Raw genomic sequence first — 288,358 nt, 5'->3', positions numbered from 1 at the left:
ACCTCCCCTAGTAATACACGGAGGTTTTCCAGTTTAAATTTAAAATTTGAAATATCTGAATCCAGTCTGTTTGGATCAGAACCGTCACCCACAGAATGAAGTTCTCCGTCCTCATGTTCTGCCACCTGTGACGCAGTGTCTGACATGGCCCTAATATTATCAGCGCACTCTGTTCTCACCCCAGAGTGATCACGCTTACCTCTTAGCTCTGGTAATTTAGCCAAAACCTCAGTCATAACAGTAGCCATATCCTGTAATGTGATTTGTAATGGCCGCCCAGATGTACTCGGCGCTACAATATCACGCACCTCCCTCTGAGCGGGAGATGTAGGTACTGACACGTGAGGCGAGTTAGTCGGCATAACTCTCCCCTCGTTGTTTGGTGAAATTTGTTCAATTTGTACAGATTGACTTTTATTTAAAGTAGCATCAATACAGTTAGTACATAAATTTCTATTGGGCTCCACTTTGGCATTGCAACAAATGACACAGGTATGATCCTCTGAATCAGACATGTTTAACACACTAGCAAATAAACTTGCAACTTGGAAATACAATTCAATTAGAATAATATTAAAACGTACTGTGCCTTTAAGAAGCACAGAAGATCTATGACAGTTGAAAATTAATAAATTGAAACAGTTATAGCCTCAATCCTTGTAAACAACACAACTTTAGCAAAGGTTTAATCCCATTAGCAAAGATAACAAATTCGGAAAGCAGGAAACAAATTACAGAATAAACGTTTTTTATCTCAGTCAAACTATAATTCTCACAGCTCTGCTGAGAGAAATTACCTCCCTCAAAATAAGTTTTGAAGACCCCTGAGCTCTGTAGAGATGAACCGGATCATGCAGGGAATACAATGAGTTGCTGACTGAAATATTTGATGCGTAGTAAAAGCGCCAAAAAACGGCCCCTCCCCCTCACACACAGCAGTGAGGGAGAACAGAAACTGTCAGAAAACAGATTAAGCAACTGCCAAGTGGAAAAATAGTGCCCAAACATTTATTCACTCAGTACCTCAGTAAATGAAAACGATTTTACATTCCAGCAAAAACGTTAAACATAATCTCTAGTTATTAAACAGCTTTATGTATTTCTTACAGTGTAATTCTAGTGAAGTACCATTCCCCAGAATACTGAAGTGTAAAGTATACATACATGACATTATATCGGTATGGCAGGATTTTCTCATCAATTCCATTGTCAGAAAATAAAAACTGCTACATACCTCTATGCAGATTCATCTGCCCGCTGTCCCCTGATCTGAAGTTTACCTCTCCTCAGATGGCCGAGAAACAGCAATATGATCTTAACTACTCCGGCTAAAATCATAACAAAAACTCTGGTAGATTCTTCTTCAAACTCTGCCAGAGAGATAATAACACACTCCGGTGCTATTTTAAAATAACAAACTTTTGATTGAAGATATAAAACTAAGTATAATCACCATAGTCCTCTCACACATCCTATCTAGTCGTTGGGTGCAAGAGAATGACTGGGAGTGACGTAAAGGGGAGGAGCTATATGCAGCTCTGCTGGGTGAATCCTCTTGCACTTCCTGTTGGGGAGGAGTAATATCCCAGAAGTAATGATGACCCGTGGACTGATCACACTTAACAGAAGAAACAGAATTTATGCTTACCTGATAAATTACTTTCTCCAACGGTGTGTCCGGTCCACGGCGTCATCCTTACTTGTGGGATATTCTCTTCCCCAACAGGAAATGGCAAAGAGTCCCAGCAAAGCTGGTCACATGATCCCTCCTAGGCTCCGCCCACCCCAGTCATTCGACCGACGGACAGGAGGAAATATATATAGGAGAAATCATACGATACCGTGGTGACTGTAGTTAGAGAAAATAATTCATCAGACCTGATTAAAAAAACCAGGGCGGGCCGTGGACCGGACACACCGTTTGAGAAAGTAATTTATCAGATAAGCATAAATTCTGTTTTCTCCAACATTGGTGTGTCCGATCCACGGCGTCATCCTTACTTGTGGGAACCAATACCAAAGCTTTAGGACACGGATGAAGGGAGGGAGCAAATCAGGTCACCTAAACGGAAGGCACCACAGCTTGCAAAACCTTTCTCCCAAAAAACAGAATTTATGTTTACCTGATAAATTACTTTCTCCAACGGTGTGTCCGGTCCACGGCGTCATCCTTACTTGTGGGATATTCTCTTCCCCAACAGGAAATGGCAAAGAGCCCAGCAAAGCTGGTCACATGATCCCTCCTAGGCTCCGCCTTCCCCAGTCATTCGACCGACGTAAAGGAGGAATATTTGCATAGGAGAAATCATATGATACCGTGGTGACTGTAGTTAAAGAAAATAAATTATCAGACCGGATTAAAAAACCAGGGCGGGCCGTGGACCGGACACACCGTTGGAGAAAGTAATTTATCAGGTAAACATAAATTCTGTTTTCTCCAACATAGGTGTGTCCGGTCAACGGCGTCATCCTTACTTGTGGGAACCAATACCAAAGCTTTAGGACACGGATGAAGGGAGGGAGCAAATCAGGTCACCTAGATGGAAGGCACCACGGCTTGCAAAACCTTTCTCCCAAAAATAGCCTCAGAAGAAGCAAAAGTATCAAATTTGTAAAATTTAGTAAAAGTGTGCAGTGAAGACCAAGTCGCTGCCTTACATATCTGATCAACAGAAGCCTCGTTCTTGAAGGCCCATGTGGAAGCCACGGCCCTAGTGGAATGAGCTGTGATTCTTTCAGGAGGCTGCCGTCCGGCAGTCTCGTAAGCCAATCTGATGATGCTTTTAAGCCAAAAAGAGAGAGAGGTAGAAGTTGCTTTTTGACCTCTCCTTTTACCAGAATAAACAACAAACAAGGAAGATGTTTGTCTAAAATCCTTTGTAGCATCTAAATAGAATTTTAGAGCACGAACTACATCCAAATTGTGCAACAAACGTTCCTTCTTTGAAACTGGATTCGGACACAAAGAAGGCACGACTATCTCCTGGTTAATGTTTTTGTTAGAAACAACTTTCGGAAGAAAACCAGGTTTAGTACGCAAAACCACCTTATCTGCATGGAACACCAGATAAGGAGGAGAACACTGCAGAGCAGATAACTCTGAAACTCTTCTAGCAGAAGAAATTGCAACCAAAAACAAAACTTTCCAAGATAATAACTTAATATCAACGGAATGTAAGGGTTCAAACGGAACCCCCTGAAGAACTGAAAGAACTAAATTGAGACTCCAAGGAGGAGTCAAAGGTTTGTAAACAGGCTTGATTCTAACCAGAGCCTGAACAAAGGCTTGAACATCTGGCACAGCTGCCAGCTTTTTGTGAAGTAACACAGACAAAGCAGAAATCTGTCCCTTCAAAGAACTTGCAGATAATCCTTTCTCCAAACCTTCTTGAAGAAAGGATAGAATCTTAGGAATTTTTATCTTGTCCCAAGGGAATCCTTTAGATTCACACCAACAGATATATTTTTTCCATATTTTATGGTAGATTTTTCTAGTTACAGGCTTTCTGGCCTGAACAAGAGTATCAATGACAGAATCTGAGAACCCTCGCTTTGATAAAATCAAGCGTTCAATCTCCAAGCAGTCAGTTGGAGTGAGACCAGATTCGGATGTTCGAACGGACCTTGAACAAGAAGGTCCCGTCTCAAAGGTAGCTTCCATGGTGGAGCCGATGACATATTCACCAGGTCTGCATACCAAGTCCTGCGTGGTCACGCAGGAGCTATCAAGATCACCGATGCCCTCTCCTGATTGATCCTGGCTACCAGCCTGGGGATGAGAGGAAACGGTGGGAATACATAAGCTAGTTTGAAGGTCCAAGGTGCTACTAGTGCATCTACTAGAGTCGCCTTGGGATCCCTGGATCTGGACCCGTAGCAAGGAACCTTGAAGTTCTGACGAGAGGCCATCAGATCCATGTCTGGAATGCCCCACAACTGAGTAATTTGGGCAAAGATTTCCGGATGGAGTTCCCACTCCCCCGGATGAAATGTCTGACGACTCAGAAAATCCGCTTCCCAATTTTCCACTCCTGGGATGTGGATTGCAGACAAGTGGCAGGAGTGAGTCTCCGCCCATTGAATGATTTTGGTCACTTCTTCCATCGCCAGGGAACTCCTTGTTCCCCCCTGATGGTTGATGTACGCAACAGTCGTCATGTTGTCCGATTGAAACCGTATGAATTTGGCCTTTGCTAGCTGAGGCCAAGCCTTGAGAGCATTGAATATCGCTCTCAGTTCCAGAATATTTATCGGGAGAAGAGATTCTTCCCGAGACCAAAGACCCTGAGCTTTCAGGAGTCCCCAGACCGCGCCCCAGCCCACCAGACTGGCGTCGGTCGTGACAATGACCCACTCTGGTCTGCGGAAGCTCATCCCCTGTGACAGGTTGTCCAGGGACAGCCACCAACGGAGTGAATCTCTGGTCCTCTGATCTACTTGTATCGTCGGAGACAAGTCTGTATAATCCCCATTCCACTGACTGAGCATGCACAGTTGTAATGGTCTCAGATGAATTTGTGCAAAAGGAACTATGTCCATTGCAGCGACCATCAAACCTATTACTTCCATGCACTGCGCTATGGAAGGAAGAGGAACAGAATGAAGTACTTGACAAGAGTTTAGAAGTTTTGATTTTCTGGCCTCTGTCAGAAAAATCCTCATTTCTAAGGAGTCTATTATTGTTCCCAAGAAGGGAACTCTTGTTGACGGAGATAGAGAACTTTTTTCTACGTTCACTTTCCACCCGTGAGATCTGAGAAAGGCCAGGACAATGTCCGTGTGAGCCTTTGCTTGTGGAAGGGACGACGCTTGAATCAGAATGTCGTCCAAGTAAGGTACTACTGCAATGCCCCTTGGTCTTAGCACCGCTAGAAGGGACCCCAGTACCTTTGTGAAAATTCTTGGAGCAGTGGCTAATCCGAACGGAAGTGCCACAAACTGGTAATGCTTGTCCAGAAAGGCGAACCTTAGGAACCGATGATGTTCCTTGTGGATAGGAATATGTCGATACGCATCCTTTAAATCCACCGTGGTCATGAATTGACCTTCCTGGATGGAAGGAAGAATTGTTCGAATTTTGAACGATGGAACCTTGAGAAACTTGTTTAGGATCTTGAGATCTAAGATTGGTCTGAATGTTCCCTCTTTTTTGGGAACTATGAACAGATTGGAGTAGAACCCCATCCCTTGTTCTCCTAATGGAACAGGATGAATCACTCCCATTTTTAACAGGTCTTCTACACAATGTAAGAATGCCTGTCTTTTTATGTGGTCTGAAGACAATTGAGACCTGTGGAACCTCCCCCTTGGGGGAAGCCCCTTGAATTCCAGAAGATAACCTTGGGAGACTATTTCCAGCGCCCAAGGATCCAGAACATCTCTTGCCCAAGCCTGAGCGAAGAGAGAGAGTCTGACCCCCACCAGATCCGGTCCTGGATCGGGGGCCAACATCTCATGCTGTCTTGGTAGCAGTGGCAGGTTTCTTGGCCTGCTTACCTTTGTTCCAGCCTTGCATTGGCCTCCAGGCTGGCTTGGCTTGAGAAGTATTACCCTCTTGCTTAGAGGATGTAGCACTTGGGGCTGGTCCGTTTCAAGTCAGGGCCAAACAGCGTTTTCCCCTTGAAAGGAATGTTAAGCAATTTGTTCTTGGAAGACGCATCCGCTGACCAAGATTTTAGCCAAAGCGCTCTGCGCGCCACAATAGCAAACCCAGAATTTTTCGCCGCTAATCTAGCCAATTGCAAAGTGGCGTCTAAGGTGAAAGAGTTAGCCAATTTGAGAGCATGAATTCTGTCCAAAATCTCCTCATAAGAATCTTTATTGAGCGCCTTTTCTAGTTCATCGAACCAGAAACACGCTGCTGTAGTGACAGGAACAATGCATGAAATTGGTTGTAGAAGGTAACCTTGCTGAACAAACATCTTTTTAAGCAAACCCTCTAATTTTTTATCCATAGGATCTTTGAAAGCACAACTATCTTCTATGGGTATAGTGGTGCGTTTGTTTAGAGTAGAAACCGCCCCCTCGACCTTGGGGACTGTCTGCCATAAGTCCTTCCTGGGGTCGACCATAGGAAACAATTTCTTAAATATAGGGGGAGGGACGAAAGGTATGCCGGGCCTTTCCCATTCTTTGTTTACAATGTCCGCCACCCGCTTGGGTATAGGAAAAGCTTCGGGGGGCCCCGGGACCTCTAGGAACTTGTCCATCTTACATAATTTCTCTGGAATGACCAAATTCTCACAATCATCCAGAGTAGATAACACCTCCTTAAGCAGAGCGCGGAGATGTTCCAATTTAAATTTGAATGTAATCACATCAGGTTCAGCTTGTTGAGAAATTTTCCCTGAATCTGAAATTTCTCCCTCAGACAAAACCTCCCTGGCCCCCTCAGACTGGTGTAGGGGCACTTCAGAACCAATATCATCAGCGTCCTCATGCTCTTCAGTATTTTCTAAAACAGAGCAGTCGCGCTTTCGCTGATAAGTGGGCATTTTGGCTAAAATGTTTTTGATAGAATTATCCATTACAGCCGTTAATTGTTGCATAGTAAGGAGTATTGGCGCACTAGATGTACTAGGGGCCTCCTGTGTGGGCAAGACTGGCGTAGACGAAGGAGGGGATGATGCAGTACCATGCTTACTCCCCTCACTTGAGGAATCATCTTGGGCATCATTTTCTCTAAATTTTGTGTCACATAAATCACATCTATTTAAATGAGAAGGAATCTTGGCTTCCCCACATACAGAACACAGTCTATCTGATAGTTCAGACATGTTAAACAGGCATAAACTTGATAACAAAGTACAAAAAACGTTATAAAATAAAACCGTTACTGTCACTTTAAATTTTAAACTGAACACACTTTATTACTGTAAATGTGAAAAAGTATGAAGGAATTGTTCAAAATTCACCAAAATGTCACCACAGTGTCTTAAAGCCTTAAAAGTATTGCACACCAAATTTGAAAGCTTTAACTCTTAAAATAACGGAACCGGAGCCGTTTTTATATTTAACCCCTATACAGTCCCTGGTATCTGCTTTGCTGAGACCCAACCAAGCCCAAAGGGGAATACCATACCAAATGACGCCTTCAGAAAGCTTTTTCTATGTATCTGAGCTCCTCACACATGCATCTGCATGTCATGCTTGCCAAAAACAACTGCGCAATAGAGGCGCGAAAATGAGGCTCTGCCTATGATTAGGGAAAGCCCCTAGAGAAAAAGGTGTCCAATACAGTGCCTGCCGGTTATTTTACATAATTCCCAAGAATAAAATAATTCCTCAAAGCTATGAAGTATTAAAAATGCTTATATATCAATCGTTTTAGCCCAGAAAATGTCTACCAGTCTTAAAAGCCCTTGTAAAGCCCTTTATTCTTATGTAATAAAAATGGCTTACCGGATCCCATAGGGAAAATGACAGCTTCCAGCATTACATAGTCTTGTTAGAAATGTGTCATACCTCAAGCAGCAAAAGTCTGCTCACTGTTTCCCCCAACTGAAGTTAATTCCTCTCAACAGTCCTGTGTGGAAACAGCCATCGATTTTAGTAACGGTTGCTAAAATCATTTTCCTCTTACAAACAGAAATCTTCATCTCTTTTCTGTTTCAGAGTAAATAGTACATACCAGCACTATTTTAAAATAACAAACTCTTGATTGAAGAATAAAAACTACATTTAAACACCAAAAAACTCTAAGCCATCTCCGTGGAGATGTTGCCTGTACAACGGCAAAGAGAATGACTGGGGAAGGCGGAGCCTAGGAGGGATCATGTGACCAGCTTTGCTGGGCTCTTTGCCATTTCCTGTTGGGGAAGAGAATATCCCACAAGTAAGGATGACGCCGTGGACCGGACACACCTATGTTGGAGAAATAGCCTCCGAAGAAGCAAAAGTATCAAATTTGTAAAATTTGGCAAAAGTGTGCAGTGAAGACCAAGTCGCTGCCTTACATATCTGGTCAACAGAAGCCTCGTTCTTGAAGGCCCATGTGGAAGCCACAGCCATAGTGGAGTGAGCTGTGATTCTTTCAGGAGGCTGCCGTCCGGCAGTCTCATAAGCCAAACGGATAATGCTTTTAAGCCAAAAGGAAAGAGAGGTAGAAGTCGCTTTTTGACCTCTCCTTTTACCAGAATAAACAACAAACAAGGATGATGTTTGTCTGAAATCTTTAGTAGCCTCTAAATAGAATTTTAGAGCACGGACAACATCCAAATTGTGTAACAAACGCTCCTTCTTTGAAACTGGATTCGGACACAAAGAAGGTACAACTATCTCCTGGTTAATATTTTTGTTAGGAACAACTTTAGGAAGAAAACCAGGGTTAGTACGCAAAACCACCTTATCTGCATGGAACACCAGATAAGGAGGAGAACACTGCAGAGCAGATAACTCTGAAACTCTTCTAGCAGAAGAGATTGCAACCAAAAACAAAACTTTCCAAGATAGTAACTTAATATCTACGGAATGTAAGGGTTCAAATGGAACCCCTTGAAGAACTAGATTTAAACTCCAGGGAGGAGTCAAAGGTCTGTAAACAGGCTTGATCCTAACCAGAGCCTGAACAAATGCTTGAACATCTGGCAAAGCTGCCAGTCGTTTGTGTAGTAAGACAGATAAAGCAGAAATCTGTCCCTTTAGAGAACTTGCAGATAATCCTTTCTCCAAACCTTCTTGTAGAAAGGATAGAATCTTAGGAATTTTTATCTTGTTCCATGGCAATCCTTTAGATTCACACCAACAGATATATTTTTTCCATATTTTATGGTAAATTTTTCTAGTTACAGGCTTTCTAGCCTGAATCAGAGTATCTATTACAGAATCTGAAAACCCACGCTTTGATAAAATCAAGCGTTCAATCTCCAAGCCGTCAGTTGGAGGGAAACCAGATTCAGATGTTCGAATGGACCCTGAACAAGAAGGTCCTGTCTCAAAGGTAGCTTCCATGGTGGAGCCGATGACATATTCACCAGGTCTGCATACCAAGTCCTGCGTGGCCACGCAGGAGCTATCAAGATCACCGAGGCCCTCTCCTGATTGATCCTGGCTACCAGCCTGGGAATGAGAGGAAACGGTGGGAATACATAAGCTAGGTTGAAGGTCCAAGGTGCTACTAGTGCATCTACTAGAGTCGCCTTGGGATCCCTGGATCTGGACCCGTAGCAAGGAACCTTGAAGTTCTGACGAGACGCCATCAGATCCATGTCTGGAATGCCCCATAATTGAGTTATTTGGGCAAAGATTTCCGGATGGAGTTCCCACATCCCCCGGATGGAATGTCCGCTTCCCAATTTTCCACTCCTGGGATGTGGATCGCAGACAAGTGGCAGGAGTGATCCTCCGCCCATTGAATAATCTTGGTCACTTCTTTCATCGCCAGGGAACTCCTTGTTCCCCCCTGATGATTGATATATGCAACAGTCGTCATGTTGTCTGATTGAAACCTTATGAATTTGGCCTTTGCTAGTTGAGGCCAAGCTTTGAGAGCATTGAATATCGCTCTCAGTTCCAGAATGTTTATTGGGAGAAGAGACTCTTCCCGAGACCATAAACCCTGAGCTTTCAGGGATTCCCAGACTGGCGTCGGTCGTGACAATGACCCACTCTGGTCTGCGGAAGCTCATTCCCTGTGACAGATTGTCCAGAGTCAGCCACCAATGGAGTGAATCTCTGGTCTATTGATCTACTTGAATCATCGGAGACAAGTCTGTATAATCCCCATTCCACTGTTTGAGCATGCACAGTTGTAATGGTCTTAGATGAATTTGTGCAAAAGGAACTATGTCCATTGTTGCAACCATCAAACCTATTACCTCCATGCACTGCGCTATGGAAGGACGAGGAACAGAGTGAAGTACTTGACAAGAGCTTAGAAGTTTTGATTTTCTGACCTCTGTCAGAAAAATCCTCATTTCTAAGGAATCTATTATTGTTCCCAAGAAGGGAACTCTTGTTGACGGGGACAGAGAACTTTTTTCTTTGTTCACCTTCCATCCGTGAGATCTGAGAAAGGCTAGGACGATGTCTGTATGAGCCTTTGCTTTTGACAGGGATGACGCTTGAATTAGGATGTCGTCCAAGTAAGGTACTACTGCAATGCCCCTTGGTCTTAGAACCGCTAGAAGGGACCCTAGTACCTTTGTGAAAATTCTCGGAGCAGTGGCTAATCCGAATGGAAGTGCCACAAACTGGTAATGCTTGTCCAGAAAAGCGAACCTTAGGACCTGATGATGTTCCTTGTGGATAGGAATATGTAGGTACGCATCCTTTAAATCCACGGTGGTCATAAATTGACTTTCCTGGATGGTGGGAAGGATCGTTCGAATGGTTTCCATTTTGAACGATGGAACCCTGAGAAATTTGTTTAGGATCTTCAGATCCAAAATTGGTCTGAATGCTCCCTCTTTTTTGGGAACTACGAACAGATTTGAGTAAAATCCCATTCCTTGTTCTTTTATTGGAACTGGATGTATCACTCCCATCTTTAACAGGTCTTCTACGCAATGTAAGAATGCCCGTCTCTTTATTTGGTTTGAGGATAATTGAGACCTGTGGAACCTTCCCCTTGGGGGTAGTTCCTTGAATTCCAGAAGATAACCTTGAGAAACTATTTCTAGCGCCCAAGGATCCTGAACATCTCTTGCCCAAGCCTGAGCAAAGAGAGAGAGTCTGCCCCCCACTAGATCCGGTTCCGGATCGGGGGCTATCCCTTCATGCTGTTTTGGTAGCAGTGGTAGGCTTCTTGGCCTGCTTACCCTTGTTCCAGCCTTGCATTGGTTTCCAGGCTGGTTTGGGTGGTGAAGTATTACCCTCTTGCTTAGAGGATGCAGAATTAGAGGCTGGTCCGTTTCTGCGAAAGGGACGAAAATTAGGCTTATTTTTAGCCTTAAAAGACCTATCCTGTGGGAGGGCGTGGCCCTTCCCTCCAGTGATGTCTGAAATAATCTCTTTCAAATCTGGTCCAAATAATGTTTTACCTTTGAAAGGGATGTTAAGCAATTTTGTCTTGGATGACACATCCGCTGACCAAGACTTTAGCCAAAGCGCTCTGCGCGCCACGATAGCAAACCCTGAATTTTTCGCCGCTAATCTAGCTAATTGCAAAGCGGCATCTAAAACAAAAGAGTTAGCCAATTTAAGTGCTTGAACTCTGTCCATAACCTCCTCATACGAAGATTCTCTACTGAGCGACTTTTCTAGTTCCTCGAACCAGAAGCACGCTGCCGTAGTGACAGGAACAATGCATGAAATTGGTTGTAGAAGGAACCCTTGCTGTACAAAAATCTTTTTAAGCAAACCCTCTAATTTTTTATCCATAGGATCTTTAAAAGCACAACTGTCTTCGATAGGAATAGTAGTGCGTTTGTTTAGAGTAGAAACCGCCCCCTCGACCTTGGGGACTGTCTGCCATAAGTCCTTTCTGGGGTCGACTATAGGAAATAATTTCTTAAATATAGGGGGGGAACAAAAGGTATGCTGGGCCTTTCCCACTCTTTATTTACTATGTCCGCCACCCGCTTGGATATAGGAAAAGCGTCGGGGGGCACCGGAACCTCTAGGAACTTGTCCATCTTACATAATTTCTCTGGAATGATCAAATTGTCACAATCATCCAGAGTAGATAACACCTCCTTAAGCAGTGCGCGGAGATGTTCTAATTTAAATTTAAATGTCACAACATCAGTTTCAGCTTGATGAGAAATTTTTCCTGAATCTGAGATTTCTCCATCAGACAAAACCTCCCTCATGGCCCCTTGAGATTGGTGTGAGGGTATGTCAGAACAAATATCATCAGCGCCCTCCTGCTCTTCAGTGTTTAAAACAGAGCAATCGCGCTTTCTCTGATAAGTAGGCATTTTGGATAAAAGATTTGCTATGGAGTTATCCATTACAGCCGTTAATTGTTGCATGGTAATAAGTATTGGCGCACTAGATGTACTAGGGGCCTCCTGTGTGGGCAAAACTGGTGTAGACACATTAGGGGATGATGTAGTATCATGTTTACTCCCCTCATTTGAGGAATCATCTTGGGCAATATCATCATCTGTGGCATTACTTACTTTGTTTGGACACTATGGCACACTTATCACATAAATTTAAATGGGGAGACACATTGGCTTTCATACATATAGAACATAGCTATCTGATGGTACAGACATGTTAAACAGGCTTAAACTTGTCAACCAAGCACAAAAAACGTTTTAAAATAAAACCGTTACTGTCTCTTTAAATTTCAAACTGAAAACACTTTATTACTGAATATGTGAAAAAGTATGAAGGAATTGTTCAAAAATTACCAAAATTTCACCACAGTGTCTTAATGCATTAAAAGTATTGCACACCAAATTTCATAGCTTTAACCCTTAAAATAACGGAACCGGAGCCGTTTTTACATTTAACCCCTATACAGTCCCAGCAATATGCTTTGCTGAGACCCAACCAAGCCCAGAGGGGAATACGATACCAAATGACGCCTTCTATAAGCTTTTTCAGTGATTCTTAGCTCCTCACACATGCATCTGCATGCCTTGCTCTCCAAAAACAACTGCGCATTAATGGTGCGAAAATGAGGCTCTGTCTATAACTAGAAAGGCCCCCATCTGAAAAAGGTGTCCAACACAGTGCCTGCCGTTTTTCTAAACGTTCCCCAAGATTATAATACCAATTATTAGTTAGAATCTGCATAATATGCCTAGTAAAGCAATCGTTTTAGCCCAGAAAAATGTCTACCAGTTTTTAAGCCCTTTTTGAAGCCCTTTATTCTTTTATGTTTAACTAAGAAAATGGCTTACCGGTCCCCATGAGGGGAAATGACAGCCTTCCAGCATTACATGGTCTTGTTAGAAATATGGCTAGTCATACCTTAAGCAGAAAAGTCTGCTAACTGTTTCCCCCAACTGAAGTTACTTCATCTCAACAGTCCTGTGTGGAAACAGCAATCGATTTTAGTTACTGTCTGCTAAAATCATCTTCCTCTTACAAACAGAAATCTTCATCCTTTTTCTGTTTCAGAGTAAATAGTACATACCAGCACTATTTTAAAATAACAAACACTTGATAGAAGAATAAAAACTACATTTAAACACCAAAAAACTCTTAACCATCTCCGTGGAGATGTTGCCTGTGCAACGGCAAAGAGAATGACTAGGGTGGGCGGAGCCTAGGAGGGATCATGTGACCAGCTTTGCTGGGACTCTTTGCCATTTCCTGTTGGGGAAGAGAATATCCCACAAGTAAGGATGACGCCGTGGACCGGACACACCAATGTTGGAGAAAATAAGGCACACACCAAACTCCTTAAACTTCCCTCATGACAAACACTGCACTCTGAGGGGAAATGGGTCTCAACTAAGTCTGAGAACCCATCTAAACGAAGAAATTACCTGCACATCAAACTCTTCACCCTTCTCCAGCAGAGGCAAAGATAAGAATAACTACCATTGAGGTAGGAGGGGTTATAAGAGAGCTCTTGGGGTTTAAGAATATTTGCCTCTTCCTAGCGGTAGTGAAGGTAATTCCCAGAAGTAATTGATTGTGGACTCTTACCACCTTTATGAAAGAAAACAACAAAGCACTGACAACATCCAACTTATGGAGAAGGAACAGCCGTTTCCAACTTATATGGTCTGAAGACACCACTTTAGGCATAAAATCAAACCTAGTCCTCAAAACTGCCTTATTCTGATGGGAAAAAAAACAAAGATAAGAAGGGACACGAGAGAGCAGACAGTCTATTTATTTATAAATGAGTAACAACATCTGACAACCCAGGGGCTTGGTGGACATCTCCACATTTCACTTGGGGAGGCCAAAGGATTGGTGGACAAGTCCACATTTCACTTGGGAGACCCGAGACATGTCCAGCAAGGTACTGTGAGGGGGAAATGGGCCTCATACCTGTTAGAGGACCCTTCTCAAAGACAATTATATTCACTTTCACCTCACTCTTCAGCAAGGAGGCAGAAGAAAATGAAAGAGGATCATGGGAAGTGGGAGATAATTAAAGCTCTGTTGTGTTGGGGTATCTTTTTCACCTCCTAGAAGTCAGGAGGAAAATTCCCACACGTGATGACTTGTGGACACTCACCATCTGACTAAATAAATATATTTTATTATACATTAATAAAGAGAATTTCTGTGAACATAGCCATATTTTTTTGAGAAGAATATAACAAAACAAAAAAACATTTAAGAAAATAAGCATTTCACCTTTATCAGCTTCTCTTCTTAACTTGGGAATGGTAAAGTTTTTGAGTGGTTTTGATGCACATTCTTCCATTCTGTCTTCCTTAAAAACAGGAATTTAAAATAGGTATTTTAATTTACTTGTCAATAAAATAACTCTGTATGAGACAGGAATTAAATAATTATTGCACCTTTTCCAAAAAGATAAAGCTAGTGACAAATATTAAACAATCACAAATAGGAATGGTATCATAGAATTAACTAACGGTTCTCACACATATACTATAATCAATGGTTTGTCAATTTATTTTACAATGGCAGCCATAGATTTTAAAAGCTTAAAGGGACAGTCTAGTCAAAATTAAACTTTCATGATTCAGATAGGACATGCAATTTTTACGTCACTGGTCTATGAATGGGGATTGCGATTTTGATAGAGCTGTCTCGCCGCCAGTGGCAAGACTGCACTATTTTATGATGACAGCTGCTGGAAGGGAATTCATAATAGCGTGGTACTGTCGCCCACGGCAAGACCCACGCTACTATGACCTGTAAAACCATTAACAACCAGTCAAGGGGTTAAACAACTTTCCAATTTTATTTTAGCATCAAATTTGCTTTGCTCTCATGGTATTCTTTGTGAAAAGCTAAATCTAGGTAGACTCATATGCTAATCTCTAAGCCGTAGAACTGCCTCATCTCATTTTGAGAGTTAGACACTGCTAGTTCATGTGTGTCATATAGATAACATTGTGCTCACTCCTGTGGAGTTAAGTCATCGCTCATTTGCTAAAATGCTTGTCTGTCAAATGAACTGAGATAAGGGGGCAATCTGCAGAGGCTTAGATACAAGGTAATAAAAGAGGTTAAAAGTATATTAATAGAACTGTGTTGGTTATGCAAAACTAGGGAATGGGTAATAAAAGGGATTATCTAATCTTTTTAAGCAATAAAACATGTTGCATAGATTGTCCCTTTAAGCACCTGGCTTTCTTTATTATTGTACATGCATTTATATGAAACATCCTTTAAGGGGCATATTCATAAAATAAAGCTACATGTTCTAATTCAAAGATGTTAAACACACAGTTAAAGTACAGCTTGAGAGCCACAGAGCACGGCTGGTCCTGAATGGACACTATAATGGTCCTTTAAAAGGGACATGAAACTCGAATCTGTTCTTCATGATTCAGATAGAGCATACAATTTTAAACAACCTTTAAATTATTTTATATAATACAATTTGCTTTAATCTTTTTGTATTATTTGTTGAATTATATGCTTTGTCTCAAGCACATTTCATGTCCCTTTAACTGTACAAAAAGATAAATGTGAGTAGATTCTTAAACAGAATCAACCTTTCAATTAATAAAACATTGTTAAAGGCACAATATAAATGAAAAAAAAAATTTTAAAAATGAAAATTAGAAAAAACTATGCTATAACATTTTAATTTATTCTTAAAAAACGAATTTCTCCAAAGAATGTTGATTAAAAGGTACATGAAAAAGAAAATTTATGCTTACCTGATAAATTTATTTATTTCTTGACACGATGAGTCCACGGATCATCTAATTACCATTGGGAATCAATACCCAATCTAGAGTACACAGATAAGAGAGGGACAAGACAGGGAACCTAAACGGAAGGCACCACTGCTTGAGGAACCTTTCTCCCAAAAGCGGCCTCGGCTGAGGCAAAAGTGTCAAATTTATAGAATTTTGAAAAAAAAGTGTGGAGAGGACCAAGTTGCAGCCTTGCAAATCTGTTCTACAGAAGCTTCATTTTTGAATGACCATGAGGAAGAAACAGCCCTCATGGAATGAGGCGTAAATCTCTCTGGAGGTTGCTGTCCAGCATTTTCATAGGCAAACCGTATGATACTCTTCAGCCACAAGGAAAGAGAAGTAGCCGTAGCTTTCTGTCCCTTACGTTTTCCAGAGAAAACTACAAACAAGGCAGAAGACTGACGAAAATCCTTAGTTGCCTGTAAATAAAATTTTAGTGTACATACCACGTCTAGATTGTGCAGAAGTCGTTCCTTCTAAGAAGGATTAGGACATAAAGAAGGAACAACAATCTCCTGATTAATGTTCCGGTCGGAAACTACTTTAGGGAGAAACCCTAACTTGGTACGTAAAAACAGAATTTATGTTTACCTGATAAATTACTTTCTCCAACGGTGTGTCCGGTCCACGGCGTCATCCTTACTTGTGGGATATTCTCTTCCCCAACAGGAAATGGCAAAGAGCCCAGCAAAGCTGGTCACATGATCCCTCCTAGGCTCCGCCTACCCCAGTCATTCGACCGACGTTAAGGAGGAATATTTGCATAGGAGAAACCATATGATACAGTGGTGACTGTAGTTAAAGAAAATAAATTATCAGACCTGATTAAAAAACCAGGGCGGGCCGTGGACCGGACACACCGTTGGAGAAAGTAATTTATCAGGTAAACATAAATTCTTTTTTCTCCAACATAGGTGTGTCCGGTCCACGGCGTCATCCTTACTTGTGGGAACCAATACCAAAGCTTTAGGACACGGATGAAGGGAGGGAGCAAATCAGGTCACCTAAATGGAAGGCACCACGGCTTGCAAAACCTTTCTCCCAAAAATAGCCTCAGAAGAAGCAAAAGTATCAAACTTGTAAAATTTGGTAAAAGTGTGCAGTGAAGACCAAGTCGCTGCCCTACATATCTGATCAACAGAAGCCTCGTTCTTGAAGGCCCATGTGGAAGCCACAGCCCTAGTGGAATGAGCTGTGATTCTTTCAGGAGGCTGCCGTCCGGCAGTCACATAAGCCAATCTGATGATGCTTTTAATCCAAAAAGAGAGAGAGGTAGAAGTTGCTTTTTGACCTCTCCTTTTACCAGAATAAACAACAAACAAGGAAGATGTTTGTCTAAAATCCTTTGTAGCATCTAAACAACATCCAAATTGTGCAACAAACGTTCCTTCTTCGAAACTGGTTTCGGACACAAAGAAGGTACGACTATCTCCTGGTTAATGTTTTTGTTAGAAACAACTTTTGGAAGAAAACCAGGTTTAGTACGTAAAACCACCTTATCTGCATGGAACACCAGATAAGGAGGAGAACACTGCAGAGCAGATAATTCTGAAACTCTTCTAGCAGAAGAAATTGCAACCAAAAACAAAACTTTCCAAGATAATAACTTAATATCAACGGAATGTAAGGGTTCAAACGGAACCCCCTGAAGAACTGAAAGAACTAAGTTGAGACTCCAAGGAGGAGTCAAAGGTTTGTAAACAGGCTTGATTCTAACCAGAGCCTGAACAAAGGCTTGAACATCAGGCACAGCTGCCAGCTTTTTGTGAAGTAACACAGACAAGGCAGAAATCTGTCCCTTCAAGGAACTTGCAGATAATCCTTTCTCCAATCCTTCTTGAAGAAAGGATAGAATCTTAGGAATCTTTACCTTGTCCCAAGGGAATCCTTTAGATTCACACCAACAGATATATTTTTTCCATATTTTGTGATAAATTTTTCTAGTTACAGGCTTTCTTGCCTGAACAAGAGTATCAATAACAGAATCTGAGAACCCTCGTTTTGATAAGATCAAGCGTTCAATCTCCAAGCAGTCAGCTGGAGTGAGATCAGATTCGGATGTTCGAACGGACCTTGAACAAGAAGGTCTCGTCTCAAAGGTAGCTTCCATGGTGGAGCCGATGACATATTCACCAGATCTGCATACCAAGTCCTGCGTGGCCACGCAGGAGCTATCAAGATCACCGACGCCCTCTCTTGATTGATCCTGGCTACCAGCCTGGGGATGAGAGGAAACGGCGGGAATACATAAGCTAGTTTGAAGGTCCAAGGTGCTACTAGTGCATCTACTAGAGTCGCCTTGGGATCCCTGGATCTGGACCCGTAGCAAGGAACCTTGAAGTTCTGACGAGAGGCCATCAGATCCATGTCTGGAATGCCCCACAGTTGAGTAATTTGGGCAAAGATTTCCGGATGGAGTTCCCACTCCCCCGGATGTAATGTCTGACGACTCAGAAAATCCGCTTCCCAATTTTCCACTCCTGGGATGTGGATTGCAGATAGGTGGCAGGAGTGAGTCTCCGCCCATTGAATGATTTTGGTCACTTCTTCCATCGCCAGGGAACTCCTTGTTCCCCCCTGATGGTTGATGTACGCAACAGTCGTCATGTTGTCTGATTGAAACCATATGAACTTGGCCTTTGCTAGCTGAGGCCAAGCCTTGAGAGCATTGAATATCGCTCTCAGTTCCAGAATATTTATCGGTAGAAGAGATTCTTCCCGAGACCAAAGACCCTGAGCTTTCAGGGGTCCCCAGACCGCGCCCCAGCCCATCAGACTGGCGTCGGTCGTGACAATGACCCACTCTGGTCTGCGGAAGGTCATCCCTTGTGACAGGTTGTCCAGGGACAGCCACCAACGGAGTGAGTCTCTGGTCCTCTGATTTACTTGTATCTTCGGAGACAAGTCTGTATAGTCCCCATTCCACTGACTGAGCATGCACAGTTGTAATGGTCTTAGATGAATGCGCGCAAAAGGAACTATGTCCATTGCCGCTACCATCAAACCTATTACTTCCATGCACTGCGCTATGGAAGGAAGAGGAACGGAATGAAGTGTTTGATAAGAGTTTAGAAGTTTTGTTTTTCTGGCCTCTGTCAGAAAAATCCTCATTTCTAAGGAGTCTATTATTGTTCCCAAGAAGGGAACCCTTGTCGACGGAGATAGAGAACTCTTTTCCACGTTCACTTTCCATCCGTGAGATCTGAGAAAGGCCAGGACTATGTCCGTGTGAGCCTTTGCTTGAGGAAGGGACGACGCTTGAATCAGAATGTCGTCCAAGTAAGGAACTACTGCAATGCCCCTTGGTCTTAATACCGCTAGAAGGGACCCTAGTACCTTTGTGAAAATCCTTGGAGCAGTGGCTAATCCGAAAGGAAGCGCCACGAACTGGTAATGCTTGTCCAGGAATGCGAACCTTAGGAACCGATGATGTTCCTTGTGGATAGGAATATGTAGATACGCATCCTTTAAATCCACCATGGTCATGAATTGACCTTCCTGGATGGAAGGAAGAATTGTTCGAATGGTTTCCATTTTGAACGATGGAACCTTGAGAAACTTGTTTAAGATCTTGAGATCTAAGATTGGTCTGAACGTTCCCTCTTTTTTGGGAACTATGAACAGATTGGAGTAGAACCCCATCCCTTGTTCTCCAAATGGAACAGGATGAATCACTCCCATTTTTAACAGGTCTTCTACACAATGTAAGAATGCCTGTCTCTTTATATGGTCTGAAGACAATTGAGACCTGTGGAACCTCCCCCTTGGGGGAAGCCCCTTGAATTCCAGAAGATAACCTTGGGAGACTATTTCTAGTGCCCAAGGATCCAGAACATCTCTTGCCCAAGCCTGAGCAAAGAGAGAGAGTCTGCCCCCCACCAGATCCGGTCCCGGATCGGGGGCCAACATCTCATGCTGTCTTGGTAGCAGTGGCAGGTTTCGTGGCCTGCTTTCCCTTGTTCCAGCCTTGCATTGGTCTCCAGGCTGGCTTGGCTTGAGAAGTATTACCCTCTTGCTTAGAGGACGTAGCACTTGGGGCTGGTCCGTTTCTACGAAAGGGACGAAAATTAGGTTTATTTTTGGCCTTGAAAGACCTATCCTGAGGAAGGGCGTGGCCCTTACCCCCAGTGATATCAGAGATAATCTCTTTCAAGTCAGGGCCAAACAGCGTTTTCCCCTTGAAAGGAATGTTAAGTAGTTTGTTCTTGGAAGACGCATCCGCTGACCAAGATTTCAACCAAAGCGCTCTGCGCGCCACAATAGCAAACCCAGAATTTTTCGCCGCTAACCTAGCCAATTGCAAAGTGGCGTCTAGGGTGAAAGAATTGGCCAATTTGAGAGCACGGATTCTGTCCATAATCTCCTCATAAGGAGGAGAATCACTATCGATCGCCTTTACTAGCTCATCGAACCAGAAACACGCGGCTGTAGTGACAGGGACAATGCATGAAATTGGTTGTAGAAGGTAACCTTGCTGAACAAACATCTTTTTAAGCAAACCTTCTAATTTTTTATCCATAGGATCTTTGAAAGCACAACTATCTTCTATGGGTATAGTGGTGCGTTTGTTTAAAGTAGAAACCGCTCCCTCGACCTTGGGGACTGTCTGCCATAAGTCCTTTCTGGGGTCGACCATAGGAAACAATTTTTTAAATATGGGGGGAGGGACGAAAGGTATACCGGGCCTTTCCCATTCTTTATTTACAATGTCCGCCACCCGCTTGGGTATAGGAAAAGCTTCTGGGAGCCCCGGGACCTCTAGGAACTTGTCCATTTTACATAGTTTCTCTGGGATGATCAAATTCTCACAATCATCCAGAGTGGATAATACCTCCTTAAGCAGAGCGCGGAGATGTTCCAACTTAAATTTAAATGTAATCACATCGGGTTCAGCTTGTTGAGAAATTTTCCCTGAATCTGAAATTTCTCCCTCAGACAAAACCTCCCTGGCCCCCTCAGACTGGTGTAGGGGCATTTCAGAACCATTATCATCAGCGTCCCCATGCTCTTCAGTATCTAAAAAAGAGCAGTCGCGCTTGCGCTGATAAGTGGGCATTTTGGCTAAAATGTTTTTGATAGAATTATCCATTACAGCCGTTAATTGTTGCATAGTAAGGAGTATTGGCGCGCTAGATGTACTAGGGGCCTCCTGAGTGGGCAAGACTGGTGTAGACGAAGGAGGGAATGATGCAGTACCATGCTTACTCCCCTCACTTGAGGAATCATCTTGGGCATCATTTTCAGTGTCACATAAATCACATCTATTTAAATGAGAAGGAACCTTGGCTTCCCCACATTCAGAACACAGTCTATCTGGTAGTTCAGACATGTTAAACAGGCATAAACTTGATAACAAAGTACAAAAAACGTTTTAAAATAAAACCGTTACTGTCACTTTAAATTTTAAACTGAACACACTTTATTACTGCAATTGCGAAAAAGTATGAAGGAATTGTTCAAAATTCACCAAAATTTCACCACAGTGTCTTAAAGCCTTAAAAGTATTGCACACCAAATTTGCCGTTTTTATCTTTAACCCCTTTACAGTCCCTGGTATCTGCTTTGCTGAGACCCAACCAAGCCCAAAGGGGAATACGATACCAAATGACGCCTTCAGAAAGTCTTTTCTATGTATCAGAGCTCCTCACACATGCGACTGCATGTCATGCTTCTCAAAAACAAGTGCGCAATACCGGCGCGAAAATGAGGCTCTGCCTATGATTAGGGAAAGCCCCTAGAGAATAAGGTGTCTAAAACAGTGCCTGCCGATATTATTTTACAAAAATACCCAGATTAAATGATTCCTCAAGGCTAAATATGTGTATATATGAATCGATTTAGCCCAGAAAATGTCTACAGTCTTAATAAGCCCTTGTGAAGCCCTTATTTACTGTCTGAATAAAAATGGCTTACCGGATCCCATAGGGAAAATGACAGCTTCCAGCATTACATCGTCTTGTTAGAATGTGTCATACCTCAAGCAGCAAAAGACTGCTCACTGTTCCCCCAACTGAAGTTAATTCCTCTCAACAGTCCTGTGTGGAACAGCCAAGGATTTTAGTAACGGTTGCTAAAATCATTTTCCTCTTACAAACAGAAATCTTCATCTCTTTTCTGTTTCAGAGTAAATAGTACATACCAGCACTATTTTAAAATAACAAACTCTTGATTGAATAAAAAAACTACAGTTAAACACTAAAAAACTCTAAGCCATCTCCGTGGAGATGTTGCCTGTACAACGGCAAAGAGAATGACTGGGGTAGGCGGAGCCTAGGAGGGATCATGTGACCAGCTTTGCTGGGCTCTTTGCCATTTCCTGTTGGGGAAGAGAATATCCCACAAGTAAGGATGACGCCGTGGACCGGACACACCTATGTTGGAGAAACTACATTATCTGAATGAAAAATAAGGTAAGGAGAGTCATACTGTAATGCCGAGTGATCTGACACTCTACGAGCAGATGAAATAGCAACAAGAAACAAAATTTTCCAAGATTACAACTTAATATCTAAGGAATGCATAGGCTCAAACGGAGCCCCTTGAAGAACCTTAAAGGGACACTGAACATAAATGTTTTCTTTCGCGGTTCAGATAGAACATGAAATTTTAAGCAACTTTATAATTTACTCCTATTATCAAATTTTCTTCATTCCCTTGGTATCTTTATTTGAAATGCAAGAATGTAAGTTTAGATGCCTGCCCATTTTTGGTGAACAACCTGGGTTGTTCTTGCCGATTGGTGGATAAATGTATCCACCAATAAAAAAGTGCTGTCCAGAGACCTGAACCAAAAGAGAAGCTTAGATGCCTTTGTCAAATAAAGATAGCAAGATAACAAAGAAAAATTGATACTAGGAGTAAATTAGAAAGTTGCTTAAAATTGCATGCTCTATCTGAATCACAAAAGAAAAAATGTGGGTTCAGTGTCCCTTTAAGAACTAAATTAAGACTCCAGGGAGGAGTAACTGGTTTGAACACAGGCCTGATCCTGACCAAGGCCTGACAAAACGACTGCACGTCTGGAACGTCTGCCAGACTTTTGTGTAACAAAATAGATAAGGCAGATATTTGACCTATTAGGGAACTTGCCGATAATCCCTTCTCCAAACCTTTTTGGAGAAATGACAGAATTCTAGGAATCCTAACTCTACTCCAAGAGTAACCCTTGGATTCACACCAATTTAGGTATTTACGCCATATCTTATGGTAAATCTTTCTAGTCACAGGCTTACGAGCCTGAATCATGCTCTCAATGATCGAATCTGAAAATCCCTGTTTGGATAAAATTAAGCGTTCAATCTCCAAGCAGTCAGCTTCAGAGAAATTAGATTTGGATGAAGGAAGGGGCCCTGAAGTAGAAGGTCCTTTCTCAATGGAAGTCTCCAAGGTGGAAGAGATGACATTTCCATCAGGTCTGCATACCAAATCCTGCAAGGCCAAGCCGGTGCAATGAGGATCACATACGCCCTCTCCTGCTTGATTCAAGCAAATGACCTGAGGAAGAAGAGGTATCAAAGACTGAAATTCCAAGGTACCGCCAAGGCGTCGATCCGTACCTTCGGAAGCTTTGCATTCTGCCAAGATGCCATGAGATCCAATTCCGGCTGACCCCAATTTGAGAATCAGGCTGGAAAACACTTCCAGATGGAGTTCCCACTCCCCCGGATGAAAGGTCTGTCTGCTCAGGAAGTCCGCCTCCCAGTTGTCCACCCCTGGGATGTGGATCGCCGACAGACAACAATTGTGGTTCTCCGCCCACCGAATTATCTTGGCTACCTCTGTCATGGCTAAGGAACTCTGTGTTCCTCCCTGATGGTTGATGTAAGCCACTGAAGTTATGTTGTCCAACTGGAAATTGATGAACCGGGCCGAGACCAACTGTGGCCAGGCCAGAAAAGCATTGAAGATTGCTCTCAGCTCCAAAATGTTTATTGGTAGAACAGACACTGACCAAGTCCAAGTTCCCTGCGCCTTTAGGGAGTCCCAGACTGCTCCCCATCCTAGAAGGCTGGCGTCTGTTGTCACAATCACCAAGAGGGACTGCGAAAGCAGATTCCCTGGGAGAGATGATTCTGAGACAACCACCAAAGAAGAGAATCCCTCGTCTCCTGCTCCAGCTATATTCGTGGAGACAAATCTGCATAATCTCCGTTCCATTGAATGAGCATGTTTAACTGCAGAGGTCTGAGGTGGAAACGAGCGAACGGGATGATGTTCATTGCCACCACCATCAGCCCGATTACCTCCATGCACTGAGCCACTGATGGCCAAGGAGCGGAATAAAGCGCTAGGCAAGAATCGAAAATCTTTGATTTCCTGACTTCTGTCAGAAAAATCTTAATTGATAGGGAATCTATTATGGTTCCCAAGAAAGTTACCCTTGCATTTGGAACTAAGGAGCTCTTTTCCAAATTTACCTTCCATTTGTGAGATCGCAGGAAGGATAACATTTCCGTGTGGGACCTTGCTTGTTGTAAGGATGGTGCCTGGAATAAAATGTCGTCCAGATAGGGCGCCACTGCAATGCCCTGTAATCGGAGCACCGCCAACAGAGATCCCAGAACCTTTGAGAAAATTCTGGGAGCTGTGGCAAGGCCGAAAGGAAGAGCCACAAATTGGAAGTATTTGTCTAGAAATGCAAACCTTAGAAGCTTGTGATGATCCCTGTGAATAGGAACATGCAGGTACGCGTCCTTTAAATCCACCGTTGTCATATATTGACCCTCTTGGACCAAAGGAAGGATGGAACGAATAGTTTCCATCTTAAAGGACGGTACTCTGAGGAAGTTGTTTAGACTCTTGAAATCTAAAATTGGTCTGAAGGTTCCCTCCTTTTTGGGAACCACAAACAGATTGGAATAAAACCCCAGACCCTTTTCCTGCATCGGAACAGGAACTATCACTCCCAGGTCGGAGAGCTCCCGTACACAGTGTAAGAACACCTCGCTTTTTGTCTGGTCTACAAATAACCTTGAAAGCAGAAACCTGCCTCTGGGAGGAAAATTTTTTAACTCTAGTTTGTATCCCTGGGACACTATGTCTACTACTCATGGATCCTGAACATCTCGAACCCAAGCCTGAGAGAAGAAGAAAAGCCTGCCCCCTACAAGATCCGGTCCCGGGATCGGGGGCAGGCCCTTCATGCAGCCTTTGATTCAATAGCAGACTTTTTGGATTGTTTTCCCTTGTTCCAAGACTGGTTGGGTCTCCAGGAAGGTTTAGACTGTTCTTGCTTGGAAAAGGAAGCGAAAGAATTTCCCTTGAAATTTCTTAAGGAACCAAAATTACTCTGACGTCCCTTTTGCTTGTTTCTCTTATCCTGAGGGAGAAGATGACCCTTTCCTCCCTTAAAATCAGAGATTATTTCCGTCAAACCCGGTCCAAACAAGGTCTTTCCCTTGTAAGGAATTGCTACAAGTTTAGACTTAGATGACACATCCGCAGACCAAGGTTTTCTGCGGGCTAGTACAGCAAATCCTGAAATCTTGGCTCCCAATTTGATAACCTGTAGGGAAGCATCAGTAATAAAGGAATTACCCAACTTAAGGGCATTTATCCTATCCTGGATCTCATCAAGGGGAGTGTCTGTCCTGATAGCAATAGACAACGCATCCGGTAGCAATGCACACAGCAGGTTGCCATTGTAAACATACATACATACATACATCTTCTTGAGTACATACATCTTCTTGAGTAACCCCTCTAATTTTTTGTCCATAGGATCTTTAAAGGCACAACTATCCTCTATGGGGATAGTAGTTCTCTTGGACAGAGTGCAAACAGCTCCTTCCACCTTGGGTACTGTTTGCCAAGCCTCTTTGATAGAGTCTGCTATGGGAAACATCTTTTTAAATATAGGATATGGAGAAAAAGGGATACCCGGTCTCTCCCATTCCTTAGCATTAATCTCAGAAGCTTGGTTTGGTACTGGAAAAACCTCTACCGAGGAAGGTACATCAAAATATTTGTTATAGGCTTACTGGATTTCTTAGAATTAACTACGACCATAGTGTCGCTGTCATCCAAAGTAGCTAAAACCTCTTTGAGTAACAGACCGAGGTGTTGTAGCTTAAACCTGAAAGATACAATTTCAGTATCAGCAGGAGGAATTACACTGTCAGAATCTGAGATTTCACGCTCAGATGCTACCGAAGTATCCTCCTCCTCAGGCTTCTGGAAGGGGGCGTTCGAAATAGCAACAACTGCATCAGTAACCTCGCTAACTGAACGTTTATTTTTTCTCTTGCGTTTTCCCTGCAACATGGGGAAAGCAGACAACACATCAGAAACTGCAGAAGACATGAGGGAAGCAATGTCTTGCAACGTAAATCCAGGAGGAGTAAGAGGGGAAGTGCAGGGCACTGCATGTGTGGGCGGTAAAATTTGGGGCGCTTGAGGAGAAAGCTGCGGCATATATTGAACATTGTCATTAGATTCCTGGACAACATCCGCCTTAGAAAATGTTGGCTCAGAAAAAAGTTTATCCCTATAATTTAAAGTCCTCTCAATACATGAGGAACAGAAAGGGATTGGTGGTTCCACATTGGCATCAAAACACAAAGAACAAGTGACATTTTACAAAGGTCCTTGGTCCATTCTGGCTCACAATGGGTCAAATGATCAAATAAAAACTATTATTATTTTTTATTTATTAATAAAAATGTATTAAAAAATAAAATTGAAAAAACGTTACTGTCTCTTTAAATTTAAAAGCGTAACTTTTTTTACTGGAGACTGCAAAATTAACAAATCGGTTAAATAACAGCAATAGAGCACCTCTACACCTCAGCTGCTTTGCTGAGGCACCTACCTGACCCGCTACACCGAAGCTTTATTCTTTCCCTTTTACAAGAAACGATCCGGAACTCAGCAGGAGAGGAATGAAGCCGTTCTCTGGTCCTAAAAACACATGCTTCACAGAGAATCATGCGTTTCTACACAGACCTTGTAGAATCTCTTCCTCCGTGAATGTGTCTCACTCTGAGGCGCAATTAAAGTGGCGTGCAACCCAGATTACCACCTTACAATGATCTGCCTATCGTGGGCAGTCCCAAAAAACAATCTCCCGGTCTGCATTTTTCTAAGTTAAACCGCAGAGAGATTCTGTTAGATACCAGAGCCATCCTTTTACTAATCTTTCTCTCTCAGCCCCAGTGCCTGCATAATAAAGGCGGTCTAAAAGTCCTCTCCAGTATAGGAGAGTTTACGTGTCCCAAATATAATAAAGTGCCCTCACTCTGAGCCCTTTCTAATGGTCTTTCAAATAAAGTGCCCACTTCTTTCTGAGTGTTTCCTTGCCCCAGAAATAATAGTCACCACTTACCTCACATCTGCCTGACAGCAAGGCAGCTCACCAGGATTGAGAGGTCCTCTCCCTCACATCGACCTGTGGAAAGAAATAAAGACTGAGTAATTTCACTCAGGCTTTAGGAGTTAGGGCAGCATCAGTATATGGGAGGCGCAGTGAGAATTATGTCCCACCAGTTCCCATTGCTCTAAAGCCACCACTGCCCTACTGAAGAGACTGACGTGGACTACAGCTATAACATAGGACAAAGCAGCACAATCTTGCACTACTTAAAAAATAATAAAATCTTGCTTCAAGAATCATTGTCTAACACCTAACTTTACCACTTCCTTGCTCTAACATAGGCAAAGAGAATGACTGGAGTGGGAGGGAAGAGATAGAGAATACATTTTTTAACCCCGGCATTTTTTTTAAGGACCGGGCATTTCAGACTAAAACTTCCCCAAAAGACCAGAGCATTTTTGCCATAACTACATTTAAAACAGAAATATAACCTTTTTTATATTTACCTATCAAAACTATTTATTTTTTTTAGTAGACAACCTAAAGTATTGATCTAGGCACATTATGGTACATTTCATGCCACCATTTCACCACCAAATGCAATCAAATAAAACAGCTTGTGCAATCATGGCACAAATGGTTGTAAATGCTTCTCTAGGATCCCCTTTCGGATCCCCTTTGTTCAGAAAAAAACATATATGGCTTTGACATTGGTTTTTGGTAATTAAATGGACGCTAATTGCAGTTGCGCACCACACTACTTATTCCCAGCAGTGAAGAGGTTAATCCGGTTAATTGTAAGGTTAATTTTAGCTTTAGTGTACAGATTACCCTCCCATCTGACACTTCTTACCCCCTGATCCCTATCTGATCCCTCTCAAACAGCTCTCTTACCTCCCCCACACTCCAACGGCCGCCCCGATCTTAAAGGGACATTTAACACCATACATTTTGTTGTTTAAAAAACATAATTTATGCTTACCTGATAAATGTATTTCTCTTGTGGTGTATCCAGTATGTATCCACGGATCATCCATTACTTGTGGGATATTCTCATTCCCAACAGGAAGTTGCAAGAGGACACCCACAGCAGAGCTGTCTATATAGCTCCTCCCCTAACTGACATATCCAGTCATTCGACCGAAAAACAAACAGAGAAAGGAGAAACCATAGGGTGCAGTGGTGACTGTAGTTTAAAAATTAAAAAATACCTGCCTTAAAATGACAGGGCGGGCCGTGGACTGGATACACCACAAGAGAAATAAATTTATCAGGTAAGCATAAATTATGTTTTCTCTTGTAAGGTGTATCCAGTCCACGGATCATCCATTACATGTGGGATACCAATACCAAAGCTAAAGTACACGGATGAAGGGAGGGACAAGGCAGGTACTTAAACGGAAGGTACCACCTGCCTGTAAAACCTTTCTCCCAAAAATAGCCTCCGAAGAAGCAAAAGTATCAAATATGTAGAATTTTGAAAAAGTATGAAGCGAAGACCAAGTCGCCGCCTTGCAAATCTGTTCAACAGAAGCCTCATTTTTAAAGGCCCATGTGGAAGCCACAGCTCTAGTAGAATGAGCTGTAATCCTTTCTGGAGGCTGCTGGCCAGCAGTCTCAAAGGGCTAAGCGGATTATGCTTCTTAGCCAAAAAGAAAGAGAGGTTGCCGAAGCCTTTTGACCTCTCCTCTGTCCAGAGTATACAAAAAACAAAGCAGATGTTTGACGAAAATCTTTAGTAGCTTGTAAGTAAAACTTTAAAGCACGAACCACGTCCAGATTGTGTAATAGGCGTTCCTTCTTTGAAGAAGGATTAGGACACAAAGACGGAACAACAATCTCTTGATTGATATTCTTATTAGATACCACCTTAGGTAAAAACCCAGGTTTTGGTACGCAGAACTACCTTGTCTGCATGGAAGATCAGATAAGGAGAATCACATTGTAAGGAAGATAACTCGGAAACTCTACGAGCCGAGGAAATAGCTACCAAAAAAAGAACTTTCCAAGATAAAAGTTTGATATCTATGGAATGAAGAGGTTCAAACGGAACCCCCCTGAAGAACTTTAAGAACCAAATTTAAGCTCCAAGGTGGCGCAACAGGTTTAAACACAGGCTTGATTCTAACTAAAGCCTGACAAAATGCCTTAACGTCTGGGACATCCGCCAGACGCTTGTGCAAAAGAATAGATAGCGCAGAAATCTGTCCCTTTAAGGAACTAGCTGACAATCCTTTCTCCAATCCTTCTTGGAGAAAAGATAATATCCTGGGAATCCTGACCTTACTCCATGAGTAGCCATTGGATTTACAACAATAAAGATATTTACGCCATATCTTATGATAGATTTTCCTAATGCCTGAATTAAGGTATCAATGACTGACTCGGAGAAACCACGCTTTGATAAAATCAAGCGTTCAATCTCCAGGCAGTCAGCCTCAGAGAAATTAGATTTGGATGCTTGAAAGGACCTTGAAGTAGAAGGTCCTGTCTCGGCGGCAGAGTCCATGGTGGAAAAGATGACATGTCCACTAGATCTGCATACCAAGTCCTGCGTGGCCACGCAGGCGCTATCAAGATCACCGATGCTCTCTCCTGCTTGATCTTGGCAATCAGACGAGGGAGCAGAGGAAACGGTGTAAACACATAAGCCAGGTTGAAGGACCAAGGCGCTGCTAGAACATCTATCACCATTGCCTTGGGGTCCCTTGACCTGGATCCGTAACAAGGAAGCTTGGCGTTCTGGCGAGAAACCATGAGATCCAGTTCTGGTTTGCCCCTACGATGAACGAATTGTGCAAACACCTCCGGATGGAGTTCCCACTCCCCCGGATGAAAAGTCTGTCGACTTAGAAAATCCGCCTCCCAGTTCTCTACACCTGGGATATGGATAGCTGATAGGTGGCAAGAGTGAATCTCTGCCCAGCGAATTATCTTTGAGACTTCTAACATCGCTAGGGAACTCCTTGTTCCCCCTTGATGGTTGATGTAAGCCACAGTCGTGATGTTGTCTGACTGAAATCTGATGAACCTCATTGTCGCTAGCTGAGGCCAAGCTTGAAGAGTGTTGAATATTGCTCTTAGTTCCAGAATGTTTATTGGAAGGAGAGACTCCTCCTGAGTCCACGATCCCTGAGCCTTCAGGGAGTTCCAGACTGCACCCCAACCTAGAAGGCTGGCATCTGTCGTTACAATTGTCCAATCTGGCCTGCGAAAGGTCATACCTTTGGACAGATGGACCCGAGATAGCCACCAGAGAAGAGAATCCCTGGTCTTTTGATCCAGATTTAGTAGAGGGGACAAATCTGTGTAATCCCGATTCCACTGACTGAGCATGCAGAGTAGCAGCTGTCTGAGATGTAGGCATGCAAACGCTACCATTAAGCCAATTACTTCCATGCACTGAGCCACCGAAGGGCGAGGAATGGAATAAAGAACACGGCAGGAATTTAGAAGTTTTGATAACCTGGACTCCGACAGGTAAATTTTCATTTCTACAGAATCTATCAGAGTCCCTAGGAAGGAAACTCTTGTGAAGGGGGATAGAGAACTCCTTTCCTCGTTCACCTTCCACCCATGCGACCTCAGAAATGCCAACACTATGTCCGTATGAGACTTGGCAATTTGGAAGTTTGACGCCTGAATCAGGATGTCGTCTAAATAAGGGGCCACTGCTATGCCCCGTGGCCTTAGGACCGCCAGAAGCGACCCCAGAACCTTCGTAAAAATTCTTGGGGCTGTAGCTAACCTAAAGGGAAGAGCTACAAACTGGTAATGCCTGTCTAGGAAGGCAAACCTGAGAAACCGATGATGATCTTTGTGTATCGGAATGTGAAGATAAGCATCCTTTAAATCCACTGTAGTCATGTATTGACCCTCCTTGATCATAGGTAGGATGGTACGAATTGTCTCCATCTTGAATAATGGAACTCTGAGGAATTTGTTTAAGATCTTTAGATCCAAAATTGGTCTGAAGGTTCCCTCTTTTTTGGGAACTACAAACAGATTTGAGTAAAATCCCTGTCCCTGTTCCTCCTTTGGAACTGGATGGATCACTCCCATAACTAGGAGGTCTTGTACACAATGCCTCTTGTGAAAGGTGAAATCTCCCTTTTGGTGGGGAAGCCTTGAAGTCCAGAAGATATCCCTGGGATATAATTTCCAACGCCCAGGGATCCTAGACATCTCTTGCCCACGCCTGGGCGAAGAGCGAAAGTCTGCCCCCTACTAGATCCGTTACCGGATAGGGGGCCGTTCCTTCATGCTGTCTTAGAGGCAGCAGAAGGCTTTTTGGCCTGCTTACCCTTGTTCCAGGTCTGGTTAGGTCTCCAGACCGTCTTGGACTGAGCAAAAGTTCCCTCTTGTTTTGCATTAGAGGAAGTTGATGCCGCACTTGCCTTGAAGTTTCGAAAGGCACGAAAATTAGACTGTTTGGCCCTTGATTTGGACCTATCCTGGGGAAGGGCATGACCTTTTCCTCCAGTGATATCAGCAATAATCTCCTTCAAACCAGGCCCGAATAGGGTCTGCCCCTTGAAGGGAATGTTAACCAGCTTAGACTTTGAAGTAACGTCAGCTGACCATGATTTAAGCCATAGCGCTCTACGTACCTGGATAGCAAAACCAGAATTCTTAGCTGTTAGTTTAGTCAAATGAACAATGGCATCAGAAACAAAAGAATTGGCTAGCTTAAGTGCTCTAAGCTTGTCAAGTATGTCATCCAATGGAGTCGCTACCTGTAAAGCCTCTTCCAGAGACTCAAACCAGAATGCCGCAGCAGCAGTGACAGGAGCAATGCATGCAAGGGGCTGTAAGATAAAACCTTGTTGAATAAACATTTTCTTAAGGTAACACTCTAACTTTTTATCCATTGGATCTAAGAAAGCACAACTGTCCTCGACAGGGATAGTAGTACGCTTTGCTAGAGTAGAAACTGCTCCCTCCACCTTAGGAACTGCCATAAGTCCCGTGGGGTGGTGTCTATTGGGAACATTTTTCTAAAAATAGGAGGGGGGGAGAACGGCACACCTGGTCTATCCCATTCCTTAGTAATAATTTCTGTAAACCTTTTAGGTATTGGAAAAACATCAGTGCACACCGGCACTGCATAGTATTTATCCAGTCTACACAATTTTTCTGGCACTGCAATTGTATCACAGTCATTCAGAGCAGCTAAAACCTCCCTGAGTAACACGCGGAGGTGTTCAAGCTTAAATTTAAATGTAGAGATATCAGAATCAGGTTGCATCATCTTCCCTGAGTCAGAAACATCACCCACAGAAAGAAGCTCTCCTTCTTCAGCTTCTGCATGTTGTGAGGCAGTATCAGACATAGCTCTTAAAGCGCCAGTATGCTCTGTATTTCATCTAACTCCAGAGCTATCTCGCTTTCCTCTAAATTCAGGTAGTCTGGCTAATACCGCTGACAGTGTATTATCCATGACTGCCGCCATTTCTTGTAAAGTAAACGCTATGGGCGTCCTAGATGTACTTGGCTCCATTTGAGTGTGAGTCCCTTGAACGGGAGTCAAAGGGTCTGACACGTGGGGCGAGTTAGTCGGCATAACTTCCCCCTCGTCAGATTCCTCTGGTGATAAATTTTTTAAAGACATAATATGATCTTTATTGCTTAAAGTGAAATCAGTACATTTGGTACACATTCTAAGAGGGGGTTCCACAATGGCTTTTAAACATAATGAACAAGGAGTTTCCTCTATGTCAGACATGTTTGTACAGACTAGCAATGAGACAACCAACTTGGAAAACACTTTAAATCAAGTTAACAAGCAAATATAAGAAACGGTACTGTGCCTTTAAGAGAAACAAATTTTGTCACAATTTGAAAAACAGTGAAAAAACAGAATTTATGCTTACCTGATAAATTACTTTCTCCAACGGTGTGTCCGGTCCACGGCGTCATCCTTACTTGTGGGATATTCTCTTCCCCAACAGGAAATGGCAAAGAGCCCAGCAAAGCTGGTCACATGATCCCTCCTAGGCTCCGCCTACCCCAGTCATTCGACCGACGTACAGGAGGAAATATGCATAGGAGAAACCATATGATACCGTGGTGACTGTAGTTAGAGAAAATAATTCATCAGACCTGATTAAAAAATCCAGGGCGGGCCGTGGACCGGACACACCGTTGGAGAAAGTAATTTATCAGGTAAGCATAAATTCTGTTTTCTCCAACATAGGTGTGTCCGGTCCACGGCGTCATCCTTACTTGTGGGAACCAATACCAAAGCTTTAGGACACGGATGAAGGGAGGGAGCAAATCAGGTCACCTAAATGGAAGGCACCACGGCTTGCAAAACCTTTCTCCCAAAAATAGCCTCTGAAGAAGCAAAAGTATCAAATTTGTAAAATTTGGCAACAGTGTGTAGTGAAGACCAAGTCGCTGCCTTACATATCTGGTCAACAGAAGCCTCGTTCTTGAAGGCCCATGTGGAAGCCACAGCCCTAGTGGAATGAGCTGTGATTCTTTCAGGAGGCTGCCATCCGGCAGTCTCATAAGCCAATCGGATAATGCTTTTAAGCCAAAAAGAAAGAGAGGTAGAAGTTGCTTTTTGACCTCTCCTTTTGCCAGAATAAACAACAAACAAAGAAGATGTTTGCCTGAAATCTTTAGTGGCCTCTAAATAGAATTTTAGAGCACGGACTACGTCCAAATTGTGTAACAAACGTTCCTTCTTTGAAACTGGATTCGGACACAAAGAAGGTACAACTATCTCCTGGTTAATATTTTTGTTGGAAACCACTTTCGGAAGAAAACCAGGCTTAGTACGCAAAACCACCTTATCTGCATGGAACACCAGATAGGGCGGAGAACACTGCAGAGCAGATAACTCTGAAACTCTTCTAGCAGAAGAAATAGCAACCAAAAACAAAAAACTTTCCAAGATAATAACTTAATATCTATGGAATGTAAGGGTTCAAACGGAACCCCTTGAAGAACTGAAAGAACTAGATTAAGACTCCAGGGAGGAGTCAAAGGTCTGTAAACAGGCTTGATTCTAACCAGAGCCTGAACAAACGCTTGAACGTCTGGCACAGCTGCCAGCCTTTTGTGAAGTAAAACAGATAAAGCAGAGATCTGTCCCTTCAGAGAACTTGCAGATAATCCTTTCTCCAAACCTTCTTGTAGAAAGGAAAGAATCTTAGGAATTTTTATCTTGTTCCATGGGAATCCTTTAGATTCACACCAACAGATATATTTTTTCCATATCTTATGGTAAATTTTTCTAGTTACAGGCTTTCTAGCCTGAATCAGAGTATCTATTACAGAATCTGAAAAAACCACGCTTTGATAAAATCAAGCGTTCAATCTCCAAGCAGTCAGTTGGAGGGAAACCAGATTCAGATGTACGAATGGACCTTGAACAAGAAGGTCCTGTCTCAAAGGTAGCTTCCATGGTGGAGCCGATGACATATTCACCAGGTCTGCATACCAAGTCCTGCGTGACCGAAGCCCTCTCCTGATTGATCCTGGCTACCAGCCTGGGAATGAGAGGAAACGGTGGAAATACATAAGCTAGGTTGAAGGTCCAAGGTGCTACTAGTGCATCGCCTTGGGATCCCTGGATCTGGACCCGTAACAAGGAACCTTGAAGTTCTGACGAGAGGCCATCAGATCCATGTCTGGAATGCCCCATAATCGAGTTATTTGGGCAAAGATTTCCGGATGGAGTTCCCACTCCCCGGATGGAATGTCTGACGACTCAGAAAATCCGCTTCCCAATTTTCCACTCCTGGGATGTGGATTGCAGACAAGTGGCAGGAGTGATCCTCCGCCCATTGAATTATCTTGGTCACTTCCTCCATCGCCAGGGAACTCCTTGTTCCCCCCTGATGGTTGATATATGCAACTGTCGTCATGTTGTCTGATTGAAACCTTATGAATTTGGCCTTTGCTAGATGAGGCCAAGCTTTGAGAGCATTGAATATCGCTCTCAGTTCCAGAATGTTTATCGGGAGAAGAGATTCTTCCCGAGACCATAGACTCTGAGCTTTCAGGGGTTCCCAGACCGCGCCCCAGCCCACCAGACTGGCGTCGGTCGTGACAATGACCCACTCTGGTCTGCGGAAGCTCATTCCCTGTGACAGGTTGTCCAGGATCAGCCACCAACTGAGTGAATCTCTGGTCCTTTGATCTACTTGAATCGTCGGAGACAAGTCTGTATAATCCCCATTCCACTGTCTGAGCATGCACAGTTGTAATGGTCTTAGATGAATTCGTGCAAAAGGAACTATGTCCATTGCTGCAACCATCAATCCTATTACTTCCATGCACTGCGCTATGGAAGGACGAAGAACAGAATGAAGTACTTGACAAGAGCTTAGAAGTTTTGATTTTCTGACCTCTGTCAGAAAAATCCTCATTTCTAAGGAGTCTATTATTGTTCCCAAGAAGGGAACTCTTGTTGACGGGGACAGAGAACTTTTTTCTATGTTCACTTTCCATCCGTGAGATCTGAGAAAGGCTAGGACGATGTCCGTATGAGCCTTTGCTTTTGACAGAGACGACGCTTGAATCAGGATGTCGTCCAAGTACGGTACTACTGCAATGCCCCTTGGTCTTAGACCCGCTAGAAGGGACCCTAGTACCTTTGTGAAAATTCTCGGAGCAGTGGCTAATCCGAATGGAAGTGCCACAAACTTGTAATGCTTGTCCAGAAAAGCGAACCTTAGGAACTGATGATGTTCCTTGTGGATAGGAATATGTAGGTACGCATCCTTTAAATCCACCGTGGTCATAAATTGACCTTCCTGGATGGTAGGAAGGATCGTTCGAATGGTTTCCATTTTGAACGATGGAACCCTGAGAAATTTGTTTAGGATCTTGAGATCTAAAATTGGTCTGAATGTTCCCTCTTTTTTGGGAACTATGAACAGGTTGGAGTAAAACCCCATCCCTTGTTCTCCTATAGGAACTGGATGAATTACTCCCATCTTTAACAGGTCTTCTACACAATGTAAGAATGCCTGTCTTTTTATTTGGTTTGAAGATAATTGAGACCTGTGGAACCTTCCCCTTGGGGGTAGTTCCTTGAATTCCAGGAGATAACCCTGAGAAACTATTTCTAGTGCCCAAGGATCCTGAACATCTCTTGCCCAGGCCTGAGCAAAGAGAGAAAGTCTGCCCCCCACCAGATCCGGTCCCGGATCGGGGGCCATCCCTTCATGCTGTTTTGGTAGCAGTGGCAGGCTTCTTGGCCTGCTTACCCTTGTTCCAGCCTTGCATCGGTCTCCAGGCTGGTTTGGGTTGAGAAGTATTACCCTCTTGCTTAGAGGATGTAGAATTAGAGGCTGGTCCGTTTCTGCGAAAGGGACGAAAATTAGGCTTATTTTTAACCTTAAAAGACCTATCCTGAGGAAGGGCGTGGCCCTTTCCCCCGGTGATGTCTGAAATAATCTCTTTCAAATCAGGACCAAACAGTGTTTTACCCTTGAAAGGGATGTTAAGCAATTTTGTCTTGGAAGACACATCCGCTGACCAAGACTTTAGCCAAAGCGCTCTGCGCGCCACGATAGCAAACCCTGAATTCTTCGCCGCTAATCTAGCTAATTGCAAAGCGGCATCTAAAATAAACGAGTTAGCCAATTTAAGTGCTTGAACTCTGTCCATAACCTCCTCATACGAAGATTCTTTATTGAGCGACTTTTCTAGTTCTTCGAACCAGAAACACGCTGCCGTAGTGACAGGAACAATGCATGAAATTGGTTGTAGAAGGTAACCTTGCTGAACAAACATCTTTTTAAGCAAACCCTCTAATTTTTTATCCATAGGATCTTTGAAAGCACAACTATCTACTATGGGAATAGTAGTGCGTTTGTTTAGAGTAGAGACCGCCCCCTCGACCTTGGGGACTGTCTGCCATAAGTCCTTTCTGGGGTCGACTATAGGAAATAATTTCTTAAATATAGGGGGAGGAACAAAAGGTATGCCGGGCCTTTCCCACTCCTTATTTACTATGTCCGCCACCCGCTTGGGTATAGGAAAAGCATCGGGGGGCACCGGAACCTCTAGGAACTTGTCCATCTTACATAATTTCTCTGGAATGACCAAATTGTCACAATCATCCAGAGTAGATAATACCTCCTTAAGCAGTGCGCGGAGATGTTCTAATTTAAATTTAAATGTTACAACATCAGGTTCAGCTTGTTGAGAAATTTTTCCTGAATCTGAAATTTCTCCCTCAGACAAAACCTCCCTCCTGGCCCCTTCAGATTGGTGTGAGGGTATGTCAGAACCGTTATCATCAGCGTCCTCTTGCTCTTCAGTGTTTAAAACAGAGCAATCGCGCTTTCTCTGATAAGTAGGCATTTTAGATAAAATGTTTGCAATAGAATTATCCATAACAGCCGTTAATTGTTGCATGGTAATAAGTATTGGCGCACTAGATGTACTATGGGCCTCTTGTGTGGGCAAAACTGGTGTAGACACAGAAGGGGATGATGCAGTACCATGCTTACTCCCCTCATTTGAGGAATCATCTTGGGCAATATTATCTGTGGCATCATTGTCCCTACTTTGTTTGGACACTATGTCACAATTATCACATATATTTAAATGGGGAGAAACCTTGGCTTTCATACATATAGAACATCGCTTATCTGATGGTTCAGACATGTTAAACAGGCTTAAACTTGTCAACAAAGCACAAAAAACGTTTTAAAATAAAACCGTTACTGTCACTTTAAATTTTAAACAGAACACACTTTATTACTGAATATGCGAAAAAGCATGAAGGAATTGTTCAAAATTCACCAAAATTTCACCACAGTGTCTTAAAGCCTTAAAAGTATTGCACACCAAATTTGAAAGCTTTAACCCTTAAAATAACGGAACCGGAGCCGTTTTTACATTTAACCCCTATACAGTCCCAGGTATCTGCTTTGCTGAGACCCAACCAAGCCCAGAGGGGAATACGATACCAAATGACGCCTTCTATAAGCTTTTTCAGTGGTTCTTAGCTCCTCACACATGCATCTGCATGCCTTGCTATCCAAAAACAACTGCGCATTAGTGGCGCGAAAATGAGGCTCTGCCTATGACTAGAAAAGGCCCCCATCTGAAAAAGGTGTCCATACAGTGCCTGCCGTTTTTTAACAACAATCCCCAAGATTATAATAACTATTAAGAGTTATAATCTGCCAAATATGCTTAGCAAAGTAATCGTTTTAGCCCAGAAAAATATCTACCAGTTTTTTAAGTCCTTATAAAGCCCTTTATTCTTTTACTTAATCTAAGAAAATGGCTTACCGGTCCCCATAGGGGAAATGACAGCCTTCCAGCATTACAAAGTCTTGTTAGAAATGTGGCCAGTCATACCTCAGGCAGAAAAGTCTGCCAACTGCTTCCCCCAACTGAAGTTACTTCATCTCAACAGTCCTGTGTGGAAACAGCAATCGATTTTAGTAACGTTTGCTAAAATCATCTTCCTCTTACAAACAGAAATCTTCATCTCTTTTCTGTTTCAGAGTAAATAGTACATACCAGCACTATTTTAAAATAAACACTTGATTGAAGGATAAAAACTACATTTAAACACCAAAAAACTCTGAGCCATCTCCGTGGAGATGTTGCCTGTGCAACGGCAAAGAGAATGACTGGGGTAGGCGGAGCCTAGGAGGGATCATGTGACCAGCTTTGCTGGGCTCTTTGCCATTTCCTGTTGGGGAAGAGAATATCCCACAAGTAAGGATGACGCCGTGGACCGGACACACCTATGTTGGAGAAAAGGCAGTAAATCAAACAAAATTTTTACAGTGTGTATAATAAGCTAACAGAGCATTGCAACCACTTGCAAATGGATGATTAACCCCTTAGTTCAAAAAACAGATAAAAAAAATTATATAGACGTTTTTTATCAGTCACACCAAACTGCCACAGCCTTGCTGTGGGCCTACCTTCCTGGAAAGCCTCAGGAAACTGTTTCTAGGCAAATTTAAGCCAGCCATGTGGAAAAAAACTAGGCCCCAATAAAGTTTTATCACCAAAGTATATATAAAAACGTTTAAACATGCCAGCAAACGTTTTATATTGTAAATATAAAAGAGTATTACCTCAGAAAGTAAGCATGATACCAGTCGCTATTAAATCACTGTATTCAGGCTTACCTTACATAAATTTGGCATCAGCAGCATTTTCTAGCATTCACATCTTCTAGAAAAATCTTAACTGCACATACCTCATAGCAGGATAACCTGCACGCCATTCCCCCGCTGAAGTTATCTCTCTCTTCAGTCATGTGTGAGAACAGCAATGGATCTTAGTTACAACCTGCTAAGATCATAGAAATCACGGGCGGATTCTTCTATTTTTCTGCCTGGAACAAAATAGTACAACTCCGGTACCATTTAAAAATAATAAACTTTTGATTGAAGTAAAATAACAGCTACATTTCACCACTTCTCTCTTACTACCTCCATGTTTGTTGAGAGTTGCAAGAGAATGACTGGATATGGCAGTTAGGGGAGGAGCTATATAGACAGCTCTGCTGTGGGTGTCCTCTTGAAACTTCCTGTTGGGAATGAGAATATCCCACAAGTAATGGATGATCCGTGGACTGGATACACCTTACAAGAGAAAGATAGATAATCCCTTTATTACCCATTGCATAACCAACACTGTTATGTTAATATACATTTTACCTCTGTGATTTACTTGTATTTAAAGGGACACTCAAGTCAAAATTAAACTTCATGATTCAGATACAGCATGCAATTTTAAACAACTTTCCAATTTACTTCCATTAACAAAATGTGCACATTCTTTTTATATTTACAGTTTTTGAGTCACCAACTCCTACTGAGCATGTGCAAGAATTCACATCATATACGTATATGCATTTGTGATTGGCTGATGGCTGTCACATGATACAGGGGGAGTGGAAATAGACATAACTTTGCAATTTAATTAACAAAAATCTACTACTCATTTGAAGTTCAGACTAAGTGCTATTGCATTGTCTTCTTATCATGCATTTGTTGATTATGCAAATCTACTATATTGACTGGTCCTTTAAGCATCTTCTGACAGCCCCCTGATCACATGACATTTTATTTATTATTATCTATTGACTTTCATTTTAACCAATTAGTGCAGTGTCTGCCACAAGCCACAGACGTGATCACAATGTTATCTATATGGCTGACATGAACAAGCTCTCCCCTGTAGTGAAAAACAAATAAAAAAGCATGCGACAAGAGGCGGCCTTCAAGGGCTTAGAAATTATCATATGAGCCTTCTTAGGTTTAGCTTTCAACTAAGAATACCAAGATACTAAAGCAAAATTGGTGATAAAAGTAAATTGTAAAGTTGTTTAAAATTACATGCCCTATTTGAAACAAAGGTTTTTTTTAATTTGACTGTCCCTTTTAGTACCGGCAGAAAGTCTGCCAGTAAGCATTTTTTTTTTATTTTTTTTTTTTTTTTATTATAATTTTTCAGGGTAGGATTACCCCCCCTTACCTTCCCACCTCCCTGATCCCTCCCAAAAAGCTCTCTAATCCTCCCCTTCTAACTGATTTTCTGCCATCTCAGGTACTCCAGTTTGCTATAATTAAAAAAAAAAAAAAAATTAAAAAAATAATAAATTTATGCTTACCAGAAAAATTCCATTCTTTCCTGGCAGAAAGAGTCCACAACTTCATTCATTACTATTGGGAGTATCAACACCTGACCACCAGGAGGCGGCAAAGACACCTCAGCCAAAGGCTATAAATATCCCTCCCACTTCCCCTAACCCCCCCCCCAGTCATTCGGCCGAGGGAACAAGGAAAAGCAGGAGAAACATTAGGGTATAGAGGTGCCAGAAGAAAAAAATAACAGGGAAGCCGCCTAAAACAATATTACGGGCGTAGACTCTCCCTGCCAGGAAAGAAAGTAATTATCTAGTAAGCATAAATTCTGCTTTCTTTCCAAAGGAAGGGAGAGTCCACGACTTCATTCATTACTGTTGGGAACCAATACCCAAGCTCTAGAGGACACTGAATGAATAACGGGAGGGCAAAAAAGAAGGCGGACCCTAAACTGTGGGCACCTCCCAAAAGCTGGTTCAGCCGAAGCAAAAACATTGAATTTATAGAACTTTGAAAAAGTATGCAGATTGTGGAGCAAACGTTCCTTCGAGGATGGAGGATTAGGACAGAAACAGAATTTATGCTTACCTGATAAATTACTTTCTCTTGTGGTGTATCCAGTCCACGGATTCATCCGTTACTTGTGGGATATTCTCCTTCCTAAAAGGAAGTGGCAAAGAGAGCACACAGCAGAGCTGTCCATATAGCTCCCCCTCTAGCTCCACCCCCCCCAGTCATTCGACCGAAAGTTAGGCAGAAAAAGGAGAAACCATAGGGTGCAGTGGTGACTGTAGTATAAAAGTAAAAACCACCTGTCTTAAAATGACAGGGCGGGCCGTGGACTGGATACACCACAAGAGAAAGGAATTTATCAGGTAAGCATAAATTCCGTTTTCTCTTGTAAGGTGTATCCAGTCCACGGATTCATCCTTTACTTGTGGGATACCAATACCAAAGCTTTAGGACACGGATGAAGGGAGGGAACAAGACAGGTACCTTAGACCGAAGGCACCACTGCTTGTAAAACCTCTCTCCCAAAAATAGCCTCCGAAGAAGCAAAAGTATCGAATTTGTAAAATTTGGAAAAAGTATGCAGCGAAGACCAAGTCGCTGCCCTACAAATCTGTTCAACAGAAGCCTCATTTTTAAAAGCCCATGTGGAAGCCACTGCTCTGGTAGAATGAGCACGAATTGTTTCAGGAGGCTGTTGGCCAGCAGTCTCATAGGCCAAACGGATAATGCTTTTCAGCCAAAAGGAAAGAGGTAGCGGTCGCCTTCTGACCACTCCTCTTACCAGAATAGATAACAAACAATGAAGTTGGACTTTAGCCATAACGCCCTGCGCGCTAAAATGGCGAAACCTGAATTTTTTGCCGCTAACTTAGCTATTTGGAAAGCGGCATCTGTGATAAAAGAATTAGCCAGCTTAAGAGCCTTAATTCTGTCCATAATGTCCTCATATGAGGTCTCAGTCTGAAGCGCATCTTCCAGCGCCTCGAACCAGAAAGCAGCTGCAGTGGTTACAGGAACAATGCACGCAATAGGTTGGAGAAGAAAACCTTGTTGTACAAAAATTTTCTTAAGTAAACCCTCTAATTTTTTATCCATAGTATCTTTAAAAGCACAACTGTCTTCGATTGGTATAGTTGTGCGTTAAGCAAGTGAAGAAACAGCCCCCTCCACCTTAGGGACCGTCTGCCACGAGTCCCGCATGGGGTTAGATATGGGGAACATTTTCTTAAAAACAGGGGGGGGGACGAAGGGAATACCTGGTTTATCCCACTCCCTAGTAACGATATCCGCAATCCTCTTAGGGACCGGGAACACATCAGTGTAGACAGGAACTTCTAGGTACTTGTCCATCTTACACAATTTCTCTGGAACCACCATAGGGTCGCAGTCATCCAGAGTAACTAATACCTCCCTGAGCAATAAGCGGAGGTGTTCTAGTTTAAATTTAAAAGCCAACGTATCCGAGTTTGTCTGAGGAGCAACCTTTCCCGAATCGGAAATTTCTCCCTCAGACAGCACATCCCTCGCCCCCATTTCAGAGCGTTGTGAGTGTATATCGGATACGGCTACTAAAGTGTCAGAATGCTCAGAAACTGTTCTTAAAACAGAGCTATCACGCTTTGCAGGTAACACGGGCAGTTTAGATAAAAACACTGAGAGGGTATTATCCATGACTGTTAGACGCACTAGAGGTGCTAGGCGTCGCTTGAACGGGCGTAACTGGTTGTGACACTTGGGGAGAGGTTAACGGGCTAACCTCATTACCTTCTATCTGAGAATCATCTAGGGCCACATTTTTAGGTGCAACAATATGTTCTTTAAAGTGAATAGACATATCAGTACAAGTGGGACACATTCTGAGAGGGGGTTCCACCATGGCTTCTAAACATTGAACAAGGATTTTCCTTGGTGTCAGACATGTTTAACAGACTAGTAGTAAGGCAAAACAGGCTTAGAAATCACTTTAATCAAGCAAAAACACACTTTGCAAAAAAAAACGTTACTGTGCCTTTAAGAGATAAAAAGGCACACAATTTTTCCAAAACAGTGAAAAATGCAGCAAACTTTTCAAAATTTTCACAGTATGTGCCTAAAGCATTAGTAAGATTGCACCACTACCAATAAAAACGATTAACCCCTTAATGCCCAAACCGGATCGATATTAAGCCAACAGACCGGTTAAAACAACTTCAGCACCCTGCCACAGCTCTGCTGTGGCCCTACCTGCCCTTAGGAGTCAGATTTGTGAGGAAAAAGCTTCTTATGTGTCTTCAAACTGTAGCAGGACTATCCATGTGAAACAGCCTGAAGTTCTAGTCACTAAAACTGTGCATCTGAGGCGCGAAATTAGGCCCCTCCCACCTTACTCCGGTGCTTGTGAGGCCTAAAGAAACACTCCTAAGTGTTTAAATAATAGCCATGTGGGTAACAACCCCTGAAAGAAACCCAAAGGAACCTTCAAAGTGTCTCAAAAAACGATATTTTTCAATAGAAACCGTTTGCCTTTAAGTAGTGTCAAACAGCATAAATTAGCCCTGTTATGTAAGCTAGCAATTCCATACTTAGTCTCTGAATACAGCTTACCCTTCCCTCTTGGGGATCTTATCAGTCTTTTCTACCATTATCACAGTCTTGTATAGAAATAAATGACTGAACATACCTTATTGCAGCCTGACCTGCAAACCGTTCCCCCCAACTGAAGTTTTCTTGTACTCCTCAGTCCTTTGTGGGAACAGCAGTGGATTTTAGTTACAACATGCTAAAATCATCTTCCTCCCTGCAGAAATCTTCATCTCTTTTCTGCTAGAGAGTAAATAGTACACACCGGTACCATATAAAATAAACTTTTGCTTGAAGAAAATAAAAAACTACATTTCTAACACCACATTCACTTTACACTTCCATTGCTTAGAGCCGGCAAAGAAAATGAGTGGGGGGGTGGAGCTAGAGGGGGAGCTATATGGACAGCTCTGCTGTGTGCTCTCTTTGCCACTTCCTGTTAGGAAGGAGAATATCCCACAAATAAAGGATGAATCCGTGGACTTGATACACCGTACAAGAGAAAACAGTAATAACTTTTACTTGAAGCATTTTTGCTAATGGAGGTATATTACAAAAATGTTTCTATTGCACACTGAAATGCACATTTAAATTATGACCTATCCCTTTAAGAATGAAGCACCCCCTCAATTTTAGCTGTGCCTATAAAGATAATACAGGACAACAGCATCATAGTTTTAGGTGGGATGCAATTTCTTTGGTTACCTAATAACAGGGGTTTATTTAATAAAGGATCCAAGCAAATTAGATAAAATAATTAAAATTGGAAAGTTGTTTAAAATCCACAAGACACCAAAGGGTGCCACCCATTTCACCCGCCAGCCATAACCAGCCACACCAAAAATTTAGCTGGGTGCAGCCAGATTATTTCTTTCTTGGACTCACAATTTTTATTGGGTTATTATATACTGTAACATAGCGGTGTGTGTAATATATCTGTGTGTATATATACAAATTTATGTATATACTATTTTTATATTTATTAGTGTTTGTTGACTTTAAAAAGGATCAGTGAGTTGGAACACTTAGGGCTAGATGTACCAAAGCTGAGGCGGGGCGAAATTACCCGCAGGTAATCACCATTGCACACGAGCGCAATTTTGTGCTCATGTGCAATCTAGCCCCCCCATGTGCAGGAGCTGTCAATCTCCTCGGTCAGACTCGACCGCGGAGATTGAATTTCGCCACCTTAGAGGTGGCGAAGAGGTTAGGGACGCGGCGGTCTGGTGACCGCTGCTTGTTAAATTACGGCGAGCAAGTTCTTGTGAGAACTTGCAGCCGTAGGGCTTTGATAAATCGAGCCCTTAATTCCCAATCTGCCTCTAACAGCACTAAGAAGTAATGCTCCATTTGTGAGTATATTGAATGAGATAGATAGAAAGATGTTCGCTAGGTAGACATACACACACAAATATGTATCTGATTTTATATTATGGGCCCCACGTACTAAGCTAGGGGCCTGTCCATCCAGCTTAGCACCCAGTAACCGCTGCATGTATGTATCATTACACACACACACACACTTGCGTGTAATGCCGCCCCCTTCTCTCGCCAGAGAAATGCCTGTAAATCCCCCCCCCCCCCCCAAACAAATGTGTTCAGATTAATTTATATTTGCAAACTGCAAGCCAACCCCACAAGGGCTCAAAAGCAGAATACACCATTTTATCACAGTTTTATTCTTTAAAAAGCTGATATGCAATACAATTACCGGTTGATGTCTTTTTTTTTTTTTTTTTTTTTAATTCATCACATCTTAAAATGTTCTTTACCTGAAAAGAAAGCAAAATAATTAGTGCACATAAAGAAAGCCATGTATTTTATACAGAAACCTCTAATAAAAAAAGTACAGTGCTACAGCGCTGAGCATAATCGCATATAAAGCAGTAGTAAAACTAAGGCATCCCTATTTCCTCAGTATACACAATATTGCAGGGGGAGATATCAGCACTCAAAAGAGTGAACTAATATATGCAGTATTAGGCTAAATGTATAAAAAAAAAATGTACTAATAGAATTTATATATATTAAATCAGCTGATATTCAGAAATACTACGCTTTAAAATTACTGCACTATGCTGTACAACAGATTAAGAGAGAATATATGTTAATGTTATGGTTAAAGAAATACGCTCTAATAAGAGCCACACTTTAATAAGAACCCAGAATATGTAGTATCCAGGTCAAAAATATATACAAAAAGATGTATTTTGTTTAAAATCTATTTAATTGATTTAGTTAAAAAATCTATTTAATTAATTAAAAGGACATGGCATAAACAGTTAATAGCAAACACTTAATAGCAAACACTTCAAATATATACATATAAAATGCTAACATACAGTTAGAGTTCTATTTGTCAGAATTGATTCATAGGATAAGCAGACAAGTCCATTGTGCTGTGATCAGAGTCAGTTACGCTGCAGGGGCTGAGTGGCGATGAAGACAAGACGGTTGTTTTAGCTGCAGACAAAAACAACAAAAGAAACAAATAGGTCTGTAAAAAGGACCTATGTTTCGTTTGTTGAAAAATTGAACTCTTTAACTGTATGTTAAAGACATACAGTTAATATTAACTTATGGTTTTTTGTTTTAAGGAGCTTGGAGTACTTTGTTTTCTTCCTTTTGCTATAAAGAAATGGTTAACATATATTCTCTCTTAGCCTGATGTAAAGCATAGTTTTGTAGTAGTTCTGAATATCAGCTGATTTAATATATACAAATTATTTTAGTACATTTTTTTATACATTTAGCCTAATACTGCATATTTTAGGCTGCTTTTTGCAGTGCAGTGTTATTGTATATTAGTTCACTCTTGAGTTTTGATATCTCCTCCCCTTGCAATATTGTTTTATACAGAAACCTCTGCCTCCTTATACGTAGTTATTTTTTACTTAGAGGGATAGTCTAGTCTAAATTAAACTTTCATGATTCAGATAGAGCATGCACGTTTAAGCAACATTCTAATTTACTCCTATTATCATTTTTTTCTTTGTTCTTTTTTATTTGAAAAAACAGGAATGCTTTTTTGCGTCAACACACTGGGTAGCACTTGCTGATTGGTGGCTACATTTAGACACTATCAATCAAGCAAGCGCTGCCCAGGTGCTTAACAAAAAATGGGCCAGCGATTAAGCTTTCGTTCTTACTTTTTCAAATAAAGATACCAAGAGAACGAAGAAAATTTGATAATAGGAGTTAATTAGAAAGTTGCTTAAAATTGCATGCTCTGTCTGAATCATGGAAGTTGAATTTTGACTAGACTATTCCTTTTAAAAACAATGAAATTTTACAAAAATGCATGAATATAAAAAAGGATAAATTAAAATAAAAATTTGGATGAATTTCAGTTTGTGTCTCAACATTTTGTGCTCAGTTTATGGAATGTTTTATTAATGCCCCAAGCATTAAAATTACAAAAACATGTTATAAACAGTATACAATGGTATTGTCAAACCGTAGAACAAGGGTTGCATGTGGCTTGTCAGAACACAAAGCCCTCCACAGCAGAAATAACACATGAAAGGGGTATTCCTGAGTGAGCAGGAGATTCAAAGTACAGTGTGAGACACAAGAGAATAATATTCTATATAGGAAAGGTGTACACAGTGATATTGTCAAATGAGATAAGTACATAACGCTGGTTTACTATTATTTTCTACATGCCATAAGAAACAGCATATGACTTTAATTGTTAAAGCTTACAAAATGTATTCATATCCATAAATAAAAAAAATGGAAAAGGCACACCACAGTATTGCGAACTACATGAACCAGGCAAGATATTCTACACGTTTTCTACCAGCGCAAAATGCAAATGGTAACTTGCTTGCTCGGGATAACAAACCAGTGATTTGCCATTTTCCACTGTTTTTATTTGTGGGCTTTAATAAATCTTGTGAGTAGCAAAGTTGGCACATTGTATTTGCAGAATGTACATTCCTATTGCAGCACTGACAAACACACATTTGGGGCTATGTGCTAAATTTATTATCTATCCTTGAAAATGCAAGGATATGAGTGAGAGAGTGAGAGTGAGTTAGAGTGAGATACGCCTAGACCAGGCAGAACCCGGACAAAGAGACAGAGGAAGTTTTCTCTCCAATATCATGCAAGCACTGACAGACAACTGAAGACAGCGTCCAAAGAATACAATATATTCAACCACAAACAAATGTGTAACAGACCCAGATGAAAAACCTTGAGTCGAGTACACAGAGCCCACAACAGGGCGAAACAGGATACTTGCTAAAAAGTAGAAGCGGCCAACAAGAAAACAGACTGCAAAAGGCCACCCCCAGATAGAGAGCACGCTCTAGACAAACCTACATACAGAACCTCAAACGAGGCCCCCCCAAGAAGAGAAACTACACCCAGAACCCAAAGGAGGTGTAAACCCGGACCCTCTGCCTGTAAGCCTAGGGAGCTAGCAATTACGCCCACCTAGATCCTGAAAATAACAACGTCTCTCCGAACCCCCACTCAGCCGGACCAGCCCAGTACCAGCGGATCTGAAACAGGGGAACAGAAGAACCCCAAACCAGCTCATGATCAAGCGGAAGAATGGCCACAGCCATCCTCACAGAGAATGAGAACAACCGACTCCTAGAACAGACGACAAGGCCGTAGACCCAAAGGATCTAGCAAAAAGGTCCAACAAAGTCTCGACATGGAGCCAGCAAGACTCCAGATGGAACGTAACAACCCAGAGAGACACCCCTCTCCGATAAGTTAACCCACCATTCCAACCTCCTGAACCAGGAGAAGCCCCAAGAAAGGGACTACATCCCCATAAGAGGGAGAAGAAAACCCCTTAAGAAAAGGGATGAAGCCAGAAGGCAACACTTGTCCTCGAGGCACGAAGCTACAGGCTAAAGGAGAGATCACCCTTAACACAGATGCCCTTGGAAAGAACTCCCCTAAAAAGCAGCTCGCCAACACACATCCCCTGTGTAATAGATGCAGCAGAGACACTGAGAACCCATTCGCCTGCAGAGCAGTGAATCCAAGAGTTACCCTAGCAAGCTGACCTAGGGAAGCCAACACCAAGGCGCATCAAGCTTAATGAGCAACAGACACTCAGAAAAGCTGGCCAACCATAACCAGGTCAAGTAGACTGAGTAAGAGATATAGCTCAACCCACACCTGGGTCCACAAGGGAAAACACTGAGCAAAGCCTCAGCAACCGGAAGCCTCAGGGAGAAAACAGGTCCGGGCACCCAATAGTTTGATCAAACCCCAAGATTTTAATACCCCATCTGATAAAAAAACAGACACAAGAGATACTAATGCAATATCCAGAGCAATCCGGATAACGAAAAGAACTCGTAAGTCCCGACCGAAAGAAGGAACCACCCCTTGCTAAAGTCCTACGCTCCAAGGAGCAAAGGCAATAAAAGTCGAATAACAACCCTAGGGCCCCAAGACTACTAACAGTATGTTGTATGTTCTCTCTCAATCATTAAAGAACATTTTGGGGTTTACTATCCCTTTAATAATAAAACAAAAAAAACGCTTTATTTTTGCCATGTTTATTGACATCTACTGTATGGTGAGAACTAGGGCTGGGCGATATGGGCAAAAAAAAATTCGCAATTTTTTTTAAAAAAAAAACAGAATTTATGTTTACCTGATAAATTACTTTCTCCAACGGTGTGTCCGGTCCACGGCGTCATCCTTACTTGTGGGATATTCTCCTCCCCAACAGGAAATGGCAAAGAGCCCAGCAAAGCTGGTCACATGATCCCTCCTAGGCTCCGCCTTCCCCAGTCATTCGACCGACGTAAAGGAGGAATATTTGCATAGGAGAAACCATATGATACCGTGGTGACTGTAGTTAAAGAAAATAAATTATCAGACCTGATTAAAAAACCAGGGCGGGCCGTGGACCGGACACACCGTTGGAGAAAGTAATTTATCAGGTAAACATAAATTCTGTTTTCTCCAACATAGGTGTGTCCGGTCCACGGCGTCATCCTTACTTGTGGGAACCAATACCAAAGCTTTAGGACACGGATGAAGGAAGGGAGCAAATCAGGTCACCTAGATGGAAGGCACCACGGCTTGCAAAACCTTTCTCCCAAAAATAGCCTCAGAAGAAGCAAAAGTATCAAACTTGTAAAATTTAGTAAAAGTGTGCAGTGAAGACCAAGTCGCTGCCTTACATATCTGATCAACAGAAGCCTCGTTCTTGAAGGCCCATGTGGAAGCCACAGCCCTAGTGGAATGAGCTGTGATTCTGTCAGGAGGCTGCCGTCCGGCAGTCTCGTAAGCCAATCTGATGATGCTTTTAATCCAAAAAGAGAGAGAGGTAGAAGTTGCTTTTTGACCTCTCCTTTTACCAGAATAAACAACAAACAAGGAAGATGTTTGTCTAAAATCCTTTGTAGCATCTAAATAGAATTTTAGAGCACGAACAACATCCAAATTGTGCAACAAACGTTCCTTCTTTGAAACTGGATTCGGACACAAAGAAGGCACGACTATCTCCTGGTTAATGTTTTTGTTAGAAACAACTTTCGGAAGAAAACCAGGTTTAGTACGTAAAACCACCTTATCTGCATGGAACACCAGATAAGGAGGAGAACACTGCAGAGCAGATAATTCTGAAACTCTTCTAGCAGAAGAAATTGCAACCAAAAACAAAACTTTCCAAGATAATAACTTAATATCAACGGAATGTAAGGGTTCAAACGGAACCCCCTGAAGAACTGAAAGAACTAAATTGAGACTCCAAGGAGGAGTCAAAGGTTTGTAAACAGGCTTGATTCTAACCAGAGCCTGAACAAAGGCTTGAACATCTGGCACAGCTGCCAGCTTTTTGTGAAGTAACACAGACAAGGCAGAAATCTGTCCCTTCAAGGAACTTGCAGATAATCCTTTCTCCAAACCTTCTTGAAGAAAGGATAGAATCTTAGGAATTTTTACCTTGTCCCAAGGGAATCCTTTAGAATCACACCAACAGATATATTTTTTCCATATTTTGTGGTAAATTTTTCTAGTTACAGGCTTTCTGGCCTGAACAAGAGTATCAATGACAGAATCTGAGAATCCTCGCTTTGATAAGATCAAGCGTTCAATCTCCAAGCAGTCAGTTGGAGTGAGACCAGATTCGGATGTTCGAACGGACCTTGAACAAGAAGGTCTCGTCTCAAAGGTAGCTTCCATGGTGGAGCCGATGACATATTCACCAGGTCTGCATACCAAGTCCTGCGTGGCCACGCAGGAGCTATCAAGATAACCGATGCCCTCTCCTGATTGATCCTGGCTACCAGCCTGGGGATGAGAGGAAACGGCGGGAATACATAAGCTAGTTTGAAGGTCCAAGGTGCTACTAGTGCATCTACTAGAGTCGCCTTGGGATCCCTGGATCTGGACCCGTAGCAAGGAACCTTGAAGTTCTGACGAGAGGCCATCAGATCCATGTCTGGAATGCCCCACAGTTGAGTAATTTGGGCAAAGATTTCCGGATGGAGTTCCCACTCCCCCGATGAAATGTCTGACGACTCAGAAAATCCGCCTCCCAATTTTCCACTCCTGGGATGTGGATTGCAGACAAGTGGCAGGAGTGAGTCTCCGCCCATTGAATGATTTTGGTCACTTCTTCCATCGCCAGGGAACTCCTTGTTCCCCCCTGATGGTTGATGTACGCAACAGTTGTCATGTTGTCTGATTGAAACCGTATGAACTTGGCCTTTGCTAGCTGAGGCCAAGCCTTGAGAGCATTGAGTATCGCTCTCAGTTCCAGAATATTTATCGGTAGAAGAGATTCTTCCCGAGACCAAAGACCCTGAGCTTTCAGGGGTCCCCAGACCGCGCCCCAGCCCACCAGACTGGCGTCGGTCGTGACAATGACCCACTCTGGTCTGCGGAAGCTCATCCCCTGTGACAGGTTGGCCAGGGACAGCCACCAACGGAGTGAATCTCTGGTCCTCTGATTTACTTGTATCGTCGGAGACAAGTCTGTATAGTCCCCATTCCACTGACTGAGCATGCACAGTTGTAATGGTCTTAGATGAATGCGCGCAAAAGGAACTATGTCCATTGCCGCTACCATCAAACCTATTACTTCCATGCACTGCACTATGGAAGGAAGAGGAACAGAATGAAGTATTTGACAAGAGTTTAGAAGTTTTGTTTTTCTGGTCTCTGTCAGAAAAATCCTTATTTCTAAGGAGTCTATTAATTTACAATGTCCGCCACCCGCTTGGGTATAGGAAAAGCTTCGGGGGGCCCCGGGACCTCTAGGAACTTGTCCATTTTACATAGTTTCTCTGGAATGACCAATTTCTCACAATCATCCAGAGTGGATAACACCTCCTTAAGCAGAGCGCGGAGATGTTCCAACTTAAATTTAAATGTAATCACATCAGGTTCAGCTTGTTGAGAAATTTTCCCTGAATCTGAAATTTCTCCCTCAGACAAAACCTCCCTGGCCCCCTCAGACTGGTGTAGGGGCCCTTCAGAACCAATATCATCAGCGTCCTCATGCTCTTCAGTATTTTCTAAAACAGAGCAGTCGCGCTTTCGCTGATAAGTGGGCATTTTGGCTAAAATGTTTTTGATAGAATTATCCATTACAGCCGTTAATTGTTGCATAGTAAGGAGTATTGGCGCGCTAGATGTACTAGGGGCCTCCTGTGTGGGCAAGACTGGTGTAGACGAAGGAGGGGATGATGCAGTACCATGCTTACTCCCCTCACTTGAGGAATCATCTTGGGCATCATTTTCTCTAAATTTTGTGTCACATAAATCACATCTATTTAAATGAGAAGGAACCTTGGCTTCCCCACATTCAGAACACAGTCTATCTGGTAGTTCAGACATGTTAAACAGGCATAAACTTGATAACAAAGTACAAAAAACGTTTTAAAATAAAACCGTTACTGTCACTTTAAATTTTAAACTGAACACACTTTATTACTGCAATTGCGAAAAAGTATGAAGGAATTGTTCAAAATTCACCAAAATTTCACCACAGTGTCTTAAAGCCTTAAAAGTATTGCACACCAAATTTGGAAGCTTTAACCCTTAAAATAACGGAACCGGAGCCGTTTTTATATTTAACCCCTTTACAGTCCCTGGTATCTGCTTTGCTGAGACCCAACCAAGCCCAAAGGGGAATACGATACCAAATGACGCCTTCAGAAAGTCTTTTCTATGTATCAGAGCTCCTCACACATGCATCTGCATGTCATGCTTCTCAAAAACAAGTGCGCAATACAGGCGCGAAAATGAGACTCTGCCTATGATTAGGGAAAGCCCCTAGAGAATAAGGTGTCCAATACAGTGCCTGCCGGTTATTTTACAAAATTCCCAAGATTAAAATAATTCCTCAAGGCTATGGAGTATAAAATATGTTTATATATAAATCGATTTAGCCCAGAAAATGTCTACAGTCTTAAAAAGCCCTTTTTTTCTGTCTGTAATAAAAATGGCTTACCGGATCCCATAGGGAAAATGACAGCTTCCAGCATTACATCGTCTTGTTAGAATGTGTCATACCTCAAGCAGCAAAAGTCTGCTCACTGTTCCCCCAACTGAAGTTAATTCCTCTCAACAGTCCTGTGTGGAAACAGCCATCGATTTTAGTAACGGTTGCTAAAATCATTTTCCTCTTACAAACAGAAATCTTCATCTCTTTTCTGTTTCAGAGTAAATAGTACATACCAGCACTATTTTAAAATAACAAACTCTTGATTGAATAATAAAAACTACAGTTAAACACTAAAAAACTCTAAGCCATCTCCGTGGAGATGTTGCCTGTACAACGGCAAAGAGAATGACTGGGGAAGGCGGAGCCTAGGAGGGATCATGTGACCAGCTTTGCTGGGCTCTTTGCCATTTCCTGTTGGGGAGGAGAATATCCCACAAGTAAGGATGACGCCGTGGACCGGACACACCTATGTTGGAGAAAAACACGATTGCAATTTAATCGCGATTTTCTTATAAATTACTATAACACCTTCATTTTGCATTCTAAAGTTTAACACTACAGAATCTTAATGTACATGTTTCTCAATGTCCAATACACTCTTGGAGCATAAAAATACAAACCACAAAATAGTTCAAATAAAATTTGCTGCCTGTGATGTGATTAAATAGTAGACACTAGCCAGTTATTAGGTCTTATGACAAAACATTGTTATGTTTTCTTGGACAGTCATTCTAACAGTGGTATGATTAAAAAATGAAGCAGTATAAGCCACATACACACACAATTATATATATATATAAAAAAATATTTATATATATATATATATATATATATATATATATATATATATATATATATATATATATACACACACACACACACACACACACACAGGTGGCCCTCTGTTTACGCCGTTTCAGAATAACAACCTTTTTTTTCAGGTTTATATATACATACACACACATATATATAATATACAATCACATACACAGTTGCACACAGATCTACTAGATCTATACATAGATGCAGTTAAGTTAACCCAGTAGCAGAGGGGACTGCAGTTTTAGCCTTTTTGGGAGCCGTGGGGTTAACTGCATCTGCTATGTATTTGAGCCGTTTCTCAGAGGAGCAGGAGATTGTGTGAGAGGTTCCATAATGGTTACATATCCTAAGTTTCAGACTACAGACGTCCCTAGGGGGAAATATAAGTAAGTGGCTTTGTCTCCTGTTCATTCCTGCATGGGCTCTGCTTTTAGACTTCTAGATTGATCAGCTGCTTATGAGAACAGAAAGTGAAAGTAAAAACAGCCATTTTACAAATGTGTGCTAAAAGCAACCACTAGATGGAGCTGGTTTGCAAGAAATTACAAACAAATCAATATTACAGCCACTTTTGAGGATTTTTTTATTTAGGAAAAAATAGCGAACTCTGGCGGTTTTAAAATCGCGGCAATTAATTGCGGGTTTAAATCACATATGCGATTAATCGTGCAGCCCTAGTGAGAACTATTGTGCATAATATGGAGGCTGTATATCATATGATCTGGCAGCCAGCTGCTTATCTTACAACTGTGGAACTTGCTGTATAACCTTACATTGTGACCTAGAGTCACAGTTGTTCATGTTGAAGGAATTGGTCACAAGCTGTGGCAGCCATATTGGTTTACACAAAAATTTCTAAAAAGTGTTTTCTTTGCAAACACGTATGTTAAAGCTGTGAAATTTGCTGTACAACCATATATTGTGACCTAGAGTTACTTCTGTTCATGTTGAAAGTGTTGGTCATATGATGTGGCAGCCATCTTGAAAAATGCAAAATTGTGTTTTCTTTGCAATCGCTTATGTTAAAGCTGTGAAATTTGCTGTATAACCATATACTGTGACCTCGCGTTACATCTGTTCGTGTTGAAAGTGTTAGTCATATGGTGTGGCAGCCATCTTGAAAAACGCAAACATTTCAAAAATGTGTTTTCTTTCCAACTGCTTATGTTAGAACTTGCTTTATAGCTTTATATTGTGACTTAGCTGCTAGTATTCCATTGCAAAGGCGATGCGCTTGGCCAGCTCTATTGCTGATTGCAGCTATATTTGTGAATGTATTAGTGTATGAAGCATTATTTAAAGTTATGATAAAGTTTGGCAACTTAGTTCAACAAACTTGTTTGCCTGTTACTTTTTGTGCTTAGTCACAAAATTTTTAACCTTTGAAAATTATTTCCAACAATAGATCGTAATCTTTTAAATTTGTCCTCTTACTGTTCCTCGCTCCTCCCATCCGACACTTCCTTCTCCGATATCTCAAACAACTATAGAGCCGTCCCATCCGCTCCTACGTCACAGCTAGAGGCTCGCACGGTGTGGAATGCAAGGAAAAACATTTATAGAGTATGCGCAGTCGAATCAGTGGGTGGGTGAGGTGTAGTGACTGTCGCCTAACGGCCTAAATTTCAATTGGACTATACGAGAACGTGATCGCAAGGTAAAAAAAAAAATTATGGGTTTTATAAAATAAGTTTAAGAATTGAATAATAAGTTTATAACTTTATTTAGACAAAATATAAAAAAATTATGAAACATATTAATTTTAATCAATTAATTGATAGAGGATTACGGAACTTTACCATCACTTTAATTTGTTATGCTATACAAAAAAAAACAATACTACAAAATGTTTCACAATGGCTAAAAATATCCAAAGAGGTGGTGAAGTAGTGGGTGTGGGTGAGATTAGAAGTTACCTTTCTGATTACAGTACTGTTCTTTCTTTCTGAGAGTAGAATGCATACAAAAGTATTAAAAATATGTAAAACTACCTTTAGGTTGCATGTATAAAATGTATTATGACATGTAAATATTGCCTAAATGACATAAGATTGTTTTTTACACTTGGTTGCATCCCTTCTACAAACTGTCCCATTTTAAAGATACAAATAATCCAAAATCCAAACTATTCCAAATTCCAAACTGTCTCCAGTCTTAAAGGGACAGTACACTGTAAAATTGTTTTTATATGAATGTATTTTCAATGACTTGTTATACCAACTGCAGAGTATAAAGCGCATGAGAAATTGCATTTTTGGTTCATTTGTGTATATGAAATAGAACCCTATTACAATGGGTTGAGCTTCAGGTAATATCAGATCTCATTATGTTATCACTTTTATGTAAACAGACTTGCTTCCTTTTCTTATATTTGTCTAGAAAACCAAAGCTCAATACTTAGAGAGAACAATGAAAAATTATAATTTTATTACTTAACTATCATGCCCCCCACTGAGAGTGTAATCTCTTCTGCTGGCTGTGTTTACTTAGGCTATTCAATAAATTATATACTCCAGTATAGAAACTTTCAGTGTAGGTTGGGATACCACAGGCTAAATCAGATGTTACAAATGCCAAATTAAGCGTTAAGGAGCTACTTGTAAACAATTTAAAACACTCCAGCAGGTAAAATGAATCATTGGGAACAATTTAAAGGGGAGAAAATTTTTGGGTGAACTGTCCCTTTAAGTAGTTTGGAAAAAGGGATTTCTCTACCTGTAATATGTATGGGTGCACTTAACCAGAGAGCGGGCAATTAAAAGGTGAAGTGAGCAAACATTCCAAAATTGCTTGTGTCATTTAACCCCTTATCAACGCATGTCGTACAGGGTACATCACACACAAACTGGACTTTAAAGACCAGAGACGTACTCTGTACATCGTTAAGGGTTTAAAGCAGCTGGAATCGATCCTGATCGCTTCCAGACGCTTTCAAGGTATTGCTGTGATGCCTCAATATTGAGACATCACTGCAATACCTTTTTTGGCACACTGATGCAGAGTGGGTCACTCTTTGGTTCTCTCTACATCGACTAGCGATGGTGCCGATTGTTGGTGGGTGGGAGCCATTTCATGGAGGCGGGTGCGGCTCATCACTGGGGAACTTCCTTCCGGCCAGCAGATCTTGATTTCGGGTGCGCGCGGGAGGTGAGGGGCGTGCGTGCGCATGCACCCGCGATCTAGCACAACATAAAATATCAAGCTGTTTGTAAATAATTTCAGTGAGAAACCTAAAGTTTATGAAAAAGTTTGTGAAAAAGTGAACGATTTTTTTATTTGATCGCATTTGGCGGTGAAATGGTGGCATGAAATATACCAAAATGGGCCTAGATCAATACTTTGGGTTGTCTACTAAAAAAAAACAGAATTTATGCTTACCTGATAAATTACTTTCTCTTGCGGTGTATCCAGTCCACGGATTCATCCTTTACTTGTGGGATATTCTCATTCCCCACAGGAAGTGGCAAAGAGAGCACACAGCAGAGCTGTCCATATAGCTCCCCCTCTAGCTCCACCCCCCAGTCATTCGACCAAAGGTTAGGAAGAAAAAGGAGAAACCATAGGGTGTAGTGGTGACTATAGTTTTAACAAATACATTTTACCTGACTTAATTGCCAGGGCGGGCCGTGGACTGGATACACCGCAAGAGAAAGTAATTTATCAGGTAAGCATAAATTCTGTTTTCTCTTGCAAGATGTATCCAGTCCACGGATTCATCCTTTACTTGTGGGATACCAATACCAAAGCTTTAGGACACGGATGAAGGGAGGGAACAAGGCAGGTATCTTAAACGGAAGGCACCACTGCTTGCAAAACCTCTCGCCCAAAAATAGCCTACGAAGAAGCAAAAGTATCGAATTTGTAAAATTTGGCAAAAGTATGCAGTGAAGACCAAGTCACTGCCTTACAAATCTGTTCAACAGAAGCCTCATTCTTGAAAGCCCATGTGGAAGCCACTGCTCTGGTAGAATGAGCAGTAATTCTTTCAGGAGGCTGCTGGCCAGCAGTCTCATAGGCCAAACGGATGATGCTTTTCAGCCAAAAGGAAAGAGAGGTAGCAGTCGCTTTCTGACCTCTCCTCTTACCAGAATAGATAACAAACAAGGAAGATGTTTGTCTGAATTCCTTAGTTGCTTGCAAATAGAGCTTTAGAGCACGAACCACATCAAGATTGTGCAACAGACGTTCCTTCTTCGAAGAAGGATTGGGACACAGAGAAGGAACAACAATTTCCTGGTTAATATTCTTGTTAGAAACCACTTACAGGAAGAAAACCAGGTTAAGTACGCAAAACTACCTTATCTGCATGGAACATCAGGTAAGGTGAATCACACTGTAAAGCAGATAATTCTGAGACTCTTCGAGCCGAAGAGATAGCTACCAAAAACAAAACTTTCCAAGATAACAACTTAATATCTATGGAATGTAAAGGATCAAACGGAACCACCCCTTCAAGAACTGAAAGAACTAGATTTAAACTCCATGGCGGAGCCACAGGTTTATAGACAGGCTTGATTCTAACTAAAGCCTGTGCAAATGCTTGAACGTCTGGTACCTCTGCCAGACGCTTGTGTAACAGGATAGACAGAGCAGATATCTGTCCCTTTAAGGAACTAGCCGACAAACCTATCTCCAATCCGTCTTGGAGAAAGGACAATATCCTGGGAATCCTAATCTTACTCCATGAGTAACCCTTGGATTCACACCAACAAAGATATTTCCGCCATATCTTATGGTAGATTTTCCTGGTGACAGGTTTTCTAGCCTGAATCAGAGTATCTATAACCGACTCAGAGAAACCACGCTTTGATAGAATTAAGCGTTCAATCTCCAAGCAGTCAGACGTAGAGAAACTAGATTTGGATGCTTGAACGGACCCTGTATTAGAAGGTCCTGCCTCACTGGCAGTGTCCATGGTGGGACAGATGACATGTCCACTAGGTCTGCATACCAAGTCCTGCGTGGCCATGCAGGCGCTATCAAAATCACAGAAGCCTTCTCCTGCTTGATTCTGGCGATCAGACGAGGGAGAAGAGGAAACGGTGGGAAAACATAAGCCAGATTGAAGGACCAAGGCGCTGCTAGAGCATCTATCAATGCCGCCTTGGGGTCCCGGAACCTGGATCCATAGAGAGGAAGCTTGGTGTTCTGACGGGACGCCATCAGATCCAACTCTGGAATGCCCCATAGCTGAGTTAACTGGGCAAATACCTCCGGGTGTAGTTCCCACTCCCCCGGGTGAAAAGTCTGACAACTCAGAAAATCCGCCTCCCAGTTGTCTACTCCTGGGATGTGAATTGCTGAGAGATGGCAGGAGTGGTCCTCCGCCCACCTGATTATTTTGGTTACTTCCTTTATCGCTAGGGAACTCTTTGTTCCCCCCTGATGATTGATGTAAGCTACAGTCGTGATGTTGTCCGACTGAAATCTGATGAATTTGGCCGCAGCTAGTTGAGGCCATGTCTGAAGCACGTTGAATATCGCCCTCAATTCCAGAATGTTTATCGGGAGAAGAGATTCTTCCCAAGACCATAAGCCTTGAGCTTTCAGGGAGTCCCAGACTGCACCCCAGCCTAACAGACTGGCGTCGGTCGTTACAATGATCCACTCTGGTCTGCGGAAACATATTCCCTGAGACAGGTGATCCTGAGACAACCACTAGAGAAGAGAAACTCTGGTTTCCTGGTCCAACTGTATTTGAGGAGACAAATCTGCATAATCCCCATTCCACTGATTGAGCATGCATAGTTGCAGTGGTCTGAGATGTATCCGAGCGAAAGGGACTATGTCCATTGCCGCTACCATTAATCCGATTGCCTCCATGCACTGAGCTACAGATGGCCGAGGAATGGAATGAAGAACTCGGCAAGTAGTTAAAAGTTTCAACTTTCTGACCTCCGTCAGAAATATTTTCAGTTCTACTGAATCTATTAGTGTTCCTAGGAAGGGAACCCTTGTGAGTGGGGACAGAGAACTCTTTTTGATGTTCACCTTCCACCCCGTGAGACCTCAGAAAGGCCAATACAATCTCCGTGTGAGCCTTGGCTCTGTGAAAAGACGGCGCCTGAATTAAGATGTCGTCCAAATAAGGCGCCACTGCTATGCCCCGCGGTCTTAGAACCGCCAGAAGGGACCCTAGCACCTTTGTGAAAATTCTGGGAGCAATGGCTAAACCGAATGGAAGAGCCACGAACTGGTAATGCTTGTCTAGGAAAGCTAACCTGAGGAACTGATGATGATCTTTGTGGATAGGGATATGCAGGTACGCATCCTTTAAATCCACGGTAGTCATATATTGACCTTCCTGGATCATAGGTAAGATTGTCCGAATGGTCTCCATCTTGAATGATGGGACTCTGAGGAATCTGTTTAGAATTTTTAGATCCAGGATTGGTCTGAAAGTTCCTTCTTTCTTGGGAACCACAAACAGGTTTGAGTAAAAACCCAGACCTTGTTCTGCAATTGGAACTGGGTATATCACTCCCATCGTATGTAGATCTTCTACACAGCGTAAGAACACCTCTTTCTTTGTCTGGTCTGTAGTCCTTGAATTCTAGAAGATATCCCTGGGAAACAATCTCTAATGCCCAGGGATCGTGAACATCTCTTGCCCGGCCTGAGCGAAGAGAGAGTCTGCCCCCTACTAGATCCGGTCCTGGATTGGGGGCCACCCCTTCATGCTGTCTTGGTAGCAGCAGCAGGCTTTTTGGCCTGTTTACCCTTGTTCCAGCCCTGGTAAGGCTTCCAGGTTGCCTTGGGCTGTGAAGCGTTACCTTCTTGTTTTGAAGCTGTAGAGGCTGAAGCGGGACCGCTCCTGAAGTTTCGAAAGGAACGAAAATTAGCTTTGTTTTTAGCCTTAAAGGGCTTGTCCTGAGGGAGAGCATGGCCTTTCCCCCGGTGATTTCTGAAATAATCTCTTTCAATTCTGGCCCAAAAAGAGTCTTTCCTTTGAAAGGGATATTTAATAATTTGGATTTTGACGACACATCGGCCGACCATGACTTGAGCCAAAGCGCTCTGCGCGCCATAATGGCGAAACCTGAATTTTTTGCCGCTAACTTAGCTAATTGCAAAGCGGCATCTATGATAAAAGAATTAGCCAGCTTTAGAGCCTTAATTCTATCCATAATTTCGTCATATGAGGTCTCCGTCTGGAGCGACTCCTCCAGCGCCTCAAACCAGAAAGCCGCTGCAGTAGTTACAGGAATAATGCAGGCAATAGGTTGGAGAAGGAAACCTTGTTGAACAAAAATTTTCTTAAGTAAACCTTCTAACTTTTTATCCATAGGATCTTTAAAAGCACAACTGTCTTAAATTGGTATGGTTGTGCGCTTAGCAAGTGAAGAAACAGCCCCCTCTACCTTAAGGACCGTCTGCCACGAGTCCCGCCTGGGGTCAGTTATGGGGAAAATTTTCTTAAAATAAGGGGGGGGGGAACAAAAGGGACACCTGGTCTATCCCACTCCCTAGTAACAATATCCGCAACCCTTTTAGGGATCGGAAACGCATCAGTGTATACAGGGACCTCTAGGTACTTGTCCATTTTACACAATTTCTCTGGGACCATTATAGGGTCACAATCATCCAGAGTGGCTAATACCTCCCTGAGCAATACGCGGAGGTGTTCAAATTTAAATTTAAACGCTAATGAATCTGACTCTGCCTGATGAGAAACCTTTCCTGAGTCGGAAATTTCTCCCTCAGACATCAAATCCCTCACCCCCACTTCAGAGTGTTGTGAGGGTACATCAGATAAGGCTACCAAAGCTTCAGACTGTTCATAATCTGTTCTTAAAACAGAGCTATCACGCTTTGCAGGAAAAACTGGCAGTTTGGATAGAAAGGCAACAAGGGAATTATCCATGACTGTCGCTAGTTGTTGCAATGTAATAGGGGCAGACGCACTAGAGGTACTAGGCATCGCTTGAGCGGGCGTAACTGGTTGTGACACATGGGGAGAGGTAGACGGACTATCCTCATTACCTTCAGTCTGAGAATCATCTAGGGCCACACTTTTAAGTGCAACAATATGATCTTTAAAGTGTATAGACATATTAGTGCAATTGGGACACATTCTGAGGGGGGTTCCACCATGGCTTCTAAACACATTGAACAAGGATTTTCCTTAGTGTCAGACATGTTTAACAGACTAGTAGCATACACAAGCAGGCTTGGAAAACACTTTAATCAAATAAAAAACACAATTTGAAAAAACGTTACTGTGCCTTTAAGTAATAAAAAGAGCACACAATTTTACAAAACAGTGAAAAATGCACCAATCCTTTTGACATTTTCACAGTATGTACCTAAGGCTTTAATATGATTGCACCACAAGTTTCAGAACGATTAACCCCTTAATGCCCAAACCGGAGCAGCCTAAAGCAAACAACCGGTTAATTAACTACAGTGCCTTGCCACAGCTTACTGCTGTGGCCCTACCTGCCCTTGGGGATCAGTTTTGGGGAAATAAAGCTTCTTTTAGGCCCTGAATCAGCAGCTGGACCCTCCATGTGAAGAAGCAAGAACTGTCTTTCAATTCTAAGTGCGCATCTGAGGCGCAAAATTAGGCCCCTCCCACTCCACTCCGGAGTTGTGAGGCCTATAAAAATCACTTCTAAGTGACAAATTTTTGCCATGTGGATAATAACCCCAGAAAAAACACTCCAAGGTGCTTAAAAAAGTGTCTCCAACGAGTATTTCTTAAAATAAATAATCGATTGCCCTGCATTAGTGTCAACCAGCCTATTTAGCCCTGTTATGTAAGCATTCAATTCTATACTAAGTCTCAGAACATAGCTTACCCTCCCCACATGGGGATCTTGTCAGTCTTCTAGCATTATCTCAGTCTTGTCTAAAAATAAATGACTGAACATACCACATTGCAGTCAAGCCTGCAAACTGTTCCCCCCAAATGAAGTTTTCTGGTACTCCTCAGTCCTGTGTGGGAACAGCAGTGGATTTTAGTTACAACATGAAAAAAAACATTTTCCTCTCAGCAGAATTCTTCATCACTTTTCTGCTAGAGAGTAAATAGTACAAACCGGTACCATTTAAAAAACAGAATTTATGCTTACCTGATAAATTACTTTCTCCAACGGTGTGTCCGGTCCACGGCGTCATCCATTACTTGTGGGATATTCTCCTCCCCTACAGGGAAAGGCAAGGAGAGCACACAGCAGAGCTGTCCATATAGCTCCCCCTCTAGCTCCGCCCCCCCAGTCATTCGACCGACGGTTAGGAGTAAAAGGAGAAACCATAGGGTGCCGTGGTGACTGTAGTGTATAAAGACAAAAAAAATTTCAACCTGATTAGGAAAACCAGGGCGGGCCGTGGACCGGACACACCGTTGGAGAAAGTAATTTATCAGGTAAGCATAAATTCTGTTTTCTCCAACATTGGTGTGTCCGGTCCACGGCGTCATCCATTACTTGTGGGAACCAATACCAAAGCTTTAGGACACGGATGAAGGGAGGGAGCAAATCAGGTTACCTAAATGGAAGGCACCACGGCTTGCAAAACCTCTCTCCCAAAAATAGCCTCCGAAGAAGCACAAGTATCAAATTTGTAGAATTTGGCAAAAGTGTGCAGAGAATACCAAGTCGCTGCCTTACATATCTGATCAACAGAAGCCTCGTTCTTGTAGGCCCATGTGGAAGCCACAGCCCTAGTAGAGTGAGCTGTGATTCGGTCAGGAGGCTGTCGTCCGGCAGTCTCATAGGCCAATCGGATAATGCTTTTTAGCCAGAAAGAGAGAGAGGTAGCAGTAGCTTTTTGATCTCTCCTCTTACCAGAGTAAACGACAAACAAAGATGAGTGTCTAAAATCTTTTGTTGCTTCTAAATAGAACTTTAAAGCACGAACAACATCTAAATTGTGTAATAAACGTTCCTTCTTTGAAACTGGTTTCGGACACAGAGAAGGAACAACTATTTCCTGGTTAATATTCTTGTTGGAAACAACTTTTGGAAGAAAACCAGGCTTAGTACGCAAAACAACCTTATCTGAATGGAAAACCAGATAGGGTGGATTACTCTGCAAAGCAGAAAATTCAGAAACTCTTCTAGCAGAAGAAATAGCACCCAAAAACAGTACTTTCCAAGATAATAACTTAATATTTATGGAATGTAAAGGTTCAAACGGAACCCCTTGAAGAACTGAAAGAACTAAATTTAGACTCCAAGGAGGAGTCATGGTTCTGTAAACAGGCTTGATTCTAACCAAAGCCTGAACAAAAGCTTGTACATCTGGCACAGCTGCCAGTCGTTTGTGTAACAAGACAGATAAAGCAGAAATCTGTCCCTTTAGAGAACTAGCGGACAACCCTTTATCCAAACCTTCTTGGAGAAAGGAGAGAATCCTTGGAATTTTTATTTTACTCCAGGAGAATCCCTTGGATTCACACCAACAGATATATTTACGCCATATTTTATGGTAAATCTTTCTAGTCACAGGTTTTCTGGCTTGGACCAGAGTATCTATCACAGAATTCGAAACCCCAAGTTTGGATAAAATCAAGCGTTCAATTTCCAAGCAGTCAGCTGCAGAGAAACTAGATTTGGATGTTCGAATGGACCTTGTACTAGAAGATCCTGTCTCAAAGGTAGCTTCCATGGTGGAGCCGATGACATATTCACCAGGTCTGCATACCAAGTCCTGCGTGGCCACGCAGGAGCTATCAGAATCACAGAGGCCTTTTCCTGTTTGATCCTGGCTATGAGCCTGGGAAGGAGAGGAAACGGTGGAAACACATACGCTAGGTTGAACGACCAAGGCGCCACTAATGCATCCACTAGAATCGCCTTGGGATCCCTGGATCTGGACCCGTAACAAGGAATCTTGAAGTTCTGACAGGACGCCATTAGATCCATGTCTGGAATGCCCCATAATTGGGTTAACTGAGCAAAGACCTCCGGGTGGAGTTCCCACTCCCCCGGATGGAAAGTCTGATGACTCAAATAGTCCGCCTCCCAGTTGTCTACTCCTGGGATGTGAATAGCAGATAGATGGCAGGAGTGATTCTCTGCCCATTGGATGATCTTGGTTACTTCCTTCATCGCTAGGGAACTCTTTGTTCCCCCCTGATGATTGATGTACGCAACAGTCGTTATGTTGTCCGACTGAAATCTTATGAAGCTGAGGTCAAGCCAGGAGCGCATTGAATATTGCTCTTAGTTCCAAAATGTTTATCGGGAGAAGCGACTCTTCCCGAGACCATAGGCCCTGAGCTTTCAGGGAGTCCCAGACCGCGCCCCACCCCAAGAGGCTGGCGTCGGTCGTGACAATGACCCACTCCGGTCTGCAGAAACTCATTCTCTGAGACAGGTGATCCTGGGTCAACCACCAGAGAAGTGAGTCCCTGGTTACCTGGTCTACTTGAATTTGGGGAGACAAGTCTGTATAGTCCCCATTCCACTGATTGAGCATGCACAGCTGTAATGGTCTTAGATGAATTCGAGCAAAAGGAACCACGTCCATTGCTGCGACCATTAGTCCTATTACTTCCATGCACCGAGCTATGGAGGGTTGAGGAATAGAATGAAGAACTCGACAAGCGTTTAGAAGCTTTAACTTTCTGACTTCTGTCAGGAAGATCTTCATTTCCATAGAATCTATTATTGTTCCCAGAAACGGAACCCTTGTGGACGGTGACAGTGAACTCTTTTCTATGTTCACCTTCCACCCGTGAGATCTGAGAAAAGCCAACACAATGTCTGTGTGGGCCCTCGCTTTGGAAAGAGACGACACTTGGATTAGGATGTCGTCTAGATAAGGTGCTACAGCGATGCCCCTCGGCCTTAGGACCGCTAGAAGGGACCCTAGCACCTTTGAGAAAATTCTGGGAGCGGTGGCTAAACCGAATGGAAGAGCCACGTGAAGGATGGAACTCTGAGGAAATTGTTTAATATCTTTAAATCCAGGATTGGCCTGAAAGTTCCCTCTTTTTTGGGAACCACAAACAGGTTTGAGTAAAAACCTAGACCTTGTTCACCGGAGGGGACCGGGTTTATCACTCCCATCTTTGATAGGTCTCTTACACAATGTAAGAATGCCTGTTTCTTTATCTGGTCTGAAGATAAGTGAGACAGGTGGAATCTTCCCTTTGGAGGAAGTCCCTTGAACTCTAGCAGGTATCCCTTGGAGACTATTTCTAGTACCCAGGGATCCGGAACATCTCTTGCCCAAGCCTGAGCGAAGAGAGATAGTCTGCCCCCTACCAGATCCGGTCCCGGATCGGGGGCTACCCCTTCATGCTGTCTTGGTAGCAGCAGCAGGTTTCTTGGTCTGTTTACCCTTGTTCCAGCCTTGCATGGGCTTCCAAGCGGGTTTGGGCTGGGCCGCGTTACCTTCTTGTCTAGCGGCAGTGGAGTTATTAGCCGGTCCGTTCCTGAAATTGTGAAAGGAACGAAAATTAGACTTGTTCTTAGCCTTAAAAGGCCTATCCTGTGGGAGGGCATGGCCCTTACCCCCAGTGATGTCTGAAATAATTTCCTTCAATTCCGGCCCAAAAAGGGTCTTACCCTTGAAAGGAATATTAAGTAACTTAGTCTTGGATGACACATCTGCCGACCAGGATTTTAGCCAAAGCGCCCTCCGTGCTACTATAGCAAAACCTGAGTTTTTCGCCGCCAATTTCGTTATTTGAAAAGCGGCATCCAATATAAAGGAATTAGCTAACTTTAATGCGTGAATTCTGTCCATGACTTCTTCATAGGAAGTCTCTTTCTGGAGCGACCTTTCTAGTTCCTCGAACCAAAAGGACGCCGCTGAAGTGACAGTAATAACACACGTAGCTGGTTGAAGGATGAACCCTTGTTGAACAAAAATCTTTTTAAGCAATCCTTCCAATTTTTATCCATAGGATCTTTGAAAGCGCAGCTGTCCTCTATAGGAATAGTTGTGCGCTTCGCTAGTGTTGAAACAGCTCCCTCAACCTTCGGGACCGTCTGCCATGCGTCCCTTCTAGGGTCTACTATGGGAAACATTTTCTTAAATATAGAAGGTGGGGCAAAGGGTACACCTGGCTTCTCCCACTCCTTATCCACTATGCTCGCTACCCTCTTGGGTATTGGAAAAGCGTCTTCGTGCACTGGGACCTCTAAAAATTTGTCCAATTTACACAACTTCTCTGGTACTACTACAGAATCACAGTCATCCAGAGTAGCTAATACCTCCTTAAGCAAAGCGCGGAGATGTTCTAGCTTAAATTTAAATGCTACTATATCAGGTTCTGCCTGTTGAGAAATTTTTCCTGAGTCTGAAATTTCACCCTCAGACAGCCCTTCCCTCACAGCCAATTCCGATTGATGTGAGGGTAAAATAGATAAAGCATCGTCAGCGTCTGATTGTTCATCCTTTTTTTATCTGTATTTAAAACTGAACAATCACGCTTTCTCTGAAATGCTGGCAGTTTGGATAAAAGATTTGCTATAGAATTATCCACTACTGCTGTTAATTGTTGCATAGAAATAAGCACTGGCGCGCTAGGTGTCGCCTGCGCGGGCAAAGCTGGTGTAGACACAGAAGGAGAGGATGTAGAATTATCCTCACTATCTTCATTAGATAAATTATCTTGGGCAACATTATGAAATGTAACAGAGCTGTCCTTATTTTGTTTGGACGCTATGGCACAATTATCACAAACACTCAAAGGGGGAACACATTTGTCTCTACACACACAGAACATAGGTTATCTGATGGCATAGACATGTTAAACAGATTTAGGCAGGCAAACAATGCAATAAAAACGATTTTAAACAAAAACGTTACTGTCTCTTTAAATAATAAAATTACACACTTTATTTCTGAATGTTCAAAAAACTATGAAGGCAATATCCGATTTTTATGAAATTTGGACCCCAGTGTCTTAATGATTAGAAAGTATTGCACAGCAAATATGGAGACTCTAGCTCTTAAAACAAGCAAACCAGAGCTAATTGTTGGATTTAACCGTTTTTATACACTACAATCCCTGCTACAGTATTGCTGCAGCATTTTACCTTCCTTAGGGGTCAATCATCCACAGAAATAAGCCTTCTGGAGTCACTTTCTGAGTCACAGGACCCTCTCACATGAAAACTGCATGCACTGCCTTGAAATCAACTGCACAGCTGAAGCACCAAAATGAGGCTTCCTCCCTCAGCACACTAGAGTGAAGGGGCCTTCCTGACTAGATTTAGGTGTCTAAAACATGCCAGATCAATAAAAAAACGTTCCCAAGTGTATATGAGCTTATAAAACAGTTCAAATGCCATGATATTGTAATAAAAACCAATCGATTTTGCCCCTAACAGTGTCTACCAGCATAAAAATCAAAAAGGGGAAGCCTGTTATCTTTTTTGCTGAGGTGAAAGAAAAATGGCTTACCATTTTCCCTGAGGGGAAAAATGACTGTCATCTAGCATTAGCCTGTGTTGTTAGAAGGAGACCAGTCATACCTGAAGCAGATGAGTCTGCAAACTGTTACCCCCAACTGAAGTTCTCTGGTTTCAACAGTCCTGCGTGGTAACAGCAATGGATTCTAGTTACTTGTGCTAAAATCATATTCCTCTTAACAGAAATCTTCATCACTTTTCTGTTGTAGAGTAAATAGTACAAGCCAGCACTATTTTAAAATAACAAACTCTTGATAGAAGATATAAAAAACTACAACTAACACCACAAACTCCTCACCATCCCCGAGGAGATGCTACTTGTTCAGAGCGGCAAGGAGAATGACTGGGGGGGCGGAGCTAGAGGGGGAGCTATATGGACAGCTCTGCTGTGTGCTCTCCTTGCCTTTCCCTGTAGGGGAGGAGAATATCCCACAAGTAATGGATGACGCCGTGGACCGGACACACCAATGTTGGAGAAATAACAAACTCTTGATTGAAGATATAAAACTACAATTCTAACACCACATTCACTTTACCCTCCAGTAGAGAGACCCTAGTGCTTAGAGCCGGCAAAGAGAATGACTGGGGGGTGGAGCTAGAGGGGGAGCTATATGGACAGCTCTGCTGTGTGCTCTCTTTGCCACTTCCTGTGGGGAATGAGAATATCCCACAAGTAAAGGATGAATCCGTGGACTGGATACACCTTGCAAGAGAAATATATATACATGTCAACGGATATTTAGGGATTACTGAAATATATCAGTGTTCCAATGTAACTCGCTAATTTTGAGGGGAAAAAAAAAAAAGGTTTGGAAATAGCAAAGTGATACTTGTATTTAATGCCCTATAACTTGCAAAAAAAGCAAAGAACATGTAAACATTGGGTATTTCTAAACTCAGGACAAAATTTAGAAACTATTTAGCATGGGAGTTTTTTGGTGGTTGTAGATGTGCAACAGATTTTGGTGGTCAGTTAGAAAAAACATAATTTATGCTTACCTGATGAATTTATTTCTCTTGCAGTGTATCCAGTCCACGGATCATCCATTACTTGTGGGATATTCTCCTTCCCAACAGGAAGTTGCAAGAGGATCACCCACAGCAGAACTGCTATATAGCTCCTCCCCCAGCTGTCATATCCAGTCATTCGACCGAAAATAGAGAAAGGAGAAACCATAGGGTGCAGTGGTGACTGTAGTTTAATTAAAATTTAGACCTGCCTTAAAAGGACAGGGCGGGCCGTGGACTGGATACACTACAAGAGAAATAAATTTATCAGTCCACGGATCATCCATTACTTGTGGGATACCAATACCAAAGCTAAAGTACACGGATGATGGGAGGGACAAGGCAGGATTAAGCGGAAGGAACCACTGCCTGAAGAACCTTTCTCCCAAAAACAGCCTCCGAAGAAGCAAAAGTATCAAATTTGTAAAATTTGGAAAAGGTGTGAAGCGAAGACCAAGTCGCGGCCTTGCAATCTGTTCAACAGAGGCTTCATTTTTAAAGGCCCAGGTGGAAGCCACAGCTCTAGTAGAATGAGCTGTAATCCTTTCAGGGGGCTGCTGTCCAGCAGTCTCATAGGCTAGGCGTATTACGCTCCGAAGCCAAAAGGAAAGAGAGGTTTCCGAAGCTTTTTGACCTTTCCTCTGTCCAGAGTAAACGACAAACAGGGAAGATGTTTGACGAAAATCCTTAGTAGCTTGTAAGTAAAACTTCAAGGCACGGACTACGTCCAGATTATGTAAAAGACGTTCCTTCTTTGAAGAAGGATTAGGACACAATGATGGAACAACAATCTCTTGATTGATATTCCTGTTAGAAACCACCTTAGGTAAAAACCCAGGTTTGGTACGCAGAACTACCTTATCTGCATGAAAAATCAGATAAGGAGAATCACATTGTAAGGCAGATAGCTCAGAGACTCTCCGAGCCGAGGAAATAGCCATCAAAAACAGAACTTTCCAAGATAAAAGTTTAATATCAATGGAATGAAGGGGTTCAAACGGAACTCCTTGAAGAACCTTAAGAACCAAGATTAAGTATAAAACACCACACTCCTCTTACGACCTCCATCTTGGTTGAGGCTTGCAAGAGAATGACTGGATATGACAGCTGGGGGAGGAGCTATATAGCAGCTCTGCTGTGGGTGATCCTCTTGCAACTTCCTGTTGGGAAGGAGAATATCCCACAAGTAATGGATGATCCGTGGACTGGATACACTTAACAAGAGAAAGTGTGTGTTTTTCAATTTTTTTCATCATATTTTATAATGTTTTTATGGTAAATTATAAGATATGATGAAAATAATGGTATCGTTAGAAAGTCCATTTAATGGCGAGAATAACGGTATCTAATATGTGTGGGTACAGTAAATGAGTAAGAGGAAAATTACAGCTAAACACAAACACCACATAAATGTAAAAATAGCCCTGGTCCTTAAAGGGACAGTCAGCACCAGAATTTTTGTTCTTTAAAAAGAAAGATAATCCCTTTATTACCCATTCCCTAGTTTTGCATGACCAACACTGTTATATAAATACACTTTTTACTTCTAATTACCTTATATCTAAGCCTCTGCAGACTGCCACCATATTTCAGTTTTTTTGACAGACTTGCTTTTTAGCCAATCAGTGCTAACTCCAGGGTAACTTCACGTGCATGAGCTCAATGTTATCTATATGAAACACATGAACTAATGCCCTCTAGTGGTCAAAATGCATTCAGATTAGAGGCAGTCTTCAAGGTCTAAGAAATTAGCATAGAATTAGCTTTCAACTAAGAATACCAAAAGAACAAAGCAAAATTGGTGATAAAAGTAAATTTGAAAGTTGTTTAAAATTACATTCCCTATTTAAAATCGTGAAAGTTTTTTTTGGACTTGACTGTCCCTTTAAGGGAAAGAAATTGAAAAATGGCCTTGTCCTTAAGGGGTTAAAGGAACATTCCGGTCAAAATGTAACAACGCATATAGATGAATTACTTCTTTGAATAGAAACATATTTGATTATATATATATATATATATATATATATATATATATATATATATATATATATATATATATATATATAAATGAAACATAGCTAGATATTCCTAGCGTACCAGCATTTTAAATAATGCAGCTGCTCAGAGCACCAGTGGGGTTGTAATCATGTCAGCAATTAACAAAATGAGTCAGTACCAGATGGTACAATCACCTTAGGCTCTCTGTGCAAGTGCTGTGTTTAAAATGCTGGTGCACAGTGCATACTTAAAGGGACACTAAACCCAAATTTTTTCTTTTGTGATTCAGATAGAGCATGAAATTTTAAGCAAATTTCTAATTTACTCCTATTATCAATTAATCTTTGTTCTTTTGCTATCTTTATATGAAAAAGAAGGCATCTAAGCTTTTTTTTTGGTTTAGAACTCTGGACAGCACTTTTTTATTGGTGGGTGAATTTATCCACAAATCAGCAAGAACAACCCAGGTTTTTCACTAAAAATAGGCCGGCATCTAAACTTACGTTCTTGCATTTCAAATAAAGATACCAAGAGAATTAAAAAAAATTGATAATAGGAGTAAATTAGAAAGTTGCTTAAAATTGCATGTTCTATCTGAATCATGAAAGAAAACATTTGGGTTCAGTGTCACTTTAATAAATGAAAAGTCTTTAAATTTAAATACAAAGTAATACTGCAGTATTAGTTTTTTTGTTCTAAGAATCCTCACTGTCTCTGCTTTTCTGGTGGAGAACAACACAGCTCTGCAAGTATAACAACAAAACATTGATTTAGGACAGGAACATTCATTTTTCCAAAAAACAAAAACACATTTTGAAATGCTCAGTTTTTAAATGAAACAAAATAAAATGGACTACAATGGGCAGGGGAGGTTCTTAAGAAGGGGTCTTAGGAGTTATGAGCCATAAGGAATATTAGTTGTGGGAGTCCCTCTAGTCAAAATGAAACTTTTATGAAGCAGATAGGGCAATGCAACGACTTTCCAATTTAGTTTTATCGCCAAATTTGCTTTGTTCTATTGGTATTCTTTGTTGAAAGCTAAACCTAGCTAGGCTCGTATGCTAATTTCTAAGCCCTTGAAGGCCACCTCTTATCTGAATGCATTTTGACAGTTTTATACTGCTAGATAGCGCTAGTTCATGTGTGCCATATAGATAACACTGCGCTCACTCCCATGGAGTTATTCATGAGTCAGCACTGATTGGCTAAAATGCATGTCTGTCAAAAGAACTGAAATAAGGGGGCAGAGGCTTAAATACAAGGTAACCACAGAGGTAAAACGTACTAATATAACTGTGTTGGTTATGCAAAGCTGGGGAATGGGTAATAAAGGGATTATCTATTTTTTTAAACAATAAAAAATCTGGAGTAGACTGTCCCTTTAACCCTTTAACTTGTACTTGGGTTTAACAGGGCTTATGCCAGTTTAAGGAAAATTGATTAAAGGGGACTCAACAGTTAAGGGCTTTTGCCCTTGGGGGGTATCTTTGGCTTTGAGGTTACACTATTAAGGGATATGAAATAAAAACATTTCTCTTACATGATTCAGATACAACACACTTTTAAACAACTTTTCAATTTACTCATATAATCAAATTTGCTTATTTTAGTATCCTTTGTTGAAGGAGTAGCAATGCACTACTGGGAGCTAGCTGAACATATCAGGTGAGCCAAACCAAGTAGGATATATGTGCAGTCACCAATCAACAGCTAGCTTTCAGTAGTACATTGCTGCTTGAGCCTATCTAGGTATGCTTTTCCACAAAGGATATCACAAGAGAAAAGCAAATTAGATAATATAAGTAAATAGAAAATTTGTTTAAAATTGAATGAAGCCTAAACTGTTTCCCTTTCTTCATGTTTAAAATAGAGCATATCATTTATTTATTTTTTAACCCCTTAAGGACCGGGCATTTCAGACTAAGACTTCCCCAAAAGACCAGAGCTTTTCTAGCATTTTTGCAGCATTACTACATTTAAACAGAAATAAATCCTTGTTTTTTTTTGTTTTATTTACCTATCAAAACTATATATTTTGTTTTAGTAGACAACCTAAGGTATTGACCTAGGCCCATTTTGGTATATTTCATGCCACCATTTCACTGCCAAATACAATCAAATTAAAAATAAAAAAAAAATGATAACATTTTCACAAACTTTAGGTTTCTCACTGAAATTATTTACAAACAGCTTGTGCAATAATGGCACAAATGGTTGTAAACGCTTCTCTGTGATCCCCTTTGTTCAGAAATAGCAGACATATGACATTTGGCTTTTCCATTGCTTTTTGGTAATTAGAAGGCCACTAATTGCAGCTGAGCAGCACACTTATTATTCCCAGCAGTGAAGGGGTTAATTAGGTATCTTGTAAGGTTAGTTTTAGCTTTAGAATATAGATTAGCCTCCCACCTGACACTTCCCACCCCCTGATCCCTCCCTGACCCCTCTCAAACAGCCCCCCCCCCCCTACACACACACACACACTGCTCACCCCCCATCTTAAGTACTGGCAGCCAGTATGCAGTATTAGACTTTTTTTTTTTTAATTATTATTATTATTTTCTTCAGTGTAGGATTACCCCCTTACCTTGGACATATAATGGGAGAAATGTTAGCGAGACAAACAAAATTCCCATAGGGGGCGCTTCCTCACTAATTAAGCAGCCAAAAAGACACAAAAAGAAAAACAAAAAGACCAACATAACCTAATATAATACCATATAGAAAAATTAATAAACAAAATCAACACACGTCAACCAATACAAAATGTTACAACAAAACAGAATGTCCTTGGTATCCAGTATGGAGGTAGCACTCTGTCAAAAGGATGGTCAGTCCCTGGTGATTATTATTCCTGCCTGATCATACGTTACTAGGCTATGGTAGCTTTGCTCTCTCACTTATAGGAATGAGTGACTCGCCTGCCCACCTCCTGATTGGGTGCTTCACCTTTGTGAGTACTTATATTCATCACATTGATTATTCTTTTGTTTGATGGCCCTAGGCCATGTTGGCGCCTCTGTGTTCTCTCTTCTCCAGTTTACCCCCTTACCTTCCCACCTCCCTGATCCCTTCCAAAAAGCTCTCTAAAATTCCCCCCTTTAACTAGATCCACCATCTGTGGTACTGACAGCTATCTGCCAGTACCCAGTTATACAGCCATGTTTCTTTTTTTAATGTAATAATAAATATTTTTTCTGTTGTGTAGCTGCCCCCCCCCACATCATTTACCCACCCTCTAATTACCCCTCCACTATAGGAGCCCCCTCTCCCTCCTCCCTCTCCCTGCCGCTTTAAGCTTTTTTTTCCTATAGGGTAGTGGTCCAACCCGCTCCCGCCACTCCCCTCCAGCGATGGATCTCTGCCCTTCTATTTCTGCACTACCTCACTTGTGGGGCATGTAGAAATAGCGCGATCTTGCTACATTTAGCGAGATCGCGGCAGAGGGAGGGCCAGGACAGCAGTGTTGTACAGGGTATGACGCTGGTCCTTAAGGACTTAACGACCAGCGTTGTACAGGGTACAAGTTTCTGACTTACCTCTAATATCAAATTTAAGTTGTTCACTTCATACCCTTTGTTGAAAAGCAGGTAGGTAGCCTCATTTCTATAGCGATATTAATGCAACAGGTTTGCAAGGCTACTTTTAACAGTGTTATTAATTTGCAGAGCACTAGATGGCAGCATTGAATGCTACGATTTAGCTCTCGAGATGTGCACGCTACCTACTTAGGTTAAAAAAAAAAATACCATGAGAATGACGCAAAATTGATTTCAAGCAATTTGAAATACTTTTTAAAAATTAAAAACTCTGAATCACAACAGAAAAATCTTTTGTTTATATCCCTTTAAAGTAAATGTAAATTTTGATGATAAAGTACCCGGTTTTTAAAAACTTGATTAAAAACAGGGGCACTTTAATTCATCAAAATTTACATTTCACTCGTGTTGTGAAAATACCTTTTAATCTTGACAGCCGCTGCATCGCTTCCTCTGCCCATCGCAAAGCCTCTTCCTGGGTCTAAAATGAGGAATCCGGCTTCCTCCAATCACAGCGTTGAATCAGACACTGATTCCCCCGGGGGGAGGAGAGTCGTGATTGGAGGATGACCAATTCGGCATTCCTGACGTAGGAAGAGGTTTTGCGACAACCGGGGGAAGCTGGAGTGGCTGTCAAGATTAATTAAAAGGTAAGTATTTTCACAACACGAGTGAAATATAAATTTTGATGAATTAAAGTGCCCCTGTTTTAAATCAAATTTTTAAAAAAACGGGCACTTTATCATCAAAATTTACATTCACTTTAATGAGCACAAATTCGAGAGCTGTCACTAAATGGTTGCATCAGAAGAATGATCTGGTCACAAAAAAAACAACATTTTTTTTAGTATAGTGCATCCATTTTAGCTTATTATATGGGATCTAGGATTATTAAGTTACAATTATTTAATATTCTTCAATGTGATTTGCTCTGTTTTAGTACTCACGGCACTAACTTGCTTAGGCAATCAGTGAGCAGTTCTGGTTACTAAAATCTCTAACCTATTTGGCTTACACATTACTGAAATATGGGTCTGATTGCCTCTTCTCTGCACAGACTATCGGCATCTTTTTCCGTTTCTCTACCAGCTAACTGCTTTCCCAACTGTCTACATATAACTCCCTCAGCTTAACTGTTTCAGCTCTGCCCCTGCACTGCTGACATCAGAACACATTGGTGCAGGCGATTGCTGTCACTACAGTTATCAAAAGAAGGGATTTGCCTGTTCTGGTGCAAAGTTTTGTTAGTCCTACGTTTTTCAAAGATAAACAACGATTTTAATCCTTTAACGTCCCTGTGCTACATCTGTTTTTAGCTGCTTGGGCCTCATTGCATTTATGCATACATCTAAAAAAAAAAATTCTGTATAGTACCCACAATGCATACCTTATTTTTGTAGGCCAATCTTTTTTTAAAAACATAAAACTTTTAGTTTTCAGAAATTCCAACAAATTAAAGGGACACTGAACCCAAATTTTTTATTTTGTAATTCAGAAAGAGCATGCAATTTTAAGCAACTTTCTAATTTACTCCTATTATCAGTTTTTCTTCGTTCTCTTGCTATCATTATTTGAAAAAGAAGGCATCTAAGCTTTTTTTTTGGTTTCAGTAGTCTGGACAGCACTTTTTTATAGGTGGATGAATTTATCCACCAATCAGCAAGGACAACCCAGATTGTTCACCAAAAATGGGCCGGCATCTAAACTTAGATTCTTGCATTTCAAATAAAGATACCAAGAGAATTAAGAAAATTTGATAATAGGAGTAAATTAGAAAGTTGCTTAAAATTTTATGCTCAATCTGAATCACGAAAGAAAAATTTTGGGTACAGTGTCCCTTTAAATGCTAAAAAGGGGTAAGAGGGACTACATTGTTGTATCATTTTGTATAGTGTGCATAATAAATAGCAGTATGAGGAGTTATTTCCTCAATATTTCACATTTTATGACTCCACGTTTATATTTGAAAAGTCAATATGGTTGGAATAGAAGTTCAAATGTCCAAAGTGGAGCTCTAATTTATTGCGCACCTGCAAAACGGGAAAATGTTCCCGTTTGTGGGTGCGCAATAAATAACCAGCCATTACAAGTGGCTGGTTATTGCTAACGTGAGCTTTAGCTAATTTTCTAAAACAAAAATCCCTAAATGCCCCCAAATAGAGCTCACTCTCGTAATACCAGCGCTCATTAGCGTGTGCTGGTATTACTCAGTTGAGCGCAAATATCGCTTTACCGTTAGCGACATTTTGCGCTCAAATCGTAATCTGGCCCATAATCTGCTTTACTAGTAAAGAATTCCTTACTGCACTATCACAACAGAAATATATCATAAGATACCTAATTTGAAAGACGGAGGTCGTATAAATGAGATGTAAATCTTAGAGCAGTTAAGTGATTGTCACAGTTATAATAATCCTCAGCTGTTAGCTTTATTCTGGGGGTGGAAAAAACCTAGATGGGTATTTTGTGATAATTCTTCTATTAATTTCTTTACTAAGCAAAGCGACTGCACAGATGTAAAGAGTAGGCATACAATCAAACTTATTTTGTTGGGCCCTTTTGTGAAATCAAAATTTTGTGTAGGTTTAAAAACGTATTTAATATTTTTAAGGTTGGGTACAGGCGGAATACTTTTGATTTTGGAATATTTGCATCTATAAAATGGGAAAATTGGAGAGGGGCTGGAACCTAGTGCAAACGACAATATCTTATGTCATTTAAGCAATATTAACCTGTTATAATATGAGAAAGAGGAGAGACTCAATATTAGAACACAATATTGGTGATATCTTTCTACACTGTCATTTCTTTTAGACTGCCTTAAAGGGACATTTTACAATAGATCTTTATTTGCATATATGTTTTGTAGATGATCCATTTATATAGCCCATCTGGGAGTGTTTTTGTAAAAAAAAAAAAAATGTATTAGTTTTGCATACAGTATGTCACAAAAGTGAGTACACCCCTCACATTTTTGTAAATATTTTATTATATATTTTCATGTGACCCAACACTGAAGAAATGACACTTTGCTACAATGTAAAGTATTGAGTGCACAGCCTGTATAACAGTGTAAATGTGCTGTCCCCTCAAAATAACTCAGCACAGCCATTAATGTCTAAACCGTTGGCAACAAAAGTGGAAATGTCCAAATTGGGCCCAATTAGCCATTTTCCCTCCCCGGAGTCATGTGACTCGTTAGTGTTACAATGTCTCAGGTGTGAATGGGGAGCAGATGTCTTAAATTTGGTGTTATCGCTCTCACACTCTCTCATACTGGTCACTGGAAGTTCAACATGACACCTTATGGCAAAGAACTCTCTGAGGATCTGAAAAAAAGAATTGCTGCTCTACATAATGATGGCCTAGGCTATACGAAGATTGCCAAGACCCTGAAACTGAGCTGCAGCATGATGGGCAAGACCATACAGCAGTTCCACAGGACAGATTCCACTCAGAACAGGCCCTGCCATGGTCTACCAAAGAAGTTGAGTGCACGTGCTCAGCGTCATAACCAGAGGTTGTCTTTGGGAAATAGACGTACAAGTGCTGCCAGCCTTGCTGCAGAGGTTGAAGGGGTGGGGGGAATCAGCCTGTCAGTGCTCAGACCATACGCCACACACTACATCAAATTGGTCTGCATGGCTGTCGTCCCAGAAGGAAGCCTCTTCTAAAGATGATGCACAAGAAAGCCCAAAAACAGTTTGCTGAAGACAAGCAGACTAAGGACATAGGATTACTGGTACCATGTCCTGTGGTCTGGTGAGACCAAAATAAACTTATTTGGTTCACATGGTGTCAAGCATGTGTGGCGGCAACCAGGTGAGGAGTACAAAGACAAGTGTGTCTTGCCTACAGTCAAGCATGGTGGTGGGAGTGTCATGGTCTGGGCCTGCATGAGTGCTGCCGGCACTGGGGAGCTACAGTTCATTGAGGGAACCATGAATACCAACATGTACTGTGACATACTGAAACAGAGCATGGTCCCCTCCCTTCGGAGACTGGGCCACAGGGAAGTACTACAACATGACAACGACCCCAAACACAACTCCAAGATGACCACTGCCTTGCTAAAGAAGCTGAAAGGTGATGGACTGGCCAAGCATGTCTCCAGACCTAAACCCTATTGAGCATCTATGAGGCATCCTCAAACGGAATGTGGGGGAGCGCAAGGTCTCCACCAGCTCCGTGATGTCGTCATGGAGGAGTGGAAGAGGACTCCAGTGGCAACCTGTGAAGATCTGATGAACTCCATGCCCAAGAGGGTTAAGGAAGTGTTGGAAAATAATGGTGCCCACACAAAATATTGACACTATGGGCCCAATTTGGACGTTTCCACTTAGGGGTGTACTCACTTTTGTTGCCAATGGTTTAGACATTAATGGCTGTGTGTTGAGTTATTTTGAGGGGACAGCAAATTTACAATGTTATAAAGTCTGTAAACTCACTACTTTACATTGTAGCAGTGTCAATTCTTCAGTGCTGTCACATAAAAAGATATAAAATATTTTAAAAAACTGTGAGGGGTGTACTCACTTTTGTGAGATACTGTATGTAAAATGTGTTCAGTTAGAAGCTCACAAGCAATACTTTACCTATGTATTTAACCCATTTGCAACAGTTATACACAGCGTTTCAGTGCAAAGAAATTGCATACTCCAACAAATCAGAACATGTAAATTTTTACACTAAAATGTGTAACTTTCATTTTGTTATCGAACATTAAACAACCCTTTGCTTTGGCCTGTGAGGGACAGATATAAATCAGCTCCTGCACTATCTGCATTTTTCAGAACAAGAACAGCTTCTCAGGGGGCAGAAGAAAGAAAAACAGTACAGGAACAGCAGGCTAAATCAATATTTTATTTTATTTTTTTAAACTTATTTTGTTTATACTGTGCCTATCTTTGGGGTTAAAACGGACATAAAAGAGAAAAAGAAAATAATATGTGTTACAGCATTTTATTATTGCATGTTTGCTTGCATATAACTATGTGTTTAACCTATGCCAATGAGTTAAACAGTTAAAATTAATTGCAATGCAGTACTGGTAGCTAGTTGAACACAATGATGAGTCAATGATAAGAGGCATATTTGTGCAACCGCCAATCAACAGATAGCTCCCAGTAGTGCATTGCTGTTCCTGAGCCTACCTAGATATGCTTTTCAACAAACAAGAGAGCTAAGCTAATTAGATAGTTTTAGTAAATCATAAAATAGTTTAAACTTGCATGCTCTATCTGAACCTTAAGCAAATAAGTGCTTAAAGGGACAGTAAAATCAAAATTATGTGTTAAAAAAAGTGTTTGTCCCACACTCACTAGAGACACCAGAATGTGATTTCTGTAACCTGAGCTAAACCCAATCTGCAAGTAAATTGTGGGGACAGAAATGCTTTATTGTACTTTTGTGTAAAAATTTGACTTTTTACTACACTACCTAGAGAAGCCAGAGAACAAAATCTCTAAGGTTTTCAAAATGGTGCAAATCAAATAGCTGGTTTACTAGGCGCTAGCGACACACTTGCAAACATTATCCGATTGGTTGTGCTTCCTGTCCCTCACGGACACACGGACCAATCAGATAACGCAAAAATGGCTGAGGGCAGATACGCTCAGAGCGCTCTGTTCTAATTAGAGCCTCAGGCGCCGCAACCACCTCTGGAAACCTAACCATGGGTTCCATCCCCCCACGACGTGCTTTTATCCGCATTCTGTCCGAGAAACTGCAAAAACATAATTTATGCTTACCTGATGAATTTATTTCTCTTGTAGTGTATCCAGTCCACGGATCATCCATTACTTGTGGGATATTCTCCTTCCCAACAGGAAGTTGCAAGAGGATCACCCACAGCAGAGCTGCTATATAGCTCCTCCCCTCGCTGCCATATCCAGTCATTCGACCGAAACAAGCCGAGAAAGGAGAAACCATAGGGTGCAGTGGTGACTATAGTTTAATTAAAATTTAGACCTGCCTGAAAAGGACAGGGCGGGCCGTGGACTGGATACACTACAAGAGAAATAAATTTATCAGGTAAGCATAAATTATGTTTTCTCTTGTTAAGTGTATCCAGTCCACGGATCATCCATTACTTGTGGGATACCAATACCAAAGCTAAAGTACGCGGATGATGGGAGGGACAAGGCAGGAACTTAAACGAAAGGAACCACTGCCTGTAGAACCTCTCCCCCAAAAACAGCCTCCGAAGAAGCAAAAGTATCAAATTTGTAAAATTTGGAAAAAGTATGAAGGGAAGACCAAGTTGCAGCCTTGCAAATCTGTTCAACAGAGGCCTCATTTTTAAAGGCCCAGGTGGAAGCCACAGCTCTAGTAGAATGAGCTGTAATCCTTTCAGGGGGCTGCTGTCCAGCAGTCTCATAGGCTAAACGGATTATACTCCGAAGCCAAAAAGAAAGAGAGGTTGCCGAGGCCTTCTGACCTCTCCTCTGTCCAGAGTAAACAACAAACAGGTTAGATGTTTGGCGAAAATCTTTAGTAGCCTGTAAGTAAAACTTCAAGGCACGGACTACGTCTAGATTATGCAAAAGACGTTCCTTCTTTGAAGAAGGATTAGGACATAATGATGGAACAACAATCTCTTGATTGATATCCTTGTTAGAAACCACCTTAGGTAAAAACCCAGGTTTTGTACGCAGAACAACTTTATCTGAATGAAAGATCAGATAAGGAGAATCACAATGTAAGGCAGATAACTCCGAGACTCTTTGAGCCGAGGAAATAGCCATCAGAAAAAGAACTTTCCATGAAAGAAGTTTGATATCAATAGAATGAAGGGGTTCAAACGGAACCCCTTGAAGAACTTTAAGAACCAAGTTTAAGCTCCATGGAGGAGCAACAGGTTTAAACACAGGCTTAATTCTAACTAAAGCCTGACAAAATGCCTGAACGTCTGGAACATCTGCCAGACGCTTGTGTAAAAGAATAGACAGAGCAGAAATCTGTCCCTTTAAAGAACTAGCTGATAATCCTTCGTCCAAACCCTCTTGGAGGAAGGACAATATCCTAGGAATCCTAACCCTACTCCATAAATAATTCTTGGATTCACACCAATGAAGATATTTACGCCATATCTTGTGGTAAATTTTCCTGGTGACAGGCTTTCGTGCCTGTATTAAGGTATCAATTACTGACTCGGAGAAGCCACGCTTTGATAGGATCAAGCGTTCAATCTCCATGCAGTCAGTCTCAGAGAAAGTAGATTCGGATGACTGAAAGGACCTTGTATTAGAAGGTCTTGTCTCAGAGGCAGAGTCCATGGTGGAAAGGATGACATGTCCACTAGGTCTGCATACCAGGTCCTGCGTGGCCACGCAGGCGCTATCAATATCACTGATGCTCTTTCCTGTTTGATTTTGGCAATCAGACGCGGGAGCAGAGGAAACGGTGGAAACACATAAGCCAGGTTGAAGAACCAAGGTGCTGCTACAGCATCTATCAGTGCCGCTTCTGGGTCCCTGGACCTGGATCCGTAACAAGGAAGCTTGGCGTTCTGGCGAGACGCCATGAGATCCAATTCTGGTTTGCCCCAACGGAGAACCAATTGAGCAAACACCTCCGGATGGAGTTCCCATTCCCCCGGATGAAAAGTCTGACGACTTAGAAAATCCGCCTCCCAGTTCTCTACACCTGGGATATGGATCGCTGACAGGTGGCAAGAGTGAGTCTCTGCCCAGCGAATTATCTTGGAGACTTCTGACATCGCTAGGGAACTCCTGGTTCCCCCTTGATGGTTGATGTAAGCCACAGTCGTGATGTTGTCCGACTGAAATCTGATGAACCTCAGTGTTGCTAGATGAGGCCAAGCCAGAAGAGCATTGAATATTGCTCTTAACTCCAGAATATTTATTGGGAGGAGTTTCTCCTCCTGAGTCCATGAACCCTGAGCCTTCAGGGAGTTCCAGACTGCACCCCAACCTAGAAGGCTGGCATCTGTTGTTACAATTGTCCAATCTGGTCTGCGAAAGGTCATACCCTTGGACAGATGGGCCCGAGATAACCACCAGAGAAGAGAATCTCTGGTTTCCTGATCCAGATTTAGTAGAGGGGACAAATCTGTGTAATCCCCATTCCACTGACTGAGCATGCATAATTACAGCGGTCTGAGATGCAGGCGCGCGAATGGCACTATGTCCATCGCCGCTACCATTAAGCCGATTACTTCCATGCACTGAGCCACCGTGGGGCGCGGAATGGAGTGAAGAACACGGCAAGCATTTAGAAGTTTTGATAACCTGGACTCCGTCAGGTAAATTTTCATTTCTACAGAATCTATTAGAGTCCCTAGGAAGGAAACCCTCGTGAGAGGAGATAGAGAACTCTTTTCTTCGTTCACTTTCCACCCATGCGACCTCAGGAATGCCAGAACTATCTCTGTATGAGATTTGGCAATTTGAAAGCTTGACGCCTGTATCAGGATATCGTCCAGGTAAGGAGCCACCGCTATGCCTCGTGGTCTTAGGACCGCCAGAAGTGAGCCCAGAACCTTTGTAAAAATTCTTGGGGCTGTAGCCAACCCGAATGGAAGAGCTACAAATTGGTAATGCCTGTCTAGAAAGGCAAACCTCAGGAACTGATGATGATTCTTGTGAATCGGAATGTGAAGGTAGGCATCCTTTAAGTCCACTGTGGTCATATACTGACCCTCTTGGATCATGGGTAAAATGGTTCGAATAGTTTCCATCTTGAATGATGGAACTCTGAGGAATTTGTTTTTAGGATCTTTAAATCCAAAATTGGTCTGAAGGTTCTCTCTTTTTTGGGAACCACAAACAGATTTGAATAAAACCCCTGTCCTTGTTCCGTCCGCGGAACTGGATGGATCACTCCCATTACAAGGAGATCTTGTACGCAGCTTAGGAATGCCTCTTTCTTTATCTGGTTTGCAGATAATCTTGAAAGGTGAAATCTCCCTTGTGGAGGAGAAGCTTTGAAATCCAGAAGATATCCCTGAGATATGATCTCCAACGCCCAGGGATCCTGAACATCTCTTGCCCACACCTGGGCGAAGAGAGAGAGTCTGCCCCCTACTAGATCCGTTGTCGGATAGGGGGCCGCTCCTTCATGCTGTCTTAGAGGCAGCAGCAGGCTTTCTGGCCTGCTTGCCCTTGTTCCAGGACTGGTTAGGTTTCCAGGCCTGCTTGGATTGAGCAAAAGTTCCCTCTTGTTTTGAAGCAGAGGAAGTTGATGCTGCACCTGCCTTGAAATTTCGAAAGGCACGAAAATTAGACTGTTTGGCCTTTGATTTGGCCCTGTCCTGAGGAAGGGTATGACCCTTACCTCCAGTAATGTCAGCAATAATTTCTTTCAAACCAGGCCCGAATAAGGTCTGCCCCTTGAAAGGAATGTTGAGTAATTTAGACTTTGAAGTCACATCAGCTGACCAGGATTTGAGCCATAGCGCCCTACGCGCCTGGATGGTGAATCCGGAATTCTTAGCCGTTAGTTTAGTCAAATGAACAATGGCATCAGAAACAAATGAGTTAGCTAGCTTAAGAGTTCTAAGCTTGTCAACAATTTCAGTCAATGGAGCTGTATGGATGGCCTCTTCCAGGGCCTCAAACCAGAATGCTGCCGCAGCAGTGACAGGCGCAATGCATGCAAGGGGCTGTAAAATAAAACCTTGTTGAATAAACATTTTCTTAAGGTAACCCTCTAATTTTTTTATCCATTGGATCTGAAAAAGCACAACTGTCCTCAACCGGAATAGTGGTACGCTTTGCTAAAGTAGAAACTGCTCCCTCCACCTTAGGGACAGTCTGCCATAAGTCCCGTGTAGTGGCATCTATTGGAAACATTTTTCTAAATATAGGAGGTGGGGAAAAGAGCACACCGGGCCTATCCCACTCCTTACTAATAATTTCTGTAAGCCTTTTAGGTTTTGGAAAAACATCAGTACTCACCGGCACTGCATAGTATTTATCCAGCCTACACAATTTCTCTGGCACTGCAATTGTGTCACAGTCATTCAGAGCAGCTAATACCTCCCCAAGCAATACACAGAGGTTCTCAAGCTTAAATTTTAAATTAGAAATCTCTGAATCAGGTCTCCCCGATTCAGAGACGTCACCCACAGACTGAAGCTCTCCGTCCTCAGGTTCTGCATATTGTGACGCAGTATCAGACATGGCTCTTACAGCATCTACGCACTCTGTATCTCGTCTAACCCCAGAGCTATCGCGCTTGCCTCTCAATTCAGGCAATCTGGATAATACCTCTGACAGGGTATTATTCATGATTGCAGCCATGTCCTGCAAAGTAATCGCTATGGGCGTCCCTGATGTACTTGGCGCCATATTAGCGTGCGTCCCTTGAGCGGGAGGCGAAGGGTCCGACACGTGGGGAGAGTTAGTCGGCATAACTTCCCCCTCGACAGACCCCTCTGGTGACAATTCTTTTATAGATAAAGACTGATCTTTACTGTTTAAGGTGAAATCAATACATTTAGTACACATTCTCCTATGGGGCTCCACCATGGCTTTTAAACATAATGAACAAGTATCCTCTGTTTCAGACATGTTTGTACAGACTAGCAATGAGACTAGCAAGCTTGGAAAACACTTTAAAGCAAGTTAACAAGCAATATAAAAAACGTTACTGTGCCTTTAAGAGAAACAAATTTTGACAAAATTTGAAATAACAGTGAAAAAAGGCAGTTACACTAACAAACTTTTTACAGTGTATGTAACAAGTCAGCAGAGCATTGCACCCACTTGCAAATGGATGATTAACCCCTTAATAACAAAAACAGAATAATAAATGACAAAAATGTTTTTTAAACACAGTCACAACAACTGCCACAGTCTACTGTGATTGTTACCCTCCTCAAAAACGACGTTGAAGCCTTTTGAGCCCTTCAGAGATGTCCTGGATCATACAGGAAGAAGCTGAATGTCTCTGTCAATATTTTTAGCTGCACAGAAAAGCACTAAAATAGGCCCTTCCCGGGGGCGTGTCCGGGCAGCGGACCTGACAGGCAGCAAAAATATGAAGCTCTGCTAATATAACAAATATTCCATCACATTTATCCTGCTAATACAAAAATCTGAGGTGTTTAACTGCAGAAGACTGACAAGACATTTTACTGAGCTAAATGCTGCTTTTTCATGACGGATATAACTATATCAGAGCGCTGCTTTGGACTTTCTAGAGGCCGTAATGAAGGCCTAGACTTTTATTATTAGGCATCCCCCACGAACTACATAGATGGAGAAACTTAGCATGGAGAAGGATCCCCGCTTACTAATTAAAACTCTCCTAAAGGATCTGGAGCGGAAACTGATATGCGGGGTGGATGATCTTATACAAGAAATTAGATCTGCTTGCGGAGGCAGCCATGCAGGCAAGATGGCTGCAGAAGTAAACGGCGATGCGCAGTTAGTGGACCGCCAAACTGTAGAATACACTCAGCCGTCTACACTGATCAGCATTGAGCTAAGCGCACCGAGAACCGGTATAGTGCCAGCAGAGAGGAGACCCGTCCCGCATCTGTGGAATCCTGACAGCCCTATAAACACGGGTGAGCCTCATGCTGCTGCGCAAACAAATAGAGTGGTGGAAGTACCCTTGCCGGCAAAGGCTCAGGAGGTTGTGACCAGTCTCCAGCTATGCAAAGAAACCACTATCTGTACCCTGAGTCGCGGAGATCCTTAGTGCAGAAGATACGAAGAAGCTCCCGAGTACATACCAGACAAACTAAGGGACAGAACCTTGCAGCATATGGGAAGTTACTCGCTATCAGATCCTTGGCCCCGGGGCGTGAAGATGTTTCTGAGACCTTTTGCAAGCTGACTTGGACTTTTCTGGTCATCACATACGGACTGGCTCAACTGCTGAAGTGTGGTATAGGATGAATGTGGTATTGCCACTTAATACTCTATATGGGGCCTCTGGTTATGTTGTTGTTTGAAAAACATAATTTATGCTTACCTGATAAATTCCTTTCTTCTGTTGTGTGATCAGTCCACGGGTCATCATTACTTCTGGGATATTAGCTGCTCCCCTACAGGAAGTGCAAGAGGATTCACCCAGCAGAGTTGCTATATAGCTCCTCCCCTCTACGTCACCTCCAGTCATTCGACCAAAGACCAACGAGAAAGGAGAAACCAAGGGTGTAGTGGTGACTGAATTATAATTTAAAAAATATGCACCTGCCTTAAAAACAGGGCGGGCCGTGGACTGATCACACAACAGAAGAAAGGAATTTATCAGGTAAGCATAAATTATGTTTTCTTCTGTTATGTGTGATCAGTCCACGGGTCATCATTACTTCTGGGATACCAATACCAAAGCAAAAGTACACGGATGACGGGAGGGATAGGCAGGCTCATTAAACAGAAGGAACCACTGCCTGAAGAACCTTTCTCCCAAAAATAGCCTCCGAAGAAGCAAAAGTGTCAAATTTGTAAAATTTGGAAAAAGTATGAAGCGAAGACCAAGTTGCAGCCTTGCAAATCTGTTCAACAGAGGCCTCATTCTTAAAGGCCCAAGTGGAAGCCACAGCTCTAGTGGAATGAGCTGTAATTCTTTCAGGAGGCTGCTGTCCAGCAGTCTCATAGGCTAAACGTATTAAGCTACGAAGCCAAAAAGAGAGAGAGGTAGCCGAAGCTTTTTGACCTCTCCTCTGTCCAGAATAAACGACAAACAGGGAAGAAGTTTGGCGAAAATCTTTAGTTGCCTGCAAGTAGAACTTGAGGGCACGAACTACATCCAGATTGTGTAGAAGACGTTCCTTCTTTGAAGAAGGATTTGGACACAAGGATGGAACAACAATCTCTTGATTGATATTCCTGTTAGTGACTACCTTAGGTAAGAACCCAGGTTTAGTACGCAGAACTACCTTGTCTGAGTGAAAGATCAGATAAGGAGAATCACAATGTAGGGCTGATAACTCAGAGACTCTTCGAGCCGAGGAAATAGCCATTAAAAATAGAACTTTCCAAGATAACAATTTTATATCAATGGAATGAAGGGGTTCAAACGGAACACCCTGTAAAACGTTAAGAACTAAGTTTAAACTCCATGGCGGAGCAACAGTTTTAAACACAGGCTTGATCCTAGTTAAAGCCTGACAAAAGGCTTGGATGTCTGAATTTTCTGACAGACGCCTGTGAAACAAGATGGACAGAGCTGAAATCTGTCCCTTTAATGAGCTAGCCGATAAACCCTTTTCTAAACCTTCTTGTAGAAAAGACAATATCCTTGGAATCCTAACCTTACTCCAGGAGTAATCTTTGGATTCACACCAGTATAGGTATTTACGCCATATTTTATGGTAAATCTTTCTGGTAACAGGCTTCCTAGCCTGTATCAGGGTATCAATAACCGACTCAGAAAAACCACGTTTTGATAAAATCAAGCGTTCAATTTCCAAGCAGTCAGCTTCAGAGAAGTTAGACTTTGATGTTTGAATGGACCCTGAATCAGAAGGTCCTGTCTTAGAGGTAGAGACCAAGGCGGACAGGATGACATGTCCACTAGATCTGCATACCAAGTCCTGCGCGGCCATGCAGGCGCTATTAGAATCACTGATGCTTTCTCCTGTTTGATTTTGGCAATCAATCGAGGAAGCAGCGGGAAGGGTGGAAACACATAAGCCATCCTGAAGTTCCAAGGTGCTGTCAAAGCATCTATCAGAACCGCTCCCGGATCCCTGGATCTGGATCCGTAGCGAGGAAGTTTGGCGTTCTGGCGAGACGCCATGAGATCTATCTCTGGTTTGCCCCAACGTTGAAGTATTTGGGCAAAGACCTCCGGATGAAGTTCCCACTCCCCCGGATGAAGAGTCTGGCGACTCAAGAAATCCGCCTCCCAGTTCTCCACTCCCGGGATGTGGATTGCTGACAGATGGCAAGAGTGAGACTCTGCCCAGCGAATTATCTTTGATACTTCTATCATTGCTAGGGAGCTTCTTGTCCCTCCTTGATGGTTGATGTAAGCTACAGTCGTGATGTTGTCCGACTGAAACCTGATGAACCCCCGAGTCTTTAACTGGGGCCAAGCTAGAAGGGCATTGAGAACTGCTCTCAATTCCAGAATGTTTATTGGCAGGAGACTTTCCTCCTGACTCCATTGTCCCTGAGCCTTCAGAGAATTCCAGACAGCGCCCCAACCTAGAAGGCTGGCGTCTGTTGTTACAATTGTCCAGTCCGGCCTGCTGAACGGCATCCCCCTGGACAGATGTGGCCGAGAAAGCCACCATAGAAGAGAGTTTCTGGTCTCTTGATCCAGATTCAGAGTGGGGGACAAATCTGAGTAATCCCCATTCCACTGACTCAGCATGCACAATTGCAGCGGTCTGAGATGTAGGCGTGCAAAGGGAACTATGTCCATTGCAGCTACCATTAAGCCGATCACCTCCATGCATTGAGCTACTGACGGGAGTTGAATGGAATGAAGGACACGGCATGCATTTAGAAGCTTTGTTAATCTGTCTTCTGTCAGATAAATCTTCATTTCTACAGAATCTATAAGAGTCCCCAAGAATGGAACTCTTGTGAGAGGAAAGAGAGAACTCTTCTTTTCGTTCACTTTCCATCCGTGCGACCTTAGAAATGCCAGAACTAACTCTGTATGAGACTTGGCAGTTTGAAAGCTTGAAGCTTGTATCAGAATGTCGTCTAGGTACGGAGCTACCGAAATTCCTCGCGGTCTTAGTACCGCCAGAAGGGCACCCAGAACCTTTGTAAAGATTCTTGGAGCCGTAGCCAATCCGAATGGAAGGGCTACAAACTGGTAATGCCTGTTTAAGAAGGCAAACCTTAGATACCGGTAATGATCTTTGTGAATCGGTATGTGAAGGTAAGCATCCTTTAAATCCACTGTGGTCATGTACTGACCCTCTTGGATCATGGGTAAGATTGTCCGAATAGTTTCCATTTTGAACGATGGAACTCTTAGGAATTTGTTTAGGATCTTTAAATCCAAGATTGGCCTGAAAGTTCCCTCTTTTTTGGGAACCACAAACAGGTTTGAGTAAAACCCTTGTCCTTGTTCCGACCGCGGAACCGGATGGATCACTCCCATTAATAATAGATCTTGTACACAGCGTAGAAACGCGTCTTTCTTTATTTGGTTTGTTGACAACCTTGACAGATGAAATCTCCCTCTTGGGGGAGAGGATTAGAAGTCTAGAAGGTATCCCTGAGATATGATCTCTAGCGCCCAGGGATCCTGGACATCTCTTGCCCAAGCCTGGGCGAAGAGAGAGAGTCTGCCCCCCACTAGATCCGGTCCCGGATCGGGGGCCCTCGGTTCATGCTGTCTTTGGGACAGCAGCAGGTTTACTGGCCTGCTTGCCCTTGTTCCAGGACTGATTAGGCTTCCAGCCTTGTCTGTAACGAGCAACAGCTCCTCCCTGTTTTGGTGCAGTGGAAGTTGGCGCTGCTCCTGCTTTGAAATTCCGAAAGGGACGAAAATTAGACTGTCTAGCCTTAGCTTTGGCTTTGTCTTGAGGTAGGGCGTGGCCCTTACCTCCTGTAATGTCAGCAATAATTTCTTTCAAACCGGGCCCAAATAAAGTTTGCCCCTTGAAAGGTATACTAAGTAATTTGGACTTAGAAGTTACATCAGCCGACCAGGATTTTAGCCACAGCGCTCTGCGTGCCTGAATGGCGAATCCTGAATTCTTAGCCGTAAGTTTGGTTAAATGTACTACGGCCTCCGAAATGAATGAATTAGCTAGTTTAAGGACTCTAAGCCTGTCCGTAATGTCGTCCAGCGTAGCTGAACTAAGGTTCTCTTCCAGAGACTCAATCCAAAATGCTGCCGCAGCCGTGATCGGCGCGATGCATGCAAGGGGTTGTAATATAAAACCTTGTTGAATAAACATTTTCTTAAGGTAACCCTCTAATTTTTTATCCATAGGATCTGAAAAAACATAATTTATGCTTACCTGATAAATTCCTTTCTTCTGTAGTGTGATCAGTCCACGGGTCATCATTACTTCTGGGATATTAACTCCTCCCCAACAGGAAGTGCAAGAGGATTCACCCAGCAGAGCTGCATATAGCTCCTCCCCTCTACGTCACTCCCAGTCATTCGACCAAGGACCAACGAGAAAGGAAAAGCCAAGGGTGAAGTGGTGACGGTGCTATTGTAAAATACAAACTTTTGATTGAAGTTCTAAAAACTAAGTATAATCACCATAGTCCTCTCACACCTCCTATCTAGTCTTTGGGTGCAAGAGAATGACTAGAGGTGACGTAGAGGGGAGGAGCTATATAGCAACTCTGCTGGGTGAATCCTCTTGCACTTCCTGTAGGGGAGCAGCTAATATCCCAGAAGTAATGATGACCCGTGGACTGATCACACATAACAGAAGAAATTCTATTTACGTGCTACACAGTAATTTTTCTACTTTATTCTCCCCTACTCAGTGTTTATATGAGTCCTTACTCTGTTAACTTTACTTTTGCCTTGTCACTGCATATATTTCTCTGGGGGCTGCTAGACACTTGCACATGATTTGGGGTAGCCTGCTTGATGTCGCAGGACATCACCTCTCAAATAGACTGCCCATAATAAGCATGTATGATCCTGCCTTGACAGGTAGAAATATTATAACGTTTAACTAGCTGAATATTACTAATGTATTTATGGTGCAGCAAGCAAATCAGTTACCTCTTTACCCTATACCTCTCTAGCTTTTTATGGTATGTGATGATGTCTGAGATATGCTTTTTTACTTTACATTAGAACCCTAGATGTCTATGTCCTGTGTTTTGGTGGGCCGCTTTATAATTCTGTAAATGAGCCAGTTTTGACTATGCTGCCCTTTATTACTTTATACTACCTGCTATATTATTACACTTACTCTCTAGCCACATGGTTTGGTTTGCTTGTTCATGTAAGTAGAAACCAAAGTTACCTGTGACTATATGAACCGTTAGTGGTTCCATATCTTCGTATAATGCCCTTCTACACCACAGCTATGTTATATTAGTGGTTTAAATAGCTCCTTAGAACCTCCCACTAGTGTACTGAATTACAAGTTCAATATTCTATTTTAATTTAACTGACCCCTTTACATGTATTTATGTTTGCTAGTCTCATGGAGATCATACGTTATCCATGCCAATCTCATCTGTTTAGTTCACTTTTTGCATATTCCCTCAAACGGTGCTAACCCACTGAAAACCCTTATTGATACACTTCAATGTCTCCCTTAAAAGTAAAATTATATTTCCTCATCTACTAAGTGTTACTAGATCCAGTAGTATTAGTATGGCCTGTCAATACTACCTACATCATAGGGTTCATAGGTGGTTGGATGACTGGTTATTCCTCTTAACTACTCACAGCTGCAAAAAAACATAATTTATGCTTACCTGATAAATTCCTTTCTTCTGTTGTGTGATCAGTCCACGGGTCATCATTACTTCTGGGATATAACTCCTCCCCAACAGGAAATGCAAGAGGATTCACCCAGCAGAGCTGATATAGCTCCTCCCCTCTACGTCAGTCCCAGTCATTCGACCAAGAATCAACGAGAAAGGAGTAACCAAGGGTGAAGTGGTGACTGGAGTATAATTTAAAAGATATTTACCTGCCTTAAAAACAGGGCGGGCCGTGGACTGATCACACAACAGAAGAAAGGAATTTATCAGGTAAGCATAAATTATGTTTTCTTCTGTTATGTGTGATCAGTCCACGGGTCATCATTACTTCTGGGATACCAATACCAAAGCAAAAGTACACGGATGACGGGAGGGATAGGCAGGCTCTTTATACAGAAGGAACCACTGCCTGAAGAACCTTTCTCCCAAAAATAGCCTCCGAAGAAGCAAAAGTGTCAAATTTGTAAAATTTGGAAAAAGTATGAAGCGAAGACCAAGTTGCAGCCTTGCAAATCTGTTCAACAGAGGCCTCATTCTTAAAGGCCCAAGTGGAAGCCACAGCTCTAGTGGAATGAGCTGTAATTCTTTCAGGAGGCTGCTGTCCAGCAGTCTCATAGGCTAAACGTATTATGTTACGAAGCCAAAAAGAGAGAGAGGTAGCAGAAGCTTTTTGACCTCTCCTCTGTCCAGAATAAACGACAAACAGGGAAGAAGTTTGACGAAACTCTTTAGTTGCCTGCAAGTAGAACTTGAGAGCACGAACTACATCCAGATTGTGTAGAAGACGTTCCTTCTTTGAAGAAGGATTTGGACACAAGGATGGAACAACAATCTCTTGATTGATATTCCTGTTAGTAACTACCTTAGGTAAGAACCCAGGTTTAGTACGCAGAACTACCTTGTCTGAGTGAAAAATCAGATAAGGAGAATCACAATGTAATGCTGATAACTCAGAGACTCTTCGAGCAGAGGAAATAGCCATTAAAAACAGAACTTTCCAAGATAACAATTTTATATCAATGGAATGAAGGGGTTCAAACGGAACACCCTGTAAAACGTTAAGAACTAAGTTTAAACTCCATGGTGGAGCAACAGCTTTAAACACAGGCTTGATCCTAGCTAAAGCCTGACAAAAGGCCTGGACGTCTGGATTTTCTGACAGACGCCTGTGTAACAAGATGGACAGAGCTGAAATCTGTCCCTTTAATGAACTAGCCGATAAACCCTTTTCTAAGCCCTCTTGTAGAAAGGACAAGATCCTAGAGATCCTAACCTTACTCCAGGAGTAACGTTTGGATTCACACCAGTATAGGTATTTACGCCATATTTTATGGTAAATCTTTCTGGTAACAGGCTTCCTGGCCTGTATCAGGGTATCAATAACTGACTCAGAAAAACCACGTTTTGATAAAATCAAGCGTTCAATTTCCAAGCAGTCAGTTTCAGAGAAGTTAGATTTTGATGTTTGAACGGACCCTGTATCAGAAGGTCCTGCCTTAGAGGTAGAGACCAAGGCGGACAGGATGACATGTCCACTAGATCTGCATACCAAGTCCTGCGTGGCCATGCAGGTGCTATTAGAATCACTGATGCTCTCTCCTGTTTGATTTTGGCAATCAATCGAGGAAGCAGCGGGAAGGGTGGAAACACATAAGCCATCCTGAAGTTCCAAGGTGCTGTCAAAGCATCTATCAGAACCGCTCCCGGATCCCTGGATCTGGACCCGTAGTGAGGAAGTTTGGCGTTCTGGCGAGACGCCATGAGATCTATCTCTGGTTTGCCCCAACGTCGAAGTATTTGGGCAAAGACCTCCGGATGAAGTTCCCACTCCCCCGGATGAAAAGTCTGGCGACTCAAGAAATCCGCCTCCCAGTTCTCCACTCCCGGGATGTGGATTGCTGACAGGTGGCAAGAGTGAGACTCTGCCCATCGAATTATCTTTGATACTTCCATCATTGCTAGGGAGCTTTTTGTCCCTCCCTGATGGTTGATGTAAGCTACAGTCGTAATATTGTCCGACTGAAACCTGATGAACCCCCGAGTTGTTAATTGGGGCCAAGCCAGAAGGGCATTGAGAACTGCTCTCAATTCCAGAATGTTTATTGGAAGGAGACTCTCCTCCTGATTCCATAATCCCTGAGCCTTCAGAGAATTCCAGACAGCGCCCCAACCTAGTAGGCTGGCGTCTGTTGTTACAATTGTCCAGTCTGGCCTGCTGAATGGCATCCCCCTGGACAGGTGTGGCCGATGAAGCCACCATAGAAGAGAATTTCTGGTCTCTTGATTCAGATTCAGAGTAGGGGACAAATCTGAGTAATCCCCATTCCACTGACTTAGCATGCATAATTGCAGCGGTCTGAGGTGTAGGCGTGCAAAAGGTACTATGTCCATTGCCGCTACCATTAAGCCGATCACCTCCATGCATTGAGCTACTGACGGGTGTTGAATGGAATGAAGGACACGGCATGCATCTTGAAGTTTTGTTAACCTGTCCTCTGTCAGGTAAATCTTCATTTCTACAGAATCTATAAGAGTCCCCAAGAATGGAACTCTTGTGAGAGGAAAAAGAGAACTCTTCTTTTCGTTCACTTTCCATCCATGCGACCTTAGAAATGCCAGAACTAACTCTGTATGAGACTTGGCAGTTTGAAAGCTTGAAGCCTGTATTAGAATGTCGTCTAGATACGGAGCTACCGAAATCCCTCGCGGTCTTAGTACCGCCAGGAGGGCACCTAGAATCTTTGTGAAGATTCTTGGGGCCGTAGCCAATCCGAATGGAAGAGCTACAAACTGGTAGTGCCTGTCTAGGAAGGCAAACCGTAGATACCGGTGATGATCTTTGTGGATCGGTATGTGAAGGTAAGCATCTTTTAAATCCACTGTGGTCATGTACTGACCCTTTTGGATCATGGGCAAGATTGTCCGAATAGTTTCCATTTTGAACGATGGAACTCTTAGGAATTTGTTTAGAATCTTTAAATCTAAAATTGGTCTGAAGGTTCCCTCTTTTTTGGGAACCACAAACAGGTTTGAGTAGAACCCTTGTCCTTGTTCCGACCGCGGAACCGGATGGATCACTCCCATTAATAACAGATCTTGTACACAGCGTAGAAACGCTTCTTTCTTTATCTGGTTTGTTGACAATCTTGACAGATGAAATCTCCCTCTTGGGGGAGATAATTTGAAGTCTAGAAGGTATCCCTGAGATATGATCTCTAGCGCCCAGGGATCCTGAACATCTCTTACCCAGGCCTGGGCGAAGAGAGAAAGTCTGCCCCCCACTAGATCCGGTCCCGGATCGGGGGCTCTCGGTTCATGCTGTCTTTGGGGCAGCAGCAGGTTTCCTGGCCTGTTTACCCTTGTTCCAGGACTGGTTGGGCTTCCAGCCTTGCCTGTAACGAGCAACAGCTCCTTCCTGTTTTGGTGCAGTGGAGGTTGATGCTGCTCCTGTTTTGAAATTCCGAAAGGGACGAAAATTAGCCTGTCTAGCCTTAGCTTTGGCTTTGTCTTGAGGTAGGGCGTGGCCCTTACCTCCTGTAATGTCAGCGATAATTTCTTTCAAACCGGGCCCAAATAAGGACTGCCCCTTGAAAGGTATATTAAGTAATTTGGACTTAGAAGTAACATCAGCTGACCAGGATTTTAGCCACAGTGCCCTACGTGCCTGTATGGCGAATCCTGAGTTCTTAGCCGTAAGTTTGGTTAAATGTACTACGGCCTCCGAAATGAATGAATTAGCTAGTTTAAGGACTCTAAGCCTGTCCATAATGTCGTCTAGCGTATATGAACTAAGGTTCTCTTCCAGAGACTCAATCCAAAATGCTGCCGCAGCCGTAATCGGTGCGATACATGCAAGGGGTTGCAAAATAAAACCTTGTTGAACAAACATTTTCTTAAGGTAACCCTCCAATTTTTTATCCATTGGATCTGAAAATGCACAGCTATCCTCCACCGGGATAGTGGTACGCTTAGCTAGAGTAGAAACTGCTCCCTCCACCTTAGGGACCGTTTGCCATAAGTCCCGAGTGGTGGCGTCTATTGGAAACATCTTTCTAAATATTGGAGGGGGTGAGAACGGCACACCGGGTCTATCCCACTCCTTAGTAACAATTTCAGTTAATCTCTTAGGTATAGGAAAAACGTCAGTACTCGCCGGTACCGCAAAGTATTTATCCAACCTACATAGTTTCTCTGGTATTGCAACGGTGTTACAATCATTGAGAGCTGCTAAGACCTCCCCTAGTAATACACGGAGGTTCTCCAATTTAAATTTAAAATTTGAAATATCTGAATCCAATCTGTTTGGATCAGAACCGTCACCCACAGAATGAAGCTCTCCGTCCTCATGCTCTGCAAGCTGTGACGCAGTATCAGACATGGCCCTAGTATTGTCAGCGCACTCTGTTCTCACCCCAGAGTGATCACGCTTGCCTCTTAGCTCAGGTAATTTAGACAAAACTTCAGTCATAACAGTAGCCATATCTTGTAATGTTATCTGTAATGGCCGCCCAGATGTACTAGGCGCCATAATATCACGCACCTCCCGGGCGGGAGATGCAGGTACTGCCGCGTGAGGCGAGTTAGTCGGCATAACTCTCCCCTCGCAGATTGGTGAAATTTGTTCACATTGTACAGATTGACTCTTATTTAAAGTAGCATCAATACAGTTAGTACATAAATTTCTATTGGGCTCCACCTTGGCATTGGAACAAATGACACAGATATCCTCTGAGTCAGACATGTTTAACACACTAGCAATAACTTGCAACCTGGTTATAGTCTTTTTTAGCAAAAAACGTACTGTGCCTCAAAGAGGTACTTAAACGATTAAAGATTAAATGACAGTTGAGATAATATACTGAGAACAGTTATAGCATCAACTTTAAAACAACACAACTTTTAGCAAAGGTTTTGTTCCCATTAGTAAGATAACATAACTAAATTTGACATAAAAATTACTGAGTAACGTCTTTATCCACAGTCAATATAAAAACTTCTCACAGCTCTGCTGAGAGAATGTACCTCCCTTCAAGAAGTTTGAAGACCCCTGAGATCTGTCAGAGATGAACCGGATCATGCATGAAAAATAATAGCTGACTGGAAATTGTTGATGCGTAGCAAAGAGCGCCAAAAACGGCCCCTCCCTCTCACACACAGCAGTGAAGAGAAACGAAACTGTCACAATTCAAAATAAACTACTGCCAAGTGGAAAATAAAGCCCAAACATTTATTTACTCAGTACCTCAGCAGTGTAAACGATTCTACATTCCAGCAAAAACGTTTAACATGATATAATACTTATTAAAAAGATTAGTGACCTTTAACAAAGTAGTTCCGGTGAAGTACCATTCCCAGAATACTGAAGTGTATACATACATGTCATTATAACGGTATAGCAGGATTTTCTCATCAATTCCATTCAGAAAATAAAAACTGCTACATACCTCAATGCAGATTCATCTGCCCCTGTCCCCTGATCTGAAGCTTTTACCTCCCTCAGATGGCCGAGAACAGCAATATGATCTTAACTACTCCGGTTAAAATCATAGCAAAAACTCTGGTAGATTCTTCCTCAAAGTCTGCCAGAGAAGTAATAACACGCTCCGGTGCTATTATAAAATAACAAACTTTTGATTGAAGTCATAAAAACTAAGTATAATCACCATAGTCCTCTCACACATCCTATCTAGTCGTTGGGTGCAAGAGAATGACTGGGACTGACGTAGAGGGGAGGAGCTATATCAGCTCTGCTGGGTGAATCCTCTTGCATTTCCTGTTGGGGAGGAGTTATATCCCAGAAGTAATGATGACCCGTGGACTGATCACACATAACAGAAGAAATGGGGGTCCTTGAAATTCTTGTTTTGACAATTATCATGTTTTGTGCGTATATTTTCTTGGACATGAAGATCCTGCCATCTCTATCACGACCTCTAATGTATGCCTATTTCCTAAATGACACCTCCATAACAGATTATCTATATATGCAGGCTGCTCATGTACTCATATCCAGGTGCTCCATGGGGATTGTAATTAAATTTTTATAAGGTCAATTAGGCATCTGGATATCACACTACACTCTTAGGCAGATCTCTACAGCTTGGGTAATCAGCTATTAATACCCCATTATCTCCCTCATTACGCAGGCAGCTCTAGCTGAAATCCACACCATCCTTACCATCATGAGGACTTGGTTTTTTCCATTTCATTTACCCCAAATATACTATAGTTTAGCCAAATAAAAGTATATGTGTTTTTTCCCCCTAAATCACAGTCAGTTCAACTTTTTATCCTATACACTCCCTTCCAGCGGGGGTTTTCTACACTCCTAAGGTATATACTAAAACTCCTCCATCACCAATTAGCTTTTACCATTATATTTTCACTTTCAGTTACTAATCTGTTTATTCTAGTCCAATAACCCATATTTTAAGCGGTGCTTACCCGCTGACTGTTATTGGATACTCTGAAACTCATATGAGTCCATTAACTTGGTTACCATAGGCCGTACCAGTTTCCTCTACTTTAATGGCCCATAAGTGGCCACCCAACTAACCAATTAATCAAGCTACTATATACAGAAAATGGAGGTTTGAAAAGCCTTTTTGTTGTCATACAATGTTTTGTTTCCTTCTATTGTTTTATCATTCATGACTTTTTCTCATTTACTTCTGTTTTACATATGACAATGTTTATTGTATAATGTGTCTTTATCGTTATGAGGCTACCATTGTATGTTATTCTGTACTGCTAAACCTCAATAAAAAAAATAAAAAAAAATAAAAAAAAAAAAAAAAAAAAAAAAATAGGCCCTTCCCACTCATATTGCAACAGTGGAAAGCCTCAGGAACTGTTTCTAGGCAAAAATCAAACCAGCCATGTGGAAAAAAACTAGGCCCCAATAAGTTTTGTCACCAAACATATATAAAAACGATTAAACATGCCAGCAAACGTTTTATATTACACTTTTATAAGAGTATGTATCTCTATTAATAAGCCTGATACCAGTCGCTATCACTGCATTTAAGGCTTTACTTACATTAATCCGGTATCAGCAGCATTTTTCTAGCAAATTCCATGCCTAGAAATATATTTACTACACATACCTTATTGCAGGAAAACCTGCACGCCATTCCCTCTCTGAAGTTACCTCACTCCTCAGAATATGTGAGAACAGCAATGGATCTTAATTACTTCTGCTAAGATCATAGAAATCACAGGCAGATTCTTCTTCTAATGCTGCCTGAGATGAAACAGTACACTCCGGTACCATTTAAAAATAACAAACTTTTGATTGAAGTTAAAAAACTAACTATAATACACCACTCTCCTATTACTACGTCAATCTTTGTTGAGAGTTGCAAGAGAATGACTGGATATGGCAGTGAGGGGAGGAGCTATATAGCAGCTCTGAAGTGGGTGTCCTCTTGCAACTTCCTGTTGGGAATGAGAATATCCCACAAGTAATGGATGATCCGTGGACTGGATACACTTAACAAGAGAAAGCACAGTAGTGGGGGATGGGACCCATGGTTAGGTTCCCAGAGGCGGCTGCGGCGCCAGAGGCTCTGATTAGAACAGAGCGCTCTGGAGCGCATCTGCTCTCGGCCATTATTGTATTAGCTGATTGGTCAGTGTGTCTATGAGGGACAGGAAGCAGGATCGGCTAATGTTGCTAGCGCCTTGTGCTTGTTTAGGCAGTTTGCAGCATTTTTTAAACTTACAGATTTTGCTTTCTGGTCTCTCTAGGGCGTGTAGTAAAAAGTCCAATTTTTACACAAAGTATAATGAAGCATGCCTGTCCCTACAACAATCTACTCACTGATTGGTTAGATCAGTTCACAAGCTCATTTGCATTTTTCTTAATTGTCAAAGAAGACCAAGAGCACGAATACCACCAGGCTTTACAAGGGGGAGAGCATACCTGAACTATACATCATTTTGCTATTAAGTGCTTTAAGAATATTCAATAAAAGCTGGTAGAACACCCCTAAAATAATGTGTTTTAAAGAGACATTCCAGCCCAAATTAGGATCCACATGGATGCATTTTTATAACAATTATCTATTAGCAAAAATGCTTCTAATAAACGTTTCAAAAGTGTATTTAAAGGGACAGTCAAGTTAAAAAAAAAAACTTTCATGATTTAAATAGCGCATGTCATTTCAAACAACTTTCCAATTTTGCTTTGTTCTCTTGGTATTCTTAGTTGAAAGCTAAACCTAGGAGGTTTATATGCTAATTTCTTAGACCTTGAAGGTCCCCTCTAATCTGAAAGCATTTTGACAAATGTTCACCACTAGAGGGTGTTAGTTCTTGTGCTTCATTTAGATAACATTAAGCTCACGCACGTGAAGCCCCTAGGAGTGAGAACTGATTGGCTAAAATGCAAGTCTGCCAAAAGAACTGAAATAAGGGGACAGTTTACAGAGGCATAGATACAAGGTAATTACAGCAGGTAAAACATGTATTATTATAGCTGTTGGTTATGTAAAACTGGGGAATGGGTAATAAAAGGTATTATCTATCTTTTTAAACAACAAACATTCTGGTGTTGACTGTCCCTTTAAGTATGCACCGTGCACCAGAATTTTAAACATAGTACTTGCTTAGAAAGTACATATATAGTACATATATATATCTATGACATGTGCTGAATATGGCCACGGGAAGAGGCACACACACACAGGTGGCCCTCTGTTTACGCTGGTTGAATTTGCGCTGTTTCAGAATAACAACCTTTTTTTTCAGTTATTGAAAAGCTTTGGAAAGCAAAGTACACTAATTAAAATAGCCAGTAGGTGGAGCTGTCTGCATGTTTTGCAGCAAAGTTATGCAACTTAAAGGGACAGTCTAGGCTAAAATAAAATTTCATGATTCAGATAGAGCATGTAATTTTAAACAATTTTCCAATTTACTTATATCACCAATTTTGCTTTGTTCTCTTAGTTGAAAGCTTAACCTAGGAGGTTCATATGCTAATTTCTTAGACCTTGAAGGCCACCTCTTTTCAGAATGCATTTTAACAGTTTTTCACCTCTAGAGGGTGTTAGTTCACGTATTTCATATAGATAACACTGTGCTTTGCACGTGAAGTTATCAGGGAGCAGGCACTGATTGGCTAGACTGCAAGTCTGTCAAAAGAACTGAAATAAAGGGGCAGTTCGCAGAGGCTTAGATACAAGATAATCACAGAGGTTAAAAGTATATAAATATAACTGTGTTGGTTATGCAAAACTTTTGAGTGAAGGGCACTCTCAGGATTTTTGAAGTCACAAAGAATTTTTACTAAGGGTAACAATAAGTCATCAGAGACAGAGTTGACGTTTCGGCTTTCATAGGAGCCTTCTTCAAGACAAAAAGCATCTGTAGAACAAAAGAAAAAGCAACAAATATATATACAGACAAAATTATGCAAACTACAGTGAAAAACATAATTTATGCTTACCTGATAAATTTATTTCTCTTGTAGTGTATTCAGTCCACGGATCATCCATTACTTATGGGATATATTCCCTTCCCAACAGGAAGTTGCAAGAGGATCACCCAAAGCAGAGCTGCTATATAGCTCCTCCCCTCCACGTCATATCCAGTCATTCGACCGAAACAAGACAAGAAAGGAGAAACCATAGGGAGCAGTGGTGACTGGAGTTCAAATTAAAATTTAGATCTGCCTTAAAAAAGACAGGGCGGGCCGTGGACTGAATACACTACAAGAGAAATAAATTTATCAGGTAAGCATAAATTATGTTTTCTCTTGTTAAGTGTAGTCAGTCCACGGGTCATCCATTACTTATGGGATACCAATACCAAAGCTAAAGTACACGGATGATGGGAGGGACAAGGCAGGAACTTAAACGGAAGGAACCACTGCCTGTAGAACCTTTCTCCCAAAAACAGCCTCCGAAGAAGCAAAAGTGTCAAATTTGTAAAATTTTGAAAAAGTATGAAGCGAAGACCAAGTTGCAGCCTTGCAAATCTGTTCAACAGAGGCCTCATTCTTAAAGGCCCAGGTGGAAGCCACAGCTCTAGTGGAATGAGCTGTAATTCTTTCAGGGGGCTGCTGTCCAGCAGTCTCATAGGCTAAACGTATTATGCTACGAAGCCAAAAAGAGAGAGAGGTTGCCGAAGCTTTTTGACCTCTCCTCTGTCCAGAGTACACGACAAACAGGGAAGAAGTTTGACGAAAATCTTTAGTTGTACAAAAAAGAGGGGTGGGGTGTGAGGGCGCTAGTGAAAGCTTAAGAAATCTAAATGGTGAATATTTAACACAGTATGTGTCTATGTATTCAGTGTCTGCTCAAATAATTGCTTTAAATATATAAAACTAAAATTTCAGTGTTTGTTTATATAAATGCTGTGTAATAGTTTGTGTATTTTATAACGTTTTAGGATATATTATGACCATATATCATAATTTATAATAATTTAAATAAAGTGCACTGTGTGACAAATTTTCTGCAACCAAAAATTCTTTGATTTTTAATATACACTGCTATATAGAATCAATATTTCTCTTGAAAATTTCCTACGTTTTAAACTTGGTTTTAACTTACAAATTCTAAGTATACCGATGTTCAAATATATATCTTCATTCAAATACTATATAGGTATTTCTCTTTTGTACAAATATATGCCAAAAGAACAACAAAAGAGGAGATTAAATGTTAATAAAAGTTATTTATTATAACAATATAAAAATCGAATTAAATAAAAGGGACGTCTCCCCAAAATTAAAAAATTAAAATAAAAACAGTATCTGTTAGCAGTAGATTCTGAATTCCTAATAATTTCTGCAACTCTATATAAACAAGGGAGTCTTTGCAATCAGGTTTCTAAGGATTTCCCATTGCCGTATTTTCTTAACAGAAATGTTTCTTATTATGGCAATTTAAAGTTGTACAAAGTCAGTAAGGTTTTGCAGTATGCAGTCCCAGACTTAGCGGTTCAAAGTGAGGTTAGATGAATATTGTGATACTTAGCGTATGAGTTACCTTCTCCCTTACAGCCGGTTTATTCACTGCTGTTTTCCTCGATGCGACTGTAAACTCAGACCCGCCGCATGTAGTCGGCGTCTGACGTCACTTGAAAGATGTTATGTCTCTTTCCTGCGTGTACAACACTTAAGTGCAGGATTTTTTGAAACACAGAGGCTCTGAAAAATTAAAGAGCCAAACTGTTACTTAATAACGGATTCAGAAGATCAAAGACCAGACAGTGACGTCAGACGCCGACTACATGCGGCGGGTCTGAGTTTACAGTCGCATCGAGGAAAACAGCAGTGAATAAACCGGCTGTAAGGGAGAAGGTAACTCATACGCTAAGTATCACAATATTCATCTAACCTCACTTTGAACCGCTAAGTCTGGGACTGCATACTGCAAAACCTTACTGACTTTGTACAACTTTAAATTGCCATAATAAGAAACATTTCTGTTAAGAAAATACGGCAATGGGAAATCCTTAGAAACCTGATTGCAAAGACTCCCTTGTTTATATAGAGTTGCAGAAATTATTAGGAATTCAGAATCTACTGCTAACAGATACTGTTTTTATTTTAATTTTTTAATTTTGGGGAGACGTCCCTTTTATTTAATTCGATTTTTATATTGTTATAATAAATAACTTTTATTAACATTTAATCTCCTCTTTTGTTGTTCTTTTGGCATATATTTGTACAAAAGAGAAATACCTATATAGTATTTGAATGAAGATATATATTTGAACATCGGTATACTTAGAATTTGTAAGTTAAAACCAAGTTTAAAACGTAGGAAATTTTCAAGAGAAATATTGATTCTATATAGCAGTGTATATTAAAAATCAAAGAATTTTTGGTTGCAGAAAATTTGTCACACAGTGCACTTTATTTAAATTATTATAAATTATGATATATGGTCATAATATATCCTAAAACGTTATAAAATACACAAACTATTACACAGCATTTATATAAACAAACACTGAAATTTTAGTTTTATATATTTAAAGCAATTATTTGAGCAGACACTGAATACATAGACACATACTGTGTTAAATATTCACCATTTAGATTTCTTAAGCTTTCACTAGCGCCCTCACACCCCACCCCTCTTTTTTGTATAACACAAAATTAGTCTGAAGGACTTATTTACTGTGAGGTGTTTGGAATCACTGTTTCCAGCGCTCTACTTATCTCACTTACACCTTGAATCTCCTTTCCTTCACAAAGTAGTAGCAGCAGGACACACACTTATTATTAATTTTATTTTTAATATGGAAGATCTATTTGACTTTAGAGATCAAATATTCCTTGAAATGAATGACAATAATAGTCCACCTATGAACTATAATTCATCTGATAAAATTTCGGACTTAATGCAAAAATTAGAAATATATATGACCAAAGAATTAAAACAAAAAATGGAACTCACTTTTTTAAATAAATATACAGCGAAAAACATCATACCAAGAGGTTTAAAACTAAGTAAAAATTGTACATTTCAATTAACTGATACACTACAAGCTGAGTGGACAGACACATTAAAGAAAGCTTCTAATACCCTTATTGACATTCTAAAAAGATCAAGAAAAGAAACACTGGTAGAGATTGAACAAAACATTTTAGAAATTAAAGAAAAATTGAAAGATAAAAAAAGCAGTAATGAATATAAAGAAAAACAAAAAATAATAATTGAAAAACTATCCAATCTCAATAAAGACCTTCTTAGAACTAAATGGAATAAGATGGAAAGGGACATCAATGATAACAACCCAAAAACCAATGAAAATATTAATAAAATTGAATCAGAACACACACACAATAAAGAACAAAGGAATGAATATAAACATGAATACAAACAAACTAAACCCATCAGAACATTTCATTCATATAATAATAGAAGAAGTGATCAAGAAAATAGAAGAAACCATTATTCTTATAATAACAACTATGAACATGATAGATTATATGAAAGAAATTGGCAAGCTGACAGACCAAGATTCCCAAGATACCAAAATAGAGAACACTTCTATTCTGAATTTCAACATAATACCTTTAGGCAACACCCATACAGGGAAAATCAAAATAGACACAACAATTGGGAATATCCCAGAAACACAAATAGAAGGAACAGTTCCAAACAAGAACAATACTGGGAGACACCAACATATAATCGTTATGAATCCCTTGGGAATGCCAAATCAATAAAAGATAATCAATCTAATAATGAACCAGTTTTTTTAGAGAGGAGCCCTCTAAAGGAGGGCACCTCAAGGGAGTTAAACAGACGAGAGACAGAACAAAATACAAGAAAGAAAAGAAGCCTAGAGGAAAGAGAGGAAGAGGAAGGTCAAAACGAAGCAAAAAGGCTGAAATAAACAAAAATCAGGGTATTTTTAATTTAAGTAGTAAAATTTTGAATAAAGAAGAAGAAAGGGTCCTAAGTTTGGGCTTATCTTTCGCTCCAACAACACGGATGAACAAATTCAATTCTCATATCCATGCAAAAAAATTCGTTAGAAACCTAACTATTAAAAGATTCTTTTTAAAAAACCCCATAGAAAAGCAATTAGATTTGAAACAAGATGGTATTCAACATACTAATCTTAAGATAAAATCAAAATTTAACCCGATTCATGAAAAAGGTAATTATTTGGAAACCTTTGAAAGACTAGTTTGTAAAGACATTCAAAAATGCAATCTACCAAAAATAAAAAAATACAATATGAGTCTAAAAGAGAAAAAAGTAATGGAGAATCTACAAAATAACACAGAGATTACAATAAAATCGGCGGACAAGGGTGGGGGGATTGTCCTAATGGACACAACACAATATCTAAAAGAAGCACATAGGCTTCTTAACGATAACAAAACCTATATAAAATTAGAACTAGATCCAACAGAAAAATTCAACAAAAACCTCAATAAACTATTATTAGAAGGTAAGACATCAGGTATACTTAACAATAAAGAACTAGAATTTTTAACTCCAAAATTCCCTAGGATCCCAATATTTTACTTTCTGCCAAAAATTCACAAATGTTTAGTTAACCCCCCCGGCAGACCAATCATCTCTGGTATCGACTCCCCATCAGCAAATTTATCAAAATATGTAGACAACTTTTTGCAAAAACACGTAAAAGAGCTAAAATCTTATCTCAAAGACTCAACTCAGGTCCTTAATTTATTAAAAAACATTAAATGGAAAAATAATATGATTTTAGCCACTTTCGATGTCACTTCATTGTATACTATTATTAATCACTCCAAAGGCATACAAGCAGTTGATTCCTTCTTAAAATCAGATTCCAATATGACAGACCAACAAAGAACCTTTATTCTAAAAAGCATTAGATACATTCTAGAAAATAATTATTTTTCCTTCAATCAAAAATTTTTCTTACAAACAGAAGGTACGGCTATGGGCACAAGGTTTGCGCCTAGCTATGCCAACCTCTTCATGGGTTCCTGGGAAAATGATTTTTTCAGAGATAATAGCTATGGCGCAAACCTTGTGCTCTACAAGAGGTATATAGACGACCTGCTTATTATTTGGGAAGGAACAGAACAAGATTTAACTAAAATGTATAACAACATGAACACCAATAATTTAGGTATAAAATTTACGTCTAACTGGAGTAAAAGTTCGATAACATTTTTAGATTTGGAAATTATGGTTATAGATGAAATAATAGAAACTAGAACACATTTTAAAAAAACCGACTCAAATAACTACATACACTCCAAAAGTTGTCATCTAGAAACTTGGAAAAAAAGTATTCCAACAGGCCAATACTTAAGAATAAAAAAAAATTGTTCTAGAACTATAGACTTTGAAAATCAATCCAAATTATTAACAGATAGATTTTTATCTAGAGGGTATAATAGAGAAACTACTAAAAAAGCTGAAGAGAGAGCTAGGAATACAGAAAGAGATAATCTATTAACATACAAAGAAAAACAAAATAATCCTGAAGATAAAATAAAAACACCATTTATTACTGATTATCATGATGATCATAATATAATAAAAAGAATAGTAAAAAAACACTGGCACCTTATTAAGGAAGATGACATCTTGGGAGATAAGATCTCTGAAACACCAAATTTTATATTCAGAAAAGCTACTAATCTGAAGAATTTACTAGCTCCCAGTGAGTTCAAACCACCTAAAAAGACATATCTGAAACAAAAAGATCTGAATGGAAAAGGAATTGCAGGGTTCTTTCCATGCTATTCCTGTAAAGCCTGCAAACACAGTAAAAAGTTAAATAATATTAAAATCAATAAAATAGAGAAACCTTTCACAATTAAAGATACAATAAGGTGCACAACGAAAAATGTAATATACATCCTGAAATGTTCTTGCAACCTTTTCTATCTAGGTGAAACAAAAAGAATGGTAAAGGACAGAATCAGAGAACACCTAAATAACATAAAAAATGGGATCGATGATACACATCTTTACAAACATTTTAAAACAGTCCATAAAGGGAACAACAAAGACCTGTTATACTGGGGATTAAAAAAAGTACATAAACATTGGAGAGGAGGAAATCTTGAAAAGAAATTATTAATCAAGGAAGCAGAATTAATATATAAATATGACACACTATACCCCAGAGGCCTGAATTCTGAATTAGATCTTTCCCCCTTTCTATTGGAATAATACCATAAACCACCCCCCAACAATACTTTAATTCACATTAATCTACATTATTAGTAGACATTGTATATAATATATATTCACCTTTTTATAATGAATTATGGATTTTTATATTATATAGTTAAGTTTTATTGTTAGGCCCAGCAAAGTCTCCAAAATATGGAATGTGTAATATTTTACCTAGGTTTTAGAGCAATACCTATTGGATAGGCCGATTAATTTTATAATTATAAATTGATGTATCTGAAGTTTAATTTTAATTCATGATATTTTACCTTGCAACATATATTTTATTTTATATCCACTTTATAATTTAAGCATTACTAGCAAAAATAGCACTGTAATAGTAAAACAAGGGAGTTCAACTATTCATTGTGATACAAGTATGAGTTTTTCAAATATTCCACCTTAACAGAATGCGAGCAAAAAAATTCCACCTTTAATCTATTGAAGCAATAACCAATCAAAGTCTGGCACCAGCTATAAATATCTACACTCAGGACTCACAAGTATCTTGATAAAGCTCTGAATAAGAGCGAAACGCGTCGACCCTTGTGACCCTTGGTGGCTTCCAGTGATTCCTGTGACCCTCAGTGGTACTAAGTGACTTTTCTACAAGCTTTTGAATTAAGCAATCGAAAAAGTGTTATGACAGTATAACCCGGGTTATTTTTACTACCAACAACTACTACATAACATCTTTCAAGCATCTCTTTCCTGCGTGTACAACACTAAGTGCAGGATTTTTTGAAACACAGAGGCTCTGAAAAATTAAAGAGCCAAACTGTTACTTAATAACGGATTCAGAAGATCAAAGACCAGACAGTGACGTCAGACGCCGACTACATGCGGCGGGTCTGAGTTTACAGTCGCATCGAGGAAAACAGCAGTGAATAAACCGGCTGTAAGGGAGAAGGTAACTCATACGCTAAGTATCACAATATTCATCTAACCTCACTTTGAACCGCTAAGTCTGGGACTGCATACTGCAAAACCTTACTGACTTTGTACAACTTTAAATTGCCATAATAAGAAACATTTCTGTTAAGAAAATACGGCAATGGGAAATCCTTAGAAACCTGATTGCAAAGACTCCCTTGTTTATATAGAGTTGCAGAAATTATTAGGAATTCAGAATCTACTGCTAACAGATACTGTTTTTATTTTAATTTTTTAATTTTGGGGAGACGTCCCTTTTATTTAATTCGATTTTTATATTGTTATAATAAATAACTTTTATTAACATTTAATCTCCTCTTTTGTTGTTCTTTTGGCATATATTTGTACAAAAGAGAAATACCTATATAGTATTTGAATGAAGATATATATTTGAACATCGGTATACTTAGAATTTGTAAGTTAAAACCAAGTTTAAAACGTAGGAAATTTTCAAGAGAAATATTGATTCTATATAGCAGTGTATATTAAAAATCAAAGAATTTTTGGTTGCAGAAAATTTGTCACACAGTGCACTTTATTTAAATTATTATAAATTATGATATATGGTCATAATATATCCTAAAACGTTATAAAATACACAAACTATTACACAGCATTTATATAAACAAACACTGAAATTTTAGTTTTATATATTTAAAGCAATTATTTGAGCAGACACTGAATACATAGACACATACTGTGTTAAATATTCACCATTTAGATTTCTTAAGCTTTCACTAGCGCCCTCACACCCCACCCCTCTTTTTTGTATAACACAAAATTAGTCTGAAGGACTTATTTACTGTGAGGTGTTTGGAATCACTGTTTCCAGCGCTCTACTTATCTCACTTACACCTTGAAAATCTTTAGTTGCCTGTAAATAGAACTTCAGGGCACGGACTACGTCCAGATTATGCAAAAGTCGTTCCTTCTTTGAAGAAGGATTAGGACATAATGATGGAACAACAATCTCCTGATTGATATTCCTGTTAGAAACTACCTTAGGTAAAAACCCAGGTTTAGTACGCAGAACTACCTTATCTGAATGGAAAATCAGATAAGGAGAATCACAATGTAAGGCAGATAACTCAGAGACTCTTCGAGCCGAGGAAATAGCCATCAAAAACAGAACTTTCCAAGATAAAAGCTTAATATCAATGGAATGAAGGGGTTCAAACGGAACCCCTTGAAGAACTTTAAGAACCAAGTTTAAGCTCCACGGAGGAGCAACAGTCTTAAACACAGGCTTAATCCTAGCTAAAGCCTGACAAAAAGCCTGGACGTCTAGAACTTCTGCCAGACGTTTGTGTAAAAGAATAGACAGAGCAGAAATCTGTCCCTTTAACGAACTAGCAGATAAGCCCTTTTCTAAACCCTCTTGTAGAAAAGACAATATCCTAGGAATCCTAACCTTACTCCATGAGTAACTCTTGGATTCGCACCAATATAGATATTTCTGCCATATTTTATGGTAAATTTTTCTGGTAACAGGCCCCAAGGCAGAACATAAAGTGATCTGAGATGTCATTGCAGAAAATGCAGCAGGTCTGCAGAAAGAACAGGACACAAACAGGAACTGTTAGCAATTTAACTTTTCAGCGCTGCTCCACATTAGGCTGTTCTCTTCAAACAGAGCTGTTCTCTGGCTGCACCCTGTAAGTTTTCCTTATCACAATTCCTCCAGAGCAATGTGCTATTTAAAGTGAACAGTCAAATATGCAGTAGCTCTGCAAAGTAGTAGTGCATTAATTGACTGGCTCTCAGAGATCGTTTCAAGCCCGTTCCCTAGTCTCTCACAGTCTGCAAAGCTGTTTTTTCTGAATGTAAAACGTTTGTATAAGCAATGCACCTTTTTTAGAGTGTCTGCAGCTAATTTGCAATGCAATTCAACTACTGCACTATATTTATAAAACTTTAAATATTGCTTTATTCTACAGTTAACTAACACATTGCAATTGAACTGGTGCTTTAGTGTAACTGCCTAATTTAAAATTGAATTTTATTTAAAAATGACCTGCAGAAAAATTTCAATAAAAAAATCTCATCGCAGAAAGTGAAAAAAAGTTCTGCCTCTGGGGTAACAGGTTTCCGAGCCTGTATTAAGGTATCAATAACCGACTCCGAGAAGCCACGCTTTGATAGGATCAAGCGTTCAATCTCCATGCAGTCAGCCTCAGAGAAATTAGATTTGGATGATGTAAAGGACCCTGAATGAGAAGGTCCTGCCTCAGAGGCAGAGACCATGGTGGACAGGACGACATGTCCACTAGGTCTGCATACCAGGTCCTGCGTGGCCACGCAGGTGCTATCAGAATCACCGATGCTCTCTCTTGTCTGATCTTGGCAATCAGGCGAGGTAGCAGCGGAAATGGTGGAAACACATAAGCCATGTTGAAACCCCAAGGGGCTGCTAGAGCATCTATCAGCGCCGCTCCCGGGTCCCTGGACCTGGATCCGTAACAAGGAAGCTTGGCGTTCTGGCGAGACGCCATGAGATCCAGTTCTGGTTTGCCCCAACGATGAATCAGTTGAGCGAAGACCTCCGGATGAAGTTCCCACTCCCCCGGATGAAAAGTCTGGCGACTTAGAAAGTCCGCCTCCCAGTTCTCCACGCCTGGGATGTAGATCGCTGACAGGTGGCAAGAGTGAGACTCTGCCCAGCGAATTATCTTGGAGACTTCCATCATCGCTAGGGAACTCCTGGTTCCCCCTTAATGGTTGATGTAAGCCACAGTCGTGATGTTGTCCAACTGAAATCTGATGAACCTCAGTGTTGCTAACTGAGGCCAAGCTAGAAGAGCATTGAATATTGCTCTCAACTCCAGAATATTTATTGGGAGGAGTTTCTCCTCCAGAGTCCATAATCCCTGAGCCTTCAGGGAGTTCCAGACTGCGCCCCAACTTAGAAGGCTGGACAGATGGACCTGAGAAAGCCACCAGACAAGAGAATCTCTAGTCTCTTGATCCAGATTTAGTAGAGGGGACAAATCTGAGTAATCCCCATTCCACTGACTTAGCATGCATAATTGCAGTGGTCTGAGATGCAGGCGCGCAAATGGTACTATGTCCATTGCCGCTACCATTAAGCCGATTACTTCCATGCACTGTGCTACTGACGGGCGTGGAATGGAATGAAGGACACGGCAAGCATTCAGAAACTTTGATAACCTGGACTCCGTCAGGTAAATCTTCATCTCTATAGAATCTATAAGAGTCCCCAGGAAGGGAACTCTTGTGAGTGGTAATAGAGAACTCTTTTCCATGTTCACCTTCCACCCATGCAACCTCAGAAATGCCAGAACTATCTCTGTATGAGACTTGGCAATTTGAAAACTTGACGCTTGTATCAGAATGTCGTCTAGGTACGGAGCCACCGCTATGCCTCGCGGTCTTAGCACTGCCAGAAGTGAGCCCAGAACCTTTGTAAAAATTCTCGGGGCCGTAGCTAACCCGAAGGGAAGAGCTACAAACTGGTAATGCCTGTCTAGAAAGGCAAATCTTAGGTACCGATAATGATCTTTGTGAATCGGTATGTGAAGGTAGGCATCCTTTAAGTCCACTGTGGTCATGTATTGACCCTCTTGGATCATGGGTAGGATGGTTCGAATAGTTTCCATTTTGAATGATGGAACTCTTAGGAATTTGTTTAATATTTTTAGGTCCAAGATTGGTCTGAAGGTTCCCTCTTTCTTGGGAACCACAAACAGATTTGAGTAAAAACCTTGCCATTGATCCGTCCGCGGAACTGGGTGGATCACCCCCATTACTAAGAGGTCTTGTACACAGCGTAGAAATGCCTCTTTCTTTATTTGGTTTGCTGATAACCTTGAAAGATGAAATCTCCCTTGTGGAGGAGAAGCTTTGAAGTCCAGAAGATATCCCTGAGATATGATCTCTAACGCCCAGGGATCCTGGACATCTCTTGCCCAAGCCTGGGCGAAGAGAGAAAGTCTGCCCCCCACTAGATCCGTTTCCGGATAGGGGGCCCTCTCTTCATGCTGTCTTAGGGGCAGAAGTAGGTTTTCTGGCCTGCTTGCCCTTGTTCCAGGACTGGTTAGCTTTCCAGCCCTGTCTGTAACGAGCAACAGTTCCTTCCTGTTTTGGAGCGGAGGAAGTTGATGCTGCTCCTGCCTTGAAGTTACGAAAGGCACGAAAATTAGACTGTTTGGCCTTTGGTTTGGCCTTGTCCTGAGGAAGAGTATGACCCTTACCTCCAGTAATGTCAGCAATAATTTATTTCAAGCCGGGCCCGAATAAGGTCTGCCCTTTGAAAGGAATATTAAGCAATTTAGATTTAGAAGTCACGTCAGCTGACCAGGATTTAAGCCATAGCGCTCTGCGCGCCTGGATGGCGAATCCGGAGTTCTTAGCCGTTAGTTTGGTTAAATGTACAACGGCATCAGAAACAAATGCGTTAGCTAGCTTAAGAGCTTTAAGCTTGTCCATAATCTCATCCAATGGAGCTGTGCGAAAGGCCTCTTCCAGAGACTCAAACCAGAATGCTGCAGCAGCAGTGACAGGTGCAATGCATGCAAGGGGCTGTAAGATAAAACCTTGTTGAACAAACATTTTCTTAAGGTAACCTTCTAATTTTTTATCCATTGGATCCGAAAAAGCACAACTATCCTCCACCGGGATAGTGGTACGTTTAGCTAAAGTAGAAACTGCTCCCTCCACCTTAGGGACTGTCTGCCATAAGTCTCGTGTGGTGGCGTCTATTGGAAACATTTTCCTAAATATCAGAGGAGGGGAAAAGGGCACACCGGGTCTATCCCACTCCTTGCTAATAATCTCTGTAAGCCTTTTAGGTATAGGAAAAACGGCAGTACACACCGGCACCGCATAGTATCTATCCAGCCTACATAATTTCTCTGGAATTGCAACCGTGTTACAATCATTCAGAGCCGCTAATACCTCCCCTAACAATACACGGAGGTTCTCAAGCTTAAATTTAAAATTAGAAATCTCTGAATCCGGTCTCCCTGGATCAGATCCGTCACCCACAGAATGAAGCTCTCCGTCCTCATGTTCTGCAAATTGTGACGCAGTATCGGACATGGCTCTCACATCATCCGCGCGCTCTGTCCTTAACCCAGAGCTATCGCGCTTGCCTCTTAATTCTGGCAATTTAGATAATACCTCTGTCATAACAGCAGCCATGTCTTGCAAAGTGATTTGTAAGGGCCTCTCTGATGTACTTGGCGCCACAATATCACGCGCCTCCTGAGCGGGAGGCGAAGGTACTGACACGTGAGGAGAGTTAGTCGGCATAACTTCCCCCTCGTTGTCTGGTGATAATTTCTTTACAGATAAGGATTAACTTTTATTTAAAGTGACATCAATACATTTAGTACACATATTTCTATGGGGCTCCACATTGGCCTTCAAACATAGTGAACAAACAGATTCATCTGTGTCAGACATGTTTAAACAGACTAGCAATGAGACTAGCAAGCTTGGAAAATCCTTTCAAAATAAGTTAACAAGCAATATAAAAAACGCTACTGCGCCTTTAAGAAGCACAAAAAAAAACTGTCACAGTTGAAATAACAATGAACCAAATCAGTTATAGCAACCAAATTTTCACAGTAAATGTATTAAGTTAGCAAAGTATTGCACCCACTAGCAAATGGATGATTAACCCCTTAATACCCAAAACGGTTAATCAATTTAACAATTAACGTTTTTATCACAGTCAAACACACTGTCACAGGTCTGCTGTGACTGATTACCTCCCTCAAAATGAATTTTGAAGACCCCTGAGCTCTCTAGAGACGTCCTGGATCAAGGAGGAAGAAGCAGGAAGACTGTGACTGAATTTTTACTGCGCAAAAAAGCGCTAAAATAGGCCCCTCCCACTCATATTACAACAGTGGGAAACCTCAGTTAACTGTTTCTATGCAGAAATATACGTCAGCCATGTGGAAAAAATCATGCCCCAAAAGATTCATCACCAAAGTACCTCACAAAAACGAATAACATGCCAGTAAACGTTTTAAACATACATTTTAAAAGTTATGTAGTGTTATCAATAAGCCTGCTACCAGTCGCTTCTACTGCAGTTAAGGCTCATATATTACTTCAGTATTAACAGCATTTTCTTAGTCAAATTCCATTCCTTAGAAAATTACTTTACTGCACATACATTCATCAGCCTGATACCAGTCACTACTACTGCATTTAAGGCTGTACTTACATTACATCGGTATCAGCAGTATTTTCTTAGTCAATTCCATTCCTTAGAAAAATATTTTACTGCACATACCTCATCTGTAGGGAACCCTGCATGCTATTCCCTTTCTGAAGTTACCCCACTCCTCAGAATGTGCGAGAACAGCCAGTGGATCTTAGTTACTTCTGCTAAGATCATAGAAAACGCAGGCAGATTCTTCTTCTAAATACTGCCTGAGAGAAAAAACAGCACACTCCGGTGCCATTTAAAATAACAAACTTTTGATTGAAGAAATAATTAAGTATAAAAATTCCACACTCCTCTCACACCTTCCTACTATGTTGAGTGTTGCAAGAGAATGACTGGATATGACATGGAGGGGAGGAGCTATATAGCAGCTCTGCTTTGGGTGATCCTCTTGCAACTTCCTGTTGGGAAGGGAATATATCCCATAAGTAATGGATGATCCGTGGACTGAATACACTTAACAAGAGAAACTAACACCCAACACCATTATTATATTAATTTAAAATCATGTAAAAGGATAAACTTTAGTTCTAGTCCATTGACATATCAGGAAGAGCACCAGACAGCACTAGACGCCATCTGAGTGTAATACATAAACTAGTGGAAAAAAACACATAAATGTAACCTAATCAGGTCAAACAAGATACTTCCTAAACATAACAGGGAGGGGGGGGTGAATAAACATAACACGGGGGGGGGGTGAAATCCACACAAGCATGTCCACGAAACAAAATTCCATATAACTATCTAGAGTAAAATGCATATGTGAAAAACAAACTAAAAATAAACCAATAAAAGGATATGGTATGACAAACAAGATAAATAAACAAATAAACACTAAACCAATAAGAAAAATCTTAACTGGACAATGTTATGCCAAGTCAAACCCAATATTGTGCAGGGCTAAAGCCATTCATTATAAAAGGAATAATCATTTAGGATAGCTGTGATAGAACGTACCGTCATATTTCAAAACATGAGCACATGACACAGAACACGACCACTATGGATAATCAACTAATACTATATAATGAGTATAATCACTAAACAGTGTTAGATCAAACCTGCCTCTTGTTTCAATACCTGAGCACATGACTCAGAGCGTGACCACTATGTGTAAAACACTAATAGTATACACCATGTAGTTGTACTACAACGGATTTATGGAGGAAAAATACCAAATGAATACATATATCTACACAAATGTTAGGCAAAATGATATTTATACAAATGTAAGGCAAAACGATGTTTATGATAGGATAAACTGATACAGGTTCATACATATAGAATCCTAGTGCAATCACAAAATAGAGCATAATATCAGCACTCTTTATTAGCGAACCAATACAAGAACCGAAATAGAACTGTAAAACAAAAAACAGCAATGTTAGTGTATAATATGTTCCATGTGTACCAACTAGGATACATATATAGCAAAGCCAAACAATTAAAAGGTAAAAGTTAACAGATAGAAAAAAAGTGCACTCCTCGTAACTCATTGCGGCACATAGCCGTATTGTGCAAAATTAGACAATACGGATACATCCAGAGCAACTGTATCGCATACAGCAGAAAGGGAAACAATTCTATTGGCCCAAAGCATACATTCAATAACATAGAGCTAACAATGTTGCCACTTAATAAAGTGTACAATGACAAGGTGATGTAATATACTATTTAAAATAGAACTTATATCCAAGTCATAGAGCAAGGTGAAACAATAGTGACACGGATTAGAAAATCAAACGCCGTTACCTCATTACGGCACGTAGCCGTGCTCCACAAACAGGAAATTGCGCTACTCTCTATTATAATATATATATATATATATATATATATATATATATATATATATATATATATATATATATATATATATAAATAAAATATACTGTATACATAGTACATGTCGCTTCATTTAAAACAGTGTTCACTTGCATATTTTCATATAGCGTATACACATGGTCCTTTTTCCCCCCCAAGTACATTACTGTAGGCAATTTATGAAGTGCAAATACAAAATGTAACCTATTTCTTATAAGGTTTTCACAAGCAAAGTACAACCAATATGAGTGTAACCATAAAATGTACCACAAGAGGGCACATGTATAAAACAAAACAAAAAAGTGCTTTATTTTTATTAATTATTAAAATTGTTCAATCAAATACAAAATTAATTTGTGCTTTGGATAGCAGAACAGGATATATTAGAAAATATTAGGGCTTCTAGCAAAATTATATACAGTATAGCAAAATTATATACAGTATGTCAAATAATATATATGCTATAATTCAGATATTGATATTATTCAACTGACATGGTGACTAAACAAAACTATGTTTTCCCCTGAGCCTTTAACTCTTTCATGACAGGGTCATAATGTCTACATCGGAACAATGTTCCGGTGTAGACAAATTGAAATCCCGCTATCGTGCACGCGATTGCGAGATTTCAATTATGGGATTGGGTCAGGGGGACGTCCCTATGACGCTAGGCACGCCCTCCAGAACGCAATCACATCCAGGAAGCGCCGTTGGCTTCAGGACAGCCAAACGGCTATGACGTTGTATTCCTTCCTAACCGTGCTAAAGCCCAGCGCCGTTTGGACGGAATACAACACCATAACAGCGCTAAAAGGTTAGCTTGGGAGAGGCATATATTTTTGCAGCTGCAGTCAACTTAAAGGGACAGTAAACCTCTTGTGATTACAATATTTTCTGCAACTGTGCAATAAACTTAGATATTAAACAAGTGAAAATTTTACATTGTACTGTATTGTCAATTAACTTACAATGTCTCCTGAACACCTTGTTTTATCTTATCACCTTTGCTGAAGCCAATTAGGGAAATATGTGGCAGGGTTAGGCTCGTAAAGCGTGCCTTTTGCACTTTGAGTTCTTAGAACTAGAAAACACACAATTTTCATCCTCAAAGGGACACTAAACCCATTTTTTTCTCTTTAATGATTCAGATAGAGCATGCAATTTTAAAGCAACTTTCTAATTTACTCCTATTATATTTTTTCTTCGTTCTCTTGATATCTTTATTTAAAAAGCAGGAGTGTAAAGCTTAGAAGCCTCTACATTTTAGGTTCAGAACCCTAGATAGCGCTTGCTTATTGGTGGCTAAATTTTGCGACCCATAAGCAAGCATAACCCAGGTTTTGAACCAAAAATTGGCTGGCTTCTAAGCTTTACATTCTTGCTTTTTAAATAAAGATAGCAAATTAGAAAGTTGCTTAAAGGGACACTGAACCCAAATTATTTCTTTTGTGATTCAGATAGAGCGTGCAATTTTAAGCAACTTTCTAATTTACTCATATCATCAAATGGTCTTCATTCTCTTGCTATCTTTATTTGAAAAGCAAGAATGAACGTTTAGATGCCGGTCCATTTTTGGTGAACAACCTGGGTTGTTCTTGCCGATTGGTGGATAAATTTACCCGCCAATAAACAAGTGCTGTCCAGTGTACTGAACCAAAAAGTGTCCAGTTCCTTAGCTTAGATGCCTTCTTTTTTCAAATAAAGATAGTAAGAGAACAAAAAACATTGATAATAGGTGTAAATTAGAAAGTTGCTTAAAATTGCATGCTCTATCTCAGTGCTTTTCAACCAGTGTGCTGTGAGAGATCCTCAGGTGTGCCGCGGCAGACTGACAACAGTGTGACATATTTTTTAAATTTTGCTTGTTTTTTATTCTGGGCCGTTTTTTTATTTTGAGTGAGATGATGACTGAGGGTAACTGCGCAGCAACAGCTCGCCTCCCTGACCCGTGTTCACACTTGGAAGGAACCCCCATCCACCACAACACGTGCCTAGTGCCAGCTCTACACTCAGCACCACTTCAATCCCCCATGCATGCTGGCACAGCTTTGCTCCTCCTCCAGAACAGTTCCAGCCAGGTCACGTCACTCACGTTCCTTCTCAGCACAAGGAACATGACTGGAGGCTCACTAGAGAGGAAGAGGGAGGTGCTCCACATATAATCTTGTGCTCCACAATGTGTGCTTTTGTAAAATTTTGGGATGGTGGTGTGCCGCATGATTTTTAAATGTAAAAAAAGTGTGCCACGGCAAAAAAAAGGTTGAAAATCACTGCTTTATCTGAATCACGAAAGAAAAAATTGGATTCAGTGTCCTTTTAAAACTGCATGCTCTAGCTGAATCATGAAATAAAAAATGTGGGTTTAGTATCCCTTTAAAACTTTTTCTTTCATGATTCAGATAGAGCATGCAATTTTAAATAACTTTCAAATTGTTATCTTACTTGTTTCATTCTCTTTGTTTCCTTTGTTGAAAAGAATACCTAGGTAAACTCAGAAGCTGCTGGTTGCTGCACAAAAATGTCTCTTGTAATTGGCTTTGATCTAATTCCCAGTAGTGCATTGCCGCTCCTTCAGCAAAGGATGCCAATAGAAAGAAGCAAATTAAATAATAGATTTATATTTAAAAGTTGTATGCTCTATCTAAATCATGAAAGAAAAAAAGTGGGATTCATGTCCCTTAAACCGACATAACACCCAAAACTTTTCTTTCATGCTTCAGATAGATTGTACAATTTAAATAGGAGTGTTCCAATTTACGTCTATTATTTTGGTATCATTTGTTGAAAAGCAGGTAGGAAGAAAATGAAGATGTGCACACGTGACTGGAGCATAGGGCATCAGTTTTATAACTATATTAAACATCTGCAAAAACAGCAGGTGGCAGAAGTAGTTCCTTCCACATTGAGCTCCAGAAATGTGCATGCTAACTAGATAGATATCACTTCAACAAAGAATACCATGAGAACAAAGTAAATTTGATAGAAGTAAATTGGAAAATTTTAACATTATATGCTCTGTTTTAACCATGAAAGAAATATTTTGGGTTTCATGTGCCTTTATTGAGTGTCCATACAGTTTAGCTGTACTAACATACTCTAGAAATCTGGCTCACAAAAATTGGGATGTTATTGCAATTCAGTGGGGCAAAGCACCTCTATTGTTCCTGTATATATAGCTGTAAATGTACTAATTAAAAGGGATACTTAGCCCACATTTTTTCTTTCATGATTCAGATAGAGCATGCAATTTTAAGCAACTTCCTAATTTACTCCTATAAGCAATTGTTCTACGTTCTCTTGCTATCTTTATTTTAAAAAAAGAAGGCATCTAAGCTAAGGAGCCAACTTGTTTAATGGTGGGTGCATTTAGCCACCAATCAGCAAGCACAACCCAAGTTATGAACCAAAAATGAGCCAGCTTCTAAACTTTACATTCTTGCTTTTCAAATAAAGATAGCAAGCGAATGAAGAAAAATTCATAATAGGAGTAAATTAGAAAGTTACATGATCTATCTGAATCATGAAAGAAAAAAAAAAATGTGGGTTCAGTGTCCCTTTAATTGCAATCTAAGTCCTATACATCGACACACACAGTCTAGTCATTCATGCAAACCCATCTCTACAAATAAGACAAAATTAGCCAGTTGCAAATTTTACAATTCACATACATCACATTGCCACACCTGAAAAATAATTAAAAAAACTCAACTGCTCTGTGTGTCAAAAAATGCTTTCACGTGCTGCACATGCCCAGTTCGCCAGTATTCAAACACCACATCTGTTCATACAGTGATTGGTGGTACGTGTCATTGCAGCGATAACTCCATCACACAAAGCACCATTGGCTCTTAAAGTGAAGGTCCATTTTGATGAATTAGTGCCCGGAGTTTAATAAACCTATTAAAAACAAGGGCACTTTAATTAATCAAAATTGATATTTCACTGTTTTCTTCAAAAACTTACCTTTTAATCCTGAATGCCGCTCCATTGATTCCCCCGGCCATCGGAAGCCGCTGCAGATGTCAAAAATGACGAATCAGGCTTCCTCCAATCACAGCTTCCCCCCGGGGGAATCTCGGCCTGATGAAACGCTGTGATTGGAGGAAGCCGGATTCGTCTTTTTGGACCCGCGAAGGCGGCTTGCGACGGGAGGAGGAAGTGCTGGAGCGGCTGCCAGGATTAAAAGGTAAGCGGCTGCCTGGATTAAAAGGTAAGTTTTTGAAGAAAACAGTGAAATGTCAATTTTGATGAATTAAAGTGCCCTTGTTTTTAATAGGTTTATTAAAAACCGGGCACTAATTCATCAACATGGACCTTCACTTTAAAGCAGGCACAATATTTGAACGTGGGTGCACTAGCCACACACAGCATATGTACATATGCTCCTGAACATATTATAGATTTTACTAGAATCATTTTTGCTTGTTTTCAGTACTGCATTGTACTCATAAAATTTAAGTTTAGACTATTATGACACTTTACTAGTTTGAACATGCAACAAAATAGTTCATTATTACATTACATAATAAATCCAATAAGTCTAGCAGTCACCAATCATAAAATTATAGTGCTGGCACAAAACTGTTTGTATTAACCTTTATCTATAAACGAAAATCCACATCTGGTGCCACAATATTACTGCAGGCTCCTGTATCTTCAATAAAAGTATAAAACCCATGCACCATAATAATGTGCTGTCTGTGTAAATGTACAGCAAGATACCTCCCCTTCTTTATACACATTCAGTTTGGAGCTTTGGAGGGATGTAAATGTTGCTACGGGAATCAATAGCTGCACAAGTTTAGGAATAAAATCTCAGAACAAATGAACAAATGCTGACTCAATTTGACACAGGAGGCACAGTGCCTAGGAGGTACAAGCATACTTGCAGTCATAGTTTTGTTTCTTTTCATGTGGTATAATTATACCAGGGGTCCCTCCCATGGATGTCTCTGGCTGTGTAAATCAGATTTTCATAGATCAAATAATGATATATTTAAAATGTTGGCCATATTATGTGCAAAATAGACAGTACCGTACGGCTAGCACAGCTATTGGCTAAGGCGTTAAAATGTCACATTGTAAAAAAACAACTTTGCCGGGGGGGTAAAAAGCGCTTAGTATAGCAGTAACGTCGTCACAGATGGAAGGTACAGTTTCACACTGTTTAATACTCATAAATGTGTGGCCTTTATTTATAGCAATGGTAAATCCTAGTGTTTTTTAAATGCTAGGATTGACCATTACTTTAAGCTATCTAAAGCACTGATGTATTCAATAATTTAACATAAACTGATTAAAAGGGACAATAAACACCAGAATTGTTGTTGTTTAAAAAGGTAGATAATCCCTTTATTACCCATTCCCCAATTTTGCATAACCAACACAGTTATAATATACTTTTTACCTCTGATTACCTTGTATCTATGGCTCTGTAGACTGTCCCCTTATTTCAGTTCTTTTGACAGACTTGCAGTTTTAGCCAATCAGTGCTTGCTCTTAGGAGCTTCACGTGCCTGAGCTCAATGTTATCTATATGAAACACATGAACTAACGCCCTCTAGTGGTGAAAAACTGTCAAAATGCATTCAGATTAGACGTGGCCTTCAAGGTCTAAGAAATTAGCATATATACCTCCTAGATTTAGCTTTCAACTAAGAATACCAAGAGAACAAAGCAAAATTGGTAATAAAAGTCAATTGGAAAGTTGTTTAAAATGTCATGTCCTATTTAAATAATGAGTTGTTTTGTTTACTTGACTGCCCCTTTAATGATAAATTTGTGCAAAAAAAAAAGTTAGCTTTAAATTTGCTTAAATTTTGGTTGAGTGGTCAGAAAAAAAAAATGAACTGTGTGGTGTGCCCATTAAATAGGTCATGGGGAGAACACTGGGGGGAAAAACTTTTAGGGGGTAAGTTAACAATAAACATTTTGGCATATTAACCTCCTCCCTAAAAAGGACAGTATTACTCCTTTTGTAAGCATCAAATAAAAATAATCAGTCACCAGCAATCAAATCAGGAATTTCAAAACTTTTGCAGTAATAAATCTTAAATTACTATCAATATCCACTAAAACAGAATTTGAAAGGATTATGACCCACAAATTGGAACTGGCCATGTTGCCCCTGAATTAGACAAACAAAAACAACTGCTAACAATTTAACATCCCTTGGCTCTTGATGAAAAAAAGTCTCACACTACAGACTAAACTATTACAGAATTACAATCAGCATATAAAATTACTTAAAGCGTTAAAGGGATATGAAACAACATTTTCCTTTCATGATTCAGACAGAGCAGGCGATTTTAAACAACTTTCTAATTGACTTCTATTATCAATGTTTTAGTTCTCTTGGTATCTTTAGTTGAAAAGCAGGGATGTAATGTTTAGGAGCAGGCCCATTTCTGGAACACTATATGGCAGCAGTTTTGCAAAAATGTTATCCATTTGCAAGAGCACTAAATAGCAGCACTATTTCCTGTCATGTAGTGAGCAAGATGCCTACCTAGGTATCTCTTCGACATAGAATACCAAGGGAACAAAGCAAATTTGATAATAGAAATAAATTACAAACTTTTTAAATGATGGTATGTTCTGTCTGAATCACAAAAGAACATGTTTGGGTTTCATATCAACATAGATTTATATAACAAAAATACTACAGGACAAAAATCTAAAATAAATAGAAAGGTCAAAACTGAAAAGTGCATAGGAACATTTAAATAGAAGCATTTTTGCAATACACTTCCATTAACAAACAAAAAAAATGTATAGAAATAAATATTACTGTTTGTCAGTGGCATATGCACATATGCTGTGAGTGCATGTGAACCAGTATTTAAACACCACAACTTCTCAGAGAGTCAGGAATGAACACAAATAATAAACACACCCCTGACAGGTTTGGCGTTTCAATGCTGATGCATGGGGGCTCTGATTGCATATAAGCATATGCCACTGAGATATATATTTTACTAGAAGCATTTGTGCAAATGGAAGTATATTGCAAAAATGCTCACCCAGGCACATTTGAGTTTTGACATTTCTATCCTTTTAACTGATTTAGTACAGTGATATAATTAAACTATGCTATGATCATTATTATTCTTTAAAATAATACAAAAACAAAGCATCTTAATTTCCCTAAACATCTGTGTTATCAGTTTTTTTTATTATATATATATATATATATATATATATACATATCCACTAAACTATAGCAGGAAGCAATATCAGTAAGTCACAATGCACTATAAACAAGTTAACATTGCACATATTCAAAACTAAATCCTTATTAAAAAATACATTTGTAGGTTCTTAATAAAGTTTTTTTTAAAAAGAATTACATAAATAAAAGGTTTGAAGTTGTTGCTATTAACTAAATTAGATTATTATTTTTTTAATTGTTTAAATATAAAATAAGTTTAGGATTGACCAAAAACAAGATTTCCAAAATAAATTATACTTTTACACAAAGCAAGCACTGAAAAGGCAAAGATACCGCCAAAAAATACAAAACGTTATGTTCCAAATTCAATTTAAGTCAACAACTATTACACTTAAACATCATTTGCATAAAAAATTGAACGTAATATAGTATTTTTTTAATGAGGCTTGGATTAGTATCTACAAGAAAAGAGTGTGAATTAAATAATAAATACCTGCACTGATAATCCAAGAACAACAGCTGAAGGTCTATGAAAGAGCTAATCAATCCACAATAGCACCATAGAGAGCTAACATTATCCACAAACAAATGCACTCAGTGAAAAACTAAACATTCTGAGTGGGGAACGCATCACCTAAGGCCACTCCCAGAGCCAAAACACACTGCTAGAACCACTCCCATCTTGTTCATCTTGTCTCAGCAGTCAGCAGGAATTAAATGCTCCAGAAATAACAAATTACTATCGCAACAAAATAAAAGCTATATTTTAAATTAGAAAGCATAGAGTAAGTCGCCCATTACAAATAAATAAAAAAATGTTTTAAAGCTAAATGATCGTATTTATGATCGTCATGGGCTAATACTAGAGAAACATAGTATGTTTGTTAATTTATGAAACATGATGATATTTTCACTTTTGCATAGTTGATTTATGTCCAAATATGTTTTAGGCAGTTATACACCTCCACCGCACACACACAGACCAACACACCACATGCACTCGACACACTCTACTACCCACACAAATATAAAAACACACATACACTACACACGCACACACATATATATATATATATATATATATATATATATATATATATATATATATATATATATATATATATATATATATATATATATATATATATATATATATATATATATATATATATACATACTGTATATATATATATATATATATATATATATATATATATATATATATATATATATATTTAAACACACATTCACACTGCACTCACATGCATACACAAACACACACTACACACATGCACACAGATACACACACTACATGCACATACATACACACAAAGACATGCATATACATCACAACCCACACATAAAGACACACACATACACACTACCCCCACATACACACATATACTGTATAGATAGATACACAAAAACATATACACATTACACACACATGCACACTACACGCACACAAAGACACACATACACAGGCATAGACACTCATATACACAGGTAAAGACACACACCTCACAAATTCTACAAATACACAAATTACAAGCGCACAAACACACACCATGCATTCTACACCCTCACACACAAATACACAAAACACACATACACTGACACTACACACACCACACAAAAACACATACATGTGCACACACCACACTAAACACTAACATACACACAGTGCACACAGACAGAAACACACGCACACTACCTGCACACAAATACAAACACACTCACACTGTAGTCTACGAGCACACAAATACAAACACACACACTACCTGCACACAAATACAAACACACACACACTACCTGCACACAAATACAAACACACATGCACACAGGTTAGTGTTAGAAAATGTTTTTTTCCATTCAACATATGTTCCTTACTTTATAGCAACCTTTATTAATTATTCAAATTTTATATTGGAATATCATTACTACCACAAAGCCTCTAGTTTTCCTGAATTCACAATCCTAGTTACGATTTAAAAAAAAAAATCAGCATAGATAAGAATTATTAAATAATTTTATTTTTACATAAAGGACATATTTTGCCCTCTGGAATAAATTATAATCAACACATTTTTCACTTTATGCTAAAAACGGCATATTGTAATGAAACTTAAAAGCTGAAATATATATATATATATATATATATATATATATATATATATATATATATATATCTTTGGACGTAAGGAAGAAACAGCCAAGGTTGCTGACCCCTGATTTAAAGCAATCAACAGCGCTAAAGTTACAATAAATAAACAACCAAGGATATTTCCTTTGAAATCTTTAACTTGTAGATTGGCTCAATGATTTTAAATGTACACTTGCTACGGTATTAAAACCTGCAATGTTGACACCCAACTTGATAATAATAAGTTGTCCTTAAAATACATTTTTTTGATTAGTAAACTATATATTTCTTGTACAGTACTTACCATTAGCTGTAGAAAGGCCGAGTTTTCATTATGTGAGTGAATAACAAGTCCACTCAATGATAACGGAGTATATAACGTTCAGCACCAAGGAGAGCTCCAAAGATCATACAAAACACTACGGTATCTTCTCAAAAGTCTTTGCCAAGCCCATTGGATATGTCCTGCCTCTTTCAGCTTATGCCCCGCCCAGTGCAGATGTCATGGGATGTAATTGATGTAGTGTAAGTAAATACAAATGTATATGTAAATATGCAGTGAAATATGTATATGGGCAGAACGCTGGTATACAGCATCTGTGTTCTTGTGTTTTTTTTTTTAAAGTAGCAAAACTTCCTGATTACCATTCGGTATAACGAAGTCTTTCTGGACCAATCATTCCCAAGCTGTATTCTGCATCATTTGACTGTCATACTGGATATTATGTATGGCAGCTCATATTGCTGCAAATTACCTATTATCGGCTTCTGATTCTTACAGGGTCAGTCTACAACTACACCAATATTGTAGATGACGCCTTTACTGCCCTTTCCACAGCTTTGCACAACCAAAATTGTTATATTAATATACGTTATAATATTTAAACCTCTACATTTCTGCCTGTATCTAGGCCATTACAGACAGCCTCTTATCACATGCTTTTTTATTAGCTTTTCATTACAAGACACTGCTTATGCATGTGCGCAATATGGAAAGTATTGTGCTTATTCCTGTGGAGTTGTGCAGGACACAGCACTAATTGGCTAAAATGCAAGTCAATAGATAATAAATAAATAGCCCTGAGATAAGGGGGCTGTCTGCAGAGGCTTCGATACAAGGTCATTACAGAGGTAAAAAGTGTATTAATATAACAGTGTTGGTTGTGCAAAGCTGGGGAATGGTTAATAAAGGGATAATCTATCTGTTTAAACAATACATTTTAAAGTAGACTGTCCCTTTAAATCAGTCCTACAGCTGCTTTAGCTGGCATGCAACTGCAATCTACCACTGTTCATCTAACCCATTCAATACAAATAAACCTATTCTTAACATTAAAAGGACATGGAATATAAATCTTTCTTTCATTATTCAGATTATTATTATTATTATTATTATCGGTTATTTGTAGAGCGCCAACAGATTCCGCAGCGCTAAACAGATAGAGCATACAATTATAAACAACTTTTTAATTTATTTCTATTATCAAATATATTTCTTTTTCTTTGTATCCTTTGTTGAAGAAGCAGCAATGCACTACAGGGAGCTAGCTGAAGACATCAGAGGAATCATTGACAAGAGATATATATATGCAACTCCCAGTAGTGCATTGTGCGCCTGTGACTTCCTAATGATGTTTTTCAACAATGGATACAAAGAGAATGAAGCAAATGAGATGATAATAAAAGTGAATTGGAAGGTAATTTCAAATTGCATGCTCTATCTGAATTATAAAAGGGACAGTCTAGTCAAAATTTAACTTTCAGGATTTCAATAGGGGATACAATTTTAAACAAGTTTCCAATTTTCTTTTATCATCAAATTTTCTTTGTCTTTTTGAGGAAAGATAAACCTAGGCTAATTTCTAAGCCGTTGAACTGCCTCTTATCTCAGTGGATTTTGACAGTTAAAGGGACACTCAAGTCAAAATAAACTTTTATGATTCAGAAAGAGCATGCAGTTTTAAGACACTTTCCAATTTACTTCTTTTATCAAATTTTGCTCAGTCTTTTTATATTCCCACATTCTAGGGAACAAAATCTTACTGAGGATGTGCACAAGCTCACAGGGTATACGTATACTAGTCTGTGATTGGCTGATGTCTGTCACATGATACAGTAGGCTGGAAAATAGGAAAAAAAATAAATCTGAAAGATTTTTTTTACTGCTTTTGTGAAATTCAGAGTAGGTGTTATTGCATTGTCTTTTTATGATACACTTTTTAATTATGCAATTCTACTGCATTGAGTGGTCCTTTAAACACTGCTAGTTCGCGTGTGCTTCATAGAAAACATTGTGCTCACTCACATGGAGTTATTTAAGAGTCAGCACTGACTGGCTAAAATGCATGTCTGTCAAAAGAACTGAGATAAGGGGGCAGTTTGCAGAGGCTTAGAAACAAGATAATCACTGAGGTAAACAGTGTATTAATATAACAATGTTGATTATGCAAAACTGAGGAATGGGTAATAAAGGTATTATCTATCTTTTTAAAAAATAAAATTTTTGTAGTACGCTGTCCCTTTAAAGTTTCATTTTAGGGGGGGAGCCTAGCCAAGCGCCATGATGGTGGTGTGATCCGAGAGCTCCGGTGCACACAGGCACATCAAAAGAGATATTTTGAGTCAGAGCCAGAAAAACTACACAAGAGTTTGAGAGTCTCACTTTGGATGGGCATGTGAAGCTAGCGGCACAAAGTTTAGAGGCCAGGGAACCGACAAAGCACAAAAATACAGATCCGTCATCCTCCGTCTCCTACAGGCCGCACCCACATGGCGTTGCTGCAGCTCCGTCTCGCTCAGCAGTAAGTGTCTCCCAGAAGAACATAAGGTATAATTACTGGCGGCTGATTTAATACAGGGAGTTAGCGAGAATAATTGGGAGCAGGTAGAGAAACATGCACGGTGTGGGGACACGAGTAATGTTATAAATGCAACGGAGAACGACTAGCCCATGTGTTAACTGGTTATGAAAGTTTGACAGCATGAGAACACAGGGGTCAGATACAATGGTAGCCATTTTATGTAGGAAATAACGTCAGCATAAACTGACAGCAAGCACTAATTTTTCTGAGTAGTGTTTGAAAAAAGGAGGAAAATAGGGGCAGTATGCACTAAAATTAAGCCAAATATACAATATGCTGTACAACGCTCTAAATGGGGGTACACATATTTGCTCATAAAATGCTGAGCTTCTGAAGCTGCTTGGGAACATGCCGTCAACTACATTGGGTTTGTTTCGAATGCCTGAAGCAATAGAAAAGCTGCAATAACCCCTAGCACGACAGTTCTCCCTTACAGGCCCATTTACCAAAGGGCTTGCGGACCTGATCCGACACTGCGGATCAGGTCCGCAAGACCTCGCTAAATGCGGAGAGCAATACGCTCTCCGCATTTAACATTGCACCAGCAGCTCACAAGAGCTGCTGGTGCAACGCCGCCCCCTGCTGACTCGCGGCCAATCGGCCGCCAGCAGGGAGCTGTCAATCAACCCGATCGTATTCGATCGGGTTGATGTCCGGCGATTCCTGTCCGCCTGTTCAGAGCAGACGGACAGGGTTATGGAGCAGCGGTCTTTAGACCGCTGCTTCATAAGTTGTGTTTCTGGCGAGTCTGAAGACTCGCCAGAAACACGGCCCTTCAAGCTCCATACGGAGCTTGATAAATGGGCCTGTTAAAGTCAGTTATACCCATACGGACTAATACAAGAAGTTCTGACTTCCATAGTAATTACATTTGGGAATACTAGTTGGAGGAGGAAAATATGTCAGGCAATAGGAGGAATATACTAGATAAACTTAAAGGGACATTAAACCCATAAATTTTCTTTCATTATTCAGATAGAGGATACAGTTTTTAAAAAGTTTCCAATTTACTTCTATTATCAAAAATGTTTAATTCTCATGTTATTCTTTGTTAAATAGATACCTAGGTAGGTAGAGGGGACATCCCTGAAGCACTACAGGACAGGAAATAGTGCTGCCATCTAGTGCTCCTGCTAATGTATAACATTGTTGCAAAACTGCTGCTATACTGTATAGTGCGGCAGACACGTGCACACTCTTGAGCTTACATTTCTGCTTTTCAAATCAGGATAACAAGAACAACGAAGAAAATATGATAATAGAAGTAAATCAGAAAGTTGTTTAAAATGTTATGTTCTATCTAAATCATGGGGAAAAAAATTTGGTGTTATGTCCCTTTAATAAACCTACTTCAATTGATGCCTTTCTGAGATCAACCAAAGTGATTAAACCACCGGAGAAGGGAGACATGGAACCAGAAGAGGATATGGAATCAGACCAGGGCTCGCAGATGGGAGATCCTGAACATACACCGGCAACAAAAGCTGACCTGCAAGAGCTAGTGTCAAAAAAAGATATCAATGCTAACTTTGAAAAATTATGGGGCAAGATTGATAACTTGCATACTTCAGTCACAGCAAGCTTGAAAGACATTAAAAATGATATTGCAGAAATGGGAAATAGAGTGGAAACACTAGAGAACACTCATGACATGATAACAGAAGATATCACCACAATTGCAACTACGCTAACTTCCCAACAGCTAACAATCCAGGAACTCCAGAAAAAAATGGAGGATATGGAAAATAGGGAAAGGAGATGTAACTTGAGTCTCAAGGGGATTCCTGAGTCAATTACAGCAAAATAATTGCCTTCTTATCTGCAACAGTTGTTCTACTCCATCACTGGAGAAACATTGGAGGAGGCCTTCCAAATGGAGCATGCTCATAGGGCACTTAGACCGAGACCGAAAGACGGGCTCCCAGCAAGAGATGTTATAATTAAATTCTTGAGATTTCCTGACTATGAGGCCCCTTTATCAAGCTCCGTATGGAGCTTGTGGGTCCGTGTTTTTGGCGAGTCTTCAGACTCGCCAGAAACACAAGTTATGGAGCAGCGGTCTAAAGACTGCTGCTCCATAACCCTGTCCGCCTGCTTTGATGAGACGGACAGGAATTGCCGGAATTCAACCCGATCGAGTACGATCGGGTTGATTAACACCCCCTGCTGGTGGCCGATTGGCCGCAAATCTGCAGGGGGTGGCGTTGAACCAGCAGCTCACAAGAGCTGCTGGTGCAATGCTGAATACAGAGATCATATTGCTCTCTGCATTCAGCGATGTCTGATCAGGTCCAACAGACATATGATAAATAGGCTCCAAGGAAAGAATAATGCAAGCGGCAAGACAAAAACCTACATTCAAATTTCAAGGCAATATAATCCAGTTTTATCAAGACCTATGTGTTCGCACCTTACAAAGGAGAAATCAACTTTGTCCATTTACCTCTCAACTGAGGAAACACCAAATCCCATATCGTTGGAGCTTTCCTTTTGCGCTTCACATCACCAAAGACAATACATCTTTAACAATTTGAGCAACTGGAAAGATTCAAGCGGCTTGCAAGACATTAGTCCTAGAAATGCCAGAGATGCCAGCAACAGAAGAAGTGTCTTCAGGTGGGTAGGATCTACAGTGTCCATCTCACAAGCCACTTTGGACAAGAGTCACCAAAGGGAGAAAATCTAAAACCTGACTTGGCTCTGTTGAAAGTGTTAATTTGATGAACATGCAACCCCAGTTGTGCAGTGGAAAGCTTGGGTAAAGTATACCCCCCCTTATTTCAGAAATGGGGGGGTAGTAAAATACCTAAATAATTGTCCTAGTTTAAGTAGGGCTGGATGGCATTTAGTATGAGAAGCAAAAAACATGATTTATGTAAGAACTTACCTGATAAATTCATTTCTTTCATATTAGCAAGAGTCCATGAGCTAGTGACGTATGGGATATACATTCCTACCAGGAGGGGCAAAGTTTCCCAAACCTCAAAATGCCTATAAATACACCCCTCACCACACCCACAAATCAGTTTAACGAATAGCCAAGAAGTGGGGTGATAAGAAAAAAGTGCAAAAGCATAAAAAATAAGGAATTGGAATAATTGTGCTTTATACAAAAAAATCATAACCACTACAAAAAAGGGTGGGCCTCATGGACTCTTGCTAATATGAAAGAAATGAATTTATCAGGTAAGTTCTTACATAAATCATGTTTTCTTTCATGTAATTAGCAAGAGTCCATGAGCTAGTGACGTATGGGATAATGAATACCTAAGATGTGGATCTTCCACGCAAGAGTCACTAGAGAGGGAGGGATAAAATAAAGACAGCCAATTCCGCTGAAAAATAATCCACACCCAAAAAAAAGTTTAAATCTTATAATGAAAAAAAAATGAAATTATAAGCAGAAGAATCAAACTAAAACAGCTGCCTGAAGTACTTTTCTACCAAAGACTGCTTCTGAAGAAGAAAACACATCAAAATGGTAGAATTTAGTAAAAGTATGCAAAGAAGACCAAGTTGCTGCTTTGCAAATCGGATCAACCGAAGCTTCATTCCTAAATGCCCAGGAAGTAGAGACTGACCTAGTCGAATGAGCTGTAATCCTTTGAGGCGGAGTTCTACCCGACTCAACATAAGCATGATGAATCAAAGACTTTAACCACGATGCCAAAGAAATGGCAGAAGCCTTCTGACCTTTCCTAGAACCAGAAAAGATAACAAATAGACTAGAAGTCTTTCGGAAATCTTTAGTAGCTTCAACATAATATTTCAAAGCTCTAACTACATCCAAAGAATGCAACAATCTTTCCTTAGAGTTCTTAGGATTAGGACACAATGAAGGAACTACAATTTCTCTACTAATGTTGTTAGAATTCACAACCTTAGGTAAAAATTTAAATGAAGTTCGCAAAACCGCCTTATCCTGATGAAAAATCAGAAAAGAGACTCACAAGAAAGAGCAGATAATTCAGAAACTCTTCTAGCAGAAGAGATGGCCAAAAGAAACAAAACTTTCCAAGAAAGTAATTTAATATCCAGCGAATGCATAGGTTCAAACGTAGGAGCTTGAAGAGCCCCCGGAACCAAATTCAAACTCCAAGGAGGAGAGATTGACTTAATGACAGGTTTTATACGAACCAAAGCCTGTACAAAACAATGAATATCAGGAAGATTAGCAATCTTTCTGTGAAAAAGAACAGAAAGAGCAGAGATTTGTCCTTTCAAGGAACTTGCAGACAAACCTTTATCCAAACCATCCTGAAGAATCTGTAAAATTATAGGAATTCTAAAAGAATGCCAGGAAAAATGATGAGAAGAACACCAAGAAATGTAAGTCTTCCAGACTCGATAATATATCTTCCTAGATACAGATTTACGAGCCTGTAACATAGTATTAATTACGGAGTCAGAGAAACCTCTATGACTGAGAATCAAGCGTTCAATCTCCATACCTTCAAATTTAATGATTTGAGATCCTGATGGAAAAAAGGACCTTGCCATAGAAGGTCTGGTCTTAACGGAAGAGTCCACGGTTGGAAAGTAGCCATCCGGACAAGATCCGCATACCAAAACCTGTGAGGCCATGCTGGAGCCACCAGCAGAACAGACGAACGCTCCTTTAGAATCTTGGAAATCACTCTTGGAAGAAGAACTAGAGGCGGAAAGATATAGGCAGGATGATACTACCAAGGAAGTGACAATGCATCCACTGCTTCCGCCTGAGGATCCCTGGATCTGGACAGATACCTGGGAAGCTTCTTGTTTATATGAGAAGCCATCAGATCTATTTCTGGAAGTCCCCACATTTGAACAATCTGAAGAAATACCTCTGGGTGAAGAGACCACTCGCCTGGATGTAATGTCTGGCGACTGAGATAATCCGCTTCCCAATTGTCTATACCTGGGATATGAACTGCAGAAATTAGACAGGAGCTGGATTCCGCCCAAACAAGTATTCGAGATACTTCTTTCATAGCCAGAGGACTGTGAGTCCCTCCTTGATGATTGACATATGCCACGGTTGTGACATTGTCCGTCTGAAAACAAATGAATGACTCTATCTTTAGAAGAGGCCACGACTGAAGAGCTCTGAAAATCGCACGGAGTTCCAAAATGTTGATTGGTAATCTCGCCTCCTGAGATTCCCAAACCCCTTGTGCTGTCAGAGACCCCCATACAGCTCCCCAACCTGTCAGACTTGCATCTGTTGAGATCACAGTCCAGGTCGGAAGAACAAAAGAAGCCCCCTGAACTAAACGATGGTGGTCTGTCCACCACGTCAGAGAGTGTCGTACAATCGGTTTTAAAGATATTAATTGCGATATCTTTGTATAATCCCTGCACCACTGGTTCAGCATACAGAGCTGAAGAGGTCGCATGTGAAAACGAGCAAAGGGGATCGCGTCCGATGCAGCAGTCATAAGACCTAGAATTTCCATGCATAAGGCTACCGAAGGGAATGATTGAGACTGAAGGTTTCGACAAGCTGAAACCAATTTCAGACGTCTTTTGTCCGTCAGCGACAGAGTCATGGACACTGAATCTATCTGGAAACCTAAAAAGGTTACCCTTGTCTGAGGAATCAACGAACTCTTTGGTAAATTGATCCTCCAACCATGTTCTCGAAGAAACGATACAAGTCGATTCATATGAGATTCTGCTAAATGTGAAGACTGAGCAAGTACCAAGATATCGTCCAAATAAGGAAATACCACAATACCCTGTTCTCTGATTACAGATAGAAGGGCACCTAGAACCTTTGTAAAAATCCTTGGAGCTGTTGCTAGGCCAAACGGCAGAGCCACAAACTGGTAATGCTTGTCTAGGAAAGAGAATCTCAGAAACTGATAGTGATCTGGATGAATCGGAATATGCATATATGCATCTTATAAATCTATTGTGGACATATAATGCCCTTGCTGAACAAAAGGCAGAATAGTCCTTATAGTTACCATTTTGAATGTTGGTATCCTTACATAACGATTCAATATTTTTAAATCCAGAACTGGTCTGAAGGAATTCTCCTTCTTTGGTACAATGAAGAGATTTGAGTAAAACCCCAGCCCCTGTTCCAGAACTGGAACTGGCACAATTACTCCAGCCAACTCTAGATCTGAAACACATTTCAGAAATGCTTGAGCCTTCACTGGATTTATTGGGACACGGGAAAGAAAAAATCTTCTTGCAGGAGGCCTTATCTTGAAGCCTATTCTGTACCCTTGTGAAACAATGTTCTGAATCCAAAGATTGTGAATCGAATTGATCCAAATTTCTTTGAAAAAACGTAATCTGCCCCCTACCAGCTGGGCTGGAATGAGGGCCGCACCTTCATGTGGACTTGGGAGCTGACTTTGGCTTTCTAAAGGGCTTGGATTTATTCCAGACTGGAGATGGTTTCCAAACTGATACTGTTCCTGTAGGGGAAGGATCAGGCTTTCGTTCCTTATTATGACGAAAGGAACGAAAACGATTAGCGGACCTAAATTTACCTTTAGATTTTTTATCCTGTGGTAAAAAAGTTCCTTTCCCCCCAGTAACAGTTGAAATAATAGAATCCAACTGTGAACCAAACAATTTATTACCCTGGAAAGAAAGGGAAAGCAAAGTTGACTTAGAAGACATATCAGCATTCCAAGTTTTAAGCCATAAAGCTCTTCTAGCTAAAATAGCTAAAGACCTATACCTGACATCAACCCTAATGATATCAAAGATGGCATCACAAATAAAGTTATTAGCATGTTGAAGAAGATTAACAATGCTATGAGTATTATGATCTGTTACTTGTTGTGCTAAAGCTTCTAACCAGAAAGTTCACGCTGCAGCAACATCCGCCAAAGATATAGCAGGTCTAAGAAGATTACCTGAACATAAGTAAGCTTTTCTTAGAAAGGATTCAATTTTCCTATCTAAAGGATCCTTAAAGGAAGTACTATCTGCCGTAGGAATAGTAGTACGTTTAGCAAGAGTAGAGATAGCCCCATCAACCTTAGGGATTTTGTCCCAAAACTCTAATCTGTCAGATGGCACAGAATATATTTGCTTAAACCGTTTAGAAGGAGTAAATGAATTACCCAGAATATTCCATTCCCTGGAAATTACTTCAGAAATAGCATCAGGGACTTGAAAAACCTCCGGAATAACTACAGGGGGTTTAAAAACCGTATTCAAACGTTTAGATTTAGTATCAAGAGGACCAGACTCCTCTATTTCTAATGCAATTAAGACTTCTTTAAGTAAAGAACGAATAAATTCCATTTTAAATAAATAAGAAGATTTATCAGTATCAATCTCTGAAACAGAACCTTCTGAACCAGAAAAATCAGTATCAGAAACAGAATCAGAATGATGATGTTCATTTAAAAAGTCATCTGAAACATGAGAAGTTTTAAAAGACCTTTTACCAGTAGGTCAAACAATGACAAGGGAGGGGGGACTCATGCAGACTTTTGAAACCCTAAGAACCACGTTTGACCTGCCCAGAACACATCACTATGCTTACTTGCAAGCCAGACATTACTTTGACACACTACGGAGGGAGGGGAACAACAAAGACCAAACAGCTATAAAACAAAGCATAGAATTAGCTCGACATGGCATCACCTCTATAGCACCATTGTACACAAAGATGAACAGACTAGCGGGGACAACCTGCATAGACAAGATAGCCTCCATTTGGAGTGATAGGCTTGCAAAAGATGTGACAGCGGCGGAAGTTGAGAAAAGCATCAGTAGAGTAAAGTTAGCAACTCTCTCCTCAGAGGTGAGAGAATCCCATTTTAAGCTAATACACGACAGCTATGTTACCCCTGGGAAATTCCAGAGATGGAAGGCAGACAGGGACAGTAAGTGTCCTAGATGCAGTCTGATAGACGCGGATATTGAACACATGGTGTGGAACTGTCCTAAACTAGTCAGATTCTGGAAGATGACGGCACACTGGGTAAAGACAAAAATACAGTGTCCCTGTGGGGATTGGACATTTCAGAATGTAGTATTCCTTGACTTCTTAGGCCTACCCAAACATATTAAACTACTTATCTCTAATATAGTATTGATGGCGAGACATCTGATCTTCCAAAATTGGCTCAAACGAAATCCACCCACTGTTACACAGCTAAAGCAGGCGTTGCTAAAACAACTTTTTATTGAGCAAGCAGACGGCTTAGGAGACATGAATGCTAGGGTTCGGTCCTTCTTTAACAAATGGGGACCCTTTATTCACACACTATCAGATACTTCGCGTACTATAATCATTGCACCATTTAAGAACACAGAATACGTTTTAGAGGCAACATTGCGAGGAGACTGGTAGACTAGTTCGGATAAGTTCCCGGGGGGGGGGGGGGAGGAGGTTGTCGGAGAGTGAACTATGCCAGCTGAGAGTTAGGAAATTAATATTATTTTGTGTTTAAGGTAAAAAGAAAATTGTGCACGATGGAAATTTGTTTTTGTTTTTTTTTTTTTCTTTTGCTCCTTTCTTTTATCACTTTTCAAGATCCAGGTTACAGTATTGACATGACAACTGTTTTATAATTGATGTTATCATTTGCCATGTAATCATATACTACGTAAATACTACCGAATGTAATTACCTCCATCTGTCTGTTGCACTTGAAAAATAAAGATATTTAAAAAAAAAGACCTTTTACGTTTACTGGAAGGAGGAATAACAGACATAGCCTTCTTAATAGATTTAGAAACAAAATCTCTTATGTTAACAGGAACACCCTGAATATTAGATGTTGATGGAACAGCAACAGGTAATGGAACATTACTAAAGGAAATATTATCTGCATTAGAAAGTTTGTCATGACATTCATCACAAACAACAGCCGGAGAAACAGTTACCACAAGTTTACAACAAATACACTTAACTTTGGTAGATCCAGCATCAGGCAGCGATTTTCCAGAAGTAGCTTCTGATTCAGGGTCAATCTGAGACATCTTGCAATATGTAATAGAAAAAACAACATATAAAGCAAAATTGATCAAATTCCTTAAATGACAGTTTCAGGAATGGGAAAAAATGCCAATGAACCAGCTTCTAGCAACCAGAAGCAAATAAACAATGAGACTTAAATATTGAGGAGACAAAAATGACGCCCATATTTTTTTAACGCCAAAAAAGACGCCCACATTAATTGGCGCCTAAATGCTTTCGGCGCCAAAAATGACGTCACATCCGATAACGCCAACACTTTTGGCGCAAAAAAGGTAAGAAAAAATTGGTTTATTCATATGCATTATCCCAAATATGAAACTGACTGTCTGAAATAAGGAACGTTGAACATCCTGAATCAAGGCAAATAAATGTTTAAACACATATATTTAGAACTTTATATAAAAGTGCCCAACCATAGCTTAGAGTGTCACAAAATAAGACTTATTTACCCCAGGACACTCATCTACATGTAGTAGAAAGCCAAACCAGTACTGAAACGAGAATCAGTAGAGGTAATGGTATATATAAGAGTATATCGTCGATCTGAAAAGGGAGGTAAGAGATGAATCTCTACGACTGATAACAGAGAACCTATGAAATAGACCCCGTAGAAGGAGATCATTGAATTCAAATAGGCAATACTCTCTTCACATCCCTCTGACATTCACTGCACACTGAGAGGAAAACCGGGCTCCAGCCTGCTGCGAAGCGCATATCAACGTAGAATCTAGCACAAACTTACTTCACCACCTCCATGGGAGGCAAAGGGGGGTAGTTATCAAGCCGTCAACCTCAAATACGCTGGAATTCCGCAGCGTATTTGTGGCGAGGCTGATTCGCCTTAGTTATCAAAGGCTCGAGACCGGCAAAAGTAGAATTTTGTGACGTAAGCTTCGATCCGCCGGACTCAGTCCGACACAGATCGATTCTTACGTCACTCCAGATGTTCCGCACACAAGTGCGGCACAATCTCACTACTTTTGCTAGCTATCAAAAAACTAGCAGGTACGCTCGGCACTTTTACGGCCCAGCGTACCTGGTTTTCAATCCGCCACCCCTGGAGGCGGCGGATCCCATAGGAATCAATGGAAGTCTGACCATAGCGAAAGTACAAGTTCGCTGCTGACAGACATCCCATTGATTTCTATGGGAGCTGTCTACACCTAACACCCTAACATGTACCCCGAGTCTAAACACCACTAATCTGACCCCCCCTACACCGCCGCAACTAAATAAAGTTATTACCCCCTAAACCGCCGCTCCCGGAGCCCACCGCAAGCTACTCTATACATATTAACCCCTAAACCGCCGCTCCCGGAGCCCACCGCAACTATAATAAATGTATTAACCCCTAAACCGCCGCTCCCTGAACCCGCCGCAACCTATATTAAATGTATTAACCCCTAATCTGCCCCCCCTACACCATCGCCACCTATAATAAATTTATTAACCCCTATCCTGCCCCCCACTACGCCGCCACTGTAATAAAATTATTAACCCCTAAACCTAAGTCTAACCCTAACCCTAACGCCCCCTAACTTAAATATTAATTAAATACATCTAAATAAATTAACTCTTATTAACTAAATGAATCCTATTTAAAACTAAATACTTACCTTTAAAATAAACCCTAATATAGCTACAATATAAATAATAATTATATTCTAGCTATCTTAGGATTTATTTTTATTTTACAGGTACCTTTCAATTTATTTTAACCATGTACAATAGCTATTAAATAGTTATTAACTATTTAATAGCTTACCTAGCTAAAATAAAGAGAAATGTACCTGTGAAATAAATCCTAACCTAAGTTACAATTACACCTAACACTACACTATACTTTAATAAATTATTCCTATTTAAAAATAAATACTTACCTGTAAAATAAACCCTAAGATAGCTACAATGTAATTAATACTTATATTATAGCTATCTTAGGATTTATATTTAGTTTACAGGTAACTTTGTATTTATTTTAGCTAGTTAGAATAGTTATTAAATAGTTATTAACTATTTAATAACTACCTAGCTAAAAGAAATACAAAATTACCTGTAAAATAAATCCTAACTTAAGTTACAATTAAACCTAATACTACACTATCATTAAATTAATTAAATAAACTACCTACAAATAACTACAATGAAATACAATTACATAAACTAACTAAAGTACAAAAAATAAAAAAAGCTAAGTTACAAAAAATAAAAAATTAAGTTACAAACATGTTAAAAATATTACAACAATTTTAAGATACTTACACCTAATCTAAGCCCCCTAATAAAATAACAAACCCCCCCAAAATAAAAAAATCCCTACCCTATTCTAAATTACATAAATTTCAAAGCTCTTTTACCTTACCAGCCCTTAAAAGGGCCATTTGTGGGGGCATGCCCCAAAAAGTTCAGCTCTTTTGCCTGTAAAAGAAAAATACAACCCCCCCCCAACATTAAAACCCACCACCCACATACCCCTAATCTAACCCAAACCCCCCTTACAAAAACCTAACACTAATCCCCTGAAGATCATCCTACCTTGAGTCGTCTTCACTCAGCCGAGCCACCGATGGAACTGAAGAGGACATCCGGAGCGGAAGAAGTTAATCCTCCAAGCGGCGCAGAAGAAATCTTCCATCCGATGAAGTCATCATCCAGGCGGCGCTGAAGAAGTCTTCGATCCGGCCGATGTCATCTTCGAAGAGGCGCTGAAGAGGTCTTCTATCTGGGCGAAGTCATCTTCCAAGCCGGGTCTTGAATCTTCCTTCCGCCGACGCGGAACCACCTTCTTCACCGACGGACTACGACGAATGACGGCTCCTTTAAGGGACGTCATCCAAGATGGCGTCCCCTCAATTCCGATTGGCTGATAGGATTCTATCAGCCAATCGGAATTAAGGTAGGAAAAATCTGATTGGCTGATGGAATAAGCCAATCAGATTGAGCTCGCATTCTATTGGCTGTTCCGATCAGCCAATAGAATGCGAGCTCAATCTGATTGGCTGATTGGATCAGCCAATCGGATTGAACTTGAATCTGATTGGCTGATTCCATCAGCCAATCAGATTTTCCTACCTTAATTCCGATTGGCTGATAGAAAGGTAGGAATTTTCTGATTGAATCATTTTTTGATCAGAATCAAGTTCAATCCGATTGGCTGATCCAATCAGCCAATCAGATTGAGCTCGCATTCTATTGGCTGTTCCGATCAGCCAATAGAATGCGAGCTCAATCTGATTGGCTGATTGGATCGGCCAATCGGATTGAACTAGATTCTGATTGGCTGATTCCATCAGCCAATCAGAAAATTCCTACCTTAATTCCGATTGGCTGATAGAATCCTATCAGCCAATCGGAATTCGAGGGACGCCATCTTGGATGACGTCCCTTAAAGGAACCGTCATTAGTCGGGAGACATCGGAAGAAGAGGATGGATCCGCGTCGCCTGCTTCAAGATGGACCCGCTCCGCACCGGATGGAAGAAGATCGAAGATGCCGCTTGGAGAAGATGTTTGCCGGTCCGGATGTCCTCTTCTTGCCGGATAGGAGGAAGACTTTGGAGCCTCTTCTGGACCTCTTCAGCACCGGATTATGGATCGCCAACCCCCCCTTGGGTTGGATGAAGATCTTGGAGCCAGGACGGATCGGTGATACCTGGATGGTGAAGACAAGGTAGGAAGATCTTCAGGGGCTTAGTGTTAGGTTTATTTAAGGGGGGTTTGGGTTAGATTAGGGGTATGTGGGTGGTGGGTTGTAATGTTGGGGGGGGTATTGTATGTTTTTTTTTACAGGCAAAAGAGCTGAAATTCTTGGGGCATGCCCCGCAAAGGGCCCTGTTCAGGTAAGGTAAAAGAGCTTGTAACTTTTTTAATTTAGAATAGGGTAGGGAATTTTTTATTTTGGGGAGCTTTGTTATTTTATTAGGGGGCTTAGAGTAGGTGTAATTAGTTTAAAATTGTTGTAATATTTTTCTTATGTTTGTAAATATTTTTTTATTTTCTGTAACTTAGTTCTTTTTTATTTTTTGTACTTTAGATAGTTTATTTAATTGTATTTATTTGTAGCAATTGTGTTTAATTAATTTATTGATAGTGTAGTGTTAGGTTAATTGTAGGTAATTGTAGGTAGTTTATTTAATTATTTTATTGATAGGGTAGTGTTAGGTTTAATTATATCTTAGGTTAGGATTTATTTTACAGGTAAATTTGTAATTATTTTAACTAGGTAACTATTAAATAGTTCTTAACTATTTAATAGCTATTGTACCTGGTTAAAATAAATACAAAGTTGCCTGTAAAATAAATATTAATCCTAAAATAGCTAGAATATAATTATAATTTATATTGTAGCTATATTAGGGTTTATTTTACAGGTAAGTATTTAGCTTTAAATAGGATTAATTTATTTAATAAGAGTTAATTTATTTCGTTAGATGTAAATTATATTTAAGTTAGGGGGGTGTTAGTGTTACGGTTAGACTTAGCTTTAGGGGTTAATACATTTATTAGAATAGCGGTGAGCTCCGATCGGAAGATTAGGGGTTAATAATTGAAGGTAGGTGTCGGCGATGTTAGGGAGGGCAGATTAGGGGTTAATTCTATTTATGATAGGGTTAGTGAGGCGGATTAGGGGCTAATAACTTTATTATAGTAGCGCTCAGGTCCGCTCGGCAGATTAGGAGTTAATAAGTGTAGGCAGGTGTCGGCGACGTTGAGGGGGGCAGATTAGGGGTTAATAAATATAATATAGGGGTCGGCGGTGTTAGGGGCAGCAGATTAGGGGTACATAGGGATAACGTAGGTGGCGGCGATTTGCGGTCGGAAGATTAGGGGTTAATTATTTTAAGTAGCTTGCGGCGACGTTGTGGGGGGCAGGTTAGGGGTTAATAAATGTAATACAGGGGTCGGCGGGGTTAGGGGCAGCAGATTAGGGGTACATAAGTATAACGTAGGTGGCGGTCGGCAGATTAGGGGTTAAAAATTTTAATCGAGTGGCGGCGATGTGGGGGGAGCTCGGTTTAGGGGTACATAGGTAGTTTATGGGTGTTAGTGTACTTTAGGGTACAGTAGTTAAGAGCTTTATAAACCGGCGTTAGCCAGAAAGCTCTTAACTCCTGCTATTTTCAGGCGGCTGGAATCTTGTCGTTAGAGCTCTAACGCTCACTTCAGAAACGACTCTAAATACCGGCGTTAGAAAGATCCCATTGAAAATATAGGCTACGCAAATGGCGTAGGGGGATCTGCGGTATGGAAAAGTCGCGGCTGAAAAGTGAGCGTTAGACCCTTTAATCACTGACTCCAAATACCAGCGGGCGCCCAAAACCAGCGTTAGGAGCCTCTAACGCTGGTTTTGACGGCTACCGCCGAACTCCAAATCTATGCCTAAGATAGCTAGAATATAATTATTATTTATATTGTAGCTATCTTAGGGTTTATTTTACAGGTAAGTATTTAGTTTTAAATAGGAATAATTTATTAAAGTATAGTGTAGTGTTAGGTGTAATTGTAACTTAGGTTAGTTTTTATTTTACAGGTTAATTTCAGTTTATTTTAGCTAGGTAAGCTATTAAATAGTTAATAACTATTTAATAGCTATTGTACCTAGTTAAAATAAATTGAAAGGTACCTGTAAAATAAATATAAATCCTAAGATAGCTAGAATATAATTATTATTTATATTGTAGCTATATTAGGGTTTATTTTATAAGTAAGTATTTAGTTTTAAATAGGATTCATTTAGTTAATAAGAGTTAATTTATTTAGATGTATTTAATTAATATTTAAGTTAGGGGGGCGTTATGGTTAGGGTTAGACTTAGGTTTAGGGGTTAATCATTTTATTACAGTGGCGGCGGCGTAGTGGGGGGCAGGATAGGGGTTAATAAATTTATTATAGGTTGCGGCGGGTTCATGGAGCGGCGGTTTAGGGGTTAAACTATTTATTTAGTTGCGGAGAGGTGCGGGATCAGCAGGATAGGGGTTAATAATTTTATAATAGAGGGCGACGGTATAGGGGGGGCAGGATAGGGGTTACTAGGTATAATGTAGGTGGCAGCGGTGTCCGGGAGCGGCGGTTTAGGGGTTAATACATTTATAAGACTTGCGGCGGGGTCTAGGAGCGGCGGTTTAGGGGTTAATACATTTATAAGACTTGCGGCGGGGTCTAGGAGCGGCGGTTTAGGGGTTAATACATTTATAAGACTTGCGGCGGGGTCTGGGAGCGGCGGTTTAGGGGTTAATACATTTATAAGACTTGCGGCGGGGTCTAGGAGCGGCGGTTTAGGGGTTAATACATTTATAAGACTTGCGGCGGGGTCTAGGAGCGGCGGTTTAGGGGTTAGTAACTTTATTTAGTTGCGGGGGCCTCCGGGGGCGCCGGTATAGGGGGTAGAACAGTGCAGTTTAGTGTGAGTGCTTAGTGACAGGCTAGCAATAAAGCTGGGAAAAAGCCGAAGGGCAGCGAGATCGGATGAGTGATAACTGTCACATTCCGCTGCTCATCGCCCCGCGGCTTTTTGACAGCTTTATTTGATAACTTAGGCGAACGTATTCAAGGTCCGCGGCGGCGAAGGTAGGCGAGCTTAGGCGGACGTATTGGGCCGGCGAAGCCAGAAAAGTAGACGGCTTGATAACTACCCCCCAAAGTTTGTAAAACTGATTTGTGGGTGTGGTGAGGGGTGTATTTATAGGCATTTTGAGGTTTGGGAAACTTTGCCCCTCCTGGTAGGAATGTATATCCCATACGTCACTAGCTCATGGACTCTTGCTAATTACATGAAAGAAATAATAAGATCAAAGTTGTTTGTTCCACTCCTTTCTGCGGGTTGTGAAGGGCTCAGAGGGGGCAAAATGAGGGAAAAAGTCGAACAATGTTGTTATCTATACATGAATGTGTATATGGGTTTTCAGGCGTATGACTTAAAGGTGCCTGTGTGCAAATAGTTAGCAGTAAAGTTTTTACTTCTTTATTATTTTCAATGCAATGTTTATACTGTACGTTATTTAGTAATACAGTTGGTATTGTTACCTATTATTATTGTTTTTTTCTGTGTCACCATGTCAATATTATGTTGAATTGTCATATGATCCATGCAAATAATAGAAAACTGTGTTGTTAATCTGAGAGTTACTAAAGAGTGCAGGGTAGGGGTAACATACTACCTGAAGTTGATAGGATTTCACAAATGCTTACATATAACCAGACAAGATATATTTCAGGGGAAAATAGGGAACATACACAATGATCTGCTTATAGAATATTTCACACTATTCCTAAGTTTTGATGTCTCTCCCAAAAAATAATCTCCTTTCACATAATGTGAGGGGACTGAATTCAAATATTAAAAGAAGAACGGCCATGACCCAGTACAAAAGACTTCAGGCAAATATAATTTATCTGCAAGAGACTCATTTTGTAAAATCCCTTGTGCCCAAGTACTGGTCCAAAGAATTTTCTCATCACTTCCATGCTACTACTGAGTCTAAGAAACGGGGGTGGGGGTCTAAATATTAATCCACTCTTCATTACAATTCACTCACAAAGCCACAATATTGGATAAAAATGGTAGATATTTAATTGTTCAGGGACAAATTCAGGGTACTAATAGTATTATGTAACATATATGCTCCAAATGATAATCAATCAGCGTTTTTTAATACTATTTCACAGCTGCTCACTGATTGGTCCAAGATGCGTATTGTTTTGGCAGGAGATTTTAACATAGACTTACAGAATCTTACAGATACACAACAGCAAGCACAGAGAAAGAAGGCGTCTAGACAGAGGTCTATGGCCAAGAGAATAATTGATTTGCTGGCTCCACATACGCTTGTGGATTCTTGGAAATCATTACATGGAATTACTTCAGACACCACATATTACTCAGCAGCACATACTAGTTATTCTAAATTGGATTATATATATTTACCAGCCAGGTTCTCCAATAAATTATTAGAAAGGCAGATATACCTGTATGTGCATGGTCGGATCATTCGATCACACAGCTACAGTTAGGGGAATTGTGTGACCCTAGTAGAGTAAGATCATGGACATATGACCCTTCCTGTATAAAAAATCCGGCAACAAAAAAAAACACCTTTTGAAAGCTATGGGTGAATATTGGCAAATTAACTTAAATACCACATGTAATCCTACATCAGTATGGGCAGCACACAAAGCGGTGATTAGGAGACTTCTTATTAAAGAAAAAGCCATCTACAACAAAAAACAAAGGCATACATTTCTCAGTTACATTCGGAAATAGAAGTACTGGAAAGGGAACATAAGACCTCAAAAGCGAACTCCACTCTGCTGACTATACAAAACAAAAGACTTAAATTAGCTACACTACTAAATGATAACTCCATTAAAACTGCATACTGACTGAAAACAAATTATTTTTTGTATGCTAACAAACCAGACAAATACCTTGCTAGTAAAATTAGGGACAGCTATAGAAGTATGTCCATGACATATATACAAACTTCAGATGGCAATACAACATCTAATCCACAGGAGATTGTAAATGGCTTTGCCCATTATTATAAGAGTTTATATGATGGCAAAAAAGGTGGAGAATACCAAGACGACTAAAGAGCTATTGCACTCTTTTTTGAAAACAGCTAAACTACCTAGACTAACAGAGGAGGATAAAGAAAGCTTAAATAATGAAATCACTCACTCTGAAATCACCAAAGTGATCAAGGAGCTTAAGCCTGGAAAGGCCCCTGGTCCTGACGGTTTTACAGGTGAATACTATCGGTTGTTTGCCACTACACTTATGCCCCACCTAGTGAAATTCGCAAATCATATATTGGAGGGTCACAATCTTCCAGAGGAATTATTGCAGGCTAAAATTATAGTATTAGACAAGCAAGGGAAGAATCCTAAATTATGTTCTAGCTACAAGCCTATATCCTTAATCAATCAGGCTATAAATATAGTGACTAAGGTATTAGCTAATAGACTTAAACTAATTCTACCGACTATAATACACCCAGACCAGGTGGGGTTTATTAAGGACAGGGAGCCTCCGGATAATATCCGAAGAATGACGGTGGTGACTGACTATCTGACAGAGAACAATGTGCCTTCTCTGTTGTCGTTGGACACAGAGAAGGCATTTGACAGAGTGGACTGGACTTATATGGAGACTGTTTTGAACATAATGGGTTTCGGGGGTCTTTTTGTCACGGCTATTAAAAATGTATATTTTAAACCGACAGCCTTTGTTAGAGCAATAGGACATCAATCCCCCACTTTTCAAATTCTTAACGGCACTAGAAAGGGGTGTCCACTCTCGCCTCTTCTGTTTGCTTTATGTATAGAACCATTGGCAGCCACAATTAGAAATTTCCCAGATAATCCAGACCTAGAGATGGGCCCCCTCAACAACAAGATTACTTTATTCGCAGACGACATGCTATTGACGCTGACGAAACCGTTAATATCACTTCCCAATCTTTACTCTACTTTAGAAGAATTTTTAGTCATATCGGGCTACAAAATTAATAGAGACAAATGTGAGATTCTCCCAATCGCATTACCTAGGATTACAGAGAAAATTATTGAAACTAATTTTGACTTTAGGTGGGCCAACACTCAATTCAATATTTAGGGATACATTTAACACCGCATTCTAGGGAACTGTACAAAGCAAATTATGCGCCACTATACCACAAAATAAGGGTAGACATTAACAAATGGCAGAAAGCACATTTTTCTTGGTATGGAAGATTCTAACAAGACATAGGCAGCTGGGGGGAGTGGGTGCTCCGAATCTCTGGGACTACTATAAGGCTGCGAGACTGGCACAGATATCCTTGATGGGTAAAAGGGGGGATAATATGATATGGCCTAGATTGGAGTCACTTCTGGGTGGTTACGAGTCCCCAGAGGAGCTTCTATGGGGTGGGAAAGAGGTAAAGAAAGGTTGCAAGTCAGGGATTACGGAAATATTTAAACAGATTTGGGAATCATTGACTTTAAAATATGAGTTGTTACCGCCTAAATCTATGATGAGGCCATTTAAATTTATTATACCAAAAGATTGTCGACCTCTTGTAGACGAATGGGAAAATAAGGGTCTATACAGAGTAGCAGATTTTCTTGTCAATAATACCCCTTTCACCTATACACAGTTACAGGTTAACTTAGAAGATACACCCTTGCATTGGTTCTTATATTTGCAGATCATGACAGCTTTAGAAGATATCTCTCAGATGCAGTGGTCCAGCCCACAACAATTATGTAACTCGCCAGATAGGCAAAAGCATGCTATATCACGCATTTACCTTGATATTCAAAATGCTAAGAATAGCACTAAATCTCCAGTGATTTGCAAGTGGGAGACAGACTTAACTATAGTAGAGGAAGCAACAGTTTGGGAAGACATTTTTTACCAATCAAGTAGGGGTTTGATTAGTGAAGATCTGAGAGAGAACATTATAAAAACCACTTTTCGTGGTACCTTACACCTCTCAAAACATCACATCTACCGAATGTTGGATCTAGGCTCTGCTATAGGGGCTGTAGGGTAGTAGGCACATATATTCACATGTGGTGGGAGTGCCCAGGAGTTGGAGCTTTATGGTCAAAACTCTCTCAACTGCTGAGTAAACTGCTCAGTATAAACATTGTCCTCAACAGAGAATAAGGTTTGCTACACGAGAGAATCCCAGGGCTAAATTCTCCCATGAATACATTTGTTAGGATTCTGTGTACTATTACCAGAACTAGTATCGCTAGGTACTGGAAACTTGGAAAGTGGGAGTCCCAGTATGGTCAGAGATTATAGCTAAAATAAGACACACTTATTCTATGTATGAGACTGCAGCTCATATACAGAACACTATAGATTCAAAAAGCATTTCAATCTAAAGTTTAATTTTAACTTTGCAGATCCTTTAACTGTTGTACTAACCCTAACCACACTGTCTCAAACACAACACCACAGCATCCCTAACTGTATTGCCCCTAACAAGAAACAATTAATCCTATCCATGCTGACCAAAACCTGCCACAGCAATTAAAGGGAAATTAAACACCCTGAAATTGTACTATAAAATGTTTAATTAAATTGTTGGGATATTCAGGAGGTAAAGAGTCTCAGGAAAGAGATTTAGTTTCTATAGTTTCTATGATGTGATACATATATTAACATGGGTGGTTTTCTTTTTATTATACATATTTATACTTTATTATAATTATTATATTAATGTATTTAGCACCAGGAGTTAAACATGAACTAGAGTGGTCTAGCTGTGAAAAAAAACTGTCAAAATGCAGTGAGATAACAGGCAGCTTTCAAGGGATTAGAAATTAGTATATAATCCTACCTAGGTTTAGCTTTCAACAAAGAAAAACAAAAAAAAGAGAACAAAGCAAAGTTGATGATAAAAGTAAATTGGAAAGTTGTTTAAAGTTACATGATTTATCTGAATCATAAATGTTTAATTTTGACAAGACTGTCCCTTTAAGATTTTTTCATGAGAGAATGATAGGAAATCCATGGTACTGGTTTTCCAAGGTTATAATTTTGATTTGCAATTTCCTTAACGAGATAAAAACCACAGGTGCAAGATCTTTTGTTTTTTTGTCTGGGAAAATATTTGGAGTGACCAACCTTATAACTAAGCAAGGACATCCATTATATAATAGTAAATTTATCTTATTTTCGGTATATATTTTATTATGGCAGGATAGCGACACCTTGCATTAAAGGATATATCTTGGTTATATAAATATATCATGTTTTTGTTTATTATTATATTTATATATTTTTTATATTTATTATAATAAAAGTGTTTTCTCTTACTATAACATTACACATTGGGGTAAATTTATCATATGCTGGACGGACATGATTTGCTGTAGCGAATCATGCCCGCCCAACATTGCTAAATGCCGAGAGCGTATGCTGTCGACATTTAACATTGTACAAGCATTTCTAGTGAAATGCTTGTGCAATGCCGCCCCTTGCACATTCACGGCCAGTTGGCCGCTAGCAGGGGTGTCAATTATCCAGATCGTATCGGTAGGATTGCAGCCCGCCACCTAAAAAAATGGCGGACAAGTTAAGGAGCAGCGGTCTTATAAACTGTCTATTATTTTATTAACAGGAGGTCTCCTTAGAGCAGAGGTTACACTATCACAACTAATTATGCCTTTATCACGGAATGGTTTAGAGAATCCCTATACTCTAGATACTCATATTAATGACATCTAAGATCCACTTAGTCTCACACAATGTGAGAGGACTGAATACCGATGTAAAACGTCGGGTGGCCATGTCTTACTATCATAAGCTTCAAGCTAATGTCCTTTTCTTACAAGAGACCCATCTAATTAAAGCAAAAATTCCCAAATACTGGTCCAAAGTTTTTACGAAACACTTTCATGCTACGACAGACGCTAAGAAAAGAGGCGTTTCTATTCTTATCCATTCATCTCTAGACTTTATAAAAGAATCCACTATCTAAGACCCCGATGGCAGATATCCTATATTATAAAAGACAAGTGTTTGTCTGAAGCCGTCATGCGCAGTACAGACAAACACTTGGCCTTAGATTCTATTCTCGCACAGCTACTCAACAGCTGTGAGGTCTGCTGCTGCGTGAGAAGCGGCAACGCGCTCCCTAGACCTCACAGCTGTTTGTGGCCGACGGGAGCGTCGCGAGGGGCGTGGCCGGGCGTCGCGAGGGGCGTGGCCTGGCGTAGCGAGGGGCGTGGTCGGGCGGGTGTTGCCGCGATGGGGCATGGCCGGGCGGGGTCCCGCGAAGACAGAGCCAGAGAGGGAGCAGGAGGGGGGGGGCAGAGAGCCAAAGAGAAGGGGGGGGCAGAGAGCCAAAGAGAAGGGGGGGCAGAGAGCCAAAGAGAAGGGGGGGGCAGAGAGCCAAAGAGAAGGGGGGGGGGCAGAGAGCCAAAGAGAAGGGGGGGGGGCAGAGAGCCAAAGAGAAGGGGGGGCAGAGACCCAAAGAGAAGGGGGGGCAGAGAGCCAAAGAGAAGGGGGGGGCAGAGAGCCAAAGAGAAGGGGGGGGCAGAGAGCCAAAGAGAAGGGGGGGGCAGAGAGCCAAAGAGAAGGGGGGGCAGAGAGCCAAAGAGAAGGGGGGGGGCAGAGAGCCAAAGAGAAGGGGGGGGGCAGAGAGCCAAAGAGAAGGCGGGGGGGGGCAGAGAGCCAAAGAGAAGGGGGGGGCAGAGAGCCAAAGAGAAGGGGGGGGCAGAGAGCCAAAGAGAAGGGGGGGCAGAGAGCCAAAGAGAAGGGGGGGGGCAGAGAGCCAAAGAGAAGGGGGGGAGAGAGAGCCAAAGAGAAGGGGGGGAAGAGAGCCAAAGAGAAGGGGGGGAGAGCCAAAGAGAAGGGGGGGAGAGCCAAAGAGGGGGGAGAGAGAGAGCCAAAGAGGAAAAAGAGCCAAAAAGGAGAGAGAGCCAAAGAGGGGGGAGAGAGAGCCAAAGAGGGGGGGGGGGGGAGAGAGCCAAAGGGGGGGGAGAGAGCTAAAGGGGGGGGAGAGCCAAAGAGGGGGGAGAGAGAGAGCCAAAGAGGAAAGAGAGCCAAAGAGAGAGACAAAGAGGGGGGAGAGAGAGCCAAAGAGGGGGGGGCAGAGCCAAAGAGGGGGGGGAGAGCCAAAGAGGGGGGGGAGAGAGCCAAAGAGGGGGGGAGAGAGCCAAAGAGGGGGGGGGAGAGCGCCAAAGAGGGGGGAGAGAACAAAAGAGGGGGGAGAGAGCCAAAGAGGGGAGGGGAGAGCAAAAGAGGGGGGGGAGAGCCAAAGAGGGGGGGAGCCAAAGGGGAGGGGGGAGCCAAAGGGGAGGGGGGAGCCAAAGGGGAGGGGAGAGCCAAAGAGGGGGGAGAGAGAGAGCCAAAGAGGAGAGAGAGCCAAAGAGGGGAGAGAGAGAGCCAAAGAGGGGGGAGAGAGAGCCAAAGAGGGGGGAGAGAGAGCCAAAGGGGGGGGAGCCAAAGAGGGGAGAGAGAGAGCCAAAGAGGAGAGAGAGCAAAAGAGGGGAGAGAGCCAAAGAGGGGGGGGGGAGAGCCAAAGAGGGGGGGGGGGGAGAGCCAAAGGGGGGGGAGAGCCAAAGAGGGGGGAGAGAGAGCAAAAGAAAGGATGGAGAGAGCCAAAGAGGGGAGAGAGAGAGCAAAAGAGGGGAGAGAGAGAACAAAGGAGAGGGGGGAGAGAAAGCAAAAGAGAGGGGGGAAAGAAAGCAAAAGAGAGGGGGGAAGAGAGAGCAAAAGAAAGGGGGGAGAGAGCAAGGGGTGGGACCGCTGTTCTGAAAAAAATGGCCCGTGTACACGGGCTTTAGTACTAGTCTAATAGTAAAAGGTTACTTAGGTGACTCTGATATCATTCTCTGCAATATATATGCACCCAATGAAAATCAACACACCTTTTTTAGAAACATTTCCCCTTTGCTAATCCATTGGCATCAATACATGATTATAATGGCCGGAGATTTTAACATTAATATGTCACCCATTGTCCCTACTCAAGCTACTAATATCTCCAATTAAAAACAGCATCATAACAGAACAGTCAGATCTATCAATGACACTTTAGCTCCCCATACACTTACGGACTCCTGGCAATTTCTGTATGGTAAAACAAATGATACTACATTCTACTCTGCAGCTCATTGGTCTTACACTAGGATAGACTATATATTCTTTAGCCAGATTCTGCTCCCTCTCATATTATCCTTTGAAATTCACACATTTACATGGTCTGACCATTCTCCAATCTCTCTCCTCTTAGATGGAGTTCAAGACTTTAAGAGATCGAGGACTTGGACTTACGACCCTAGCTATCTTAAAACCACACTAATTCAAGATAAAACTAGCAAAATGTTAACCGAATTTTGGAATGTTAATCTACATACACCCACCAACCCACTAACTACATGGGCTGCACATAAAGCATATTTGAGAGGGCTATTGATTCAAAGTAAATCCCAACTACACAAACAAAGAAAAACCAAGATATCACAACTTCAAACTGAAATAATAAACTTAGAAGCCCAACACAAGCTAATGCAAAACAATCCACCTTAACTGACCTTAACAATAAACAAGATATACTAAATAATATATTGAACACTAATGCAGCAAAAGCAATATTCAAACTGAAAACACAATGAGGCCTATTTAACAAATGTCTGTCTGACCTGATCCGACAGTGCGGCTCAGGTCCGACAGACATCGCTGAATGTGGAGAGCAATACGCTCTCCGTATTCAGCATTGCACCAGCAGCTCTTGTGAGCTGCTGGTGCAACGCCGCCCCCTGCAGACTCAACCCGATCGTACTCGATCGGGTTGAATTCCAGCGATTCCTTGGCGGACAGGGTTATGGAGCAGCAGTCTTTGTGACCGCTGCTTCATAACTGCTGTTTTGCTCGCCAGAAACATGGGCCCTCAAGCTCCGTTCGGAGCTTGATAGATAGGCCCCAATATTACATTTACGCTAAAAAGCTTGATAAATTCTTGGCCAACAAAATACACGAAAGGTGTAAGGCCTCAGCCATTCCTGTCATAATTAACTCAAATTGAGCCCCAACCTCCCATCCCCAGGAAATAGCTGATACCTTTGCTGACTTTTACAGAGAACTGTATGACGGTAGGATGGTCTCTCATTCCCCCTCCACAGAGTCTTGCACCACCAAATTCTTATCAACAGCCAAATAAAACACCATATTGGGGAAAGATCGTGAATTCCTAAACTCAAAGGATTTCACCCTTGGAAATCACCTTAGCAATAAAAGAACTTAAAAAAGGTAAAGCTCCTGGCCCAGATGGCTTTCCTGGGGAATATTACAAATTATTTAAATCTATTTTGATCCCTCATTTATTCAAATTCAGCAACCACATTTTGGAAGGTTATGCTATCCCCCCTGAACTACTAGCTAAAATTGTTGTCATCCCCAAACCAGGTAAAAATTCTAAATATTGCTCCAGTTATCGCCCAATATTCCTCATCAATCAGGATCTCAAAATCTTTACTAAAATCCTTGCCAACCGGCTCAAGTCGATCTTGCCCACACTAGTGCACCCAGATCAAGTTGTCTTCATAAGGGATAGGGAGGCACCTGACAATATTAGGCGTATGCTTGACAGCATCCACTACCTTACTGAGACTAAAACGCCTTCTCTGCTCCTGTCTTTGGATGCAGAGAAGGCGTTTGATTGAATTGACTGGAACTACTTGCTATCAGTACTCCGAACCATGGGGTTTAATGGGCCCTTCATAACTGCCATAAAGGCAATATACTCAAACCCTACTGCACAGGTGATGGCAACAGGCTAGAAGTCCAAAGTATTCCCAATTCTCAACGGTACAAGACAGGGGTGCTCTCTCTCTCCACTGTTGTTTGCCCTCTGCATAGAACGATTGGCGGTCCAAATTAGACTCTCCCCAGATGTTACAGGAATTAGAATACAATCCACTACATATAAACTAACTCTATTTGTGGACGACATTCTATTGACTATCACCAAACCGCTTATCTCACTCCCCAACTTTTATAAACTACTGGACAATTTTTTCACTATATCAGGATATAAAATCAACCTGGATAAATGCGAAGCTCTCCCAATTGCACTGCCACCCTTAACACAGAAACTTATAGAGGCTAATTTGACTTTAGATGGGCCAAACAAACTATTAAATATCTAGGGATCTATTTAACAACCCAATATAGCCAACTATATAAATATAACTACTTACCTACTATATTTAAGAACATACGTCGCAATATATCCAAAAATGGTCAACTCACTCGTTTTCTTGGTATAGCCACCTAGCTGCGGTTAAAATGAACATATCGCTGCAAATATTATATCTTTTTAGAGCTCTCTTGATTAAACTCCCACTTTCGGAACTAGCTACTATTCAATCTGAATTAATTACGTTTATAAGAGGGGAAAAATCACCCAGAATTCAGTCATCAATCTTTACAAGACATAAAACATTAGGAGGGGTGGGAGCACCCAACCTAATAGATTATTACAGAGCCTCGAGATTGCCCCAGACAACACTACTAAGTAGGCCAAATACAGACACCCTCTGGACTACTCTATAGACAGAGATGGGGGGATGGACCTATTTAGACAATATACTTTGGGACACACAATCTCACAGCATTCACCTACAGCACCTTAGGCCCCCCACAGCAGAATCCACATTATTCTCTTGGAACAAAACTGCAAACTTCAGAACTGTAAGTGGATCTTCAGGGGTTAGTGTTAGGCTTTTTGAAGTTTTTTTTGGGTGGGATTTTATTTTAGCTTAGGGTTTGGGCGATTCCTAAAAGAGCTGAATGCTCTTTTAAGGGCAAAGCAAAAGAGCTAAATGCCCTTTTAAGGGCAATGCCCATACAAATGCCCTTTGCAGGGCAATGGTTAGCTTAGGTTATTTTAGATAGTTTTTTTTGGGGGGGGTTGGTTGGGTGGTGGGTTTTACTGTTGGGGGGGTGTTTGTATTTTTTTTTACAGGTAAAAGAGCAGATATCGTTGGGGAAATGCCCCGCAAAAGGCCCTTTTAAGGGCCATTGGTTGTTTATTGTAGGCTAGGGTTTTTTTATTTTTGGTGGGCTTTTTTATTTTGATAGGGCTATTAGATTAGGTGTAAAAAAAGTATTTTGGATAATTTTGTTTGTTATTTTTCGTAATTTAGTGTTTGTTATTTTTTGTAACTAAGGCCTAGATTTGGAGTTTGGCGGTAGATTGGCTGTTAACGCTCTGCGGGCTTTTTTCTGGCCGCACCATAAAATTAACTCTGGTATCGAGAGTTCAAAAAAATGCTGCGTTAGGCTCCAAAAAAGGAGCGTAGAGCATTTTTACCGCAAATGCAACTCTCGATACCAGAGTTGCTTACGGACGCGGCCAGCCTCAAAAACGTGCTCGTGCACGATTCTCCCATAGGAAACAATGGGGCTGTTTGAGCTGAAAAAAAAACCTAACACCTGCAAAAAAGCCGCGTTCAGCTCCTAACGCAGCCCCATTGTTGTCTATGGGGAAACACTTCCTACGTCTGCACCTAACACCCTAACATGTACCCCGAGTCTAAACACCCCTAACCTTACACTTATTAACCCCTAATCTGCCGCCCCCGCTATCGCTGACACCTGCATTATATTATTAACCCCTAATCTGCCGCTCCGTAAACCGCCGCAATTTACATTATCCCTATGTACCCCTAATCTGCTGCCCCTAACACCGCCGACCCCTATATTATATTTATTAACCCCTAATCTGCCCCCCTCAACGTCACCGACACCTGCCTACACTTATTAACCCCTAATCTGCCGAACGGACCACACCGCTACTATAATAAATGTATTAACCCCTAACCCGCCTCACTAACCCTATCATAAATAGTATTAACCCCTAATCTGCCCTCCCTAACATCGCCGACACCTAACTTCAATTATTAACCCCTAATCTGACAACCGGAGCTCATCGCTACTATAATAAATGGATTAACCCCTAAAGCTAAGTCTAACCCTAACACTAACACCCCCCTAACTTAAATATAATTTAAATCTAACAAAATTAATTAACTCTTATTAAATAAATTATTCCTATTTAAAGCTAAATACTTACCTGTAAAATAAATCCTAATATAGCTACAATATAAATTATAATTATATTGTAGCTATTTTAGGATTAATATTTATTTTACAGGTAACTTTGTAATTATTTTAACCAGGTACAATAGCTATTAAATAGTTAAGAACTATTTAATAGTTACCTAGTTAAAATAATAACAAATTTACCTGTAAAATAAATCCTAACCTAAGTTATAATTAAACCTAACACTACCCTATCAATAAATTAATTAAATAAACTACCTACAATTACCTACAATTAACCTAACACTACACTATCAATAAATAAATTAAATACAATTGCTACAAATAACTACAATTACATAAACTAACTAAAGTACAAAAAATAAAAAAGAACTAAGTTACAAAAAATAAAAAAATATTTACCAACATTAGAAAAATATTACAACAATTTGAAACTAATTACACCTACTCTAAGCCCCCTAATAAAATAACAAAGACCCCCAAAATAAAAAATTCCCTACCCTATTCTAAATTAATAAATGTAAAAGCTCTTTTACCTTACCAGCCCTGAACAGGGCCCTTTGCGGGGCATGCCCCAAGAAAATCAGCTCTTTTGCCTGTAAAAAAAAACATACAATACCCCCCCCCAACATTACAACCCACCACCCACATACCCCTAATCTAACCCAAACCCCCCTTAAATAAACCTAAGCCCCTGAAGATCTTCCTACCTTGTCTTCACCATCCAGGTATCACCGATCCGTCCTGGCATCCGGTGCTGAAGAGGTCCAGAAGAGGCTCCAAAGTCTTCCTCCTATCCGGCAAGAAGAGGACATCCGGACCGGCAAACATCTTCTCCAAGCGGCATCTTCGATCTTCTTCCATCCGGTGCGGAGCGGGTCCATCTTGAAGCAGCCGACGCGGATCCATCCTCTTCTTCCGTTGTCTCCCGACGAATGACGGTTCCTTTAAGGGACGTCATCCAAGATGGCGTCCCTCGAATTCCGATTGGCTGATAGGATTCTATCAGCCAATCGGAATTAAGGTAGGAATATTCTGATTGGCTGATGGAATCAGCCAATCAGAATCAAGTTCAATCCGATTGGCTGATCCAATCAGCCAATCAGATTGAGCTCGCATTCTATTGGCTGATCGGAACAGCCAATAGAATGCGAGCTCAATCTGATTGGCTGATTGGATCAGCCAATCGGATTGAACTTGATTCTGATTGGCTGATTCCATCAGCCAATCAGAATATTCCTACCTTAATTCCGATTGGCTGATAGAATCCTATCAGCCAATCGGAATTCGAGGGACGCCATCTTGGATGACGTCCCTTAAAGGAACCGTCATTCGTCGGGAGACAACGGAAGAAGAGGATGGATCCGCGTCGGCTGCTTCAACATGGACCCGCTCCGCACCGGATGGAAGAAGATCGAATATGCCGCTTGGAGAAGATGTTTGCCGGTCCGGATGTCCTCTTCTTGCCGGATAGGAGGAAGACTTTGGAGCCTCTTCTGAACCTCTTCCGCACCGGATGCCAGGACGGATCGGTGATACCTGGATGGTGAAGACAAGGTAGGAAGATCTTCAGGGGCTTAGTGTTAGGTTTATTTAAGGGGGGTTTGGGTTAGATTAGGGGTATGTGGGTGGTGGGTTGTAATGTTGGGGGGGGGGGGTATTGTATGGTTTTTTTTACAGGCAAAAGAGCTGATTTTCTTGGGGCATGCCCCGCAAAGGGCCCTGTTCAGGTCTGGTAAGGTAAAAGAGCTTTTACATTTATTAATTTAGAATAGGGTAGGGAATTTTTTATTTTGGGGGTCTTTGTTATTTTATTAGGGGGCTTAGAGTAGGTGTAATTAGTTTCAAATTGTTATATTTTTCTAATGTTGGTAAATATTTTTTTATTTTTTGTAACTTAGTTCTTTTTTATTTTTTGTACTTTAGTTAGTTTATGTAATTGTAGTTATTTGTAGCAATTGTATTTAATTTATTTATTGATAGTGTAGTGTTAGGTTAATTGTAGGTAATTGTAGGTAGTTTATTTAATTAATTTATTGATAGGGTAGTGTTAGGTTTAATTATAACTTAGGTTAGGATTTATTTTACAGGTAAATTTGTTATTATTTTAACTAGGTAACTATTAAATAGTTCTTAACTATTTAATAGCTCTTGTACCTGGTTAAAATAATTACAAAGTTACCTGTAAAATAAATATTAATCCTAAAATAGCTACAATATAATTATAATTTATATTGTAGCTATATTAGGATTTATTTTACAGGTAAGTATTTAGCTTTAAATAGGAATAATTTATTTAATAAGAGTTAATTAATTTTGTTAGATTTAAATTATATTTAAGTTAGGGGGGTGTTAGTGTTAGGGTTAGACTTAGCTTTAGGGGTTAATCCATTTATTATAGTAGCGATGAGCTCCGGTCGTCAGATTAGGGGTTAATAATTGAAGTTAGGTGTCGGCGATGTTAGGGAGGGCAGATTAGGGGTTAATACTATTTATGATAGGGTTAGTGAGGCGGGTTAGGGGTTAATACATTTATTATAGTAGCGGTGCGGTCCGCTCGGCAGATTAGGGGTTAATAAGTGTAGGCAGGTGTCGGCGACGTTGAGGGGGGCAGATTAGGGGTTAATAAATATAATATAGGGGTCGGTGGTGTTAGGGGCAGCAGATTAGGGGTACATAAGGATAACGTAGGTGGCGGCGCTTTGCGGTCGGCAGATTAGGGGTTAATTATTGTAAGTAGCTGGCGGCGACGTTGTGGGGGGCAGGTTAGGGGTTAATAAATATAATACAGGGGTCGGCGGGGTTAGGGGCAGCAGATTAGGGGTACATAAGTATAACGTAGTTGGCGGTCGGCAGATTAGGGGTTAAAAAATTTTAATCGAGTGGCGGCGATGTGGGGGGACCTCGGTTTAGGGGTACATAGGTAGTTTATGGGTGTTAGTGTACTTTAGGGTACAGTAGTTAAGAGCTTTATGAACCGGCGTTAGCCCAGAAAGCTCTTAACTCTTGCTATTTTCCTGCGGCTGGAGTTTTGTCGTTAGAGCTCTAACGCTCACTTCAGAAACGACTCTAAATACCAGCGTTAGAAAGATCCCATTGAAAAGATAGGATACGCAATTGACGTAAGGGGATCTGCGGTATGGAAAAGTCGCGGCTGAAAAGTGAGCGTTAGACCCTTTAATCACTGACTCCAAATACCGGCGGTAGCCTAAAACCAGCGTTAGGAGCCTCTAACGCTGGTTTTCACGGCTACCGCCGAACTCTAAATCTAGGCCTTAGTGTTTTTTTTTGTAATTTAGTACTTTGTAATAATGTTTAATTGTATACTTAAATAATTTTAGTAGTGTTAGGTTTTTTAATATGTAATTTAGTTTATTTTATTGGTAGTTTAATGTAATTTTAGTATAATAGTTAGGGTAGGTTAATATATAGTATTAAATTAGCTTATTTTAATTCTACAGGTACGTTTTAATTTATATTAAGATAGGGATCTTGTAATTTTAATTTAAAGTTAAAGGGGCAGTCTAGTCAAAATTAAACTTTCATGATTCAGATAGGGCATGTAATTTTAAACAACTTTACAATTTACTTCTATTATCTAATTTGCTAAATTCTTTAGATATCCTTTGTTGAAGAAATAGCAATGCACATGTGTGAGCCAATCACAAAAGGCCTCTATGTGCAGCAACCAATCAGCAGCTACTGAGCATATCTAGATATGCTTTTGGGCAAATTATATCAAGAGAATGAAGCAAATGAGATAATAGAAGTAAATTAGAAAGTTGTTTAAAATGATATGCTCTTTCTAAATTGAGAAAGAAAAAATTTGGGTTTCATGTCCCTTTAAGGGGTTGTTAGGTTTAGGGGTTAATAGCTTAATTTATTTTTTGCGATGTGGGGGGGCTGACGGTTTAGGGGTTAATAGGTTTGGTTAGTGGTGGTGATGTGGGAGGCCAGAGGTTTAGGGGTAATACGTTTATTTAGTGGCGGCGGTGTCGGGAAGCGGCGGAATAGGGGTTAATAATTTTATTATTGGCGGCGATGTCTGGAGCGGAAGATTAGGAGTTAATAAATTTATTTATAGTGTTTGCGATGCGGGAGGGCCTCCGTTTAGGGGTTAATAGGTAGTTTATGGATGTTTATTGTACTTTGTAGAACTTTAGTTATGAGTTTAGTGAAATCGTATAAATAAAGTTGGGAAAAACCAGAATAGACGCAAGATCGATGACTGCTAGTTAACACCAGTCCAATACTCATCGCCCCGTACTTGGTGCGCGTGTTTTTGACGGCTTTTCTTATAAATATGGAGATCGTATTCAGATCCGTGGCCGCAATGTTAGGCGAGCATATTGACGCCTGCGAATGCAACACAGTTGACGATTTGATAAATATCCCCCTGTATATTGCAATACAGTCAGCACATATTTACACCAAAACCCAGTTGATTACAAATTGGGAAAGAGACAAAGGCGTTGAAATGGATAAGCAATAATGGGCTGATTTGTTTAGTCTAACAGATAAAGGACTTCTAAGTGCAGATATAAGGGAAAATGCCATCAAAGCCACATTTAGATGGTATTTAACCCCACTCTAGACATCTCATATGAATACTAAAGGGAGTAGACAATGTTACAGAGGATGTCGTGCAGTGGGTACTTAGTGCCAAGTGGTGGGGGTGTGATAAGATGAAGGGGTTATGGGACTCCTTGTCTCTTATACTTAGTTCTATACTTGACGAAAATATTCAACTCACCCAGGCTCAAGCCCTGTTACACGAGCATATCCGCCAGCCAATTGATACCTTAATTAAAATATTATGTACCATTACAAGGACATGTATAGCTAAATATTGGAAAATAGGGTCTCCTTCTTGGCCAGAAATCCTTAATAAAATTAACACAACCTACTCAATGTATGAATCAGCTTCTTGGGTATTAGATAATAAACAATCGGTGCACAACATTTGGTTTTACTAAAGGGTAATACCACTAAGCCACTTATTCTGGTAAGAGCAACCTCCATCACAAGATAGCATTCTCTCTATCAACACCTTAAATTTAAATAATTGTCAGACAAATACACTATAGAACCTATGTTAGACGATCCCAAATGACTCAGTGAGGCCTATTTATCAAGCCGTCAAAAGCAAATACACTGGAATTCCACAGCGTAATTGTGGTGAGCCTGATTCGCCTCATTTATCAAAGCCTACAGACTGGCAAAACTTGAAATTTGTGACGTAACATACGATCCGCCAGTCTCAGTCCAATACAGATCGATGCTTACGTCATTACAGATGTTTCAAATACAAATTCGGCACTATCTGACAACTTTTGCTAGTTATCAAACTCCTAACAGATGCGCTCGCTACTATTCCGGCCCAGCGTACCTGGTTTTCAATCCGCCACCCTGGAGGACGCGGATGCCATAGGAATCAATGGGGGTCTGAAAGCAGCGAAAGCTTATGTTCGATGCTGCCAGATATCCCATTGATTTCTATGGTAGAATAAAAGTTACGTTTACACCTAACACCCTAACATAAGCCCTGAGTCTAAACACCCCTAATTTGCCGCCCCGACATCACCGCCACCTACATAATGTTATTAACCCCTATCCCGCCGCTCCCCGACACCGCTGCAACTAAATAAATGAATTAACCCCTAAACCCCTGGCCTCCCACATCACTACCACTTACTAAACCTATTAACCCCTAAACCCCCAGCCCCCCACATCACCATAAACGAAATTAAAGGGACACTGAACCAAATTTTTTTCTTTTATGATTCATATAGGGCAAGCAATTTTATGCAACTTTCTAATTTACTCCTATTATCAATTTTTCTTTGTTCTCTTGCTTTCTTTATTTGAAAAAGAAGTCACCTAAGCTAAAGAGCCAGCCAATTTGTGGTTCAGGACCATGGACAGCAGTTGTTTATTGGTGATGTCCAATCAGCAAGGACAACCCAGGTTGTTCACCAAAAATGGGCTGTCATCTAAACTTACATTCTTGCTTTTCAAATAAAGATACCAAGAGAATGAAGAAAAATTTATAATAGGAGTAAATTAGAAAGTTGCTTAAAATTGCATGCTCTATCTGAATCAAGAAATATGTGGGTACAGTGTCCCTTTAAGCTATTAACCCCTAAACCTAATAACCTGCTAACTTTACATTAAATATTAACTCATCCCTATCTTATAATAATTTTAAACTTACCTTTAGAATTAAAATGAACTATATTAGACTATTAATTAACCTACCCTAACTATTATACTAAAATTACATTAAACTATATTAACTATTAATTAACCTACCCTAACTATTATACTAAAATTACATTAAGCTATATTAAACTATTAATTAACCTACCCTATTATACTAAAATTACATTAAACTAACAATTAAATTAACTAAATTACATATTTAAAAAACTAACCCTACTCAAGTTATTTAAATCTACTTTAAAAAATTACTAAGTAACAAAGAAATAACAACTAAGTTACACAAAATTAAAAACACTAAATTACAAAAAATAAAAAAACACTAAGTTACAAAAAATAAAAAACACTGTTACACAAAATAAAAAATAAATGATCAAATATTTAAACTAATTACACCTAATCTAATAGCCCTATCAAAATAACCCCCCCCCAAAAAAAATACCCCCCCCCCCTAGCCTACAATAAACTACCAATGACCCTTAAAAGGACCTTTTGCGGGGCATTGCCCCAAATAAATCAGCTCTTTTACCTGTAAATAAAAATAAAAATAAAAAACAATAGTAAAACCCACACAACCAAACCCCCCAAATAAAAACCTATCTAAAAAAAAAACTAAGCTCCCCATTGCCCTGAAAAGGGCATTTGGATAGGCATTTAGCTCTTTTTCCGCCCAAAGTCCCTAAGCTAAAAATAAAACCCACCCAATAAACCCTTAAAATCCTATCACTAACCCCGAAGATCCACTTACAGTTTTTGAAGACCGGAAATCCATCCTCAACGAAGCAGCAGAAGTCCTCAGCGAAGCCGGCAGAAGTCTTCATCCAAGTGGGCTGAAGTCTTCATCCAAGCCGGCAGAAGTCTTCATCCAGACAGCATCTTCTATCTTCATCCATCCGGCGCGGAGCGGCTCCATCTTCAAGACATCCAGCGCAGATTATCCTCTTCTTACGACGTCTTCTGAAGAATGAAGTTTCCCTTTAAATGACGTCATCCAAGATGGCGTCCCTTACATTCCAATTGGCTGATAGAATTCTATCAGCCAATCGGAATTAAGGTGGAAAAAATCCTATTGGCTGTTTCAATCAGCCAATAGGATTGAGCTTTCATCCTATTGGCTGATAAAATCAGCCAATAGAATGCAAGCTCAATCCTATTGGCTGATTGGATCAGCCAATACGATGAAAGCTCAATCCTATTGGCCGATTTATCAAGCTTCGCATGGAGCTTGATGCCCCTGTTTCCGCACGAGCCTTGTCTGCATTTATCGATGTGCAGCGGACATGATACGCTATATTGTATCATGTCGGCTAGCACTATGATAAATCGACCCCATTGTTTATATCTAATAATTTTGTCAGTATATTTATGAAAATCTTAGTAGTGCTATCCAAATAATATATCAGCTTATGGCAGGGTTATGACACAATACAACCAATAATTTTTCTTAAAAATAGAAACCCTTAACCAACATGCACCTACTAGACCATACAATTAATATAAATATCTGAATTATTTTATTTAGTTAATATCCATAAACATATTGAAATATATTTGCAATAAAAGGAAATGAAATAATATTATATGCACTTGAAAACCGACTATTAAGTTATGCTATCCTTCTTACAAACCCCAGAAAAATATACCTTCACAATTCAGCCTTATTTACAAATAGCCTTTTATTTATTTAACACAATGGGACTAAAAACCTTTAACATCCAAGCAATAAAATTCTAAACAGTGTTTATAAAACAATAGGATAATATATATATTCTGCTATTTAACTGCAATTTATCCTAATACAATATTGACTTAAAACACCGGAACTTTCATAGATAAATCACTTAGTCTACCAGATACAATTTAAACAATACCTAGGCTTATAAAATATTAACTTGAAATACAAATTGCTTCTTTAAATCTTTTAACTGTACTTTAAACTGTAGTGACTTAGAATTTAACTAATAGTTTTACCAATAGCCTTGAATACGTTACCAGAGTAAAAAGCAGTCGATATCCAATATTCCTTGGTAGGAATTATTTTACCTCAGATCACCAATAAGTGTATATCGCAATCAATGAGAAAGGTAGATTAGCTTTGCTCAAGTAAAGTGGTATTTCACTCCCAGCAGGAACCAGTTACAAGTTTTAGCTTCAGCAGAAAATCTGTCCTTCTCTCTATTGCATTCACTTTTTATTTAGTTTTCCATCATGGGTAAATTGTGGGTGGCCCTCCTGGTCCCTTCTGATTGGATATTTGGAATACCTGATTGGATTGGCCCTTAACGGAGTTGAGCATGTTTACTATGGTAACGCATCTTTTGAACAGTAATTCCCTTAACTGTCCTACCGGTATTGGCCCTTAGGTGGCATCATTACAATCAGACATAGCAATACATTCAATACTATTTCTAAACATTTTACACTTAAATCAGTATTTCTATGAAATGGTTATTCATTTTATCATAATTTACTGCAACAACTATTCACAATATTTGTTTTGGAAAAGTTATATCTTAATGAATTTTCTGATCATTTTGATATGAAACATCAAATACATCTAACATTATATTAAAATAATTTATATTTCATTTAGCCTAACAAAAAAATGTATATTTCATAGCCATATCACATCTAAGTAACTTCCATATCTTCATCTCACTATATTTTAAAAGATGTATTTAAAACTTTATAAACATTTATTGCACATTCATATGATATGACTTATTTCACCTCACGCAGGCACTCCATCTGAAATAAAGTAATAAGTGTCATTAATTATTTCTTTCCAGGTCCACAAATATTTATTTAAAAACACAGAGGCTAAGATATTCATGCCTTCAAAATATACATATACATATATATATATATATATATATATATATATATATATATATATATATATCATTCAATCTTTTACTTTCCATATATATATATTTAGATGTTAATATTTGATATCACATAAATATACATCTCATATCCATTAAAATATATATATTTTCCTGGAATTATATTTTATTTGAAATATAAATAGTTATTTTGAAATCATAATGTAAGTCATGTGCTTTCTCTGTTATCCTAACCCCAGACACAATGTCTGTGTCACGTATGTCTGTGTCACGTGTATTCTGGTGTTATCAGCCATACAGCATGAGCCACTCAAACAAATCTGTGCTAATTACCAGTTCCTTTTGAAAAATGCTTGCAGTTCTCACATTTCTTCAGACGGATCGGCATCTCCCTTGGAGGAAATCCATATATGGGCCTGTGTCCTGTTCTATGTATCAAAGTGCTGTCATTTAATATTGGTTCCCAGGCAATCATACAGAGGTTCCTGAAACTGTGTTAATTTTTAGTTCCTTGCTAAATTATACAATTGCATAATTTAGAATATTGAGTGTGTGAGATCTCCCAGAAATAATCCTTTGTTCTCATTTTAGCCAGGAATGTCTCCTGTGCAATTGAAGAAGTGGGGGAGAACTAAACCTGTCTGTTTAGTCAGTTCTTCTGAATGCAATGAGTTATTTTTTTACTGATCAGTGAAATATCTGATCAAAGATACAGATTTATTAATCTTGAAATATATGATTAAAATATATATTTATTAACCTCACATATACCTTGACAATTTTATTGTTTGAAAAATGCTTCTTAATAAAGAGATTTAAAAATAAAGTATGTGTCTATAAGTATTTCTCCACTGCAGTCCATAACATTTTGAGCTTAGGGCAGTGCCACCATATATGTATCAGAGTACCATGTTCCCCACATCCCCTCCAGCATTTTTATGACGCAGACAGCCTCGCAGGAGTAAGATACCATCTCATCAGAACTTTGGTATTTAGTTCCAGCATTTAAATGGAAACCGACAATTGTTTTGTTTGTGTGTACATAGATTTCCATCTATTTGTATGTATATTGTGGTAATGTTTTCCCGGAATCAGAGCATAATATTTTCCCAGCCAAAGGTGTACCTGGATTGCCTTTTAAGCATATAGATTCAAAGACAGTTGGACTTCTCAGTAAATCTTTCTTATATGGTGATGTTTGTATCAAGTGGTGTATCTGGGCATATTTAAGCCATGAGGTGTAATGGTGTCTTACGGATCCCTTCAACTTCTCCCTAGGCATTAGTTTACCCTAATCTAATAGCTTGATTAGTAGGAAAGTGTATCCCCACTCTTCCTTTCCCATAAATCTACAATTTAACCCTCCTCTTAGTTCTGCTGCATTAAGTGGAACTAGGAAAAGCGGTGAGTGGTTGGATGTCACGCTTTTTATATGTGTTCACAATAGCATCCCAGGACTAAAAAAGATGTTTATGAATATCTATGTTACTACAAATTGAAGGTCTGCTATCTTTAGGTACCCAGCAAAATGCTCTCACCCTAGGTAGAAGTATATGTGAGTCCATAGAGTCAATTTATCAAAGCGTAAATCACATTGCATTCACCAGCGTCAATACGCTTTCCAGATATCGCTGATGCAGATCTGAATACGATACCCTTATTTATCAATAAAGCCATCAAAAACACGTGCGTCAGTCATCAATGTAGCGGTTATTCAGGTTTTTTTCCAACTTTATTCATACCATTTCATTACTGTCCATGAACAAGCACATTTCTCTAAAGCTAATCTTTTAACTTTCATATGTTAATGTCCAAGAAATAGAAAGATTTATACCTCAACAAACAATATCTCATAGAAAGTTATTTTCATATTTATTTGTTATACAAAAAAAATCTGTTATATGATACTTTCACATAAATTAATGTGTATTTGTATTTGTAGAAGTCATGATATACTTTTATCTCATGTTTTTTTTTATAAATGATTATTAATGCTAGAATTTGTACATACAGTATCTTACAAAAGTGAGTACACCCCTCACATTTTTGTAAATATTTTATTATATCTTTTCATGTGACAACACTAAAGAAATTATACTTTGTTACAATGTAAAGTAGTGAGTGTACAGCCTGAATAACAGTGTAAATTTGTTGTCCCCTCAAAATAACTCAACACACAGCCATTAATGTCTAAACTGTTGGCAACAAAAGTGAGTACACCCCTAAGTGGAAATGTCCAAATTAAGCCCAAAGTGTCAATATTTTGCGTGGCCGCCATTATTTTACAGCACTTCCTTAACAGCACTTTCTAACGCTTTCAATCTTCTAGCAGTTACTGAAACCTGGCTTTCTTACTCTGACACTGCTTCCATTGCTGCTCTAACACACGGCAGTCTCCACTTTAGCCACACACCTAGGCCAGGTGAGAGACATGGTGGCGGTGTTGGAATCTTACTGTCCCCTTCCTGCTCCTATCAGCACCTGCATCCTCATCCATCTCTCTCCTTCTCCTCCTTTGAAGTCCATTGCATCCGCATTTTCTCCCCCCTCTCCCTCAAGGTGGCAGTTATCTATTGCCCCCCCTGGACCAACCTCCCAATTCCTTGACAACTTTGCTGCCTGGCTTTCTCACTTTCTCTCTACAAATACACCTGCTCTAATCTTAGGGGACTTCAACATCCCCATTGATAACCCATCTACCCCTTCTGCCTCTAAACTTCTCTCACTCACAAACTCCTTTAGTCTTTCACAATCCACCCTATTCCCTACTCACCGTGACGGACACTCTCTTGATCTGGTATTCTCCTACCTCTGCTCCCCTTCTGATGTCACCTGTCGCCCATTTCCCATCTCAGACCACCATCTGCTCACCTATAATCTCAATGTACTGGCTAAACCTATTTCTACCCCCCCGCCTCCGCACCTGTAGAAATCTGCACACTGTGGATCCTCTCCAACTTTCTAACCTTATTCAAAAACGCCTTCCCCACATTTCCACGGTAACCTGCCCTGACCTTGCTACAAGCCACTATAACAATACTCTCTCCTCTGCACTCGACACCCTTGCTCCTCCACAAATACACAAAACCCCACATCGTCAGCTCCAGCCTTGGCACTCTCAGCAAACACGCTATCTACAAAAATGCTCCCGTGCTGCTGAACGTGCCTGGAGGAAATCCCGCTCTGAACCCGATTTCCTACACTATAAGTTCATTCTTTATTCTTACTCCTCTGCCCTTCACTTAGCCAAGCAAAACTACTTCTCTCCTCTCATATCTTCTCACTCCTCAAACCCTAAATGTCTCTTCTACACTTTCAACACTCTGCTATATCCACCTGCACCACCCCCTCATCTGACTTTAGTGCTCAAGACTTGGCAGACTACTTTTTCAACAAAACACTTACCATCAGAAGCAACATCCCACCACAAGACTGCAACCTTTCATCTGCGCCCCCCGTCACCCCCTCCAACACTCTCAGTACCTTCACCCCAACCACTAAGAATTAAGTGAGTTCCCTAATATCTTCCTCACACCTCACTACATGCCCCCTTGACCCTATCCCTTCTCATCTAGTACCTTCTCTGTCCTCTACCCTCACCCCAGCTCTTACTCACATATTCAACCAATCCCTTACTACTGGTTCATTTCCATCATCCTTCAAACATGCAAAGGTCACCCCCATCCTCAAAAAACCCTCCCTCAACCCCCAATTCTCCTGCAAACTACCACCCCAAATCACTACTTCCATACCACTAGCTTCTAAAGTCCTGGAAAAACTAGTTTTTGATCGCCTAACACACTTCCTATCCTCCAACTCATTGCTTGACCCCCTGCAATCTGGCTTCTGTCCCCAACACTCAACTGAGACTGCCCTCACCAAGGTTACTAACTATCTTCTTTCTGCTAAAAACAATGGCCACTATTCTATACTTATCTTACTTGACCTGTCTGCTGCCTTTGACACTGTTGACCATCCCCCCTCCTATGGACTCTCAAATCCCTGGGCTCTGTGACATTGCCCTCTCCTGGATCCACTCTTATCTCTCTAATAGGTCCTTTTCGGTCTCATTTGCTGGCGACTCATCCTCCCCATTGCCTCTGTCTGTTGGAGTACCTCAAGGCTCTGTTCTAGGCCCTCTACTCTTCTCTATTTATACTTCCTCACTGGGTAAACGTATTAGTAGCTATGGCTTCAACTATCACCTCTATGTGTAATGATTGAACAGACTTTATGACTTGTGAAACACAGCTGCAGAACTGATAGATAAATGTTTTGAATGTTTCACCCTCTTGATATAATATCACTATAGCTGTGAGTGATATCAATTGATTGATATGAGAGTGATTTAATATGTAGAAGTATATCTGAATAAGTTGACCAAGATAGCTGTACAGCTTTCACAGGAGGAAAGGTAAACAGTTAATTATTCTGTTAAGGCTTAAGTCTCTGATTGATTACTTTAGAGATTACCCATATGGGCTTTCACACAGAGAGAAACAAGTGTATCGAAAGTTCCCAATGGAGGATTCCTGCCGGAGGTAACAGATCCTCTACCTGTCACTGATGCTGCAGCTAACAGCGTTCTGAGGACTAGCGCGGCAGGCCGGGGAGGAGTCACTCGCTGACGCGCTGGTTGATTGACAGCGCTGGTAACAGGCGAGCCCCGGTCTTCAGCGGGTAGAGATTGCGGCTAGTAAATCAACGTTAAACGGCAGGTAAGTAAATCCTGGTGGTTTAATGTAGATGTCTCACAAAGGGGAGACCGAGGCTCTGAAGAGTGAGGCGTGCAGTTGTGAAGTTAATCCTCACACGGAAAACGGCAAGTGCCGAAGGAGGTAAAGGTTTGGAGACAACCTGCTTGCAGATAACAAAGTCTTTTCAGTAGTGAGGACTTGAAGCAGGAAAGGTGAGCTGAAAGGAATTGTAATCCAAGGATAGCCGTTTGGTTATATTCCTCGGAAGGATATATAAGAGCTCAGCATGAGCAGGAGTTACTCTGTCAAAAGCAACAAAATACTAAGCACCTGTCGTTGGGCGAACAGGTGATTTAAAGGCTCTGTAGGCAGGGCTAGGAGAATGCAGGTAGCTGCTTAAAGGAACATACATGTTGTGAAGAACCCTCACATCACCCCCTCCTCAAGAAAGCTGTCCCACAGCTTGAGGTCGAGGTTTATCCGGGAAGGGACTGTGGAAAGCAGAGATAAGTCTAGGAGCATCAACCGCCGAGGCATCTTCCCAAGAAGCGTCTTCTGAAGGGTAACCCTTCCAGTGGATGAGATATTGCAGCACAGAACTCTTGTAACGGGAGTCTAGAATGGAATGTACTTCATAAACTTGAGTATCAGTTATAATTGAGGAGTCAGTACTGATGGTTTCTTGTTGTCTAGAACCAGTGTAGGGTTTCAGAAGAGAGACGTGGAAGGTTGGATGCACCCTCATTCCGATGGGCAGTTGTAGGGTGACTGCATTAGGGTTGACTACCCGGGATATCTCATAAGGTCCAATAAACTTACTAGCAAGTTTCTTGCTTGGAACTTGAAGTTTCAAGTTCTTCGTGGAAAGCCAGACCCTGTCCCCGACGGAGTATTTGGGGGGAGTTCTTCTTCTGAGATCGTAATGTCTTTTCTGCGTAGCTTGAGCATTCTGAATATTCCGTTTGATAAAATCAAAATTGTCTAGAATCCTAATGGTGAAATCATCCACTTTGGGTGAATCAGTGCTAGAAGTAGGGTTGAGGAAGAGAGTAGGGTGGAAACCACTGGTCTTGCTGATAAGAGCAAAAACATCGGAGGTATTCCTCAAGCCATTGATTCAACCGTTCCGTCTGCCCGTTGGTTTGGGGATGATAAGCTGTTGTGAATCTATGATCAACTTGAAGGAGTTTAGACAATGTAGTCCAGAATCGCGAGGGGAATTGCGATCCTCTATCAGTGATTACCCTAGCAGGTACACCATGTAGTTTGACAATGTTATCCAAGAAGAGGCGAGCTGTTTCCGAAGATGTGGGGACCTTATGGTATGGAATGAAGTGCCCCATCTTTGTGAACATATCTATTACAACAAGAATGGTGTTCTGTTTTTGAGATGTAGGTAATTCAACAATGAAGTCCATACTTATTTGTTCCCAAGGACGGCTAGGTATGGGTAAGGACATCAATAGTCCATAAGGTCTTAACCTTTCATTCTTTGAGGTAATACAGGTGAAACAGGTACCAACATAATCCTTAACCGTTTGCTTCAGCTTGGGCCACCAGTAGTAACGGTTTAGTAAGTCCAACGTACGCCTGACACCTGGATGACCTGAGGTAGGTATGTCGTGATGATATTTCAGAACCTGGTTCCTTAGACCTAGAGGTACATAAAGCTTATCCTTGTGATAGAGGAAGCCATCTTTGTTCTCTACTTGGTAACGTGTACTTTCTTCGTCTTGTCTTTGATATCTCTTAATCTCAGATAGAAAAAGCGCAGTGAAACCTATGAAACGTTCTTGGGGAATCACTGACTGGATCTCTTGGTTTATAGAAGGTCTAACATCTCTCCTAGAGAGAGCATCGGCCTTCCCGTTCTTGTTGGCTGGTCTGTATTGTATGATGAAGTCAAACCTGGAGAAATAAAGACTCCAACGGACCTGTCTTGCTGATAAGGTTTTATTATTCTGGAGAAATTGGAGATTTTTATGATCTGTATAAATTGTGACAGGAAATTTTGCTCCCTCCAGTAAATGTCTCCAGTTCTCTAAAGCTCTACGGATGGCGAGGAGTTCTTTGTCTCCAATAGTATAATTCATCTCAGCAGAAGACATAGTTTTGGAGAAGAACGAAACTGGGTGCAAGGGTTCCGATATAGACAGACGTTGTGAGAGTACAGCCCCTATGGCAAAGTCAGAGGAGTCAACTTCAAGGATGTAGGGCAAGGAGGCATCAGGGAATCGGAGTATAGGTGCTGTAGAGAAACTATTCTTGAGGAACTCAAAAGCTGTGGATGCTTCCTTGGTCCAATTAAAAGGTTTGGACTGGGTTGTGAGTTGAGTTAAAGGTTTTACTATCTTGGAGAATCCCACCTCTCTGCCTTGGCATAAAGCTTGTGAGTACGAAGTCTGGTGAGTACCCAGCGGAGATGTTTGATGTGATCCTTTAAGGTTTTAGAATAGATTAGAATGTCGTCGAGATATACGACCATACAGACATCTAGCAAATCTCTGAAAATATCATTTATAAAATGTTGGAAAGTCGCCGGAGCGTTACACAATCCAAAAGGCATCACCAAGTACTCAAACAGCCCATATCTAGTGCGGAAAGCCGTGAGCCACTCATGACCTTCCTGTATCCGTACCAAATTGTACGCTCCTCTGAGGTCAAGTTTGGAGAATATGGTAGCGTCAGATAAGCGTTCAATCATCTCAGGAATCAATGGTAACGGATAGCGATTTTTTATGGTCCTCTTGTTAAGCTCTCGATAGTCGATGATAGGTCTAAGTGAATCATCCTTATTCCTCACAAAGAAGATGCCGGCTCCAGCGGGAGAAGTGGAAGGTCTTATGAATCCCTTCTTGAGGTTCTCCTCGAGGTAGTTCTTGAGATGTACTAGTTCGGTTTCGTTTAATGGATAGATGTGCCCAAATGGTATGCTTGCTCCAGGTTGGAGTTGGATAGGGCAATCATACGGTCGATGGGGTGGAAGGGTGTCAGCTTCTGTCTTACTGAATACGTCAGCGAAATCATTATAACAGTCACGTAGAACCTGTGGATCAGGTAGAGTATGTAGAAGGTGATGCTGTGGGAAACAGGTGTTTTGACAGTATGAGGAATTGAAGGATATCTTCGAGGAGGTCCAGACTATGGAAGGCTCATGTAATTTTAACCATGTGATACCTAAAACTATGGGGAAGTGAGGAGAAGGCAAGACATCGAAAGAGATGAATTCAGTATGGCCCTTTTCTGTAACAACTCTCAAAGGAACAGTATGATGTGTAATAGGGCCATTACGTATGGTGGAGCCATCAATAACACGAAGTACAAGTGGTATTGCTTTCAACACAAGTGGTATTTTATTTAATTTTACAAGCTGGGAGTCGATGAAGTTCCCAAAAGCCCCGGAATCAATAATGGCTTCAGCTGGTACTCTTTTCTGGTCCCACTGCAAGAATAGAGAGAGGTTACAGAAAGTGGATTGCTTATGTACCTCATGGGAGGAACAAATAATGGCGGACTTACTTTTCTTATTCTTCTGGAGAATAGGACATTGGTACACTGAGTGGGTTGGATCTCCACAGTACATGCAGAGGTTCCTAGTTTTACGCCTCATCCTCTCTTCACTTGATAGAGGTCCTTTAACTACCCCTATCTCCATCGGAACAGATGTTGGTGGTGAGGGTTTAAGTTGGCTTGAGGAAGCAGTTGCAGTATGCTTAGTGTATAGATCAGTATGTAACTTCTCTCCACGTCTCTCTCTAAGTCTTCTATCAATTTGAGAGGAGATCTTCATCAAAGCTTCTAGGGTAGGAGGTAGTTCAATCCTTGCCAATTCATCCTTCAGATTCTCAGCCAAACCTAAACGGAATTGGTTACGGAGTGCTATGGGACTCCAGAGGGAATCAGCAGCGTAGAGTTTGAACTCCGCAATATATTCTTCTACGGGCCTCTTACCCTGTTTGAGGTCTCTCATGTGAGCCTCAGCGGTCAATTGAGTGTCTTTATCTGAGTAAAGTTCATCCATAAGACTGAAGAAAGATTCTAGAGTGGCAAGGGCAGAATCCTCATGTTCACATAAATTGTCTGCCCAAACCCTGGGCTCCCCTCTGAGGAAAGTGATAACAGTTAGAACTCGTATTTTCTCTGTGGTATAGGTTTTAGGACGCAGAGTAAAAAGTAAGTGACAGGCGTTTTATGAATTGTTTGTAATTGCGTCTATTTCCATTGAAAGTCTCAGGGAGAGATATTTGGGGTTCAGGTGCAGAATCATGAGCTGATCTAGCAGCTATGGAGTCCTTGAATAATTATTTTAGAGTCTTATTTTCGATCTGTAGTTCTCTCACTGCGTGAGCTATTTGATCTACTTTCTGAGATAAGTTGTAGACCACTTGGGGAAGTTCTGCTGGTTCCATGATCTTTGGGGGCTTAGTATTATGTAATGATTGAACAGACTTTATGACTTGTGAAACACAGCTGCAGAACTGATAGATAAATGTTTTGAATGTTTCACCCTCTTGATATAATATCACTATAGCTGTGAGTGATATCAATTGATTGATATGAGAATGATTTAATATGTAGAAGTATATCTGAATAAGTTGACCAAGATAGCTGTACAGCTTTCACAGGACGAAAGGTAAACAGTTAATTATTCTGTTAAGGCTTAAGTCTCTGATTGATTACTTTAGAGATTACCCATACGGGCTTTCACACAGAGAGAAACAAGTGTATCAAAAGTTCCCAATGGAGGATTCCTGCCGGAGGTAACAGATCCTCTACCTGTCACTGATGCTGCAGCTAACAGCGTTCTGAGGACTAGCGCGGCAGGCCGGGGAGGAGCCCCGGTCTTCAGCGGGTAGAGATTGCGGCTAGTAAATCAACGTTAAACGGCAGGTAAGTAAATCCTGGTGGTTCAATGTAGATGTCTCACAAAGGGGAGACCGAGGCTCTGAAGAGTGAGGCGTGCAGTTGTGAAGTTAATCCTCACACGGAAAACGGCAAGTGCCGAAGTAGGTAAAGGTTTGGAGACAACCTGCTTGCCGATAACAAAGTCTTTTCAGTAGTGAGCACTTGAAGCAGGAAAGGTGAGCTGAAAGGAATTGTAATCCAAGGATAGCCGTTTGGTTATATTCCTCGAGAGGAAATATAAGAGCTCAGCATGAGCAGGAGTTACTCTGTCAAAAGCAACAAAATACTAAGCACCTGTCGTTGGGCGAACAGGTGATTTAAAGGCTCTGAAGGCAGGGCTAGGAGAATGCAGGTAGCTGCTTAAAGGAACATACATGTTGTGAAGAACCCTCACACTATGCTGATGATACTCAGATCTACCTATCCACCCCTGCACTATCTCCTTCTGTCCTTTCCCACATCAGCGACTGCTTATCTGGCATTTCTTCCTGGATGGTCTCTCACCACCTAAAAATCAACATGTCCAAGACTGAGCTTCTTCTAATCCCCCCCAACTAATTCTACTCCAGTTTCTAACTTTACTATCACTGTCGGTGACACCACTATCTCCCCATCACCCCAAGTCCGCTGCCTTGGAGTTACACTCGACTCCAATCTGTCCTTCATACCCCACATCCAATCGCTCTCTTCATCATGTCGCAACCACCTACGCAATATCTCCAAAATTTGTCCTTTTCTGAGTGCTGAAACTACTAAACAGCTAATCCATTCCCTAGTAATTTCCCGGATTGACTACTGTAACAACCTACTAACTGGCCTTCCTCTCTCCCGCCTCTCCCCCCTTCAGTCCATCCTAAATGCCTCTACTAGGCTAATCCACCTCTCCCGACGCTCTGTATCTGCCGCACCCCTCTGTGAGTCCCTTCACTGGCTCCCCATTCACAGCAGAATTAAATTCAAAATTCTCTCTGACCTACAAAGCCCTTACCAATGCAGCCCCCCCATACCTGTCCTCACTCATCAACAAATATACTCCAGCCCGTCCCCTAAGATACAACAACGATCTACTCCTTGCCTCTTCTACCATAACCTCCTCTCATGCTAGACTACAGGACTTCTCTCGTGTGGCACCAACCCTCTGGAACGCACTCTCATATGCTGTCAGACTTTCCCCCAACCTCTCCTCCTTTAAATGCTCCCTAAAGACCTTCTTGTTCAGGGAAGCCTATAACCAAATCAGTAACTAATGAATTCCACTTGCCTAATAGTTGCCCTCATCTAACTTCACACTAACATCATTCCTACCTTTGCAGTCCCCATCTCCTGTTTCTCACCCTCCTACCCATTTAGATTGTAAGTTCCCACGTGAACAGGGCTCCCAATTCCTCCTGTATTTGTTTGTTAAATTTTGTCTGGTGTCTCATATTGTACTGTACTTTTATCTTTGTTACCTATGAACAGCGCTGCAGAATCTGTTTGCACTTTATAAATAAAGAATAATAATAATAATAACTCTCTTGGGCATGGAGTTCACCAGCGTTTTACAGGTTGCCACTGGAGTCCTCTTCCACTCCTCCATGATGACATCACAGAGCTGGTGGATGTTAGAAACCTTTTGCTCCCCCACCTTACATTTGAGGATGCCCCACAGATGCTCAATAGGGTTTAGGTCTGGAGACATGCTTTGTCAGTCCATCACCTTTACCCTCAGGTTCTTTAGCAAGGCAGTGGTCGTCTTTGAGGTGTATTGGGGTCGTTATCATGTTGGAATACTGCCCTGTGGTCCAGTTTCCGAAGGTAGGGGAAAATGCTCTGATTCAGTATGTCACAGTACATGTTGGCATTCATGGTTCCCTCAATGAACTGTAGCTCCCCAGTGTCGGCAGCACTCATGCAGGCCCAGACCATGACACTCCCACCACCACAAGTGGGGCAGTGCAGAAATAGTCTTGCAGAGGTACCAAAGCAGAGAGGGACACTCTGTGTTCCTCTCTGCATCGGGCAGCGGTGGTGCTGAATGTAGGTGGTGTGGGAGGGTTAGGAGGGAGGCCCAACACTGGAGGGGGGTGGGCTGGAACGGGTGGGACCGCTGCACTGCAGGAAGAAAAAAATGTTGAGAGTGGCAGGGAGGGGGAAGGAGGGAGGGGGATATGGGAGAGGGGATCCAAGTGGATGGGGGATCAGAGGGTAGGGAAAGGTTCTTGGAGGGAGAGTTGGGTAAATGAGGGAGGGGGGAGGTAATTGGACAGCTACATACCTTGTCTTAAAGGGACATTAAACACTTTGAGATGGTAATATAAGATGATAAATTGTATTTAAATAAAAACTTAGCAATATACTTTGACTATTTATTTTGCCACTATCTCCTGCAATTCCATGCTGAAATTGTGAGTTTTTCAGTTCCTGTTAGAAATGGAAGTGCAGAACACTGATATATTCCACACAGTCATTGGCTGCCCACTCTAGTGACCTATTCATAACTATTAAAGTGCGGACGGACATGATACGATCGGGTTGATTTCTGGCCGCCGCCTCAGAGCAGGCGGACAGGTTATGGAGTAGCGGTCTTTAGACCACTGCTTCATAACTTCTGTTTCCGGTGAGCGTGAAGGCTCGCCGGAAACACAGGGCATCAAGCTCTACATGTTGTTCTCAAACTAATCTTTTCTATTTAGTGTTTAATGTCCCTTTAAAGAGTGTGTGCTTAAGATAAAATCTTTCCTTACACATTTTGGCCTGTGTACACGGGCTTTAAAGGAACACTCGATGCTGTAGAATTGAATAATTAACATGTGCATAATATAAAGACAAGGCAATAACACATAGGGGCCAATTTATCAATGTCTGTCCGACATGATATGCTGTAGCGTATCATGTCCGATAGACATCGCTAAATGACGACAGCATACACTGGGGCCTAGTTATCAAGCCGTCAACCTCAAATACGCTGCGTATTCCGCAGCGTATTTGTGGCGAGGCTGATTCGCCTTAGTTATCAAAGGCTCGAGACCGGCAAAAGTAGAATTTTGTGACGTAAACTTCGATCCGCCGGACTCAGTCCGACACAGATCGATTCTTACGTCACTCCAGATGTTCCGCACACAAGTGCGGCACAATCTCACTACTTTTGCTAGTTATCAAAAAACTAGCAGGTACGCTCGGCACTTTTACGGCCCAGCGTACCTGGTTTTCAAAGCGCCAGCCTGGAGGCGGCGGATCCCATAGGAATCAATGGGAGTCTGACCATAGCGAAAGTACAAGTTCGCTGCTGCCAGACATCCCATTCATTCCTATGGGAGCTGTCTACACCTAACACCCTAACATGTACCCCGAGTCTAAACACCGCTAATCTGACCCCCCCTACACCGCCGAAACTACATAAAGTTATTACCCCCTAAACCGCCGCTCCCGGAGCCCACCGCAACTATAATAAATGTATTAACCCTATCCTGCCCCCCTACACCGTCGCCACCTATAATAAATTTATTAACCCCTATCCTGCCCCCCACTACGCCGCCGCCACTGTAATAAAATGATTAACCCCTAAACCTAAGTCTAACACTAACCCTAACGCCCCCCTAACTTAAATATTAATTAAATAAATCTAAATAAATTAACTCTTATTAACTAAATGAATCCTATTTAAAACTAAATACTTACCTTTAAAATAAACCCTAATATAGCTACAATATAAATAATAATTATATTGTAGCTATCTTAGGATTTATTTTTATTTTACAGGTAACTTTGTATTTATTTTAGCTAGTTAGAATAGTTATTAAATAGTTATTAACTATTTAATAACTACCTAGCTAAAATAATTACAAAATTACCTGTAAAATAAATCCTAACCTAAGTTACAATTAAACCTAACACTACACTATCATTAAATTAACTAAATAAACTACCTACAAATAACTACAATTAAATACAATTACATAAACTAACTAAAGTACAAAAAATAAAAAAAGCTAAGTTACAAAAAATAAAAAATTAAGTTACAAACATGTTAAAAATATTACAACAATTTTAAGCTACTTACACCTAATCTAAGCCCCCTAATAACATAACAAACCCCCCCAAAATAAAAAAAATCCCTACCCTATTCTAAATTAAATAAATTTCAAAGCTCTTTTACCTTACCAGCCCTTAAAAGGGCCATTTGTGGGGGCATGCCCCAAAAAGTTCAGCTCTTTTGCCTGTAAAAGAAAAATACAACCCCCCCCAACATTAAAACCCACCACCCACATACCCCTAATCTAACCCAAACCCCCCTTACAAAAACCTAACACTAATCCCCTGAAGATCATCCTACCTTGAGTCGTCTTCACTCAGCCGAGCCACCGATGGAACTGAAGAGGACATCCGGAGCGGAAGAAGTTAATCCTCCAAGCGGCGCTGAAGAAATCTTCCATCCGATGAAGTCATCATCCATGCGGCACTGAAGAAGTCTTCGATCCGGCCAATGTCATCTTCAAAGAGGCGCTGAAGAGGTCTTCTATCCGGGCGAAGTCATCTTCCAAGCCGGGTCTTGAATCTTCCTTCCGCCGACGCGGAACCACCTTCTTCACGGACGGACTACGACGAATGACGGCTCCTTTAAGGGACGTCATCCAAGATGGCGTCCCCTCAATTCCGATTGGCTGATAGGATTCTATCAGCCAATCGGAATTAAGGTAGGAAAAATCTGATTGGCTGATGGAATCAGCCAATCAGATTGAGCTTGCATTCTATTGGCTGTTCCGATCAGCCAATAGAATGCGAGCTCAATCTGATTGGCTGATTGGATCAGCCAATCGGATTGAACTTGAATCTGATTGGCTGATTCCATCAGCCAATCAGATTTTCCTACCTTAATTCCGATTGGCTGATAGAATCCTATCAGCCAATCGGAATTGAGGGGACGCCATCTTGGATGACGTCCCTTAAAGGAGCCGTAATTCGTCGTAGTCCGTCGGTGAAGAAGGTGGTTCCGCGTCGGCGGAAGGAAGATTCAAGACCCGGCTTGGAAGATGACTTCGCCCGGATAGAAGACCTCTTCAGCGCCTCTTTGAAGATGACATCGGCCGGATCGAAGACTTCTTCAGCGCCGCATGGATGATGACTTCATCGGATGGAAGATTTCTTCAGCGCCGCTTGGAGGATTAACTTCTTCCGCTCCGGATGTCCTCTTCAGTTCCATCGGTGGCTCGGCTGAGTGAAGACGACTCAAGGTAGGATGATCTTCAGGGGATTAGTGTTAGGTTTTTGTAAGGGGGGTTTGGGTTAGATTAGGGGTATGTGGGTGGTGGGTTTTAATGTTGGGGGGGGGGTTGTATTTTTCTTTTACAGGCAAAAGAGCTGAACTTTTTGGGGCATGCCCCCACAAATGGCCCTTTTAAGGGCTGGTAAGGTAAAAAAGCTTTGAAATTTATTTAATTTAGAATAGGGTAGGGATTTTTTTTATTTTGGGGGGGTTTGTTATTTTATTAGGGGGCTTAGATTAGGTGTAAGTAGCTTAAAATTGTTGTAATATTTTTAACTTGTTTGTAACTTAATTTTTTATTTTTTGTAACTTAGCTTTTTTTATTTTTTGTACTTTAGTTAGTTTATGTAATTGTATTTAATTGTAGTTATTTGTAGGTAGTTTATTTAATTAATTTAATGATAGTGTAGTATTAGGTTTAATTGTAACTTAGGTTAGGATTTATTTTACAGGTAATTTTGTATTTCTTTTAGCTAGGTAGTTATTAAATAGTTAATAACTATTTAATAACTATTCTAACTAGCTAAAATAAATACAAAGATACCTGTAAAATAAATATAAATCCTAAGATAGCTATAATATAATTATTAATTACATTGTAGCTATCTTAGGGTTTATTTTACAGGTAAGTATTTATTTTTAAATAGGAATAATTTATTAAAGTATAGTGTAGTGTTAGGTGTAATTGTAACTTAGGTTAGGATTTATTTCACAGGTACATTTCTCTTTATTTTAGCTAGGTAAGCTATTAAATAGTTAATAACTATTTAATAGCTATTGTACCTGGTTAAAATAAATTGAAAGTTACCTGTAAAATAAATATAAATCCTAAGATAGCTAGAATATAATTATTATTTATATTCTAGCTATATTAGGGTTTATTTTAAAGGTAAGTATTTAGTTTTAAATAGGATTCATTTAGTTAATAAGAGTTAATTTATTTAGATTTATTTAATTAATATTTAAGTTAGGGGGGCCTTAGGGTTAGGGTTAGACTTAGGTTTAGGGGTTAATCATTTTATTACAGTGGCGGCGGCGTAGTGGGGGGCAGGATAGGGGTTAATAAATTTATTATAGGTGGCGACGGTGTAGGGGGGGCAGATTAGGGGTTACTAGGTATAATGTAGGTGGCAGCGGTGTCCGGGAGCGGCGGTTTAGGGGTTAATACATTTATAAGAGTTGCGGCGGGGTCTAGGAGCGGCGGTTTAGGGGTTAATACATTTATAAGAGTTGCGGCAGGGTCTAGGAGCGGCGGTTTAGGGGTTAATACATTTATAAGAGTTGCGGCAGGGTCTAGGAGCGGCGGTTTAGGGGTTAATACATTTATAAGAGTTGCGGCAGGGTCTAGGAGCGGCGGTTTAGGGGTTAGTAACTTTATTTAGTTGCGGGGGGCTCCGGGGGCGCCGGTATAGGGATAGAACAGTGTAGTTTAGTGTGAGTGCTTAGTGACAGGCTAGCAATAAAGCTGGAAAAAAGCCGAAGGGCAGCGAGATCGGATGAGTGATAACTGTCACAGTCCGCTGCTCATCGCCCCGCGGCTTTTTGACAGCTTTATTTGATAACTTAGGCGTATTTTTTTCAGGTCCGCGGCGGCGAAGGTAGGCGAGCTTAGGCGGACGTATTGGGCCGGCGAAGCCAGAAAAGTAGACGGCTTGATAACTAGCCCCCACTGTCTGCATTTAACATTGCACAAGCAGTTCACCAGAACAGCTTGTGCAATGCCGCCCCCTGCAGATTCCGCTAGCAGGGGGTGTCAATCAGCTCGATTGTATAGGATTGGGCGGATTGCAGACCGCAGCCTCAGAGGCAGCGGACCAGTTATGGAGCAGCGGTCTTAAGACTGCTGCTTCATAACTGCTGTTTCCGGTGAGCCTGAAGGCTCGCGCGGAAACAGGGGCATCAAGTTCCATTCGGAGCTTGATCATTTGGCCCCTATCTCTGAATTTCAAATAAGCAATAGATTTCTTTCTGACAATTTTATTTTCTCTCCCATTTTCTAGCCCCATGTATCATGTTACAGACATCAGCCAATCACAGACTAATATATGTATACCTTGTGAGCTTGTGCACATGCTTAGTAGGATCTTGTCCCCCAAAAAGTGTGAATATAAAAAGACTGTGCAAAATTTGATAGTGGAACTAAATTGGAAAGTGCCTTAAACCTGCATGTTCTTTCTGAATCATAAAAGTTTCTTTTGACTTGAGTGTCCCTTTAACACTAGTGAATATATATTGCATAACTAAATCAGAGCTCGACATACCTAGTCGCCACTGGTTTCTAAAATGTTACCCCTGACTTCTCCATATAATCTATATACATATACCCACTATATGGACTGGCTCCCAAAAGTATGTTTGGCTCCTAAATATTCTTACTGGCTCCTAAATGTTAAACAGATCTGTCAATCTCAAGGGGTTTATTGACCCTTTATGCAAAATATAAAAATGGTCCTAATTTTGAAAGTAGATTATATATCTATATATACTGTATATCTAATTTTTTTAAGGAAACCTTAGAAATTCAGTATTTTTTTTCTTTAGTGATTCCTTTTTTATTAAACAGATTCAATTGTAACCTACTTTAGCTAATGCCAAGGGAATATACAGTTATTAATAGAATCCCTTTTCACGTTGCTGATCTGCCTATGCTTCATGAATAAATAGCTTCCACAGTTTTCAAGTGTTGAGACTTCTTCCATCTATCTCTTTTCTGGTGCTTGAAAATGTAAAACAATATTTAAAAAAAAAGGTAAAATGTGTGTGTTGTGCCAATACAAGGCACAAATGGTAAAGGGACGTAAAGCCCAACATTTTTTGTTTGTGATACAATTTTAAATATCTTTTTAATTAACTTATATTATTGAAATTTGGTAAAAGGGATATGAAAACCAAATTTTTTTCTTTCATGATTTAGAAACAACTTTCTAATTTACTTCTATTATCTAATTTGCTTCATTCTCTTGATATTCTTTGCTGAAAGGCATATCTAGATATGCTTAGTAGCTGCTGATTGGTAGATGCACATAGATGCCTCGTGTGATTGGCTCACCCATGTGCATTGCTATTTCTTCAGCAAAGGATATCTAAAGAATGAAGCACATTGGATGATAGAAGTAAATTGGAATGTTATTTAAAATTGTATTCTCTACCTGAATCATGAAAGAAGATTTTTTATTTATTTATTTATAAAATATTTTACCAGGAAGGATACATTGAGATTTCTCTCGTTTTCAACATGTTTGGGTTTAGAGTCCCTTTAATTTTCTTGGTATCCTTTCTTGAAGGGGCAGCAATGCACGACTGGAAACTAGCTGGACACATCTAGTGATGTGTCCAATGACAAGAAGCATATATGCACAGCTTCCAATCAGCAGCTAGATCCCAGTGGTGCAGCACTTCCCCTTAAGCCTACATAATTATGCTTTTCAACAGCAGATACCAAGAGAAGAAAACAAATTAGATAATAGGAGCAAATTGGAAAGTTGTTTAACATTGCATCCTCCAAATTTCTCAACTCCAAATAATCCCATATTTTAATGATTACAATTCAACAACAAAAAATCGTACACTCTTTAATAAAGCTCTTTTGAAAAAAAAAAATCGTACACATGATATAGGAGAAAGGTAATTTTGTTTGTTCTGAATAATGTCCATTTGTCCTTTTACCTAAGAGAACATAAAGAATACAGTCTTCTTTTTTTTTTCTACGGATGACAAGTAATTCTGAAGCCTAGTTCTGCTTCACTACATTTTCAAACCATGGGGAGGCCCTGCAGAATTTTTGTTACACTATCACAGTACTTGTAAAATATTAGTTTTAATGGTAGTGGCTGCTAGAACCAGCATGGTTTAATTACATGATTTCAGGCATTACCTTCCAGTTAAGCATTAGTTTGAATGTTAAAATGCTTTCGCTGCAATATTATTTTAGATAAAAAAAAAATAAACAATATAATATTGTGTATACAGACACTGTTTACTGTGAAATACAGAATTTCTTTCATGTAAGTGGCAAGAGTCCATGAGCTAGTGACGTAAGGGATATACATTCCTACCTGGAGGGGGCAAAGTTTACCAAACCTCAAAATGCCTATAAATACACCTCCCACCTCACTCATACTTCAGTTTTTACAAACTTTGCCTTTGTTGAAGGATGGTGAAGCAAGTTGTGCTTGATTTGTTCTGTGAAAGGTGCTTCTAAGCATTTAGAAGCCCAGTTCCTCTCAAAATGATTTGTCTGAGGGATGTGAAGTGAGTATTTGACTAATGATACCATGTTTTCACCTATGGGAAATCTATTCTAAGGCTCTCTGTAAATTCGGTCGTGGGGATTCATTTGCCACCTCCCTTTACAGATCGACATTATACTCCTCTACCATTACCTCTGCTGATATGTTTCAGTACTGGTTTCCCTTTGCAGTCTAACAGTTTCAGCATGGAAAATTATGTTTGGCAGAAATGTAGTAATTTTTGTTCTTACCTGAGGTTCCAGCTAGTTGTAACTTCGGTCTTGTTTTTTAAATGTTTTGCGGGAAAATTAGGCTCCCGATGGCGCAAAATGCTACTATTTATTACGTCATTCTTGGCGCAATTTTTTTGGTGCAAAGGTTGCATTTGTTGTGATGCGAGTCATACCATTTCTTGCGTCTTTGTTGATGCTAATTTTTTTGGTGCAAAACCACACCCGTTATGACGCAAATCGTGTTATTTCCTGTTAACCTTGTTATATTTTGTTATATTAAGTCTCTCCCTCTTTTGCTCTCTTCTTTCATTTGTTACAGAGGGCTATGATATTTGCTTTTGTTTTTTTATATAAGCATTTTTTCCCATTCCTGAAAATGCTATTTTGTGGAAATTGGATATTTTGTTTTAAATGTTTTTGTTTTTTTGTTACATTTTTCAAGATGTCTCAAACTGATCCTGCCTCTAATGTTACTGTAGGAACTATGCTGCCTGTACACAATTTCTACCAAAGCTAAGTGTGTATATTATATTGTTAAATTAGCTGATTTTATTTCTTCAGCTCAAATATGTTTTATTATTCATACTGATAATGTTTCTATAGTACATATACATCTACTGTTTTACCTTCACAGTCTAATGTACATGATATTACTGTTGATATAAAGGATTATATTGCAAAAGAAATAGAGAATGCTATGACTGCTATTCCGCCTTCAAATTAACGTAAACAATCTCTCCTAACTTCTCATAAACCTTTGAAGTTTGTATTGATTGACAGCATACTGTAGTAGTTCTGCTGATGTTTTTTTTCTGACTCAGAGGATCCTATTTCAGAGACTGATTTTGATAAATCAAACTTTCAATTGAATGTATTCATTCTTGATTAACAAAGTATTGTTTACTTTGAGTATTAAGAAATCTAGTCCTCTTGACAACAAGAATAGCAAATGTTTGAATTCTGTTTTTTTAAGCTTCTGAGGTAACTCTTGAAGTTTTTCTTATTCCAGATGCTATCTATCATATGTTTAGTAAGGAATCTAAACTTAGTGCTTCTTTTTAAATTTTTTCTAGGTTTAAAAAGCTATATCATTTACTTATGGCTAATTTACGCCTAGATTTAGAGTTCTGCGTTAGCCATCCAAACCAGTGTTAGGGGGTCCTATCGCTGGTTTTGGCCGCCCGCTGGTATTTAGAGTCTTGTAGGTAAGGGTCTAATGCTCACTTTCCAGCCGCGACTTTTCCATACCGCAGATCCCCTTACGTCAATTGTGTATCCTATCTTTTCAATGGGATCTTCCTAACGCTGGTATTTAGAGTCTTGGCTGAAGTGAGCGTTAGAATGACAAAACTCCAGCCGCAGAAAAAAGTCAGGAGTTAAGAGCTTTATGGGCTAACGCCGGTTTATAAAGCTCTTAACTACTGTGCTCTAAAGTACACTAACACCCATAAACTACCTATGTACCCCTAAACCGAGGTCCCCCCACATCGCCGCCACTCTAATACATTTTTTTAACCCCTAATCTGCCGACCGCACACCGCCGCAACCTACATTATCCCTATGTACCCCTAATCTGCTGCCCCTAACATCGCCGACACCTACATAATATTTATTAACCCCTAATCTGCCCCCCCCCAACGTCGCCGCTACCTTACCTACACTTATTAACCTCTAATCTGCCGAACGGACCTCGCCACCACTCTAATAAATGTATTAACCCCTAAACCGCCTCACTCCCGCCTCAAAAACCCTATAATAAATAGTATTAACCCCTAATCTGCCGACCGCACACCGCCGCAACCTACATTATCCCTATGTACCCCTAATCTGCTGCCCCTAACATCGCCGACACCTACATAATATTTATTAACCCCTAATCTGCCCCCCCCAACGTCGCCGCTACCTTACCTACACTTATTAACCTCTAATCTGCCAACCGGACCTCGCCACCACTCTAATAAATGTATTAACCCCTAAACCGCCTCACTCCCGCCTCAAAAACTCTATAATAAATAGTATTAACCCCTAATCTGCCCTCCCTAACATCGCTGACACCTAACTTCAAGTATTAACCTTTAATCTGCCGACCGGACCTCGCCGCTACTCTAATGAATTTATTAACCCCTAAAGCTAAGTCTAACCCTAACACTAACACCCCCCTAAGTTAAATATAATTTAAATCTAACTAAATAAAATAAATCTTATTAAATAGATTAATCCTATTTAAATCTAAATACTTACCTGTAAAATAAACCCTAATATAGCTACAATATAACGAATAATTATATTGTAGCTATTTTAGGATTTATATTTATTTTACAGGCAACTTTGTATTTATTTTAACTAGGTACAATAGCTATTAAATAGTTAATAACTATTTAATAGCTACCTAGTTAAAATAAGTACAAAATTACCTGTAAAATAAATCCTAACCTAAGTTACAATTAAACCTAACACTACACTATCAATAAATTAATTAACTAAATTATCTAACTTGAAGTTAGGTGTCGGCGATGTTAGGGAGGGCAGATTAGGGGTTAATACTATTTATTATAGGGTTTTTGAGGCTGGAGTGAGGCGGTTTAGGGGTTAATAAATTTATTATAGTGGCGGCGAGGTCCGGTCAGCAGATTAGGGGTTAATAAGTGTAGTTAGGTAGCAGCGACGTGGGGGGGCAGATTAGGGGTTAATAAATATTATGTAGGTGTCGGCGATGTTAGGGGCAGCAGATTAGGGGTACATAGGGATAATGTAGGTTGCGGCGATGTGCGGTCGGCAGATTAGGGGTTAATAATAAAATGCAGGGGTCAGCGATAGCGGGGGCGGCAGATTAGGGGTTAATAAGTGTAAGGTTAGGGGTGTTTAGACTCGGGGTTCATGTTAGAGTGTTAGGTGCAGACTTAGGAAGTGTTTCCCCATAGGAAACAATGGGGCTGCGTTAGGAGCTGAACGCTGCTTTTTTGCAGGTGTTAGGTTTTTTTTCAGCTCAAACTGCCCCATTGTTTCCTATGGGGATATCGTGCACGAGCATGTTTTTTAAGCTGGCCGCGTCCGTAAGCAAAGCTGGTATTTAGAGTTGAAGTGGCGGTAAATTATGCTCTACGCTGCCTTTTTGGAGCCTAACGCAGCCCTTCAGAGAACTCTAAATACCAGCATTGTTTAAAAGTTGCGGGGGGGAAAAAACACGCGTAGCTAACGCACCCCTTCTAATGCAAAACTCTAAATCTAGGTGTTTGTTTCCCAAAGGCGGTCAAAACTCCCATATATGAAATCCGGAATCTGGGCTCGGACCCCATATGGGTCTTTAACGGGGACATTAAGGTGGGAGTCGGATTATGGAGAAATTTTGTTATGTTGGGCTCTACAACACCCCAGTTTGTTTAGGGACGGCTTACACTCATATAATTTATCCTAATCTCCTATCTCTCTCAATCCCAATGCCGCAACTTTGAGGTAGAGCATCTGACTGTAACCTTCCCCGATAGTATTATTAACTGTCTTATGGGCTCACACCATTGCCTATGTGCTCCTATAAACCCCTATAAATCAATCGGGTTACACTCTGCCCCACTCTCAAGCTTTTTTGCGATTGTACTAATGGGATCTTTGTTAGAAGACTGCTGTAGTCTGATAATTTAAGCCTCCCATTATTACCTTAAGCATATATAAGACTTTACTGTTTGTTACACGTTGCAACAAAGCTTTAGGTACTATTTATGGCTCTTTTTTAACTAGCTATGTGATACCAGCTACTCCAGGCAGTTCACAGTTTGGGTTACACCTAGGAGAACTCCTTGTTGTATTCATTACACACGCATGCACATATTGGTTCTACTATAGCATAAGCATTTATCATGTATACAATTGGTTCCCCATCCTTCAACACCTTATGTGATCTCCCTTATAACTGTTAAATTAGTGGGTGGCTCTGTAATCAGCATCCAATATGACAGGGTCTATTATACCCATTTAAGTTTATATATAATGAGGCATAAAATCGATATTACCAGCTAAACCTTCATTTAGAATGCTATTGTGTACTAGGGTTATGTTCTAAGGGTGACTTCTATCATCCATTCATAAGTCTTACTTTCACTTAGGCAAAAATGGATATCACATCTGTTATCTCACTATTTGGCAGCACACATTTTCTCTGAATTGAATGTTTCATGTATAAGCCTTAGAAGATCTGTGTATAACTTATTTTTGTTACTCCAGGTTGAGGCCCTTTATTCTTCTATAGTTCTGACAACTGTGCTTAAAGGACCAGTCAACACAGTAGATTTGCATAATCAACAAATGCAAACAATGCAATATCACTTAGTCTGAACTTCAAATGAGTAGTAGATTTTTTTTCTGACAATTTTAAAAGTTGTGTCTTTTTCCACTCCCCCTGTACCATGTGACAGCCATCAGCCAATAACAAATGCATACACATACCATGTGACAGCCATCAGCCATTCACAAATGCATACACTCTTATTCTTGCACATGCTCAGTAGGAGCTGGTGACTCAAAATTAATATACTGTGGCACCTGTATCTTTTGACACAGCCTATATTTACATATGTTTCTCTATCTTTTAACATAGATCGAGAAAGTTGTTCTAGTATGAACCGTATACAGTGCAAAGACCACCACCTAGTTTTCTATCTAGTGAAATAGATTCAATAAGCTGACCAGCAGTGTTTGCTATTCTTATACCAACTGCTCTCAATTTATAAATGTTCTTTTATTTACAACCTCCTTACTTAAGTTAAAATAACCTATAACCCTTAGTACTAGAATTAAAAATGAGGTTTCTGTTATGAGATCCATAAGTGGTCTCCTTCATATTAGATTACCCTTTATTGTTATAATTTTTCTTAGATAATATGAGGTCAATGAGTGGCCTCCCAAATAACTGCGAGGGCTTACAATTTAATTGGCATGTCTCTGTTATGTCATTTTACTGCACCTAATATCTGACATTCTTTGACTGTAACAGTGTCTTGATGTAATGTATATCTGTTTACCATTATTTAACCTCAATAAAAAAAAGAAAGAAAAAGAAAGACTGACAGAACAGCCCTGGGATACTCCATGCAGCTGGAAGGACTGGGGTGAAGATTTTTTTTTTATATTGATGTGTGATGGAAGTGTACCTCGACTCTAAGCGAGGTGTTTTATTGTGAGTGCCCATTTGTCATTATTATTAAATGTGTTTTTATCCCTACAATCTACACTCAGATCTGTCCTTGGTGTGGCGCTTCTTTCCCACCTATTGTATTTTCTAGATCATTTCTACCTACTCCAGTGAGGAGGATATTTAGCAGCTTTTCCTGCAGAACATGTTAGGGAACTAGCAGCGGAAGCAAAGAGAAGACTAAGCTACCAGTGAGGTAGGATAGAGCTCCTGGGGTTAGGGAATATTTGCCTCCTCCTAGTGGCAAGGAATAGTAATTCCCCGGAGTAATGGATTGTGGACTCTCCCCACCTGTATGAAAGATAAGTGCTTTTATTTCTGTACCGCACAAAGGGGTATCCCTAATCTATATTATAACCCCCAAGCCTGCATGGGCCCCTATTTCAAATGTGGCTATCCTTGATGACAATTAAGTATGTGATCAAAGTAACAGTAGGGGTCACCTGACTAATTTCAATATTATTTACTAAGATCTTAACAAAAATATATGGGGGGAAAAAAATCAGTTTTGTTGCAGCTATCTCACATGCCATGCCATATAAATAAAATAATGGTATATTCTGAATCTGCTTGACCTGCTAAAAAATATATAATTTGTGTTGGAAATTCAACAAAAAAGCTCAAAACTAAAAAAAGCTCAAAACTGGCATAGCACTGAGGTGTGAAAATAGCTTAGCAGCGAAAGAGTTAAACCATATTGACAATAGATAATACATGGTGCAAATAACAGACATTTAACTATAACTAAATAACATCACATATATAAACATATAAAACTAAATATGGTACTATTTCTCCTGACCATATTACACACTAAAAAATATTAATGTTGATATAGTCAAGTCCACGTACAATTTTTTAAATTTATTTTTTAATATTTTTTTATTAAGGTTGTTAGACATTACAACAGCAAATAAACAGTTTACTGAGATGATGAATAGTGAAACGATGATTAATCTGTGGTGACAGCATAATAAAGAAAATAACTGCACTATGCAGAGCTAAATATCTTCAAGCAAAAGAGCAACACTTGGATCAGCAATGAATCAACTGAACAGAATGAATTGGAACCTCTCTTTTCAAAAATTGCTAGTTCCTCTCATGTCTCAAAGGGTCACTTGTGGTCCCAATTACATATAAATTACCCATAGAGGAAATCTAAAGATTTAGACAGTCACTTTTGGACCTTGGAATAACATAGTACTAGATAGCGTATGATATAGAACCCATATATGCTAACTATATAGTAGCAAATGAAGAATATATGGTTTAAACAGTTATAACAATTAAAAAGTTAGCTAGTAACAGGTACTTAAAGGGCCATGATACCCAAATGTTGAAACACTTGAAAGTGATGCAGCATAGCTGTAAAAAGCTGACTAGAAAATATCACCTGAACATCTCTGTAAAAAAGAAAGATATTTTACCCGGGAACACCTCTGGATCAAGGCAAACCACCCCTTGGCTGCCGAGAAGCATTTGAAACCTATTGAGCCGTTTGGCATTGTGGTAGGCGCTCTGTCACCACACTGTATATAGTTGTACATGTGTTTTCACTTTTTACTCTCATATTGGTGATACTTAAAAGCAAAGAATGGCTTCAGAGACCGGTGATTTCCTGCATTCTCTAATTGCTGCTCTTTCTGCTCAGCTATTACCTGCCTTTAACAAATTGGAAGCGGCGATGCAGCAGTTGATGGTGCAGTTTCAAGTTTCAGACCTGTCTGACACATAGAAGACACAGAGCATAGCCATAAGTGTCTCCTACACTTCTGCCGACATCCCCTCTAGCAAGTCTACAGACCATTGTGTAGAAATTGAATCTGTACAGTCTACATGCAATCTAAAAAACCTAAGAGTTGCTTGTGACACAGAATGTACAGCACCTATTGAAATGCAGGACATTTCCAGTAAACAACACGAGACTGCTGTTTTCTCTATAAAGTTTTGCCTGTCAGTTCAACTTCACTTGTATCTGACAAATCTCTTAAAGGATAATATAACCTATGACCCTCCCCCTTTTGCTGGATCCGCTCCACCAGGGACACAACATTCCAGCATGCAGGCTTTGAGAAGACAGCTTCAATTATGGGTGTTCTGTTCACTGTGTAATAAATCGCATGAGTGTGAGAGCACAGGCTGTTTTGATCTTCAGTGTGACTTGTATCCCAGAAGAGATGTCGGCCAGAAGAGATGTCGGCTAGATAGTTTCACACTGTGATTTATGTTTGAGCCCGTCACCTTTTACAAGCTCATTTCAGTTAAGCTATTGATATATAGACGGCTCTGCATTATAACATCCACCTCCCTATGTTATGCTAATTGTCATAAATATTCTCCTCAGCCCCTTAAAGGAGTAGATGTGTCTGAATGGGCATATCTTATTGACCAGCTTTCATATGCTGTGACACTTCTGTGCAAATTAAATTTTTAACTATAGCACTCTTAAAAGTTTTGTTACATCAGCCAAATCTGATTATCTGACATTATAGCACATATACAGTTCAGTCTGAGCTAACATTATTATAAGAATCAGCCAACGAAGCAGCTTAGCAAAAGTTTCCTGTCTCACTGAAGTATTAGATATAGTGGGGTTTATTTAACAAGGGCCGAATGGCCCCTGTTCCCCTTGTTTCCGCACGAGCCTTCAGGCTCGCCGGAAACAGGAGTTAAGAAGTCTTAAGACCACTGCTCCTAAACTCATACGCCGCCTCTGAGGCGACGTATAGCAATCCACCCGATCATGTACGATCGGGTTGATTGACACCCCCTGGCCGCGAATCTGCAGGGGGCGGTATTGCATCAGCAGTTTACAAGAACTGATGGTGCAATGATAAATGCCGAAAGCGTATGCTGTCGGCATTTATCAATGTGCGGCGGACATGGTTCGCTATATATAAGGTCACTGACTGGTTTTGTCCACGTATTAACCTTTTAAAAAGTTTTAAATAGTTAGTATTCATGGTAACACACTAGAGCTCTCCAATTTTCTCAAAATAGATACAGTTATTTCCTCATCTTATAGTACGGTGACTCTCAGGGGAATGTAAAATGTTGTACCCCCCTTATAAGTATATTGTAGAGGGAGTTCAGGTTTCTACTGAAATGCTTTATTATGCTATTATATTATATGTTATGTTTATTATGTCCAACTTTTAGGGTTAAGTGTTATAGATCTTTCCCTCAGCCCATGAAAGGAATGGATGTGTCTGAGAGGCCTATCTATCAAGCTGTCAACTTTCTTGCATTCGACGGCACCAATACGCTCGCCTAACATCGCGGCCGCAGACCTAAGTACGATCTCCATATTTATAAAAAAAGCCGGCAAAAAGCCGCAAACCAAGTAAGGGGCAATAAGCAGCGCACTGTTGTTAAAGGGACAGTCTACCATAGAATTGTTATTGTTTTAAAAGATAGATAATCCCTTTATTACCCATTCCCCAGTTTTGCATAACCAACACTGTTATATTAATACACTTTTTACCTCTGTGATTACCTTGTATCTAGGAACCTTCTTCCAGCCCCCTGATCACATGACTGTGACTGTTTATTATCTATTGTCTTAAATTTAGCATTGTTTTGTGCTAAATCTTAAATAACCCCCTGTGCCTGAACACAGTGTTATCTATATGGCCCACATGTACTTTCTGTCTCTTTGTGTTGAAAAGAGATTTAAAAAGCCTGTGATAAGAGGCAGCCCTCAAAAGCTTAGAAATTAGCATATGAGCCTACCTATGTTTAGTTTAAACTAAGAATACCAAGAGAAAAAAGCAAATTTGATGATAAAAGTAAATTGGAAAGTTAATTAAAATTAAAAGTCCTATATGAATAATGAAAGTTTAATTTATACTAGAATGTCCCTTTAACTAGCAATCATCGATCTCACTGCAATTCGGCTTTTTACCAACTTTATTTATACCCTGTCACTAAACACCGCCACTATACTAAAATGTTTAACCCCTATACCGCTGCTCCTGGATCCCACCGCAACTAAATAAAAGTATTAACCCCTATCCCGCCACTCCCGGACCCCACCGCAACTAAATAAAAGTATTAACCCCTATCCCGCCGCTCCCGGACCCCACCGCAACTAAATAAAATGTATTAACCCCTGGCCTCCCACATCACTACCACTAACTAAACCTATTAACCCCTAAACTGCCAGCCCCACACATCGCCATAAACTAAATTAAGCTATTAACCCCTTAACCTAACAACCCGTTAACTTTACATTAAAATTACAACATCCCGAGGGGGTGGAGCTAGCCATGGAGGAGACAAGACGTGTGTTACAGGAGCTCCTCAAATAGCCTTATAATTGTGTATGCTTGCCAAACTAAATCTTACCATAGATATAAAGTCTAAGCAAGAAACCCATCTGGATAGATCTGGGACTTACTTGGAAATGTCTGGTGAGATATAACCTCTAATCTACGGGCTTTCATGTGGCCACATGGGCGCCGTTATGACCTGCGGCTTGTCATGGCCATAGCTATCTGAACAGACTGTGAGAAATGTGGCGACGCGAGCAATCAGAAGAAGAACCCTACAGTATCTACTAGCATCAGGGAAAGACAATATGGAACATAATTTGGAGTTCCCGAAAACAGTGCACTGTGCTTTGTACACTTGCGGTGGAGTGGAAGACATCTGCAGCGCGGGTGATATCCCTGACAACCGGAGCCTCACAGCAGCTGCATGTACCCAGGTCAGATCGCCGGCCGTGAAAATTTACGGTTCTTTCATTCAAGTCTTACAAGTATACTGCTTTTACACTCCAGAGCTGCGCAGCATAAATAAAAGAATATGGAAGAGGAAGCCCGGGCTGATATAGGAACGGCTGTGAACAGCACTTTTACCTACAGTACACCATTGTCTGCGGTCCCCAGGCAGCTTAACACAGAGCACAGTATTATCGCCAGTGTTCACCTAGATGAGCAACAGGCAGTATGGTGTGAAAAAATTGCTAACCAGGACTAACAACTATGCCTCATTAACGGACATTCTGTACCTGTGAACAAAAACAAAACAAAAACAAAACAAAACAAAAAAACGGTGTGCTATGAGTATGGTTCTCATCCTTACTATAGTAGGTTTTGGAATAAGACACTGCACCATGAATGCAGCAGGTTATTTGGCACGCTGCGCTGCTTGTCTACAAATCAAGGTTCCTGCTAGGAACTCAGTAGCTTTTCCAATGCTGGTCCCAGTGATATAAACAGTGTGAGCTCTTCATCTTTGCCAACATCAGACTCTTTGATTATGACCTAAGGTATTTCTCAGTATAAATGAAGGCAAAAGGCTAGATTAGAATTAACGGTTTAACCTGGAGTCCTAATTACAGCTCAGTTAATCTTGTATCTCACGATTTATATTGGCAGGATTGTTTATTCTCCTTACTGTTGTATTTATATATTTGTTTGTACAAGTGTAAGTCAAATGTGCCTCTCCTATAATCCTACATATATGGATTCTGGCTATTTCTGGATTCAAATAAGGTTGCCCACATTCTCTTTAATGGTAACTACACCTAAGATGTTTCTCCTATATAACTACATATCTTAGCCCATTAAACAAATATTTACCCTTCCCATACCCCTTCTAACCCTAGATTAGCGATACTCATTGCTGATTCCCTTAGAAAAGCTCTGGTCTATATATTTCAATTTGTCAGCTATAACTCATTAAATTAACTATGCCCCTCTAGTGCACTACGCCCAATATAACCATTTTTTTTACTTCTTTATGCTTTCACTTCACATTTAAAAGTATTAATGTAGTTTGCACTTTAAGATCTAGGTACAGTGTGTGCTGGCTGGGTACTGTGTGTTCTGGGTACTGTGTGTGCTGGGCATCGTATGTGCTGGGTATCTTGTGTGCTAGGTTCACTGTGTGCTAGGTACTGCGTGTGCTAGGCAAGGCGGGTGCTGGGTACGGCGTGTGCTAGGTACGGTGTGATCTAGGTACAGTGGTTGCTAGGTACAATGTGTGCTAGGTACAGTATGTGCTAGGTAGCATGTGTGCTGGGTACAGTGTGAGCTGGGTACAGTGTGTGCTGGGTACAGTGTGTGCTGGGTACAGTGTATGCTGGGTACCGTGTGTGCTGGGTGCCGTGTGTGCAGGGTACTACGTGTGCAGTGTGTGCTGGGTATTACGTGTGCAGTGTGTGCTGGGTATTATGTGTACTAGGTATAATGTGTGCTAGATACAATGTGGGCTAGGTACTGCGTGTGCTAGGCAAGGCGGGTGCTGGTACGGTATGTGCTAGGCACAGTATGAGCTAGGTACAGTTGGTACTAGGTACTATGTGTGCTAGATACTTTGTGTGCTAGGTACTCTGTGTGCTATGTACTCTGTGTGCTAGGTACAATGTGTGCTAGGTACAATGTGTGATAGGTACAATGTGTGCTAGGTACAATGTGTGCTAGGTACAATGTGTGCTAGGTACAATGTGTGCTAGGTACAGCGTGTGCTAGGTACAATGTGTGCTAGGTACAGCGTGTGCTAGGTACAACGTGTGCTGGGTACAATGCGTGCTAGATACAGCGTGTGTTAGGTTCAATGTGGGCTAGGTTTGGTGTGTGCTAGGTACTGCACGTGCCAGGCAAGGGGGATGCCAGGTACGGCATGTGCTAGGTACACTGTGAGCTAGGTTCAATGGGTGTTAGGTACAATGTGTGCTAGGTATAATGTGTGCTAGGTATAATGTGTGCTGAGCACATCGTGTGCTGAGCACAGCGTGTGCTGGACACGGCTTGTGCTAGATACCATGTGTGCTAGGTACAATGTGTGCTAGGTATAATGCGTGCTAGGTACAATGCGTGCTAGGTACAATGCGTGCTAGGTTCAATGTGTGATAGGTACAATGCGTGATAGGTACAATGTGCACTAGGTGCAGTGCGCGTTAGATACAATGAGTGCAGGTTACAATGAGTGCTAGGTTCACTGTGTGCTAGGTACTGCGTGTGCTAGGCAAGGTGGGTGCCAGGTACGGCGTGTGCTAGGTATGGTGTGAGCTGGGTACAGTAGGTTCTAGGTACTATGCGTGCTGGGTACAATGCGTATTAGGTACAATGTGTGCTAGGAACTATGCGTGCTAGGTACAATGTGTGGTGGGTACAGTGTGTGATGAGTACATTGTGTGCTAGGTACAATGCATGTTAAGTACAGTGTGTGCTGGGTATATTGTGTGCTGGGAACTGTGTGCGTGGGGTATGGTTTGAGCTAAATACAATGAGTGTTAAGTACAGCATGTGCTGGGTATAATGCGTGCTGAGTACGGCATGTGCTAGGCGTAATGAGGGCTAGGTGCAGTAGGTGTTATACACAACGAGTGCTAGGCATAGTATGTACTAGATACAATGTGCATCTTACTTGTCTCTGGAACTAAATCTAATTTATAAGTATCACCCCCCCACCCTTATTTCTAGAGCCCCCACTAGGGTTCCATCTTGGTGAACTATTTTCACTACAAATCCCTGCAATTTACTTATGATATATCAATGTTTGAACAGCTATTGCAACCGGACCTGCATGTCCGATCCTTCTGTTTGTGTATATTTGAACAGGGGTCCTGCGTGTCCCCAAGTGTTACCTTTCATACTAAAACCGAATAAAAATTCATTTAAAAAAAAAAAAAAAATTACAACATCCCTATCTTATAATAAATTTAAACTTACCTTTACATTAAAAATAAAATATAGAAAACTATTAATTAACCGACCCTAACTATTATCCTACAATTAAATTAAACTATATTCAATTATTAATTAACCAACCCTAACTAAAAATACATTAAACTACCAATTAAATTAACTATATTACATATTTAAAAACGTAACCGTACTCAAATTATTTAAATCTACAATTAAAAATTTCTAAATTACAAAAAATATAAAACCACAGTATCAAAAATAAAAAAAGAATTACACCTAATCGAATAGCCCTATCAAAATATAAAAGCCCCCCCCCCCAAATAAAAAAAACCCTAGCCTAGAGTAAACTACCAATGACCCTTAAAAGGGCCTTTTGCGGGGCATTGCTCCAAAGAAATCAGCTCTTTTACCTGTAAAAAAAATACAAACAACCCCCCAACAGTAAAACCCACCACCCACACAACCAACCCCCCCAAATAAAAACCCTATATAAAAAACCTAAGCTCCCCATTGCCCTGAAAAGGGAATTTGTATAGGCATTGCCATTAAAAGGGAATTTAGCTCTTTTACTGCCCAGACCCTACTCTAAAAATAAAACCCACCCAAAAAAACTTAAATAAACCTAACACTAACCCCCGACGATCCACTTACAGTTTTTGAAGTTCCGCTTGAAGGATCCATCCAGCCAGCAAGAAGTCTTCATCCGGGAGGCCTTTTCCATCTTCATCCAGCCGGCGAGGAGCGGGTCCATCCTGAAGACATCCGGCGCGGAGCGGGTCGATCCTGAAGACATCCGATGAGGAGATTCTGTTCAATATGGTCTCCGCCGTAAACTGGATCTTGAATGCAAGTGACATCATCCAAGATGGCATCCCTTGCATTCCTATTGGCTGAAAGGTTCCAATCAGCCAATTGGATTAGAGCCGCTAAAATCCTATTGACTGTTCCAATCAGTCAATAGGTTTTGAGCAGCTCTCATCCTATTGGCTGTTCCAATCAGCCAATAGGATGAGAGCTCAATCCTATTCGCTGATTGGAACAGCCAATAGGATGAGAGCTGCTCAAATCCTATTGGCTGATTGGAACAGCCAATAGGATTTTAGCGGCTCTAATCCTATTGGCTGATTGGAACCAATAGGAATGCAAGGGACGCCATCTTGGATGATGTCACTTGCATTCAAGATCCAATTAATGGCGAGACCGTATTGAAGAGGAGCTCCACGTCGGATGTCTTCAGGATGGACCCGCTCCACACTGGATGTCTTCAGGATGGACCCGCTCCTCGCCGCATGGATGAAGACTTCGCCGGCTGGATGAAGATGGAAGAGGCCGCCCGGATGAAAACGACTTGCCAGCTGTATTGATCCTTCAAGCGGAACTTCAAAAACTGTAAGTGGGGAGGCGGAGCTAGCCATCAAGCCGACTAGACGTGTTGAGGAAGAGCTCTCTCTTGTTTCCTCATATAACCCCTAAATAATCAGTATTTCTAACATATTGACCGACTCCTGAAGAAACACGAGTGGTCATTTAGTGTCAGGGGCACCTTTTGAGAACTTGTGTTGCGTGTGGAGGAGAGGAGACTTCAGCCTGAGCCTACACTAGTCGGCCTCTGCAGACCTATCCAGAGGCGCGGGGACCTATCCAGAGGCGCGGGGTGTTGGAAGTGGCTGCAAATTGGACTAGGATCCCTAAACCCGGTAACCCTTGCTGCAGTCCAGAGTTCACCTTGCCTCCCTATCACTGCTGTCCGGAGGGTCGGGGTTCCGCTCCGGTACAGCAGTTTGCCACAAGTTTCTACCCAGTGTGTGGAGACCGGAGTCTGTTCACCCTCAAGGGACTCACCTATCGTCCGGACCTATCCTCTGGTGGCTCGCCCGTCTGGCTTCATAGCCCGGCCCCTGCTAGGAGTTACAGCAGGCTCAAGTGGAGTCTCCAGGGCGAGAGTGCGACACTGTGTTTTTTGGCGCACACATCCGCCATCTTGCGACTTGGCCTCCCGATCCCAGGGCCCTCGAACAGTGGAGCACCGGACTGCCCTGCATCAATCAGTTACAGCCTGTTTGTCACAGACTACCGTAACACCCGAGTCTTACCACGCTTTCATCTGACCCCACATCACCTCTTATCCCTGTCACTGGGGGACTATATTGCGCACCTACCTGTTTACACTCAGGCCCTACAGCAGCCATAAGGTCTTGTTTATCTCACAATTACTGGGGTGTCGGTGCACTACAGGCAGAGGGTGGAGGTCTTCTGATAACCACATAAGTACAAGAGGCAGACTACTGAAACACTACGGGGCGAGGGGAAAAAAGTGATATTAAAACCCTCTCTTTATTAACCACTCCTAATCCGGATTTCTCTTATAAGCAGAGTGGGTCAAATCTTTATATATAAATACTGGCTTGGCAACCTTGCCTCACTCCCTTCAGATAATTAGAGCAGGTTTCCTAATAACTGCTACCTGCATAACACCTTTCCTGCACCATACTCTTGTGAGGACTGATAAATAAAAGAAAATAAAGGATATGTACTTTTTTACAGGATATTTGAGAGACTTTATTATACTCATACCTCTTGCATAACTTGAGACTCTGTAAGATTTAGTGGGACACAGAACTACTCTAGAGATCTCACTCACAAGCACCCCCAGCAATAACTGTGGACTTTGGGGTCAGTATTTCTTACACCCAAATACCAGGAACACATACCAAACAGCCCTTATCTTAGCTATTATTACTGTCTGGTTCATTGCTGCTGCGTCAGCTTATGTACCTTTGGGTTATTAATCCAAAGTGGAGTGTTGTGTTGCTTTGTTGCTTCTTTAACCATTTATTTTTTTCACAGGTCACTGTCACAAAAATAATTTTTGCCAAAATCTAAACAAGTGTTTACTCAAATAACAGCTCCTCAAAGCTCTCCCTTTCCGGCCTAGCTAGTCTAGGTCGGTCACTTCCGCTTCCCTTTTTCCCTTCCTTTGAGTCGTATCCCCTTCCCCCGAGCTGAGAGGCAATCTGTTCAGGGTAGAGGTGACCAACTCAGTAATGTTATTATATACAAAGTAACAGAATATAGCCAGATACCTTAAAGTTGTACATAGTTCTCTCTCTTTTGGGCATTTACTTTTTGACTTATAAAGCAACAATGGGTTAATGTGATTCACTCATTACTACTTTGCAACTGAACTCTCGCATTACCATTTGTCCGGAGCATGAGCCCTTTCTTGATCTCCCATAGCGGAAGTAGCTTAGAGTTTGAGGTACAAAAGTGGAAAAATGCTCTAGAAGGAGAGAATCCTGTTGCTTTTCGCAACCAACATTTTAAGAAACATGTCTTTTGAATAGAGGTTCCAAACTATGGGGGTGCAGAATGGTTGCTTATAAGTAAATACCACAATAAATGTTAAGTATCTAAATTGGAGCTGAAATACGGAAATACGCTCACATTAAAGTAATGTAATCAGTGAGGCCTAGATTTGGAGTTTGGCGGTAGCCGTGAAAACCAGCGTTAGAGGCTCCTAACGCTGGTTTTAGGCTACCGCCGGTATTTGGAGTCAGTCAAAAAAGGGTCTAACGCTCACTTTTCAGCCGCGACTTTTCCATACCGCAGATCCCCTTACGTAAATTGCGTATCCTATCTTTTCAATGGGATCTTCCTAACTCCGGTATTTAGAGTCGTGTCTGAAGTGAGCGTTAGAAATCTAACGACAAAACTCATGCCGCAGAAAAAAGTCAGTAGTTAAGAGCTTTCTGGGCTAACGCCGGTTCATAAAGCTCTTAACTACTGTGCTCTAAAGTACACTAACACCCATAAACTACCTATGTACCCCTAAACCGAGGCCCCCCCACATCGCCGACACTCGATTACATTTTTTTAACCCCTAATCTGCCGACCACCACCTACGTTATACTTATGTACCCCTAATCTGCTGCCCCTAACACCGCCGACCCCTATATTATATTTATTAACCCCTAACCTGCCCCCCACAACGTCGCAGCCAGCTACCTACACTTATTAACCCCTAATCTGCCGTCCGCACGCCGCCGCCAGCTACATTATAGCTATGTACCCCTAATCTGCTGCCCCTAACACCGCCGACCCCTATATTATATTTATTAACCCCTAATCTGCCCCCCACAACGTCGCAGCCAGCTACCTACACTTATTAACCCCTAATCTGCCGTCCGCACGCCGCCGCCAGCTACATTATAGCTATGTACCCCTAATCTGCTGCCCCTAACACCGCCGACCCCTATATTATATTTATTAACCCCTAATCTGCCCTCCCTAACATCGCCGACACCTAACTTCAATTATTAACCCCTAATCTGCCGACCGAATCTCGCCGCTATTCTAATAAATGTATTAACCCCTAAAGCTAAGTCTAACCCTAACACTAACACCCCCTAAGTTAAATATAATTTAAATCTAACGAAATTAATTAACTCTTATTAAATAAATTATTCCTATTTAAAGCTAAATACTTACCTGTAAAATAAATCCTAATATAGCTACAATATAAATTATAATTATATTATAGCTATTTTAGGATTTATATTTATTTTACAGGTAACTTTGTATTTATTTTAACCAGGTACAATAGCTATTAAATAGTTAAGAACTATTTAATAGCTAAAATAGTTAAAATAATTACAAATTTACCTATAAAATAAATCCTAACCTAAGTTACAATTAAACCTAACACTACACTATCAATACATTAATTAAATACAATACCTACAAATAACTACAATGAAATAAACTAACTAAAGTACAAAAAATAAAAAAGAACTAAGTTACAAAAAATAAAAAAATATTTACAAACATAAGAAAAATATTACAACAATTTTAAACTAATTACACCTACTCTAAGCCCCCTAATAAAATAACAAAGCCCCCCAACATAAAAATTATTCTAAATTACTAAAGTTCAAACCTCTTTTACCTTACGAGCCCTGAACAGGGCCCTTTGCGGGGCATGCCCCAAGAATTTCAGCTCTTTTGCCTGTAAAAAAACACATACAATACCCCCCCCAACATTACAACCCACCACCCACATACCCCTAATCTAACCCAAACCCCCCTTAAAACATAATTTATGCTTACCTGATAAATTTATTTCTCTTGTAGTGTAGTCAGTCCACGGGTCATCCATTACTTATGGAATATATCTCTTCCTAACAGGAAGCTGCAAGAGGATCACCCAAGCAGAGCTGCTATATAGCTCCTCCCCTCACATGTCATATTCAGTCATTCGACCAAAACCAGACGAGAAAGGAGAAACCATAGGGTGCAGTGGTGACTGGAGTTTAATTAAAATTTAGATCTGCCTTAAAGACAGGGCGGGCCGTGGACTGACTACACTACAAGAGAAATAAATTTATCAGGTAAGCATAAATTATGTTTTCTCTTGTTAAGTGTAGTCAGTCCACGGGTCATCCATTACTTATGGAATACCAATACCAAAGCTAAAGTACACGGATGAAGGGAGGGACAAGGCAGGAACCTTAAACAGAAGGAACCACTGCCTGAAGCACCTTTCTCCCAAAAATAGCCTCCGAAGAAGCAAAAGTGTCAAATTTGTAAAATTTTGAAAAAGTGTGAAGTGAAGACCAAGTTGCAGCCTTGCAAATCTGTTCAACAGAGGCCTCATTTTTAAAGGCCCAGGTGGAAGCCACAGCTCTAGTAGAATGAGCTGTAATCCTTTCAGGAGGCTGCTGTCCAGCAGTCTCATAGGCTAAACGTATTATGCTATGAAGCCAAAAAGAGAGAGAGGTAGCCGAAGCCTTTTGACCTCTTCTCTGTCCAGAGTAAACGACAAACAGGGAAGAAGTTTGACGAAAATCTTTAGTTGCCTGCAAATAGAACTTCAGGGCACGGACTACGTCCAGATTATGCAAAAGTCGTTCCTTCTTTGAAGAAGGGTTAGGACACAGTGATGGAACAACAATCTCTTGATTGATATTCCTGTTAGTAACTACCTTAGGTAAGAACCCAGGTTTAGTACGCAGAACTACCTTGTCTGAATGAAAAATCAGATAAGGAGAATCACAATGTAAGGCAGATAACTCAGAGACTCTTCGAGCCGAGGAAATAACCATCAAAAACAGAACCTTCCAGGATAACAGCTTGATATCAATGGAATGAAGGGGTTCAAATGGAACGCCTTGAAGAACGTTAAGAACTAAGTTTAAGCTCCACGGCGGAGCAACAGTCTTAAACACAGGCTTAATCCTAGCTAAAGCCTGACAAAAAGCCTGAACGTCTGGAACTTCTGCCAGACGTTTGTGTAGAAGAATAGACAGAGCAGAAATCTGTCCCTTTAACGAACTAGCAGATAAGCCCTTTTCTAAACGCTCTTGTAAAAAAGACAATATCCTAGGAATCCTAACCTTACTCCATGAGTAACTCATGAATTCGCACCAATATAAATATTTACGCCATATCTTATGGTAAATTCTTCTGGTAACAGGCTTCCTAGCCTGTATTAAGGTATCAATAACCGACTCCGAGAAGCCACGCTTTGATAGAATCAAGCGTTCAATCTCCATGCAGTCAGCCTCAGAGAAATTAGATTTGGATGGTTGAAAGGACCCTGAATTAGAAGGTCCTGTCTCAGAGGCAGAGACCACGGTGGGCAGGACGACATGTCCACTAGGTCTGCATACCAGGTCCTGCGTGGCCACGCAGGCGCTATCAGAATCACTGAAGCTCTCTCCTGTTTGATCTTGGCAATCAAACGAGGAAGCATCGGAAATGGTGGAAACACATAAGCCATGTTGAAGACCCAAGGGGCTGTCAGAGCATCTATCAGCACCGCTCCCGGGTCCCTGGACCTGGATCCGTAACAAGGAAGCTTGGCGTTCTGGCGAGACGCCATGAGATCCAGATTTGGTTTGCCCCAACGATGAATCAGTTGAGCAAAGACCTCCGGATGAAGTTCCCACTCCCCCGGATGAAAAGTCTGGCGACTTAGAAAATCCGCCTCCCAGTTCTCCACGCCTGGGATGTAAATCGCTGACAGGTGGCAAGAGTGAGACTCTGCCCAGCGAATTATCTTTGAGACTTCCAACATCGCTAGGGAACTTCTGGTTCCCCCTTGATGGTTGATGTAAGCCACAGTCGTGATGTTGTCCGACTGAAATCTGATGAACCTCAGAGTTGCTAACTGAGGCCAAGCTAGGAGAGCATTGAATATTGCTCTTAATTCCAGAATATTTATTGGGAGGAGTTTCTCCTCCTGAGTCCATAGTCCCTGAGTCTTCAGGGAGTCCCAGACTGCGCCCCAGCCTAAAAGGCTGGCGTCTGTTGTTACAATCGTCCAATCTGGCCTGCGAAAGGTCATCCCCTTGGACAGATGTGGCCGAGAAAGCCACCATAGAAGAGAATCTCTGGTCTCTTGATCCAGATTTAGCAGGGGGGACAAATCTGAGTAATCCCCATTCCACTGACTTAGCATGCACAATTGCAGCGGTCTGAGATGCAGGCGCGCAAATGGTACTATGTCCATTGCCGCTACCATTAAGCCGATTACTTCCATGCACTGAGCTACTGACGGGTGTGGAATGGAATGAAGGACACGGCAAGCATTTAGAAGTTTTGATAACCTGGCCTCCGTCAGGTAAATTTTCATCTCTACAGAATCTATAAGAGTCCCTAGAAAGGGAACCCTTGTAAGTGGTAATAGAGAACTCTTTTCCACGTTCACCTTCCACCCATGCGACCTCAGAAATGCCAGAACTATCTCTGTATGAGACTTGGCAGTTTGAAAACTTGACGCTTGTATCAGAATGTCGTCTAGGTACGGAGTCACCGCTATGCCTCGCGGTCTTAGTACCGCCAGAAGTGAGCCCAGAACTTTTGTAAAGATTCTTGGAGCCGTAGCTAATCCGAAGGGAAGAGCTACAAACTGGTAATGCCTGTCTAGGAAAGCAAATCTTAGGTACCGATAATGATCCTTGTGAATCGGTATGTGAAGGTAGGCATCCTTTAAGTCCACTGTGGTCATGTACTGACCCTCCTGGATCATGGGAAGGATGGTTTGAATAGTTTCCATTTTGAATGATGGAACTCTTAGGAATTTGTTTAGGATTTTTAAGTCCAAGATTGGTCTGAAGGTTCCCTCTTTCTTGGGAACCACAAATAGATTTGAATAGAATCCTTGCCCGTGTTCCGTCCGCGGAACTGGGTGGATCACCCCCATTAGTAAGAGGTCTTGTACACAGCGTAGAAACGCCTCTTTCTTTATTTGGTTTGCTGATAACCTTGAAAGATGAAATCTCCCTCGTGGAGGAGAAGTTTTGAAGTCCAGGAGATATCCCTGAGATATGATCTCCAACGCCCAGGGATCCTGGACATCTCTTGCCCAAGCCTGGGCGAAGAGAGAAAGTCTGCCCCCCACTAGATCCGTTTCCGGATAGGGGGCCCTCTCTTCATGCTGTCTTAGGGGCAGCAGCAGGTTTCTTGGCCTGCTTGCCCTTGTTCCAGGACTGGTTAACTTTCCAGCCCTGCCTGTAACGAGCAACAGCTCCTTCCTGTTTTGGAGCGGAGGAAGTTGATGCTGCTCCTGCCTTGAAGTTACGAAAGGCACGAAAATTAGACTGTTTGGCCTTTGATTTGGCCCTGTCCTGAGGTAGAGCATGGCCCTTACCTCCCGTAATGTCAGCTATAATTTCTTTCAAGCCGGGCCCGAATAAGGTCTGACCTTTGAAAGGAATATTAAGCAATTTAGATTTAGAAGTCACGTCAGCTGACCAGGATTTAAGCCATAGCGCTCTGCGCGCTTGGATGGCGAATCCGGAGTTCTTAGTCATAAGTTTGGTTAAATGTACGACGGCATCAGAAACAAATGCGTTAGCTAGCTTAAGTGCTTTAAGCTTGTTCATAATTTCATCCAATGGAGCTGTGCGAATGGCCTCTTCCAGAGACTCAAACCAGAATGCCGCCGCAGCAGTGACAGGCGCAATGCATGCAAGGGGCTGTAAGACAAAACCTTGTTGAACAAACATTTTCTTAAGGTAACCCTCTAATTTCTTATCCATTGGATCTGAAAAGGCACAACTATCCTCCACCGGGATAGTGGTACGCTTAGCTAAAGTAGAAACTGCTCCCTCCACCTTAGGGACCGTCTGCCATAAGTCTTGTGTGGTGGCGTCTATAGGAAACATTTTCCTAAATATGGGAGGAGGGGAAAAAGGCACACCAGGTCTATCCCACTGCTTGCTAATAATCTCTGTAAGCCTTTTAGGTATAGGAAACACATCAGTACACACCGGTACCGCATAGTATCTATCCAACCTACATAATTTTTCTGGAATTGCAACCGTGTTACAATCATTCAGAGCCGCTAATACCTCCCCTAGCAATATGCGGAGGTTCTCAAGCTTAAATTTAAAATTAGAAATCTCTGAATCCAGTCTCCCTGGATCAGATCCGTCACCCACAGAATGAAGCTCTCCGTCTTCATGTTCTGCAAACTGTGACGCAGTATCTGACATGGCTCTCACCTCATCCGCGCGCTCTGTCCTTAATCCAGAGCTATCGCGCTTGCCTCTTAATTCTGGCAATTTAGATAATACTTCTGTCATAACAGTAGCCATATCTTGCAAAGTGATTTGTAAGGGCCTCCCTGATGTACTTGGCACCACAAAATCACGCACCTCCTGAGCGGGAGGCGAAGGTACTGACACGTGAGGAGAGTTAGTCGGCATAACTTCCCCCTCGTTGTCTGGTGATAATTTCTTTACATGTAAAGATTGACTTTTATTTAAAGTAACATCAATGCAATTAGTACACAAATTTCTATTGGGCTCCACATTGGCCTTTAAACATAGTGAACAAAGAGATTCATCTGAGTCAGACATGTTTAAACAGACTAGCAATGAGACTAGCAAGCTTGGAAATACTTTTCTAAATAAATTTACAAGCAATATAAAAAACGCTACTGTGCCTTTAAGAAGCACAAAAAGCTGTCACAGTTGAAATAACAATAAACCAAAATAGTTATAGCAACCAATTTTTCACAGTAAATGTATTAAGTTAGCAAAGGATTGCACCCACCAGCAAATGGATGATTAAACCCTTAATACCCAAAAACGGATAACAATTTAATAATTAACGTTTTTAACACAATCAAAACACACTGTCACAGGTCTGCTGTGACTGATTACCTCCCTCAAAATGAATTTTGAAGACCCCTGAGCTCTCCAGAGACGATCTGGATCATGGAGGATGAAGTAGACAGATTGTGACTGAATTTTTACTGCGCAAAAAAGCGCTAAAATAGGCCCCTCCCACTCATATTACAACAGTGGGGAAGCTCAGATAACTGTTTCTATGAAGAAAACAGAGCCAATAAGTTTTATCACCAAGTACCTCACAAAAAACGATTAACATGCCATTAAACGTTTTGAACATACATTTTAAAAGTTATGAAGTTAGGCTGCAAGAGAATGACTGAATATGACATGTGAGGGGAGGAGCTATATAGCAGCTCTGCTTGGGTGATCCTCTTGCAGCTTCCTGTTAGGAAGAGATATATTCCATAAGTAATGGATGACCCGTGGACTGACTACACTTAACAAGAGAAATAAACCTAAAACTAAGCCCCTGAAGATCTTCCTACCTTATCTTCACCATACCAGGTTCACCGATCGATCCAGAAGAGCTCCTCCGATGTCCTGATCCAAGCCCAAGCGGGGGGCTGAAGAGGTCCATGATCCGGCTGAAGTCGTCATCCAAGCGGGAGCTGAAGAGGTCCATGATCCAGCTGAAGTCTTCATCCAAGCGGGAGCTGAAGAGGTCCATGATCCGGATGAAGTCTTCTATCAGCAGCATCTTCAATCTTCTTTCTTCGGGAGCCATCATCTTCCATCCGACGCGGAACATCCTCTTCTCCCGACACCTACTAGCCGAATGACGGTTCCTTTAAATGACGTCATCCAAGATGGCGTCCCTCGAATTCCGATTGGCTGATAGGATTCTATCAGCCAATCGGAATTAAGGTAGGAATATTCTGATTGGCTGATGGAATCAGCCAATCAGAATCAAGTTCAATCGGATTGAACTTGATTCTGATTGGCTGATTCCATCAGCCAATCAGAATATTCCTACCTTAATTCTGATTGGCTGATAGAATCCTATCAGCCAATCGGAATTCAAGGGACGCCATCTTGGATGACGTCATTTAAAGGAACCGTCATTCGTCGTTCAGTCGTCGGCCAGGATGGATGTTCCGCGTCGGAGGTCTTCAGGATGCTGCCGCTCCGCTCCGGATGGATGACGATAGAAGATTCCGCTTGGATGAAGACTTCAATCGGATGGAAGACCTCTTCTGCCCCGCTTGGAAGAAGACTTCTACCGGATGGAGGACCTCTTCTTGCTCCGCTTGGATGAAGAATTTGGCTCGGCTGGGTGAAGACGACTCAAGGTAGGGAGATCTTCAGGGGCTTAGTGTTAGGTTTATTTAAGGGGGGTTTGGGTTAGATTAGGGGTATGTGGGTGGTGGGTTGTAATGTTGGGGGGGGTATTGTATGTTTTTTTTTTACAGGCAAAAGAGCTGAACTTCTTGGGGCATGCCCCGCAAAGGGCCCTGTTCAGGGCTGGTAAGGTAAAAGAGCTTTGAACTTTAGTAATTTAGAATAGGGTAGGGCATTTTTTTATTTTGGGGGGCTTTGTTATTTTATTAGGGGGCTTAGAGTAGGTGTAATTAGTTTAAAATTGTTGTAATATTTTTCTAATGTTTGTAAATATTTTTTTATTTTTTGTAACTTAGTTCTTTTTTATTTTTTGTACTTTAGTTAGTTTATTTAATTGTATTTATTTGTAGATATTGTATTTAATTCATTTATTGATAGTGTAGTGTTAGGTTTAATTGTAGATAATTATAGGTATTTTATTTAATTAATTTATTGATAGTGTAGTGTTAGGTTTAATTGTAGCTTAGGTTAGGATTTATTTTACAGGTAAATTTGTAATTATTTTAACTATTTTAGCTATTAAATAGTTCTTAACTATTTAATAGCTATTGTACCTGGTTAAAATAAATACAAAGTTACCTGTAAAATAAATATAAATCCTAAAATAGCTATAATATAATTATAATTTATATAGGGGTTAATACATTTATTAGAATACCGGTGAGCTCCAGTCGGCAGATTAGGGGTTAATAATTGAAGTTAGGTGTCGGCGATGTTAGGGAGGGCAGATTAGGGGTTAATACTATTTATTTTAGGGTTAGTGAGGCGGATTAGGAGTTAATAACTTTATAATAATAGCGGTGCGGTCCGCTCAGCAGATTAGGGGTTAATAAGTGTAGGCAGGTGGAAGCGACGTTGTGGGGGGCAGATTAGGGGTTAATAAATATAATATAGGGGTCGGCGGTGTTAGGGGCAGCAGATTAGGGGTACATAGGGATAATGTAAGTAGCGGCGGTTTACGGAGCGGCAGATTAGGGGTTAAAAATAATATACAGGGGTCAGCGATAGCGGGGGCGGCAGAATAGGGGTTAATAAGTGTAAGGTTAGGGGTGTTTAGACTCGGGGTACATTTTAGAGTGTTAGGTGCAGACGTAGGAAGTGTTTCCCCATAGAAAACAATGGGGCTGCGTTAGGAGCGGAACGCGGCTTTTTTGCAGGTGTTAGGTTTTTTTTCAGCTCAAACAGCCCCATTGTTTCCTATGGGGGAATCGTGCACGAGCACGTTTTTGAGGCTGGCCGCATCCGTAAGCAACTCTGGTATCGAGAGTTGAAGTTGCGTTAAATATGCTATACGCTCCTTTTTTGGAGCCTAACGCAGCCATTCTGTGGACTCTCAATACCAGAGTTATTTTAAAGGTGCGGCCAGAAAAAAGCCAGCGTTAGCTACGCTGGTCGTTACCGACAAAACTCTAAATCTAGCCGTGAGAGATTGCATAACAGCAGTTTATAATTGAGTTTGCTGGGAATTAGCTCTGTGTCAGTTTTTGCACTACTATGGAAGGAAAACATCAAACAGTCAAGGACTGCTTATCTAGGGCCCAAGCGAAAAAAAATCGTAAAGCTGCAAATCTTGCGGTTATGGCATCGGCTGTAGATCAAGATAACATATCTGAAGATTCCCAGGGAGACCAGCTAGATGCTCCCTCTACTACTCTGGTGGGACAAATAAGAGAGATATTCCAAACGGAATTGAGGTCAGCAATAGCAGAGCTGAAGTCGGACATCCTGAGTATCGGTAACAGAACCTCAGTAATTGAGGACAAGGTAGATGAAGTTATAGAGGATCTGACAGCTGTCCACTCCACTATGTCTACAGAGGAAAAGCAGATATCAGTACTAGAATCCCAAATTGAAGACCTGGAGAATAGGTCTCGAAGATCTAATATTAGGATCCGAAATCTACCAGAGACATTTGACAATCTTCCAGAGGTACTACCCGCTATTTTCCAGAAACTTATACCTGACATAGAAGAAAATCTCTTACTGATGGACAGGGCACACAGAGCCCTAAATAAGCCCCAAAATCCCAGTACACCAAGAGACATCATTATCAAGTTTCATTACTACTCTACTAAAGAGAAGATAGTCCAGGCTTCTAGGAAGCTCTCACAATTTGAATTCGAAGGCCACAAGATACAATTCTACTTAGACCTTTCACCAACTACCTTAAAGAAATGTAGGGATCTAAAGCCAGTTATCGTGGCCTTACAGAAAGCCAAGTTGAAGTACAGATGGTCATTTCCTTTCAGGCTTATCTGTACGTACTCCTGTACTAATCTGGAAGAAGGAATAAAGATGGTGAAACATATGAATTTACCAATAGAAGATCCAGCCATGCCGCTACCGCAAAGAGCCCCCAAGAAAAGAACCCAGCGGATATGGGACAAGGAAACAAGATCACAAACTCCAAGAAAGCGCTCCCAGTTAACTGGTAATGATGATCCTGGTTAATTAAGATGAGAGAACTTAGCTTTTTATTACTGTAAAGTCCCCCCTGGTCTGACCCACCTGATTTAGGGAGGACCTAAGTTCACATACCTGAACTGACTCTCTTGAGATATTAGAGACCTAAAGAAAAGTAACGGTACAATAAAGGTTCTTAATAGGTTTAACACTGTTTAGAAATATATAGGGGCTCATTAACCCGCTGGTCTGTTAGAGTTTCATAGAGTTAATTACATTGGTAGTGAATAAATTAGTTACGAAGCTATAATGTCTTCACTTACATGGTTAAATAAGATTGGAGAAATTAACTGGTCACAATTTTTAGAGCTCCCCCCCGACCGGGTACACCTGGTTAAGGGAAGATCTATGTTGATATACCGAAACCGAATTTCTTGAGGTATCAGAGACTAAAGAAGTGTTATAGTGGAGTAAAAGTTAATGATATGTTTAGTGTTGTTAAGAAATAAGTAAGAACTCATTAACTCGTTGGTTTGTTACAACTTCATAGCGTTATTTAGATTAGCAGTGAACACAATGATTGCTAAAATAGTAATGTTTCCATTTACAAATGAGATATTCAACACCTAATACAGATTGAAGTTGGATATTATTACTATTGTCATTAGAACGTGAGATCATCAAAATTTTCTGAGACAGGTTATATGTGCTGATACGTTAGAATAGGATTTACTGGTTTATTTACTAATATGTATGGATTATATAATGATGTGCACCCCCGAAACGGGAGAACTGTTCTAAATTAATGTTGATTATGTATCACTTACAGATACAATGCGTTGTTTTTTTCTCTGTCTTTACCTTTAACTCTTTTCTTTTCTCCTTCCGTTTCTCTTCTTCCATGGTCACTAGTAGGTTATCTTGGCCGGAGACTCCTGACATAGACATGAAGGTTAGCACCCACTCTAATCTGGGTAAGAGTATAGTCGACACCAGCGTATGGTGACAGTTAAGTACACTATATTACATAAATCTACATACAAAATAATTGATGTCTTTTAAAATAATATCTCACAACATATAAAAAGGAAAAAAGCTATAGCAGAGTACAAGTCGCTAAAAGTGCAAGTGATTATGCTTCAAGAAACGCACTTCACTAATGTTACTACACCAAAATACTGGGATGCAGCCTTCCCAACTCAATACCATGCAGTGGGAGTTAAAAAAAAGGAGGGGTTTCTATCTTAATGCAAGCTTCCCTTGGTTTTCAAGAGGAAGAAGTGATCAGGGACCCAGAGGGAAGATTCCTCATCTTGAAAGGTAAAATTCAGGGTAGCCCAATAGTACTAGGTAATATTTACGCTCCTAACGAAGACCAGGGAAGATTTATAGCCAAGATTAGTAAAATTCTAACCTCTTGGAAGAAATATAAGATAGTCCTTGGGGGAGATTTTAATCTTACAATCAATGATCAATTAGATAAGTCCCCAGCGCCACACAAGGCCTCCTCCAAAATTCTAAGCGACTTAATTTTAGACCATAACTTAATAGATGTATGGCGCATATGCAACCGATCTATGAAGGGTTTTACTTATTATTCAGCTGCACACCAATCATACTCTAGGATTGACTACATCTTTATTAGCCAGATTTTATGCCCATTATTGGTAAATACCAATATAACACAAACATCCTGGTCTGATCACTCTTGTGGAGATCTCTCTGCAGGGGTTATTTGACCCTTCTAGACAGAGAAATTGGACACTAGATATGCATTTATTAAAAGACGAAGTTATCGCTCAAAAACTGATCAGGTCTATAAAAGACTACTGGCAAATAAATAAAAATTCAACAGAAAACCCACTATTTGCATGGGGAGCATTTAAATCGTATCTCAGGGGTATACTTATTAGAGAAAAGGCTCTTATAACCAATAAGAAAAAGGAGGCCCTTTGGCAAAAAAAATTAGAACTAGAAATACTTCAGAAGATGCACATTGATCATAGAACAGAAGCAGGTGCTAAAGCAATCATAGCTAAAAAAGCTGAAATAGACACTATACTGAATGAGGAGGCTTTATCATCTTTAAGAATTGTAGAAGCGCAATATTTTATATATGCAAATAAGCCTGATCGAATGTTGGCCAGGAAAATTAGGAATATCACTCGATCCTCCTCTGTTCCCCAATTACAAACTCAGGAGGGGCATCTCCTTAGCGATCCCTCACAAATAGCCAATGCCTTTGCTGATTTTTACCGATCCTTATATAATCTTCAGATCGACAAGTCTAAAAATAGAATCACACAAATTAAAACCTTTTTAGAGGAAAGTAATATTCCTCAGCTAGACAAGGAACACGCAGGCCAACTAGACGCCCCAATTTCGCCCAGGGAGGTTATGTGTGCAATCAAACAAATTAAAAGTAACAAAGCTCCAGGGCCAGATGGGTATTCCGGGGGGTTCTATAAGACGTTTTCCATAGACTTGGTCCCACATTTGGTTGAATCTTTTAATTATATACTACAGGGGGGTTTTATCCTGCCAGACCTCTTATCGGCAAGAATCTGTGTAGTGCCTAAACCGGGTAAAGACAAATTCCATTGTAAAAACTATAGGCCCATATCTTTAATAAATTTAGACCTCAAGCTTTTTACTAAAATACTGGCCAATAGGTTAAACCCGTTGCTGACCAGTCTGGTTAACCCTGACCAAGTCGGCTTTATCAAAGGGAGGGAGGCCCCTGATAATGTCAGGAAGATAATTGACTTACTAGATTATGTAAATAAAGAAAGAATGCCTTCTCTGTTCCTATCGTTGGACGCAGAGAAGGCGTTTGATAGGATCTTTTGGGACTATATGTTCCTGACATTGCAGCAGTTTGGGATTAAGGGAAACTTTTTAAAGGCAATTCAAGCATTGTATACTACCCCGTCAGTTTTTATCAGACTTTCAGGTTATCAATCCAAAATAATCAAGATTCGAAACGGAACAAGACAGGGGTGTCCCCTTTCCCCGTTACTTTTTGCCCTTTGTATAGAGCCGTTAGCAGCAACTATTAGAAATAGGAGAGACGGGGGAACTTCCGGGAGGCGGCCATGACAGGTCGCATCTTAACATTCTGCTCCAGTCTTTCCATCACTTTTGCCTATTATAACACTCCAGACGGCCTGTCTACTTATCACACAGCTTGATTTTTGCAGTAATCAGGATTCCGAACCAGATAAACCTAAAATTACTAAGATGGACGTGATCTTGAGCACCCGGAACACACTATGAGGTTGTGGCCTCTTATTTACCCCCCGGTGAGGAGCATCTGAACCTCGCCGTTAAGCAGCACATAGTGCTGAATACAAAGCATCAAGGGAGTACTAGCGCAATTTATAATATCATGACCAATGTGCTGACCGGACAACATATGCAAAAGACCGTTATGAACATGATGAGTGCTACTGATGTGTTACAAGTGCTGCGCAACCTACTCTCGGCTCACCATGCGGCCTTAGAAGATAAGATGGTTGTAGCATTTAACTATGGAGGTTCCATTGCTTCCCAGCAAGATACTCCAGACAGACCTGCTTTGGAGATGGGTGGGGGTGATGGCGCTCTGGGGCCCCAGCGCTTTACGCCTTCCCTAACTAAAATGGATAAACTGAGTACTATCGCAGGATCTGAGGCTGGTGAAGAGGCCTTTGCAGTTGTAAATGCCGCATGGATTACCGTCGATTATACAGCTGATGCAGGACGCAGTAAAGGAGATACGGCAGTGGCTCATTCAGCTTCTTTACATGCAACCAAGGGAGTCCCTGCGGAACATTCCTTCCGAGATCACAGAGGTACATGGGCACGATTACAAAGATCCTCAGTGGACTTACAAGATTTGAAAACCCGATGCAATGCAAATGAGCGGTTGTTCAACCGGGACGCTATTCAAGAACGATTCCCATTTAACACTGCCCATCCATGGCTTAATGTTTGGGTGATCAAGGGACCAACTGATAATGGGGACTGTAACAGGGGGACTCATACTGGAGTTGGTTAGACCGGTCCCTAGCTGTGTTTGAAGAGTTTTACGTTAAATGTTTTATATGCAACTACAGTTTTGTTTGTGAGTTCCTATAATATAACCCGTAGTATCTATAGTGGGTGGCATGACCTAAACTTATTAGTAGTTATTTGACCTTGTTGCTATCTTATTCCTGAATGTATATAAGCTGTATTCTCCTTCCATAATAGTACTTTAGCATGTATAAGAATATATCTCCTCATAGCCTGTGTGTTTACTGATTCTGAGATTCTCCCACAGAACCCTAAGTGACTACACTTTCCTGCTCTAACCCATAGTGATACTAGCTTTTTTCAGGTTCACATAGAAATTGTGGGTTCAGTGAGCTTTATTTAGGGAGATGTTCTTTCCTCTGGCAGCCACCAAATCAGAGCTCTGTAAGAAAGTTTATAGAAGCAGGTATTATGCTGTACATTATGTATTCTAGCCTAAACGAACTTTAAGGTATGTGTCTTCCATAAATTTGTACTACTGTTATTGTGAGGCTGTTGCGCGGTGTTGTGCAGCTTGCGGCCGAGGCTGTACATCAAGCGCATGGCTATATAAACAGCTCTTGTTATTGATAGAGTATTTGGAATCATATTTAGTTTGAGTTGAGGCTGCCCATATAATTAATCTTAATGATACTGCTTTTGTTACTACAGACTTCTAAGCTAGGCAACCAGGCACAGTTTATTTTTGCTTATGTTAGGCTACTCCATAAAATGTTATGAAATTGTTCCTCTCTTTAATCCGGTCAGCATAGAAAATCTATATTACAGCTTATGCTGGCAGCATTATTCTATCTAGCATCTACCAAATATTCAAAATGTATCTCCTCTGTTTAAATATTTTACCTTTCACTATTCATTGCACAATAATATTGCACCTAAAGAAAAATAATATAAAATTTGAGGTTCAGTTGAGACCCATGAGTGGTCTCCTTGGTATCAATGTACCTTCTATTGTTTTCATTTTACATGATGCGAGGTCCAAAAGTGGCCTCTGCCGTGGGGGAGAAGGTCCTTAAATTTATTGGCATTTCTTTTCATGTTGTGCAATCGAATTGTATTGTATTTTACTGTTTCTGTTTTGTTCCTTCTCTTTATAACTTCCCTGTATGCCATATCATAAAACCTCAATAAAAAAATATAAAAAAAAAAAAAAAAGAAATAGGAGAGACATCTCAGGAGTTCGAGTAGGTGACACGATACACAAACTCGCATAATTCGCTGACGACGTAATATTGACTATCACTAAACCTATGCTGTCCCTTCCCCCGCTTTACAAATTACTATCAGACTTTGGGAGACTATCCGGATATAAGATAAACAATGACAAATGCGAGGCCTTAGAAACCCAAAAAAACTACTTGAGATAAATTTTGATTTTAAATGGGCTTCTTCTGCCATCACATACTTCGGCATTGCCATACCAAATAACCTAGATAACTTATATAAACTAAATTATAAAAAAATGTTTGCACATCTTAAAAGGGAGATGAAAACTTGGTCAACTTATAAAGTATCTTTTTATGGGAAAATAGTAATCACAAAAATGATAATACTACCCAAGTTGCTCTATCTGTTTAGGGCACTGCCTATTAACATTTCTCAAGAGGATATAAATGAAATGAAAAGGTCTATGTCGGGGTTTATCTGGGTTAATAAAAAGGCTAGAATTAATAGAAAAACCCTTTTACAAAGTAAGGAGCGAGGAGGATTGGGAGTACCAGACTTGCAAAAGTACTTTAGGGCAGCTAGGTTAGCACAGACCTCGCTCTGGAATGTTAGAGGGGATGACATTATGTGGGTAAAATTAGAGAGCGATATGTTACGATTATCCCCAATCTATCAGATTTTGTGGACCCCCAAGCGGGATAGACCATTGATTTGGTCTCATTACCTATCCATAGCACATACTATTAAGATATGGGATACTCTACAAGGGAGGTACAAACTACATACAGCTAGCTCTTTAGCAACACCGTTAACCTTGCCATCTGTTCAGATTCCAAAAGCAATAAGTAACATTTGGGCTAACAAAAGACTTTACCGAATAGCTGATACTTTGATAAATTCAAATATAATTCCCTTTGAGAAATATAACTCTATCCAACCGGTATTGCCGGGCTCCTGGTTCCAATATATGCAGCTGAAGTCAAGGATTAGGGAAATAGGCAGACCACCTAAACACGCTGAACATACCCCCTTTGAAAAACTATGCACATCAGCAACTAGAACTAAGGGAGCTATATCGATATTGTACAATTTACTAAATACTAAGAGCTCAGGAGACAAATTAAATTTTATGGAAAAGTGGGAGGAGGAGGGACAGTTTGTAAAAGAACCTCTAGAATGGTCTAAAATTCTAAAAAAGGGCCAGGCATGTACTATCAGCGCTAATTTGAAAGAAAGCTATATTAAAGTAGCATTTAGGTGGTACCTACACCCAATCAGAACACAATGGACAGATAAAACCCCCAAGTATTGCTATAGAGGCTGTAATGATGTTGGTTCCAACACACATATGTGGTGGTCTTGTATAGAGGTGCAGAAGATTTGGTCACAAACAAATAATCTACTGGCTGAGATATTAAATAGACAAATTACTCTAAATAGAGAGCAAGCTCTACTGCACTTCCCGATTGAGGGCCTTACCAAAGCTAAATTAAAGTTGGTGGGAATAGTCTGCACAGCTGTCAAGACCACAATTGCAAGGTTCTGGAGGTCTTTGGTACCTAGCTACAATTTAATAATTAATAAAATTAAATATTATCATCAAATGGCAGATATTTCTTCTACCTTACTCGACACTAGAACGGAGTTCCTCCAGACTTGGGAGGATTGGATAGTTTGGATAGACACGCAACAAATGAAGAATAGACGTAGCATACAGGTAACGGAGGTTACACATACGGAGGGAACAGCGAGGAGTGCTGATGACCACTAGTGACACATGTCCTTGACTTTTCTCTTCGCTTATTACTAAATAGGTGATTTTCTTTCCTTTCTCTATTTACTTTTTCTTATTCTTTTTCTTTTTCACTCTTAATATCTTACTATAAAGGAATACAAACAAGGGAACATGTTTTACATTTTTTTCCCCCTTAAATAGCACTAGCTGGGGTTTCTCCCCAACCATGACAGACAATACTATGACAATAATATGATTTGTTATGTACGAATTGGTGGGCCTCTATGAGTGGATTGGTTCATCATAATTGTATTGCACTTTCTGTATAACAAGATTTGTCATGTCACATTTATATATATGCCGAAGATGTCATGGAATTTGTTATCTTTTTCAATAATTTTTTTTTATTTCGTTAAAAAAAAAAAACTGTAAGTGGATCGTCGGGGGTTAGGGTTTTTTTGTTTTTTTTTGGGTGGGTTTTATTTTTAGAGTAGGGTCTGGGCAGTAAAGAGCTAAATGCCGTTTTAAGGGCAATGCCCATACAAATTCCCTTTTCAGGGCAATGGGGAGCTTAGTTTTTTATATAGGGTTTTTATTTGGGGGGGTTGGTTGTGTGGGTGGTGGGTTTTATTGTTGGCTGGGTGTTTGTATTTTTTTTACAGGTAAAAGAGCTGATTTCTTTGGGGCAATGCCTCGCAAAAGGCCCTTTAAAGGGCCAATGGTAGTTTTTTGTAGGCTAGGGTTTTTTTTTTATTTTGGGGGGCTTTTTATTTTGATAGGGCTATTAGATTAGGTGTAATTCTTTTTTATTTTTGATACTGTGGTTTTTTATTTTTTGTAACAGTGTTTATGTTTTTGTAATTTATACATTTTTAATTGTAGATTTAAATAATTTGAGTAGGGTTATTTTTTTAAATATGTAATATAGTTAATTTAATTGGTAGTTTAATGTATTTTTAGTATAATAGTTAGGGTAGGTTAATTAATAGTTTAATATAGTTTAATTTAATTGTAGGATAATAGTTGTTGTTTACTGACATAAATTCCTTTAACTCAATTTTAGGTACCATAGAGAAAACATTGCAAGCGGAAGCAATAATGCCACATTTACTCTAGGCAGACTGTTTACAACAGCTATGGGGGATAAATGGTCACCTTGCAGGAGTTTAGAAAGCTTTCAGGATGTCCAAACATAAAATGATCTCAAACTGATAGATGGGGTATAGAGCAAGGATTGACAAATTTGTCTAAAATGTAACAGCCAGTAATTTTCTGGCCAGCCATGTGATTATCTATCTATCTAATAAATACACACATGTGTATATATCTCTCTCTCTCTCCCTATATATATATATATATATATATATATATATATACACACACATACATATACATGCACACAGACCAGCACTCAATGGAACACACCATTAAAGGGACATGAAACCCAATTTTTTTTTCTTTTTTGATTTAGAAAGAACATGCAATTTAAACAACTTTCCAATTTACTTCTATTTAATTTGCTTCATTCTGGTGATATTCTTTGTTGAAAAGCATATCTAAATTGGCTCAGTAGCTGCTGATTGGTGGCTGTACATAGACGCCTTGTGTGATTGGATCACCCATGTGCATTGCTATTTCTTCCAAAAAGGATATCTAAAGAATGAATCAAGTTAGATAATAGAAGTAAATTGATATGTTGTTTAAAATTGTATTCTTTATCTGAATCATGAAATATTTTGGATTTCATGTCCCTTTAAGGCTTCAATGTGGCATTTCTAGATACTCACACCTTCCTCAGACAGGAATTAAACCCTGACAGTCACATTAAAGGGACATGAAACCCATAATTTTTCTTTCATGATTCAGATAGAGAATACAATTTTAAACAACTTTCCACTTTACTTCAATTATTTAATTTGCTTCCTTTTCTTGTTATCCTTTGCTGAAAGGTTTATCTAGGAAAGCTCAGGAACAGCAAAGAACCTAGGTTCTAGCTGCTTATTGGTTGCTGCATATATATACTGATTGTCTTTGGCTCACCCATGTGCTCAGTCAGCAACCAGTAGTGCATTAATGCTCATTCAACAAAGTATACCAAGGGGCATATTTAAGAAGCCTTTGAGAAAGCCGGGAGACGGCGAAATGCGCATCAGGCGAACCTGGGGGCATTATCCACTTATATAGCTGCTCTAATGCTGTATTGTTGAGCTAATTTTTTAGCCGCTTTGTACTCACACAGTCCGGTGCTTACTACTTGCTCTATACTGCCTTATTTAGCGTTATTTGTTGGTGGGGTAAATCCCCTTTATAGATTAACTTATGCAGTTTTTGAGCTATCCTAAATTTGCACTGAGACTATGTGGTACTGATTTTTGACTAGTTACTCTGTACTGTGGATTTTTGTCCCCTTTACACTTTTTAATCTAAGTTTTACCTACATACACACATCCTTTGTATTTATTTACTCTATTTAATAAAAGTTACGTTTTATGGACACCCTGTCCAAGTGACCCTCCATCCCCCCTCCCCCTTTTTTTCTCGCATATTTAAGAAGGTGCGAGCGGACATGTTCTGATATTGCGGATCATGTCCGCTGCACATCGACAAATGCCGACAGCATACGCTCTCGCCATTTATTATCTATCTAATAAATACACACATGTGTATATATCTCTCTCTCTCTCCCTATATATATATATATATATATATATATATATATATATATATATATACACACATACATATACATGCACACAGACCAGCACTCACTGGATTTAACACACCATTAAAGGGACATGAAACCCAATTTTTTTTTCTTTTTTGATTTAGAAAGAACATGCAATTTAAACAACTTTCCAATTTACTTCTATTTAATTTGCTTCATTCTGGTGATATTCTTTGTTGAAAAGCATATCTAAATTGGCTCAGTAGCTGCTGATTGGTGGCTGTACATAGACGCCTTGTGTGATTGGATCACCCATGTGCATTGCTATTTCTTCCAAAAAGGATATCTAAAGAATGAATCAAGTTAGATAATAGAAGTAAATTGATATGTTGTTTAAAATTGTATTCTTTATCTGAATCATGAAATAAATATTTTGGATTTCATGTCCCTTTAAGGCTTCAATGTGGCATTTCTAGATACTCACACCTTCCTCAGACAGGAATTAAACCCTGACAGTCACATTAAAGGGACATGAAACCCATAATTTTTCTTTCATGATTCAGATAGAGAATACAATTTTAAACAACTTTCCACTTTACTTCAATTATTTAATTTGCTTCATTTTCTTGTTATCCTTTGCTGAAAGGTTTATCTAGGAAAGCTCAGGAACAGCAAAGAACCTAGGTTCTAGCTGCTTATTGGTTGCTGCATATATATACTGATTGTCTTTTCCTGTGAACTGCTGGTGCAATGCCGCCCCCTGCAGATTCACGGCAATCTTGCAGGGGCTGTCAATCAACCCGATCGGGTTAATTTCCGACGATGTCTGTCCGCCTCTTCAGAGCAGGCGGACAGGTTATGGAGCAGCGGTCTTTAGACCGCTGCTTCACAACTTGTGTTTCCGGCGAGCCTGAAGGCTCGCCAGAAACACGGGGCATCAAGCTCCGTTCAAAGCTTGATAATTCGGCCCCCAAGAGAACAAAGAAAATTTGATAATAGGAGTAAATTAGAAAATTGCTTAAAATTGCATGCTCTATCTGAATCATGAAAGAAAAAAAATGTGTTTCATATCCCTTTAAAGGGACATGAAACCCACATTTTTTCTTTCATGATTTAGAAAGAGAATGCAATTTTAAACATCTTTCTAATTTACTTCTATTATCTAATATGTTTTATTCTCTTGATATTCTTTGCTGGAAAGCATATCTAGATATGCTCAGTAGCTGCTGATTGGTTGCTGCACATAGAAGCCTCGTGTGATTGGCTCACCATGTGCATTGCTTTTTCTTCAACTAAGGATATCTAAAAAATGAAGCAAAATAAATAATAGTAGTAAATTGTAATGTTGTTTAAATTTCTATTCTCTATCTGAATCATGAAAGAAAGATTTTGGGTTTAGTGACCCTTTAAAGGCATACTATTGTGTTAAATCCAGAGAAGTCTGGTCCTTTTCTTCTATATATAATTATAGTCCAGCACCCAGTGACTTGAGTTTTTAATTCCTGCTGGAGAAATATATAAAACAAATTATTTTATTTATTTTTGCAAGGGAAATAATAGTAATAGGGAAAACCCTTGGCTGACTGTGAAACACTATTTTCTATAAATCAGAGTCCCTCACCCATCCCTTTTATTTCTAATACTAACATTTCACTGGGTCTAAGTAATATATCTTGCTGAAAATGCTGTTTTAACACAAGCTATATACATTTAGTTTATGTAAATTACATGTAAATATTGTCAAATAAATTAGGTCTTATGTTTGTTACTAAAAATCTATAAACTATATGCTAAACTGGAGTGTGCATCAGGGGAGTCCTGTCAAATGTTGGCCCAGGGGGCAAGAACATAACAAGTTGGGGTATAGAAATAACGTATTTCTGTAATAATAAAGAGTTAATCCTTGCTGCATATAATAATACAACAGGCCTCACTCATCTCCAATACACTGAACACCAACAAGGGAAGAATTAGAAGAAGAAAAAACTGCTATGAGGGAGGAATGCTTGGAGTACATCAAAGAAACAGATTCCATTAGCAATAAGCTGCCCTTTGCCACTCTCTTACCATTAATTGCTATCTGGCTGGAGAATCAGACTAAGCTGTGAGGTGCTCTGGCTAAAGTAGTGAGAGGTTAATCAGCACTGCTGCGCTGGGGAAGGGAGAAGGGGGAGGGAAGTGACAGCCACAATGCAGATGCAGAAGGGTCTAGCTGCAGACTGGAGCTCCACGCTAGACAGGAAACATGTGACCTCCAATTAAAGCTTTTTTTTTTCTTTGCTTTTTTTTTTTTTTTTTTTAAACAACTTTATTGTAACAAACATTCTGAAAACTAAACATTTTGCAGATTTCTTGCGCTTAATGTTCATTCACAGTGGTTTATGCTGATTTTCATTTATAAGGTAACCACTGTGGGGCCGAATTATCAAGCTCCAAACGGAGCTTGATGCCCCGTGTTTCTGGCGAGCCTTCAGGCTCACCAGAAACACAAGTTATGAAGCCGCGGTCTAAAGATCACTGCTCCATAACCTGTCCGCCTGCTCTGAGACGGCGGACAGACATCGCCGGAAATCAACCCGATGGAATACGATCGGGTTGATTGACACCCCCTGCTAGCAGCCGCAAATCTGCAGGGGGCGGTATTGCACTGCTGGTGCAATGATAAATCCCGAGAGCGTATGCTGTCGGCATTTATCGATGATTGTGGATCATGTCCGCTAGCACAATGATAAATAGGTCCCTGTGAGTAAACATTAAGTACAAGAAAGCTGCAAAATGCACAAGGCTGAAGTTGGATTCTTATTTAGTCAGCTTCTTATTCTGCAACTGATTGCAATTTGCAAAATAAAGATTTAGAAACAAAATATATAGCATTATTTTTATTTTAAATAAAATACACTTTCCAAAAACCTAAAAACACTTACATTTTATAAAAAAAATCATCTTATATTGCAATAAACAGATAGCAAACATGGCATCATTTTTAGTAACTGATATTTTAAATGGGTTAAAATCCTGTGGGCCACTCATTTATGTGCGGATATATACAGGGTGTGAACCCCATCAAACAACAGACCCAACGCTCTTTATGGCAAACAAATTGGTGACAACCTTGTCACTTCATATATTTTGTAATCCTCCAAAAAAGAAAACCGCTATTTGGCACACACTTAAACACATAGGTAGGTCCACAGAAAGGGAGCAAAAAAAAAAATAAAACTTAACTTTTACTGTCAAATCGTTGAGGCTCTAAGAAAGCCCAGGCAAAACGTGCGTTAGGCGTTCGCCTGTCTGTGAGTAATCTGGACATGGTTATACTTTATTTGTGTGCTCTCTATGATTGATATACAGGTAATTCCTTACCTTAGCCACTGCAAACCTGTACCTTTTTCACAATAATTTTAAGCAGCTACCTACCAAAAGGTAAGCCCCACCCTTCACCCACCTTTGTGGGTATCACCAAAACATCGTCAGTAGTTTATTAGGGATCTCGGTGGACATCTTACAATGGGCCTCTGACATTGTAGGAATCTGCTTCATTTTGCAAACTTAGAGCCTCAACGATTATTGTCTTATTTTGAAATAGACAATTGTAGTGTGTTTAATCCAGATGCTCCAATATTTGTATTTTAATATTTGACAGTAAAAGTTGTTTTATTTTTTTGGCTCCCTTTCTGCGGATCTACCTATCAGGTAGATTACAAGTTTTACGTTATAGAGGGTGTGAAACTAACGCAACAAAAGTTGCGTTATTTCACCTTCCATAGCGCAGCCATTACAAGTTTTGAAACAGCCGCCTTGTGCGTGCGATATGGTTGCGTTGAGCGCCATACCGCATAAAATACAAGCGCTGTTTTGACGTGCTCATGCATGCTTTCCCCATAGACATCAATGGTGGATAGTGGGCTAAAAAAAAAACTAACACCTGTGATCGCCGAATGAAAAGCTCCGTAACGCAGCCCCATTGATGTCTATGGGGAAAAACATAAGTTATGTTTAAACCTCCCTAACATAAACCCGACATCTAAACATCCCTAATCTGCTGCCCCCAACATCGCCGCCACCGAAATAAAACTATTAACCCCTAATCTGCCGCTCCCGATATCGCCACCACCAAAATAAAACTATTAACCCCCTAATCTGCTGCTCCCAATATCGCTGCCACTATACTAAAGTTATTAACCCCTATTCCCCTGCATCACAACATTTGCCCACACTATAATAAATCTATAAACCCCTATTCCGCCACTCCCCGACATTGCCGCCATTAAATAAAAGTTATTAACCCCTAAACCTCTGGCCTCCCACATCACTACCACTAAATAAACATATTAACCCCTAAACCGACAGCCCTCCACATTGCAACAACCTAAATTAAACTATTAACCCCTAAACCTAACCCTAACGTAACCCTAACACCCCCTAACTTTAACATAATTAAAATAGAGCTAAATTAAAGTTACAATTATTAACTAAATAATACCTATTTAAAACTAAATACATACTTACCAGCGAAATAAAACCCAAGTTAGCTACAATATAACAATATAGTTATATTGTAGCTAGCTTAGGTTTTATTTTTATTTCACAGGTAAGTTTATATTTATTTTAACTAGGTAGACTAGTTAGTAAATAGTTATTAACTATTTACTAACTACCTAGTTAAAATAAATGCCAACGTACCTGTGAAATAAGACTTAATCTGCCTTACACTAAAAGCTAACATTACAAAAATAAAAACCTACCAATACAAAAAATAAAAAACACTAAAACTACAAATCAGCCAATAGAATTTCAGTAGCTCTCATCCTATTGGCTGATTTGAATTTCCAAAATCAAGTCAGCCAATAGGAATGCAAGGGACGCCATCTTGAATGGTGTACCTTGCATTGAAGATTCAGTGTACGGCAGCGACCATAGGAAGAGGATGCACCGCGCTGGATGTCTTCAGGATGGACCCACTCGTGCCGCCGGGATGAAGATAGAAGATGCCGTCTGGATGAAGATGGAGCCGCTGGGATGAAGATCCTTCAAGTGGGACTTCAGCAACTGTAAGTGTATCTTCAGGGGTTAGTGTTAGGATTTTTTAAACTTTTTTTGGGTGTTTTTTTTTTTTTTAGTTTAGGGTTTGGGCTTTTCGTAAAAGAGCTAAATGCCCTTTTCAGGGCAATGCTCATACAAATGCCCTTTTCAGGGCAATGGGTAGCTTAGGTTTTTGTTAGAGTTAGGTTTTTTTTGGGGGGGGTTGGTTGGGTGGTGGGTTTTACTGGGTTTTTTTTACAGGTAAAAGAGCTGTTTAACTTAGGTCAATGCCCTACAAAAGGCCCTTTTAAGGGCTATTGTTAGTTTATTGTAGGCTAGGTTTTTTTTTAGTTTGAGTGGGCTTTTTTTATTTTGATAGGGCTATAAGATTAGGTGTAATTTTCTTTTATTTTTGATAATTTCGTTTGTTATTTTTTGTAATTTAGTATTTTTTATTTTTTGTAATTAGATAGTTTGTAATTTTTATAGTAGTGTTAGAATTTTTTTTTTTTTAAATTTAACCATCTTTTATTATCATTTAACTAGCACAATACAGCCTTGTGATGAAAACAAAATATAGTCACATTAAGTTTTAGCTGATGGTGTGCTATCAGCCTAGTTTTAACACTTTGCTAATCAAATGATATTTTCAATTTGCAACCAATAAAGAGGAAAAGAAAAAGAAAAGAAAAAGGAAAATTGTCAGCCACTTCTATATTATATCGTCTCCTGTCTCACCTTTGTGTCCTAAGAATTATGCATTGTCAGTCAGTTGACATTCGTGCGAGGCAATCCTCCCAGAGGAAGCGTACCTCTGCCAGGAAATTTAATTTCTTTCTTTTGGCATAGCCATATTCCTCCAGGGCCAATAGGTCGGTTATTTTCTCTGTCCAGTTAGTTATTGTTGGGGAATATTGAGTTTTCCAGTGAAGCGCTATAAGAGCCTTGGCTCCTGTCAGACCTATCTGTAGTATGGCGAGCCTAGGGAGTCTTGGTAGGTCGTTCAATAGGGCTAATCTTGGTGTCAGAAGAAGCTCATTAGAGAGCAAGGAGCGAAGACATGTCTCCACTGCTCGCCAGAAGGGTCTTATTTTGGCACAGGACCACCACTATGGAGATAGCCTCCCCTCTCATTACAACCCCTCCAACATTTCTCTGTTGCATGGGGGTAAATAGAATGTAATCTTGAGGGGGTAAGGTACCACCTATAAGAACCGATGGGATTTTGTTATGTTTGGTGTAAGAGGCCAGAGTGACTGCTCTGATGGTGTTATCCCTCGCCTCCCTCCTTGGGACGAAACCCACTTGATCTGTGTGAACGAAGGTATTCAGAATTCTATTAATGCGGTTAGCCAGGATCTTGCCCAGGATCTTGAGATCTGTGTTAAGGAGGGAAATGGGTCTGTAATTACTCGGGTCAGTGGGATTCTTGTTTGGTTTTGGGATCACTGAGATGTGTGCCATTAGCATATCTTGAGAAAGTGTGTGTTTGTCGTCTAAAGCGTTAAATAACCGTAATAAATGTGGGGCCAGAATTTTTCTAAAGGATTTGTAGTAGGCATTTGAAAAGCCATCAGGGCCGGGAGCTTTCCCCTTGGGTAAGTTGCGGATTGCTAGAGATATTGGCTCCTCCAGTGTATCCCTCTGTGGGGAGTCAAGTTTAGGTAAGTCTGATGTCTCTATGTAAAGTCGCATTTGCTCTAGTTGGTCAGGTGTGTTTCCTGCGTCAAGATTGTATAATTTTGCGTAAAATTTACTGAAATGGTTGGCAATCTGTTTACTGTTATATATATCTTTATCATCTGGGGTCACCAATTTGGGCACCTGGGATCTAAGCGTTTGGGCCCTTAATAATTTTGCTAGGAGTGAGCCTGTCCGAATGCCTTCATATGCATATAGTTTCCTGATACTAAGGGCTTTTCTTTGTGCTTCCTTAGTTAACATGTTATTAAGGTCTTGCCTCACCTTTACTAACTGAGTATAGAGTGGCAGATCTGATGGGGTGTTCTTATGCCTGAGTTCTAAATTATGGAGCTGTTTGGAGAGCGCTTCAATGTTCTTGTTATATGTTTTCCTCCTGTGCACTGAGAGTTTGATGCATTCTCCTCTTAGAACGGCCTTATGGGCGTCCCAGACTGTGTTTGGATTCATGCCCGGTGTGGCATTAATGCTGAAATGTTCCCCTAATGCTTTTGATAGGGGTTCCAATGTGGATGGGGAGTGCATCAGCAAATCGTCCATTCTCCAAATGAATGGAGTGATGGGGTGGTTGGGCTAATTCAGATAAATATTTATAAGAGAGTGATCAGACCAGGCAGTGGGTTGAATATCCAAGTCTTTAACTAAGGAAAGGTGGTTTCTATCCATTAGCAGGTAATCTATTCTTGTGTAGACTTTACACGGATGAGAATAAAAGGTGTAGTTTCTTTGGGTGTTGTGTTACACTCTCCAAAGGTCTATTAGCCCCAGCTGTGAAAGGCAGTCATATATAATGCATTTGGTGCCCTCGTTTGTGAAAGGGGGTTGCCTGTGGATGTGTCTAGTTTAGGGTCAAGAGTTATATTTAGGTCCCCGCCCAGTATCAAGGGTCCCTTCCTGTTCTCTGTGACCATTGTCAATAACTGATGGTAAAATCTGGACTTATTGCTATTGGGGGCGTACACATTCACCAGGGTTATTGGATTGTTAAAAAGAGTGCCTATTAGGATTACAATTCTGCCCTCTTTGTCCGTGACTTTGTTTATTATTGTGAATTGAATGTTTTTATGGAAAAGAATGCCTACTCCATTTTTTCCCCCCCGGTAGAATGGGAGTTAAATAGATGTGAATTTTGGTTCCGCTGTTTTTAAGAAATGGCTTTCTTGTATAAAGATAATTGAGTCTTTTTGCTTAGCAAAACATTGGAGGGCTACTGAACGTTTAGTGGGTGAGTTCAGGCCCTTCGCATTTTGTGATAATATTGTGAGTGTTGATTCAGTTATGGGTGCTCCCACAGAATGGTCAGTACAAAGACAAGAGGACAGAGAGAAGGACCGGATATGAGACAGTGCAATCATTTCTTCATGGTGTATACTGTGCTGACAAACAAAAAAACAAAATTAGCATTAACATCAAAACATAACATCTTCCAGACCTTGATCTGGAACAATCTAACAGGAAATGTTTGACTAATAGTCAACTGGATATTTAGAAACATTATATCCCAAAAAACTAAATTACTGATAGCTATGAGGCTACCACAAGTGGGGAAGGGAACTTCTGGTTGGTGTATAAACCAGTGACGTGCGGTGAGGTCAGAGGCTGGTGAGGCACTGTCAATGATACGTCGGAGAAACACATATATGAACCCAATAGAAGTAGGTTAAATTAAATTAAAGCATTGTTTCTCAATCGCGGGCCTCAAGTACCCCAAACAGGGCAGGTTTTCATTATAGCTGAACCAGTGCACAGGTGAAATAATCAGCTGATGGGTGAGAGCAGTTTAGTAACCATGATGTTAATGATCAGATGATTATTTCACCTGTGCATTGGTTCAGCTATAATGAAAACCTTGCATGTTGGGGGTACTGCATTTAAGGACCAGCACATCTGTATTGTGTTGATTACCTGGAGAATAAAGTACACATACACTACATGAGCACAAAAGCTCAGGTAAATTCTGACATTGCAATTACATAGGAATACAACATATTATAATATGGGCAGTTATCCTATTGTTAACTTGAGATAAGTCTGAAATAAAATTATGAGAAATACATACTGCCACATCTGCAGCACTTAGCTTGTATAAGATTACCTCTTCAGTCAAGATTTTATCTAAAAATTCTACACTTGTTTTAATTTTTTTTTATTATTTATGCAAATGATCACATGCATATTATTTTGTACACGTCTTTACTGTTTCCGAGCTGACAGCAAGCTATCTAAGAAGCGGTACAGATTTGTACAAAATAATATGCAAATGATCATTTGCATAAATAATAATAATAATAAAAAAAACATTTCAAACAAGTGTAGAATTTTAAGATAAAATCTTAACTGAAGAGGTATTATAGGGCAGGTGGCGCAGTAAGAGATATTTCTTTAACAGTGGCACTAGTTAATAAAAAGCATTAAGACTCTAACAATATGGCCAGGTTTTTTTTTCTCTCTTCTCTTCCAATATTTTTTGAAATTCACACCAGGTTGACATAAAACCAAATTAGACAGGTTACAATTCTTGAAAAAGAGTGTTCATTTATTTAAAAAAAAAAATTGAGAGCAGACAGTAGCACTAACCATGAAAAATGTAACTAGAGAAGCAATACTACAAATCACCACTAGAGGTCCTCAGAGACAAAAAATTATTATATGGCTCAGGAATACAAAACAAAGAAGAAATAAATTGCCGTAAAGACAAACACAAACTTATTCTCCTTAGCTCAATATAACTTTTGGTTTCAGGGCTGGAGTTTCCTGTGGATACAGTGTAGGGACTCATTCCCTGTTATTCTATGCCACATATCCTGGTAAAGCACCTGTAACACTATAACCCCATCTGATTTTCCCATGTTTAACCCCCAATACCCAGAAGTAAATGCACCTCACTAGTGGGCTCATGGGCTGGCTGTGTCACCGGTCAGTTTGTGAAATTGTGTTTGTCTCTCTCTGCTGCTGCTTCTTCTTCACACAGAGAGAGAGTGCCTGCCAGTCCGGTAGTTAATTTTCTGCCCAACCGTGAACCCAGCAGAATTGACCCCAGTTGTTTCCTTGCCCCCTGCTGTGCATGCAGCTGAGCTGAATCTAGTACCCCAGCCCTAAGTAACTACTAGTACCTACCTTAAATTGCTCCGCAGTCCGCTCCTGACTGCTGAGTCTGACTTCTTCACTGAGCCGCTGCCTGAGGGGACTCCTCCTGACGGTCCGGTCGGGTCATCACAGCTGACTGGGCTGAGACTGACTGAGAGACTGAGCTGGCTGCTGACACCGTCCGTCGACTAGACACTGACTGTCACTGAGCAGTGCACTCTCTGTGATGACGCCAGACGAACCTCAATTTCCCGCCCGGCAGTGAGCCCTCAGCCCAGAGACTGACATGACATGCTCATGTCGACTGTGATTGGCTGAGGGGCGGGCATTCCAGGCAAGGCTCCCGAGGAGGCTTGAAGAGACAAGCCTCCGGTGGGAGCAGTATGGGCCGCAAGAGAGACTGAATTAGCTCTTATTCACCACTGGGTGTCAGTCTCTTGCGGCCCATACAAAACAATACATTCATATTGCGCAATGGAAGGATAGCTCGCCTATACTTTCTTGCGCAATATGAATGTAATTACTTAATTACGTTGTTTTTTTTATTTAAAACAATAAAAGCCTGCATTTGGTGGAGGGGTGGGGGGGGGTAGGGGGGGGTCACCTTTTGATTAAAAAAAAAAAGGGAAAAAAAAGATTTATATATATTTTATTTTATTTTTTAATAAAAAAGGCTGTAATACACCACATTGGCCAGGGGAGGCACTGCCTCACCTGCCTCCTATGAGTGCACGTCCCTGGTATAAACCAACCTAGTCTCGGGGAATGACTCTATCGGGGGGGGGGGATAAGTGGAAAATTGTGAGGCTATTGGCCAATACATTTAAGTTTTTAACCAATTAAAAAGTACATCTTGAACCAATTATAAGTGGTGGGTTCTTATGCCTAGTCCGATAGCCATACAGGGAAGGGTTGCTAGCTTTGTTCTTCAGGAGAAACCCTCAGGGTGGAGATCCGCTTCTCCATTTTTCTGGCTCTGTGCGGAAGGTGTTGCGTTCTTCCTCTTCTTTGAATTTGTAGACCACTCCAGGTGCTGTGGCCTAGGTGGTAGATTTGAGTGAGCTCTGTCTGCTTTGTTGCTGTCTTTTAGTAACGGTAAAGATGGCCGCGGGATACCCAACTGTGTGCAGAAGGTCTCCAGGTCCTTGTAGATATAGGTTTTGTCCTCCTTCATCACTTTAATAGTGAACGGAAAACCCCACCTACATGGAATGTCCAGCTCTGCAAGATGTAGGGTTAAATATCGGGCCTCTTTGTGTTTCGCCAGCGTTAGTGCGCTTAGGTCAGCATATACTTGAATCGAGTCTTCTCCGAACATGATAGGAGACTTTTTTCGTGCAGCCTGGAGTAGCCGCTCTTTATCTAAAAATTTGTGGCAGCATAGGACAATGTCCATGGGGGGGGCCAACGGAGAGGGCCTAGCCCTCAAAGCACGATGTGCCCTGTCTATCGGAATATTGTCATCAGCCCTCAGGTCTAGCAGATATTTAAATAGGTTTTGCAAGTAAGATGAGATTTGAGCTGGTTGAATTTGTTCGGGCACCCCTCTGATGTGAAGATTTTGACGTCTGCCCCTGTTATCAAGATCTTCTACTTGTGCTTGTAATTGCAATATGGTGGTATTCTGTTGTTCTAAGGCAATTGCCATGTTATCAGAGGTCTTGGATGTCACCTCCATCTGCTCCTCTAGTTGGAGGACTCTGTGGCCTAGTGCATTTCCTTCCTGTTTCACCTCGGCCAAACCCTCTGTTATAGTGTTGTTCATTTGGGCCATAAAATAGGTGAGGTCATCCTTGGTAGGGAGAGAACTGAGGTCTGCTTTGGTGATGTATGCGACCTGGTCTTCTGCATTTGGTGTAATATGTTTTGCTCTGTCCGCATTGTCCGCTATGGCTGTGTCTGCGTTGCCAGTGCCTGGCCCTTCAACGGACTTGAAAAAGGCATTAAATGTATTCCCTTGTGCGGTTGCTGACTTAATTGCTTTATCTCCTTTGGGTTTGTTCCATGTCGCCATGTTGGCAGTATTAAGTATAGTGTGAACAGCCAAATCTGTATTCTCTACTTGCTAGCCTATTATCTAGAATGTCTCATCTACCAGTAGCTTGTCGTTCACGATTTTGGCAAGTTTGTTATACGCTGTTGCCCTTCGACCAATAAAGTTACCCCTCTGAACCTGTGCTTCATACACTATTGCTCTATAGCTGGGCTTGAATTTGATATTTAAGGATTAGGCCCCTACGTACACGTGGGGTTTCAGCCAGCCCGCTGCTCAGTAAAGCTGCAATTCATGTCCTGTGTACAAAGGGATACACCAATTAAAAGGTTGTGGGACAGTTCTGTGGCTATGGCAGATAATGTTAGGCCGTGGGTAACGGGCAATGAGCATTGTGGACTGCGGTTATGAAGATCACGGCTGGCCCTGCAGGCCGCCCACCAGTTGTGTAAACTTTGCGGGTCCCCACCTAATCTGTGAAACCCCAGGGGAATCCGGTTGTACCGGCTTATGCTGTCTTCAGTGTTTTCACCAGTGGTTGTGGCTTGTTGTGGGACCGTAGGTACTCTGAGACTGTGCCCTGTGAACTTGTCTGTGGTGCATAGTTATATCTACCAATATCAGAGTGTGAGGAGTGACGCTGCTGGGCCCCGGCTTTGCTACCACGGTCTCATTTACTGTTCAGTTTTCCTTTTAAATTGCCCCCAAGATAGACGATGCTGTTACATACTTATATAATGTTTATTGGCCGGGATGACCCCCCATCAGATCATCCACCAAGACTAATGGCTCCAGATGTAACAATTCAGACATTCAAGTTTCAGTATATTCATTCCAAAGTGTCAAATTTCACTAAGATTCTCATTATCAAAATTAAATATGTTATCCCATTAGTTTCCATATAAATAATGACTAGTATTTATATGATTTAATCAGGATGGATTAATATAGGTAATTGGTAGCACAGTATATGTGTCTGAGATATGCTGTAGTTAACATCAAACATAAATCATGTTATATAAGTAGAGCATTGGTAGAAATAATCTCTCAAAATTACTAAGCAAAAAGATGTTAAACATATGCATTCAAATATATAAACTTGAATCTGAAATATACTGGTAAAGGTTCGCTTACCAAGCGTGGATAAAGGATATGGAAAGATGGATTTGGAAAGGCAAGGAGAGAGGTATTTGCTTTGCAGAGCTGTTACAAGCAGCGGAAGGCAGCCGGAGTGGAAGTCAGTAGCGTGGCATGAGCGGAGATGAACGGAGCGGCCGTCGGTGACGTCACCCGCCTGTCAGCTGCTGTTCCGATGCAGAGCACTGGAGCAGGAGGGAGAGATGTTCAGGGGATGTCCGGAGGAATGTAAATTCAGCAGGTAATGCTGCCTAGTAGTGCAAGAGAGTAAGCTCATAGATTCTCTGACAGTTAGTGAGAGACCAAGTTCCAAATACAAGGAGCTGAATGGCTAGTAACCAGGAGAAATCCTTAATACCAAGCAAAGTTATTAGGTAAGGGCGTGCCTTATAAAGGATAAGTGATTTGAAAGAGAGGCAAAAGAATTAACCCTATGTTGCATAGGAAGGTTGTTACAGAGGGCCCCCCAAAATGAACCACTCCGAGGTTCAAGGACGAGGCCGATCCGGATTCCGACGATGAAAAAGCGACACCAACCTTGGGGCAGACAGATTAACTGATGGCTCCCAAGAGTCTTCATCGGATGAGTAACCCTTCCAATGGATTAGGTATTGCAACCTGCCAGATACTTTCCTAGAGTCCAGTATCTTCTCCACTTCAAACTCACAGTCAGGGACAATAGGTACCTGTGGGCAAGATCTCAAAGATGTGTTCCTGAGTTCTTTATATGGTTTGAGTAAGTTGACATGAAAAGTGGGATGTATCCTGTATTTGTCAGGGAGGTCCAGTGTCACTGCGTTAGAATTTATAATCCTTTTAATTGGAAATGGACCAATGTAAAATCTATTCAGTTTCTTAGTTGGTGTACTGAGACGAAGATTTTTGGTTGACAACCATACAAGGTCTCCGATCATATAATTGGGTGATGGTCCCCTTCTGAGGTCGTAGTATACCTTCTGTCTGTCTTGGGCTATCTTAATGTTATCAGCAAGAATAGAGAAGGTTTCAGAAATGCTGTTAGTGGTGTCGTTAACAACAGGGCATTGACTGTCATGTTGTGGATTAACGTGAAAGATTGGGTGAAACCCATAATTCGCAAAGAATGGTATGGTCTTGATTGTGGTATGATATGCGTTGTTGTGAGCGAATTCTGCCAGTGGAAGCAGTGATGACCAATTTTCTTGGTTTTGTGTCACAAAGCATCTGAGATATTCTTCCAACCACTGGTTCGTCCTCTCCGTCTGGCCGTTCGTTTGGGGATGGTAGGCAGTACTTAAGCGTTGTTCGATATTCAGTGATATACAAAGTTCTTTCCACATCCGAGAGGTAAACTGAGTACCTCTATCCGTAGTTATGGATAAAGGTAACCCATGCAATTTGATGACATTTTCAATCAATAAAGTGGCAGTTTCCATAGATGTTGGAAGTTTGTGAAAGGGTATGAAGTGTGCCAGTTTTGTGAATAAATCAACAACCACCAGAATAGTTATAGTTACTTGATTTAGGTAGTTCTACAATAAAATCAGCAGCAATGTGAGTCCATGGTTTGTCAGGTATGGGTAGTGAAAGTAAATAACCCACTGGCTTGTTTTTTTCAATTTTACAGGTAGTACAAATCTCACAAGATTGTACATAGTTTTGTATATCAGAGATCATGTGTGGCCACCAATAGGACCTTTTTGTTAATTCTAGAGTCCTTCGTATACCAGGGTGACCTGTGAGGTAAGACTCATGCATGTTTTTGAGAATATTCATTCTCAATGAAGGAGGTACATACAGCTTATCACTTTTATAGTATAAACCATCAATGTTTTTTGTTAGCAAGTGTTTCGGCAAAGTAATATCACTTTGTTGTTTATCTTGGAAATACGAATCCTCATTGAACGCTATGCCGAGAGTTTCCTGAAAGCAGTGTTCTGGTATTATGGTTCCATAGGGAGTTTGTTGTTTAGGTTTTTCAGGTAGTCTTGAAAGGATGTCAGCTTTAGTGTTTTTTGATGCGGGTCTATAGGTTATGGTATATGAAAACCTTGAAAAGAAAAGACTCCACCTCACTTGTCTGGAAGTTAATGTTCGGTGAGTCTTAAGGTATTGGAGGTTTCTATGGTCTGTATATATTTGTATAGGTATGACAGTGCCCTCTAGAAGGTGCCTCCAATGTTCTAAAGCTGATTTCATAGCGAGCAATTCCTTCTCCCCTATGTGGTAGTTGAGTTCTGAGGCTGTTAGAATTCTAGAGTAAAACGCAATTGGGTGGATGGGTTCTTGAGGTGAGGGCCTTTGTGAGAGTATGGCTCCAATGGCATAATGTGATGCATCAACTTCTAGAATATATTGAAGATTGGATTTGGGAAAAGATAATTTTGGTGCAGTTGTAAAACATGTCTTTAAGTATTGGAAAACATCATTCGTTGAATGTGTCCATAAGAAAGGAGTATTGTTTTTGGTTAATTCAGTTAAAGGTTTTGTAATGCTTGCAAAATTTCTTATGAATTTCCGGTAAAAATTGGAAAAACCAAGAAATTTCTGAACATCTTTTTTAGTTTTTGGAGTTGGCCAATTTTGTATGGTGGAGACCTTGTCATTTTGCATTGATATACCTTGTGGTGTGATGTGATAACCTAAGAATGTGATATCCTGAGAATGAAAAATAAATTTTTCTAATTTCACATACAATTGATGTGCCTGTAACCTGGAGAGTACAGCTCTGACTTGTCTAACATGTTCTTCAATATTAGATGAATAAATCAAGATGTCATCTAAATATATGACCATGGAGGTGTCAAGTAAATCCCTGAAAATGTAATTTATGTATCTTTGAAACGTGGCAGGGGCGTTACAAAGCCCAAAGGGCATAACGGTGTATTCATATAACCCGTATCGGGTTCTGAAGGCAGTGAGCCATTCATCACCAGGTCTAATTCTTATGAGGTTGTACGCCCCCCTTGGGTAGCGATTTTTTTATAGTTCTCTTATTTAATTCCCTATAGTCCACAATTGGTCGTAGGGAATGGTCTTTGTTTCTAACGAAAAAGATACCTGCTCCTGCTGGAGAGGTTGAAGGTCTTATGAATCCTTTTCGCAGATTCTCATTGATGTATGTTTTTAAGTGTGACAATTCAGATTCTGATAGTGGAAATATGTGCCCGTATGGTATGTCAGAGCCAGGAATAAGTCAATTGGGCAATCATGTGGCCGGTGAGGTGGTAGTGATTCAGCCTCTTTTTTGCAAAAAAACTAGTTCAAAATCTGTGTACTGTTTTGGAATTTTAGTTTCTGTGATTGCGAGTAAAGGTAGATGCGGTAAACAGGTGGTCTTACAGTAACTAGAAGTAAATTGTATGTTATTTGATTCCCAAATTATCGTAGGTTGATGTAGCCTAAGCCATTGCAACCCTAATACGAGTGAGAATATGGGCGAAGACCACACACATCAAATGTGATATATTCATGATGGTTGTTTTGTAAAGTTACCTTAATAGGAACGGTTTGGTGTGTAATAGGCCCGGATTCTAGTTGTTTACCGTCAATGAGACGCACTAATACTGGCTTTTGCTTTTTAACAAGTGGAATTTTATTCAACAATACAAGTGCAGAATCTATGTAACAAGAATATGCCCCAGAATCAATTACGGCTTCAGAGCGAAGGCGGTGGTGATCCCACTGTAAAGAGACGGGAATAAGACAGTTTGTTACCTGAGTGTTAGTAAAATTCAAGGTTAACTCAGTGTCTGTTTTCTTACCCTTTTTAACTCTTTTAAGTACTGGGCAAGTAGAGACATCATGATCCTTTGAGGCACAATACAGACATAGATGATTGACTCTACGTCTGATTTTTTCATCTGGGGTCAAAGGTCCTTTGATGGTCCCTATATCCATGGGTTCCTCTGTACCCTTTGTATACTGCGGTGATGCTCTTGAGTCATGATATCTGCTGTTGGTGTCATGGGAAAACTTTTCCTGTTTTCTCTCTCTAATTATGTGATCTATCTTAATACTTAGCTGCATTAAAGCTTCTAAGTCATCTGGTAAATCTAATCTAGCAAATTCGTCTTTAATAGGTTCTGATAAACCCAATCTAAATTGACTCTTTAAGGAAACCTGGTTCCATCCGGAGTCCAATTGCCAGATTTTGAACTCAGAAATATAGTCCTCCACAGCCCTTTTATTCTGTTTTAAACCTCTGAGTTTATGTCCAGCAGTACTTTGTCAGTGTGGATCTTCATAAAGGGAGGATAAAGAGCTAAGAAAATTATCCAAAGAGTTTATTATTGGACTGTTTTGTTCATAGAGTGAATCTGCCCAAACACGGGGTTCCCCTCTTAAATAAGATATCATTGTTAAAACCTTAATTTTATCATTAGTAAAAAGGTTTTAGGTTTTAAAGTGAAAAATAATGTGCAAGCATTAATAAATTGTTTCCTGTCTCCACTAAATTTGTCTGGTGGACTAACAGGTGGTTCTGGAGGGGAATCAGTGTGTTGTGGTGCTGGAGTCAGGCCTTCTTTGAATATATTTTTTAAGGTCTGATTTTCTACCTGTAGGTCTCTAAGGCCCTGATTTAGCTGATCCACCTTTTGGCCTAAAGTAACCACATAATTTGAGAGCTCCACAGGATCCATCACACTTTATTTTGTTTTTTTTTAAGGCTTGGTATTCTGTAACAATTCAGACATTCAAGTTTCAGTATATTCATTCCAAAGTGTCAAATTTACTAAGATTCTCATTATCAAAATTAAATATGTTATCCCAATAGTTTCCATATAAATAATGACTAGTATTTATATGATTTAATCAGGATGGATTAATATAGGTAATTGGTAGCACAGTATATGTGTCTGAGATATGCTGTAGCTAACATCAAACATAAATCATGTTATATAAGTAGAGCATTGGTAGAAATAATCTCTCAATATTACTAAGCAAAAAGATGTTAAACATATGCATTCAAATATATCAACTTGAATCTGAAATATACTGGTAAAGGTTCGCTTACCAAGCGTGGATAAAGGATATGGAAAGATGGATTTGGAAAGGCAAGGAGAGAGGTATTTGCTTTGCAGAGCTGTTACAAGCAGCGGAAGGCAGCCGGAGTGGAAGTCAGTAGCGTTGCGTGAGCGGAGATGAACGGAGCGGCCGTCGGTGACGTCACCCGCCTGTCAGCTGCTGTTCCGATGCAGAGCACTGGAGCCGGAGGGAGAGATGTTCAGGGGATGTCCGGAGGAATGTAAATTCAGCAGGTAATGCTGCCTAGTAGTGCAAGAGAGTAAGCTCATAGATTCTCTGACAGTTAGTGAGAGACCAAGTTCCAAATACAAGGAGCTGAATGGCTAGTAACCAGGATAAATCCTTAATACCAAGCAAAGGTATTAGGTAAGGGCGTGCCTTATAAAGGATAAGTGATTTGAAAGAGAGGCAAAAGAATTAACCCTATGTTGCATAGGAAGGTTGTTACACCAGAGCACCACTACTATGCGGCCCCCCGTAGTGTTAGAATTTTTTAAATTGTGTATTTTAGTTTTATTTAATTGGTAGTTAGTTTAATATTAGTTCAATAGTTATATTAGTTTAATTGTTAGTTTAAACTAACGCCTAGATTTAGAGTTCAGCGTTAGCCGTCAAAACCAGCGTTAGGGACTCCTAACGCTGGTTTTGGGCTACCGCTGGTATTTAGAGTCGTGTAGGTAAGGGTCTAACGCTCACTTTCCAGCCGTGACTTTTCCATACCGCAGATCCCCCTACGCCATTTGCGTATCCTATCTTTTCAATGGGATCTTTCTAACGCCGTTATTTAGAGTCTTGGCTGAAGTAAGCGTTAGAAATCTAACGACAAGACTCCAGCCGCAGAGAAAAGCCAGGAGTTAAGAGCTTTCTGGGCTAACACCGGTTCATAAAGCTCTTAACTACTGTGCTCTAAAGTACACTAAGACCCATAAACTACCTATGTACCCCTAAACCGAGGCCCCCCCACATCGCCGCCACTCTAATAAATGTTTTTAACCCCTAATCTGCCGACCGCACACCGCCGCAACCTACGTTATCCCTATGTACCCCTAATCTGCTGCCCCTAACACCGCCGACCCCTATATTATATTTATTAACTTCTAATCTGCCGCCCCCAATGTCGCCGCCACCTACCTACAATTATTAACCCCTAATCTCCCGACCGGACCTCACCGCTACTATAATAAAGTTATTAACCCCTAATCCGCCTCACTTCCGCCTCAAAAACCCTATAATAAATAGTATTAACCCCTAATCTGCCCTCCCTAACATCGCCGACACCTAACTTCAAGTATTAACCCCTAATCTGCCGACCGGACTTCGCCGCTACTCTAATAAATGTATTAACCCCTAAAGCTAAGTCTAACCCTAACCCTAACACCCCCCTAAGTTAAATATAATTTAAATCTAACGAAATAAATTATTTCTTATTAAATAAATTATTCCTATTTAAAGCTAAATACTTACCTGTAAAATAAACCCTAATATAGCTACAATATAAATAATAATTATATTGTAGCTATTTTAGGATTAATATTTATTTTACAGGCAACTTTGTATTTATTTTAACCAGGTACAATAGCTATTAAATAGTTAATAACTATTTAATAGCTACCTAGTTAAAATAATTACAAAATTACCTGTAAAATAAATCCTAACCTAAGTTACAATTAAACCTAACACTACACTATCAATAAATGAATTACATACAAATACCTAAAAATAAATACAATTAAATAAACTAACTAAAGTACAAAAAATAAAAAAAGAACTGTTACAAAAAATAAAAAAATAATTTACAAACATTATAAAAAGATTACAACAATTTTAAGCTAATTACACCTACTCTAAGCCCCCTAATAAAATAACAAAGCCCCCCAAAATAAATAAAATGCCCTACCCTATTCTAAAATAAAAATTGAAAAGCTCTTTTACCTTACCAGCCCTTAAAAGGGCCTTTTGCGGGTCATGCCCCAAAGAATTCTGCTCTTTTGCCTGTAAAAAAAAACATACAATACCCCCCCCAACATTACAACCCACCACCCACATACCCCTAATCTAACCCAAACCCCCCTTAAATAAACCTAACACTAAGCCCCTGAAGATCTCCCTACCTTGTCTTCACCACACCGGGTATCACCGATCCATCCAGAAGAGGCTCCGAAGTCTTCATCCAAGCCCAAGCGGGGGCTGAAGAGGTCCATCATCCTGGTGAAGTCTTGATCCAAGCGGGGGCTGAAGAGGTCCATCATCCGGCTGAAGTCTTGATCCAAACGGGTGCTGAAGAGGTCCATCATCCGGCTGAAGTCTTGATCCAAGCGGGGGCTGAAGAGGTCCATCATCCGGCTGAAGTCTTCTATCAAGCGGCATCTTCAATCTTCTTTCTTACGGCTCCATCTTCATCCCGCCGACGCGGAACATCCATCCTGGCCGACGACTTCCCGACGAATGACGGTTCCTTTAAGGGACGTCATCCAAGATGGTGTCCCTCGAATTCCAATTGGCTGATAGGATTCTATCAGCCAATCGGAATTAAGGTAGGAAAATTCTGATTGGCTGATGGAATCAGCCAATCAGATTCAAGTTCAATCCGATTGGCTGATCCAATCAGCCAATCAGATTGAGCTTGCATTCTATTGGCTGTTCCGATCAGCCAATAGAATGCAAGCTCAATCTGATTGGCTGATTGGATCAGCCAATCGGATTGAACTTGAATCTTTTTCCTACCTTAATTCCGATTGGCTGATAGAATCCTATCAGCCAATCAGAATTCGAGGGACGCCATCTTGGATGACGTCCCTTAAAGGAACCATCATTCGTCGGGAAGTCGTCGGCCAGGATGGATGTTCCGCGTCGGCGGGATGAAGATGGAGCCGGCAGAAAGAAGATTGAAGATGCCGCTTGATAGAAGACTTCAGCCGGATGATGGACCTCTTCAGCCCCCGCTTGGATCAAGACTTCAGCCGGATGATGGACCTCTTCATCCCCCGCTTGGATCAAGACTTCAGCCGGATGATGGACCTCTTCAGCCCCCGCTTGGATCAAGACTTCAGCCGGATGATGGACCTCTTCAGCCCCCGCTTGGGCTTGGATGAAGACTTCGGAGCCTCTTCTGGACAGATCGGTGATACCCGGCATGGTGAAGACAAGGTAGGGAGATCTTCAGGGGCTTAGTGTTAGGTTTATTTAAGGGGGTTTGGGTTAGATTAGGGGTATGTGGGTGGTGGGTTGTAATGTTGGGGGGGTATTGTATGTTTTTTTTTAAAGGCAAAAGAGCAGAATTATTTGGGGCATGCCCCGCAAAAGGCCCTTTTAAGGGCTGGTAAGGTAAAAGAGCTTTTCAATTTTTATTTTAGAATAGGGTAGGGCATTTTTTTTATTTTGGGGGGCTTTGTAATTTTATTAGGGGGCTTAGAGTAGGTGCAATTAGCTTAAAATTGTTGTTATCTTTTTATAATGTTTGTAAATATTTTTTTTATTTTTTGTAACTTAGTTCTTTTTTTATTTTTTTTACTTTAACTAGGTAGCTATTAAATAGTTATTAACTATTTAATAGCTATTGTACCTGGTTAAAATAAATATTAATCCTAAAATAGCTACAATATAATTATTATTTATTTTACAGGTATTTAGCTTTAAATAGGAATAATTTATTTAATAAGATTTAATTTATTTTGTTAGATTTAAATTATATTTAACTTAGGGGGGTGTTAGGGTTAGGGTTAGACTTAGCTTTAGGGGTTAATACATTTATTAGAGTAGCGGCGAGGTCCGGTCAGCAGATTAGGGGTTAATAATTGAAGTTAGGTGTCTGCGATGTTAGGGAGGGCAGATTAGGGGTTAATACTATTTATTATAGGGTTTTTGTGGCGGGAGTGAGGCGGATTAGGGGTTAATAACTTTATTATAGTAGCGGTGAGGTCCGGTCGGCAGATTAGGGATTAATAATTGTAGGTAGGTGGCGGCGAGGTTGGGGGCGGCAGATTAGGGGTTAATAAATATAATATAGGGGTCGGTGGTGTTAGGGGCAGCAGATTAGGGGTACATAGGTATAATGTAGATTGTATTTTCATGTCAGTAATGTCTCTCCCGGATATTTATTAGTCATTTAACATGTGAAGCCATATCAGAACAAGTTGAAGCAATAGACGTTGGGAGTACATCGTCCATTGAGGTCACATATTAGGGTGACTGACTAAGGTGTAGCCATCAGATAGTGAAAAGTCAACAGAACGGGAGGACATGGATTTTGACAGTGTTGCATAAACTAACAAAGTCGCTAAATAAACAACTTAGGAAATAACCAGTTCTGTAATAAACATAGTGGTAACCTTTAATATAAACAATAAAAAAAAAAGAAATTAGATATAATTGCCCCATTTCCAGGTGTGGTAGTGGACAAAGGAGGTGGGTGGGAGGGTTGAATCAACAGGGGAGGGGGAGAGGGGGGGTTACATATGGATTGGAGGTATTAAAAAGGTGGGTATAGTTGGAAAGATCTTCCGCGCCTGCTGGCCTATCCACGTTTTCCCAGTAGTGGAACCAAGTGTCCCAGATATTCCAGTATGTATCTTCTTTGTTTAAATTTTGATAAAAGTTTCTCTCCATCTTCACAAAGTAGTGCACAGTGGCAATTACTGCTGAGATATCAGGGGGAGTGGACTGCTTCCAAGATCGTGCTCTACATATTTTCGTGGCAGCTAGGATAAATACTATATGGTAGTATATGGAATAGAGCAATTTCCGGTTTCATTGGCAAGGTAGCGCCCAACGCTTTGCAAAGGTGGAACACCTGTCTCTAGTAGGGGGTGAGGGAGGGACAACTCCACCAAATGTGTATATCAGAGCCTCTGTCCCCACAACCTTGCAAGCATAAGTGGGATTGGTTGGAAACATTTGGGACAATCTATGGGGGCTGTAGTACCATCATAACAAAATTTTCATGTAGGGTTCTAGGGAGTTGGCACAGTGTAGTGTTTTCTTTGTAAGTGTGATAGTGTGATCTATTTCCTTGTCCGAAACGGTGATTGACATTTCATATTTCCAAGCTCTAAGTTGCCATATTTTGCCTGTGAGAGGATCATCTCATAGTGCCAAGTCAACATTCTAGGAAGTTTAGTTTTAGATCCCCAAGCTCTCTCCCAATTCGTTAATGATCTCAAATTTGATTCAGGAAATCCCCAGGATATGAGTAAGCTATAAGCTATATAATATATATTAAACGGAAACCACAAGGGGGTCCCATGAGTAGGAGGATTGAATTGCCCTGGGGGAGCTAGCGAGTCAGATGGGCATAATTGAAAGATCATTTTCACTTCCCATGATTCCATTGGGTGCCATGAGTGTCTGGGGTGCCAAGAAGTAGACCTTGAATCGAATGTATTGGGGAGGGATGAGGGGCCACCTCTGAGTAATGTCTCAGGGAATTCCAGGACTCAAAGTTTTCAAGTACTATTTTGTTCCTTATCCCTAGATCCACCCAATGGTAGGTTGGGATCCAAGGCAAGTCACTTAGGTCAATTCCCGATGGGAGGAAAGCTTGCTCAACTCCTTTTCACCTTTATCAGCCCAAGCAAAAATGTGGGTCAGACGAGAGGCTTCATAATAGATAAAGACATTGGGCATGGCTATACAACAACGCCCAAACCTTCTTTGAAGGTTTTTCCCAGCAACTTTCAGTTTCCCCTATCCCCAAACAAATCTTAGAAATAGGGACTGGAACTTATTTAGTATAACTTAAGGAAGGTTGAGGGGTAGGCATAGAAAATGGTATAGAATTTTGGGTAGTATGGACAAGAAGCAATACAGCCCAACCACAAGACCTCCCTGAAGTTCCATGAGTTTAATAAAGTGCTAACCTTGTGTAACAGGGAGTTGTAATTTTTATCTCTTACAACTTTCAGATTGGGGACTAGTTGTATACCTAGGTGTTTTAAGGTGTCTGGAGACCAAAGAAAATCATAAGCTGATTGTAGAACTTCAAGTTCAAATCTAGGGATGTGGATAGGTAGGGATTCCGTTTTGGCAAGATTGATTTTATAATAACTAACTTTACTGAAGGAATCTATTATCTCAAATACTGCTGGTATCGATCCTATCAGATTGGTCATGAACAGGGTAATGTCATCAGTGAAGAGGGCAATCTTTTCTCCTTCTCTGCTAACCACCACTCCCTGAATTTGCGTGGACCTGCGGATGGTTTGGGCTAGAGGTTCAATGGCTAGAGTAAAAATCAATGGGGACAGGGGACATCCACAACGTGTGTGTCAGGGTTTTTTCCCTGCTTTGTTTGCCATGTGCTGCTGGCAGTCATTTTACTCACCTCTCTTGCTGACTCTGGTGCATAGTGTGTGATGCTGCTCATTTCCTGTATGCCCTTTTATGGCCAGATTGGTGTACAGGTTGCAGTCTCAGAATTGTGATGTCATCACATATTATTTAAAGGGCCTCTGTTCAGTATGCTTTGCCCTTGTATTGTCTCAGACCTGTTTGTGAGATTTCCAGTTCCTGTGTATTACCTGGCTGTCTGACGTCCCTCCTGGTTCTTGATCCCTGGCTTGTTCCTGACTCTGCTGTTCTTCTTGTTCCTGATTCTGGCTTGTCTGACTACTTGCTTTGGCTCCTTACTCGGCTCGTCTGACTATTCGCTTTGGCTCCTGACATTGGCTCGTCTGACTACCAGCTCTGGTTTTGACTCCTGGCTTGTTATTTGACTTGTGGACTTTTTATTATTTTTTGCTATTAATAAAGGTGTGATTATTTTTGCACTTCTCGTCTCAGTCTGATTCCCGGCACCCTGTCATTACGCAAGGGCCATGAATCCTGATGGTGCTAATAATCAACATTTACCTACCATAATTTCCAGGATGGATGAACAGGATCACCGCTTGGATCAATTTGCACTAGCCCTGCAAACCCTGCTGACTTGCACTGCACATTTGGACCAAAGTGTCCCACAAGTTATGGCTGCTCCTGTTTCCGCTGCTGCACCTAGTCCTACCAGGAGCATGTCCAGTTCTGCACCTCTACCTCAGCGATATGGAGGTGATCCTATTCAGTGCAGAGGGTTTTTGAACCAGGTGGGCATTTACTTTGAGCTGTTACCTCAGGCGTTTCCCTCTGACAGAGCTAAGGTGGGATTTCTCATCTCGTTACTCTGTGACACAGCTCTTGCCTGGGCTAATCCCTTGTGGGAGACTAATAAACCTGTGATTTCAAATTACCCTGAATTTCGAAGGGTATTTGATGTTCCGGCTCGCTCCTCCTCTGCTGCTAAACGACTCATGTCCATTCAGCAAGGTACAAGATCTGTTGCTCAGTATGCCATTGAGTCCGTATGCTTGCCACAGAGGAAGGTTGGAACAATGAAGCCCTTGTTGCTGCCTTCTTTCATGGGCTCTCTGATGCGATTAAAGACGAAGTTGCTGCCAGAGATTTACCAGAGGATCTCGAGGCATTGGTGTCTTTTTTTATCCAAATTGAGATCAGACTCAGAGAGAGGCCCTCTTTCAAGGAGCGTTTGCGGAAGCCTTCTGTTCTGTTGTCTCCTACGTGTGCGTTTCCACCCATGCCTCCCTCTCCTCCCATGCCTCCTGGTCCAGAGTCGCCAGGTACTGCTAAGCCGATGGAGTTGTGACTCGCGCGTCTCTCTGCGGCGGAGAGGGCCTTTAGGAGGAGGGAAGGGCTCTGCCTCTATTGTGGGTTACAGGGCCCCCTTTTGAAGTCTTGTCCTACACGGCCGGAAAAATGCTCACACCTAAGGTCCTGTCGGGGGCAGACCTTGGGTGGTTTATCCTCATCCCCGGAAACGCTAAAGGATAAACCTTTGGTCACGGTTGTCCTTTCCTGGGGGACACCTCCATAGTCACCCAGGCTCTTGTTGACTCCGGTACTGTGGGCTATTGCATTGACAGTGCTTTTGTATCAAAGCACTCCATTCCTGTTTTGCCTCGGTCCGTTCCGCTTGCTATTGAGGCCATTGATTGCAGGCCCCTTCAGCCCGCACTCATTACTAATGAAACCGCTCCGTTATCCATGGCTGTTGGGGCTCTCCATTTTGAAACCCTCCAGTTCCAGGTGATAAATTCTCCGCATTTTCCAGTTGTTCTGGGTTATCCCTGGCTCCAAAAGCACAATCCCAGTCTTGACTGGCACAGGTCCGAAATTTTGTCGTCGTCTCCGAATGTATTTCCACTTGTCTTCGGAAACCAGTCTTGTGCACTTCTTCGTTATCTCAATTGCCAGAGGAGTACCGAGAGTTCCTAGACGTTTTTGACAAGGTGCGTGCCGGTACGTTGCCTCCTCACCGGTCTTACGATTGTGCCATAGACCTGCAACCCGGAGCATTCCTCTTCGGGGCCGGGTTTACCCTCTGTCTGTTGCGGAGAATTGTGCTATGGAGGAGTATGTTGCTGATGCTCTGTCGCGGGGGATCATCCGCAAATCTTGCTCTCCTGCAGGGGCTGGCTTCTTCTTTGTGAAGAAAAAGGGTGGCGAGTTAAGACCATGCATCGATTATAGGGGTCTTAATCATCTTACCATTAAGAATGCTTACCCTATTCCGCTCATTACGGAACTCTTTAACTGCCTCAAGGGAGCTACGGTCTTTTCTAAACTTGATTTTTAGAGGAGCATACAATCTCGTTAGGATCAAGGAGGGCCACGAATGGAAAACAGCATTTAACACCAGGAGCGGGCATTATGAGTATCTTGTAATGCCCTTTGGCCTATGTAATGCTCCTGTTGTTTTCCAGGAATTTATTAATGATGTCCTACGAGATATGTTGCAACAGTGTGTTGTGGTGTATTTAGACAACATCCTCATACACTCACCCACACTTGAGGCTCATCGTTCTGATGTTACACGGGTTCTTCAGAGACTACGTGAGAACGGCCTGTTTTGTAGACTTGAGAAATGTGAGTTCCATCAGACTCAAGTAACCTTCCTAGGTTATGTTATCTCCGTTGCAGGGTTCTCCATGGATCCTGACAAGTTGTCTGCAGTTCTGCAGTGGCCTCGCCCAGCTGGTCTTCGGTCTATTCAACGTTTTTTGGGGTTCGCCAATTACTATAGAAAGTTTATTAAAAACTTTTCTTTCTTGGTCAAACCTATCACAGACATGACCCGTAAAGAGAATGATCCACTCCATTGGTCACCTACTGCCATTAAAGCCTTTGATAGTCTTAAGACTGCCTTTGCTGCCGCTCCAGTTCTGGCTCATCCTAAACCTGTCCTGCCTTTCGTTCTTGACGTCGATGCGTCTGAGAATGAAGTAGGTGCCCTGTTGTCTCAACGTTCTACGTCTGACGGTTCCTTGCATCCGTGCGGTTTCTTCTCTAAGAAATTGTCTCCAGCAGAGTGCAATTATGATATTGGGGACAGGGAATTACTGGCCATAATTTTGGCACTCAAGGAATGGAGGCATCTTCTCAAAGGTACTAGCATACCAGTGCTCATTCTTACTGACCACAAGAATTTAACTTATCTATCTGAAGCAAAACGTTTGTCGCCCCGACAGGCCAGATGGGCGCTATTTTTGTCTCGGTTTAATTATGTGGTCTCTTACCTGCCGGGTAGTAAGAATGTTAGGGTTAATGCCCTCTCTCGACAATTTTCGGCTCTGTCCAAGGAGGAGTCTGTACCTACTCCAGTTATACCTCCTGACCATATTTTGGCTACCATACATACTAATTTGACTTCTCCCTTGGGGGAGAAGATCCTGGCTGCACAAACTAATGCACCTCCTGAGAAACCTAGTGGTAAGTGTTTTGTTCCTGAGAATCTTCTAACTAAACTTTTGCACACTTACCACTATCCTAAAGCCGGAGGTCACCCAGGCAAGAACCAAATGATTTGGTCTGTCACTCGACAATTCTGGTGGCCAGGTCTTCGTTCTGATGTTGCTGCGTATGTTGCCTCCTGCTCAGTTTGTGCACAGAATAAGACTCCTCTATGTCTTCCTGTGGGTCTTCTTCAACCTATTTCTAATGGTGAGCGTCCTTGGACACATCTTCCCATGGATTTAATTGTCGAGCTCCCTGTTTCCAATGGCAATACTGTTATCCTTATGATGGTTGACCGTTTTTCTAAAATGTCACATTACATTCCCTTGAAGGAGCAGCCTACCGCTCAGGAGCTTGCTTCAATTTTTGCCCGGGAGGTCTTCCATTTACATGGGTTACCCAAGGAGATAGTGTCAGACCGGGGTAGCCAGTTGTCTCCAGATTTTGGCGTTCCTTTTGTGCTCAAATGGGGATCCAGCTTTCCTTCTCCTCGGCATATCATCCTCAATCCAATGGGGCTGCGGAACGGTCTAATCAAGCTCTGGAACAGTTCCTCCGTTGCTATGTCTCAGATCACCACAATAATTGGTCTGAACTGTTACCTTGGGCAGAGTTTGCTTGTAATAGTGCTATTAATGCTTCCTCCAAGTTATCCCCGTTCATGGCGAACTATGGGTTTCAACTATCCTTGTTGCCCGATTCATTCATGTCCCAGGGTATTCCGGCTTTGGAAGAGCATCTCCGTCAACTCCGTTCCACGTGGGTGCAGATTCAGGATTGCCTTCATCGTTCTATGCAGCGCCAAAGTTCCAGGCTGATCGTAGGCGTCTGCCCGCGCCTTCCTACCAGGTTGGTAACAGGATTTGTCTGTCCTCCCACAACTTTGTGTGCCTTCCAATAAAATGGCTCCCCATTATGTTGGTCCTTCTTGAATACTCCGACAGATCAATCCTGTGGCCTACGCTCTTGACCTTCCTCCTGCAATGCGCATCTCCAATGTTTTTCATGTCTCCCTCTTGAAACCATTGGTTTGTAATCGGTTTACCACTGTGTTGCCTCGTCCCCGTCCTATCTTTGTTGACAACCATGAAGAATATGAGGTCAGCAGCATTATTGACTCTCATATGTCCAGGGGCCGCGTTCAGTATTTGGTTCATTGGAGGGGTAACGGTCCGGAGGGGCGTTCATGGGATCCCTCCACTGATGTTCATGCACCCGCCCTCCTCCGTGCCTTCCATGCCGTTTCCCCAATAAGCCTCTTTTCCTCCCGTGGGGGAGGGGTCGTTGAGGGGAGGGTACTGTCAGGGTTTTTTACCTGCTTTGTTTGCCATGTGCTGCTGGCAGCCATTTTACTCACCTCTCTTGCTGACTCTGGTGCATAGTGTGTGATGCTGCTCATTTCCTGCATGCCCTTTTATGGCCAGACTGGTGTACATCATCCATGTGAGAGGGAATCCAATTTTAAACAACATTCCAATATACTTTTATCACCAATTTTGCTTTGTTCTCTTGGTATTCTTAGTTGAAAGCTTAACCTAGGAGGTTCATATGCTAATTTCTTAGACCTTGAAGACTGCCTCTTATCTGAATGCATTTTGACCACTAGAGGGCATTAGTTCATGTGTTTCATATAGATAACATTGATCTCATGCACGTGAAGTTACCCTGGAGTGAGCACTGATTGGCTAAAATGCAAGTCTGTCAAAACAACTGAAACAAGGAGGCAGTTTGCAGAGTCTTAGATACAAGGTAATCACAGAGGTAAAAAGTGTATTTTGATAACAGTGTTGGCTATGCAAAACTAGTGAATGGGTAATAAAGGGATTATCTTTCTTTTTAAACAATAAAAATTCTGATGTTGACTGTCCCTTTAAGAACCCTTCTAGCATTATCTGGACCTTCTCTACCAAAAGTGAACCCAACCTGATCAGTATGTATTAACTTTGGCAGGATAAGGGGTAGGCGGTTAGTCCACAGTTTAGCGTATAGTTTTTAAGTCCAGATTAATCAACGAAATTGGTCGGTAGCTGCTACATTGTGTGGGATCTTTCCCCGATTTCGGGATTATAAGGAAAGTGGCTTAGAGGAATTCTTTGTTAAATGAGCCTTTGTCTCTAGCCTCCTCAAACAGTTTCAGGAGGGTTGGGCTAAGTAAGTTACAAAATGTTTTGTAGAAGGAAGCAGTATACCCATCTGGGCCTGGGGCTTTGTTATTCTGCATATGTTTAATTGCTGCTGTGAGTTAAGTTAATGTAAAAGGGATTAGTAGATTCTCTTTAGCAGATTCTGTGAAAGAGGGAAGTTGTAATTTATCAAGAAAATAGGTAATCCCGTCTATTGAGGAGACTTGGTCTAGATTGGAGGATTTGAGGTTATAAAGCTGGAAATAGTAGTCTGCAAACACTTCTCCTTTTTTTTTGTAGAAGTGACTATCTTGTCTCCCCTACGAATAGTGAGTATCCTAGGGGCGGCAGTCCGGCCTTTAAGTTTCTGTGCTAATAATGTTGAAGCCTTGTTTCCCTGGTAGCACATGCGTTGTTTAAATCGGGAGTGAGCCTCCTGGACTCTCTCCAGTTCTCTGTCTCTAATTTGAGACCTCAGTTTTTCAATTTCTAGCGCCAGTTCCGGAGATGGATTTTGTTTATTTAGGTATTCCTTGGTTCTTAAGGGGGAGACAAGGAGACCAAATGGGGCTTTTCGAAGGGATCTTAAAGAGACTTGTTTCTGAATACAGATGCCTATAATGAACACCTTGAGAGTAGCCCAAAGAGTCTGGTATGGGATTTGTTGGTCTTCATTAATGGATAGGAATTCAGTGATAGAGGTCTGAATAAGAGGTATAGTCCCTTACATTGGGGTGTAAAGATCGCCAAATGTCATACAAATTATATTGCGCTATAATGGAGTGAAATTTACTGGCAGAATTGACAGTGTATGCATCAACCAATTTGCCTCTTTGAAGTTGTTTGTCCAGTAAAGGGTCCCATACATCATTGAAATCCCCCCCTAGGACAAGTGTTCCAGCTTTGATTAATTCTACCTTAGATAAAAGGTTTCTCAAGAAGTTGGGTTGGGACTGGTTAGGGGCGTAAAGGTTTATTAACGTAAACAGGGAACCTTTCAGTTTACATATCAATATCAGATACCTGCCATGATCATCTTTTTCTAGGTATATTTGTTCCATTCCTATCAATCTGTGGATTAGTACAGCCACTCCCCTTGACTTCTCATCGAATGATGAGTGAAATTGGGTTGGATATTCTGGGGATTTAAATAGATCTGGTCGGGAGGCCAGCCAGTGAGTCTCTAGAACAAAAATGGGATTTCATGAGGTTTGATAACAAACTTCTCTTAGTAGGGGAATTTAGATACCTTTGTGTTAAGGGAAGCAAATGTCAAAGTTTCACGTACATCATCCATCTTGTGTGAATGGGGGTAGAAGGGGAGGGAGCAGGTAAGGAGTAGGGGTATGAAAGGGAAGGATTACTCACCACACCTGGAGCCCAGGGGTATCAATGCCTTTTTCTAGAAGGGGATCAGCTGATGAGGTAACCCACTTGGTATGTACAGGCCGCCCTGGTAATAAGTCAAATATAAAGTGGTGAGATACAAATTAACAAATAAGTGAATAGGTACTTTAAGATTTGGAGTAGTTAGCCCTATATGTTGTGAAGGTCAGATATAACTTTAATATCAAGGGTAATGAAGTGAAACAAGGTGTCACACTCAGATAATGAGTGTGGTAAGATTGTGACTTAGTTAGTGTCATATATAGGTGGTAGACTTTTCCACCAGTGGAAGAGGTGTAACTAAAATTAAGTAAAGACTTCCTCAGTCCCCTTTAAGGGGATGAGAGAGTATACAATTTGAGGGGGGGATAGGTGTCTAAATATGTATATAGTACATAGTACTGATGGGGAAGAAAAATTAACTAGTTTAGGTTAACTATACCTTATTACTTTAAAGGGGCAGTCTACACCAGAATTGTTATTTTTTTAAAAGATAGATAATCCCTTTATTATCCATTCCCTTAGTTTTGCATAACCAACATAGTTATATTTATATACTTTTTACCTCTGTGGTTATCTTGTATCTAAGCCTCTGCAAACTGCCCCTTTATTTCAGTTCTTTTGACAGACTTGCATTTTAGCCAATCAGTGCTGGCTCCCAGGTAACTTCACGTGCATGTGCACAGTGTTATCTATATGAACCACATGAACTAACACCCTCTAGTGGTGAAAAACTGTTAAATTGCATTCTGAAAAGAGGCTGCTTTCAAGGTCTAGGAAATTAGCATATGAACCTCCTAGGTTTAGCTTTCAACTAAGAATACAAAGAGAGCAAAGCAAAATTGGTGATAAAAGTAAATTTGAAAATTGTTTAAAATTACATGCCCTATCTGAATGATGAAAGCTTTATTTGGACTAGACTGTCCCTTTAAGGGAATAATATGGACTAATGTTTGAGTCTTGTATTGAAGACTGGGGTAAAATGGTAGGATATTTAAGGTCCTGTAGTTCCTGGGGGTGGGGGGGGGGGGCTAGACTGTATTCAAAACAAGCTAGAGAGCATGGAGAAAAACAGTTTCATACCCTCTGGGAACATACTATGAGTGAAAAACATAATAACTATAACTTCTTTATAAACATCAGCCCAACTCAAATCAAGAATACTAAGCCTATTAGTGACTGGGGGAGTAACTTAGAGATTTGAGATACTGATTAAATAAACTGACCTTGAGACAGAAGATCTAGTTGCAGAGGAAGTGGCCATGGAGGACAACTGGACATCTGAACCAGATCCGCAAACCAAGTCCTGCAAGACAAGGCTGGAGCAATCAATATCACAGATGGCCTCTCTTGTCTGACTCCTGCAATTACCTTTGGCAGGAGAACCAGAGAAGAAAAGATATGCTAGTTGAAAAGTCCAAGGAGCTACTAGAGCATCCACAAACTCCACCTGAGGATCCCTGGACCTCGCAATGTACCTGGGAAGTTTGTTGTTTAACTGAGAGGACATAAGATCTTTCTCTGGGAGACCCTAAAAACCTACAATCTGACTGAAAATATCCAGATGGAGAGACTACTCCTAGATGCAGTAATTGACGACTGGGAAAGTCTGCTTTCCAATCGCTCACCTCTGGAATATGAACTGCTGATATATTGCAACAATTGCTATCTGCCCAAGAAAGAATATGAGACACTTCCTTTATGGCTATGGAACTGTTAGTCCCCCCCCTGATGATTGACATATGCTACTGCTGTAAGATTGTCTGACTGAAAATGCAGATGTGACTCCCTTCTCAACAGAGGCTAACTCTGAAAGGCCACGAAAATCGCACATCACATTTATTGGTAGTCTCGCTTCCTAAGGAGACCAAACTCTCTGTGCTCTCAGAGAACCCCAGACTGCCCTCGACCTGAAATACTTGCATCTGTCATGATCACAATGCAGGTAGGACAAACAAAAGAAGCCCCCTGAATAATAACATGATGATCCAGTCACCAAGTTTGTTTTGGAGTCCAAACTAATTTTCTGGGAAAGCAGAGTATGATCCCTGCACCGATGCTGGGGCATGCAAAGCTGAAGAGGTCTTGAGTGAAATCAAGCAAACAGAATAGCATTTGATGTAGCAATCATTAGGCCTAAAACTTCCATACAAAGGGCTACTGAAGGACACAGAACAGACTGAAGATTTGAACAAACTGCAACCAGCTTCAACCTTCTTAGTTCTGTCATAGGGGGGTAGTTATCAAGCCGTCAACCTCAAATACGCTGGAATTCGGCAGCGTATTTGTGGCGAGGCTGATTCGCCTTAGTGATCAAGCCCTAGAGACTGGCAAAAGTAGAATTTTGTGACGTAAGCTTCGATCCGCCGGACTCAGTCCGACACAGATCGATTCTTACGTCACTCCAGATGTTCCGCACACGAGTGCGGCACAATCTGACTACTTTTGCTAGTTATCAAAAAACTAGCAGGTACGCTCGGCACTTTTCCGGCCCAGCGTACCTGGTTTTCAATCCGCCGCCCTGGATGCGGCGGATCCCATAGGAATCAATGAGAGTCTGACCATAGCGAAAGTACAAGTTCGCTGCTGCCAGACATCCCATTGATTTCTATGGGAGCTGTCTACACCTAACACCCTAACATGTACCCCGAGTCTAAACACCCCTAATCTGCCCCCCCTACACCGCCGCAACTAAATAAAGTTATTACCCCCTAAACCGCCGCTCCCAGAGCCCACCGCAAGCTACTCTATACATAGCTACAATATAAATAATAATTTATTTTTATTTTACAGGTAACTTTCAATTTATTTTAACTAGGTACAATAGCTATTAAATAGTTATTAACTATTTAATAGCTACCTAGCTAAAATAAAGAGAAATTTACCTGTAAAATAAAAACTAACCTAAGTTACAATTACACCTAACACTACACTATCATTAAATAAATTATTCCTATTTAAAACTAAATACTTACCTGTAAAATAAACCCTAAGATAGCTACAATGTAATTAATAATTACATTGTAGCTATTTTAGGATTTATATTTATTTTACAGGTAACTGTATTTATTTTAGCTAGTTAGAATAGTTATTAAATAGTTATTAACTATTTAATAACTACCTAGCTAAAAGAAATACAAAATTACCTGTAAAATAAATCCTAACCTAACACTACACTATCATTAAATAAATTAAATAAATTAGCTACAAATAACTACAATTAAATAAACTAACTAAAGTACAAAAAATAAAAAAAGCTAAGTTACAAAAAATAAAAAAATAGGTTACATACATTATAAAATATTACAACAATTTTAAGCTAATTACACCTAATCTAAGCCCCCTAATAAAATAACAAAGCCCCCCAAAATAAAAAAATTCCCTACCCTATTCTACATTAAAAAAGTTCAAAGCTCTTTTACCTTACCAGCCCTTAAAAGGGCCTTTTGTGGGGCATGCCCCAAAGAAAACTGCTCTTTTGCCTGTAAAAGAAAAATACAACCCCCCCAACATTAAAACCCACCACCCACATACCCATAATCTAACCCAAACCCCCTTAAAATAACCTAACACTAATCCCCTGAAGATCATCCTACCTTGAGTCGTCTTCACTCAGCCGAGCCACCAATGGAACTGAAGAGGAGATCCGGAGCGGCAGAAGTGATCCTCCAAGGGGCGCTGAAGAAGTCTTCCATCCGATGAAGTGATCCTCCAGGCGGCGCTGAAGAAATCTTCCATCCGGGTGATGTCATCTTCCAAGCAGCGCTGAAGAAGTCTTCTATCCGGGCGATGTCATCTTCCAAGCGGGGTCTTCAATCTTCTTTCTTCAGGATCCATCTTCATTTCGCCGACGCGGAACATCCTTCTTTCCCGTCGGACTACCGACGAATGAAGGCTCCTTTAAGGGACGTCATCCAAGATGGCGTCCCTTCAATTCCGATTGGCTGATAGGATTCTATCAGCCAATCGGAATTATGGTAGGAAAAATCTGATTGGCTGATTGAATCAGCCAATCAGATTGAAGTTCAATCCGATTGGCTGATACAATCAGCCAATCAGATTGAGCTCGCATTCTATTGGCTGTTCCAATCAGCCAATAGAATGCGAGCTCAATCTGATTGGCTGATTCAATCAGCCAATCAGATTTTTCCTACCTTAATTCCGATTGGCTGATAGAATCCTATCAGCCAATCGGAATTGAAGGGACGCCATCTTGGATGACGTCCCTTAAAGGAGCCTTCATTCGTCGGTAGTCCGTCGGGAAAGAAGGATGTTCCGCGTCGGCGGGATGAAGATGGATCCTGAAGAAAGAAGATTGAAGACCCCGCTTGGAAGATGACATCGCCCGGATAGAAGACTTCTTCAGCGCCGCTTGGAAGATGACATCGCCCGGATGGAAGATTTCTTCAGCGCCGCCTGGAGGATCACTTCATCGGATGGAAGACTTCTTCAGCGCCCCTTGGAGGATCACTTCTGCCGCTCCGGATCTCCTCTTCAGTTACATCGGCGGCTCGGCTGAGTGAAGACGACTCAAGGTAGGATGATCTTCAGGGGATTAGTGTTAGGTTATTTTAAGGGGGGTTTGGGTTAGATTAGGGGTATGTGGGTGGTGGGTTTTAATGTTGGTAGAGGGGTTGTATTTTTCTTTTACAGGCAAAAGAGCAGTTTTCTTTGGGGCATGCCCCACAAAAGGCCCTTTTAAGGGCTGGTAAGGTAAAAGAGCTTTGAACTTTTTTAATGTAGAATAGGGTAGGGAATTTTTTTATTTTGGGGGGCTTTATTTTATTAGGGGGCTTAGATTAGGTGTAATTAGCTTAAAATTGTTGTAATATTTTTTAAATGTTTGTAACCTATTTTTTATTTTTTGTAACTTAGCTTTTTTTATTTTTTGTACTTTAGTTAGTTTATGTAATTGTATTTAATTGTAGTTATTTGTATTTAATTTATTTAATTTATTTAATGATAGTGTAGTGTTAGGTTTAATTGTAACTTAGGTTAGGATTTATTTTACAGGTAATTTTGTATTTATTTTAGCTAGGTAGTTATTAAATAGTTAATAACTATTTAATAACTATTCTAACTAGCTAAAATAAATACAAAGTTACCTGTAAAATAAATATAAATCCTAAAATAGCTACAATGTAATTATTAATTACATTGTAGCTATCTCAGGGTTTATTTTACAGGTAAGTATTTAGTTTTAAATAGGAATAATTTATTTAAGAATAGTGTAGTGTTAGGTGTAATTGTAACTTAGGTTAGTTTTTATTTTACAGGTAAATTTCTCTTTATTTTAGCTAGGTAGCTATTAAATAGTTAATAACTATTTAATAGCTATTGTACCTAGTTAAAATAAATTGAAAGTTACCTATAAAATAAAAATAAATCCTAAGATAGCTACAATATAATTATTATTTATATTGTAGCTATATTGGGGTTTATTTTAAAGGTAAGTATTTAGTTTTAAATAGGATTAATTTAGTTAATAATAGAAATATTATTTAGATTTATTTAATTAATATTTAAGTTAGGGGGGTTTTAGGGTTAGTGTTAGATTTAGGTTTAGGGGTTAATAAATTGATTACAGTGGCGGCGGTGTAGTGGGGCAGGATAGGGGTTAATAAATTTAATATAGATTGCGGCAGGGTCCGGGAGCGGCGGTTTAGGGGTTAAACTATTTATTTAGTTGCGGCAAGGTGCGGGATCAGCAGGATAGGGGTTAATAACTTTATTATAGAAGGTGGCGGTATAGGGGGGGCAGGATAGGGGTTACTAGGTATAATGTAGGTTGCGGCGGTGTCCGGGAGCAGCGGTTTAGGAGTTAATACATTTATAAGAGTTGCGGCGGGGTCTAGGAGCGGCGGTTTAGGGGTTAATACATTTATAAGAGTTGCGGCGGGGTCTAGGAGCGGCGGTTTAGGGGTTAGTAATTTTATTGAGTTGCGGGGGGCTCCGGGGGCGCCAGTATAGGGGGTAGAACAGTGTAGTTAGTGTGAGTGCTTAGTGACAGGCTAGCAATAAAGCTGTAAAAAAGCCGAAGAGCAGCGAGATCGGATGAGTGATAACTCTCACAGTCCGCTGCTCATCGCCCCGTACTTGGTGCGCGGCTTTTTGACAGTTTTATTGATAACTTAGGCGAATTTTTTCAGGTCCGCGGTGGCGATGGTAGGCGAGCTTAGGCGGGCGTATTGAACCGGCGAAGGCAGGTAAAGTAGATGCGTTGATAACTACCCCCCATAGTGTAATGTTCGTGGGATATTTTTTATCACACCAATCCTGGCCAGAAGTCTTCCTGACATCAAGATCAAAGATAAAGAAAAATCCCAGAACTAAATGTAACAGTAAAGGAATGAGGTAGGACAGGCACAGCAGCAAGTAGGTAGTTCAGACCTCTGAGAAATAAGAGACAAGGCAAAGAAGTAAGCCACATGGCAAAGCAGGAGACAGCAGCAGAAATCCAAAGTATTCAGAGCACCAAAGGTTATTAATATAGAAGGTCTCTAGGAAGAGCAGGGTTCAGCAACAGATAGTCAGTCCAATCTTTCAGAGTGCCAAAGGGTTAAACAAGAGAGGACGGTACAGCAGCAGGTAGTCAGTCTAAACTTTCAGAGTGCCAAAGGGTTATGCAAAAGTGTAGTAAGTTTAGGCAGAGCAGGGTTCAGCAGCAAGTAGTCAGTCCAATCTTTCAGAGTGCAAAAGGGTTAAGCAGTAAAGTAGTCAGTTAGGCAGAGCAGGGTTCAGCAGCAGATAGTCAGTCCAATCTTTCAGAGTTCCAAAGGGCTAAGCAGTAGAGTAGCCACTTAGGCAGAGCAGGGTTCAGCAGCAATAGAATAAGAGCACCCAGGAGTACACACCACACAACCTATACTAGGGCACTTACAGATTGAAGGAGGTTACCTTAAATAGGCGCAGACTCATGCCAAGGTGGATGCAAAGCTGCACATAGAAAAAACAAGCAGAGCGGCACTCACGGCCCCAGGTGATGACAACAACCAGATGTGGCCATGGCACTGACCGGAGGAGCGGATGCGGAGGTATGACACATAGAAACTGAATCTATTTGAACATCCAGAAAAGTGACTCTTGACTGAGGAACAAGAGAACTCTTTGGAAAATTGATTTTACAATCAGGCTGTTGAACAACTGTTCCAATGTAGACAAATTGAAATCACACGATCGCGAGATTTCAATTATTGGATCGGGTCTGGGGGGCGTCCCTATAACCCTAGTAATGCCCTCCTGACCGCAATCAAATCCAGGAGGCACAGAAGGCTTCAGGACAGCCGTTGGCTATGACGTTCTATTCCGTCATAATGGCTCTAAAGCCCAGTGTAATTATGACGGAATAGAACGGCATAACGGCGTTAAAAGGTTAATATACATAAACACGCTTAGAATGGGGGAGGCTATGCCTTAAGAGGTATAAACTCCTGCTACATAATTTTCCTACCCACTTGGATCAACATGACTTAGTTAGATAACCTATTAGTAATTTAAAATAGCGCCGTTTTTATGGTTTTCATATGCTTCCAGTTCTGGCTAATGCATTCTATTATACATCAGAGATTACAAATCTAATATAAATCTGTATTGTGATGCACTTGTTTGTTTATATGTCTTTAACCCCTGATAGAAGTAAATGTGCAACTCTGAAGTCCAAGAGTGAGCTATGTTAAAGGGAGAGAAATCAATTAGGTAAAATATTATCTTAGGTACACTACTATATGTCAAAATATGTCAAATATGTTATGAATATTTGAAACCTCGATTGTCAAATATGATGAGAATATTGGAAGTGTTGATTGTACCTCTCAAACTCCTTTCTGTATGTATTTTTCATTATCCTCATTAAAAATATTAAACATAAAGTATTGAAGAGTTTCTGAGAGGAGGAAGAACATTTCTGTTCATAGTTATGAAAGGAACGAAAATGATAAGGGGCTTTAAATTTACCTTTAGACTTCTTGGCTTGGGGAAGAAAAGTCCCCTTACCACCAGTCACAGTAGAAATGATAGAATCTAACCCATAACCAAACAATATATTTCCCTGAAAAGAAAGAGATAAAAGTCTGGATTTAGACACCATATCAGCTGACCAGGATTTAAACAATAATGCCCTTCTGGAAAGGACTGCTAATGTCATACTCTTAGAATTAATCTTAACTAAATAAAGACGAGTTTAAATGATATAGCGAAGCAGCTATATTTACTGTTGATGCAGAAAAAGCATTTGATGCAATTAATTGGAATTATCTATTTACAGCTTTAGAGAAATTTGGATTTAGAAACCAATTTCTGGAATTTATTCGAAATCTTTATAAAAGCCCTATATCATAATGGCTCCCTATCCCCTAAGATATATCTGAAGAGAGGGACTAGGCAGGATGCCCTCTCTTTCCATTACTTTTCAATTTAGCACTTGAACCATTTGCCATAAGGTTGAGGGATAGTCTATCAGGAATATTAATGGGTACTTATAGTTTTAAAATTCTTCTTTACGCAGATGATCTGCTTGTCTTTCTTGATAATGTACAACGAACTATTCCTCTAAATCTTCGATTATTTCATTTCTTCTCCTCGCTCTCTGGCTATAAATAAATTTTAATAAGAGTGAATTGCTATTGCTGTCTGAAACGGGAGCCAAATCGTTAGATCATCCATTCAAACTGGTTGAATCTTTTCGGTATCTGGGTATAGTTCTACACAGAAATCCAGAAAAATGGTATAAACTGAATTTTTATCCGATGTTCCAGAAAATTAAAGCTGATCTGGAAATCTGGTCTTCGCTGTTAATTTTTCTTTCGGCAAGGTTTGATTTGATAAAAAAAAAACGATTGTTTTTCCTCGAATACTGTACTTGTTACAAAATCTTCCATTATTATTATCTAATAGAGATATTTCTGATCTGTATGGCTGGCAGTCTAAATTTATCTGGGGCAAAAAAAAAAGCCTTGGATTGCCCTTAAAAGGTTAATGCAAAATCGGTTAACAGCCGGGCTGGCTCTACCAGATCTAAGATTATATAATTGGGCATCTTTGGCCAAGATTGCCCTGGAGTGGATCACATAATTAAATCGGTTTATATCACTAGATTTGGAATCATTTTTGGTAACACCATTTTCATTAAAGGCTAACTTACACTGTCCTGTAAAGAAACTACCTTCGAATATTGTTAAATTGATATCTATAAAAAATGTTATTTTTGCATGGCATAAAATCTGCAGTGTATTTAAGGTGTCCCCGGCATTTTCTGAGTTTCTCCCTATAATGGGTAATCCAGAGGTTATTCCTGGTATATCCCAAGATTTATTTAGAAGATGGGCGGATCTTGGATTACTTTATGTTCATCAAATCTTTACTGCAAATCAAATAATGACTTCAGAGTCCTTTCCTAGGTCTAATCTATATGCTTATTTTTAGTTGCGTCACTTTGTCTTTTTCCAGAAATGGGATACTGAAGCTTTGTCTGATTGGTCCGATATCATGAATGTAATACGTGGATTTTCATTAGGTTTTACTTCAATATCTCTGATATACGACATTATGTTGGCTAAACAGGGTGAATTATATGCAAACAAATTACATAATTTTTTGGGTTTTTTTTTTCCCTCCCTAGAGGAGGCCAGGATAAAACAAAGTTTTTTGGCAGTAGATAAATTACAGATTTCTATGTCATGGAAAGAATCGCACATAAAACTAATTAATAAGTATTATTTATCTCCATATAAAATGTCTAGATTCTATCCATCACAAATCTTTGGGTGTCCACGCTGCTCATTTATTAAAGCTGATATTTTTAATTTGTTTTGGTCTTGTCCTAAAATTCGGCAATTTTGGCAGAAGATTTGGTATTGGTATAGCAAACTTTACAAAGATCTGAGACAGTTTACAGCCGATGAGATATTTTTCTTAATAAGCTCCGAGCTTGGACCTAAAAGAATGGCTAAAGTTTTAAATACTATTATTCTTGCTGCAAGACATCTAATAGTTAAAAGCTGGAAAGACCATGTAGCTCCGAGTTTTCCACTCTTTTTGAAAGAAATGCAGCATCAGATTCTGTTTGAATCTTATCATACGAAATTCTTAGTGGAAACTAGGATAAAAAGCTTCCTTCTGGATTGGCTCCCATTAATTAAATCTTGCCCACTCCCAATTCAAAGATGTATTCTCACTCCATTCCTAAATTCTATCTCGTTTGCAGAGCTGGTTATATCTAATTTATTCCCTCCAGCATGGTTGGTGCGACCCAGGGAGATTGGTCCCTGAACATCAGGAATATATGACTAGGCGGAGTGTAAATGTTAGGGATAGATTAGCTTTAACAGTGCTGGTGGCTAGCGAGCCTATAAGAGATTAAACAAGAATATATGCAGCGGGAGGTGGGGAGATTGGGGAATTTTTTGTTTTGTTTTGTTTGTTTGTTCTGTTTTCATTTAATGAATAGAGGGGAAAAAAACAACAGTGTATGGTTAGTATTCCCTGAATAAAGTCATCAGAGTTGGTTATAGGATACCCGTTAAAGGTACATCAGAGCAAATATGAGGGATTATTTTTCTTTTTTTCAGCTTTGAATTATAGTTTATATTTTTCTTGATGTTTAGTATAATTTTAGTCAGTGTTTCACTGATTAAACTATGACATAGAGATTATTTTATAATGATGATGCATTGGTTTATGTATAAGAAAGAATTGATGTTAATGCTTTGTCTTTATTTTTTGCTCTCTCTTTTTTCCCCCGGCATCCTGGGTGTTGCAAGGGAAAACGAATGGCTTATGATTTACACTGTTGGATTATAAATAAAATAAAAAAAAGAAAAAAAGAATCTTAACTATATCCTTGACTGAATCACAAAATAAATCAAAGCATTGGCAGATTTCAATAAACCCAAAAGGTTTAGAAAATTTTCATTAGCAGTATTATCATCTAAAAACTGCTCAGACAGATTATCCAGCCAAACAGAAAAAGCTGTAGCCGTACAGGAAACACTAACTGCAGGCCTACATACTGAAAAGCCCTCTTATGAAAGGATTTGAATTTCCTATCCATGGGATCTTTAAACAAAGAACTGTCTTCCAAGGGAATAGTAATATGCCTAGCCAAAGTAGAAACAAAGCCATCCACCTAAGGAGCTGTCTCAACATTAGATGCTGGCAAAGGATACATCTTCCTAAATCTAGCAGAGAGATTAAAAGGGTCACCAGTCTTAGACCAATCCTTAGAAACTTTCTCAGAGACAGCATCAGGCACATGAAAAACATCTGGAGACTTAACAGAAGGTTTTAAAATCAAATTCAAACAATTAACAGACTTATTTTCAGACATCTTACTATCCTGAATACCCAAAGAATATAATACTTTTTTTTTGTTTTTAAAGGGAACAAATATATTCCACCTTCAATAAAAAATAAATAAAATAAAAAATCAGAATAATGATCAGAACTGACCACTGATCATCAGAACATAACTCACCCATTGAGGATGAATCAGCTGGTCCACGATTCAACACAGTATCAAATGCAGGATTAGACCTAGTAAAAGGTAACTCATGGACTGACCTTTTACGCTTACTTGAACTGGCCATAGGCACCAGCATTTCAAATATAGTAGAGTGTAAAAAATCCTTTAATCCTGGAGGAAAATCTGATTGTAGGAAGGCAGACACCTTTAGAAGCAAGAAGTGTATGATTTGAATGCATAATAACAGGAAAAACATCAGCCCGTTTACCATATACAGACTTCACATTGGTAAGAGAGTGTTCAGATAAGTAAGCTTCTAAAGAGGTTTCAAGAACAGACATAAACGGCCCTATAATGAATGAAAATCTACAAAAATATAGAGATAAGCAACATTAGGCTATATTCCCCATATAAATGCTCTTGAAGCAAGGGAAAAACTTAGCCTCTCCAAAAAAAGAATTAGACAAGGTCAGCAAGTCCTTGGAGCGCTAACCCAAGATCAGAAAAGAAAATTAGCGCGTGAGAGAACCAAGTGCACTTTGCATCTAATAGCGCACTCAAAAACTAAAGCAGGAACATGTGCGCAACCGACGTGTACTTAAAAAGGCTAAAAGTGAGCCAAAAAATGTGTGTTCTAAACCCGATCAGCCAAAGTGCCCTATCTCGACTATCTGACGTGCACAAGCCAACACATGCAAATCGATGTGCTAACACAACGATAGGGTAAACGTGCAAAAAAAGTTACAAAATTTGAAGGGGAATATAAACTTTGAAAATGTAAAGGAATCATACAAATAAAACAAATACCATTGTACCTAGGTGACACAGTATAATAAACAAAAATACATTATAGCCTAACAGGATTATATGAGTGCCATAATGATAATAAAAAAGTACTTACCCATAGGCACCCAACTACTGGATGACAGGGCATAATCCAGTAGAAAGCCAAAACAGTTCTGAAACATAACAGGAGAAAATGAAAAAGGAGCATACGACATCCCAACAGGAAGAGGCAAAGGACATGTCTCTGTGACACCTGTGGCAGGCTTATGATGAATTCCCAAAAAGGTGTAATTGTACCACTACCCAATGCCCTCAATATAACCCTCTGTCAAACAGTAGCACTCTAAGGGGGGAATTGGGCCTCAAAATATCTGGAGCACCTTTATTCGTCACCTATCTCCAGTGACGCAAAGTCAAGACTAGTTATCATAGAGGTGGGAGGGTTTTTATAGGGTTCTTGGAGAGTGGGAATCTTTGCCTCCTCCGAGTGGTCAGGAAGAGTAAGTCCCAGGAGTAATAGATTGTGGACTCTCATCACCTGTATTAAAGAAATATGGTCATTCAGTTCGCTTTCTTTTTTACTTAAAGTAAGTTTACTTGTAATTATGTTTGCTTAAAGGGATATTGAATCAAAATTAAACTGTCATGATTCAGATAGAGCATGCAAATATAAAATACTCCAATCAACTTCTGTTCATTCCTATGGTATCCTTTGTTGAAAAGCATACCTAGCTAGCCTTAGGGGCTTATATGTGGCATTTAACCTTTACGATGCAGAAGATGACAAACTTGTTTTACACTTACCTTGACCTGAACAGAGAAAGTAATTGCCCCATCCTTCTATTGGGGACAGAACTGAAACTGATGATGCTTTCATATGCAATGAGGTAGTATCTAGAGGCCGAGATACTTCCACAATTGCTTTTTGTTGGGTAGGAGGGGCTTCTTTTTGAACCCATATCTCAGAACCTGCAGCATTCAGAGTAACATGATTATCTTTTGTGTGGTAGGTAGAAGATGCAGATGACTGATGTTAAGACAGTAATCACTTGCTTTAGTACCCAAAAATGCACTTTTGGCCACAAAACTAAATATCAAGAGTGTAGACAAAACGATAAGTAGAGAACATCATCTTCTGCTATTTATACCTAGTTAATTTTCTTTTTAAAATTGATCTTATTCCCTCTTTGTATCTCTTTCCTTGCTCTATTAGGGGGCTGGAGATGTTAGAATGGGGCACCTTGTAAATTCAGAGCAAGTATCCCCTAGAACCACCATTGGTTAAATCTCGTATCCTATCTGCTCTATACTTAGACTTCATTTATCCATTTCTCAAACACAGTTTTGTTTGATTTTTAAAACTGTAGGGTTTGATTTATATTCCTTAAATCATGATGAAAAGCAACCTGGATAGTTGCAGAAGAGCTTAAAGGTATATGAAACCCAAAAATGTTCTTTCGTGATTCAGACCATTTAAATAAAAAAAAACTTTCCAATTTACTTCTATGATCAAATTTGCTTAATTCCTATTATATTCTGTGTGAAAGAGATACCTAGGTAGGCCTCTGGAGCACTACATGGCAGGAAATAGTGCTGTCCTCTAGTCTAGTGCTCTTGCAAATGGATAACATTCTTGCAAAAATGCTGCCAAATAATGCTCCAGAATGTCTCTGCTTTTCAACAAAAGATCCCAAAAGAACAAAGAAACATTATAAGAGAAGTAAATTAGAAAGCCATAATTTTCTTTTTATTAATCAGAAGTGTATTAAGCAACTTGGCATATAAGGAATAATATCAGTGTTCATAAACTGACATTTAGAGCACTGTTTTAAATTGCAGCAGACAATTGAACTTTATTTTTTAGGAGCATCTCTCAGCTCTTCTAGCTCAGTGTTGCCACAAACTTTCTTAAAGGGACAGTCTACTGCAAAATTGTTATCGTTTAAAAAGATAGATAATCCCTTTATTACCCCTTCCCCACTGTTATATTATGACTTGTTACCTCTGTATTTACCTTGTATCTAAGCCTCTGCAGACTGCCCCCTTACCTCAGTGCTTCTTACAAACTTGCATTTCAGCCAATTAGTGCTGGGTCATGCATAACCTCATGGGAGTGAGCACAATCTTACCGATATAGCACACATGAACTAGCACTGTCTGGCTGTGAAAATCCTATAAAATGCACTGTGATAAAAGGTAGTCTTCAGGGTCTTAGAAACAGGCAAGGATAGAGAGATTACAAAGTATATTAATATAGCTAGGTTGGTTGTCCAAAGCTAGGGAATGGGTAGTAAAGGCTATGGGGTAGATTTATCAAGCAGCGGATGCTGCAATCTACCCCCGTAGTTTCAGGTCTCCCTGCCACATAAGTTAAAGGGACATTTAACATCTGATGAAAATCCCTAAAACCTACTTTTTCTTATTAATAAAAATAAAATAATCACTGCTGACTATTTTATATGCTCCTCTTACCCCAAACTGTTGAAGGATATTGTTTTAAAGTACAGCACTGATCCACAGCTTGATTCTCCTATGTAAGCTGCCATATTGTAACGCACGCTGCAGGCAGGGGCAAAGAAGTCACATGCTCATGATGCAGTCAAGTGACACACACGGCAATATTACATACAGTATACTTAGAGGATCACATCTGTGTGAGCTGATCTGACTGAAGAAACATATGTATTAGAGTATAAATGTATTAGATTTAGCCATGTATGTATAATACACATCATATGCATCTTAGCTTAAATAAAATGCTTATTAAGTACTGTGAATTTGTGTTTCTAACTCCCCCCACAGTTAAAACGTCAAACTGCCCACAAGTTTTAGGTTTTAAGAAAAGCCGTTTGCTGCAGGCACTATTATCTGTGTAAAAGAGAGATTCCCAAAAGGGAAAAAAAGGCGCGCTGGACAACACAAGAGTGTAATATAATGGAGTCTATTCAGTTCATGAATTTTTAACGATGGTAACCGTTAGTTGATATTTTAACCATATAAAAAACGATGTTTGTAATATGACAGGTAAGGCAGCTCCTCTTGATCCCGGAGTGTGCTGTTAAAAGAAATAGAAAAGAAGAGGGCGCCTCATAGCATAATTCTGTTTGACAAACTGATATATGCTGTTAGAATTGCGCTTACCAGATGAAGTGGCACTGTGCTCTGACCAGTGCAAATCTGCAGACTAGCACTTAACAGTGGCTAGTACACTGAACCCGGTTCTGCATGGGGTAATCACCGCTGTTATTCCAGATCTGCACAGCTGCAAAAGGTATCCGATCTCAGTTTGGATCGCCAATACCGCAAATTAAAAACAAAGGCAACTTCCGATCTTTGTTTAAAAGGCAATAGCGCTTTATTACTGTGACGCGTTTCTCGACCTGTCTCCAGGTCTTTTCATCAGACAAAACAAAGCGAATCAAAGCTTTGTTTTGTCTGATGAAACGACCTGGAGACTGGTCGAGAAACGCGTCACAGTAATAAAGCGCTATTGCCTTTTAAACAAAGATCGGAAGTTGCCTTTGTTTTTAATTTGCGGTATTGGCGATCCAAACTGAGATCGGATACTATTATCTGTGTAATTTATTTGTTGTAACCTCCGTGGGGGAAGAGGGAGGGGGAGCCTGTGATGCTGCATATACTCTTGGTGCAGAAGATTTCTGCTTTTCAAGACTTCTCCTGTTAGTGGCCGCGTTCGGGCAGCGCTCCAAGCGAACTGGAACTCGCTTGGAGCGTTTTCCCCACACTTGCAAGTGAGATGTCTGGCATTTTTTGAGCGCTCTGCTGACGTAAGTCCCAGCACTTCCAGCATGCTGGAAAAGCTGGGACGTTTCAGAGCAAGCTCAGACGCTTGGAAACATGGCAGCCTCCACACACGTGTTGCTCGTGGAGGCTGCCATGTTTATATATATATAATGATTTTTCATGTGCTCTAGAGAATGTAGCCCATTTCTTTTCACTTCATACGTAACGTATGAAGTGAAAATAAATGGGCTACATTCTCTATAGCACACAAAAAATCATATTATATATATATATACAACAACATAGACCTGACGTTCAAACATTGTGCCTTCTATTTCCCTCACGGGGTGGGCTGGCGACGGTATTGGCAAAAAGTGGGGGTATTTTGTATTTATTCATAGTATCACCGTTTGTTTCCGTGAATTCAGGGGTGGCAGGGCTACTTCAGTTTCGCTACACACATGCTCAACCCTCTGCAGCCCATTGGCTATTTATTAGCCCTATTTAATAATAAATAGCCAATGGGCTGCAGAGGGTTGAGCATGTAATACACAAGGGAGCTTAAACGTCCGCATGCGCAAAGTCCATTATTGTGCAGCAGATCCATTTGCGCATGTGAACGTTTTCTCTAAGCTCCCTTGTTTGTGACGTCACCTAGCGCCACGTCATCGCTGGAAGCGAAGTGCCTCCACTAGCTCCTGAGCGCTGCCCGAACGCGCCCTATATAAATCACTGACAGTTGTACAAGCTTAGTGATAATTTAGTAATGATCGTCTTTTTCAATGCAGACAATCATTGCTAAACGATCACTAAGCTTGTACAACTGTCAGCCCTTAGTGATTTAAATAAACAGGAGAAGTCTTGAAAAGCAGAAATCTTCTGCACCGAGAGTCACAGCCTCCCCCTCTCTCTTCCCCCACAGAGGTTACAACAAATAAATTACACAGATAATAGTGCCTCACAAACGGCTTTTCTTAAAACCTAAAACTAGTGGGCAGTTTGAAGTTTTAACTGTGGGGGGAGTTAGAAACACAAATACACAGTACTTAATAAGCATTTTATTTAAGCTAAGATGCATATGATGTGTATTATACATACATGGCTAAATCTAATACATTTATACTCTATACATAGGTTTCTTCAGTCAGATCAGCTCACACAGATGTGATCCTCTAAGTATACTGTATGTAATATAGCCGTGTGTGTCACTTGACTGCATCATGAGCATGTGACTTCTTTGCCCCTGCCTGCAGCGTGCGTTACAATATGGCAGCTTACATAGGAGAATCAAGCAGTGGATCAGTGCTGTACTTTAAAACAATATCCTTCAACAGTTTGGGGTAAGAGGAGCATATAAAACAGTCAGCAGTGATTATTTTATTTTTATTAATAAGAAAAAGTAGGTTTTAGGGATTATTAGAAGACAGGTGTTTAGTGTCCCTTTAAGAAGCAACGGTCTTAAAACCGCTGTTCCTTAACTTATCCGCCACCTCTGAAGTGGCGGATAGCTATCATCGGATACGATCGGGATGATTGACACCCCCTGCTAGCAGCCGATTGGCCACAAATGTGCAGGGGGCTGCATTGCACAAGCATTTCACACAAAATGCTTGTGCAATGATAAATGGTCCGCCCAACACTTGATAAATCGCCCCCAATATCTCACTTTTTAAACAATAACAAAAAATAAAGTAGACTGTCCCTTAACGGGTTAAAAGACTCAAAAGAAAAAAAAGGAAAAAAGACACCACAATATTAGGGTTACACACAGAAGCAAGTTTATTTTTAGGACAGAAGAACAAATATAGTGGGGAACATCAATATGCAATGTCACTTGATAACTAGAGCAAACATCAAAGACTTGGTTTCAAATAGATACAAAATATATTTAGGATATAGTATATTTTTACAGCAGCTCATGTCTTTATGTGTTTATTTCTGTTGTCCAACAAGTTTTATTACGATTTTAATCCATTAGGCCAAGAAACTAAAAAAATGATCATATTAAAACCATGTATTAAAATATCCTAAACATTTTACTAACATTTTATCTAAAACTAAATTCTCAAAAGACACCATTTTTCGATATATACTTATAGGCGGTATGTTAAAAGGACATTAAACTCCAATAACAAGTTAAATCATGCACAGCAAAAAACAAAAACATATTGTAGTGCACTTTAATTATGTAATTTCACCTGCTTTTCCTGTAATTAAAATCTATAAATTGTATTTTTTTTCTCAGCGACCTCAGAGAGGTCAGAGTGCACAATGATTGACAGATATGTGCAGGAGTTAATTTATCAATTGACAATAGCATTAAAAACACTGAAGAGGCCTTTCAAGGATTGTGTCTCAGAATAAAAAAAAAAATGCCAAATGCAGCTAAAAAAATAAATATTTTTTATATGCTATTAACACATTTTATTTGTTTCAGAATAGGGCTGCAATCTCGGCCATTAAAGTATTTTTTATTAAAGTATACTAGAGATTTAAAGGGACATGAAACCAATTTTATTCTTTCACGATTTAGAGAGAATGCAATTTTAAATTATAACCATTTTAATTTATTTCTATTATCTAATTTGCTTCATTCTTTAGGAATCCTGTGTTAAAGAAATAGCATTGCAAATGAGTGAGCCAATCACGAGGCATCTATGTGCAGCCACCAATCAGCAGCTACTGAGCCTATCGAGATATGCTTTTCAACAAAGGATACCAAGAGAATGAAGCAAATTAGATAATTGAAGTAAATTGGAAAGTTGTTAAAAATTGCATGTTCTTTATAATTCATAAAATAAAAAATATGGGTTCAATGTCCTTTTAATATGTTTCTCTAATACAGAGACCAATTTTCATATACCTTTTTTTGTCTGCCACAGACCAACATAGTATAATAAATAAGGTGTATATTAAACACCAATACAGGGCTATTCAATTTAAATAACAAACTAGTAGATTTATTAGACTTTTTTAAAATAAATAAATGAAGCTATTTTTAAACTTGTTTTTGGGTAACGATGTCCATTTAACAAAAAGTGTCTGTGTTCTGGCTTGCCTCATTTGGATTAAATTGCAGTGGGCAACGTCTCTATACTGAGGAAACCACAATAAAGGAATTGCGTATATTACATCAAAAGTACGGACAATCCACACCAAAACACTAATCTTAAGCGTATTTTGTTTTCACTTACTAGATAAAGGCAAACTACTTTTGGCATCTTCAGAATCAAAAGCATTCAACATTAGCACCACTCAAGAAAAATAAAAATATGTATATTTTAATACCTATACCAACCTATCACTCATGTTATCCATATACAGTTACTTAAAGACCACGGAAACACATCATCTCTTTCAATATAATGAATACTGCTAATACACATCCACTCTAACATGTCCAGATATGTATTTGAGGTTTTTCGGAGAGGAAAATGTGCAAACGTCATGTTAGAATTTATACCAGTTTTTGCACTATATCTATAAAAACGTGTAACCTTTCTGAGGATCCCCCCTTGATGTGGTAATTAGCCCGTAGTATCAAATGAGAGAATAATCTGTAAGTGTAATTAACAAATCTCTGTGTTGATTAGCAGTTAACAGTAGACACAGCCTGCAAACATAAAATGCTCCATTTCAGAGGCAATCACACAATTTTTTATGAGTTGGGTACAGAAACAGGAAGTACAATTCTTGGAGATGTGACTCCCTGGATTTGTAAAGCATTTTAAACAAAATTACCTTAGCAGGGGTTATACACACAGTTAATGATGTACCCCCTGCGCTCCAAACAGAAGAAGGCATACATACATATGCTCCAATCACTGGCCACATTTTCATCTGGAGTGGTGCATGCGGATTACAAGTTTGTGGCTGACTAAAGGTTTAATACTTTAAACACACAGTAAAGAAGGGAATGTATTTCATATTAACCAGCTCTAAGGAAAAAGAGCATTTTATTTCTACACTAGAAAGTCAGTTTAAATTGCATGCTAGAAACCATAACTCCTTGTGCCATGGACGTTGGTACTAAGTCACACAGTACTTTGCCAAGCGTAATGTGTTAACATAGTACTTATGTCCAACACTGTGACGAATGTTGCAATCCCCACTGTAAGCTTAGTAGAGGCAGAAGGCATCTGTCTTCATATCGTAAGGGAGCGTTAAACATGCGACATGCCTTACCATATGAAGTCAGATTGCCGATTGTTACATAGAGTGACACTGTCTGTGTCACTCTCTGTAAAGATCATCATTAGTTGCAAGTGGGAGCAGTTTGAAGGAAGCGGGTGGATTCCCTACACTGCTGAAAAACATAAATTATGCTTACCTGATCATTTCATTTCCATCTGTGGGAGGAGAGTCCACTGCTTTATTCATTACTTGTGGGAATTAAGAACCTGGCCACCAGGAGGAGGCAAAGACACCCCAGCTAAAGGCTTAAATACCTCCCCCACTCCCCTCATCCCCCAGCTATTCTGCCAAGGGAACAAGGAACAGTAAGAGAAATATCAGGGTATAAATGGTGCCAGAAGAAGAAAATTAAATTTAGTTCCGCCCACCGGAGAAACGTGCGGGGGCAGTGGACTCTCCTCCCACAGATGGAAATTAAATTATCAGGTAAGCATAATTTATGTTTTCCATCTTAATGGGAGTAGAGTCCACTGCTTCATTCATTACTTGTGGGAACAAATACCCAAGCTCTAGAGGACACTGAATGAAACAATCTGGAGGGCAAAAAGGAGGCGGACCCTAAACTGAGGGCACCACAGCCTGCAGATCCTTTCTCCAAAAAGCTGCTTCCGCCGAAGCAAGAATGTCAAATTTATAAAACTTTGCAAAAGTATGTAAGGAAGACCAAGTGGCCGCCTTACAAATCTGCTCCATAGAGGCCTCATTCTTAAAGGCCCAAGAAGAGGCCACAGCTCTAGTTGAGTGATCCGTGTCCTCTGGGGAGGCTTGTGTCTCGCTGTCTCATATGCCCCCTGCGTTTCCCTGAATACACAACAAATAAGGACGAAGTCTGTCTGAACATGGCCTGAAAATAAAACTTCAAAGCCCGAACCATGTCCAGATTATGAAGTAACCTTTCCTTTAAAGAAGAAGGGTTAGGACACAAAGAAGGAACTACTATTTCCTGATTGATGTTACAACTCGACACCACTTTGGGTAGGAATCCCAATCCAGTGCGAAGAACAGCCTTATTGTTGTGAAAAACTAAGTAGGGAGGTTTACATTGCAAGGCCGCCAACTCAGAGACTCTGCGTGCTGATGCAATAGCCAGTAGGAATAGGACTTTCCATGAAAGAATCTTAATGTCAAGCGCATGCATAGGCTCAAACGGAGCCCTCTGCAAAACATTAAGAACCAAGTTTAAGCTCCAAGGAGGAGCTGAATTCCTAAAGACAGGCCTGATCCTAACCAGAGCCTGAACAAAGGACTGAATGTCAGGAAGCTCCGCAAGCTTCTTATGCAACAGTACAGATAAAGCTGAAATCTGTCCCCTTAGGGAACTGGTGGCAAGACCCTTATACAGACCGTCCTGGAGAAAGGCCAAAATCCTGGATACCCTGACCTTGTGCCAGGGGTATCATCGTTCCTCACACCAGGACAAGTAGGCCCTCCACACCTTGTGGTAGATGCGTCGTGTGACTGGCTTCCTGGCCTGAACGAGAGTGTCAATCACACTTTCCATAAATCTTTTTTTGGCTAAGACTAGACGTTCAATCTCCACGCAGTCAGCCTCAGAGAATCAAGATTTTGATGTAGAAAAAGACCTTGAACCAGCAGATCCCTGCGACAAGGTAACCTCCACGGCGGAGATGATGACATCCCCACCAGATTCGCAAACCACATCCTCCGCGGCCACAACGGAGCAATCAGAATAGCCGAAGCTTGCTCCTGCTTGATTTGGGCCACAACACAAGGTAGAAGAGGCGACGGTGGGTTAGGTTGAAGTCCCAGGGCATCACCAAGGCATCTATCAGTTCTGCCTGGGGATCCCTGGATCGCAACCCATATCTGGGTAGCTTGCAATTGAGTCTGGATGCCATGAGATCTATCTCCGGTGTCCCCCATCTGTTGCAGATCTCCGCGAACACCTCGGGATGGACAGACCATTCCCCTGGATGAAACGTCTGTCTGCTCAGAAAATTTGCTTCCCAGTTGTCCACACCCGGAATGTGGATAGCTGAGAGCGAAAAATTGTGAGTCTCTGCCCATTACAGAATCGGAGATACTTCCCTCATGGCTAGGGAACTTCTCGTTCCCCCCTGATGGTTTATGTAAGCCACCGAGGTAATGTTGTCCTACTGGAATCTGATGAATCGGAAGGACCCCAGGAGGGGCCAAGCCGTCAGAGAGTTGAATATTGCTCGAAGTTCCAGAATATTTATAGGTAGACTCAACTCCTCTAGAGTCCATCTGCCCTGTGCCTTTCTGGCACCCCAAACAGCTCCCCATCCTCATAGACTTGCATCCGTGGTCACAATCTCCCAGGATGGTCTCAAGAAGGATGTCCCCTGTGACAGCTGCCGCGGTCGGGTCCACTAAGATAGGGAATCCCTCACCGGTCCGTCCAGAGATATCTGTTGGGACAGATCTAAATGATCGCCGTTCCATTGTCTCAACATGCACAACTGAACAGGTCTGAGATGGACCCTGATGATTGGAATGACATCTATGCTGGATACCATGAGCCTGATCACCTCCATAGATCTGGCCACAGATGTCCTGGAGGATGTCTGAAGAGATAGACAGTTGGATGCAAGTTTGCAATGTCTCTGATCTGTCAAGACTGAAGGTTCTATTATCATACCCAGGAATTCCACCCTGTTGCTGGGGACCAAAAGAACTCTTTCCTTTGTTTATCTTCAACCCGTGGGACCGAAGGAGAAGAGCTCGAGTGATCCTCCGCAAGACTATATGACGGAGCCTGGACCAGGATATCGTCCAGATAAGGTGCCGCTGCAATTCCCCTGGCTCTCACTACCGTGAGTAGAGCTTCCAGAACCTTTATAAAGACTCTTGGGGCAGTCGCCAGATGAAAGGGCCACAAACTGGAAGTGCTAGTCCAGGAAGGTGAATCTTAGAAACCTGAAGTGATCACTGTGGATTGGAACGTGAAGGTAAGCGTCCTTCAGGTCTATAGTCCCCTCCTTCTTTGGGACCACGAAAAGATTTGAATAATACCCCAGACCTCTTTCTGCCGGTGGGACTGGGACGATTACCCTAAGAGATCCCTCACACACCCTAGGAAGGCGTCTCTCTTTTCTGGCCTTGAAGATATGTTTGACAGGAGGAACCTGCCTCTGGGCGGATATGACTTGAAACCTATCCTGTAACCCTGGGCTACAACCTCCAGAACCCAAGGGTCTATAACATCTCTTCTCCAGGCCTCTGCAAAAAGAGATAGTCTGCCCCCTACATGATCCGTGGATGGTTCGGGGGCTCGCCCCTTCATTGCCGACTTTGACTTGGCAGGCTTTTTGTTCTGCTTGTCTGAACGAAAGGGACGAAAAGTAGATCCCTTAGGTTTAGCCTTCTTATCCTGAGGCAAGAAGGCACCCTTGCCACCTGTGACCGTAGATATGATGGAATCCAGGCCCGGGCCAAACAAAACTTTTCCCTTGAATGGAAGGGAAAGCAGTCGAGACTTGGAAGTCATGTCAGCAGACCACGACTTAAGCCACAGAGCCCTGCGGACTAAAAAAGAAGAAACTGATGTCTTGGCATTCAGGCGAATAATCTGCATGTTAGCATCACAAATTAACGAATTTGTTACCCTTAAGGCCTTAATTCGTTTTAGAATCTCATCGAGGGGAGTCTCCACCCCGACCATTGCTGATAGAGCATCACACCAGTAGGTAGCCGCACTAGTCACGGCAGTGATCGCCGATGCCGGTTTAAAAACGAACCCCGTGATCTGGAACATCTTCCGCAACATGGACTCCAGCTTTTTATCCATTGGTTCCTTGAAAGAGGAGCTATCCTCTAGCGGAATAGTGGTTCTCTTAGCGAGCGTGGAGATAGCACCATCCACCTTAGGGATGATTCCTCACAGTTCAAGCTGCGCTTCCGGAACGGGGAATAGCTTTTTAAAAAGAAGTAGACGGGGAAAAGGACGAGACAAGTTTCTCCCATTCATTCTTAATAATGTTAGCCATCAAGACGGGAACCGGGAAGGCCTGGGGCACTACCCTGTCCTCGTAAACCCTATAAAGTTTAGAGATTTAAGGTTCCTCCGGTAGTTTCGGTTCCAGAACCTCCAACGTAGCAAGTACCTCTTTCAGCAGAAAGCGCAAATGCTCCATTTTAAATTTAAAATCTTGTTCCTCCGCAGACGGAGGCTTAGAAGTAGCCAATTCCGACCCAGAAGCGACATCCTCCGATAAGTCGGAGTTGTCCTCCTCAGCGGATAATCTGAGACATCCAGCAGAGTCAAAGACCCCTGAGACGGATAGCAGTGCCATACCTTACGCTTGCGCTTAGTAGGGAGAAGCATCGCATTAATGACCACAGAAACCGCCGTCTGTAGCCTATCGGCGAAGTCTGGAGGCCAAAGGGCCCCTCCCGCGGGAGGATTAGTAGTGCCCTGGGGAACTGCTTGTGTAATCGGAGATGATTGCAGGGAACCCACCTCACCGGGGGGAGAACCCTCAGAGGTGGACGGCTCAGTCGTACTAAATATTTTATTCTTTTTAGATATAGCAATATTGTCAAAGCATGTGTTACAGAGTTGAACAGGCGGTTCAACTGGAACCTCCTCACAATATACACAGTTACTAGGTTTAGGTAAAGAGGGAGTTTCCTCCAACATATCAGAGTCCTCCATAGCTTGCGCCTTTATTGCGGACTTGATAAAAAGTTAAATGGCACCTTTATATCCCAATGGCTGGGGCACTCACCACCTCCTATGACCCGAACTGCAAGAAACAACTTTTATCTCCTCTAAACGCAGGTCGAGAAAGAGGAAGTTATAGAGGCCACACCCATCAGGTCACATGGAGTGCCATGCAAGACCGCCCCTGCACTCGAGAGAGAAACGCGCCAAAAAGGCCAGCTTCAATCTCTCGCTAAGTGAACTGACTGTTCCACACTGACAGAGCCTCATCTCACACAAATGCAGCAGAAACACAATAAACAATATTATGCACCATAAAATCCCCCCTGTTCAATAACCCCCTTTCGAGGGTATTACCCTAGATTCTATAAAGATAAAGGAGCCACACTGTGACCCTGTCTTCTTACGCTATCAAATATATATAAATATATATAAATGAAACGATCTTACCAGAATCAACGCTGTGGAACAGGAACACGGCCTTTCAAGTGTGACAGGGTAGCAGCATCGCTCCTGACACGGACTTGAGAGAAGAAAAGAAGGCAGCAAAACTCATCAACGCCGATTGCTAATGGAGCTGTTAAATTGAGTCGGGATGGGTTTGCAGAAAGACTCTCCCTGCATCTCCGGACTCTAACATTCACCCATGCTCTCATGGAGAGGCTAACAGGACTACTTAAAACTCCAGTCCTATTGCGAAGAGTACTACCCTCTATAAGAGACTACTCCGAATCTTCCGACACTTCTCTGCCCACCTCCTGTGAAGAAAGGCAAAGAATGACTGGGGGATGAGGGGAGTGTGGGAGGTATTTAAGCCTTTGACTGGGGTGTGTTTGCCTCCTCCTAGTGGTCAGGTTCTTAATTCCCAGAAGTAATGAATGAAGCAGTGGACTCTCCTCCCATTAAGATGGAAAAAGTTTAAGAAGATAGAGGGAGTGTGGCTGGAGGGGGGAGATTGGGGGTACAACTACACTACAGAAACATTTTAAAAATAAATAATACTATGAAGTAAAATTAAAAAAACGAATCACATAGTTTGTTACCAGTAGACGAACATGGCAGCAGAGAGTAAGATAGCTGTTGGAGGAGATTAGGGAGGTGGGAGTTTGAGGAGGGACCCATACACTACAGAAATGAAAACATAAATAATATGTTAGAAAAATAAAGATAAGAAGCCCAACACTGCATACTGGCACACTGTCTGCCAGTATCTAAGAAGGTGGTGAACAGTGTGTGTGTGTGTGTGGGGGGGGGAGCTGTTTGGGAGGGATCAGGAAGGATCGGGGTAAGAACTGCTAAGTGGGAGGGTAATCTCTACACTATATTGTATATTAGCCCTACAAGCTAACTGATTAACCCCTTCACTACCAGAAATTTCAAGTGTGGTGCTCAACTGCAATTAGCGGCATTCTAATTGCCAAAAAAAACAATGCTAAAGCCAGGCATGTCTAATATCTCTGAACAAAGGGAATCCCAGAGAAACCTTTACAACCATTTGTCTTAAGACTGCAGTAGTTGTATGTAAATAATTTCAGTGAGAAACCCAAAGTTTGCAAAAAAGTAATTTATTTTTTTAACATATAATCGTTCGACAAAACATAGCCGGTGATTGGTTGCTATATGTGTATGCCACTCCTGGTTGGCTCTCCAGCTGTGTCCTCATGAACTGTAATTTGTTATGGTTCACAAGCACCATTTTAACTATATCTCAGGAGGTAATTACTGTCAAAATAAATTGTTCTAACAAATGATAGCACTGTATTTTACATTAGAATGTATCTTTTGATAGCTTGTAAATCACATATTTAAATAATGAGTATGGTTTTATAATCTATTCATCAAAATGTATTACTGAACAGGTAGTAATAAAGCCATTTTATCTCCAAAACAGATGTGTGACATTTTCCTCACAAAAAAAAAACAACAAACGAACAAAAAACATGTGCACTTCTTTTTTCACCTGTATTATCTATGTGTGAGCTATGGTTCCATGCAAAATACATGCCAAAAGGACCATGCAAAAACATTACAATCACATAACAGGATAATGAACATCATTGCTATTATATGTGGGTTAATAAAGTTGTTTGAGCCATAAGGTACCATTACTGATATTTTCTACAAAACATATTTATTGATATACACAAACATATATATATTTTTAATGTATTTATTCAGAAGGGATACACACATTACTTCCTGCAAACTATACCAAATAAATAAGTAAATAAAAAGTTCTTGGCCCTGTAAGGATTGTGCAGTGATAACTCCATCCAGTCTTTTTGTGGAAAGGATTAATAACAATGTCCTGTTTACTCCTTGGCTAAAAACAGGAAAGTTTGCGATTTCTGAGAATGTATTATATATTTAGTACAGGAACAGAGCTGCTTTCTCCAGGAAAAATAAATAAATTACAATACAGTATTCACATATAAAATGTTACTTAAGATTGTCAAGGTGTCTTTGACAGGAAATTCAAGTTTTTTGTTTATGTGTTATTACAGACAGAGTGCTGCAATAAAGGACATTTCATCAAGCTTTACTGAGCATGTATGCAGTTAGCATCTACAAAAGCACCATAGTAAATGATAGCACCGTAGTTAAATATTCTAGACGCTAACTGTCAACGTGCATCGAAAACTTGGAACCAGTGAAGTTACACGTTAAGCTCCATTAAAAGGCAATTTATAGTTTTTTTTTCTTACAGTACAATACATTTAAGAGAAAACACATAGGTACAGTACAAAGGAACATCACCATGCACTCTACTGACATTGGAAAAAGCATACTGTTAATGAGAATTACTTTATGTAGGAGAGCATGAGACAATCATTTTCCCTACACACTGGATATCAATCCTAGAAGTTTCCATATTTATATATATATGTATGTGTTTTGCTTACTAATTTATCTATATTTTTGAATCTATATCTAAAACTGAAATTATCAGCAGTCTTTTATTTATTGAAGAGTCTTGCAGCAGTGGGTTTTTTTTGTGCGTGACTGATGTTTCCAAGCTGAGCGTTCATAAACATATTGTTCCATTGTAGAGGAATATCCAACAACTCATCAGAGATTTTAAATGCTCTATATGGAATATCAGTAGCTTTTCTAATTAAAAAAAAAAATCAATTTATCAACTGTTTTGAGTGCTCAAAATCTTACACCCATAAAAGATTCAAGCGTAGATTCCCAATATAGCTTACTAAATGTTATAAATGTGAGCTGTATAGGGGATTTTTGTTTCCCCAAACAACACAATTTAAAGGGACAGTATACACTAATTTTCATATAACTGCATGTAATAGACACTACTATAAAGAATAAGATGCACAGATACTGATATAAAAATCCAGTATAAAACTGTTTAAAAACTTACTTAGAAGCTCTCAGTTTAGCTCTGTTGAAAAGGTAGTTGGAAAGCCCACTGCAAGTGGGAAATAAGACACCCCCCTCCCCCTTCTTTTGCATATGAAAAGACCCTTTACACAAACAGGAGCAAGCTGGAGTAGGAATCTGACGGTATTCTCATAAAACTTTGGGGCTTGGTGAGGAGTTTGAAAATCAGAGCAATGTTATTTAAAAATAAGCAAAACTATACATTTAAAAAAAACAAAAAAACTTTATGGGCTATATAAATAGATAATCTACAAAACATTTATGCAAAGAAAAAATGTGTATAATGTCCCTTTAAGTGATTTTAGTAGTTTACAGTTGTTATCAGGTTTTTGTAGATTATCTGCAGGTCACCCTAATAAATGCAAATTATGTTAGGGTCTTAAATAAAGCCAACGTTTACTTAAGAGGGCTTGACAGTTACCTAATTTTTATCCATTTGTAAGCTTATTTAAATATAACTGCTCATATAATTTTATCTCTTCCATTGTTTTTTTCCCCCTAAACTTCCTGCATGGCTAACAAAGAAAGTCGCACGATTATGTCCGTGGGTACATTTTTGATACTAAACCCAAGTGGGATATATTTTTATGATGATACTTAGACAAATATGATCCATACAATTTTTAAAACCCAGGCAGATGTACTTCAACGGACAGGAATATATATATATATATATATATATATATATATATATTATATCTATCTAACTATATATATATATATATATATATATATATATATATATATTTTTTTTTTTATATATAAAATGCTGTGGAATCTGTTGGTGCTCTACAAATAAATAATAATAATATATAGTATTTTTTCTATCCTAGCCTAATCTCATCTCTTGCATTTAGTCCAAAAGGTAAAGGAGTTTAAAACACATACACAGATGAAGCATTTACATTTATAAATCTACAGATACTGCCAAACATATGAGGTAAATCCTGGTCCCACCCAAAAAAAAAAAAAATGCAGAAAAAAAGGAAGACACCCAACCGCAACAAGATTGGAGTCTTTGAATATTGCACCAGTATGAGGGTTTAGTGCAATCTGAGATGTTTGTTTTCAGTATTCAGCTACAATTTAAAATAAATCTATATATATATATAAATAAAGACAAATGAAAGGATATATTTTAATAACCAAGAGAGAACAACAGATACAGTACATAAGTAATATGCAATATCGGTTTAAAGAAAATACAGTGCAGCAGTAAATATACAGACCCTGTTAAATTACCGAGGAAAGGCCAGTGACTTATTTTGTATTCATAATTCCCTCTCTAAGTTATATATAAATTAGATAAAACATCTTTTAGTGTGCAAAGCAAATGTGAGCTAAAACATACACCAATTCTTCATGATACAGGTACAAATCTCCGAATCCGTAATTATTCAGAAATCCAGATTTTCATTAATATATTTTTTTTACCAACAAGAACATCACAATCTTCTCTGCTGCATCTGAAATGCAAAGGGTAGTCTATATTTATTTAAAGGGACAGTCAACACCCGGCAGAACTTAATACCATTATTTAGATACTCAGAATAAGATGCGCCTGCACCCCCTCCCATGTCAAATACCTCTAACGATATGAAGTAATCGTCCACAGCACATATATTTTTCAGCTGTAGACATGGCCGCCAAACTCCTCCCCCTCTTCCTTCGTCACCCTTCTCTATAGAACGCAATGCTCGTTCGTTTTCTTGCTAATGCGCATTAGAAATTCCTCTCTGCTCGCAAGCAGAAATTTGAACTGCTGCTGGAAATCGCTGTGACCGCGGGTAAAGAATCCGACCGAGGATTCTATTCTGATTGGCTGCTTATTTTAAAAAGAATCCTTTTACGTTATGTTGGGTGGAGTTTGGCGGCCATGTCTACAGCTGAAAAAGGTATGTGCTGTGGACGATTACTCCAAATCCTTAGAGGTATTTAACAGGGGAGGTGGTGCAGGCGCATCTTATTCTGAGTATCTAAATGATGGTATTAAGTTCTACCGGGTGTTGACTGTCCCTTTAAAACAACAACTTTTACCTTTCTAATTACAGTACTTACTGTACTGTCTTTCTGATGGTACTATGCATACAAAAGTATTAAACATTATTAAAAAAAAAACTACCCTCATGTTGCATGTATAAGTTGTACTGTGACATTTAAATATTGCCTAAATTAAAAAGTTGTCAAATTTTACAGATGCAAATATACAACTATTCAGAAATCCAACCCTATTCCGGTCCCAAGCAGTTTGGATAAATGGTTTTGTTCCTGTATAAGGAACTTGATGTAACATTGGAAAAAAATGTAGTGTAGCTTGGGTAATACAAAAGAGATTTTTTTTTTTTTTTTTAAATATTATTTTCTTTTAATATAAATTGATCATGCATAGCAACACCCCTGGGAATAACATTATTAACCTAAATCTAAATATTGTGTTGGACGTATTATTTTATTACTAGCACTATAGAGAAGGCAATATATTGGCGAACAAAACTAGGACTTTAACTTCTATTTATGTTTTTTTTTTTTAAAAGGGACTTTAAATAAAACTATATTTTTTCTGTTGCATCTAAAATAGTTTATTAAATTTTTTTTGTAATTAACAGTCCTATGCTGAAAACACAATGGGGCCAATTTATCACGGCCCGAATGGGGCCGTATACCACTGTTTCCGCACGAGCCTTGAGGCTTGAAGGAACCAGGACTTAAGAAGCATCAGTCTTAAGACCGCAGCTCCTTAACTCGTCCGCCTGCTCTGAGGAGGCGGACAGCAATCCGCCCGATCGTATACAAATCTGCAGGGGGGGGCGACATTGCACAAGCAGTTCTCCAGAACTGCTTGTGCAATGATAAATGGCAACAGCGTATGCTTTTGGCATTTATCGATGTCTGGCAGACATGATCGCTACAGCGGATCATGTCCCCCAGACACATGATAAATCTGCACCAATGTATAGTATTAATGCTTGTAGAGGTGAATCCCTGTCTACAGAGTGGTAGGAATTGTCCAAATCAGCCTATCCTATCTTTAGAGGTGAGTTATGCACAAACATTTCCTGTTAGTTTCAAAATAAGTTTAAAAACTTTAGCATAAAATCATTATATCAACTTTAAATAGTGCTCTTTCCTAAGCATTTGTATGTGTAAAAAGTAAAATTGAGGAAGTTTAATAAAAAACATAAATACAATTCCAATTTACTTCTATTATCAAATTTACTTTGATCTTTTGTTGTAGAGCATACCTAGGTATTTAGGATCGTATATATATATATGTCCTGAAAACATAAAATGATAGCAGGTTTTCCATAATATATTACAAGTGCTCAAAACATGGATGCTCATGAGCCTTCCTATATATGGTCTCCGAAAAAAAATATGTTTTAACAAAGGATTCCAGGGGAATAAAGTAAACCTAATAATATAATTCTATTTTTTATTTAATTGCATACTCTTAATTTCAACTTTCATATCTCACGCTAGTGTCTAAATATATATTACCAAAGTGTAGGTATTCTCATGAAAATGATGTAATTTCATTCACAGACTCAACCATTAAAAAAAAAAAAAAAAAAAAAAAAAAAAAAAAATTTCCTGTTTGTTGAAACATGCGTTTCCTTCCAGGTTTCTCATGTTTGCAGTTCAATATATCCTCCTGGTTACAATGTAAATTAAATAAATCACATTTATGACCATCAAGGATCAATATATAAGAATTATATTATCATTTTCCTTTCTTATGTTACCTTCTTTACAGATTCAGTCATAAGACTGTAGATTTCTGAAAAGCATAAATGATCCTGATTCGTACATAGCCATTAGATGCTCTACTGCTCACATACATCTTTTACACTTAAAGTGCCATAAAATCTTTTTATTTCTGTGCATATTATAAAAGGATCAAATAGGGGTAAAGCAGTGTGTGAACAAAAGTGTAGGAAAAGCTTTTAAGTATTTTAAATCATTTTCCAAAAAGCTGCAAAATTACTTACACTTAAGTGTTGCCAAGTGTAGCCTGCTCCACCCCATCTTATCAGTGTCCTACTCCAAGCCTTGTGGTATCATGTAACAAAGTGTGCATGTGAGTATAATAACTTATGCAAGCAAGAGGGGGGGGGGGGTGAGGAGGGACAGCAGGTAATGGGTGGTTAAAACAAACTGTTTTGCAGGTAAGCTTTGGCTGCATTATATATTTAGAAACTTATGTTAGTTCATATTGTTTTATGTCCCTTTAACAACAATAAAGTGCATTACTTTTATAATAGAACCTAACATCATTACACTGTTTCCCAGTAGTAACATGTGAGCCTAAATTAACTGGAAAAATAAAGAGGACATTTAAAAACAGCATCTTCATAGCTTCTTAAAAATGACTAAAACATTACACCATATTTTACGATAAATATTTAACCAGACATGATTTTAGCTAACCGAAAACTGGGTTATAATAATTTGAAGAAGACACACATCAATAGGAATAGCATAAGGGAATAAACCAGCCATTGGCAACATTGTTGAATGGCAGTGTAATTCATATAAAGCATCGGATACGTCCCACTGACTATCCTAGACTTGTGCTGCTTTATTAAATATGGATGTGTAGGCTCCATACTGTAGAATGGTGAATTATATTTGTTTCTTTGTTATAATAAACATCATATTATCCCGTTAAATTATCTGACAATTTAAAAAAAAATTAAAAAAAAATGGTTTTGTGTTTTTAAAGAAAATAAATACTTTTCCTATCTCAAGCTATGTTATATGTATCAATGCATTGTACTATAAATATATTTATCTTCATTGGATTATACTCACCTATATGAATGAACATGAATACAAAATTTTCAGTTCATTAATCCTATTTACTAAACCAGAGATGCGGAAACTTGGCCCTCCAGATGTTTTAGCACTACAAATTTCCATGATGCTCAACTGGACTTAAGAGTGCCTAAGCATAATGGGTAATGTAGTTCTGAAACACCAGGAGTGCTAAGGTTCCCCATCCCTGTACTAAAACAACAAACTGTTCAATCATAATTTTCTGGTAGAAGCTTTACTCTCTTACAATAAAAAGTATTTTGGACATAAATCTTTCTTTTTCAAAGTCAAATGAATTATAGTATGTTTGTCTAGCTCACCAAACGCCGGCCATCGCAAGGGCTTTTATGGCTGTAGGAGTGTGAGTTTGCCATGTGCTCTTAGAGCCCTGAAAGACCTTGTGATGATTAACGTACAGGGTACGGCCTCTGCCACAAAGGGATTAAAAGAATACATTCCACCTACATTTTTGATGTAGAACGAAGATGTATTTTTTACAGAATATATGAGCGGACAAATAGAAAAAAACATTATTCAACTGGTGTCACTGCAATAAGATAGTAATTAAAATGTCACAAGTGGTCCAGACCTTAGGTATCGCAGCATCACCAACTAACTTTGCAAATATTAACAGAATGAAAAATTGTGTCTGTAGCATAAAAACGGCTAAGCAATGTAGTTGATAAAGTAGCACAATCTCCATGTTCTCTAGCAATGTAACTCAGCGCATTTAAAAAAAAAAAAAATATGAGAATAATTCTATGAATTTACAGATAACTATATTACATTTCTTACCAATAAAACATGAATAAATTACACAATATAATTAAACAGAGGACACTAAATTATAAAATGTGCAGCAGTTATTGTATTGATTACCCATGAAAATGACTATACTGTGAAGTATGTATACAGTAACAATTTAAATACTGTACTTGACTAGACTACTAGAAAAAGACTGACTTGATATGGTCCATTAAATACTAAAGGCAGATTCTGTTCATGTACACTACTGACACTAACCTGCATTTCATGACAGACTCTTTGCAACATAACAATATTAAACAGTCTTCTCCACAGAAAATTGAGTTAGCTGGGCGGCATTTTGAAGTAGCCTGGTTGGGGGTAGTATAATGTTTTTATTTATAAATGCTACTTAAGCTATCTAAAGCAAAAATGAAGTGCATATTTTAAAGTAAATGGAGTTAATGATAATTTGTGCAAAAAACTTTACACAAATTTAATATTAGCTAATTATCTTACATTTTAGCCGGTTGGTCAGTAAAAGCAACCAGGTGGTTTGCCCATTAAATAGGTCCTAAGGAGAAAAGTCAATAAATAACTATGATGTAAAACAAAAGTTTGATTCGTGTTTTCTGGCTTTATGAGTATACAGCTACAAGTTCTCAGCTTGCATCAAAGCTATAATCTGTCAGCCTCTACTGGCAATATGTGGGATTCCCTTCAACTACTGAGACATTGTTATGTATGCAATGGATATTTTAATAATCTACCAATATTTAATTGTTTACATATTGGTCGATCAGTATTGCCTGATGCTCTTCTGTTATAATATGTTAATATGCAGTGTACAATGCTGGCCTCTTCGTAACTAAAAGTGATTATCACATTCTCCATTCTATATTCTCTAGTTTTCTATTTATTATACTTCATAATTACTACACACAAGAGGTGATATATGAAGCTGTCTGCCTATGGCTGCTGATACTTCATACTAGATTTGCAACTTTATTTCTCGGTTCCTACTTAAAACTTCCAGATTTTCATTTTAGCCATAGTGACCAAATTGTTTCAACATGGGAAATCATGAGCACTAGACAATTTAGATTTTTCATAAGGGGGGTTTATCCATATATTTTAAATAAAATATATATATATATATATATATATATTAAAAAATCATTAAAATTATGGTGGAGATAAAAGTCTGAGATTAAAATCCTCCATGTCACAAAAGTAAATCACTAAAAATTGTTGCATAGGAAATTTGCACATCTAGGCAAGTATCCCGCTTGCTTTTACCCAGAAAAACTCCATATACACTGTTACCAATGCACAAGAGAATTCTGGGTAAGATATGCAAATTATATATCCAACATCTCAGATTTTTTTGCTTCATACTGTGTTAACACACATCGATTCCCTAAGAACTGCTTGCAGGGGGTGTCAATCAGCCAAATCGTAAAGGATTGGGCGGATTGAAGACTGCAGCCTCAGAGGCAGCGGAAAAGTTATGGAGCAGCGGTCCTTAGACTGCTACTTCATAACTGCTGTTTCCTGCAAGCCTGAAGGCTTGGAATGGAAACAAGGGCCATTCGGCCCGTGTTAAATCTACCCCTATACATCAAATAATGTATATTTTAGAGCATACAATACATTTTTTTATAAACTAATTCCTTTTCATTGCGCTCACCACATTGAGATTTGCTAGGAAAAAAATTATCAAAGATGTTATAGAACAAACACAAAAAAATAAGCTGTTTCTAAAATATCACTGTCTCATCCTGCATCCATAAACTCTAGTACTGACCTAGTTCTTCGTCTGATCATAAATTTAGCCAACGTAGCAATTCCACTTTCAACACGGTGGTAGTGTGGGGGCTGGTTAGGCACAGAATATGTTCTATTCAGAGAGAAATAATGTCAAAATAATGTCTGTCTGCTTATTTTAGGGAAATTAAAGTGTTTTTTTCTTCAAGAATAATTACATTTCCTACATCCAATGGAATACAGGGTATGTATTTTAAAGCGAGATAAGATTTAAAATTCTGGCAAAGTATCATTTTTATATTTTT

This window comes from Bombina bombina, chromosome 2, assembly GCF_027579735.1.
Source record: "Bombina bombina isolate aBomBom1 chromosome 2, aBomBom1.pri, whole genome shotgun sequence".
Classification (NCBI taxonomy): Eukaryota; Metazoa; Chordata; class Amphibia; order Anura; family Bombinatoridae; genus Bombina; species Bombina bombina.
Note: the sequence above shows the minus strand (reverse complement) of the source record.